Below are 288,358 nucleotides of genomic sequence, written 5' to 3' on the forward strand. Positions count from 1 at the left end.
CGCGGCTCGGCCAGGCCTGCGTGCCTTTGATGCCCCTCCAAAAGCGCTGCTGTTGAGCTGAATGGAGCCCAGAGACAAAGAACTGAACATCCAGGGCCACCTGACAACTTAAAAAGGTGCCACACACAAGATTGGATGTCAAACGTGACAAAACAAGTAGGTGGTCGGACTGATTTACCCACTCGCATTCCCCTGACCCTGATGAGGGCTTTTCACCGTCAGGCCGTGATCAGATAGCAGCTTTTTTTTTTTTTTTTCGTCTTTTTCCAAACACCAAACCAGGCTGGCAGCAACAGAAAGAGCAAGAACTCAAAGGGTGCAGGCAGCATTACATCACTCTCATTGCAACTATCTAATTAGTGCTGGCTGGCTGACCTGAAGTAATGCAGGGGGGCAAGGTCGGGACGGCGTCCACATGGTGGCGATTTTTTTTTTTTTTTTTTTTAAACAAAACGTTTTCTTTCTATTCAGGCCGCCTGTCCACATGAAAACCGCTTTTGGTCACTGAGAATGAAACTTGTGCAAACCGTTTTTTTTTTTTTAGAAACAGTTTTCTGTTTGCCGTGTCAACGGGTAAATGGTACAATTTGGAAAACCTGAATTCACTTTGGTTTCTTGCACTTAGTTTCTTTGTCTTAATTTTATTTTCTGCCCAGTTTTTGACTGTATTTGAATTTGCATTTGCACTCAGCAATGTCAACAAAACCACCAGTGTCACTCTCCAAGCTCCTTTGCACACGCAGAGACGTTTTCAAGAGCATTCCCATGTGGAACGATCAACTGCTCCTCCAAAACCAGAGAAATAATGAAAAACTATCCATAACATCCATGACGCTGCTCCTCATATCTCTACAGATGGGGTTAGGGTTTAGGTAAAAGTGGGGTTCATCTCAGGAAAATGTCTGTGCTTTTGTTTCTTGAGTCTAAGGGGGAAAAAATCTCAGGTGTATCCAAAAGCTCAGAAATAGAAGTTTTCTTCTCCCGCACCTTTAATTTTTGCACTTTTTGTCACATCAGCAGTATGCAATAACCCATATTTTGTCCCTTTGGCCTCAGATGGCCTCTTCACAGCCCCTTCAGTGTTTTTTTTTTTTTTTTTTCTGGTCTCCAGTTCAGCCTCCTAATCAGGGACTGACACACACCTGGGACGCCTCGCAGCTGAAACAGCCGACAACACAGAAAACAATCAGGACTCGGTCGTTTTTTTAGTGACAGATCTGTTTGCTGTTGAGGAAGATGATGAGGAGGATGTGGCGACATGACGCACGACGAGTTTAATCGTCTCATCCAAGAGCCTCCACTTACGCCGCGTCGCGATTTCAAAATAGTATTTTCCCACAAAGACATAATGCATGTCATGGGGTGCTCGGTTCTCTTTCTTCATTTTCAAGTTTCCACTTGTTTTCACTCAGTACTGTCATCCTATTTCAATATTTTCCCTTAGATTAGACATTACAGATGCTACAGTTTAGCAGCACTGGGCTCCTTCATGTATATTTTTGTGTGTCTGGATCATTGACTAATGTTATGGGCCAAAACAAAAGTTCAAAATATGCTGAATATTTCCTAAGGCCAAAAACTGTCCACATGTAAACATTTTCAAAAATGTCTGAACACACAAGAATGCAAAAAGACTAATTCTGCATCGTATGAGTGAAGTCAAAGCAGCGAAGTTTGCAGCATTATCAAATTGGAAAATTGTGTTCTCTGTCCAAACTGCAAAAAGAAAATGTGATTTGAGAAAAAAAATCACTTTGGAGGGCATTTCACCATTTTTGTGTGGACAAGAGGCCAAATCAGAGAGAAAAAGGGGATTTTTTCAAAAATCATCACTATGGTTTCTAAAAGCACATTTCCAGCAACACCGTGCATGCAAAATATGATATAAAAAAAAAAAAAAAAAAAAAAAAAAATCAGTGTTTGAAGAGCTTTAAGGATTTAAGAACAGCTATAAACATGACGGACACACACGGCAGCCACCTCGTCTGATGTTTTGACCCAATTTTTTTTTAATGCCTCAGTAGAAAAACAAATCTACTGTATTTCTTGTGCCTTGTAAAATTCTAAAGATGCACCAAAGGTCAGTCATTAGACTTTGTAAATAGTCAAACTGTCTGCATGTGCATGTGTGTGTGTGTGTGTGTGTGTGCATGCAGCCCGTGGCTCTGCAGTGAGTCAGGTGAGTCCCGAGGCCGCCGGCGGTGCGGAGGAAGACCTCGGTGCAGCCGTGCGTGAAGGCCGCCCGTCGGAGCGGCGGCGTGCGGCGCCTCGGCCTCGTCCGACTGACAGGTGAGTTCATCGACGTGAACTCTCGGTTCGGATTGGAACGCGAAAGACTCCGGCTGCAAAGGAGTGACAGCGCGCCGCAATCAGGCCTGAGCTCTGCGGCCGGGACAGGATATGCAGATGACGCTCGCTTGTCCGGCTTCATTCCAATCCATCAAAATCTGACAATCCGCCGTCCTGATTTAAGAATAATTCATCGCAGCACTTTACAGCGGTCTGTGTCGAGCTAAATCTATTGAAAAAAAAAACCTGTGAAGGTGAAAATATCTGCTTAAAAGAGGTGTGCACAATCATATTTGTGTGCAGGATGGGGGCGGGAGGCGGCGCAGGATTAACTCGTGACAAGCGTCTCATAATAACAGCAGCCTCAGCAGGCCCAGTTGGCCGCGGTGATACTGTTGATCCCCATATGGGCTTTACTGTATGACCATGAAACAGATCAAACCGCTCGCTGTAATATTTATCCCTGAGCCATAATCATAAAAAACCGGCCCCGATGTCTTACCCGAACATTGTGTGAGATTGCTTTAAACTGTAAGCTACTCTTTTCATGGAAAAGATCTGAAATTAATCAGCGGGCTTGTTGTCCCTTCTTAAGGCTGAGATAAGAAGGTTTTGGTGGGGCAGGGAAACATAAGAGGCTTTGGGGGCCGCCGTTATTAAAAGGATCTGACATCTACCTGCCCTCTCAAATGGCAGGCAATTTTGACACTTCTGGCACGCAAAGCAGCCGTGCAAAAAAAAACAAAAAGCGAAAAAAAAAAAAAAAAAAATAGCTGCTTTTCCTCGGTGCAGTGGCCACAGCGCGGGCCGCAACTTATCTCGTTGTGTTTACCTCGACACCGCAGCGTTAGATGAGCTCTAATGAATTGCCTGCTCGCCGCAAAAGCAGAGAGCGGCTGATTTGGCAGCTTGAGCGTCTGCATATTGGCTGATTTCTCCCCTCATCTTTTTCATTTCCCTCTTGTCATTATCCACATGTATCATGTCAGAGGCGGCCTGATGGGTTCGATGTGTCGGAACGGCTCGTTCTCACATCGGCATTACGGCGCGGCTCCCCGCAGCAGCGACGTGCCACTGCTAAGACTCGGGGCCAGTTCTCACTGTGATGGTCAATTGGAGTTTCCTTTATTTGGATACAGTCATCATTTCCCATTTCCCAACTTGACTGGAGCTTAAAAGCCAAAGCAGCTCAGATCGTGCGGGCGTAAATCTCCCGGCCCATTAATCCGTCTCGGTGTCCTCTCTCGCACAAAACTGCCCCATCGCGTCTGGATTTATGGGGAAATTAAATGGATGATATTCGGAGGCCGCTCGCTGGCTCGGTAGATTGGATGTTGAAATAGGTGGGGTGCCGCGCGCGTCCGCTCTTGATTATTCTCATGTGCAGCCGAGGCAGGATGTGGAGGACGGGCCTCCGTGGAGGCAATTAGGTCAGGAGCACATGAAGTCTCCCAGGCACCAGGTGACCTCAGAGAGCCTCGCCCCCCCCCCCCTCCCACCGCCTCCTCATCCTGCTCCACAGCCTCCAACACCGCGTCTTAGCACCAATTACTCTGTAAAAAATGACAGACTCTTAGTTTAACAGCTTTGCCTGCAGTATGAATAATATGTGGAGGACCGAGTCTCTGAAGTGGGTAGGTTTCATTAGTCCACGTGTTTTGATTCAATAATCATTTAGCTAATTGGGTGCCATGTTGGGAGGAAAAAAAACGTAAAAATGTCAGAAACACATGACCCGTCAACATAACGGTTGCCAGTTTTGGGGTCGCTGCTCAAAAAAGCATTGCATTACTTCATTAATTAATTTATTACTCTCAGTGTAAAGTCATTTGTTTTTTGACTTTTGTGTCACTTCGCACAATCGAGATGTGTTGTCATGTAAGCGGTTAACAGTATAACATTGAACCTGACATGTTTCCACATATCAGCACAACTCTCCATAATAATGATTGGATACACAAGATCCTTCTTTTATGCTTTTTAATAAAGTTAAACCTCAAAGTTGGTGAAAATCAGCCCAAAGAACACGTCCCAGAAAAAAAAAACAAAAAAAAAACACTTCACCGTCACCTTCCTGTCCTCTCCATGCGACACGGTGGACGCCGGGGGTGCGTCTCCTCCAAACTCCGGCTCCTCAGACACCAGAACCAGAACCAGACAAAACTGTATCACACCTCTGGCATATCTAAAGCATATCTATCTATCTATCTATCTATCTATCTATCTAAGAATATGAAGAATATCTTGCAAGCATCAGGGAAGTGATAAGAAACAGAAACAGAAATACCGATATAATAATAATGGCTTGTCGCTGCACATTAGGCAGGCCTCCTCACTGCCTCATTTTAAAACCCTTCTTAAAACCCACCTCTTTTCTTTGGCTTTTGACACCATGTAGGGTGTTGATTTTATGATTTATAATTTTATGTGTGCATGTTTTTGTTTTTTATCCTGTGCGGCCAGTGCATTTTAAATTACTTTATTTGATCTTATTTTATCGTGTTATCCTATTGTGTATTTTACCTTTTTATTCTGCTTCTATTGTGTGATCTTGTGGTGTTTTATCTTGTTGTGCAGCACTTTGGAAAACCTTGTGTTTGTTAAAATTGTGCTATATAAATAAAGTGGATTGGATTGGATTGGATAATAATATGTGCATTAGAGATTTTCTTCTCTGCCTCATGAGCTGCAGCCACAGTCAGCAGAGGTCAGCTGATTTCAGGTGCATGAGAGGAGCGCTCCAACATGCTTTCCCATCCCCTTCCTGTTATGCAGATAAATGAAGAACATATGTAAATAATAACTTAAAGGCTTGATTATTAAGTGTAATGTGATTACTGTGCTTCAGACTAATGTTTTGTAACCCAACACTGATGATCGCTGGTATGAAACAAGTGCATTTCATCACCAGAGGTCCTTAAATTTGTCCTCTAACGGCTGACACACACTAGAGGACGGTGAAAAGACTTGGAAAAATATAAAGTCTGACTTGCTTTCACTGCTAAAGAGCACAAGACTCAGCAGAGACTCGAGATTTTGCCGCGTCATGATCTGCAAGACGACAGCAAGACTCCTGTTGAGGCTGTCTGATGAATATTATAGGAATATTATAAGAATATTATAGTAACATTATAGGAATATTATACGAATATTATAGGAATATTATAGGAATATTATGAGAATATTATAGTAACATTATAGGAATATTATGGAATATTATAAGAATATTATAGTAACATTATAGGAATATTATATGAATATTATGGAATATTATAGGAATATTATGAGAATATTATAGTATCATTATAGGAATATTATAAGAATATTATAGGAATATTATAGGAATATTATAAGAATATTATAGGAATATTAAGGCGACGCTTCCCCAGGTAATCAGTAAGGGTTGAATTATGAGTAATACTGGTGTGTGTGTTTGTGTGTGTGTGTGTGTGTGTCTGTCTGTCTGGGTTACCTTGACTACCGCTGTGTGAGGGTATGGCGTCTAAAAAACAATCGTGGTTATTATGGGATGTAGGAGCCTGCAGCAACGTTACACACACACACACACACACACACGACGTGTCCATGTTCGTGCGCTCCTGATTTTAAATTTGCCTATTAGAGTGAAAAGGTTTGGTGAGGAAAAGTATTTTGGCGTAAAGCACAGTGTAAACTGAACAAAAACATGTATCAGTGTATGAATATGTATCAGTATCAATATGCATGTATCAATATCATATCAAAAATGTCATTTAATCAGCACGTTCATGAGACAAACTGTATTTTTTTAGAGTAAGAAAGTTACTTAAAGTTAGTTAAACCACAGAGAGCTGATAATATTTTTAACAATGATAATATTTTTAATGGTTTTATCTTTACTGTGACCAAACGTTAAACAACAGCAAATGTTCCAGGATGACGAATAAAATATGTCTACTGACCTTTTTACTGATCACTCAAATTATATATATATATATATTTTTCCCCCCTGTAGAAGACAAGGCTTTATGAAGCATTGCATTTGGGTTTCGGGGGCAGAAGAGCAAGTTTTCATCATAAATAATTCTTTTGTTTTTGAGTCACCTCATGTCCACCCGGCTCGCCCAAAAATTCCTGTTTTTCTCCAATCTTCTCAGAAGGATTTGTTTGTTCCCTCCCATAAAATAATTAAAGGATACCCCCATCTTCTTTTAATTTGCGTCTATATTATATCTAATCCGCCCCGACTTTACTCATATCTCCCATCTCGGGCTCTTGATTTGTTTTTGGCCATTCTTGATTTGATCTCTTCTTTGCAATTCTTTCAATCTCCTTCTGGCCTGTAATATAAACTCTCAAGATGAGTGATGATGCCTTAATCCACAACATTAATCTTAGACTCTCATTCTTAAGAAAACGCTGCTGCTGCTCTGTGTGTGTGTGTGTGTGTGTGTGTGTGTCGGGGGGGTGCAGGAGGTCAGGGCCAGGGATTAAAAATATGTATTTTTTGCAGTCTGCAGCCAGAACATCCCTGCCCATTTTAAGTGGTTAGCCGTCAGTGGAAATCTGCCCCGGTTTCCCCAACCCGCCCGCCGTCCCAGTAACACGACACCATAATAACATGAGCAATAACACAGACGCAGGACAGGTGCGTTTCCACATTTTGTCATTCACCTTTATTTGTAAGTTTTTCTCGGCCCGGGTGGGTTTTTCTCCTAGAAGGCAGAAGCATGACGACTCCACCAGAAACTTTACACAGGGAACAGAAACACCGTGGGCTGGATACCTGGGACATGCAAGTAGTTGCACACAGGGCGACACACACACACACACACACACACACGTCTAGGAACACAGTGTGAACAACAGCGACGGAGGGAGAACCACAGGCAGACCTCACTTCCCATCAATCCGTTACAAAAATATGGAAAAAGCCCGTCTTACAGCCTCGGAGGACGAGCAGGGCGCCGACGAGGAGCTCCAGATCGGGTGGTAAACCAATAAACTCTAGTATTTAAACGCTAGCTAACTAAAATAGAAGTTTATTTTTTTTATTATTATTTATTTAAAACGTGTAAAAAGACTGAAAACGATCCTCACCAGTGAGATAAAACAAAGAAAGTCGGGGTGTGTATTGCGTTGCTAACTCATGTTTTTTTTTTAAACAAAATAAGCTCAAGAGGTTTTCGGAGGAGTGCGGGGTCGGCGTGGAGAACGGGAACAGCGTCTGAAGGCAGTTTGAGTTTGTGTGCATTTCGACGTGGACAGGCGATTTGCGATTTGCGTCGCCGCGGACGGATTCCCCTCGGAGGAGCGAGGCGGCGTCACGTGTGGTTTTTTGTAAGGGGTTTACGCAGCACACTCAGCTCAGTGGGGGCGTTTGTGCCGTTCTAACGAAGAGCGAGGAATGAAGCAGAGGAACGTACGGAGCTGTAGGCCAGTAAAATATGATTTGAGGGTAGGAGGGGTTAAATATGTTCAGGATGCAACCCTGCCTCCTAAAAGTGACGTTCCCATAAAACTAAACTGCGTTCTTAATTCTGTTTAGGGGGAAACGTATTTTCTCTTGGATTACGTTTGTCTCTGATACATCACAAACACGATTCTAACAACGTATCGTGTTTATCATGTCGCATTTTAGCCGGTTTCCTTACTTTAGCCACCAGAACCACCGCGTTAAGGTTGGGGAACGGTGAGGTTTAGGCCTGAAAACCACAGACAAATCTGTGGCTTCATGCCGGACTCGAACCCGTCCGGATGAAAGTCGGTTGATTGACACATCGGCCGGCTCACCCGCCTCCTGAGGTGAACTGAGGGGATCACAGCCGTTCTTCAAACAAACCTACACCAAGACACAAACACAACTAAAGCCTTTTCTTTTTAATTCCACCCTGTGCTGTGTTTTATTCTTTTTAATGTTTTATTTAATGTGTTTTCAAATGTTCTTCTTTTTATTGTGAAGCACTTTGAGCTGCAATTCTTGTACGAAATGTGCTATACAAATAAAGTTTTATTATTATTAAAGTGCACAAGATCCACGTAGTGCCTCCGTTCGGTCACAAGCACCAGGTGAGAACCACAGGTGAGAACCACAGGCTCATTTCGATCAGTCCACAACATGGATATTGTTCCTTAATTTCTTTCATTTTTACTGCCAGTCTCGTTACTTTGTAGATTTGATTCCATATTTTATGTGAACAAATGAAAACGTGTCCACAAATTAAATGTAAACACAAACATCATGTACATGTTCAAACTGATTTCAACGTATTTTGTCACGGATTACGTTGGTTTGTGGTTTACCATAAAAATGTTTTTATCACTTTACGATAAGAGTAGAACAATTAACGTTAGTTAATGTCAGTTAATGCCCTAATGGTTTATTAACTGTTAGTTAATGATTATTATGGAATTTACTAATGTTAATAATATCTACAATAACCCTTAAATAACATATAAATTAATACCATGAACAGCATTAGTACATGATTCTTAGACACATTAGTTAACGGTTAGTTAACTGTTACTTAATGTTTATTACCTGTTACTTAATGTTTATTACAGCATTAACTAACGTTAATTGTTGTACTCTTATTGTAAAGTGTTACCGCTTATATTCCACATTAGGAGGCAGGCGAGGCGGTGGATGGGTCAAACGACCGACTCAGGCACCGCGAGTTCGAGTCCCATGTCAGTGTTTGTTTTTAGTCTATGTTATGTTACATTATGTTGGGTTACATTATGCTACGTTCCATTGTGTTTTGTTACATTATATTACTTTACCTTACCTTCACCATGTCATTTCTGGTGCCTAACCCTAACCACGTGGCACCACCCTGCCATAACAGGAAGGGGGCGCTGTGGTGGCTCAGCTGGTAGAGCGCGGACCGCCTCTTAAAGACCGTCCTGACCGCAGCGTCCCGAGCTCGAATTCAAGTCCACGCCCTTTGCTGCTACTGTAACTATCAAAAAAAAAAAAAAAAAAAAAAAGAACAAGGAAAACAGCCAGAAAGGAAGATGCATCTGAAACAAACATAATCCGCAACAAAACCCATTTCCCTCTCAACATAATTAAGAACACAGTTTAGCTGCAGGGAAACGGGATTCTCAGGAGACAGGGTGGCACGACGACACGTAAACCGAGTCATTTAGCGGCTTCTGCTTGTTCGGTTGTTCGTTTGAGCGACGGTGCAGCTCGCTCATCTGTTCCGTGCATGTTTGTATGTTTGTTTTTGAATCTTTACGAAGGGTTTCGTTCCAAAATGCAGCAAAAAAAAAAAAAAAGAAAAACGTGTGACCAGGAGTTGCGAGTCTGAGTGAGAAATGCAAACCCGTTACAAAGAAAGTGACGTGAGGTCATTTCCACATCCCTTACAACAGCGGACCACAGCTGCACTCACGGCACACTTAAAGAAGCTTTTTATTATTATTATTTTATTTTATTTTATTTTTTTTATTTTAGCATTGCACACAGACACATTCATAGGCTTACTCAGAGACTTGGTATCTGACATTGCAAACTAAATGGTTATCCATATTGCTTAAGAACATTCAGGAGTGGATTTTAGGGAAATTTCGGGAAATATCGGAAACTCTTACCAACATAACACCGACGTTTTTTTTTGTTTTGTTTTGTTTTGTTTTTCATTGTTTTAACTCCTAGATATACTTTTAAGGACCGTGAGAGTGGTCGTAAATATGTGATCGTTTCGTGGTGGGTGGCGTGTCGCTGCGTCGCGTCACAGCGTGACCTCAGAGGGAAGGACGGCCGGGACATGCATCGACGTCGGTGCCGCTGCTTTCCGCCCCCCCTCGCCTGCAGCCACGCCTTACCGGCCTGGATCGCCTCCACGCTGCGCATTTCCTCTCCAGCAGTGCTGCACAAAGGATGGTGGACACTCGGTATGCAAGGCGTATCACAGCACTTCTCAGATAAAACGAAAAAAGGAAAGTAAAAAATGTGAAAAAGGCTCCCACTTGACATTTCGGGCCGCCCTGAACGAAAGGTACCGCGTCGTGTCGTGTCGTGTCGTGTCGTGTCGTGTCGTCCGTGCCTCCGCAAAAGACCCCGAGAGTTATTCTGCGTTACCTCTATTTTTTTTAAGGCTTCCTTGCATAATAAGCGCTCGTCGGTGAGAAGTCATGGATTTCCTAGGAAGAAGTGAACACATCTGTCCCATCAGTGAGGTCGACCCTCTCTGTGTGGACCCGCTGCGGGCTCGTCTGGGTGTGACAAAGGTGTTGTTCGTGCAAGGTCGTACGATGGCTTTCGTTGATTCCATTACAGAAATAATATAGCACGTGAGTGAATTATATTTATGTGTTTGAGAACAGGGCCGGTGCGGAGCGTCGGCCTCGGAAACTCGACCAGATCAGGAGAAACTGGAGAAATTCGACATGGTGGACTGCTGATCGATTGCTGATTTTTTGGAAGTACTTCAACACAAAAAATGCATTTAATTCCACTTAATAGTTAAAAAACAAACAAACAGTGTAGACGTGTTATTAGGAACGGAAACAAAAGACAGCAAATGATGGAGAGAACCAACTAGTTTGATCATGTTGGGCCAATCAGATCGTGGCGATTGTGCCGAACATGACTCGGCCCGTGCGGCGAGGCTCCCAGGCAGCGGGCCGCCTCTGCAAAGCTTTTTTATTTATTTTATTTATTTATTTTTTTGTCAAATCTGTCCTCGTTGTCCGGTGCCACGTCAGGCCGGTGCAGCACGGCCCGCTGGTCTAGTTGTCATCGTCCTCCTCGTCGCTGTCCTTCATGGATATGCCCTGCATGCCTCCTTCCCTGACCGAGGCGGTGGCCTCCTCCAGAGTCAGCCGGTTCCTCACCGTCTCGTACATCTTGCTGTTGAGCGTCGAGTCGAGCACGCCCTGCAGCCGGAAGTCACGGTACTTTTTCTGAGGAGGCAGGGAGTGAATCAGAAGGTGAGGACGAAGGTGGTGTAGATGTCCTTGCTCTAACACACAAGACAGTATATTACTATGGTTTGGCATGGATTTGATGGGTTTTTTTCATGGATTTTGCTGGTTTGAATGGTTTTCTTCAGCAGGATCAGAGTGCCTGTATCACCTGTATCACCTGTATCACCTGCATCACCTGTATCATCACAAACCCAGCAAGTCCTCCAACCCACGTAGGGTTTCTGTGTACTTTTATTTAGTAATTACACTTTAAGTCCAATTTTAGTGACGCTTTGTACTACTACATCCACTACACAGTGCCAATTCTACTTGTTCTACTCCTAACCACCAGTAACTACTGACAGATTGTGGGGCCTTTCACAATAAAAGCTCAGGTTAGCAAAGATTAGACGAGTAACCTGTCTTTACTTTTTTTTGTTGCATTTTTTTTTTTTAATTCCCAATTTCCAATCAAGAAAGTCTAGTTTGAAACAAAGTTGTTGTTTCTAAAAAGTAACACAGTAACTTTTACTCATTTCAAGTCCATTTCAAGTTACCGTATTTCCCCAATGAATCGCCCGGCCGCAAATAGCCGCCTGGTTCTTATAAACGCCTGGGGTCTGCACCCATTTTGCGTATTAAACGCCCACCCGAATAACCGCCAGGGCGATTATTTGCATTATATTGAGGTAAATCCAAAATAAGGCTATTCACCTTATTTTTGCAGAAGTAAACAGTTAGAAGCACAATAACTGTGCCGCACTTCCGTTTTCTGTCAAAATAAGAGCGCTAGCTAACGTTAGAAAAAAAAAGGGTGTAGCCTACTGTAATCTTAAATGGACCGACTGTAAATATGTTGGACAGTAACTGTCATCACAATAATGGCCTGGTGCAGGTCTGTGCAAAAATAAATAAAGGCCTGCAGCGAATAGCCGCCTGGTTCTTTTAAACGCCCGGGGTCCAAGTCGATTTTGCGTATTAAACGCCCGGGAGATTAATTGGTGAAATACGGTAGTTATTTTTTACTTCAGTAGATTTTCACAGTAGTATTTTTACTTCCTTGCCAGTAAAATATCAGCAAAGAAGCAGTACTTCTACTAGTTGTAAATTAGTAAATTCCAGCGCTCTTTCCACCTCTGCACAAATTGATAATATCTAATAGTGCAAGTGGATTTTTCCTTTAGGATCAATAGTTTTTTTTTAAAGTTGGGGGGAAACAGATCCCAAATCACAGGTAAATGTTGCCCGTGATCAAAACGAGCCTTCGCCACCCTGTGTTATCATGCAGCAATATGATGACCTTACTCTAGAACTGAGACAAAATAGATCTAATCCCCTGTTCCTGCAGTGGACGTCTCTTGAAAAGTGAATAATTTGACTCCTGATTTTAGAGCTGTCTTGTGGTGAAATCCTCCGTCTGTGAGGTTTTTGAATCCCTTACACATTAAATACATGATGAGGATGTTATTTATCATGCCACTGCCATTTGTTGTTATTGTTAAAGACTTCAATCGCACAGAACGGGCCTATTTGGAACGATACGACCAAATCAATTAAAAAGGTCTTGCAGTGAAGTGGACTGAGATCTGTTTTGAAATGAACAAAAACAAAATGTGTATCTACTGTATAAATGCATATTATGTTATAGTACACTGTTTTTTTTTGTTTGTTTTTTTAAAGAGGTTTCCTCAGTGAGGAGTGTGTGAGGCAGCCTGTGTGGGTTTCCTCCAGCCTCACCTTCACGATCCGAATGAGGATCTTCAGCTGGTAGACGTGGAGCTGCAGGTCCATGCGGTCCGTCAGCCATGTTCCCAGCAGGTTCATCGTGCTGGTGTACCATTGCTGCACACACACACACACACACACACACACACACACACACATACATGCAAACACATATAAAGATCAATCAGGTTGATATTCGGTGAAATGCAATCACAGCCTGTTAGCATCAGAGCGCAGACATCAAGCAGCATTTCGGTGTTGGAGACGCGGCCGATGCAGAACGGCGAGGCTCGCGCCGCCCGAGCGTCACTCACGGCGTTTCGTTGGCGGGAGGGAATACGATCCCACCCTCGCGGCGGCGCCCCGTGACGCCGAGGGCGAGGCCGGAGGGAGCGAGCCGACTGTCATCTGCAGGGAGACGCTTCCGCTCCCGAGATGTTCATGTCATGTCGGCGCTGATGGCGAGCACAGCCGAGCTCCGACGCTTCAGGTCGGCGAAACGGATGAAATCTTTTGCCCTGACCTTTGACCTAGAAGCTTCTGAGCTTCAGCACGACGTCAAAAAGCCCTCGCTCCTTCACCGGAAATTTAAGAGGAAGGAAAGGAAACCCCTGTCGTGATTCTTATGTGCATGTTTTGGCGGCGCGGCGGCCACTTGAGCGTTTTCAGAGCTGCTCCTGTGGGATTTCAGAGCTACATTAACTGCTGTGCTAATCTGCCCTGGTTCACACACAAGCTGTCCACTGTGCTCCCTGCCCACTGCCAGCACCGCGACCAGGCTGTCCATCACGCGTGTTGCCACGGCAACCGGGTTACAGCGTGACCGCGGCGGCTCCTCGGCGGTGGACAGGTGTGTGTACAGGGCCGAGTCTGTGAGAATGAAAGTGAAACTCCAAATTCAGTGTGTTAGTGACAGAGACGGTCAACAGAAACTGAAAACTAAACGATAAAGTTATCAGAGACGTGGAAAAAAAAAAAAAAACTGTTAACATGAGTGCAGCGCCTAGACTGGCTTTTTCTTTTTTTATTTATTATTATCCATTTTCACCTATTATTTTCCGCTAAACAGACTACCATCAGTAAAGGCATGAAGAAGTCATTTATTCATACCCCAGCACTCACAAAAAAAAAAAAAAAAAAAAAAAAAAAGAATAAATAAAAAACTGGTTAGCCTTGTCCTACTAAAAAAAATAAATAAATAAAGAATATGGAATAAAAGCAAAAAAATCACAAATTTAAATTTAAAGAATAGAATAATACAAAAACCCTCAATAACTGCTTGTAGCTATAATCAATGATATTATTATTAATGTTATTAGCATTATAGTCGTCGTTGTTGTAACATCTAATCTGTGTTCCTGTAATCTGGACTGCACCATTTGAATGTTATCATCATATTGAGCCTGTTTAATGTCGGTTTACTGTAAATGTCTCCATCAGTAACTCAGTATTATATGTTGTGTTGCGTGGTGTCACGTAGAGAGCGGACGGCGGTGCTGAGGCGGTGTGCCGAGCGGCCCGGCCCTCCTATCGGTTTCAGCAGAACAAACGGGCTTCAACCTTGAGATCTGCCGTTGCTCTATTTCGAGTGCAGAGCGCTGCGAAGCCGGAGCTCTGCGAGGCACAGTGAACTCAGCCTGCCTCCTCCACGCCGAGCACAAGCTAAGCCGAAAGGCTGCAGATGTTTCTCTGTGGGCCTTGTGCCGTTGCCAGTCTAATTGATGGATAATGATGAGAGCAGGCTGATACTAATAGAAGCCGACTGACTTTCAACAGTCAGGGTCAGAGCAGAAAGGATGGGGGGGGGGTGGGGGGAACGGGAAGACAAGGAGGAGGGAGGGGGAACAAGTGTGTGTGTGTGTGTGTGTGTGTGTGTGTGTGGTGGGGGTGGGGGTGGGGGGGCAGAGAGGGAGGAGATGAGACGCCTTGGGGAAACTGTAAAGTTGCTCAGGCTAGACTTTTATCCTTGAAAGTAAACAACTTATTACCATAATGACTATAAAAGCTGCACTACAGACCGTCTGTTGAATTTACACCTACAGGTGCAAATCAAACCAAACAAACAAAACAAACAAAAAAACAAAAACAACTTTATTTGCATAGCACCTTTTCCTATAATCAAATGCAATGCAATGCACTTGACAGTTAAACAGAGCAGAGCATTAAAGAGAAGGAGAAACAAAGCGACAATAAAACCCACTGTCCTGCCACATCAGCTCTAAAAGGAAAGACTCTACTGCAATCAAGAGAGTACTGCAAACCACTACTGCAGTAGAAGTAGAAGTACTGTTCCTCTGCTGGTATGTGACTGCAGTAGAAGTAGAAGTACTGCTCCTCTGCTGGTATCTGAAGTAGAAGTACTGTTCCTCTGCTGGTATGTGACTGCAGTAGAAGTAGAAGTACTTTTCCTCTGCTGGTATGTGACTGCAGTAGAAGTAGAAGTACTGTTCCTCTGCTGGTATGTGACTGCAGTAGAAGTAGAAGTACTGTTCCTCTGCTGGTATGTGACTGCAGTAGAAGTAGAAGTAGTGCAGTAAAAATCTCCTGCAGTAAAAGTCCAAAGTGTCTCATGTCAAATGTCCTGGCAGTAAAAGTGACTGAGCTCCTTTTTCCAAACAGTAACTGTGTTAGCTGGGATCTTTTCCATGCAGTTAGAAAAGGAGGAGAGAACACACTGCACACTGCATGCTTTTAAAGGAGCATTACACAAAAAACTGAAGTGAGGACCCTGTAGACTCAACTGACAAACCGTGGAATAAGCACATCACATGATGGTTGAGTCTACGTAGTTCTCATTGTCCACACTTATTCAACATTTTTTTGCCAGTTGAGTCTAAATGCGGTTTTTCACGGTGCAGCTTTTATTGTGAAATTTGGAAAAAATGACAAAAAGCAGAAGCAACAAAGTAGAAGAAGCTTCTTCTTCTCGTCTTTGCTGACTGAGCTTTTATTGTGAAAGGCTCCACAGTCTGTCATTGATCGTCTGGTCTCTGTGATGGATCTGATTTAAAATGGAGTGAAGGACAAAACCCAGGCAGAAATGGACTGAAGGAAAAGTAAAAAATTAATTATTTGAAAAAAAAAATATTCCAAAAATACTACTCAGCTACAGCAACATAAGGAAATGTAATTAGTTACTTCCACCTCTGAAGTCACACTCTGTGGAGTCAACACTCTATCTACCGACACCAGTCTCAGGGACAGGAACAAGCATCCAAAAACAATAAATATCAAAACAAAATTAATAAAAATAATAATAAAATCAAACAGAAAGGGAGAGAGGATGAGAGGTTTCGTCAGCGCTCCTGTTTATCTGAGCTGCTGATGAAGATGAGGGACCCGGCGCTGATCCGTGCACCTGCACTCGCACTGAGTCATCAGCTCCAAACTGAACTCTTCTTCAGGATTTGTCCAATTTGACACCAAGGACGGCCGGACCCAAAAAACAAAAAAACAAAAAAACAAAACAACAAAAACGAGGCGTGGCCCGTGTGCAGTCGGGAGAGCGGCGGCCGTCCCGGGGCGGCGCCGCGTCCCGGAGAGGAGGAAGAGGAGCGGGACGGGTCTGCATGTAGGTCAAGCTCTGTCAGTCAAAGCCGGGCGGAGAGGAGGACGGCTGTGCGGCAGTGAGGCAGCGCCGGGGTGAATCAGCGAGGCGACCTGGTGCCAGCAGCTTCCTATCTGTCGCTGTGTGCCTGTGAAGGCTCCGGCGTGGCAGCAGGCCTGTGATCTCGCCCCGAGCACAACCCCCCGCCGGGAGGCCAGGCCTGGAGTGACTGATCCACTGACTGGCTGCTCTCCGGCTTCCCGTCTCCTCCTCGTCCTCCCCTTCTCTCTCTCTCCCTCTCTCTATACTTCACAAGATGTCACGGCTCCCATCTGTAGCCATTTTGCTGCAGCCATTTTGTGTCCTGCACTTGGTTTACCTCGCCGCGCTCAGACGGACGCCGCCGCCGCGTCGCAGCTGGGAGCGCCGCCGCAGAACCGACTGTACAGCCGAGGTCCAAATGTATCGATGCTGCATGTCAAATAAACTGATCATGTGGATTTATTTCCATATTTAGATTAAAGTCTCCCCTCCGGCCTTTAATCAAACCCTAAAAATCATCTCTCTTCATCAAAATTACATATTTGTTAAGTCCATGAAAAAACTCTACACCTTGCCCTCATTAAGTATGCGCAGGTTAATGAATATGTAAATAGTCGCCGCCGCCCCCCCCCCACCACCTGCTTGCACTGCAGTTCTTAACTTATATTTGATAATCCATCCGTGTAAAAAAGTATTTGTTTCAGTGAAACTCTTAGTGACGCTCATGTGGTTCATGTGAAGCAGCCGGTTCCAGCTGGTCCTGCTGATTTTTTGAAAATACGACATTGAAGCGACCGGCGGAGCTGCAGCTGAAGATAAATTATTCTTAGAAATTATTTTTGGGGTTTGGTCACGTCGGCGTTATTTTAGTGAAACTCCAGTGTGAGGAAAATAAAAACGACGGACCTGCCGTCTGTTCTGGGCAACTTCCTGTAAAGTGCTGGAGTTTACGGGACGACACTGAAGGCAACACGCAGGCCACTTCTGACAGTAAATGTAACCCAGAGATGGAGGACGAGTGAAATGTGGGGGCTCGGGTTCAGACAGCATGCCTGTCGGGTTCGGGTCGGGTTCAGATGTGCGCGCACACACACACACACACACACACACACACACACACACACACACACACACGTCCAGCTGCAGCAGAGGAGTGTCAAAACACTGGTCACACACAGTCAGCAGAGTGAAGCTCACAGTTTAGGAGAATCACCTGTGGGCCTGGTCCATTTAGCCCCGCCCCTTTAGCCGTGCCCTTTAGCCCCGCCCCTTTAATCTCAGTACAGCTGGTACATGACGACTTTTACTGCCAATCACTGTGTTACAGTGTTACCTACTAACAACAGTGATGTGTTACAGTGTTACCTACTAACAACAGTGATGTGTTACAGTGTTATCTATTGACAACGTGCCGGTGTCTCAGTGTAAGGTAACGGCTGGCTTATTTACCAAAGTACTTTAATTGAAAACTGAATTGGCAAACTAATGCGTTTGGTTATTAATTACCATAAAAATCATATTGTGAGATCTCTGCAGAGCATTTCTTTGTGAGGCCTCCAGGGCTTGGCACCTTTTAGCTTGGCTTGCTAATGGCTTTGTTTGCTAGCTAACTAGCCAGGAAGTTAAATTACCAAATGAGCAAATGATGTTAATGTTAACATACAAGTCGCCGCTACCAGCTACCTGTGAGTTGCCATTATCATTATCATTATTATTATCATTATTATTATTATTGCACCCACGGCTTCCAGCAGGATGAAGCAGCAGCAGCTGGTCTCGTGGGCTGTGAAGAGCGTCATATTTGCTGTGTGTGACAGGACGGTGGATTTTCTGGACCAAACAGACTCACTTAGGAAGAGTATATTTAATGTACACCTCCATGGTGAATCCATAAGACACCACTCGTCACCCGACACACCTGTCAAATCTGATTGATTCCTGCAAACTGATGATAATGTGCTGCAGTCCACCGGCACTGATCCAGACATCACAACGTCATTTGTTTCTGTCCAAAAGGAAATATATCTAATAAACACTGTCCATCTGAACAATAGTATTAAATCAAATCATTATTAGTGAAGTTTCAACACATGCATGTGCAAGTGCTGAAGGCCAAATCTAGTTTCCCCATGTAACTCTAATATTATTTTAAGAGTTTATGTTAAATACGTCTGATTTCTCTGTGCTATTACGAGGAAAGGAAATGAAGAACATCTCTAATCTGATTGGCTCCTACAAAACATCAAATCATAGCAGAAAAAAACAAAGTTTGATTGAAATTGGAGTTCATGTGAGATTCACTGACTTGAGCGTGTGATGGATGTAAAGCAAAAGTTTTAGGAATCTTTCTTATGCCCATTTTTTTCTTCCCCCTCCCGGCGTCCGTCCTCACGGCGTCGTCCCGCTCGCCGCTCGTGGTTTCCTCGCTGCGTCTGTTCGCTCGCCGTCACTTTGCTCACTTCACCAATCACCAGCCGCCGTCCTCCTCCTCCTGTGCCGTCGCTCATCCTCTCATCCTCTCTCCTCTCCTCTCTTTGCACCGTCTCTGGAGCGATCTCCTCCCAAACCCGGGACTCCCCACCTCGACCCGGAGCAGGATGATCCACATGTTGTCGGCCTGACGGTGAAGTTGAGAGCCACTTTTTTTTTTTTTTTTTTTCCAAAGCCGGCCGGCCGAGCTCGTCAAATGAACAGTGACGGCCCCTCTCGCTTTGTTCCTCTTGGCACAAACTAACAAAAGCAATCATCGGAACAGACGAATTCACCCCGGCTCTTTTTTTTTTTTTTTTTTTTTTTTTTTAAAGGCTGCATGGGGATCAGCAGGGGGCTAGCACTCGCTGACAGCCAAAACAAGCGTAATATGGCTCTGAATACATAATGCCGTAACCCGACAGGGATCAAATCTGTGACATTCTAACGAGTTCCAGCCGAGGGAGGGAGCGGCTCCGGCTCCGGCTCGGGCTCCGGCTCCGGCTCCGGGTCGGGCTCCGGCTCCGGGTCCGGGTCCGGGTCCGGGTCCGGCTCCGGATCCGGGTCGGGCTCCGGCTCCGGCTCCGGGTCGGGCTCCGGCTCCGGCTCCGGCTGGGACCTCGCCGGTGTGTACTCGGTGCTTTTTGTGTGTTTGCGTGTGTGTTCACCATCCCCGAGCTAGATGCTGATGAAGCCCTATCGATATGCACACACACACACACACACACACCTGCCAGTCCAGCCCCCTTGGAGTGAGAGCAGGGAGACAGAGCGACCTCCTGCCCCCTCCTGACACCAACACACCCCGCTGCCACCTCCCCATCCACCACATCCACCCCCCTCCACCCCACCCCACCCCACTGCCACACACACACACACACACACACACACACAAACCTCGCCTGGAAGCCAGTGTTCACACCCAAGTCTTCACATGTTCCAGGAAGCCGTGGCGCCTGGTGGGGGGCTCACTACCAGGCGAATTCGGTGCAAAAAAAAAAAAAAAAAAACAGAAAAAAAAATCGGCACATCTCTCCCTCCATCACCCCCCCACCCTTTCCCTCCCTTCCCCTCCCCTCCCCCACCCACCTACCCACCTCTCTGAAGGACCCTCCTGCATACATTTGCTCACATGGCTCTGATCCGCCGTGAGATGCCGAGGGTTACCGGCCTCTCGCGACCGCAGACGTTTGGGAATCGTGAATCCCAGCGGAGCGGCGGCCTCCACGCCTCTGACCGTGCACGATTTGGTCGTCACGTCACTCGAGGTGATGACAAAGTGCAAAGTTAGCGAGCAGGGAAAAGCGCAGGAAGCTCGGAGAGGTTTCAGCCTGATGGGGAGCGGCTCAATCTAATCGGCCGGATCCCCATGAAATCTGCTGCCTCTCACGTCGCCCAGAGCCACTTTTCCCAAACGAGGATCTCCCCGGTGGTACGGCACTACAGGTAGCAGTGTGGATATTACAGGGAGTGTGTGGGAGAAATCTTAAAATAGAAAAATAGAAGAATAAATCAGGATTATTTTATGGGACTTTGGTGCTTGAACCTGCAGGCTTGCTCGCACTGAAGCTGGTAAAAGACGGAGAAGTGGCTCTTAAAACGACGAACAGAAGAGCCGGTTCAAAAGAAGAAGAAGGAAGAAGAAGAAAACACAAACCGGTGACTTTGTGAACTGTTGTGGCCTCAGTGTTGAAATTAATCAGCTCCTTCACTTGATCGCTGTTGGGTTCCTGCTGCAGTTTTCTAGGCAAAATGTTGTGGTCGGGAAAAGAGGGGAGCTGGACTCAGAAATCAGGGAGTGGCAGTAGAGAAGCTCATAAAGTTGGAGAACCGCTGGCCAGAGGCTGAATCGGCTGTCGTGGCGTCGCCGTTTTACGTCTAAATGACCTCGGGAATGTGTGGTGAAGCTGACGGGGAGCCTCGGACCGGCGGCTTCAGGACGGGCAAAATTCAAAGAAAAGCTCACGAAACCTCGGACACACCAGGCGAGGAGCAACGCCCTGATGCCAGCGGCGTTAATGTCCCAGGACGAACAAGAACCTGCAAAAGTCTCAGCATGAACTTGGAAAATCCAGCGCTGATCCCAAACCACATTGTGTTATGTGTTATGAGCTGTTGGCCGACGAGGCGACGAAACCCGCAGAGTTAAAGCGCCGTTTGGAAACCAAACACAAACCAAACTTATGGGATTTTTAGAGAAATCGCGATGAATTTAAGAGAAATACGGCGAGGGAGGCCTCACGGTTCACTGAGCTGCAAAAACGCAAAATCTTACCAAGATTATTTGTCTTATTTCAAGTCAAAAATGTCTTATTTCTAGTCAAAATATCTCATTACACTTAAAATAAGACATGATCACCTCAGAAGTAACTTGTTTTTAGACAATTTTCACTTGTTTCAAGTGAAAATTCACTTGAAACAAGTGAAAATTAGCTAGAAACAAATTTTGCCAATGAAACAAGCAAATTTTCACTTGTTTCAAGCAAATTTTCACTTGAAACAAGAGACAATTGTCTAAAATCAAGTTACTTCTGAGGTGATCATGTCTTATTTTAAGTGTAATGAGATATTTTGACTAGTAATAAGACATTTTTGACTTGAAATAAGACAAATAATCTTGGTAAGATTTTGAGTTTTTGCAGTGTGAGCTGCTGGAAGCTCTTTCCTTTTTTGATATTTGGAATAACCTGGCTAGTCAGCATGAGTGGAAATTAGAAATAAGATAAGGTGAAGAAAACAGCGCCACCTACTTTAAGACAACCCAAGTCCCTGTCTGTCTGTCTCTGTCTGTCTGTCTGCCTCACAGCCTCATGCACACTAACATTTAACATTAAGCTCTTAAAAGTTATAATCTATGCACAGAGAACCACATGCACACACACACACACACACACACATGCATGCACACACACTCCAGAAAAGCCGAGCGCCCGGTCGGGTCGGAGGCCCTCCTTTGTGCGGCGGCTCAGGGCCCTTTGTGCCGCTGAGAGCCAGGAATGTTGGAGCTGAGGAGGGGCCGCCGCGGGGGGTACACGGGGATTACAAGCAACCTGGGACTCTGCCTCTTTCTGCCTCTGAGGGTGTGTGTGTGTGTGTGTGTGTGTGTGTGTGTGTGGAAGAGCAAAAGCAAAAGAGAAAGGAGGGGGGGCCTTTGGGTGCACAGATTGTTGATGTCTCTGTTTGCCTGTAGTCGCCCAAATTAGCCTCCGTGCTCAGAGGAGCGGCGGCTGACAAACTGCCCCATTAGCATGCTAATGCCCGGGGATCTGCAGGAGGAGCTGCCTAATCCCGGCTCCTGGCTCAGCGGAGGACCAGGAGCAGCTCCACGCCGTACCTGGGCAGGTCCGCTCCTCGAAGCATCGCCCCACCGTCCTGTCCCGTCCCGTCCCGTCCCATCCTGTCCCAGTCACAGAGATCAGGACCGGCCGGTGGATGAATGTGTCATCCCAGGTGCTGCTTCAGCCGTTTCAGCTGGAAATGGCGTTTGAACAGCAGGTAATCTGTTGGATTACTGGCTGCATCAAAATGTACAAATCTGTTTCATGTGTCATCATGCGGGCGGCAGCACTTTGAGTCCAGTCTTGAACGTTTTCGTGCCACATTGGGCTCATCTCGGCGTCCGGTGAATTTCAAGAACTTCCCAATTTGAGGTCAATAAAGTAAATCTATCTATCTATCTATCTATCTATCTATCTATCTATCTACCGTATTTCATTTCATTAATCGCCTGGCTGCAAATAGCCGCCTGGTTCTTTTAAACGCCTGGGGTCTGCATCCATTTTGCGTATTAAACGCCCACCCGAATAACCGCCGGGGTGATTATTTGCATTATATTGAGGTAAACCCAAAATAAGGCTATTCACCTTATTTTTGCAGCAGTAAACAGTTAGCCGCACAATAACTGTGCCGCACTTCCGTTTTCTGTCAAAATAAGAGCGCTAGCTAATGTTAGAAAAAAAGCGTTTACCGTAATCTTAAATTGCCCGACTGTAAATATGTTAGACAGTAACTGTCATCACGATAATGGCCTGGTGCAGGTCTGTGCAAAAATAAATAAAGGCCTGCAGCGAATAGCCGCCTGGTTCTTTTAAACGCCTGGGGTCCAAGTTGATTTTGCGTATTAAACGCCCGGGCGATTAATTGGGGAAATACGGTATCTATCTATCTATCTATCTATCTATCGATCTATCTATACTTGTGTGCAGTGATCTGTTGACTGTTAAGGCGTTCAGCATGGAGTTCCTGTTGCTAAGCTCTGAATCTCATGTCCAAACCTCATTATTTTATTTTATTTTATTTTATTTTATTTTTATATTTAGGAAAAGGTGCTCTGCCTGTTGCCTGTTGGAGTTTTGGACGTGGTCTGCACTTCCTCCTTAAAACGAGGGCAGACTCGACTGAGGTGCTCGCTGCTCAAATGTGTAACTACTAGTTTTGTGGATGTTGTTTTGTTTTTTTTTTTCTGTTACATTTCAGACCAAAAAGCACGGGAACACATAAATGGGGCGTCCGACTTCACAACAAAATTCACGTGAACGTGTCAAAAGCAAGAACGTACGACACATATTCCAAAAAAACAAACAAAAAACAAACAAACAAACAAACAGGTGTAGCTTCATGTACAGTTGAAATGCCAGTCAAACTGTATCTGAGGACGAAGCAGCTGATCATCTGGTGTGGATGCAGAGATCAGACGTCTGTGTGCTGTTACTGCTACACTAAGGCCATCTTTGTAAGCTGTGTGTGTGTGTGTGTGTGTGTGTGTGTGTGTGTGTGTGTGTGTGTGTGTCCTGCTGAGACCCAGCTGTGTCTGCAATTAGCAGGAGGCATGGAATGATGATTGTTGCTGCGGCAACACTAATTCTAAGCGACAGGCTTCCTTGTGAAGGAGAAGGAAGGCCGCTGAGTGCCATAAAGCAACACTACATTTCCCTTTGACACACACACACACACACAAGTTACATGCTTACATACATGCGACCATGCACACACACTCCGTACTGCATATATGCACATGCACACACACACACACACACAAGGAAACCAATAGGGACGCGGTCCTCCTGAGAAATCCATTAACGGCGGCGCAGCGTGTCCCTCCGCCGCAACCCGGGACGGCTAAAAGAGGCAACCTCTGGGCGACCGGGGGCGGGTGGAGGTGAGGCGGGAGGGAGGTGGTGGTGGTGGTGGGGGGGGTTGTGGAGCGGGTGGGTGGGTGGGGGGATTGTGTCTTTAAATCTGACTGCAAGACATTATGCACTTACGACAAAGGGCCCGTCTAATCCTACCTGCTCTGCTTTTCAGAGGCCACCGCTGGCCTATTCGAGCCCCGCTCACCGGCTCAGTGGAGGGCGGGGGGGGGCGACGACACTCAATTACCATAGCAACTCACACTGGTGGGTTGACCCCCCCCCCTCCCCTCCCTGCTACTGTAAGACCCCCTCCACCTCCCTCTGTACCTTGTCACCCAACAGCGAGGCTCAGCTGACCCTCCGAGGAAGAAAGGAGCTTTTTTTAACGGGAGACGATGCACCGAATGTTGTCATCCCCTCTCTCTCTCTCTCTCTCTCTCTCTTTTTTTTCTCACCGCAGGCTAAGCTGAAGGCCCGGCGGGGGAGGAGGGAGCGCCGCGGCTCTCAAAGCGGAACTGAAATAAAGTTTCAGGCTCAGCGAGCTCGCCGGCCTCAAACTGTTCCGATTGTGCCGCCGACACAAAGGCGGTCAGCCGCGGCGGAACCGGGGCGGCGAGCGCATTAGCCGGCCGCGAACGACCGTCGAGGAACGAATCGGCACGTTGCTGGACGCGGCGTCGCGGGAGCAAGGTAAATGTTTACATCGAGGCCCGGGCTTCTTTTCAAGCCGGCAATCTGGCTCTCTTACAAAAAAAAAAAAAAAACCCCAACTCCTTCCACCGCAAGTGCCAGCTCAACACACAAGAGTCTAAATAAGGAGCAACTTCATGTTCGGGTTTGGGGAAGGGGCGGGTGGGAGGGTGGAGGGGTGGTGGGTGAGGGGGGGGGGCATGTTGTGAGGAACTAAACAGTTGGAATTACGGTCAGCAACCAGTCATTGAGTAAACACACAATGAGCGATAGAAAAGCTCTGCGGTGGAGGGGAAAAAAAAAAAAAAAAGAAAGAGGCGGAAAAAAAAAAAAAAAGCCGCCGGCGGCTCCGGGCCCTGAGAAAAGTGAGCCATTCTGGGCACAAAGAGCCGCTTAGGGGTGGACCGAGGCAAGGGAAGAGAGGGCTAAAACACTTGTGGGCTTTGGGGGGGAAACTCTATAGGGGGAGCGAAAATGGAATAAGCCAGCAAGCACTTGAGGGTCCCGCCGGGCACCTGAATGGGACGGAGGGGCGGAGGGCCGGAGGGGGGTCCGGGGAAGGTGAATGGGCTGCTTTTTGGGCCCAATTTGTCTCCTTTCACCCCGCTCGCCCTGCCCCGGCTCTGACAGATGTACAAAGGGGGAGCGGCGCTGGGCCACTCATCCACATACGCCCGTGAGCAGCTGTCACTTTTGTCAGACAAGTTAATCAAACAAATGCCACCGTACCTCCCTTTTTAACCGGCGGAGGGAAGGAGGGCTGGGGGCTGAGGGAGGGAGGGGGGCGAGGGGGGGTCTCAGAGGGGCGATAGAGACCAGAGAGATGACATGTGTGTCCTCGATCAATCCGCCCCGCCGGCCCTCGTCGATAAACAGCCGCGACCTGACAAAGGAGGCGTCTCCATTAAAGTCCTCGCGGGACGACGGCGGCGGCGGCCTCGGTGTCCTCAGCCGCTTCCTCCCGGCGGCCGGGTCGAGCCGAGCCGCTCACACACAGGATTTAGAGCGGGAAAACAAAATGCTCTCTCTCTCTCAGTAATTACGAAGGGCCCTAAGCTGCTTACGGACTTCATTAAACGGAAGTGAAACCTTTTCGGAGCTTGTGTGTGTGTGTTCGAACCGTCACACGCAGCCCGTCCCGCTCCGTTGGCCTTTTCTTGTTATTGTTGTGATCGACGACTCTTATTTTTCCTCCCCGTTTTGCGGCGTAATCCCTTTACAGTTGCTTTACTTCGACCTAAAGAGATTAGACGGAGCGGGCATGGAAAACAACGGGGCGAGGGGAGTCTTCACGCGGCGCCGCATCCGGGCGTCGTGAACCTGCACACTGCAACAAGTCCAAATCATGTCTTATTTCAAGTCAAAATGTCTTATTTCTGGTCAAAATATCTCATTACACTTAAAATAAGACATGATCAGCTCAGAAGTAACTTGTTTTTAGACAAAAATTAAAATTTGCTTGTTTCATTGGCAAAATGTGTTTCTTGTTTCAAGCTCATTTTCACTTGTTTCAAGTGAATTTTCACTTGAAACAGGTGAAAATCGTCTAAAAACAAGTTACTTCTGAGGTGCTCATGTCTTCTTTTAAGTGTAATGAGATATTTGGACTAGAAATAAGGCATTTTGACTTGAAATAAGACAAATATTCTTGGTAAGATTTGGACTTTTTGCAGTGCAGGCGGCAAAAACCTTTTGGGGAGAAACCGTAGTCGAAAAACAAGACGATATTTGTCTTTTCTCTGATTTAATTCAAAAGACTGGGTCAGAAAATCAAGAAAACACAGAATTATATGAGAAAAAACTTGGGAAATAAGTTTGTGGTTTGCTTTTGCTGCTCTTTTCTTTTATTCACTGCAAAAAGTCAAAATCTTACCAAGATAATTTGTCTTATTTCTAGTCAAAATATCTCATTACACTTAAAATAAGACATGATCACCTCAGAAGTAACTTGTTTTTAGACAATTGTCTCTTGTTTCAAGTGAAAATTCGCTTGAAACAAGTGAAAATTTGCTTGTTTCATTGGCAAAATTTGCCAGTGGAAAAAGTGAAAATTCACTTGAAATAAGTGAAAATTAGCTAGAAACAAGAACCAAATTTTGCCAATGAAACAAGCAAATTTTCACTTGAAACAAGAGACAATTGTCTAAAAACAAGTTACTTCTGAGGTGATCATGTCTTATTTTAAGTGTAATGAGATATTTTGACTAGTAATGAGACATTTTTGACTTGAAATAAGACAAATAATCTTGGTAAGATTTTGCGTTTTTGCAGTGTTTGTGTTTATTTGCTGCAGAAATGAGCCCATTCCTCCACAGGGATTCAAGTTATTTAATCTTAACTCGACCCCTATCATTTCACTTCATTTCTAAGCTCTTCCTGCACTTGGACACGATGAAGCTTCGTCAAAAGGCGGGCGGTGTTTCTCTCCTCATCGTCAGAGAACTGATTAGGGCGCGACGCCTCTTTGCTGAAGCCGAGGGAGTTAAGTTTGCGTGAGCTCAGAGTTGATTAAATTGTTCACTTGGCGCGGCGGTGGGGGCGGCGGGTCCTGTGACCCCGAGCTGGCGAAGTGGTAAAGCGCCCAGCGGACAGCCAAGTGGTATGACCGCGGCTCCATCGGCACGCCGGGCCGCTGGCGTTCCCGCTCACCGCCGCAGAACGCCCCCTCCTCGCCGATCCACCCCAACTTCACCAAAGTATGGCGACAACAATCTCAATCCCCCAATCTCCGTCTCAATCTGACCCCTGCCCCCCGCCCTGCCCCGCCTTCTCCCCTCCGCCAGCAGTTGGTGAGCAGAGCAAGCCGAGCCGGGAGGAGCAGCGGCAGCGGCGGCGGCGATTAAAAGTGCTTTAAACTTTCGTCACACAGAAGTGCAATCTCGCGAATCGGGTAACTACCCAAGGTCAACGGAAATACTTCAAATCAATCAATGAGCCGCGCTCCTAATCCCCCCCACCAGGCGAAGGCAGATTAAGTGTATAATTGACCCGTGTAATCCCTGTATCTGCAACCGCGGGCCCGGGGAGGGCGGGGCGGGGGGCGAGGGAGGCGCAGCTCTGAGGCTCCACAGCATCAGCATCCTCCTCCTCCTCCTCCTCCTCCTCTTCCTCCTCCTCGTGATGCAGGCGTATCAGTGCAGGGCTGGATTTGGCTCAGGCTAAAGAAATGGCTTTTTTTAATCAATGATCCCCGGGCCGCCCCGCGCTAAGTCCACCAGCCCCCCAGTATCTGTCTGCGTTTAAGCACATCTGTTTTAATCCAGGCCTCTTCAGTCGCTCTTTCAAGAACACAGCCAGGCAGCCAGGGAGGGGAGGGGAGGGGAGGGGGGGCAAGAAACCAAATTAATTTTTCCCTCTTCCCCTCACACAAACACACAGCGAGCGCCTCCCCAGCGCCGCCACCTTGAGAAACCGTCCCGCTAAGTCCTGCGTCTCATTTTGGACCGTCCATCTGAGGCAGGGAGTCAAAAAAAAAAAACAACAACTTCACTGGTGCTTATGGGCTTTCCAAGTGAGATTAATCATTACTGTTGAATAATACCATGCTCACACACACACACACACACACACACACACACCTGTCTTAGCTGCAATTTTCACAACTGATAAGATTAAAGCGATGCCGTGATTGGATTGCGGGGCAGGATTGCGCGGTGAGGAAAAATGGCATAAAAGTCAATCCGATTTAAACTTCTCCCCACCCCAAAAAAAAGAAAAATAACATCTTTTTTTTTTTTTTTTTTTTTTTTTTTTTTTTTAGTTGCTCATGGAGGGAAAAAAAAACAACCCAAGAAAATAAGAAACAGATCCTGTTTTTTTTTCTAAGAATTGCCACACTGAGCTGAAGGCGCCTTTGTCTTATGTTTGCTCACGGAAACGGGTCAAATATCAATAAAAAAAAAAAAAAAAAAAAGAAAAAACGCCCCCCTGCCCGCAAATCTATGTCAGTACACGGGGTATTAGCACGTCTTAATATGTCTCAAATCATAATTCATGTCTTGAGACGCCGTTGTTTGTTTAAAATTATCAACATTAGAGCCCATATGGGCCTGTCTGCTGTCACTCTAGACGTTTAAATCCCAAATTGTTGACACATATTTAGAAATTAAGGGGCCATGGTGCCATAATCTTCTTACGGTGGCTGATATGAGAAGGCACGCCTCGGGGGGGAGAGGACGGGGGGGGGGAATCCGTGTCATAACCCCAATTAAATTAGATATAACCTTGACCTTTGGGAGGAAGCTCTGGGAAAGTGCCAGCCAAACACAAACGTACAAACTCGGCTTTTCAGGAACTTCGTCTGCGGTTTGTGTCACTTTCTAATTAATGATCTGTCGATAACGAAGCGGACGAGGGTCACGAGGTTTGCTCTTCGTCCTCGGGCCGGGCGGGGACGAGTGACACGCGACGCCAGAGAGAGGAGAGAGAGGGGAGAGGAGGAGATGTGATTTCGGGCGTAATCTCTTTACAGTCGACTCTCATGGGATTTGTATGTGACTTCTCCAATTCCACACGTTACAGCCCGACCAAAGATTTTTTAAGGCTCTAATCTCGTCACGCGGCGGCGGCGGCGGCGTAGCAGCAGGAGGAGGAGGAGGCGTCAGGGCCGCTCGCCGCGCCTCATTAAATGCATTTCCTCCCTCTTTCTCCATTCGCACTGTAAATGGATTTTAAACCGGCGGGCGAAATTGTTTTGCGAGCGCCTGCAGCTGGTAGCTTTTCCTCCATTTTCTTCTTTTGTCGCTTTTTTTTTTGGCTTTGAAAGGGTGGACGATTTAATTACATTCAGCAAAAAATGTACCCCTTCCATGGCTTGACGATATAAATTGACATCTTTCATATCGATCGTGATGTCATGATATGAAATTAGTTATCGTCTGGGATTTCAGATATCGTAATATCGCGCACTGCAAAAATCTTACCAAGAATATTTGTCTTATTTCAAGTAAAAATGTCTTATTTCTAGTCAAAATATCTCATTACACTTAAAATAAGACATGATCACCTCAGAAGTAACTTGTTTTTAGACAATTTTCACTTGTTTCAAGTGAAAATTCACTTGAAACAAGTGAAAATTTGCTTGTTTCATTGGCAAAATTTGCCAGTGGAAAAAGTGAAAATTCACTTGAAACAAGTGAAAATTAGCTAGAAACAAGAAACAAATTTTGCCAATGAAACAAGCAAAATTTCACTTGTTTCAAGCAAATTTTCACTTGAAACAAGAGACAGTTGTCTAAAAACAAGTTACTTCTGAGGTGATCATGTCTTATTTTAAGTGTAATGAGATATTTTGACTAGAAATAAGACATTTTTGACTTGAAATAAGACAAATAATCTTGGTAAGATTTTGAGTTTTTGCAGTGCGATTTCCTGGTTTTAAAGGTTGAGTTTCAGTAAAGAAATGCAGTTTTCTGAACGTATTCGACTGCTGTAGATGTTTTATTATCAGCCTCCACCTGCTGAGTCATCAAATCCACGTTACTGATGATTGTTCAGCAAAAATCTTATGAAAGCAGCAGGTCATCCCTGAAATATCGGGACAATATGGAGGTATTTGGTCAAAGACATCGAGCACCAGAGTGCGCACCATCCCAAAGCGGCTCTTAGTAAATAAGTGAGTGTTTTGGGAGGCGCGGCGCCCCGGTGGGAGGACGTGGAGGACGCAGGTTGTAATCCCCGCGAGGCGGAAAAGACAAAACAAGATCAACAGATGAAGTCACCAGCACAACAGGGAGGGGAGGGGGAGCGTCACAAAGGGAAGATTAGGGGGGGGGGGGTCAGGCCTGACCTTGTTTCCCCGAGCCCCCCTTAACCCGCACACACACACACACACACACACACTGCTGATACCTCCTCTTAAGGCGTGCTGCAATCAAAACAAATCTGTTTCTAGTTCCTGTAACGATGAGAACACATGACACACGCGTCTCGCCTTACAGTTTGGTGTGTGTGCAACAGTTCACGCACACACACACACACACACACACACACACACACACACACACACACACACACTTTTCTCAGCTGCCACCATCTGCATCTCCATGTCGTTATGGGCCCAAAAAGCACTGCCTCAGGTTAAACTAGTTTACCTTTTGGGAAAAAAAGGCCTGTGAGATCGACCCTTTTTTTAAAATTATTATTATTATTATTATTATTATTATTATTATTACGTATAAAAAGACCCCTGCAGCTGAGAAAAATCACAGTTTAGGAAGCATGGCATGAGACGTTCACTGTCACATCACGAGGTCCCGATCTGTTTAACTGCCCTGTTGTCTTTGGGGTCAATTGGACTTCATTCCTTATTCTACACGTGTAAATTCATAATTAACCCTGTTTTTGCTTCATATTTCATGACGTTTGCTAATTCAATGGGGACAAGAGGGGAAACATGAAATGAACATGATGATGTTCTCAGTGTGTTGGACTCATTTTGTCCCCGTCAGTGTTTCCTGGGGGTCAGTTTGACGTCCAGGCTGTTTCACTTTAACCAGCTTTGCACTTTGTAGAGTCGATTATATAATATCTGTCCGTCTGTTTGCTGAGCGGGCCTCAGCTGCTAAAGGTGAACACCATCCAGTGCTCCTCTTTTCTAAATAACGTGTCCCACATTACTGACTAATAAACAACAACAATACTAACCGATGCATTTCTTCCTCTTTTTCGAATCAGTGTGCATTTTCAGGAACTTGAACTTCACTGATTTGCAAAACTCAGCTGACCTAATTCACTTTTTTTGTGACATTTCCAAAGTTTCTTGTAAAAGTCACACCACATCGGCTCATGTCGGTGATCAGCGCATCGCTGGCGTTTAAACAGTGAATTAAAAGGTTACTATATAACATTGAATTAAAAGGTTATTATATATATAGTAACCTTTTAATTCACTGTTTAAATGTCTCTTCTATCATTTATTCCTTATATTCCTTATTAGCGCATATCAAATCAGATAATGTGTGATATGCATGTGTAAACAGAATAATTCAAAGAACTTGTAATTGACTTTTTTTCTTGTCTTTGTGTGTGTAATCAACTTGTGAATTTTTATAGTGATATCTGAAAGTAAAATGTTGAACCCCATTCCCCTGTGTGTTAAAAACAGTGTTTTTTGGTATTATGTGGTCATAAATAGGTGATTTTCAAAACTTTCCACCAATGGGATTCCTTGGGACTTTTTTCCCTCACTCAGGACAAACTGAGGATACAAAATCAGTTGAGTTTGCTTCTCTTGCCATTTGTCCTAGGTTGACCCCAATTTTGGCCTAAAATTACTGGACTAAAAAAGCAAACACAAAAAACTAAGAATCGTAATCACAATTACCCAGTTTCCCCTCGGGGATCAGTACAGTATTTCTGATTCTGATTCTGTTTGCATCGTGCATGGCGGCGGCATTTGTCAGATAAAGAGACGAGAGAGACAGAAAGACAGAGAGACAGAGGGAGAAGGTGGGGAGAGTGACAAGAAAAGCACAACAGAGCCCGGTTGCAGAGAGCAGACACCTTCACGGGCCCTGCTGGAGCCGCGGGGAGAACAGATCGGGAATGACAACGAGGAGAGAGCCGGCCGCAGCGATCCCGGCACAAACAAACACTCCTCTGGACGCACGAACACAGGATACACGGCGAGGAAAAAAAAAAAAAGAAAAGAAAAGAAAAGAAAAGAAAACAGCAGCAAGGAACAGGAAGCATCCAGCGGTGGACGCTCGGACGTCGACCTGCGTTAGGAGGAGAGAAGAAAACGGCGACGGGAAGCCGGAGACGGATCGCACCTCGAGGCTGCGACGTCGACGCCGGCACACACACACACACACACACACACACACATACACACACACACACACACCAGCACGGAGGAGGACAAAGAAGAAGAAGTGACAGTTGGTAAGGTCAGCTGCGGAGGATTTGGGGAGCTGGACGGCGGCCCGTGCCTGGCTCGGCTCGGCTCGGCTCGGCTCGCCGTCTCCCTCTCGCCTGGAAACTTCATGAGCAGTTTCAAACTTTTCTCCAGCTCTCAAACTGTTCGTCTTGATCTCTTCAGCCTTCATCACCATCACCACTTTTACATGCACTGATTTTCCATGCTTATTCCTGATTTTACAGCATTTTCCATTTGGATAATCCCAATAAGGCCTTTATCCGAACGTAGCGTATTCCCATTAAAGACGTGGGATTTGCCGACGTTATTCGGGTTTAAGGAGCATTCTCTGGTAACTTTTGTGGCGCATTCAGACGATGCAACACGACTGGGGTTTTTACTGCAGTTTCCGACAGTTTTCTGGCCTGTTTACGGTCAGCTGTGTGTGCTGCAAACCAACCAGCGAGCTGAAGGTTTGGGAGGCTGGATTAGAGACGCACTCACAAAATAAAAGCCACACATTTCTGGTGGGAGGGAGAAACACCTCTGCTGTTGCACATGATAAAAAATGTGGATATCCACTGGTTTATGGATATACACAAATATCACAACATCCACCTTTTCAATGACGAGGTTGAAGGAATGAAAGAGGGAGGCTGCACGGCTCAATGTTAACGGGAACATTAGTGGAATATCCATCTTCATTAGCCAAAAACAGATTAGTATGAATATTCCTTTTCAGAATAAGGGCAAAAAATGAGCACGCTTGGATTTGTAGCTCTGTGCTGAAAGATTTGCCAAAGCAACGCAAAGTTAGGATTCAAAATGTTGTAAAAGTGCAAACATGAAAGCAAAAAGATGCAGTTAATCATCTTAAAACTGATTTATCAGTTTATGTATCATCCAATCCTGACCTTTCACTGAGAGCAGGATTGTGGCCAGTCAGGGTTACAGATGGATGTGATACAGTTTGAATGATCATGTATTTAAACATAAAGTTGAAATGGCTGTTTATAGGAGCACAGATCATCTGTAATGAGACGGTTTGATCAGTTTGTAAGTGATCACGGGGATATTTATTATTGTTCTGCTGTTTGTCTGTAACTTTAAAACTGGTCAACGGACACACACCATTCAGATACAGAAACAAGCATAATTATATGTAGATTTATGCAAATTCATAAAATATGCATATATTAGCATATTTAATGAGTTCCAGCAGATTTAAAAGATTTTTACAAAACATTTTTGTCACCCATCTCCTCCCACAACTTTTAAACTGTGTGGCATAATTCTTATCCTTTTTGAGTTATTATGCTTGTATTGAAACACAATTACAAAGAGTTACATAGAGGCTTGTCTTTTGTCTTTATAAGTCAGCCAATGTTTATATGGTTTATGAGTTATGAAATACATGGAAGTCAATGAAGCCCCATTCACTGTCACTCTAGTTATAAGTCAGCAATTGTACGCAGTAGAAACTCTATTCCAGTTTCTAAATGCTCATTCTGACATGTTGATGAATTATGCACACTTGCATAATGATGACATATATGGTTTATAAGTTATGAAATACATGGAAGTCAATGAAGCCCCATTCACTTCCATTGTATTTATAAGTCAGCCAGTGTATGTGGTAGAAACTCCATTCAAATTTCTAAATACTCAGTACGACATGCTGATCCATCATGCTCACTTTTATAATGATAAGATATATGGTTTATGAGTTATGAAATACATGGGAGTCAATGAAGCCCCATCCGCTCCCATTGTATTTATAAGTCAGCCATTGTATATGATAGAAACTCCATTCAAATTTCTAATTGCTCAGTATGACATGTTGATAAAACGAATTCAATCTTATAATGATGACATATATGGCTTATGAGTTATGAAATACATGGAGGGTAATGAAGCCCCATTCACTTTTATTGTATTTATAAGTGGGCCGGTGTGTCCAGTAGAAACGCCATTCGAACATCTGATTGCTCAGTATGACATGCTGATGACACGTGTGCACTCTTACAATGATAAAAACATAAATGCCAAACCAAACTAATCAGCTGACAGCGATCACAGGCAGGCATTTTCTTCAGGAAATATCTAAAATATTAAATATTATCGTGCTTGGTGGTGGTGGTGTTATAATAATAGAGTTGTGGCAACAGGAGAGGCACTGAAACTCAGCGCCATGACAGCGGAGGAGAGTTTTAACGTGCTATGATGTTTCAGATGTGACAGGAGGAAAATCTTGGAGGAAACACTGAACTCTTGGTAGAAAAATGATCATATTAAAAAAATAGTGAATGTCGTTGCATAATAACAGCAGTGTCAACACAAAACCACAGATATGAGCGTTCAAAATCCAATGCAGGTCAAACCGCGTGTCATCTGGCGTTAAACATGTGACGAGTGCAGGATTGGGGTTTTTCAAAGTGGTTGAATCCTGTCAGAGTAATATTTCTTTCAGAAGTTAATTAGTAGTTTTTAGTCGTGTCAGTGTGAAGTGGTTAGCTGTAAACTTCCTCAGAGCCAGCCTCCAGATGGTCTTTAAACTTGAAAGGAGGCAAATGGGAAAAAAAAAAAAAAAAAAAAAAACTACACTCATCTTTGCTCCAAGTTCATAACACTCGCTTCACAAATCCAACATACACCAGGAAGACTCACAACTGACACATGATGAGAGTTGGATTATAAAAAAAAAAAAAAAAAATACACCCCCAAACCGAAATCACGTCGCTGTCAAACCGGCCTCGGTGATCTTTAACGTGGTAATCTTGCCATTTCACTGCAACTTGCTAACCTGTGGTCTCAGAGTTTTAATCTCCTTTTTAAAAATCGTTGGATGTGGGGGACGGCGACGCTCGCCCGTCCTGACAAAGAGGAACCTGCCCAGCGCACAGGCCGGGTGGGAGCCTGGAAATGTGGAGCTAAGCCGTCCGACAAAGGCGTCTTTTGTGCTCTTTTGCAATTGATTAACTCTTGTTTGCCGACTCGGAAAAGAGAGAACACCGCTTAAGATAATCCCTCCTCAAGATCAGCACACGTTTCAGACAAACAAGACGAGACAAAAGACCGTAAACACAGAGGAGCGACGACCCTGCGCTCATGTCCAGTTCACAACTACGTCCCTCTCTAATTTGCTGTAGTTACATGACTGCTGAATGTGTGTTTCACCGGCTCCTGCTGTGTTCAGTTTACCTTCTAGTCCACTTTAATCTCTTCTGAGGACGAGTGCTGCAACACTGTGATACTTGGATGGCTGGTTTCAGTTTGTGTATGTGCTCTGTAATGGTTCCTATCAAATAAACCATTAAAAATCAATCCATAAATAAAAATACAAGTGAGGCGGTGGATCCAGGGAGCCGTGGTCAGCAGGGAAAAGCTCGGGGAAGGATTTTTGGGGAGCAGCGGAGGCTCGGCGCTCGGGGCTTCGTGACTCGAGCGGCGGCTCTTGGTTTTAATAATGGAATCAGAAAGTGTGCTGACACTGTCGTGTGAGTTGATCACAGCTCAAGTCGATCACAGTTTGTCAGCGATGGAGGGGAACAGTGTTAAGTGTGTCAGGACAGTCATGGCTTCACAAAATGCTATGCTCATTTTGGCCAATTTTTTTTTTTTTTTCTTTCTGACAAGTGATAACTTGCTGCCACTAATTTGCCACTGAATTTTATTATTTATATTTTTAGGACCACTCTGGAGATAAGACAGTGCCTCTGATGTATCATGTACAATCTTTTAGATGGAATGAATATCCTTCATTTGCATTTTTGTTGAAAATAATGAAACCGAGCCAACAAATAAATATGCAAATATAGTGATTTGTAAAGACTAAGAACAGTGAGAATCTGCCTGAGAGGTTTGCAAAAGTCAACATCAGCTGCAAGAAAAGGATGACTGAATGATGTTTGTAGTTAAAGGGGCATTAAGTAATCAGTACCAATACCGCCCTCTATGGGCGACCGGTAGGAACTGCAACGACGCTGGCAGATCTCCGCTCAAACTTAAAGTGGAAAAAAAACTCTTGCTAATTAAAACAGAGAGAAACAGAGACATCTAGTAAAGAGATCATATATCACTGTGAAAAATACTGGAATATTAATTATTACACTGCTTTGTCTTTTCTGTGGCTTGTTCTAAAGTGGAGACTGGGCCGGAGTTTTGAAAGCCAGAAATCACCTGGCCAAGAAAGCGCTGAGTCTAATCAGCAACGCCTTCACCTTAATTTTGGAGCGCTTCATGCACGCAGAGGCACTGATTTGCTTGACAATTGTTTGCAAATGAAAAAGGCAAGAGCGCTGATTGAAGGGGAAATAACATCACATAAAGCGTCTCACAGGATCTGACTCCCAACCAGGTCAAACTGTCTGAAACCTGCCACTTCCTGACTCTCTTGCACTTCACTCCGATTAAACGCTCTCACACAAACTCAGCCGGTGATCAAATCCGGCCCGCGGGTCGCAGCTTTGGCCACAAATAATTACAGAAAATGAGGATATGAGTGTGCTCGTTTCACTTTGGCTTGTTGGATTTTTATTTTTTTTTTTCCAAATGTTCTCTGGCCTCGTCGCCAATGAGCCTCCCTTACGGAAAGAAAATATGTTTACCAATATATTAAATGAAATATATGGTAATGTATTAGAATATATTACATTTAATATATGAACAACAATATATAGAAATATATTATATATTTGAAAATACATGGAATGATATATAGGTGAATGATATATTTTGCATATATTTATATATTGCATCAATATATTGTAATATATGCCAATATCTGGAATAATACCTAAGTTTTTATTACTTGCACATTTCAGATACTGCAATATATTTAATATGAATATATAATATATGTGTTAATTTCCCATAATATATTGTATTTTATATTCATAAAAATCCTCCATAATGTATTTAGATTCATATGTGATGAATACTGGGATAATATATTCAAAAATATATGATCTATGACATTCCAATTATATGGGAACATGTATTGGAAATATATGTATACATATATTGCCACATGTATGTGCAATATATGGTAACATATCTCAAATACATGTAAAATTTTATGGAAACATGTACATCAAATATGTGTACAGATATATTATAACATGTATGTGCACTATATGTGTACATATATAAGAACATGTATGTGCAATATCTGGAATAATACATAAGTAATTGCGCATTTCAGATATTGCAATACATTGGAAAATATAAAGACTAGTTCCCATATATGGGAATGTATTATCTAATATACCATGATATTTTCCAATATACTGCAATATATATTTGTTTGGTAAGGGCTCCCTGTGGTGGAGGAGGAGGAGCAGCAGGAGGCGCTGTGGCTTCTTTACTTACATCAAATAGCCTCTCGATGTACACCTCCTCGTTGACCTTCTCCCTCAGCATGTCCTGCGAGTGGCGGACAAACGTCACGTAGCCGTCGGCCACGTCCATCCCCGGCTTCTGCAGCGCAAAAAAAATGTAAACACACAGCAGAGTCGGGTCACGCCCACACCCTCCATTTCACACGGTGGATTCTGGATGCGTTCTTTATACTGTGACTTATTTTATTATCATTATAGCTAATATTCAAAATGTCTGTACATCAGGGTTTTTTTTTTTATAGTGGGTGAAGCTTTTGTTTAATTCTGATTACTAACTACAGGATTTTTTTTGGTTTTTTTTGTTTTTTTGCCTGCAGTCTGTACAGGGCTAATATCTCATTTTTTGTAACGTTTCAATATCGAATACCTCACAAAATATAAACTATAGCAGATATGAAAAAGCCTGTGCAAACTAACAGCCATTTTTGTCAAGAGGCAGCTCTCAAATTTGGCGACCTTATCTAAAAAAAAATTGGGAATATGTTATCTTAAGTGGGGGAAAATGCCCACTGAATGTTTTTTTCTTGTTGTTGCTAATTTTGCGCTTGCTGTACTTGACCCGAGTGCTCTAAAGCACAATTTAAAGCTGTTATTTTAACTTTGATTCATGCAGTTTTTCAGTGTAAAGGTCCATTAGGTCAGTAAGAGACAAAGCAAAACAGGCTTCACAACATACAAACGCATCTGACATCTCTCCCATGCAAGCCAGTCACACGGACGTCCAAAACAAGACGCGTCTCCAAATTGTCAGTTTTATCATTTGCAGAAAAAGAGGGAGAGGTTTGCAGCTCGCGTCTCCTCAGAGGTGTTTCATTTGCAAGGCGATGCAGACGACTCGAGGCTGCGGGGGCAATTGTTTTCAGTCGACTCTCTGTCACAGAGATTTACGCTTGGCCGGGAACCAAACCTCGCGGTCTAGGCATGTGCAAAGTGAACAGGGGTGTCGGAGCCACGCAGTTGGCTTGGGGGAGGGGAGGGGAAGGAGGGGGGGCAGATTGTTAGGAGCTCTGCCATTTCGACATCGAAAATATTCATCAAGGACAAAACATTTTCCCAATAACACCTCATCTCTCTCTCTTGCCCTCCTAACATCGCTCGCCGTCCTCACGCTAACACACCTCCAGCCCCGGTTCTCTCTGCACTTCTGCTGTTACTTATCTATTTATTTATTTATGTAATCATTCATTTTATCATTTCCTCACGGTAGCCTTGTCGCAGAAAAAGGTCACGCCGAGCCCGAATCGCTAACCGCCACTGACCGAACTTAGTTAACACGTCTGCCACGACGCTCCCGACGTGCAAATGAGTGTTTTTTTTTTTTTTTTTTTCCCCAACGAGACTCTAATTTTGTACATTAAGGACACAATTAACGTCCCGGGCTACAGACTGTGGCCCCTGCCAACGTACACAGTGCCTTGTCAGACTCATTGACAAGGCATTAATTTGAGAAGCGGCGTGTTGGTAAGGGCCGAAGCGCTGGCAGTCGGCTCGACTAATGCAGATCGGAGGGGCTGTTTGCTGTTTGCTGTCGTACAACATGTCACAGTCACAACGTATACTGTGTGGGCAGAGCGAGGCGCGGCGTCACGGCCTGGCAGGCTCTGGCCACATGCATATGAATGGACATTTGGGCTGGAAAGTGAAAATGAATACCATTTGGATTGCGATTCCACTGGCGAAAGCGCGGTCAAATATTTGTGCATTCACGAAACACACACACACACACACACACACACACAGGGCCACAGCGTGAGGTGAGACTGTCACTTACAGGTACGTCCACGTACTTGGAGGCAGCTTTCACCTGGAGATAAAGGAGAGAGAGGTGAGAGGGAGGACTCCAGCCGCGGCTCCACGTTTCAGGACAAAAGCTGCACGCTGAGACCGCGGCCTCACGTTTTTTTTTTTTTTCCTCCTGCTGAACTCTAAAACTGTAAAAGTGCACTCGCACACTCGATAAGCTCTCTTTTGTTACGCCGCCGAAGCTGAGATGTTACGCTGCTCAGGACCGAGAGAGGAACGCGAAAGCATCCAGAAAATATTATGGGCTGAAATAGTGTGATATTAAAAAAAAAAAAAAAAAAAAAAAAACAATGGGAGAGTTTGAACAAGACTGAGCACTCATCCAGATGAAATCATAAATCCATGTATTAGAGTGATTATCCAATCAGGAGTATGCACGTTCATCAAAAAAACAGCAGCTTCATCTGCTTGGTAGAAACATCGACCACAAACATGGAGGCCGGCAGCCGGGCGCTCCCTCACATCCCCAACTATTACTTTTTTTTTTAAATTATCTTCCCTTATGTCGTTTCCTAATGAAGTGTAATTTACCTTTTTGGTGCTTTTTGCTGTTGTTCCTTCGACCTGCCTTCTGCATTTCTCAGGATGACTTTGACCGCTACAAATGAAGCGATGTGAACTTGAACTCAACATTTCTCAGTGATCTGGGATGGGACGTATTAAGGCTCATTTATGCTCCTTTATGTCCAAAAATAAACACGTCTGTTTTAGCTGATGTAACCCTAACTGCCCACGTGCTTCCATGCGTCATTTACGTCGGCATGGACATTCAGCAATAATCAATAAATCCCCTAGAGGGCAGCAATGAGTCAAACCTTTCTGACAACAAACATGGCAATGGTGGAGGAGGTCATAATAATGGAGCTGCTACAAAAAGGCAGAAGAGGAGGTGGCGCTGTAGAGGACGGCGGTCCATGAGGTCATTAAACACAACGATGCAGGAGGACGGTGGTCTGTGAGGTCATTAAACACATCATGATGGGAGGATGGTGGTGTGTGAGGTCATTAAACACATCATGATGGGAGGATGGTGGTGTGTGAGGTCATTAAACACATCATGATGGGAGGATGGTGGTCTGTGAGGTCATTAAACACATCATGATAGGTGGATGGTGGTGTGTGAGGTCATTAAACACATCATGAAAGGAGGATGGTGGTGGGTGAGGTCATTAAACACATCACCGCAGAAGCATGGTGGTCTGTGAGGTCATTAAACACATCATCACAGGAGGACGGCGGTGTGTGAGGTCATTAAACACATCATCACAGGAGGACGGCGGTGTGTGAGGTCATTAAACACATCATCACAGGAGGACGGCGGTGTGTGAGGTCATTAAACACATCATCACAGGAGGACGGTGGTGTGTGAGGTCATTAAACACATCGCCACAGGAGGACGGTGGTCTGTGAAGTCATTAAACACATCACCACAGGAGGACGGTGGTCTGTGAGGTCATTAAACACATCGCCACAGGAGGACGGTGGTCTGTGAGGTCATTAAACATCATGATAGGAGGATGGTGGTGTGTGAGGTCATTAAACACATCATGATAGGAGGATGGTGGTGTGTGAGGTCATTAAACACAACGATGCAGGAGGACGGTGGTCTGTGAGGTCATTAAACACATCATCACAGGAGGACGGTGGTGTGTGAGGTCATTAAACACATCACCGCAGAAGCATGTTGGTCTGTGAGGTCATTAAACACATCATCACAGGAGGACAGCGGTGTGTGAGGTCATTAAACACATCATCACAGGAGGACGGTGGTCTGTGAGGTCATTAAACACATCATCACAGGAGGACGGTGGTCTGTGAGGTCATTAAACACATCACCACAGGAGGACGGTGGTCTGTGAGGTTATTAAACACATCACAACAGGAGGACGGTGGCCTGTGAGGTCATTAAACACATCACAACAGGAGGACGGTGGCCTGTGAGGTCATTAAACACATCACCACAGGAGGACGGTGGTCTGTGAAGTCATTAAACACACCATGATAGGAGGAAGGTGGTGTGTGAGGTCATTAAACACATCACCGCAGGAGCATGGTGGTCTGTGAGGTCATTAAACACATCATCACAGGAGGACGGCGGTCTGTGAGGTCATTAAACACATCACCACAGGAGGACGGTGGTCTGTGAGGTCATTAAACACATCACCACAGGAGGACGGTGGTCTGTGAAGTCATTAAACACATCATGATAGGAGGACGGCGGTGTGTGAGGTCATTAAACACATCATCACAGGAGGACGGCGGTCTGTGAGGTCATTAAACACATCACAACAGGAGGACGGTGGCCTGTGAGGTCATTAAACACATCACAACAGGAGGACGGTGGCCTGTGAGGTCATTAAACACATCACCACAGGAGGACGGTGGTCTGTGAAGTCATTAAACACACCATGATAGGAGGAAGGTGGTGTGTGAGGTCATTAAACACATCACCGCAGGAGCATGGTGGTCTGTGAGGTCATTAAACACATCATCACAGGAGGACGGCGGTCTGTGAGGTCATTAAACACATCACCACAGGAGGACGGTGGTCTGTGAGGTCATTAAACACATCACCACAGGAGGACGGTGGTCTGTGAAGTCATTAAACACATCATGATAGGAGGACGGCGGTGTGTGAGGTCATTAAACACATCATCACAGGAGGACGGCGGTCTGTGAGGTCATTAAACACATCATGATGGTAGGACGGTGATCTGTGAGGTCATTAAACACATCACAACAGGAGGACGGTGGCCTGTGAGGTCATTAAACACATCGCCACAGGAGGACGGTGGTCTGTGAAGTCATTAAACACACCATGATAGGAGGAAGGTGGTGTGTGAGGTCATTAAACACATCACCGCAGGAGGACGGCGGTCTGTGAGGTCATTAAACACATCACCACAGGAAGACAGTGGTCTGTGAGGTCATTAAACCCATCACAGGAAGACAGTGGTCTGTGAGGTCATTAAACACATCACTGCAGGAGTTTTCTCTAATATTTTCAGTTTTTTAAACTTCCCCTTCATGTCTCGCTCTGACGCCGCTCTCTCTTGCCCTCTCGGCGGTGCTGCCCCATTGATTTCCAGCGGTGCTCCCCCGTTCACTCTGTATCTGTTAGCTTCCTGAAAATGTGCAGCAATGCTGAGGAAATGAGCGCAGCGTACGGACAGAAGGCTGCGTCCACATCTGTATTTAACTTTAATCATAAATGAGCCTTTAGCCAACTTCCCCTCAGGGATCAATAAAGTATTCCTGATTCTGATTCTGATTAAACAAATAAAATGATGATAATGACGATGATGATGATTTTGGACCGAACGCCCCATGTGGTGAACGGGTTGGAGAGTGTGTGTACCTTCGTTACCGCAGCATAAAATCATAATCTGATGGTTTGTGTTGAGTAAATAAAACAAGAAATGATGTTCATGGACAAGCGATAAATGATGTTTGATGTTTCCTCATATCACTACCTGCTGGAAACACCTGGATGTGCTGTCACCTTGACTACAACTGACCAGTTATCCACAAGAAGAAGTGAAAAAAAAAAAAAAAAAAAACACCACCTAATAATAAAATGGATCCAGAAATGCATAATGTCTTATCGCATGGATTTTCCTTTAAAGGATAATTCTGGTGTTTTTCAACCCGGGCTCTATTTTTCCACCTGTTTCAGCTCAATACTCAAACATTTTTGTCCCTATCAGTTATTTGGACCCCAAAAGGTGGAAAAAAAAAAAAAAAAAAATAGGGCCCCGGTTAAAAAATACTGTAATTATCCTTTAACTGTGAGTCAGAAATAACATCCATAAACAGATACAGAAGCCTGAATTAATGAGATCTGTTGGAAGAGGAGGGAGAAAGGTGGATGACGTGTGTGTGTGTGTGTGTGTGTGTTACTCACTGTGAAAGACAGGAAGGAGGAGAAGAGCGTGCCCTCGTCGTATCTGGAGAGCTTGGCCAGGACGCTCTCCAGAATGACCACAAACTGAGGAGAGACAAAGTCAGTAATCAGCGGCGTCGCCTCTTTCCATTAAGCGAGCGCCCGTCCGTTTATTTCTTCGCGTGAAGGTTCGGCCTCGCGGCTAAATTTAACTCGTTTGACGGAGCCCCCCCCCCCCCCCCCCCCCCCCCCCGCTGCGTCCCGTCAGGGTGTGTTTCTCACAGGTGTAAGTGTATTTGCTGTGTAGAGCGTTTACCTTGGCCACCAGCAGCGTTATCATCTCCTTCACCGTCTCCTCGATCAGATTGTCAATTTGGGAGTGATATTGTCTCTGAGAGGGAAAAAAAAAAACAAAAAAAAAAACAACAAACTTTTTTTTAGTCTCCTCATCGACGCTGAGCAGCCGAGCACCGTCGTCACGTGACGGCACAGGTGAACACTGGACACTGCTTTAAAATTATTTGACTTTTTAATGTTGTTTTTTTGTGATCTGTGGTCTCATCCATCACAAATGAGAATTTTCCACTTGGCTAAAACTGATCAAGAATCAGAATTTGACTGAAATTTTTTTGAATAAAAGCTCCCAAACAAATGAGCTGGGATGTAATTTGAGCTGTAATTTGCATAATAAAAGCCATGAAGCTGATACTCTATGATATTTTGTGTTAAATATGCGAAACCCCCTTTTCCCGACTTCCCCAGACTGAGACCAGATGCTCGTTCAGTTTCTGTAAGGTTTATTATTTCACTTTGACGGAGCCAGGCTAACGACTCCCATAGACTTCCAGTCTTTATGCTAAGCTAACAGGAAATGCTAACCCATAGGAACTGAATCACTTGGACGTCCAGAGGTGAAGACGGTGTCCAACATCTGGTCTCAGTCTGGGGAAGTCGGGAAAAGGGGGATTTCGCCCCAAAACGTTGGTGTCTTCCTTTCAGAATTTCTGTGTAAATTTATTTTGGAAAGCCGCACATCTGCACCGACAGATGTTCACACAACATGGGAGAAGCTGCTCATGCCCAGTGTTCACCTTGTGCTGTTGGAGGGTCACAGGTGTGAGGTCAGAGGGGGACATCTGATCGGACCGCTCGGCGTTAACGTGACAGAAACAGTGGGTTTCAGTCTCCAGCAGCTGCAGGCTGCTGTTAAAGGTGCTACACGTAGAATTTTAACACCAATAAATCCTGAATACATTCATTCTGATGCACTTCCATGATTACAGTCCACAAACAAGACCACAGCAGCGCCTCAGTCTCACTGTCTTTCCTTTTATTTGAGTTTACGCCTGAGAAAGCTTCAGGGGCAGTCAGAGTGCAGTCTGGGAGGTTTTGTCATTCTGTTCAGTTTCCTGCTCCTTGGTTTGTTTTTGGTTTCATTTTCTTTTACGTCTTTCGCATGCTAACTCTGTGCCATGCCATCTGTATATTTCACATTTATTATCATCTGTATATTTCACATTTCATATCTCATATTCTTGGGTTAGTCTTTATAGTATATATTTAGTCTTTATTGTCTTTATTGTATATATTTAGTCTTTATTGTCTTTATTGTATATATTTAGCCTTTATTGTCTTTATTGTATATATTTAGTCTTTATTGTCTTTATTGTATATATTTAGTCTTTATTGTCTTTATTGTATATATTTAGCCTTTATTGTTTTTATTGTATATATTTAGTCTTTATTGTCTTTATTGTATATATTTAGCCTTTATTGTTTTTATTGTATATATTTAGCCTTTATTGTCTTTATTGTATATATTTAGCCTTTATTGTTTTTATTGTATATATTTAGCCTTTATTGTCTTTATTGTATATATTTAGTCTTTATTGTCTTTATTGTATATATTTAGCCTTTATTGTTTTTATTGTATATATTTAGTCTTTATTGTCTTTATTGTATATATTTAGCCTTTATTGTCTTTATTGTATATATTTAGCCTTTATTGTATATACTTCTGCATGTATTCTATTCTATTTCATTTTATTTTATGTTTCTATTGATGCTGCTGTAACATTTCCCAGGTTGGGATCAGTAAAGTAAATCTATTTATGTATTTAGTCGCCTGGTGATCAGAGGGTTCCCGGTTCAATCACCGGCTCAACCAGATAGCCTGTCCAAGTGTCCTTGAGCAAGACACTGACCGCTACTCCTGATGGGCGGCTTGGCACCTTGCATCGCAGCCTCTGCCATCAGTGTGTGTGTGTGTGTGTGTGTGTGTGTGTGTGTGTGTGTGGTCGGTAGACTAGAGGAGCTCTATAGAAATGCAGATTTACAGTTTAACCTTTATTTAGCCTTTAACTGACTGCAGGAAAGCTTCATGGTTATGAAACTACATTTTCCGCTCAGAAACAAAGAGCTAAAAGCAAAACGCAGCCGCTCCTCACTCCTCTGTTTCACCTGGACACATTTTTTTTTTTCTGATGGTAAAAATGTTTTTGGTGCAGAGGAAATCTGATCACCATCGATGCCTTTTCTGTCACTCAGGCACTTTGTTTCCACGCTCGTAATCGACGCAGGCAGCCCCGCTCGCTTGTGTGAACGTGGCTGCAAAAAAAAAAAAAAAAAAAAAAAAAAAAAAGTGTGTGTGTGACGAACGTTTCATCAGATTTGTGATCAGGTGAGGTGTGTGTGTGGCAACTGAGTTTTTTTTATCGCTCACATTTAAGAGCCACATTCAAGTCTGAGGTGTCATCGGCGACAACCTTTTCGACGCGCTGTGTGCATCGGCGCTTTGCATTGTTTTGAAGTAATGAAACCAAACAAAAACAAACAAACAAACAAACAAACAAACAAACTTGCACAGGCCTTAAAACAACAAGAACAGACCTGAGAAGTTTCAAATGTTCCCACCAACCAAGAAGCTTTTCTACAGAGGAATAAAGCAGTGCTCAGGTGTGTGTGTGTGTGTGTGTGTGTGTGTGTGTGTGTGTGTGTTAGGGATGCACCTGAATCCAAATCCATATTCAGCAAGTATCAAATGCTGGCTTTCAGCAGAATAAATTACCCTTCTGAACATTTTTCTTTAAGTTAGACTTTGATAACACACACAGTTTCTTCCTAATCTCAGATTACTGGGCTGTCTCTGACATCCAGGCTTTTAATCTGAAGCCGCGTTAACCCTGGAGACTCATTTTTCATTATGAGAAATGTTGACCGCAGAGTTCCTACAGCTTAAGGCAAGTTCAATTTAAGTTTTTTTTTTTTTTTTTAAAGACTTTTTTTTTTTTTTTTTATGCCACTCAGAATGAAATTAAAGACAATAACCAAAATAATGTTTGTTGGCTGACCAGACAGTTTTGTGTTTCTCAACAAAACAAAACATGAGTCGCTGCTTCTGCCATCCTGATGTGTGTGACGTTAAGACATCCAGTAACTTATTAAAAAACAGATACTACCAATTATTTTCAGGCCGAGCAGCACGGTGGAGAAATAAACGGGTAAATATTGAAATAACTGGTTCACAAATGCACGTGCGAATGATATGTCACAGACACGAGTGACGCTGGATGTGTTTCCATATGTCAGCATACAGGTGTAGTGAATGTGCATCAAACCTCACCTGTGCACGGCTTATGTCAGTTTAGTTTACTCAGGCATCAAGGTGTGTGTGGTGTGTGTGCTGTGTGTGAGGTGTGTGAGGTGGTGCGCTCCCTGGGAATGAAGTGGTTTCCAAGTCAAACTGTACATCATAGATTACATATAGATTTCATCTCTGAATTTACTGTGAAAGCATATTTACAAGATTTTATTTTGCTCTCTCAGTGCCCCTAAAGCCACATACATATATAAACACCTATATTAATCCCTATATATGTATTTTTTTGGAGTTTTTGTTTGAGTCTTGTTTCTATTCTCAATATATTCAAAATAAAAAATAAAAGAAACCCCAAAGACGTCACTGTGTCCTGTGTACACTGCAAAAAGTCAAAATCTTACCAAGATTATTTGTCTTATTTCAAGTAAAAATGTCTTATTTCTAGTCAAAATATCTCATTACACTTAAAATAAGACATGATCACCTCAGAAGTAACTTGTTTTTAGACAATTTTAACTTGTTTCAAGTGAAAATTTACTTGAAACAAGTTAAAATTGGCTGGAAACAAGAAACAAATTTTTACTTGTTAACTTGTGTCACTAGTAAAAATTTGCTTGTTCCATTGGCAGAATTTGTTTCTTGTTTCAAGTAAATTTTAACTTGAAACAAGTTAAAATTGTCCAAAAACAAGTAATTTCTGAGCTGATCATGTCTTATTTTAAATGTAATGAAATATTTTGACTAGAAATAAGACATTTTTACTTGAAATAAGACATAATCTTGGTAAGATTTTGACTTTTTGCAGTGTATTCTCAGCTCTGCAGGCCACACGTGCCTTAGAATTTGTGAGACCTTTGCCCGACTGATTTAAGACGTTTTAATACCAGTTGCGGCCTTATTTTTGGATTAATGAATTCAACAGGAGGCAGAGATGATCAGGAGCTGCTGCCGTGGTCTTATCTGTTCACAGTCGACATAATAAAGTTCCTCTGACGGTGAGATACTGGTGATTAAAAATGCGACACATAGCACCTTTAAGCAGGGTTAGACCGACACGTCAGCTTTTAATCAAAATACTGACGCACACACGATGTGCAGAATCCAGATGTCACTCCCATAGATCACCTGGGTAATATTGACCAGTTTGAATAAAATCCTAATAAAAAAGGCAAACTGGGGCCGTGTGTCGGTCTAACCCTGGGGTTACAGAGGCAGGGATTCAGTGCTGTCAGTGTGTGAAGGCTGAGTTAGAGGAGAGAAGAGGGTTAGAGAGTAAACAGGCAAACACACGGAGGTTAGAACAATATGATCACGCTTTACGGAGCATCGCCTCACATGACCGGAGGCTTCCTCGCAACCGAAGCCCTCACATGAATTATTATGAATAATAATAACGAGAAGCTGCGACGTGCGGGTGAATCTCCCGTACATGCGGCAGCGCGTCATGACTGCCAAATTAAACCGCGTCAGCACCTTTTCTCAATTCATTTTGGCACTTTTATTATGTCAAACTGGCGGCGGCCGACTGCCCCAAACATTTTGCTGCCGCGCTTTTTCAGCTTTTGCACTTTTTGTCACTTTCTTCGCATCAAAATAAAAGACCTTTTCACCTAACTTGACTTGACACTCTTTTGGATTTCTCCTTGTTTTTTCAGTCGGCATGTAAGCTTTGTTTTAGACGATTTCTGTTTAGATTTGTTTTGTTTTTTTTATATTGATTGTAGGATAGTTTCACGGTTGCATAACCACTATTACATTACATACTACTACATAAAAATGTAGCTTCAGCTTTTGTATTTTTCTTATGACTTTCTTCACATAAAAATGTCCTTTGTGCATAACCTGACACTTTTGGATTTCTCCTTCTTATATTTTAATGAGTATCTGAGTTCCTGCTGGTTTCTTTTTTCACCTAATTCCTGTTTTGCTTTGTTTTTTTTTTTTTTTTATACTGATTGTAGAATAGCTGCATGGTTATGGGACAGCTATTTCCCCAAGGGGTGAAACAAAAATGTCGCTTCAGCTTTTGCACTTTTTTTTTTTTTTTTTAAATCACTTTCTTCACAAAAAAAAAAAAAAAAAAACATCCTTTGTGCATAATTTTGATTTCCTGGATTTCTTCTTTTTCATTAGTCAGTGTGAGAGTTCCTGCTGGTTTCGTTTTTCACATGCACTTTGAACAAACCCTCGATCCTGGGAGCGGCGGTCGAGGTGCAGCCGTCGCTCACCTGCGCTTCGCTAAACATTTGAACCGTGTGATTCTCTGCTGAGCCGAGCAGCGTGCACAAAGGGACTTTCGAGTGATTTCCTGAGCTCGCCTCGTCGTCCTCGAGCGTCTGCAGACGGCGGCACCGAGCTGCACGGGCGGCTCGGAGTCACCGGAGCTGCACGGGAGCTTTTTGTTCAGGCTCGTGGCGCCAACACAGCAGCGAGGGATTCGGCGGTAATTAATGCGACTTTCAGTAATTGGTATCAGTCTCGAGATTCCGTGAATTTGAGATGTCTCACTTCTACACCATGTATATTCAATACTATCTACACATATGCTAATGAAATCCAAACAATTCAAGTGCAGGGAGACAGGAGGGGGGTTGGGGGGGAACTGATAACTAATTATACATTTGGGAACCAAGGGTGAGATTTCAATTGAATTTGAAGCCGCACTTACCCAGCTCCTAACAAACTTTCACAAAACAGAGAGGGAAAGAAGGAGATACAGGAGACACGGTGATGATTAAAAAAAACCAAAACAAAACAAAACAAAGAGCTGCGTTCACTGAGAGAGAGCGAAACGATTAAAATCATCTGTGCTGAGGTTTTGCAAAATGAATAATCAAAATATGGGGAGTGCAGATTAAAGCAGCGGCGGCTCCTGAGTCAGAAACAGAAACAAAACCTGACAGGATTTCTGACAGACAGCTTCTCTTTAAATACCCACACAATATAAATTATAATATGTCCCTAAAGAGTTAGAGTAATAATGAGGATGATAATAATAATCTTTCCTCACAGGCTTGCACAGAAACATCAAATAAAATCCAGTTAAAATTAAATAAATCGATAAAACAGACAACATGATACAGAACACCAATAACCAGCAGGGTCCAAAAGATGATCATAAACAAGCTGCAAGCGTGGAGGAGCTGAAATAAATATAAAATACTGAATGTAAAAGTAGTTAAAATGCACTAAACTGGAGCAAATGCGATTAAGAAAGCCTTTTTAAAATTAAAATTTAAAATTTATAATTAAAAAAAATATGTTTAAAAGAGCTTGAAAAGCAGAGACAGAGTTGGCTAACCTTAGGCTAAAAAAATACTGGCAGGTTTAAAAAAATATTGAACGTTAAAAAGTGAGATAAACTTAAAAAAATAAAATAAAACATAATCCCAAGTGGAGGAGCCTAACATACTGAATATTCATTTATTACACTGACCAAATACCGAGTTCTGTTTCTTAATAATTATGTTGTTGCTGCAATCTGCATATCTGGGATTATGGTTTTTTAGTATCACAAGACTATTTGTAATCCCTTAGTCTGCAATCTGCGCTAACCCGGTGGTTTTTAGGCCTAAACGTGACTTTCCTCTAACTTTAACCAAGTGGTTTAAGTGGCTAAACTGATAAAACTGACAAGATAGACTAGATTTGTTTAATAGAAAGGTCAGAAAGAAATGTAATCTGTGACTAAACCCAATTAAAGATGCAGTTTAGTTGTATGGGATTGTAAATTTTCAAGTGACAAAACTACTCAGATTTTTACTAAAGTAGCAGCACCATAATGGAAAAGCACTGTCCTGAATTCAAAATGTGCTATCACTAAAATGTAGTAAATTATGAGAAATTAAAGTCACTGTGGTTCCTTTGAGTTACTGAAAAAAAAACAAACAAAAAAAAAAACCTGAAACAAGTGAAAGTGCACTGGGAACAAGTGGAATTATCTCACACCACTGGGATTTTTTTTTCCTGCTATAAGAAAGGTTTTTCAGTCTGACCGTGAGCGTAATGAGTGTAAAACAGGTGTTTCCTACCTCCTGGCCGAGCTCCATGGCGCACAGCTTGGCCGACTGGGCCTTGGCGTCCACCATCACGTTGAACATGGTGCAGATGGACTGCGGCACGCGGAAGTCGGTGGCCCGGCTGCTCTTCTGCAGCTTGGCCTCGAACGCCGCCCGCGTCCTGCAGACAACGCAAGAGGAACAGGCTCAGGATGCTGGGGAGGTAATCTCTGAAATATAACAGCTTACAGATTACCACTTACCCTGTAAAAATGTAACAAGTCATGTATCTATTCTAATGACTTCGTCAAAGTAATGTAACTTATTGCTTTTGATTACTTTTGATTACTTCTCTGGAATCAAGGTCAGTCTGTAGAGCAAAAACCAGAAAACGCCTTGACGTGGTCGGCTGCTGAGAGCCACACGCTTTGATTTGATTGGCTGACGAGAGAGAGGCGGGGCAAATTCAAACAAGAGAACCAATCAAAATTAACACTCATTCTGTCTGGGCATAGAGACGCTCCCAACTTCAATTTTTAACAAAAAGAATATATTCAGACATGACCCCCTGTGTGCCCAGCAGCATTTTGATTGATAATAATAATAATTTAAACTGTAATTAATTACAATAATTTAATTACATGTAACTAGTTACTCCTCACCACTTTTTTTCCTGCATTCTGTGTGCCATGTTGTTGGATAAAGTAATCTGCCATTCCTTCATCATTTCAGAGGTGTTTGTACTCTCCAGGAACAGTAATTTAACACACCGTCTGTTTCCCTGCTCTTTCACTAAACAGCCAAACTTAGCTCCTCAGTTTGCCTCCTGGAATCTTCTTGGAGTTACCAGGAAAGCAAACAGCTGATGTTAATGGTCTCATCAGCTCTTTACTGGGGGAAAATCAAAGCAGGGATGGAAATATTTCCACTCAGATTAAATTCTTCCAGGTCTTCATCTCCGCAGCTCATTCTGAGAGGATGATGACTAACTATGAAGGGAATGAGTCAGAGGCTGGCTCTAGGATGTAGTTTTACTTCAGTCGGAGAGTAATAGATTATGTTTTTATGATAACTGATGCGGCTGAACCTGAAGCAGCTGCTGACTCGTTCGTCTGCATATAGAACGCCCCGCCGCCGTGCCGCCGGCGAGGAAGCGCCGCGGCGACACGAGCAGCGCCTCACCGTTTGATGCAGGACTCAATCATGTCGCTGGACATCAGCTTGAGCCGCGTCTCCAGGTGTTTGCCGAACTCCTCCTCCGGCCAGTGGAGGTCCCTGATGAAGGTCTGCAGGGCGTCCAGCTTCCAGAAGAGATCGTCCGACGTCCTGGAGCTGTTACTGGGAGGGCCAGAGGTCAAAGGTCAGAGCTCAAACGTCAAAGAAAAGAGCGCCAACATCAGGGAGACATCACGGGGTCGGAGAGGCGTGACAAAGGAAAGGAGACAGGGAAGAGCGTCCGGGTCTCAGGATTAATGTCATGGAGGTTAGTGTCGTTATCGCTCGATGTGAACACCACTGGGACTCACTGGGAATTTGGATTTAAAGGACAATCAGTTCTAGACTTGGATGGTTATTTTCGGAGAATTCATGAACACCCCAGGTTGATGGTTGCAGGCAGTTTCACAGGGGAGGTCACCTCATGATGTGCTAAAGAATGAAGAACATCACTAAATTCTCAAGATAAGAAAACTCAGGAGTTCAGGACGATTCTTGTGCCCAATCGTAACTCAAATTACAAGAACATACCGCTCCACTGGTCATGTTTCTGTGGACATTCGACAGCAAAACATCGGCTTTGAGACAGACGTTGAACAGTGTTTATTTTCTTGGGTTTAACATCACTGAACCAAGAAACAAAGTGCCGCGCCCTCCCATCTGAAACTGCAGTTTTTGAGACACTCGGGAACTCGGGAAACAGTCCTTTGGCTCGTATTGGAGATAGAGCGCGGACCGGGCCGACCCGAGCCCGAGGTTTTGCTCGTCCTCCATCACTGGGTTACAATTCCTACCTGAAATAGCCTACATGTTGCCTTCAGTGTCATCACATAAACTCCGCCCAGAACAGACAGGACATCCATCATTTTTCCCTAAACTAAAGCAGACGTGACCAAACCCGACCTGAACCCGAACATCATTTCTAATTTTTTTTTTTTTTCGTCAAACCCGACCTGTAGATGCTCCTGTGGGTTTTATGTGCTAACAATTTAGGAAACACACCTGTTGGTCGTATTAGAGGGCTGGAACAAACGTTGTACGTGGTCGTATGGACTGGAGGACCGGTTGGGAGGTTAGTAGGGTTAGGCAGTTTGTCTTTACAGGATGGACGGACGGATGGATGTACATATACTCAGGAGCTTCCATTCTGAGCGTAAGAGGACAGACTGACACACTGTTAGTCAGAGAATACGCTCAGGTGACCGTCACCCCATCATCAGGTGTTTGTTTCTCCTGGCAGCTGCTGTTAGTCTGATCCATGCAGACATGGGGGGTGGGGGGGGTTCAGAGACGCCCGGTCGTCCCGTCCAGGGCGGGCGACCGGAGGGAGGGTGGAGGAGAGGGCAGATATGGAAAAGATACAAGAACATAACCAATCACTCAAACTCTCTTTGTGGCCATAAATATCATCTTCAACTGATTTTTGTTGACTGATCGTTTGAGTTTTTGGTTGATATTTCGTCATGTTTTTGCATCTTTCCACTCGGTGGCACAAAAACATGCGTTGGGAGGGGAAAATGGAGCGCTTCGACTGAGCCTCCATTTTCTTTTTCTTTTTTCCCCCCAAACACAACCTGTCCTATCTACGAGCCCCATGCTGGGATGTTGGCATGAACATGGCTTTACGTTGGTGGAAAAGGAAAACAACCAACAAAAAAAGCTGACCGCTCGGCGTAGCTTCTCCAAAAGTCATTTCAGATCCAGACTCTGTGCCGGGAGCGTCGCCGCTGTAACCTGAATTTGGCTTGTTGACACCTCACCTGATCTCAGGACACAAATGAAACAAGTCTAACCCCCGTCTGACGGCATCCTGTCCTCGCCGGGGAAGCGAATTAATCACAAAGTCGAATGTGACGGTGGAAGGAAGTGCAGCTCTCATCAAGATTTCCCCCTGAAAAACTCGGGTCGGTGTTCTCCGCCGGATCCCAGAAGAGGGAACAGGAATCGTTTAATTGCCGCGACGCGGTCACACGCTGCAGGATGCGGCGTGCATGCTGGGTAGGAAGGGGGTTTTACACCTTTTAACCCTGCGGGCGGTGCAGACAGTGTTGCACTTAAGTTTCGGCGCTGGCGTGGATAGAGCGTGTTTAATTACCGCATCTAAACATAGCGTAGCCGGGACTTTGGCAAAAGTGTACATATTACTGTGGAAACACTCGCTCGCACCAGTGGGAGAGATTATATACTGGAAACAATTAATACATGCCATAACTTTCAATCAACACCCGTCTTGACACAACTAAAAAAAAAAAAATATGAATCCTTGACTAAATGCGTCTCTAATCGAAAAAGTTCATTATAATCATAAGATTGCACGACTAATTATGATGCCTTATGCTGCAAAATATATATATATATATATATATCCATCCTAGGAAGAGATGTCATCTGTATTCTGTCTTGAAATCTAGTTTTTCTTAAAAAAAAAAAAAAAAAGGCATTAAAATAACAATAAATCCCATATACTCTCAATAATCCCATTTGTTTCCAGCACTAATCAATTTACTTCTCTTTTTTTTTTTTTTTAATAAAGTGTCATTTTCTTGATCCAAGTGAGCGGATCTGCCTTATTCTGCCTTATTTCAACACATATAGATATGTTTTTTTTTTTTTTTTAATCTTGAAGAAAAACTGATTTTAAGACAGAATATGAGATTAAAGTACATCGTAAAAAAAGAGATTATTTTCAGTGTGGCCACGTACACCTTGCTGTTGTGCAGCAGCAGAACTCATTGTGGGCCAAATATTACAGATATAAGTTAATTAAAACGCATCATGTGAATGTTTATGACCATTTATCCATGAGAGGTCGTCATAAAGTCGTAAACATTTTGTAAGCGGTGTGTGTGTTCGCTTTATCAGTGTAGTCTAATTTCTCACGATGTAGAGAATAATTTCCATTAAAGCTGTTCTTGCTGATGTCGATATGAGCGCAGCTCCGGGGCGCCATGACACGCGTCACACGCCACGTTCATGCCAACGACATGTGTGCCCGTCTCAGGCTCCACCACACAAATACACACTCTGAATAATACATGGCGGCCATCCAGCTGGGTGTGGAGAAGCTGGGCATTTGTGGGATGTTAACACTTGGCACTGTGAGATTTGGTACTTTGGGCATTTGGAGGTTGACGTTTGGCAGGCTGACGTTAGGCAGAGTGCTCGTTATCGTCCTGCGGAGAGGAAACACAGACAGCAGAGGGGGAGGAAGACTCGTCACGTCACAGGTGATGCAAACCGCTCGGGAGAAAAAGGCGGCAACAGGAGTAAATAAATGAAGCGCACCTGGAGGGGAAATGAGGACAAAGTGCAGTTTGTGTGTGATAACAAGTGAGGATTCTGGCACAGACACTAAAATGTTAACCGGAAGTGAAAACCTGGCTGTTATTCCTTGACTCTGAAGTGAATTTTAAATGTCACAAAGGGTAGCTTTTTATCAGCTGAGAAATATTTTGCAGGAGTCAGACCCTACCTTTCCTCAGGAGATGCTGAGAAACTACAGTGGTGGAAAAAAGTTTTTGGACCCCCCCATGCATTTGTGAAATATTGCATTAACAAATCACTCTTAGGTCTTCAAGTGCAACTTCTTTTAGTCCAGTCACAGCCAAAATACTAAACAAATCCTAAAAAAGCCATTAAAAACTCAAATTGATTGGTTCCATAAAAATACATAAGACATTTGGAGTATTGGCTCATTTTGGTACCAGTGATGAAGGTGGTTGTTTTTATTAAAAGACACAATTTTTGTTGCCAAGCTTGGTGTCTATATAAAGCAGCACATCTGAAAGTTCTTCAGACACAAAAATGGCTAAAACAAGGAACCTAACGCAGGAAACACGCCTGAAGATAAAGATTACACTGTCAACTATTTAGTTTGCTTAGTTTTTCTTGTAAACAATAAACAAAAAAAATATAATTTGTATTTGTTTGTATCTATCTAATGCAGCCACACCTTTTGAAACACAAAAAAGATTTTTCCACAAATATTTCATGATAATATTTGAGATTGTGTAAAATTTTAAGGGTGTCCGGAAACTTTTTTCCACCACTGTAACTAATGCATTTGTTTTCTCACACTTAGATTACTGTAATGCACTTTATGCTGGTTTACCAATAAATAAATAAATAAATAAACAAAGATCGGCTGCAAAACTCAGCAGCAAGAATTTTAACCAAAACCAGCAAAAGAGAACTAAACATATTACAGCAGTATATGAACCTCGGTCAATCATTTTAAAAAGCAGCTCAAAACCTATTTCTATGGCCTCGCTTTTAATTAATGACTTATTTTATTACCACTTTTATCTTTTTATCTCCTTATGTTTTTAATTCTTTTATTTCATCGGGTTTTATTGTTTTACTATTCATTGTTGATTGGGTTTTATTGTTTTACATGCATGCTCTAAGTGTACAGCACTTTGAGCTGCATTTATGTTATGAAAGGTGCTATATCAATAAAGTTGTTTATTATTATTATTGGTATTGTTACTTTCCTGGCCACAGAGGGAAACAACATCACAGCGCTGGAAATATACCTGAGAAATGAGCATGAATACACTTCCTCCGGGGCTCGGCTGAACATATGGCTAATTATGTCTGTGCCACTTTTCAGCGGCACCACACACTGTACACACACACTCACACACACACATATACACATATATATAGAAATAACAGTTATAATACAGCAGAGACAGACGGCGACAGACAGGAAACTGCAGAAGAGTGTGTGTGGTTCTCAGGAATCATCTTTCATCGTCGCCGCAGAGCCAGAAAAACAACATACGACCTTTTATGCAGGATATCACCTTCACGCTGCTGCACCTGACTGGATTTTGTTTCAGTCTAATGACCTTCGTCGTCTTCCTCTTTAGAATCTGAAAGTCAACAAACTTTAAAAAATTCTTACAACTAAAAAACTCATCAAGTGCAGCAGCGTAGCGGTGACGTTCCACCTCTGGTGTTTATTTTATTTGGGGAGAAGGTCTCCAACAGCAACAACGAATATTTAAGTTTAAACCAAGAGGATAAAATCCCAAGATAAAACTGCACTGGTTAGTTTAATTAAAAAGATACAGGACGGCCTCCTGGTTTGGCCCCCTCACTGTCCAGAGCAGAGCGAAGCTTGGAAAGCAGGTGAAAGTTGCCCTGAAAGTGATCGGTAAAAAAGATTCAGCGTCCCTTAACATTGTGGCAAACCAGGCAAAAAAAATTCTGCAGGACCCTTCTCATATTCTGTATCCAGAATATGAAGTACTTCATTCAGAGAGACGCTGTAGAGCAAGCCGATACAAATATAATTGGTGTAGTTATTGACCACCTGCTGTCTTGGAAGGATCAGGTTGAAACCATTTGTAAGAAAACAAAACAAAGAATATACTTTCTCCGTCGCTTGAGATCCTTCGGGGCAAGTAGAGAGATCCTTCTTTTGTTTTTTACATCTGTCATTATGAGTGTCCTCCAGTACTGTAGTACCACCTGGTATGGATGTATGTCTGTGGCCTTAAAATCACAACTGATGCAGCAACTGAACATCTGCTCTAAGATTGTTGGCCAACCACTTGAGAAACTCTATGAATCCTCCTATAACAACAGTGTGCTGAGGCTAGTTAGGAACATCACCTCTAACTGTAGACATCCGTTAAATGGGGAATATGAGCTTATGCCCTCACGGAGAAGATACAGAGTACCGGGCTTCAGCAAGGTCAGACTGAAGAAGTCATTTGTACATCAGTCAGTCCTACAACTAAACCAAACTCTGAACCACTGATCAAGAGAAAATGTTGATTATGTTTCTGTCTTGTATGTGTCTGTTATGAACTGTATGTATAGTACATGTGTGTCTGCTCTATGTGCTGCATGTGTTTGGCACTTTTTTTTTGTGCTCTATGTTGCTTTCTGTTGCTTTATGTGATTATGTTGGCATACAGGTGCTGTGTCGTACAACCAATTCCAGTGCCACTGACAATAAAGTTGTATCGTATCGTATCGCATCGCATCGCATCGCATCGCATCGCATCGCATCGTATCGTATCGTATCGTATCGTATCATATCGTATCGTATCGTATGAGCTCTCCTTCCTCCCTACTTCCATAGCACTTTTGAACAAACAACCTGCTGTACGTTAGGTGTTCTCTCTTTCTTCTTCTTGTTCTCTCTGGTCTGCAGTTTCGATTGTTTTTATTACTTTTACCTTATCTTTTACGCTGTTATGTTTTTCCATGTTTTATACTTGTTGGTTTTATTGCACTTTTTTTTTTAATATGTTTTTATGGTTTTATCTTTTTCTGTCTTAGGAGAACGAGCTGCTCTCCTTTCTTGTATCATTGTAAATTATTTCGTGCAAAACAGTTAAAACAGTTTGTACAAGTGCAATCTCAGTATTATGGACTGTATGCACCTTAGTGGGGTGGTGCAATATGTGGTACATAGTGTTGAAGTTAGGCGCTGACTCATGTGTTTATGTCTTGTGTGTTTTTTTTTTTTTTTTTTGTATAAGTAAGTGTTGAGAGTGATGTACTGTATTTGCAGCTGAGGCATTGGAAGTCCACGACAAATTTCCCTCCGGGGACAATAAAGTCATTCTGATTCTGATTCTGATTCTGATTCTGATGCTACAGTGTGAACACGGGCTAAAGCTGGTTTATATCTCAGTCTGCGCTCTGCAGGCCTGAATCCCTGCTGGGGCTGCAAAACTTTCCATGGGAATCAACGGGAATAAATGGGAATGAATGGAAATAAAACGGGAAAACTAACTGGAGGTTAAAACTGCTGAGGTTTTTAAATCAGACTTAGCTGTGGAATAATAAACGCTGTTGGACATTTTTGGCCGCCTCGGGCCCGCCCACAACGCGGCGCCCGGCTGAAACAGCGTGAAAGCTCATGAAGCCACAAAACGCCGAGCCTCACGTCAGATTGAGCGGGCCGTCAGAGCGCGGCGGCGGCTGGAGGACAGACTCGCAGGTTTCAGGTCGTGGAGGTGAAGGTGGGGGCGTGGGGGGGCGGGGCAAGGGGGCGTGTCCTTACTTGACCGGCTCCCAGGATTCCCTCTCGAAGCCCCGGTGGATGGACTGAGCGATGGACGACTCCATCAGGTCCACATAGCGAACCACCAGCGGGGCGTACAGGTCCTGCAGGTGCTTATGGAACTTCCCATTACACAGATTATCTGAGGGAGAGAGAGAGAGAGAGAGAGAGAGAGAGAGAGAGACAGAGAGAGACAGACAGATGTGAGCCCAGGAGCAGATCCACAGAGCCTCACATCCCCAGAGAGAAAAACCTCTGAACCTCTGAAATTTTCTGTAAATTTATGAGCAAAAAACTTGGATATTCTCTGAGATTAAAGTGGCAAATTTATGAGGAAAAAGTCAAAAAATTATGAGGAAATCAACTCAAAAATCTGAGATTATAAAGTCACAAACTAACAAGAAAAAAACTCAAAACAGTTTTTTTTTTGTTTTTTTTTGTCCAAGGCATTGTGTTTGCACGTCTTTCAAGTAGATTGCAAAGTTTTCTCTTTTTTTGTATGGATTAAATGATAAATCAACCAAAAAGAAATTAAATTTAAAAAAACCCCAACAAACTCCACTCAGCAACAACAAAAATACCAATAAGAAAAAAATAGATAAAATGATTAAAAAAAGAAAAAAAAATTACAGATGACTTACAAAAAAATAAATAACATCTCTCCTAAAGACAGACGTTAATCCAACACAAGAACTGCAGTCCACAAGATTATCTTAAATCTTGAGCCTCCGCACTTTGGAGAAACATGACTCGGGCCTTTTTGGGGATTTTTTTCTCATAAATTTATTATTTTTTTCTCAGAGAATTCAGAGAATCTCAGCAAATTTGTGACTTCATAGTCTCAGAATTTTAAAGGTTTTTTTTTCCCTCATAAATTTGTGAGTTTTTTCTTCGGAAATTCACAAACGTAATCTCGGAAATGCAGCTTTTTCCCACAGAACATTTTATATACATATATGTATATATCTATATGTATATAAAATGAGGGAGATGCAGATGCAGAAACATCTTGGAGCGACACCACCGAGGCGGCGCTGACGGAAGGGGGCGGAGCTTAGCTGACCACAGACGTCGGCGTCACTTCGTCATCACAGTTTACAGTTAAAAAACCAAAATGAATCCTCTGCAGCAGATGTGAATGAGGCTTTGGAGACAGAGGAAAGCCACGAGCACGTAGCGTATATCAGCTGTTAGAGGACTTTATTTACGCCGGCTCTTAATTGAAGCTAATCAATGGCGAGCCGGAGGCGATAACGAGCCGGGTCGCCGGACGCCCGGCTCTCGCGGCTCCACGCTGCCTCTTCATTAGCAGGTACGACTCGGCACAGCCAGTTTGCATCCTCCCTGACAAAGGTCGGTGTCTCGGGGTGTTTCTAAATACAAGCCGTCACACACACACACACACACACACACACACACACACACACACGTCTCCCCCAGTCTCCGGCGGCTCCCAACTGGTAAAAAGGCAACACTGACAAAGACCACAGGAGATAAAATGGAGGCCAGTGTGTGCTAATGTGATGCCTCACGGCTCCACGCAGTGTGTCTGCTTTTCCTCTCCCTCTCTCTCTTTGTTTTTCTCTCCCCCTCTGAGCATGTGTGTGTGTGTGTGTGTGTGTGTGTGTGTGTGTTGGCATGGGAGTCAAGGTCGATGATACACAGTAGGTGCAATGTTTGTTGTGCTCCCTGATTGCCGCTCTCTCAATTAGCCACTTGAGCGGCTGCTGTCCACTTGGATGTGTGTGTCCAGGAGTGTGTTCGCGGGGCTCGCCGCTTCCCAGCCACCACTGCTTTAGACCTCATTAACTCCTCGGATGGCGTCCGACTTTGGCGCCTGTCTGGTGCTAAGGCTATTTACTGCTCCATAAGTGCACCGCTGTGGGGCAGCAGAGCAGATGACCTTCTGCGGAGAGGATGCCCCCGCCACGTGGCTTTATTAAAGTGTGCACGCACGTCATGCTTTGCGAGAGGCAAGGCGTTGGGGGTGGTGTGTGTGTGTGTGTGTGTGCATGCGTGCGTGTGTGTGTGTGTGTGTGTGTGTGTGTGTGGTGGAATAAGTTCGCCGTGTGCCGTGTGTGTCCTGCTGCAAGACTTGCTAACGTGCGACAGTGTGTGTGTGGCTGCTGGCCGTCACTTTGACGCTCATCTGGAAGAGAAAAGAGGCTGCAGCAAAACGCCGAGCTGCAGAGCGCGTGCTGATCACAGTCACAGGCACAAACACTTCACTGATCCACATCTCTTCATTTATCAGACAATATCCAGGCTGGAGAGTGTGGCCTTTGTTTTATAGATAGATAGATAGATAGATAGATAGATAGATAGGTATACTTTATTGATCCCAGACTGGGAAATTCACACGTTACAGCAGCATCATCAATAAAAACAAAAAATTAAAAATTAAAATTAAAAGTATATACAATAGAAACTAAACATGCGAAATATATACACTAAAGACAATAAAGTCGCCTGAGAAGCCTGAGAATATGAGATGTTTAAGATGTTTAAGAGATGTTTTGAGAGGAAACTTCAGAAGAGCTTCTTTGATATTATTTTATCTTAAAATTATGGCGGGACAGTGATTATTGTCGCCATGTGTAAGCGGCACAGCTCTACCAAATTATGCTCCAGTACTGTGAAGCGGTAAACACATATAAAAACCACAGTGAGATCACAATTTAAATGGATCTCTGATAATATTTGGGTGAGATTTGTCTCAAAAATGCAAAATGTTATACAGTTGTCCCTCGCTATAACGCGGTTCACTTTTCACGGCCTCGCAGTTTCGCAGATTTTTTTTGTGTGCAATTTTGCATGTTTTTTTTTTTTTTTTTTTTTTTTTTTTTTTAACAGTGCATTGTGTTCTGCGTCCTGATTGGCTAAGGGACTGTAGGCCATTGTCAATCAGTCTCCTCCGTGCCGTGTCTCCTGTACAGTACAGAATGCGTTCATTCTATAATACTGGACTTATTTTTCTACGAAGGTTTGAACTTTGAGAGTTTAAACAAGAGAGAAAAGTGAGAAAATGTTAATGCCTGTCTGAGAAAAGTGTATAAAGTGTGTAGTGAGGGGTTTTACAGCCTTAAAACATCTAGAATAATTGTAAAAAATAAAGCTGACTACTTCGCGGATTTCACCTATTGCGGGTTATTTTTAGAACGTAACTTCCGCGATAAACGAGGCACCACTGTATTGCAAATGCCTTTGCAAAAATAGATTTTTATGCATTCAGGACTTCATCTTTTTGCAATCAACCAACCACTTTGACAGGAAACGGCTCACCGCTCAGACTTTGCACCAAAAACCCCAAATAAACTAATTTATCATTGTGTTCAGTTTTAATGACTTAATCTGCTCTGATGCCCTGATTTGATTTTATCGCTGAATTTGGTTTTAACCTCATTTTGACCTTTAGCCTTCATTTGCTTCTACTTTGTTTTATTGTGCTCTGGGGTCTTTACTCCTATCTGATGTTGTGCAGCTTGTTTTCATTTTAATGTCCTAATTTGATTTTTTAGCTCGTTTTATTTGGTTCTGATGTTTTTATCTGTCACTGTGCAGCACCTCGGGCCAGGCTTTGCTGCATTCTGTGACTTATGACGAGGAAAATGTGCAAAAGGTGCATGTGTGTGCAGGTCTGTGACTCCGTGTGCCAGAGCCGGCCTGCTGTAGCTAGGTCCATCGCTATGCACTTCATTTGCCGTCTGCACACAATCGGCGGCTGGCAGGAAGTGAAAAGGCGGCCAATTTGACGACACGAACAAGTGAGCATAACGAGCTCGCCGCAATCGTCTCCGTTCAGCCGGCGGATGAGTCGACCGCTCTCCGCCTTCTCCTTGACTCCCGGCTGACGAGCTCAAAAGGGAAGCATTCCTCGGGGACAATTAGCACCCCGCAGGCCGGGGGGGGGGGGGACGGGGGGGGCCGGGCCAGTGGATCCTTTACAGGACCGCGGACAGCTCCCGGCCGCCGCACGCACTTCATTAGAGAGATGACTGGCCTGCAGCAACCACACAGCAGCCCCCGGCTCTTTTCACACACACACACACACACACACACACACACACACACACACACACACACACACATGCAGCCCAGTGTGTGACAGCTCGGGGGGGTAAAAGCATATTTCCCTGCTCATGTCAGTCCAGGCTTGTCAAGTAGCCCTTGTAATTCAGTTTTATTTTATTTTATTTCTATCAAAGGCTCCTTGAGGACTGTGTGTGTGTGTGTGTGTGTGTGTGTGTGTGTGTGTGTGTGTGTGTGTGTGTGTGTGAGATGTGTGACTTGATGTTTCCAAGAACACAGATTTTCGTCGCCACTGGGAAAACACAACCATTTCACAGAAATCAAACTTTTTCAAATTTTGAGCAGATGACATTAGTTTGACCCACAGATGCATAAGGAGGTCAAATAAGTTTCCAAAGGCAGGCAGGCAGACAGGTAGACAGGTAGGTAGGTAGGTAGGTAGACAGGTAGACAGGTAGACAGGCAGACAGGTAGGCAGGTAGACAGGTAGACAGGTAGGTAGGTAGACAGGTAGGCAGGTAGACAGGTAGACAGACAGGTAGACTATCCACTAGTTACACACACTTTAAAATGTGTCACACACAGATACGTGTGTGTGTGTGTCCCTTGCTCATCTTTTTTTTTTTTCATCCTGTTGTCGGCGTTCCTGCTCTGATCCCGACTGAACAAAATCCAGGAGGTACAGTGTGTTTTTTTTTTTGTTTGTTTTGTTTTGTTTTGTTTTGATTTGTTTTGATTTGTTTGTTTGTTTGTATGTGTGTGTGTGTGTGTGTGTGTGTGAGAGAGAGAGAGACCTTAGTAGTAGCCTAATTTTGAATTTTGCCTTTTTAGTAAATTTACGAGAAAAAAAGTCAAAAATTTATGAGGAAATCAACTCAAAAATCTGAGATTATAACGTCACAAACTGACAAGAAAAAACGCAAAACAGTTTGGTTTTTGTTTTTTTTTGTTTTTTTGTCCAAGGCACTGTGTTTTGTTTGTATTTCGTTTTGTTTTGTTTTGGTTTGTTTGTTTGTTTGGGTGTGTGTGTGTGTGTGTGAGAGAGAGAGAGAGCGAGAGAGACCTTAGAAGTAGCCTAATTTTGAATTTTGCGATTTCATGTCATGCTCTTTCTGTCAAAAGCCGTATCACTCGCTGTAAATGGCTGTTGAGTTTCTGTACTGTGTTATATTTGATTCACGCGGTCATTATATATTATATATAGACATAGACATAGACATTATATATATATATATATATATATATATTTATAATTTGAAAAGCATTTGACCAAACCAGCAGCTGCTGAGTGTCTCCTTGTGGTCGGCACCGAGCCGGGGAGACGGGCCCGGACGAGATCTTCTGTTTGTCTTATTGTTGTTAAAATGCAACACATAACACACTTTTATTTTATTTCTTTCTCTCCTCTATGATGAATGCTATGAAATAATGTAAAAAATGCCCTCCGCTGCATCCCCGGACTCTGCCTCAGTGTGAGTGTGTGTGACGTGTTTTTCTCGCAGCGGCGCCCACAACTCACAGTCGACCCTCAGGAAGTCGTTGAGCAGCTGGAAGAGCGGGAAGCTGTCCCAGCTGTCGGGCGGCTGGACCTCCAGAGCGGCGTCCATGTCCACCGAGTAGAGGGACAGGAAGGTCTCGGCGTGCTCCACCATGAGGTCCGACCACCAGGCGAAGGCCTTCGGACACACCGAGGACAGGGAGGGGCCGCGGGAAGCAGAGCACGGGGACAGAAGATGTTGAGAGTGAAGAAAGAGAAGACATATCAGACAAAGAGAGCACATCTGAATCCTCCCTCCCCTGTTTCCCCCGCTGATGCATTAACAGTTTGATTCTTATTCGGGAAAAGGTTGGGAAAAGGGGGAAGAACGTAACTCCACTGATCTATGGCGAGGCTCTTGGCTCCCTCTCTCTCGCTTTTCACAATATGAAATCGAGTTGTCGCCTCAACGACTTCACCGAGTGATCTCCGGAGGGGACTCTTCACAACTCGAAGCGGAAAGAAACAGCGCTCGGGCACGAAGAATCACACACTTTTCTGTTGGCCCACAGAGGAAACAGCAGTGGCTCCTTGACAAGCGTGGCGGGGAGCTACTTAAACACTCGCCCGCCGCTCCTTCACAGAGTCAATCATAGGAAAAAGGGAGCGAGCTGCGCCGCACTGATATCTCCCCAATCGAATAGATGCAGTGGAGTGACTGTTAGGGAACCGGGCCGCTCTCATGCACGTCAGAAACACTCGCTCCCCCCCATGCACCTCCGCTCTGCCCGTGGCCTCTCGAGAGGGACCCCTGGGGATCCATGGTGTTTGCTCATTCACATCAAGCCGCCAGCTCTACAATGTGAATGTGCCTGTGGGCTTAGGTGGCGAGGAGGGGGTGGGGGTGGAGGGTGGGGGTCATGTTAGTTGGTATGGTAAAGTCGGTGAACAGCATGAGCAGTAACCAGCATCAGAACCACATCTGTGAAAACTGTGACCATGAATCATAATTGCATTATCCTAAAGGCAGATGACGCAGTTTTGTTTATGTAAAAGACGCTTCTGGATAATCTGAACTCTGATAACCAAATGGCGTCGATGGCGAACACTTTTAACCCTCCTGTTATGTTCACATTTCTGAACATCTTTTATGTTTGTGGTCAATTTGACCCCAGCAGGTTAAACTTCCACAAAATGATTATAACTAAAATTGTTATCAAAGTTTATGTCAAGTACTTTATGTTTCTTTGTTGATTACCTAAATAGCCCTTTGAATAAAACATAACTCCCCACCACCCAGGGGCGGATCTAGACTAATATTCATGGGGTGGCAAGAGGGTGGCATGGAGACTTTAAGGGGTGGCAGAAATATATATGCTGATTTAATACCAAACGATCACATATATCAGTATTTGCTTGGAAAACCCCCAAATGAGGATATTTTAACTCAAAAACATTCTATTATTCTGGTACATGAGTAAAGCATTGAATAGAAAACCAAAAGGTGGCATTAGAAATATTTATTTACTTATTTATTTATTTATTTATTTATTTATCAACCCCTTAAATAGTGGGAGTGTCATCTTTTGCTGCATTTACTTGCACTCGGACATTTGAGTCTCGTAACAGAGAGTTTCCGAACAGCCACAATTAAAAAATAAATAAATAAATTGTCTGAAATTGGGGTGGCAACTAGGGTGGCAAGGCATTTTTCTAGGGTGGCAGCTGCCACCCCCTGCCACCCCCTAGAACCGCCTATGCCACCACCCCCACTTATACATCCAGTATTCGTATTACGCAACAATTGAAAAATATGCAAATCACCATAAAATCTCACTGATTGATCTAAAATTGGAAAGAAATATTAATTTTTGGTGTTTTATTGGCTTTATTTTATTTCTAAGTACAGATTTTTGTTATTTATAACCGATGCGTTACAAAGTGTGTACAGGACATTGAAAACATATCATGTGAATTTTATCTTTACCCGGTAGTGCCCATTACATTAGGAACACTTATTAAATATGAAGCAAAAAAAAATGATGTTAGTCATTTATTTAGAGACGTTAAACATTGGCTGGGGTCAAATTGACCCCAAACATAATAGGAGGGTTAAATGTCTCTTGAATCCTAATGTTTTGCTATTACATGTCCATGTCCATAAAAACGTTACAAAATGAGCAAAATGCCCTCATACTTTGGGTTTTAATCAAATAGGCTGTGCTAAACTCATGAGACATTCTTTGAGAGCGAATTAGCATTCATCATGTGCGCTCTCGCCTTTGAATCTACGTAATCCACCTTTAAGTCGCTCGCTGCCGTAATTCCTGTGAAGTCCCAGTTTCTGCGCTTCAATGAATTCAGAGATTTCACCGGCCGTGTTTGACGTCCGACTTTTATGTTGTGAACCGATTGAAACAAAAAAATGGGACTAAGACCAATTTATTTATTTTTTTTTGCTCTACCGTCAAGGCTGGGGGTCTCATACTGGTTAGGCTGGTCTGCCAGTGTTCTCGCATCACTTGGGAGCACTGGAATGCTTTCTCTTTGAAATGCAAGGCCAGTGATCACTTTACCCCGGATCACAAAAAGCATGCCTGGCATTTTCTCCATTGTATGTCTCGGGCGATCCAATGGAGAGGGATGGGTTTGTTTTTGAGAGGCGACAGACACTTCTCCTTCCTCCTCACAACACCTTCCCCAAGCTCTCTACACCTGAAGACCTGGATCATACATGAGGAGCAGGGCCGGTTCAGATGGGGGGTGATACAGTAGGCTTACAGTAGGGGGGTTGGGGAAGGTTAATGAGTTGAACACAAAGAGACACGCTGCCTAAGTGCTTGTCAGGGAGGGCGTCGTCGCCAAAGGCAACTCGGTTGCTGGCTCAGAAGCGAACAAACATTGCCGCAAGCACTTGATTAGCAGTACGATCACACGTTGAACGGGGAACTGGGTCATTGTTGAGAAGGGAGAAACGAATGACCCTCTGCAACAATAGGTGTCTCACTAAGTACATGCACGGGACTGGAGAGGGAGCAGGACAGGGAATACGTCATTAAAAAAAATCATTAAGTCAAACCATCACATACCTCTTTTCCCTGTTCAAATATTCCCCCGAAAACCAAATAAATCATTGAAATAAAAAGCAGAGAGGGAATAAGTCAGTTTTATTTATGTCAAATAGAAAACCTCATATTACTGACAGAAAAAAAAAGATGGGAAAGGAAAATAGATGGAAAATAGATAACATTTAATGCAAAAGGGACTAAAATGGAATCCATGGAGAAAACCTTAAACTGAAAGAAAATGAGAAGATTAATTTTTCCTCCATCGTTTCACTCCTTTTTGCAGGCGGCTCCGTGATTCCTGTTCTTACTGTGGCCATTTGTCTCTTTAACTCAGAAGCTTTGATTTGCGACAGTTTGTTAGACTGACGGGTGGAGGGGGGGGGGGGGGGGGGGGGGGGGGGGGGGGGGGGGCGTGATATGAGTATGGAGCTGTGATTCACAATGGCACCTCCACACTACTACAACCTTCCTACTCTGCACAGTTTGTACTTGCTGGCAGCCCACTCTCCAGGCAGGATGGTGTGACACGCTTTTTTGAATCCTCCTCTAGTTTGTGTCTGTAAAGTTTGATGAGGCTGTGATTCTCCTAGAGGTCACTAGAGGTCATTTTCTCCAGCGATGTCCAGTTTGACAAAACGCTCTGCCTGCAGTGAAATGGCTGCTATGGGGGCCAACATCATCACACAGGAATCAAATGTGGCTCATTGAATCCACAAGAGTCTCAGCTTTCCAGTCAAAGCCAACTGATGCAGCTCCAAGACTGTTTAGGCCCCAAGAACACATGTGGACTGCAGGCTTTGGGGCCCAAACTGCATGGGATTAGCAGAAGGTGGGCGTGTCTGCAAAGGGGAGAGCTGTGGCTGCCCAGAGAACCCATTTTCATTCACACATCTGGAGGTCAGAGGTCAAGAGACCCCTTTGAAAACGACCACACCAGTTTTTCCATCGGCAAAATTTAACCCTTTCACTTTAGCAGTGATATTTTGCCCCCTTGCCGACAACCTAACAATGGATTCCTTCATCTAGTTTGATACCAATTATCTTCATTTTAAAGCAATTCTGTGATTTAAAAAATCTGAATTCTTGCAATACTTAATTTTTTTCCCCACCCTGACTTTTGAGGAGGTAAAACAACAACACAGTGATAAGTTCATCATCTCAGACTTAACACTTCACTCTTTGAGAAAGCCCCTGCAGATGACCCAGTGATGATTTTTAAAAAAATTAAATTTGGGTAAAAACTGAACAGTTCTGCTGATCACATCACATCAGGAGCATCTACACAGGGGCTTGCCAAAGTTATTTCTTCAATCAATAAACCAAAATCATCTCATCTATGCACTGGATGGATTGATTGATTGATTTATTGATTATCATCCTCATTCATGCCAAAACAGAATGAGGTGATAGGACTGCTGAGTGACCACGTGGCCTCCTGACGCCTGAAGCCACTCCTCAGCTCAGCGTCCTGCAGAGGGTCTTCAGGGTGTTCGAGGGTTTTCTGGAAAATGTACATCAAGTCCTCAGCTGGTGGCAACAACAGCCGTGAACTGGATTTTAAGAACCTGATCAGCTCAACACTATGGAGGAGATATGGTTACTTCCTGTGCTGTTTTTGACTGGTACCGCCACTGATACACCTGATCGATTTTATGTTTCGATCATGTCCGCTGGCCAATCATAGTATTTCCTCAGCTAATCATAGTTCTCATGAACCGTGCTTAGTTACTGGATTTACAAAATTACGATCACGCGACCATAGATCTTGCCAGGCTTCCAGTGATGAATCACCGTGGTTTGGACCAATCAGCATCCTCCTGGCAGCTGTGGGCGTGGTTTATGTATGACGATAAAACAACTCTGGCTCCTAAGGAGGTTAGCGAAGCCGCTGTATCGGAACCGGACGAGAAAATTTTCCTTAAAAAGCTGTAAGAATCAGTTCATCCAATCACCCACTATGTATTTTTATTTTTTTATTTTTTTTTGAAGGAGTCTGGTTCTGAGTCACAAAACCATCTGGCGTTTTAGCGTTCACAGAATCGTCTGATCTCTGCACGAGGAACAGAACGAACAGGGCGGCTGGGACGGGTTTCAGTGGAGAATCGGCCGTTCTCTCATGATGTTAAAATATAATAAAACAACCCGGCAACAAAGAGAAAGAGAGATGCCTGAAAAGTGGTTTACATGAATCAACAACATCCCAGGTCAAAGTGAACAGCGTGATACGGCAAATTGGTTTCCAGATGAAGCATAAGGTAACACAGCACATAGCGCCACCTAGAGTCAAAACGTAAAGAAACACGGGACTGATGAGATTGAGCCAGCAATGGACACGGTGTTCGTCGACAGTTTGGGGAAAAAAGCCGTGGCATATCTAGACATCTAGCGTATCGAGTTCTAGACAGATCTAGGACACGCTTGGCTAACTAACAACTGCAGATCCTAGTAGGTATGTACCCGAATCCGAAGACGATATTCAGAAGTACACAAATAACGCTTTGATCCCGAATAGTTTTTCTGTCCGAAGTTTCTCCTCATTATTCGGGAGCTTTTTTTCTAAAGAAAAAAAAAAAAACGTTTGGAATATCGAAACATTGCTCATATCTATGTTTCATTTGAGTCTAGTTCACATTAGGATTGCTAAGAAACAGCAACTCCCTGCATGCATTGCATTACATTAGACAGGAAGTGCTCACCGCCTAATACTTCCAGGGTCACCGTTCAACAACGTATTCAGCGGACCCAAGCCCCCAGGAACAGCGCCGCATGTTGAAGCCAATTTTACCTAGTGGCCAAACGTGGAATTGCAGCATCACGTGATGCACTGTGGCCCAAAAAGCAATTTTCTTGTAGACAATAACGGGAAAAGAAGCGGCTATATAACGGTGGAGACATTTTTTTGAGTGTCACAACCCCCGCGACACGACCCGTTTCACCAGCAGAATTTGATCCATTCAGTCCGATTATGTTTGGAAAGTCTAAAAGAGCCGCACATTTAAATTATTTTATTCCCGTTCTAGTTAGCCGAGAGCTAAACTGGAAGTTAGCCAGCTAGCTCGGTGGAAGTCTCTAGTGCGCCCACTTCCGGTTTCTTCCCGAATCCAAATAATGAATCCGAAGTTTTTTTTTTTAAAAGCCCGAATCCAAACCTGAATACAAACAGTGCGATGGCTGAACACCCCTAGATCCTACACACCGAAATGGATGGGAAGCAGATCTATCAGTGATTCATCAGCTCTCAGTCAAAATCAGAACATACGTAACCATGACCTTTGTGACTTGGCCAAAAGGGGGCACTTTTGAGCTGAGCACTTCCAACATGGCTGCCGGAAGGTGCGTCACACCACCTGAAAGCCCTCTGAACAGGTGCAGGCCAGCATGCACAGGTGACACCATGAAAGAGGAGATCGATACTGTACCGCCTGATTCCCACTGCTCGGGCCTGAAGCCTGTTTAACATAAGAGTCACAGATGGTGGCCATGTCTCCACAGGGGGTAGATAAGGTTTTGAAGCGTGTGTGTGTGTGTGTGTGTGTGTGTGTGTGTGTGCAGGGAGGACCGTGCACACCGCAGACACTGACCTCGGCGTGGTGCTCCTCGTTCTGCTGAAGCACCTCGATCACCAGCTCGGCCAGGCGAATGGTGTCCTCCAGTTTTTTGGCAGGGGTGACTAACCGCCCTACATTCTCTGGAGCACAAAGGTGAAAGGTCAGCGTGGGGAGCCTCAACATGACATCATCATCACCTGAGCACAGCCTAGCCCTCAGTATGCAAAACGCCTAACGCTACTGCCAGCATGCAACTTAAACAGACGATTATACGCCACCACCTGTTAACCTGTTAAATGGTGCGCCCCTCGACTTATTAATAATTAGCTTGCATAAAAACATACACACACACACACACATGCATGCCTAATCCCTAATAATGAAGCTGAAGGAATAACTCACTCGCTAATCAAATGTTGGATTTAGATTTCACCTCAGATTAGATCCTCAGTCGAGTCTACGCCACTCTCAAGCACTGGGATCAGTCTCAAATGTCACACGTTAAAAATACAGTCATGAAATATAAACTCGTTATGAAAGTAAAAGACAATGCTATATTTCTTTTTTCTTTCTTTTCTTTTCTTTTTAATGCTAGTGAAAGCACTGTCAGGCAGGGGAATGAGTCTCCCAGAAAAAGGAGTGATGCCATCCAGAGGAACACATTCGATGGGCGTGATGGATCAAAGTAAAGGGGATGTGAGCCACAGGTATGCCGGACACGCAGCATGCAGTGATGTGGTGATGGCATCGTGCAGATCTCCTGCCGTGTGCCGACACGGGCCCCAACATCCACACATCAGCTGATCGATCACACGAGCCGATTCCACCGCGTTTGTCTTTCGCTGCGACCGAGACGGGCGGGCGGGGGGTGGGGGGGCAATCAGTTTTTTAAAATGTGGTTGATAAGATAAGATAAGATATTCCTTTATTAGTCCCACGGTGGGGAAATTTCACGCATTACACCAGCAAAGTGGATAGCAAGATATGAAGCATAATTTACATTATAAACAGTATAAACAGATAATAAATAGCAAAAAGCAATATAAACATTCTAAAAAGGAATATAGTAAAACAAAATAGAAATATATGAAGGTGATAGTGCATCTTACTGTTACTGCGGTTAATTTAACTCGCCACTTCCACACTATGTCTCTTTGCCTGTTTGAGTCCTACTGCACATCACGGGGCTCCACGCCAACTTTTTTTTTTCACATGGAGAAAAAAACATGTGCTCTAGTGTGTTAAAAAACTATTTCCTTCATATTTATATTTTGCGTGTGTGTGTGTGTGTGTGTGTGTGAGCGTGTACTGAGGGACTCACGTCTGTGCAATAGCACATACCACCAACGTCACACACTGACCCCTGCCCACTGGACACAAAGGCCACACTTTCACATTAAAAGCTTTTCACTGGTGAAATAGCAAGAGGCTTTTATTGTGACGCAGCTACAGGAAATGGCCCGTTGCATGATAATAAGAACAAAGTAACATTCCTGCTTTACATTTTGCTGTTGTTTAATAATCACCTTTGTTTTGTTTTTAGCTGATTCATTAACGTTTTAACAAAAGATTACGGCTGATTATAATCTTTACTCACACACTGTGCTCAGTCTTTATTTTTCCAGTTTTCTATTTTTTAAGGGCAAAAGCGAGTGAAATAACACAAATACTCGCACTGCTTCAAATGGCACAAAGTAAAGAAAAAGAAAAAAAAAAATATTATTATTATTTTTAAATCATATTAAATATAACATAACTCTCCAGTGAGTAATGTTAACTAATTTGTCAAGGGTTCCATCTGCAATTTCTACTGAGTACATACATTATTATTACTTTCCTCTTCCTTACATTTTTTTTCTTTTTCTTTTCTATTTATTATATCTTCATTTATTTTTTTTTAGGTACTAGGGCAATGTGCAATGCAACACGCACTTTATATTCACACAATTGGGTACTCTCAGTATCATAAAATTACCATTGTTGGTATTAAATTATTGTAATATGCATTGAGTATTGGACAATTAAAATAGTACTTTATATTTATTGGGCCATTTGCAATATAATAATGCACTTTACACTTTAGCACTCTCCACTTAAATCAGCCCCTCGACATATAATTTAGTGTTTAAGCTGTGGTGAAATGTGCATGGTCCCCTGAGCCTTGGCCTGTATGTTTCATGATCAACTATGCTGTTTTTTTTTTTTTTTTTTTTTTTTTTTTTTTAATTCTATTGTGTATTATTAATATTGTGAATGCTATGTACAACACCAACCTGCCAATGGGACTAGAGATGGAAATTAGCCACACGGCTATAATCTCACATGTTTACATGTATATGTGCATTAACATGTACTGTCCCATTTCTTTTAAAAATAAATAAATCTACAAATCTACCATCAACATTTGGTTAAACAAAACAAAATGATTCAAATGGGTCAAGAAACAACTCTGTGCATGTTTACTGTGTGTGTGTGTGTGTGTGTGTGTGTGTGTATGTGTGTGTGTGTGTGTGTGTGTGTGTGTGTGTGTGTAAAGCACTAAAACTTACTTAGATGAGGTTGACTATTCCGTACTCTAATATCACAAGTGCATGAATAACAAACTTTTTTCAGCCCTAAGCCCTGATTATTCACAGTTTACCAGTATGCACTTTCCAGCACAGTGCCTACACACACACACACACACACACACACACACAGAGGGCTTTGTAGAGGCTGAATTGGCCGTGTCCAGAGGCAGGAGTGTGTGACGTCCGACCCAGTGGTGGTTCTGGGAGGAACAGCGGGCCGGAGGGCGAGCGCTCGTGAACCGCTGGAGCCGAGGTGATGCTCTGGTGTGTCAACATGCCTGGAAGCCTCTGCAGAATGGGACCTCTTTACGCTTTCAAAGGGCCGATTGTTAGGAGGATGAAGTAATGCCTGTCAGGTCAGGAGCCCCGCGTCGCACTTTGGGGACGGTAGTTTTGGACGCCAAGTAACACTCGTCCCCTAGCAGCTCTGTAATGTCCTGTCAGACGTGCATTTCAAATAGGATTTCAAGTCGGATCCACTGTGTAAACAAGACGCCTTCAGAGCTGCTGCACGGTTTATTTTTTACCACTTAGACGCAAACAGGCTAACGACTCCCATAGACTTCAAGTCTTTATGCTAAGCTAACAGGAAATGCTACCCATAAGAACCGAACCACTGGACGTACAGAGGTGAAAATGGTGCCCAAAATGTTGGATTATTCCTTTAAGTGTCCACCTGACTAACAAGGGGTCAGGTTTGATGATAATGGCTGTTACAGTTAAAGCTGCACTCGGGAAATTGGCACTCTAGCGACCTCAAGTGACCCCAAGTGGGGATTTTTGAAAGTTTGGAGGACGTCATCATCCTGAAATATATCATGCAAAGTGTCATGTGACACTCCTCTGAGGTAAATTGCCTCCTCTTAGTGGCTGGTAGGTGATGAAAAAACCTTTTGTAGTCGTAGGAAGCTTGATAATCTCAGGTTTGGACACTTTTGCATTTCACGCCTTCATTTTCCGTTAAATTTCTCATCACCTGAAATCAGTTTGAACGAACCTACATGCTTTAAATCTCTCTGGCAGTCGTACTTTGTCATTTAGACTGACCTTGCCTCGTGCAGCTTTGACTATGGAGTCACCTAACACGGTGCCAAAACTGGTATGATGCTAGAATCGGTGGACATTCACTTTGGATTCTGAAACAAGTCACCTTGAGATGAAATGCACAATTTTTAAACACACATGGAAGGTTTTGTCATGCATTTTTTTTTTTTTTTTTTTTTTTACAGAGGAAGTTATTGCCTTGATTGCAATGTTTGAAATTTCAATTAGCAGTCAGCAGCGTTGTGTTGCATGTGCTGAAAGTCAATAACGCAGCACTCTCTCTGTAACGGGTTAATCATCACCGAAGTGACTTCCAATGGCGTCGTGTGAATCGTCTTAAAACTGCTCCTTGGCGCAAATGTTTCTGTGTCTTTAGAGCATGGGCATCAACTGGTTATGACAAAAAAAAAGATTTATTTAGATTTTTTTAGATCATGGAGCATTTGGGACCAATATTCCCTCTGACCTGATTGTTTGGTGAATTATACCAAACAACTTTCCACTCTGAAGAGACTGAAATGTCTTGTCACTCTTCAGTTATAAGACTTTAATTGGTTTACATCAGCAGGTTTGGCTGCAAACGATATCAGGTCCAGGGATTCTGCCGTAGCCCAGACGTAACCCTCCTGTTATGTTCACATTTTTGAACATCTTTTATGTTTGTGGTCAATTTGACCCCAGCAGTTTAAACCTCCACAAAATTATTATAACTAAAATTGTTATTAAAGTTTATGTGTCAAGTACTTTATGTTTCTTTGTTGACGACCTAAATAGCCCTTTAAATAAAACATAACTCCCCACCACCCCGACTTATACATCCAGTATTCCTATTACGCCACTATAGAAAAATATGCAAATCACCATAAAATCTCACTGATTGATCTAAAATTGGAAAGAAATATTAATTTTTGGTGTTTTAATGGCTTTATATTATTTCTAAGTACAGATTTTTGTTATTTATAACCGATGCGTTACAAAGTGCGTACAAGACATTGAAAACATATCATCATGTGAATTTCATCTTTACCCGGTAGTGCCCATTACATTAGGAACACTCATTAAATATGAAGCAAAAAAAAAAATGATGTTAATTATTTATTTAGAGACGTTAAACATTGGCTGGGGTCAAATTGACCCCAAACATAATAGGAGGGTTAAGTTAATTGACGCCCCTGCTATAGAGAACTTTCCAGACATTTTTTTTTTTTGAAGCATTTAAGACAATTCAGCAGAGGACCATTGGTGGCTGATGGGAGAAGGATTAGTGGTCCACCGGTATCAGGCAAGGCTGCATCTCTGCACCTCTATCCCTATAGAGTTCAGTGCAGCAGGGAGGCTACAGGGTGGGGAAGCTTAATGCCGTCGCAGCGTCCCTGCAACATTTCCAGCCATGTTCCTTTAACATTGCTGGGCAGTGTGTCAGGGAGGCTGTGAGAGGTTATGGAGCTGTGTTTATAGGTGGGCTGGGGGTGTTCTAGTCAGGAATGGGCTAATAGGAGAGGTTAGACATACAGTACAACGTCACCTGGATCCTTCAGTTTTTTCTGAGCTTTCTCCGCTAAGCGAAAGTAAGCAAAACGGTTGTAAGGATGGAAGAGGGGGAAGGAGAGAAATGGGAATGTTTCAGGAAGAAAGTGAGACAGAAGAAAAGGGAAAATTCAATAAAAGGTAGCATCGGAGATGAAGAAAGGCAGGAGGCTCGTTCAACTTGCATCTGGAACCTCTGAGCAAAGTTTTCCTCTCGTGGGACATTTTGCAGTGTAAGAGACAGGACAGAGAGAGCAGAGGACAGGATATGAAGCACAACGTGTCCGACTTCAACATAAAGATCCAGTCTGCAAAAGCACAGCGAAAACCTGTTGAAATTATTCACAAAAAAAAATGTGTCAACAACAGTTTCATCTTTTGAGGTTCGGACACTTTCCTTTTGCATCTCGCCAAAAAAACCAACTGGGTCCAAAGAAATGAAATGTCACTGCAAATATTTATAGGTCAGTAAAATACGCTTTGGAGTGGCTTTCGGATGTGGGCGTCCAATTTGAACGGTGGTTCCTAATCGTGTTCCATGACCTTAAACACTGAAGAGGATTTACACAGAAGCAAAGTAAAAATGCATTCAAGACAAACAGAGAAAAGGTTTGGGGCAGGACAGAAAACAAGCGGACAGAAAGATCAGACATGGGTGTTTTCAGTGGATAAGACCCAAAGTGAACCCAAACCTTATCCAGAAACAGTAACAGGTGGCTTTTGACGGACAGAGACAACAGATTAAAACAGACCGAGCGACGTGAATGGACAAAGAAACAGGGAAATGTGAGGTAGCTTGCGGTGGTTTGGCGTGCATAAAGGGTTTTAAGAGGGGAAAAAAAAAGAAAAAGAAACTCCAGGGGGTGGAGAGGTGGAGGCAGAGGGAGGGGAATGAGGAAGGTACTCACGAATGGTTAAATCCATCACTTGAGACGCCAAGCAGAAGACAGGATGCTCATACATCTCTCTCTTTTTCCCTACAGAGAGAGAGGGAGGATACCGAGGCATGCAAAAGGCCAGGGTCAGAGAGGAGGAGCAGAGACTTTCCTAGGGTTTGACCGATATGACTGTCTGAAGGCCAATATGCATATTTTTGGATCGAAGCTGCCGTTTCGTACTTTGTGCCAATCTTCAGTGAAGAAAAAAAGCATCATTTTATTTCAGACAATACAATTAAATTAAAAACGGCACATTTTACACATATCCTTTTGCAAAAATGCCATGGTGGAGAAGCCATTGAAGCAACATTTAGTCCATGGAAGATTAAGAAACAAAAAAAGATTAAAAAATAAAATGTATTCATGCAGAATCAGATTGAAATGTTGCATCAAAGGTGCGACGTGTATCATTTTAAAACCTCGTCACATTGCGCCAAAGTGTCCATGTCCAACTGGGGCTAAGCCACACCTCCTTTCCATGATACTGTTGCCATGGGACGCGTCCCTTTCGGCCAATCAGACTGGAAAGATGATCAGTGCCACTTTCACCCGTGACCAAATCCGGTTTTGTGATGTTACGTGGATGCTTTTGGAAACTAGAACCTTGTTTGTCCAATCTGCCAGAGCTCTAAGTAGAACTCAAAAAGCCGCTCTCAGATTCCTGCACTCTGGTTTTAAAATACTGCTGCTGCTTTTAACGTCACTGAACGGTTTGTAACTTAAATGCACCTTCGACTTACTTTTACACCATAAACCCTCGAGAAGTCTCGGATCCTCGGGGTCCGGTCTGCTAACTGTTTCCAGGAGCCAAAACAAAACCTGGCGAGGCGGCATTTAGTTTATCACGTCGCTCACTGTTGGAACAAACTTTGTTTTTTGTTTTTAAAATCCAGGCTGAAAACTTTTATGTTCTTTACTTATATTCATATAGGCTATTTATATTTATTTACATATACTGTTTATAGTTTATACATACTGTTTATATTTATACATATTGTTAATAATTGATATATACTGTTTATACGTATATATTTTATATTTTATATTTACATTTCTTTTTTTCCTTTATTTATTTATTTAGGCTTATACTGGGACCCGAGTTCTAATTTTGTACCACTCTCCTTGAATCCTTGAATCCTTGAACTGTTGATCGCTGAATTTTACGCTGTGGATTGTTCTGTACTTTTAATAAGACAGAGGTTTTATTTGCACTTTTTTATTTTTCCTTTTTCTGCACTTTATTTATGCTTTTTTTTCCCCTCTTTCTATTTCTTTCTCTCTGCGCTTTTAAATGTCCCTTTATGTGTCTTGTAAAGCACCTTGATTTGCCCTGGTGTAGGAAAATGTGCTGGACAGATAAACTTGCCAATTGCCATGCAATCAATTCTTTAAATTCATAGTGTTCAGTTTTTCTGCTAATTGATGGTATGAGCTTGGTATAATTACTGTAAACAAGTGAGTTTGGTGGCCTTAATCTGTCACCACCGATTCTCTCCAAATTAAGAGATTCTCCAAATTAAAACCACATTTCCCATAAATCCCGCCACTTCCACTTAAGCTCCATTTCTGTGTTTAGAACAGCGCCCTCTTGTTGTTTTCTGCTGTCGAGCAATCTGATCTAACTCAGTGCCAACACTATTAGTTTTCTTGGTGATTGGTCTCATTGGTTTAGATTACTCATATTAACGCCTCACAATGAATATGATTGGATGGATTTACTGACGTTTTAAAATGCTACACATTGCACCTTTAATGGCTTCTCATAGACAAACACGGCAATATTAATGAATAATAACAACAACCACCAAATGAAACTGCTTCACATCCATCATCGCGTGGCAGGTGGACGAGACTCTACCGGCCCACGTCTCATTTTCGGTAACGGACCAGTAAACCAGCATATCGGTCTGACCCCGGAGCTGATAGTTCCCAGTGCCACAGCTGGATGGAGGCTGTGGGCTGAGAGTCGCAGGAGGTGGGAAGAGCGAGTGAGCAGAGAGCCAAGCCCTCCATCAGTGCGAGCGATGCACAAAGGTGTGTATCCATGCGTGTGTGTCTGCAGCTATCGCGGATTAACCATTCGTTATGCAAAGCAGTGGTAAAATCTGAAAAATGAGAGGTTTTTTTTTTTCCCCCACAGTCAAGAAACACACCGGTATGAGGGGAAAAAGGGGGTTTGGGGAGAGTTAAGAACCCCAGCTGAGACACTAAGGTCTGTCTTCCTTAGTGTCTTCAGTGCGGTGACGGTGTTTCTTTACAGACATCGCTGTGAAATGACCGGCTGACGTCGGTGAGAGTTACAGGCTCAGAGGCACGTATGCAGCACCTCAAAGATGCATTCAGATTGTTAGGACTAGCGGCCAAATCTGTGTGGTGTTCAACTCTGAGACGACAGAACATCATCTGTGATGCCTTCTAAAGAAAACCCGGACCATGCAACAGGAAAAAAAAACAAAAAAGAAAAAAACAACAAGAACAGAGCAGAATTGCCGCAAGGGGCAATCCCATCATGCCTTGTTTATTGGCCTTCCTGTTTTCAAACAGCGGCTGAGGAGAAAGCAGCAAAGCCAATAGACAAGGAGGAGGAGAGAGGAGAATGGAGAGAATCTGAGAACGAGGGAACAGAGGAGGAGGAGGAGGGAGGAGGGAGGAGAGGAAACAGCGTCACTCCGACGGCTGAGAGAGAGAGAGAGAGAGAGAGAGAGAGAGAGAGGCAGCTCAGGACTCGGCTGGAGAGAAGCTGAGGCGCGGCGTAAAAAAGATTTGTGGGGAGTTGAATGCATTTTTACTTACTGCACACTTTGCTAAGAAAACACTGTGGAGACGACATCACACACTCTGCATGTGTCACTTAAAAACAGCAGCTCCCGTCTCAGGGAGCACACAGAGAAACATGAGCGGCTGTGGAGACAACGTGCACGTTAGAGAGCCAGGAAGCTGCTCTGCCACCCAGCCGACGTCCTCCTCAACCTGCCCTCTAAGCATCAAAGCACAGGATTTAGTATATTTTTATTTTTAGTTAGTTAGTTAGTTAGTTAGTTAGTTAGATACTTTATTCATCCCGAAGGAAATTCATCCCAAAGGAAATTTATTTATATTTATTTGGATCAGGATTTGCATTTCCGTATGCCTCACTGGTTGCTAGCTCCATTGTGACTCTTCAAAACTACACGGCTCTCAGTCTGAAAACGGAGTAGAACTGCACTAGTTCAAACTATGGAAATACAGGAGGATTCGGCCCATTAAAGGGGCATAACCAGGGGCGGATCTAGACAAATATTCATGGGGTGGCAAGAGGGTGGCATGGAGACTTTAAGGGGTGGCAGAAATATATATGCTGATTTAATACCAAACGATCACATATATCAATATTTGCTTGGAAAACCCCCAAATGAGGATATTTTAACTCAAAAACATTCTATTATTGTGGTACATGAGGAAAGCATTGAATAGAAAACCAAAAGGTGGCATTAGAATTATTTATTTATTTATTTATCAACCCCTTAAATAGTGGGAGTGTCATCTTTTGCTGCATTTACTTGCACTCGGACATTTGAGTCTCGTAACAGCGAGTTTCCGAACAGCCACAATTAAAAAATAAATAAATAAATTGTCTGAAATTGGGGTGGCAACTAGGGTGGCAAGGCAGGCCACCCCCTGCCACCCCCTAGAACCGCCTATGGGTATAACACCAATAAATTTAAGAATTTCTAGGAGTCACTCACAAAACCAGAAAGCAGAGAACCAAAGCACAATTTGGTGTAATGTCATCAAAGTTTGCACGGTATTTTAAAGATAAAATGCTTATTCTTGCTTATAAAAATGTGCATAAATAATTAATTTCAAATTAAATGATCAATATTTCTGCTGGAATGAAAGTAAAAGCTCACTGCAGTTTACAAATGAGTCGACATACTGACGTGGTTTTCTGCGATGATGGATTCATCTGTGTTTCTAAAAACACTGAGTCAGAATATAGAATATAAACACTATTCATACTGCAGTGAGATCTGTTAGAGCTAATTCCCACAAAGAAGCTGAGGCTGTGCACGCGTCTTTATCCTGTTGCATCTCAGAGTTACCTGATCTCACCCCTCCTGCTTCCTCTGGCTAGTTAATTCCCCCCATCACCTGTGGGGGGCAGCACACGGTAACACTCTTCTGTCCTGAGGGCAGCGCCTGACCTGAAATACACTCACACTAATCTTGCAGATGTTAATCCATCCATGTGTGATGAGTGAGTGTAACTGCACTCCCACCTCCGCTGGTGAAACGCCGGCCTGCACGTTAGCAGTCATGAGAAAACACACGAGAGAACACACACACACACACACACACACACACCGTTTCCGGCGGGAACTCACCTTCCAGTTTGGCGTACTCGGACAGGCGCTGGTAGTTGACCAGAGCCGCCTGCTCCAGACATTTCCGGATCACAGCCTTGACCTCCTCTTGTGGAACCGGAGTGACGATGTCTTTCATCAGCACCTTGCAGGAGAGGAAGCACAGCGAGCGCTCACCTTCTGCAGCCGCTCCAACACACCGTCAGCGCATGTTAAGCATCATTTTACAACCACGCATGTGTGTGACGCCGGCTGAAAAGTTTACTCTCGTTCCATTTTTGGGTGAGGACGAATTCTGCACTTTGATTTTTTGATTTTTTGATTTTATTTTTTGCACAATAAAGGCAAAACATCAGAACAAAAATGAAATAGCGATAGATTGTGCAGGTGAGATACAGAAAACCCCTAGGGGCTTATAGGAGAATCCCACCTCAACATTTGATTACATAAAAAAAAAAAAAAAAAATCTGTCAAAAAATGTCAACAAACCAACAAAAAAAGAGCAAATATACATTAGATCAATGCAGTAAATGTGTGTAAAAGTGCAAAAGTGTATTTTGCAGTAGAAATAAAATGAAGTTTCTAAAATGCGAGGCTTTTGTGTGTTTGACTTTAAAAACAAGAAAAAAAAAATTGTGCGTCCTACCCTCTCCAGCAGGGACAGCGTTGCTTTCAGCGCTCCCTCCGGACGTCCGAAAGGGAAGCAGTACCTGCGGACGACACGGACATTCAGAGTTTCCGGATTCGGCGGCCGGCCGGTTTGCACGCGCTCAGTTCACACCTGCTGCTGCACCTACCTGAAGTGTGTGATCTGGTTTTCCAGCAGCACCCGCAGCCTCTCCTTGATCTCCTCGAAGCGCTCCTTCTCCTCCACGGTGACGGTGCCGATGCCGTCGGGCCTGAGAGCCGAAACAGAAACACCAAGCGCAGAGATTAGCGGCTGTTTGAGATTAACTCGCTCAGCAGCATTTTTAGGAGTCCAAGGAAAGACGCGGCTGGAACCCCGATGTGTCTGGAGGGATTTTTTTCTGGCTTTCTTTCTGCCCCAATAATGTCTGGGTCTCTGAAACCGTAACAGCTACAGCTCCAAAACGTGGCAGACAGTTTGAAAAAAAAAAAAAAAAAATTATACCAACTGGCCAGATGGTGGTGCTGTAACAACAAACTTTAAGACTAAACATAATTGCATAATTGTATGAGGAAAGATATTCCACTATTTTGCATTTTGTTTTTAAGTAATGTTCAGTTCAAGTTCAAGATTTATTCGTCACATGCATGAATGTACGGGTACAGCAGCAGTGAAATGTAATTACAACAACTCAGGCACTGTGCAAGTAAAAATAGATAGAATAAAATAGTTTTAAAAAATAAAAATAAAATAAAATAAAAAAAAAATAAATAAATAAAGATAAAATAGAAAATATATATAACATTCCTATATACAATCTACAACCTATATACAATATACAACAATATACAATAAGTTCAAATAAATGTAAATAAGTACAAATAAATGTACTTAATGTACTTAATGTAATGTGCCTCAGATTTGGTTCACAGCATGTCTGGAGAAATCCTGGAAAAAAAAGCTATTAATCAGAGTTTTGATGTGCAATAGCATTTCCCCAAAAATCACTTTTAAAAATTTTGAAGGCAGGCTAATTTTACGAAACTTGCCATGAGTCATGAATGCATTAAGATTTCGATCTGAAATTTGAGACGCTTGTCGTTCAGTCCACCTCCTCAACTTGTGATACGTTACAAACGTAATCCACGACAAAAAAAAACATGTTCCGCTCGAAACGTGATGGAGAATGCAGTTTAGTTGTGTGAGAATCTAATTTTTACGAGACCAAACTGACACGGTTCATCTTCCTGGGAGCGTGAAAGAGCCCAAACATCACAAAACTGTCATCTGAAACCCAAAATGAGAATAACACTCATGTATGTTGGAATAATTCAGATTAAGATCAGCGTGGTATCGGTCAATTCTCCAGTGTGTGTCACTCAAACCTTAAATTACCTCTCGCTGCCATTAGAGGCCGCCAAGGTGCAAAGCTGTGCAGAGCAGATTTAATATTACCGGAATATCCCTTTATTTGTTTAATTTCATTCGTGTTTGTTCAGTGCAGTTCACTGATCAGAATTATTAAATATTGCCTATTAAACTGTACTGGCACAGTAAAAGCTGCCAGTGTGCAAGCGGAAGAACTACTAGAGCCCTTAAAAAAAAAATATATATATATATATATATAAAATAAATAAATAAATAAATGAATAAAAGCAACAAAAAAAAAAAAAAAAAAAAAAAAAAAATTCTGAAAATCAGTTCTCATGTTTTCGTAGCTTCTTAACAGGGAAAAAAACAACTTATGAGTAAATGTAGGAAATGAAATCGCTCACATTTGGTCTTTGTTTTTTGTTTTTTTGTTTTTTTTTCTCAACAGCTTTTCACCCGTGCTAAAACTCCTGGTGAAAAAGTTAAAACTCCAATTTCATTCATTTCAGCAAATTAAAGATAATTAATGTCGTAGCTCCTCGTCATCAGGGGTTTCCCTTCCACTAATAACAGGATTAACAGATTTTTTTCCTCCAAATAGTTTTCCAGATTATAGATTCTAAACTACATGTTCACATTAATTTGCTCTCCTCTGTGCTTAAAAAGCCTGAAGTTTATTAACCATCACTGCAATACAATGTCATTATAATGTAAGTGGGAAAATTAAACAAATTCATAAGAAATGAGACAAATCAAATCTGTGAGGAATTAAACTTGAGAGCCTTGTTACTGCTTAAAATGACGTTTCACGCTCAAGATCTATAGAGAAAACACTCGTGAACTGCTGGAGGAGTGTGTGTGTGTGTGTGTGTGTGTGTGTGTTTCCCACAGTGAGGGCTTCAAACGTCGACGGAAACCGAGGCGAGTCGGGGCGAGACGACCGGGGACGCCGAGCAAATTGGTAAGCTCCTCTACCACCAACAGCACACACACACACACACACACACACACACACACACACACACACTATGCTGCTCCATAAGTGATGTGGTGTGTGTGTGTGTGTGTGTGTGTGTTGTCCCTCCCTTCAATACACACACTTTCTCACTGCCGTTTGCTGAGATGACATGTCAAGAGGAGGCAAGAGAGAGAGAGAGAGCGTGTGTGTGTGTGTGTGTGTGTGTGTGTGTGTGTGCGTGTGTGTGTGTGTCATGTCTCTTGCTTCTCAACATCCTGTCACGGCCACCAGTCCAGCGCCTCCTCTGTCACATGCACTCTGCTCACACTCCACCCAGACCCGACCATGTCACAAACGATAAGGAGATCGGCCTCGCACGCACACACACACACACACACACACACACACACAGCCGCTTGTAAAGCTGTAATTGCCAGTGATGCATTCATTTACTGAAATGAGTGGACGTGTGTGTGTGTGTGTGTGTGTGTGTGTGCGTGTGTGTGTGAGAGAGAGAGATACAGAAAACAGCTAAATAAAAATAGTTGATTCTAATAAATGACGCCACAGCGACGCTTTGAAAAACATAATTTGTGGTTTAAAAAAATCTGAAATATCTTCTGTTGACAAGGAAGTTCCAACTGAGCTCAGCTAATCTAATCTAATCTAATCTAATCTAATCTGTTATATGTATGCTGTAGTGATATGATATAGCTTATGTAATATAAAATATGAACACGGCTGCTGGCTGAGGCAGCTGAACCTCCTGTGGTTTCCTGGCAACTAATGAGTCACTTTAAAGGAAAATTCAAGTCTTTTTTAAAAAATTTGTGTGATTATTATTAGTACTCTAAAACCCAATAAAATATTAGTATTAGTACTCTAAAACCCGATAAAATATTAGTATTAGTACTCTGAAACCTGGCAACGAATGAGTCACTTTAAAGGAGCGTTCGTTTTGGTCTGCAAGGAAAAATATGAAAAATGAAAAATGCCAGAGTGAGCTCCACTCATCACTGTAAACACATCGCTGCCATTATTCTATCAAAAAATTATTTTTGCTTTATCATTTCTCAACCAAACTGTCATAAAATAGTTGCCTTAAACACACTGGCAGATCTCTGATTTTTTTTTTTTTAATTTTTAAATTTTTTATTTTAACACATTATTAGTTAGGGGCAACAGCAGTCCAATTCAAGCTTGGTTTAGTCTTTATAGAATTAAATTCCTAAAAAGACAAAAAAAAAAAAAAGTTAGCGGGTCTAATTACATGGAAGACATTTTGAAATGAGCAGATTCACCCTGATACATGACTGATGAACGTCCGGCGGCATATTTCTCCCTCAAATTGGATATGAAGTGTTTTGAGACCATGAAGCATTTTGTAATTGCTATATTTGTCATTGCTAATTAGTAATTGTCATATGGAGGGTCCGTGCACCTAAAACTCATTCTCCCTCCTCCGCAAAATAGAGTTTACCTTTTTTTTACACATTAAAATCTTCATGAGGGAGATGTATAGTGCACAACACATCAAGTATTAAACAGTTTTACATCATTTAAAGGGGATAAAAGATATAAAAACAGCTGTAAAATGATTTTCTGGTGGGTTCACAGTAAATCAGTGGATGTTAGTGATGAAATAACCACCACTGCTGCGAAACAAGAAAACAAGAGACGCAAATGTAATGAGAGACTTTCTCCATCAGAAGTGCCAACTCATCTGTCACAAAAAGAAAGAAATAAAGAAAATGACTAAAAACTAAAGGACTAAACTCTGAAATTTACAAATCAGCTCCATGACTCCAAAAAGTCTAACAACCAAACCCTTAACAACTGGGCAAAGTCTCTTTAACCCTATAAAGCCATTTGTATCATATATGATGCACGTTATCAATTAACACATTCTGTTTTCAGTTTAATCAATACTGACCAAAATACTGTTGTATACCTTTGAACACTTCCCCTGTTCACCCTGGACCATTGGCACTTCAAGTACATATCATATATCATACACCACAAAGGTCGTGCAGTAACATATTTTTTTGTTTGTCTGTTTGTTTGTTTGTTTACATTTTGTTATAGGACTAAATAAAGGGTTCAATTTCAAAAAAATGGAATTTTCTGCCAATTCTTTCATAGTTCAGGCTTTATAGGGTTAAAATAATCTGCAGTGTTTATCACCACATAATCCTTACAGGTAACACAGCTGGCCAAAAACACACCTCTGACCAGCAGTGATGTCAAATTTAGGTTTTGGTCAAAAGCACCCGCTGGATCTGTTTGTGCATTTCCAGACTATTGAGCCAAAACATACGAACTCATAAACACAAATGTAGGCTCGTCCTGTTTCACTGCATTATAATGAACCTGAACTCATTTCGCTCTCCTTTATATTTTAGCAAAGTGCAGTTCTAACAGCAGACAGGGATCCTGATGCGACGCGTTCACTGAAAACTTTAGCTGATACTTTTCTGTAAAATACGATTCATCTCTCTCTGTTCTGGTGGGTAGCTCAGCCTGTGTTTCACTGACCGCCGCATTACTGCACTGACTGCAGTATGTACACTTCCATACTAGTATTAGTACTCTGAAACCCAATAAAATATTAGTATTAGTACTCTGAGACCTGATAAAATATTAGTATTAGCACTGTAAACCCAATACAATATTAGTATTAGTACTCTGAAACCCGATAAAATATTAGTATTAGTACTCTGAAACCTGATAAAATATTAGTATTAGCACTGTAAACCCAATACAATATTAGTATTAGTACTATAAAACCTGAAAATTTGCATCAGCTTTTATTTATTTTTGTTGTTGTTGTTGTTTTTATTTTATTTTTTTTTTTAAATGGTGTTTAAGGAGCTCAGTCTCACACTGAACTCTAATTAACTTTTTAAAACCAGCAAAATATTTGTGGATCAGGATATTAGGGTATTAGGATGTCTGTAAAAAAAAAAAAAAAAAAAAAAAAAAAAAAATACAGTATTTGTGTTTTATTGTGCCTCCATATGTGCAGTTGTGGTTTAGGGTTAATGAAAGCTGTATATTTTAATGTGCATGTAAAGCCTGACTGGGGGTAAAAGTCAAAAATGAGCTCTAACCCCTCAGTCTGACGCTCTGTATTGGAGCTGTGTTAAGCTGCATGGTCCCTGTCACGTTAATGTTAAATGGGTAAAATTATAATTTTGTTATTAATTTGTGATTTTCAGGCGGTAAAAGCAGAATTTAAATGAAGCTCCTGAACGTCAGGGCCGCCACGTCCATTTTACAAACACACAGGCTTTTAATATGAAACCTCTCCCAGCTGAGTGTTTCATTCATTCCTTTTATAAAAAAAAAAAAAAAAAAAAAAAAAAATCACCTCTGTCTGTTTTTTTATTATTTTTTTTTTTTTTTGGTTTAAATGCGAGGCGAGGCGACGGCGAGCTGGACAGAAGTCAAGTCCTGACACTTTAGCAGACGACCAGGCAACCGACTCTAACTTAGTGCATCAACGCCTCTGGGCCTGCAGGCGATTACAGAGGGTGTGTGTGTGTGTGTGTGTGTGTGTGTGTGTGTGTGTGTGTGTGTGTGCATATGGACAGGGTACGTCCAGGGCAGAAATGGCTGCTGAGAGGAGGGATGCTGTGTCTGTATTTGGGTTGGCTGTGTGTGTGTGTGTGTGTGTGTGTGTGTGTAGGGGGGGTCTGGCCAAGGTGGGGGAGGGTGAGGGGGGTTCTGGGTGAGGGGGAGGGGGGTGGGGGGGGGCACAGTGGTGTTGGCAACAGAGACACCAGAGACACTCGGCCGTCACACATGATGACCTGTCAACCTGTCATGCCTCGACCTCCAGGCGCGCCGGCTGGACTGGCAAAGCCGGAGTGTGTGTGTGTGTGTGTGCGTGCATGTCTGGGGTGTGTGTGTGTGTGTGTGTGTGTGTGTGTGTGCGTACAATGTCCCTATATTTCTCTCTGTATATTTCAATCAAACCCTTTTCCCATCTTCCTTTTTTCTTTTCCATTCCCCTGCCTCCACTCCCTCTCTCTCTCCCCCCACTCCCTCTCCCTCTCTCTCTCCCCCCTCTCTCTCTCTCTCTCTCTCCCTCTCTCTCTCTCTCTGTCTTGGAGCAAGTGCTGTCCATCTGTCCAGGCTGATCAGAACAGTCCTCAGTCCTCAGTCAGCCCCATCACTGTCTGTCAGCAGGACGGAGGGAAGAAAGGATGGGATGGATGGATGGATGGATGGGTGGATGGGTGGATGGGTGGGTGGGTGAGGGGGTTGGGGGTTAGAGGGTGTGTGTGGGGGGGGCCTGACAGACAGCCCTCCGTGACCTTTGCCCTCAGCGCTGGAGTGGCCCTCGTCTATCTTTGTTACGCTTCATCCGGAGACGGCCGACTGCGAGGCTGACAGATTTGATGTCTGCACACATCAGAGCAGATTAGACAGGAGGTAAACACTGCAACTTAGATAACCAGCATGCTCAGATAGCACACACACACACACACACACACACACACGGCCAGCTCAACCCCAGATCCACCTCAGGAAATGACATCATCGTGCAAGGCTCTAAAACTCAAGCATTAAAGTGATTAAAGGAGTAATCTGTGGCATTTTCCCGTTTCCTGCTCTGCACACTCTGCCGCACAGGAAGTGATGCGTTTCAGGTTCGTTTGGGATAAACAGAAGAAGAAGAAGGAGAGCTGGGGAGCCACCAAGAAAAGAGCGCCACCTGCAGGAACTCGAACGCCATCATCGGAAAATCCAACAGGAACGCCGCCGCTGTTTGATTGACAGGAAGGGGAGGAGCAAACGCTCGACAACAAGACCTGAGCTCGTCTGAAGACATGATGGCAGGAAATTTGCAGGGTCTCTAAAGTATAAACGTGCAGTATTCTGGTTTTCTCGTCCGTATCGAACGCATCATTTCTCAAATGTCAGAATGAAACACTTTTTTTTCTGCTCATAGTCAGAACCAGCGCTCTAGTTTTCTAATTTGACAAACCACTGCAACACCTTTTGCACCAGAGCAGCTTCAACAATTTGTCTCCTAAATCACACGACATGTTCCAGTTCCCAAACTGACACCGGGTCAGTTTCCCAAGTCACAAAGACGCTGTGTCAAACTTTGAAAATCCATTTTTTTTTTTTTTTTTGTACCCTGAGAGTTGGAGCGAATAAAGTCGGCAGGTGAAACACAACAAAACAACTTGTAGTAGGATAATAAGCAAAGTGTCAGTCAGCTGCTACGCCTCATTCACAGCTCATGCTACAGTGTGTGTGTGTGTGTGTGTGTGTGAGGTAGCGAGCTGCACAGGTGGAGGATAAACTGCAGGGAGGTAAGGCTGTACTTTTGAGTCTTATTTACATTATAATTTTAATTTATTGGGCATCTGCAAAAAAAACAAAAAAAATGCATTGTCACAATTTTCAGTGTGAAAATGATCAAACTGCTTAGACCCAAATACGATTAAATTCCCATTCCTTTTTCCCTGGACGCCCCTGAGTTACTACATAAATATGACAGAAACATGACAGGTGGCGGTGTGAATGCACACGGTGGACACACTCCAGGTCAGGAAATCAACAATACAGACTTTTGAAAACAAACCCTGTGGCTGTTTGAAATGGTTGTCATATGCTTTGTCATAATATCACTGTGCCGAACTTGTCAACAATAAGACGACTAACTCATCATAACTACGTTTAAATTTACCGGATTAACCCTTTACGTCAGCTGATTGCGGCGGCGTGGTCCAGACTGGGGTCTTTCTCTGATGCAGTTTTTGGTTAAGTGACGTTACACTCACTGTGTGGCCAAAATGTGTTGGTTTAAATCACTTGTGCAGATTTCTTCCATTACATGTACAGTTGTCCCTCACTATAACTCACCTCGCAGTTTCGCCGATTTTTTTTTAGTGCAATTTTGCATGCTTTTTTTTTTTTTTTACAGCGCATTGTGTTCTGCGTCCTGATTGGCTAAGGGACTGTAGACCATTGTCAATCAGTCTCCTCCGTGCCGTGTCTCCTGTACAGCACAGAATGCGTTCATTCTATAATACTGGACTTATTTTTCTACGAAGGTTTGAACTTTGAGAGTTTAAACAAGAGAGAAAAGTGAGAAAATGTTAATGCCTGTCTGAGAAAAGTGTATAAAGTGTGCAGTGAGGGGTTTTACAGCCTTAAAACATCTAGAATAATTGTAAAAAATAAAGCTGACTACTTCGTGGATTTCGCCTATTGCGAATAATTTTTAGAACGTAACTCCCGCGATAAACGAGGGACCACTGTGTATATATATATATATATATATATATATATATATATAAAATGAATAGTTAAAAGATCAAAAGGAAATACAATCAATACATTTTTTCAAATCGGTTTTCCAAAGATGGTGGCGCTAGAATCCCAGTTCTACTCAATTCTATGAAGGAATATGAGGGTCTTTAATATTGTCAAAGGGTTTTGGCTCATGGCATTTTCTCTGCTGTGGCGCTGATTATGATGAAAAAAAGAAATGATGTGTTTGACAATCCTCAGCAGATCTGAGGTAGAGACACTAAAACACTGGATCACCTGGTGTGACCAGCAGCTTCATGAATGTATCAGGAGTTTTTGATCCTTTTGTAATTTTTGTCTGAGCGGACGGATCACAGACGATGAGAGGCCGAGCTGCACCGGGCGCTGCTGCTCTCACCCAGACAGACTTCAGGCTCCTGACCGTGAAAAGACTCACCTTCTGTCTCCGGAGGAAAGTGCGGACCTGAAGTCCTTTTTCTTCATGAACTCAATGATTCTGAGCTCCCTCCTGGCAGAGGAGGTGGGGGGCTCGGGGGCGGAGGGGAAAAGAGCTCTCTCGAGTTCGGCCTCAGATACCGGCCAGTTTAGCAGCTCGGCCACTCGCTGGCTATTTTGGGTTGTTTTGAAGTGTGCGGCGTTTGTTGGGATCAGGGGAGGGAAATATTTTGTGACAGTAAACAAGGTGAAGAGGTGAAAAGAGAGAGGGGAAAAAAAAGCACAAAAGAAAACAGGAAGAGTGAGCATGCAAACAACATGCAAAGTGAAAAGAAAAGCAATAGATTAACAGAATAACAGACCAACAGAAAACATGGAGGAGTACGTGGCTGAAAAACAGAAACAGTGACTAAAATCAACAGAGGAAACAGAACATAAGCATGAACCGAATGGATTTAAAGTGAAGATGGAAAAAAATGACAAATTCCTAGGTGAGGTGAGGTGAGGTGTGGCGCGGCGGCGGGGCGTGCCTGTTTCCGTGGACGTGCGAGGCGCAGAAGGCGAAGCTGTAGTGCAGCAGCGTGGGGTCGATCATGGCGCCGTTCTCCGCCCTCTCCAGCAGGTCGCTCAGGTAGCACAGGTGGCGATGGCAGCCGCGAACCCCGTTACGGGCGCAGTACTCATCCAAAACAAACACCTGACCGGGACTGAACCAGCCCTGTCACACACACACACACACACACACAAAAACCCCACACTGTCATAACTTCTACTAACATCATCTGGCATATACAAGCTGCACATTTTGCACAAAAGTTATTTCAAGATGTGAAAATTGAATATATTTGATGAGGGAAAGTGTTTCTTTCTGCAGACTGAACATTTTGTATGTGTGTGTTTTGTACATATAAGCTGCAAATTTATAGATATATACTGCATATAATATTCATATTCATAATTTTCACTTATTTAGTGCTGCAAACATTGCATATTTTTGGAGTAATTTGACATAATTCGTATTTATAGTTTCAGATATAATTTCATATCATAATGCAGTAATTAATCTGTTTCATAGTTATTTATACAAATGCATTACAACTGATAAGGATTATAGTTGTCAGTATCATTATACTTAATTACCTCCACCTGTTAGGTTTTATTTATTTATTCATTCATTTATTTTTCTATGCTGAATTCTGACACTTTTGACTGCTGCAAAGACACAGTTTCCAGAATCATTAAAGTTTCATTTGTATTAATCATAATGATGCGCTTTCCAAAGATTTTTTTCTAAACAAAGTGTCGTTAAGTTACAAAGTGCTTTACAAAACAAATAAGATTTAATTAATAAATGAATGAATACAATGCTAGAAAAAGGATATCAAGACAAACCAGAGTAATTTAAAGTGATACATGTAGTCTGTGGATGTACATGTATATCTGCTGTTAGTTTAAAGGACAGATATGATACAAGGCAAAACAACTTCCTACTGCCCTGCATCAAAGGACTTGTTTGTTTTTCACCATGCCCGTGCAGAGGTGGTGGGCCTGCATGCACACTGAGGTTGGTTGACCTTCATCAGGGTCACCTGGGCGTCACCACCCGAGCGTTTTCCTCACCAGGCAGGAGTACGAGTCGTTGAGTCTGTGGTCCAGAGTGAGGCGCTGGACCAGCTCGAACAGCGACGAGTGGTCGAAGTTACAGGGATTCGCTGAAATAAACTCGTCCATGCCGTGCTTCTGGGCTCGGTCAGCGTCTGGACGGACAGACACACACCCGACCGAGAGAGAGAGAGAGAGAGAGAGAGAGAGAGAGAGAGAGAGAGAGAGAGAGAGAGAGAGAGGAAGAAGAAAGACAGGCCGAGTCAGAGATCTTCAGGCTTGACTATCCAGTCAAAACATCTCATCATCTGCATAGATGATTTCTTATTCGTAGTGTTAGTGTAGCGCTCGTACAAGCTGAGAGGAATGAAACAACTCGTGATGTAATAACCATGGATAAGGCAACACAAATCTAATCATGATCTAACTGATCAATAGAAAGTGCATTATGTAGTAAAATGCTTCATAACCTTTTGATTGCTAAAGTAATAACTTAACCCTGTAACTTTCGGTATGAGATGAACTGCAATTTGTTGATAAAAATTTTCAAAATCATCAGACACACACACAAAAAAAATCAACATTTTTAATGTCGATTAAAAATGTTGAAAAACAAATTTTAAAATCATCATTCTTAATGTTGATTTTGATTTGTTGATTTAACAGTCGGTAACCGTTCATTGGTGTAAATTTGTACGTCATTCTGACATCTGAGCACTAATTTTGATTTTTTTTTTTTTTGTTGTTGTTTTTTTTTTCAGTTGAATGTTTGGACTGTTTAAAACTGCAGCTCACTTCATCATGTAATAACCAACACAAAATATTACAACTTACTGCTTTATCAGCCAGTGTGTAGTCAGCATTTCACTACATTATGAACGTTTGATCACATAACGAGTTTTCATACCACATTTTGTATTAGTACATGATCAGTTATTACATAACGAGTTGCTACAAGGACTGTAAGTGTTGCTGCTTAACTTCTTGCATAACAAAAAACAGAGTTAGTTTGCATGACAGCTGACCGGTTTTGATTGAATGGCGCCCCTCTGGGCAGGGTCACAGCAGAGGTGGATGGGACAGTGTGAGTTGACAAGCAGCTTTCAGGAGGTGACTACCGTGCTACAGGTCAAAGGTTAGCTCTCAGCTACATCATGGTCATGCAGAGCGCTTCCTACCAAGGCTTTAGGGAACAATGCAAATCTACCTCTAGTTTTTTAACAAGGCAGCCCATGTAAGAACACACAGGAGAGGTAAGGGAGGGAGGTTTTGGTCCAGGCTGGAAAGTGAGTTTTAAAAATGCCATAAATCTCAGCAGCTGGCCAGGAATCTGATAAACAACCCTATCAGCCCCTGCAGATGTATTGTGGTCATTTTGAGCTAGGGGGCGATAAAAAAAATGTCACATGTTCCACCTTTAATTATAAAACATCATGAAGTTGATGTGAAAAGGCTGATGACAAAGGTTGATCCCAGCAGCCAGTACAGTACAGCCAGAGAAAAGGCTAACACACGGGATATTTCCACAATAAAGTAGATTTAACAGGGCAATGATAACCAGGACGGCCGTCGCATGTTCATATAAGGAACATACTAAACTAAACCTGCACCTCCAGAATAAGAGCCCACACTCCATTACCCCCAACACCACCCCAAATCCCCCAAGCACCCCAGCGACCCTCCCCTCCCCTGCCGACCCCACACCACTTCAACATAGAGCCTGTGCAGGGCCACGACCCCCCGGGGTGGCCCCTAATTAATCGCTGCCCTGAACATCTCAGAACAAGCCCGGGACGCGGCCCTGCTGCGGGGGCCCCCCTGCTAATCTCCATTGTCCCCAAAATAGGAGGCTTTGAATAAAATCTGACAACAAATTTTCACTTGCTTTCCCAGTTAGTGGGCTATGCTTAGGCGGTAATCCTGACATCAGGGTCCTAGGAGGGAACGGCTGAGCAAGTTTGGTTAGTTGCTAATCCCCCAGACCGTCATTCTTACTCTTTGGGACGAGGAGGAGGAGGAGGGGGGGGACCCAAAGAGACCTGTGGGTTGGTGCAACTCTCATCCCGGCACTGCGGGGTTAAATAAGTGCACCTCTTCTGTCCTGTCTCCACGACAATGCATTTACATGTCAATGCTTTTATAAACAACTAAGTGAGGTCTGTGCAGTGGCATGCTAACACATCAGCCTGACTCTAGCATGTTATGGAAGAATAAATAAATAAATAACACCTACCACAGATGTAATTTTTGGCACATAAATGGTAAAATCATAAGAACTGGCAGCAAATATTATCTGTTCAGTCCAAAAATGTCTGAATCATCATTCAACACGCATACTGGCCAAATCATATAAGACTTAAACATTTAAACTGCAATTGTGAGCTATGATTCTTTATGGTTTATTGTATATGGATGTTATGTGAGCATGTAGGCCTACTGCCTGGGCGCCGTCATGGTCATGTGATCATCATTTGAATCACAATTTGACTTCATTAGGCCTGTAGCTCCTCCACGGGCCTCAGCAGTAAACTCTGCCATGCCAGCATCTTTGTGCAACCTGATAGCTGCCATACAGGCTGCATTAGCTTAGCATGCTGGCTGACCCATCTAGTTAGAGTAGCACTAGAAGCAGCTGTAGTCACATGTAAATATCAGCATACTGCAGTCAGTGCCGTCATCCTGCAGGTTAACTAACAGTCTGTTCATGTTAACTGAGCTGACTCGAGTTACAACACAGAAACTTGGACAAACCTGCCTTATTTGACCGTTCATTTTTATTTATATCATCAATGAGCTGACCCACACCAACGCCACAACTGCCTCCTGTTTGGCTATAGCTCCTTTTTTTATACATGTATAATCTTGGGGTCCACTTTATCAGCTCCTGTACAATCTAATCCAATCTAATCCAGATGTTGGGCCATAAAGTTTCCTCTCCTGCTGCCTATAATGCTCAGCTTGTCTTGTTGTCACGGTAACAGAGGTGTTCATTCACTTCTGTGTTTGGCATTGAGCTCATAGTTAGTGCTGCTGTTGGACTGGACTGCACTTTGCTAACAGCTGTTTCCACTATTCTGTCCCCCCTTACTGTATATAAATAGGGAGGACAAAAAATCAGAAACCCCTCTCAGTGTAATGCAGTCCAGTAGCAGACCTCTGCAAACTACAACCTCAGTAATAAACACAGAATTAAAGTGATACATTCTGCACAATGTCAACACAAACTGGACATTATAAACTTTGTTAAAAGGTAGAGTTTATGGCAGAGCTGCTGAGCTGAACTGCATCAGACTGGACAGCTGGACCCTAAAAACTGGACACTGAGTGGATATTTATATTTACATATTTAGGCTCCACTTGCCCACAGCCAGCTCTGTGTCGCTAGGAGGAGACTGGTGATGTAACTGTGCAGCCCCTGCTGACCAAAACCATGGAGGGAAAAAAAAAAAACTGGGCTCAACCTCGACCAAAGACACCAGTTTGTAGGAACACCTGTAATCACAGGGTCTCTAGTGAGCGAAACACCGTCGTGTGTCAGAATCCGTCCGGTCCAGCGGCACAAAGGCGTGACAAATATGATCGAAGGTTAAACTGATCCATACAGCGATCATGAAATCTGTCAGCCGGCCTGCTCCTCGCCACCGAACCACGACGCTCCGGCCGTCAATCAACAAGGGAACAAAGAGCGGGATGCTGGACGCCGATGGTGTACCCCCAACAAGTCCCCCTCCCCTCCTCCGCCCCTCCCTCCCCCAAATCTAAAAAGGTGACATTGCGGTGCCCCTTTACTGTGGAGCTGGTGGCCTGTCAGGTCTGCTTGACGTGAGTGAGTGGGAGTGGAGGCGGGTCGGCTGGACAGTAACATGCAGTGACATTAGTCACCCCCGTCCGTCTGGGCTGGGGAAGGATGGCCCTGACAATGATTGACGGCTGCTACTCATTTATAGATCCAGCCGAGCCGCTGACTGGGAAGAGGAGAGGAAGCGGGAGGCGACGGCGCCGCCGCCGCCGCCGCTGCTGCTGCTGGTGGCGGTGGGCACAAAGCATTTGGGGCTATTTAGCACGTGGCTCGCTTTTTTCTCGTGTGTTGTTTTTGTTTGTTTTCTTCTGCATGGACTGACCATCAAACATGCACACACACACACATACGCCACACATGCATGCACACACACACAGCCCCTAACCCTCACTGCTACATGTCAAGCCTAACCCTGTGCTCTTACTTTAACTTACAGTAAAAAATAACCCTATTCTTATCTTCATCCTTATCCTAACCCACTTTTTTTCATCTTTCTATTTTTGTGAGGACATTTCAGTGCATATACAGAGAGCTGCAAAACACACACACACACGTAGCCTCGGGATAAGTCCAGAACTGACCATCACCCCCTTGGTAAGATCTACTAAGATGCACAGTTTGGTTGCATAACCACCAAACAAATGTTGGACATTGGGGTCTGCAGGTGAAGCCGGTTACAGTTTGGTGGTGCAGCTCATATCATATCAGTCAGCGGCAGCAGGTGAACCACTGATGGACTGCGACAGAGGCACGCAATGCCTTCACCATGCATACAGGGTGAATTTGTCAAACAGAGTGGATGATAAAAAAGCTAAACTGCCCACTAGGACGATGTCTTTATCTCTAAATTCAGTATTATCACGATATCTGGGTGCCGATTTGATGGGTTGTGATTCTGAGGTTTTTCATGAGGCTGTGATTCTCCTAGAGGTCACTAGCGGTCATTTTCTCCAGCGACGTCCAGTTTGACAAAAGTCTGTGCCTGCAGTGAAATGGCTGCTATGGGGGCCAACATCATCACACAGGAATCAAATGTGGCTCATTGAATCCACAAGAGTCTCAGCTTTCCAGTCAAAGCCAACTGATGCAGCTCCAAGACTGTTTAGGCCCCAGTCTGCACACACACACCATTTTACAACAGGCCACAAGAACACATGTGGACTGCAGGCTTTGGGGCCCAAACTGCATGGGATTAGCAGAAGGTGGGCGTGTCTGCAAAGGGGAGAGCCGTGGCTGCCCAGAGAACCCATTTTCATTCACACATCTGGAGGTCAGAGGTCAAGGGACCCCGCTGAAGACAGACCGTCCAGCATGATATGCTTGGTACCAGTTCCTTAGGTCGTCTACTTTCATATGATATGAATATCTTTACTTCAAATCGATCCGGTGATTTAAAAAATTGCAACAGAGAATACCAAGAGCCAGATGTGTTTCCCTGCAATAAATTCTAGAAAGTTTACAACAGTAACGTCGGTAAGACTGCAGAAGTTAGAATTCATTCCAGCTTTTCTACGCGACACAGAAGCGCAGGAAGGCAAGGAACCGCCGTGGATCACACCAGGTGCGTACAAACAAGCAGAAACACGAGAAAGACGAGAGCGGGAATAATCCTGACGGCAGGAGGAAGACGAACCCATCTCGTTTGGAAATGCCACCCGAAGGCTCACATTTTGGCCCCGCCTGAGCCGTAATTATCATTCAACTTTTCTTCTGGGGTTCTGAAAGATGTCACGTCAAAACAAATTTAAACCGCAACAGAAACACACACACACACACACACACACACACACACACACGAGCAAACTGTGCTGACAAGACAAACCTCATGATCGATTTCACCGCTCTGACAGCAACAATCTTAATTTCCTTTTTATTGTAATATTTTAATTTAGTCTGTCTGGTTGGGGTGTAAGGGGGGAGGGGGGGGGTTGTTTGTCATGTTATATTATGCATTGCACCGACCCAGGTGTGAACTGGCAAGTAGTTATTTGGTAACATTTTGAGTGATTGCTTCCCGAAATAATTGTGCGGCAACCACACTGTATTATTCATGGCCTGGCACTTTTAACTTGGTAATTACCAGCTGCTGGGACACAGTGGGACTCCAGTGGTTGTGTAAAAAAAAAAACAGCTCGCTCAATAAATTCACTTAAAGACATGCAGGCGGCACGCGGCCCACCGCCACTTGGTTTGTTTTTTTCCTTAATAGAGTAATTTTTTTTTTTTTTTTTTTTAAAGGTGTATTGGTGTGCTCATGTAAATGTTTGGCTGCGGCATCAAACCAGAGGCTGCAAACTGAATGCTGAGGTGTGTGTGTGTGGAGGAATCATCTGTCCTGGTTTGTGTCAATAGGCCAGCCCTTGTAAATCACGGTGGTGTGAAAACTAGAAAATACATGAAGCGACCCGATCCCTGCTGGACTGATGGCAGATATGCAGACAGCAACACAAACCAAACCAAATCCGTTTTGCATGCATCCCAAAACATAAAAGACGAGAACAAGTGGGCAGACAGGAAGAGTTTAAAAGAGAGAGAAAAAAGCCATGAACAAATAAAGGAGGAAAGAGAAAGAAAGAGGAGGAGAGCACTTACCCTTCAGTCCAGCTACAAGATAGCAGGGGCAGGGGTTAGAAGAAGAAGAAGCAGAAGAAGTAGCAGAAGAAGAAGAAGAAAGAGGAGGAGGAGGAGGAGAGGAAAAAGGAACAAACAGAGAAACATAAAGACACACAGCAGAGCCAACGGACACTTTAACACTACAGCGAGACTCCGACAGAGACGCAGAGCGAAGCGGCACAGCGGAAGAGGTGGAGAGAAACCAAGAACACAATGTGCACGACCAGGAAAGACAGGATCCTGAGAAGAGCGATACTCTGCAGCCGCTACACGACAAAATAAAACTGTAGAGTAAAAGACAAGACGCAGTAAAAAGGAGGGAGGGGGAGAGGCTTGGACTGAAGCAACGGTTAGAAAAACAACAGCTTTTGTGATTTTGTACTTGGCTAGCTGGACTGCAGACTGTCAGTTTCTTTGCTTAACTCAAATTGCAATGATCAAACTCCTGAACTCAAGCCGAGGTCTGTTAAGTGAAGCTCAGTTTAAGTTGTAGCTCTGTGGAGAGAGACGCTACAGTCAATGTACAAATTTAAGAAAAAAAAAATCAGCAGTTTAAAGCTGCAGTGGGCAAATCCAAACTTCAAGGTGAGATCCAAAGTGACTCCTAAACAGCAGTGAGAAACTCTGCGAGCGTTATCGATAACTTTCCTCTCTCGATCCTCTGCAGAGGTGAGAAACCATAACAACGTGCCGTCATACATCACGTCCTTACTGAATCAGTCCTGTAGTCTTTATTTGACTCGAGTGAACCCTTACCAAACAAAAATATATTGCAGTATATTGGAAAATACCATGTGGTATATTAGATAATACATTGCCATATATGGGAACTAGTCGTTATATTTTCCAATATATTGCAATATCTGAAATGCGCAATTACTTATATATGCACGCATGTTCTTATATATGTACACATATAGTGCACATACATGTTAGAATATATCTGTACGTATATTTGATGTACATGTTTCCATAAAATTTTACATGTATTTGAGATATGTTACCATATATTGCACATGCATGTGGCAATATATCTGTACATATATTTCCAATACATGTTCCCAGATAATTGGAATGTCATAGATCATGTATTTTTAAATATATTAACCCAGTATTCATCACATATAAATCTAAATACATTATGGAGGATTTTTATGAATATAAAATACAATATATTATGGGAAATGAACACGTATATTATATATTCATATTAAATATATTGCAATATCTGAAATGCGCAATTACTTATGTATTATTCCAGATATTGACATATATTACAATATATTGATGCAATATATAAATCTATGCAAAATATATGATTCACCTATATATCATTCCATGTATTTTCAAAAATATGTATTTCTATAAATTGTTGTTCATATATTAAATGTAATATATTCTAATACATTACCATATATTTAATTTAATATATTGGTAAATAGATTTTCTTTCCATAAGGGAGGTCCAGCATGTAAACATTACATTTGGGAAAACTGCTTTACTGAATAATATTAATAACACACCTGGAACAGTTTACGACACACATTAAAACACAGTTGTATAGGTCAGTTTAAAACCATGATTATACACTACTCTGCTCTTTAATATAACTGTGTTTTGTTGGTGTTTGTTCCTTTGTTTCCTCGTCAGTTATTATTTTTTGGTGTGCATTTATTCTGTTTTTAATTAATTATTCTCTCGGCATCAGTGACAATGCCCTCAGTGATCCTTGAGAGGTAAATAAAGGTTTGAATGTGGCGTTAAACGCTGATGGTCTGCAGGAATTCACTCAGAACAGTGACAACTGGGTTTACACGCACTGCAATACTCCAAGATTAAACTGATTTGGAAAATATTCAGAGTAAGAAATGTCCATGTAAACATAATTAGATTCATATTAGCAATACTCCAATTTAAATCTGTAGAATCTGTAGTCCTCAGTGTTTACTCTGAGTAGCTGCTATTTGCCATAACCTGGTTTCCCATCAGGGATCAATAAAGTATTTCTGATTGTGACTCTGATAAGCAGGATAATGTGCGGCTAGCTGCTCTTTATCACAAAATACACCCCGACTACGATGAGAATCACACTTTGGCTTCCTACCAGAGTTTTTGCAGCGGTTTGCGACGCACAGCGATTCGACCGCTGGACAAAACGCTCCTGTTGAATTTATTCTGATTTTTAGCCGTGAAGGAAGACGTTTGAGGCAGTGTTTCCTTCTCACTGCCACTTGGAGCCGCCAACATGTGAAGTTGCCGACTGCAGCTTCAAGATTACCTGCTGTAGATTATCTACTTTCACCAAACCAGGGGCCGACATCGCTCCCAGAAACTAAAAAACAAAATGAACTTTGGTCGGGTCGGGTGATGAGGTGATGGAAGGGGCAGCAGCCTATTGGGGGGGCGAGTCTCTCTGCAGCCTGAAACCTAAAGGACCAGTGAGGTTCTGAGAGCTGGAAACATACAGAACTGGGATATCGGGGCGTCGAGCTGCGGCGCCGTCCCGCCCCGGGAGTTGAGCTTCTGGACCTGCGTGGGGGGAACCGGCTTGTGGGACTGGCCCGTGGCCCGGTACATGGCCTGCACCCACAGGATCCGGTCCTGCTCATCGTCACTGGCAAAGATCACAGTGTCGCCCTCCTTCACAGCGTTAAAGAACGTCCGACCACCATCCAGACCTGGGAGGGCAGAGGAGCAGGAGGGCGGGAAGGAGGAGAAGAAGAAAGAGGAGGAGGAGGAGGAGAGGAGGAAGAAAGAGGAAGAGAAGGGGAAGAGGAGGAGAAAGAAAGTGGAGGAGCAGAAGAAGAGGAAGAAGAAAGGGAGGAGGAGCAGATAGAGAAGGAGAAGAACAACAACAAGAAGGGGACAGAGAAGGAGAAGAAAAAGAAGAGGAGGAGGAGAATAACAGGAAGAGGAAGAAGAAAAAGGAGGAGGAGCAGATAAAGAAGGAAAATAAGACAAATATGATAAAGGAGAAGAAGCAGAAGAAGAAGCGAGAAGATAATAGGAGAAGAAGAAGAACAGGAGGAGGATAAATAATGAGAAGAAGACGATACAGGAGAAGACGAAAAGATGATAAAGAGAAGAGGAAAACCAAGAAAAAAGAAAATGATAAAGATGATGAAGGAGAGGAAGAACAAGAAGCAGATAAAAAGAAGGGAAAGTGGATGATAAAGGAGGAGAAGCAGAAACATTACAAATATCATGTGAGATACTGAAAGACACTGAGTTTCCAGCTGCTTTATAGTCATTTGTGTGTGTGTGTGTGTGTGTGTGTTTGTGTGTGTGTGTGTGTTCCCTGTACAGATGTGTTATGTTTGTGTGTCAGTAACACACACGACCCACAACCACAGTGAGAGTGAAACTCGAAAGTGAAGTCTTAAAAATAAAACTTCTGAATACATCTTGTTTGTTTGTTTGTTTGTTTGTTTGTTTGTTTGTTTGTTTGTTTGTTTGTTTGTTTGCTCATGGGTTGCTGTGCTGCACGAGGTCGGGGTCGGCGCGCTGTGATTGGCTGCGGTTACCTGGCTGGGGGTCGGTGTAGTCCACAGTGTAGCCGTCCAGCTGCAGGAGCTCCACAGGCTCCGCCTTCTTCTCCCTGTAGCTGCACATGGCGAAGGTGTACTGGCTCACCTGCACCAATCACAGACAGAGGAGCTGACAAAACAACAACAACAACAACAACAACAAAAACACCTTGTCTGTCCATGTGTGGGACGACCCAACAAGTGGGATCTCCAAATCCAAATCCAAAGGAGGGGGTGCTCACTCGTCGGGGCGTCCTGCAGCTCCACTCCTTCATTTATTCAACTCCTTTTAAAAAGCTTTTTAAACTTCTGACTTCTGAGGGTAAAAGCTGTGTTATATAATTAGAAAATTAGAGGAGAATATTTGTAATTTGTAGTTTCGGACCACGGGACGTGAAGGCGGCGATCACACTGGCGGCAGCCGTGGAATAACTCCCATTGTTTTCAACACACACACCAACGCTGCATGATGAGAGCCGCCACACACTCAGAAAACATACGGCCACTATGTGTGTGTGCATGCATGCATAAGTGTGTGAGTCCGGAGAGGGAATGTGAGTGACAGCTGTGAATCTCTCATTGTGTGTGTGTGTGCGTGTGTGTGTGTGTGTGTGTGTGTGTGTGTGTAGTAAGATAATCACATTTTAATAAAGTGAAAGAAGTGGCTGAATGGAGGGTTTACTTGAAGAGCCACTGCTGATTATAGCAGTTATAATAGCAGGGAAAATGTGTGTTCATGACCAGCAATAATGAGGAGAGAGGCTCTGCGTGTGTGTGTGTGCGTGCATGTGCGTGCATGTGCGTGTGTGTGTGTGTGTGTGTGTGTTTGAATAGACGGCCGCCTCTGTTTATGCAAGCCCTGATGTCAATGCTAATGAGAAACAAAGAACCAGTCAGCAAAGGGGAAGAGTGGATGAACACATGGCAGCTGAAAAATGTGTTCCTCTGTGTGTGTGTGTGTGTGTGTGTGTGTGTGTGTGTGTGTGTGTGTTAGCCTGATAGGAGTTTCTGAGGGCTGATATGAATGCTGATATTTTTGGATGGCAGCGGCCGACAGACGCCACGTTGTGCCGGCGCTGAATATTCTTTAAAGCGGCTCTTCGGAGCGTTTTGTTTTTCCTCTTTGTCTTTTCGGAAGAGGACAAACACGTCGGCGACTCCTCCGTCTGCCGGAAGCTGCCAGAAACTCCGGCAGGAGACGCTTCAGCCGAGTTTGCTCTTGGAGAACAGCGCCCCCTAACTGTTTTGTGCCGTAAAGCAACGCAACAGATTTATTGAAAAATCCTTCCTGCTGAGAAACTGGGTGGAGTCCAGAGGAGAGACCGAGGTCCTGCTGGTTTATTTGAACTAAAATAACAATAAAATGTTGAATTTAAACCGAAAGATTCACAGTATTCCTTTAGAATATTATTATTTTCCAGGTTGGAAAAGCCTCGGAAATATAATTTAGATCAGAGATTGGAGGAAAGTGTCCTGGAGGGTTTTTCAAACATGAATTAATTGTCATTAACGAGCATCAGGAGTCATTTTTCAGTCTACTCAGGTTTCACTCCTGACGTCTGGAGTTCAGATGTTTAACCCTTTCATGCATGAATTATGAAAGCCTGAATCTAAATTTTTTTCTTATGTGTTTTTACTCTTCTTACGGGCATGAACATTTTTTTAAGTCTCCGTACTTCTTTAAGGATGAAGGACTGGTATTACCATGTCATGACACTAGTATTAATATGTTTTCAGCAACAAGAACTGACAGTCTCTGCATAAACCTCAATGGGGGGGAGCAGCAGAGAGCATTCTAACAGCTGATATGCAATTCCACCATAGAAACCACTGCATTTAGGAAAGAATGACTTTAAACAGATGTCCACTGTAGTGACCGCTATGCATGAAAGGGTTAAGTCTGACCAGGCTTTGACTTGACAAACTGCAGTCTGACAATAAACATAATCCAAACCATTACCATAATATCAGCTCAGCGTTTTGTTTTGGCACAATGGGAAAACTTTATATTATGGATCAGAAACAACATGAATATCCATGTTAGAGTCAGTTCAGACGACAGGCCACAGGTAACAGCGCCGTGATGCTTAATATTGTAAAATAAAAATAAAAGTGTTGACTGATCTATGATAAACTTCCTCAGTCAAATGACATTCTTTGATCCGAGCAGTCGATCCAGTTTGTTTAATAAATGACTTATTTAAATTTTAAATATAAAAAAAATAATTATGTACTTCCTTTAACCAGAATGATCTGTGCTGTCTCAGCATTCAAAAGCCACACGATTGCTGACATTTTATGTCAGCAATTAAAATTGACTATTAACCTCTGAAACGCTGATTCTCCCCAAGATTCCCCTTAATTTTTCACGTTGCATGACAGTGTCACATGTATCTTCTCTGTGAGTGAAATATTCAAAGCCAAGATGCCAGAGCTTTATGGCTGCAGCTTCACATCAAACAGGAAATATCTACATGTCCTGTGCATCATTTCACACACATTTCCCTCCAGCAGGATGTGTGTCTGGAATCTTTGGAAAGCTCAGGATCTCCACTAGAATTAGAAATAAAGTTGTGGGTCTGAACAAAGCTCTGCCTCGCTGCAGCCTGAACCAGCAGGGCTCTGCTTTAAGGACCTACTGCTGCTGTTTGAACGCTGGGAAAAAGGCTGAGCTGCTCCAAAAGGCTTGTCCTGAGTCTCTTCATGAATCCTGGCTGTGTTCTGGGCGTAACATGCAGTAAACCAATCAGAGCGCCGTCTCCCGTCCCCTTTAACAGCCAGGTGTGTCTCACCTTGGTGGGCTGCTGTTCTAATGGAGGATTCTCCAGGTAAGAAGGAAGGAGACGGAGTGAAAGCTCCCGAGCAGATCAGGACTCCATCTGAGCTCCCTGAGGTGAAGCAGCGTCCCTGTGTGTGGGACAAGCAGAGCGGACGCTCGCCGGCGCCCCCTATGGAGGCCACCATCACTGTTTGGATAATGAGCTTCAGACAGCAGAGAAACCTGCAGCACTGACCTCAGAGCTGCTGTTTGCTGCTCAGTCACTTTCAGCTCATTTTCAGAGCAACATGGAGCTCAGAGGGACACAAGACACTGTGCTGTTTCCACAAGGGGGCGCTGCACGGGGAAACGACGACTGAGAAAAGACACTTGAGTCACGCTTGATGCCGCTCCAAAATCTTCATGCAACTGTCTAAAAGAATCTGAGATTTTAAATGCTAAAAAATATAACTGCATTTGATCATAATTGAGTCGGATTGCTTTAGTTATTATTATTGAGGTCTATCAACACTGAATATTGTGCCAATGATTTTTTTTTTTTTTTTTTTCTGACTGCCAGAGTCCATGAGTTAAAACCAAAAATAAAACAACAAACAGTGGAATGGTCATATTGAACGGCTGCATTTGATTGGATGAGGAAACGCAGAGTCCCGCACGGCTCTGATGAATACGCCGTCAATCAAAAGTGCATCCTGTCTCTCAGCTCAGAGATTAATCATGTTGATGGGCCGATAACGAGGTTTTAATAAAAGGTCAGAGTCGGCCCTGTGTGTCGGTGTAACCTGGCGGAGGGGTCGTCGTGGTAACAGCAGCCGGGGCGACGCGGTGTTGCTGCAGCCGGCCTGCTGCTCGCTGCCAGTCACACGGCGCCGTCGTCACACATCAGCGCGCCCGGCCAATCCGCCGCTGTCGCCACCTCCGCCGCTGCAAGTGGCAGCTCTCACTCTGGAGCTGCAGCTGCAGTGTGTGTGTGTGTGTGTGTGTGTGTGTGTGTGACATATGAGATTCCCAACTGCAGCGCTGATGAGACCTGAGGCTGACTGAGGGATGGAGGGAACCTGACCGACTCTCCAGCAGCTCCCTGGCCTCCAGGACGCTACACAGGCAAATCATAGTCTAAACTACAAGCTACCACCCATCCCCCACCGCCACACACGCACACACACACACACACACACACGCACACACACACACACACACAATTTCCTCTCTCCCACTGTCTCTGTCACTCCCTCTCTATCTCTCTCTCTCTTCCCTGCACCACCTCTGTGCTGAAGTTTGCAGCTGTCAATCAACCCGAGAGAGAGAGAGAGAGAGAGAGAGAGAGAGAGAGAGAGAGAGAGAGAGAGAGAGAGAGAGAGGAGGTGGAGGGCAGGCTGCAGTGACAGAGGCTGTGCAGACTGAGCTGGTGGATGTGGTTGGTCCGTTCACAGAGAAACATCCGGAAGCTTCGTCAGCCAGAAACAGTGCGCCCGACAGACCGGCGATAAAAACATTTCCACGTGAATAAACGTGTGTTTGTCTGTGCCCTGTTTAAGGCGAGATGACGCAGCGACCTGCAGCCGCTCCTTCCTGCTGCACAGGAAGTGACGTCTGTCCGGAATCCACAGAAGAAGAACTGCGTGGTTACCATGAGCAGCGATGGAAGAGGCTGGGAAAGATAAAGAAAAGAGCGCCGCCCACAGAGGCTCCGACTCCACTGACAGACAATCTGACACGTCGCAGCCCCGCCCACGCCGCTTGATTGACAGGTGATCACAGCAGTAAAGACCAAAAGAGCACAGGATGCAAACACTGAGCTGATCTGTGTCACATGAAAGGAACGGACCAGATGTTGGACACCGTCTCCACCTCTGGACGTCCAGTGGTTCAGCTCCTATGGGTAGCATTTCCTGTTAGCTTAGCATAAAGAGTTGAAGTCTATGGGAGTCGTTAGCCTGGCTCTGTCAAAGTGGAAAAATCAACCTCACAGCAGCTCTGCACTGCAAAAACTCAAAATCTTACCAAGATTATTTGTCTTATTTCAAGTCAAAAATGTCTTATTCCTAGTCAAAATATCTCATTACACTTAAAATAAGACATGATCACCTCAGAAGTAACTTGTTTTCACACAACTGTCTCTTGTTTCAAGTGAAAATTTGTTTGTTTCATTGGCAAAATTTGTTTCTTGTTTCAAGCTAATTTTCACTTGTTTCAAGTGAATTTTCACTTGAAACAAGTGAAAATTGTCTAAAAACAATTTACTTCTGAGGTGATCATGTCTTATTTTAAGTGTAATGAGATATTTTGACTAGAAATAAGACATTTTTGACTTGAATTAAGACAAATAATCTTGGTAAGATTTTGTGTTTTTGCAGTGTGAGGCTGTCTGATTCACACAGAGGATCATGTGGGTTAGTTTTTTCTCTTTGATGGAGCCAGGCCGCCGTGTTGCTCGGGCCGGGCAGCTCGTATTATTTCTGCTGTTTCCCTCTGCAGTCAGAGAAGCCGACATCTCAGTCTGAGAGAAGGCGGCGAGGCGGTGCTGCCCCCCTGCCGGCGCCACAGCCCTGCATCCAAGGTGTGCTGCTTTTCGGTGCTTCAGAGATGGAAATACTGCAGAAGGAAGCCGCTTCGCTTTGACACGTCTTCCTGTCAGGTGTGAGTGTAACCCAGCTACATCGCATGTCGGCGCCGAGCAGATGCGAGACACATGTTGGCGCCAGGTGTTGGGCAGGAAGGTAGAAGCCTGCGCACGCGGGAGCGCCTCTCGTCTCCGCCGCCTCCGAGAGCAGCTGCAGAGCGCCGCAGAGAACGAGAGCGGCGGGGACGATCTCACTGCAGCTCATTAGCAATGCAGAGAGTGAGGAAAATGACTTATTAAAATAAAGATGTGAGGTTTTTTATGACCTGTAGCTTCATCAGCTTTGAAATACATAAAAAAAATTATAGTTCAAAATAGATACAAGGTTGTAACAGTCATAATTTTCCAACCACATCTTCACACTGTGTGTAAAAAGGTAAATTAGCCCTGTTATTTACACACAGCATGTATGCAAAATGCGATCTACCTGGAACACGAGGGTGATTTTATTTTCTATGTTCTCGTTAGAGTTTGGATCAAGCCGCATGATTTTGTCTGAACCCGACCCGAGACGGACCTGGACACGACAGGCCTTTTCTTTTTTTTTTTGTGTCCGAACCCGACCCAATCCAAGATTTTGCTCGTCCTCCATCGCTGGATTACATTAGCCGACGTGTTGCCTTCAGTGTCATCACGTGAACTTCAGCACTGCACAGGAAGTTGTCAGCAGCAGTGACGCAGTATATCCTCCTGAGACCCAGCCTATTCAATTATGTCCTCTGTAGTGGACATCAATTGATCGTCTATATCCTTTTACTCATTTGAGCTACCCTATCAAGTCCTGGTGTACTCTACAGAGGGCATGTGATAAGGTGGGATGAGGGAAACACCCACTTTCTATTGAGACAAAATGGCAGCTGCAGAAAAACGCACATGTCCTGAATAAAGAAACAGGAAGTCAAATATTGTTTAGCTATTGGTTTTTACTTATGAAAATTATATATTTTCTTGTTAATGGCATTGACTGTCTGTAATTGATTATCTGTGGTTATTTGATTGGTTTTTCATTTACATTTAAAATTATTTGTTTTTTTCAGTAAAATCCACTACAGTGGACGTACTGTAAAATCTAAAATAAAAATATTTTTGTGAAATTCTAAATTGTGAGTTGTTGTTTTAACTCTAAATAGACAAGAAATCACAAAAAAAAAAGTTAAATTGGAAGACACTTTTTTTCCTCGGGTCTCAATAAAGAAGAGAAAGTCCCAGGGAGGTGGTCCGTCTTTGTTTCCGGTGAGACTTTTCCTGTCCAGTTTCAGTTCTGTTGTCTAAACCAAACCTTTTCCCTAACCTTAACTGAGTGGTTTTCACACCTAAAGCTAACCACATGACACTGACTCTGTAATAATGCAGTTATTAAATATTAGCACAAAATATATAAAAACAAAAATATCAATATCAGCTTTTTGTCCGAACTTGTTTTCCCAGCAGAGCGAAGCTTTGGCCTCGCAAAACTGGAGACTAACTCACCAGTGGGCTTGGATTTGAAGGATTTTAACTTCCCATTGTGCAATTTGAGCTGAAAAATATGATCCTAAAAGCTTTAACCGTCAGTAAAGGTTTCCAAAAATTCACCGTCACGTCACTGAAACCCCGTCCGAGTTAAAGACCAGCTCACACTGTGTGGCCTGTCTCTGTCCAGCACTGGTGGGCTGAATAATCATCAGTAATTTGCATTATGGTCGCAGCTCTGAGGACAGACGGTCAGTCCACTTGCAGCCTTTTGCAGCTGAAGTCACCTGGAACCTTCACAACCCTTTCAGAACTTAACATCTAGGATTGGCTTTTGTTCCCGTTTACATCTGTATGATCATTTTTTTCTTTTAATAAAACACTTTTTGTATTTATAATGACACATGGAAGCATGCAATCCTGCAGCTGTGAAGGATTATTATTATTCTGAATCTGCCAGAGTGATGTAGGGAACTGGCAAAACATATAAAACTTGTCAAAAAAACGCAGTTTCATCAAAGTTGACTGTTTCCTGATGCTCTCGTCTCTTGAAAAAGCACAATTATTTTCATTTTTTTTTTACATTTTTGTTTTCCTAAATGAATTGTTAAAGTCTGTCGTGCCACCAGCCGCCGCCCTCCCGTCCCCGTCACGTCAGCCGAGTGCGTTTGTTCCTCCTCATGTTTTTGTTTCGCTCCATTTATGACTAATTCCAGTGTTTAACACATGTGAAATACACCTTTTCACTTGTGACAATTCAAATTTCACACGTGAAAAGAAAACGACATCACACATGAACCTGAACTTTTTCACATGCGATTCACAGTTTTCACATGTGAGAGGAAAACAACGTCACATGTGAACCGGGACATTTTCACATGTGATTTGCATGTGATCTGTTTTTCACATGACTGAAGTTTCCCACATGTGGAAAGGAAACTGGTCACACCAAGTCACGTTCACATGTGATTGGCTGCTGAACTGGAATCTCCCACATGTGAAGATGAAACTACATGTCATTTTGTAACATTTTTCATTTTGTTTTTGTTTTTTTCCACATGTGCAATAACAACATGTGGTTTCAGATTACATTACAGATTACAAACCAAAATGAAAAATCACATGTGGAAAAAGTTAAATCGCTTGTTATTTCACATGTTCTTTTGTGGCAAATTTGGTCATTTTCTTCAGAGCCACTGAGGAGAACAGCTCAAATGAGAAAACACATGCAACTGATTTGTTTTTCTCTGTTTGTGTGATAAATACAGACCCACCGCTCGATGATGTTAAAGTGGAAAGTCTTGTGGGAATAAATCATCTCTTTTTGATGTCCGCCGTATCGTGTTCAGGTAAAACATCCACAGCTTCAGCTTCAGGCAAAAGCTTTGGAAAACTATCGGTTTAGTTCGTGGATGTATTTTTTTTTTTTTTTTTTTTTACTACATCATGACTTTTAATGAATTCATAAGAGCTGCTGGTTTGTCTTTGACGAACGCCTCACCTCGTTAACAGCTCATAACGCTGCATTGTAAAACGGGTCTGAGCACTATTGGCAGTAAATCTGGGAATATCATACACCTTCACTTACACTAGCACGCACATTAATAAGAAAACGTCCTGAATATTAATGCATGAGGCTCACATGACCAAAAGTAAAGGGACGTGACAACAAAAAAACAGACAAAACAGACAAAACAGAGGGTTGGCATCTCTTTCAATTCAGTCAAATTATCCGACCAAATTAAAAACCTTGGAAACCAGGGATGTGAACGGACACGCATTATACAGGGAGGACAAAACACACACACACACACACACACACACACACACACGGTGGGAGATGATGTTGCATGTAAAAAAAAAAATGAACTAACTAAATGTCACAGTGAACATGACAGAAATAAAAGGATGACACGTCGCCTCTTGTTGGTAGGAATGCCAGCGCTGCAAACGGCCAGGTGTGCTGACAGGCGTGACACGCTCAAGCGACACAGCACACCAAAGAGCAAAATGATTGGCCTGTTAATCAATTAGTCGATCGACAGAAGAGTTGTTTATTTTAAAAATCAATTAATAATTTTTGGTATTAAGTGAAAACCCCAAACACCGACTGATTCAAGCTTCACTCTTACGTTTTACCGTTGTACTTTTCTCAGTTTTCTCCATCTTTATCAACTCTTAATTTTAATTTCGTGTTCTGTATCCGATCAATACATCGAACTCACGCGTGTAAAAGTACAGCTCAAAGCACAAATCGATGTGCGCGTGTTCCTCAAGCAGACAAATATCCCATAACACAACATGGGAAACAGCTATATGGGATGATGCATGCGATATAATGGGAAGCTGTTTAAAATGAGACGGTAAAATGTGCGATCCATGCCATGTTACGGACAGGCAAAACCTGCAAAAATGAGATTTAGTCCTGTTTACGCACTGGCAAATCCAACATGAGAGGTTAGTGAAGGTGATGTCTTACATCTATTTGCCAATTTGAAAAAAAAAATAATAATAAAAAAACCCAAAAGACAGGAGCCGATTGAAAGCGATTAGCCTGTCATGTTTGCAGAGAGGCAGATAGATGTAAGTGAGAGCATGTGGTGATGAAGACGGACGCGGCCACCAAATGCCAACAGTCGATACTTACACGAGACTTGACATAAGCAAAACAAACAGAGCGCGAAGGAAAGAAAAAAGACAAAAACACAGAGAAATTACACACACAGGCACACATGCACACACACACACACACACACACAGACATGCTCAGTGCACAGTTGGCCCTGTGTGCACCGCTGTGTGCTCTCTCTCTCTAAAAAAGCAACAAAAACACATGAGCACACTCACACAGCAATAATCAGATTGTGTCTTTCCTCCTCCTGGAGACAAACAAACATGCACACACACACACACACACACACACACACACACACACACACACACACACACACGCAGTCTATTGACCGGTATTTGTCACTTGTTATATGTATAGCTGCGAGCGAGTGAGAGGCTTCAAGTTGGCGGCGCTCAGGCTTTTCTAGCTGCGAGTGTTAGGCCAGCTAGTGTTCACTCGGCTTTGTCAATCCCCTGTCAACTTGTAGCTCTGAGACATTTCCTCTGCAACGCACCAGAGACAGCCGCCCGCCCGCCCGCCCGCCTCCCAACACCCAGCCACCAGAAAATGGCCGCTACCCCCCCCACTCCCCTCCCCAATCTCCTGACAAAAGCCTGCTTGGCCTCTCCATCATTTCTGTGACAGGCGAGGCGAGGCAGCTTGGCTGAATCTCTCTCTCTCTCGCTGCACACACAACATGTGTCCGAGGAAAAAATACCAGCCAGCAACCGGAGCTGATGTTGAGCGCGCTCACGGGCCGCCTGTTTGGCCACGACAAGGGGTGGTTGTTTTTTTTTTTTTTTTTTGGTGCTCACCATGCCCTCGTGTAAGTGGCGCTAAATTAGGACTCCACAAAAAAAAAACAAAAAAGAATCACCCTGTAGTTGCTTTATTGCAAGCAGATGCTTCAATTGTCTTGTACTGATGAGATGCTGTTAAAAATTAATTCAAACTAAACTGAAATTTAAAAAAAAAATGCAAAAATGCTAAACGCTAAATCATACTATAGTGTGGTACTATACTATATAAAAAACATAATAACAACAGCATTTTAAACTGTTAAAGTGTGGATTAGTCCACTTGTAAGAGCTTTAAAACATATCTTTAAATACTTATATTGTCTCTATCAGTGTTGTTACTGTTGTTATTTTTCACAGATATTGCATTTGTGATACGATATGCGCCGTTACAAATGGAGCTGCTGAAAAAAGAAAATTTGAGCCTTGGCGGACAGTAACGTATAAATCATCATCATCGTCATACGCGATTTTAGTGGGAATGATCGTTTTTTTTCGTCATAATTTTCATTTTCACTGGAAAAAGCTATAAAAACATGATGATGTGATTTCTGTTACAGTAAATTATTTAGGCCCGGGCGTCTCTGTTGCACCACAACTCATAATTTATAAAGCTATTTTGTCTCATATTTCATATTTCAAAATTTGCAAGAATTGTTCGATTTAACCGCACATTTTTCTTTTATATTCTTTGATAAGTTGTTCAAACCTCATCCAAAGTTGATCTTGTTGGTTTTCCAGCTCTCAAAGATGGCAAAAGATCCAATGAAAAATTAGCAGAAATGAATTTGGAAACCAAATCAGAAAAGCATTCAGTTATAAGACTGATCGAATATTAATTTCGTGCCAACACATGTTTAATAATTTATCACTTTGACCCAAAAATATACTTTGTCAGCCATCAGTCAGATCTGTCCTGGTGCTGTTTGGTTTTGTGTTCAGTTTGTACTCCAACACCTCCATGTGGGGAAAATAAATAAATCTGAAACCTGGGAAATTAAATGTTGTAATGCCTGTAATGAACCTGCTTGGCGGTGAACTGCAGGGGGCGCTGGTGAGGTGCATCACCTGACACGCCCTCACCTGCACGCATCACCTGCGCTCCTTACTGTTTTTATCATGTCCTGTTATTTTAAAGTAAACAAAACTAACTCGACATGTTGCTCGCAGGCCTGATGGCGACACTGAGAACTTTACCGCTGCATTATAATCATTTTATTATTGATATGATATAATAATTAGGGGTGTAAAACTCAAAAACTAACCATTCAACACAAGTGCAACCACACACTGAGCTGATAAATAGTCCTTTGAAAGAATATTTATTTATTGATTTCATATAGTTATCCTAAATCTTTTAACTAAAAAATAATATTTTTGCACATAAGACAAAATACAGAGAACACTGCGAATGGTAGCATTTTTCTTTTTCCTTTCTAATGTACAAAACAAACTGTACTGTGGGTATATTGAACCTTTACACGCCTAATAATTATATATATTATAATATATATTATAATAGACACCTTGTAAGGCATTACTATGTAAGGAAGTTTGTGAGTTTTAATGTCAGAACGGTGGGTTGACTTTCAAGGCCTCGCAGTGAATTTCAAGTTCCCTTAATGTCTCCACACACACACACACACACACACACACAGTGGTTTACCTGGACCAGCACAAAAAACCTCTTCTTCCATCTTTTCCACACGTTCTTGCCGATCGCCCACAGGTACCTGCAGACCACACACAGGGAAACTGAGTCCGTTTGTTTGTTTGTTTGTTTGTTCATTGTTGTGTTTTTTCTGTCATGACTGATGTGACTGGAGTGATGTGGGTGTCAGAGAGCTGCAGCGCCAGGCGTCTCCTGACCTCTGCTGGCCACATAGCTGAACTGCAGGCTCGTCTGACTGAAGTGGAGCGTCGACGTCCAGGAGAGGAGCTGTCAAACACCGTAGACTGACCGTGTTTATGTTATGTATTTTAATTTATTCTATTCTATTTTATTTTACTTTATTTTTTTTTTTTTTATATCAAGTTAATTCAATTTGAATTTAATTTATATAAGCCATTCATGACAGAAATGTCAAGTAAAGTATAACTTTATTCGACTCCAGATGGGCAACTGATTATGCAGATTAAAAAATAAATAAATAAACACTACGACACAAACCTAAAAGCATAAAGCAACAGCAGGTAAAAGGACATGAAGTGCAACAGATAAAAACAAAATTACTAAATTAAATAAATTAGAAGACAATGTGATAATAAATTTGAAAAAGTTCAGTTAAATAAGTTAAAAGTACCTCGAAGGGCTTGACAGCAAAACAACATTAAAACAAACAAACAAATAAACAAATAAAAAATCTGAGTGATGAGTTGTGGCTGTGTAAAGTGTGTTTATGACACTTTTTGCAGCTGATAATCTGCTGAGAGTGAAAGCAGATTAACTGGAATGATTTGTAGTGAATCAAATAATAATGACTGTAAAATGTTTCTCCTCCTCAGGGGCCCCTGGGAGGCCCCGGAGCCAACAGCACTGCAGTACAATAAACTGAGTTTAAGAAAAAAAAAAATAATGATAATCTGGGGGGAAAAAAATAGGTCATGAGCAACATGAAAACACTTGAAATGAAACACATGAAATATGAGCAGTTTTTGCACTTATTTCCAAAAACAAAACAACACATCAGCCTGCAGCCGAAGATTCATTTGTGATATTTTACCACAAAATAAAAATCAGTCAAGACGCAGCAGCCCAGTGTGTGTGTGTGTGTGTGTGTGTGTGTGCTGTAGCTGCAGGGTCTGTGCAGCATGGAGTGCTTTTTGTTAGGTTCATTTTTTTTTTTTTTTTTTTTTTTTTGCAAGTATGATTGTTCACTTTAGATGGAATCTATGTATTATTTATGCACTTATTTATTTTCCTGATGTATCTATTTAAAATAAATATTCCATCCCATGTCTTTATTCTTTGACGGTGCATGTTCGTTCTGTACTTACTAATTCTTTATCTTGCATCGCTGCAGTCTTTTGCAGCGTGACGGCCACAGGGCTGTTTCTCTCCTGGGGCAAATACATTTTATCTTCTTTTGCTCTTTAAAACTTAGTGTTGAGATTATTGCTCTTCGTCTTTGGTGTGAAAATATAACAATTACAAATGCACTTTATTATTCTTATTTCCAATATGTATTTGTGTAGTGTATCTTAATGACTAATTTGTATTCATTGTTATTTTTTATTAATGTTTCATGTGGAAATAACTACCACTGTGTATCACTGAGGGTTTAAATTGAGGGGAAAATGCTGCTGCACTGTTTTATCATGCTCCCTGGAAACTGAATCATTTATGTTTTCACTTTTGCACAATATTAAATGTTCATACCATTACATAACCCAGCTGTTTTGTGTTGTCTGGAGCATTATAATATGTTTTTTGATGTCTTCATTAAAGATTTTAACTCCATGTCCTGCTGTAAACTCTTATTTTGTACATTTAGTAGCAGAGGTGCAGAAAAAGAAAAAGAAGACAGCTGACAGATTACACTGTCTTGTTCAGGAATGTGTTTTCCTGTGTTGAAAGTTATAATTTTGCTCGTCTCTGCCGTGTCACCCTAAACCAGGCACCTTTTTTCATTTGCCCACCAGATGGCACTGTTATTCCTTTTGTACATTGTTTTTTTTTTTTCATGGTTCTGAGGAGATTTGGTGTTATCATTTCACAAATCTAAGTCTCAACAAGTCCTCAGTGTTAAAATGTTCTGTTTCTTCAAACAAGTGAAAAAAAATCTGCCACTGGGATTAGATAATCCCACCTGTTTCCGGTGCAGTTTCACTTGTTTCGGGAATTTCTCTAAGAAGTATAAATCTGGAGAAACGAGGTAGAATAAGGCAGATCAGCCACTAGGATCAAGAAAATGACACTCAATTCAGTAAAATCCTGTGAACAAGTTGATTGGAGTTGGAAACAAGTGGGATTGTCGCATCCCACTGGCAGAATATTTCACTTGTTTGAAAAAAAAAAAAAAAAAAAAAGATTTTAACACCAATTATGAGACTAAATGACTTGTTAAGATGAGAATTTTGCAGTGTTAGGTTGAATGTCTTCTTGTCCATTGTAATAGCTCTGAGTTAAAGCTGTGTACATGGAGCTGAGCACTGGAACACCAAAATCCAAATCCAAAGTTTGTGTTGACATTGTGGAGAATATGTAAATTTAATGTGTTTATTATTGAGGTTGTAGTTTGCAGAGGTCTGCTACTGGACTACATTATATTGACAGGTGTTTCAATGCCAAACACAGAAGTGAATGAACAGCTCTGTTCCTGTGACAACAAGACGAGCTGAGCATTATAGGCAGCAGGAGAGGAAATGTTATGGCACAACAACTGGATTAGATTAGATTAGATTATACAGGTGGAGCCGATGAAGTGGACATTGGGTGTAAAATGTATGAATGCATGAATTTTAAGAAAAAGGATGAAATCTGACGGTGCTGTTTTGCGTTGCTGAGGTTGCTGGGTTATGTTGTCTTGTGAAGGAGAAACTAAACGCTGGACATCAGTCCCTTGAGCATCTCCACACCCAAACCACATCGGCTACAAAGACGTGAACAACTGAAGGAGAGGGCTTTTGTTGGAAAAGAACATCTGAGGGGGGCGAGGACCCCGGTCCAATCTGTCTCCACGGCTCCCGGGCCGGCTCCGGGTCCCTCCTCGGCTCCCCACCCCGGCCCCCCCTGGCCTGTCTTTCCCCCCGGCCCCTCCCTCGGCCGCTCCCGCCTGTCGCTCTCAGTAAACCCAGCAGGGACGGAGCAACAGATCTGGGCCCTGCCGGCTTGTTAGGCAGAGGTTGGCACCGGCAGCGTACAGAGCAACAGGGGCATCTCAAAAGGCAACCCAGCAGCCTCAAAACCCTCAAAACTCCCCTAAAGTATTGAAATGATGATGACGTGATTTCTGCTACAGTAAATTTTCTAGGCCAAGGCACAATGCAATGATTTATAATGTGATTCTGTCACATGTTTTACTTTTACCCAAAAATTGTGCAAAAATTGTGTGATTTGGCACGTTACCCTCCTGTTATGTTCAAATTTCCGAACATCTTTTGTGTTTGGGGTCATTTTGACCCCGGCAGTTTAAACCTCCCCAAAATTATACTAATTAAAATTGTTACCGAAGTTTATGTGTCAGGTACTTTATGTTTTTTTGTTGACGACCTAAATAGCCTTTTAAATAAAACATAACCCCCCCCCCGCCACCATACACACACACACACACACACACACACATACACACACACACACACACCTACACACACACACAAAATTTGAAAGAATTATTAATTTTTGGTGTTTTAATGGCTTTATATTATTTCTAAGTACAGATTTTTGTTATTTATAACCAATGCGTTACAAAGTGTGTACAGGACATTGAAAACATATCATCATGTGAATTTCATGTTTACCCGGTAGTGCCCATTACATTAGGAACACTCATTAAATAGGAAGCAAAAAAATGATGTTAATCATTTATTTAGAGACGTTAAACATTGAATGGGGTCAAATTGACCCCAAACATAATAGGAGGGTTAAGCACATATAGTGGTTTTGATAATATTTTGATAAGATGGTCAGCCTTCGTCTTTACTTTATTACTTTCTGATCAGTTCTCTCACAAAAATGTTGGTTGGTAAAGAAGCTTTTCACAGTTTCCACTGCTTTTTTAATGCAACAGAATGAATGTGAAGTGTGACAAATCAGCTTTTTACCAAAAGCAAAATTATTCAGATGTAATCCCCTTTGTAATCACCAACATTTTGATTAGTAACTGTGATTTAATTACATTTTTTTTTTCTCAGCAACTCTGAGCAATACTTACATTTATTTTTGTAATTTAATTACATGCGACTAGTTACTCCCCAACCCTGGTCTCTATATAGATTTAATGAAGTATATTTTTAATCAGTTTGTGGTTAAACACTGAATTTGGCTGATTTGAGGCAAGCAGAAAACGATTATTAAAAGTTGGGCTGTGTGCAATCAAAGATTTATTTTCAGAACTGACCCGGTAAACTGCACCGCCGTCCTTTCCTACATCCTGATGATTCTCCCTCACATCTTTTCTTGACCTCATGATGTTTTCCATCAAGGTCAAGGAAAAGAGGAAAAGAGGTTTGGGAGCAGAGAAGAGGATGGGGAAGGCCACGGGACGCCCAGGTCACGCTCCCCGTGCTGAGAGCCACTTACCCACAATGCTTCATGTTCTGCGGTTTGTCCATGCGGATGGCCAGTTTGATTTTGAGGTCACTGTCCGGGCAGCCTTTAGACACCGCCATCTTGTGCAGCTCCGACTGCTTGGGACTGTTGGGCGTCGGGTGCAGCACCACCTGCAGCAACAGCAACTCAGAGTCAACACAACATGCACAAATACAACACTTTTATATACACACATTATACTGATAAAACAGAATAAAACTGTATTCATGCAGACTTTGCAAATTCAATATAACTGTTATTTTACAGTTACACAGACTTGAGTGACATGCAACACTTTATGATACCAAATGACATCAGAATGAGAACAGCCTCGCCAGTGCAGAAAATATCAGAATACAGTGCAAAATCCTTATAAACCTTATCTTTATTTGTAAACAAAAACATGTGTTTAGGCATTGCCTTGATTGATATTGCAATTTTGAAGACATGCTACACAATTTCAAGAGTTATATGTTTGCTTGAAGGCTCAAGTTATTGATATAATTTGCTCATTCTTAAAATGAATGGTTTTTACATTGTTTTTGATGTGACTTTTTTCTGCCGCAGAAAAAAATAATATTCATTCATTTATTCTATTCACTGACGTATCCCAGACTGTGAAAATCACCTCATGCAGAAAATAATTGTAATTTTTTTGTGTTTTTTCCTCATTAAAAAACAGTTTTTTATTAGAGGTCATAAGTTATAGAGGTTACTTTAGAATGAGTTTGGGTTAAGGCTTCCTCATTAAACACAGTTTATTATTGAGGAATTCAGTAATAAATATGTAAGAAGTCAAACTGTCCATCATATCAGAGGCGGACGACAGCGACAGACTGAATGTGAGGTTGTTTTAAGAAGGTGAATACGCTCATACGATTACAGGCTTCACCAACTTCACAGCTTCAAACTGTTTTCTCCCAACAACAACAACAAAAATTAGTGATCAGCTTCCATCTCCTAAAAGAGCTCAAATGGCAAAAGCAAGTCGTCCATGAATTTGAAATGTGAAACGTGGCGGCGTACAGAATATAATTATCATGACAACAGGCTTGGCAGAAAGGTACCTAGCTGTCGACACTGTGCCAGATTCTGGCCAAACGGTCGCTCATGGTTTTTGTAATTTCATCAACAGCTGTGGTTGCAAGTTTAGTAATGTTACACCTATCTGAGAGGATAAATACACAGTTTTATGGAGACGTATTGATGTTTGGGCATATGAATCGGCAGCTTATTCCCTCAGGTAGGAGAAAGCTGCCAGACTCGCCCAAACTGCCCACTGACATTGTTAAGTTACAGAAAGGGTTAATCTCCAAACCCAAACCCAAACCCAACTTCCAGAACTGGATCCAGCGTTTAGATGTGGAAATGACATGACAGTCGTCGGTGTGAGGCAACTGGCAGAAAAACAGCAATAAGTCGACGTAAACGCTACGTTCAAAAACACATTTGACTAAAAAAAAAAGCAACAGATGAAATGATTCAGACTAAATGTCGCAGAGCCGTCCTGAGCAGGATACAGCATCGATATGTGCTGCTTTACATTTACGTTTAGCTCCATTTGCTGCTCTGAAGCGTGAAAAAAAGAGCGCCACCGGCAGGAACACAGCCCCGCCCACGCCGTTTGATTGACAGGTGCCTGAAGTTGTTTCTCACCCGGCCCAGCTCCTTGTCCTCCAGGGCCAACACTCCTGTGCTCTCAGTGAACAGCTTCACCTTGACGGCAGGTAACGGCTGGGTGGTGGTGAAGTCTCCCTGGGTACCCCACCTACACACACACACACACACACACACACACACACACACACACACACAGAGATACTTAAACTCATACATATGCACACCTCTGAGAGAACATTTGTTGTTTTGTGAATGTGCTTGACTGCTTAAGTGTGTGTGAGTGTGTGTGTGTGTGTGTGTGTGTGTGTGTGTGTGTGTGTGTGTTCACATGTGCCAAGCTCATGGAGTCATTTCCATTGTGTATTTTCCTCATGAAAATGTCATCCTTTGTAGAGGCGTGTTTTCTCTGAAGGCAGTGGATCAAAAACAGAGAGGAACTCCACTGTTAATAATTAAAACACTAAATGTCACTTACAGCAGGCCGGAGTGTGTGTGTGTGTGTATGTGTGTGTGTGTTGCTGTTCACAGCTCCACACACCTCGGGAGAAGCTTGCAGCGTGGGTGTGTGTGTTTTCACTCTGGTCAGTAGTACTATCTAAAACATACTTTTAGAGTGTGTGACTCAGATTCAGGGTTATTATTAGATATGTTGTTAGATATGTCGTGATATCAGGCTGTGAACAAACTGCAAATTGCTTGAAGGCCAGCAAATCTGCTTTTTTTAATTAGACAGTCACAGTGGAGAGAGACAGGAAAGAAGAGAGAGAATATGAGATACAGCAAAGGGTCAGGGTCAAATTCAAATCCATGAATATTTAAATATGTAAAAACACTTTCTTCAAACATGGCTCGTGCATACACTAAAAAAAAACAAAAAACGACCTCTTATGGCGCCTGCAGACTGTCCGATTTCAGCAGTCTTCTGAGTTTATTACAAGCCACACTGTGTAATGTGGATCTAATAAACCTGACATTCAAGTTTTCGACTGTACGATGATCACACAACTGAATTTTATTGGCTATGATGCACAACAATATAGAAGAAAACATCATCAGCGTACGTGATCACTCTGCACCGCTGTAGAGGTAAACGATGAAGCTCAGCAAGGATGGAGCCTTGCAATAGTGATATTAATGTATTACTATTAACTATTTTATAAATACTAAGTGATATTAATGTGTTTGGACAAAAAAACAAAGACGAGGAGAAAGAGGAAAATGTGGATGCGGTCGTTTTCTTCTTTGTTGGAATCCCAAACATTTGGTTTTGCTCGTTTCACCTCCATCACTGGGTTCAGCGCCAGTGTCGTGTTGATCAGTGTCGTCACCTTATGCTGCCTTCCTATTGGTTGGTTAACAGCCACACTGACAGATGTTTTCCTAAATTTATGACACTGTCACGAATTCTTTCCACCATTTTGGAGCCATGACCAAAGATATCGCCACATTTCCACGTGGGACCGCCCGAAATCACACAGTGCCTGGCTCCAGACAGCGAGTGCTGATTCATCAGGGTCAACTGTGTCATGAAGTCACAGCACTATAAACACCTGATCTGGCTCGTAGACCATCGATCTGATCCCAGCCTAACCCTCATCTAATTCTAATCCTAACACTAATCCAGGTGCTAATTAGAGAGCTGGCTAAAAACAGCTATCGAACGCAAACATCGTGGTGTTTGTAGCAGATGATAATCTGCAACACCCGTCCCTTGAAGGGGCTTTAGGTCTTCATCAGGGTACAAGTGGAGGAAACTATCACTGTTTACATGTTTACATATTCCTGCTTGACTCAAGAGTGCCTGAAGTTTATCTCCATCCCTGCTGAAGATTTTTGAGACTCAGAATGAAACTCGGGGCAGGACTTGTGACTGATGCTTGCCCCAGGAGCGATCTGCATGTGAGGAAATGAAATGAAAAACAAAAAAAGAGATGCCGATTGAGAAGGTTGTGCGATGGTGCGGATCTTGCAGGTGGAGGTGAACCTGTGTATGTTTAGGTGTGTTTGATGAAACAGCAGAACCCCCGAGTCTTGGCAAGACGAGCCCAAACGGTGCAGGACCACGAAGCGCTGCAGAGTTTCGCCGCCGGTGTGAAGCGTAGCTGTGAGTCACCTCGTGAATCACGGCTCTGCTCCGTTCTGGCTCCTCACAGACCGGAGAGGCCAAGTCCAGAGGCCAAACTACAAATATTTACTATTGATTTGGTTGCTGTGTTTTCTTTTAACTCTTTAATATTCCTAAGTGTTTGCGTTTATGTGTTAATATCTCTGTTAACTGATTCACACTGTTGCTTTATGACTGTACACACAGCTGCATGCCAAATATCCGTCACAGGACAATAAAATGTAAGACAGAAGGAAAGAGAGTAAAAGTAAAGAAATGAAATGAGTCCCTGTTTGATCAGTGTGGTCAGTACTGTGGACTGTTGACGGACACAGTCGGGCAAATATAAGACTGCACACACACACACACACACACACACACACTCACACACAAAAGAATTATGAGTCACTGAGAAAATTGCATCATTTTTGGTCTTTTTTTCCTGCGGTGCTGTGGTTTTGTGCAGATTCTCAGTGAAAATTCGTGCACTAACAGCCAATCCACCTGCTGTTTCATTTGAAGAACAAAGATCAATGATTTTAACAAGGAGGAAAAAACATGAATTACTTCTTTTCTGGAAGTATCGTTTTTTTAAATTCCCAGTTAAATCACCACCTCATCACTGCATAAACCATGACGTTTGCTACCTCAATACATTTACCATCACGCAGCTTTTCTTGCTTTGCTTTGATTCAAGATTCAAGATTCAAGGAACTTTATTGTCATACCAGCTCACATTTACATGTTAGTGGTACGAAATTAGGACTCAGGTCCCGGTATAAGCCTAAATAAATAAATAAAGCAAGGTAAAAAAAAAGAAGTGTAAATATATAAAAAAAAAAAAAGATATATAAGTATAAACAGTATATATGAATATAAACACTATGTATAAGTATAAATAGTATGTATCACTATAAACAGTATATATGAATAAATATAAACAGCCTATATAAATATAAACAGTATATATATAATAAATATATATAATATAATACTATAATATAAACAGTGTATATGAATAGAAAGTGGACCAACTGACAGAACCCGACGCCCGGTAGTATTTGTATTTGTATTTGGGAGTCTAAATACACTCTGAGATGTGCAGCAAAGCATTTTGGGTATCCAGACAGTCATATTAAATTCATTCCGTGTAGATGGATCACCAAACTACAACTCTTATTGTGAAAACAGCAGTAAAATATACTACTATACTACTATTTACTGCATTGATCTAATGTATATTTGTTTTTGACATAGTTTTTTTTTTTTTTTTGTAATCAAATTTTGAGGTGGGCTTCTCCTATAAGGCCTGAGGGGTTTTCTGTATCTCACCTGCACAATCTATTGCTATTTCATTTTGTTCTGATGTTTCGCTTTTATTGTGCAAATAAATAAATAACATACTTTTACGCTGTGAAAGCAGAGAGTGTGAATGCTGAGTGATATTCACAGTTAATACTGAAGGTTCTTGTTTGTCCTGCAGGGGGCAGCATGTGTGTGTTTTTATTGTAAAGCACAGGATCTGTAAACACACATTCACACCAGACATGTGGGAATCTAGGTGTGTGTGTGTGTGTGTGTGTGTGTGTGTGTGTGTGTGTGTGTGTGTGTGTGTGTGTGTGTGTGTGTGTGTGTGTGTGTGTGTACAAGCAATAAACATATTAACAAACATCTGTTCGGTGAGATCAGCTGAGGCACTGTGCTTTTCACGTCAAGGACTCTCTCTCTCTCTCTCTCTCTCTCTCTCTCTCACACACACACACACACACACACACACACACACACACACACCCTGTGTTGTTGCTGTGTGGATAATGATGTGTTTCTGCAGAGTAACAGTGTGTTTCTGTTGGAAAAATCTACAGCCTCTCGTCCCACGCAGCTCAGAGGTTCCTCACATCGTCTACTACTGACAGGAAGAGCGAGGGATGACCAGCACACACACACACACACACACACACACACACACACAGAGCTCGATAAGGATAAATATGGAGAGCAGAGAGGACATAAAGAGTCAGGGTGTAGATCCTCTTGGTCAAATGTCATCACTGTGGTCTGAGACTCTTTAAAACTCAAGACCCTGCTTTTCATTTTACTTATTTATTTATGTATTTCTGTCTGTTTTCCATTTTGATCTGTTTTATTTTCTCGATTTTTTTCGTTTTAATTCCCTGGTACTGGTGCTCTGGTTTTCCTCCTCTTGTGCATCTCCTCTCTTTCACTGATTTATTCTTTCATCTTGCACCCTTAAACTTTAATTTACCTTTTATCTATTGTTTGGAGTTTTTCTTGACTTATGTATTTGTTTGTTTATTTGTTTGTTTGTTTGTTTTCTGCTTTTCATATCTTACTCACTTCATTAGTCCTTTTGTTTTTGCTGTTGTGACTTTCACCACATTTCCTGTGGCTCATTTCTCCACAGAGCCTCAGTCCCTGAGAGGCTGCTGTGCTTTTAGGAGCGTCCATTTGGTGGCACAATCACCCAATTCTCATCTCAGGAAAAAAAAAAAAAAACTAAAGTAAAGCCAGGCTGTTTTTTTTTTTTTTTTTTTTTTTTTATTTATTAATGTTTTTCTAGCTGCTACAGTGTGTGTCCAGGCAGCCTGACTGAGACAAGCAGTGCTTTATTTCAATACTGGGATCATGAAGCTGTCAATGTGCCATGACCCACAGTTCACCCAGGACCGTGTCACACACACACACACACACACACACACACACACATCCATCTGAGGTGCTGCACTGCAGAACTGAAAAAATATATTTATATATATATATTGAAGAAAATGAAAGAAAAGAGAAAAAAATAAAGAAAGTGAAGACTGAGAGAGGAAGTGTGGCTGAGGTGATACAGACAGGAATGACCAGAGTCCAGCATTAGGGATGAGCAGGATGCATTAAGTGTGTGTGTGTGTGTGTGTGTGTGTGTGTGTGTGTGTGTGTGTGTCAGGTCCACAGCAGAATGTGTGATCGCTTGCATCACTGACTCATCACCAAGTCCCTGTGTGTTCAGGCAGACTGGGGCTTTGTTTTCCTGTGTGTGTGTGTGTGTGTGTGTGTACACACATGGGCTTGGAGGCCTCGGCCTGGTCCGTCTGGAGCTTGTGTCCACCCTCCACCTCCATGGTGCAGTAAACAATCCTGTTAGGAGCCAATGACTTCAACCCCTGCACCTCCACTATCACCACCTGACACACACACACACACACACACACACACACACACATGCACACAGTGACAAGAGAGGGGCAAAGGAAAAGACACACGAGAAAAACATCAGTTTGTTGTCTTTGGTATTTTTGCTGTAAACCAGTGAGTCAAACTGGAAGCTGTTGTTGGTGTTTCTCCACATTAAGACTACATTTCCCATCAGCCCCGTTGCTCCCTGCCCCTCCTCCTCCTCCCTGAAGAGGATCAGGTGTTTAACATGGATATTTTTTTGCAGCGCAGACCATGCGACCTGCGGCTGACTGCAGGCTGATTTTTAATTTGAGATGCAATGATCTATTTTTATTCCCCAGTAAAGAGCAATTCCTCTCTCCTTGGCGAAGCTGTGAACCCTCCACAGGGCGGCGGAGGGATACGCCTCGCCGCCTCGTGGCCCGCCGTCCTGCCTGTTGAGGAATCTGAGCTGTAAAGCAGCAGCTGGACGGCTCATTTATCATGTCAGCGGCGGCAGCAGGGAAACACTCGCTCTCCTCGCCCTGCTGGGTGAAGAGATGGCGGCGGCTGAGCCGGTGAAGGTCCGCCTCCACGCCGCTGTCAGTCAGCAGAAAGCCTGGGAGACGCCGCGTCTCGTTAGCGGCTGCAGATGCTGCAGGTTGGAGCTCGGCGAGGGACGTATTCATACGCCTGCAGGCAGCCCGAATTCAACATGAGAAAAAATCCTTTACTGGCCCGTTTCCTCCAGACTGACCCGAGGCTCACGAAACCTCACGAGGTAACTAACAAAAAGTTAAAAATAAAAAAACGAGGTGTGAAAAAACATTTTAGTTAACTGATATGTTAACGATAACTAGCTGAAACTGCACTGTCCTTACAAAACTCACTTAAATAAACTAAATGTTCAAATAAGACTTTGTAGGATTTAGACTCAATAAACATGCAGAGTTTTGCTATAACTTTATATATAATGTACACACACACACACACATATATATATATATATATATATTTTTTTTTTTTTTTTTTTTTTTAACAAATTTGCACATATTTTTTTATTTCTTTTTTTTTCTATCATCATTTATTTCTTCTTTTGAGAACTGAGCAACTATAACTGATGCAATTTCGCCTCGGGGATCAACCAAGTGTTTCTGATTCTGCTGAGATTGTGGGGAAAATGTCTTTAGTTTTCCTTTCACCTCCTTCTGTCAACTATAATAACCTGCCTTCCTTCCAAGAAATGTTAATTAAGAACTTTATTTTCTGATATTTTATACTCATAAAAAATATATATATAAAAAAAAAAAGAGAACTGAACTGAAATCAACTGAAATCATTTGTACAAACATTCGAGCATTCAAGCGTAAATTTTTAAAAATTATTTCCCGTCTAACTGCATTAAATGCTTTGATGCTGTTATCTGCTTGGCGGAGCGGCGATGCTGTCTCGGCCTTTTGTTTTTCAAAAGTAAGACGCACAAAAAGCTCCGTAACAAAAGGAGGTGTGTGTGTTGTACAAATCACTTTGGGCTGCTGCCGCCACGTGGGACCCGCCTCCTCTCCTCTCAGCTGGAGCCTCGGTGAGCTTTGTGACTCGGTGAATATCTGATGCTACAGTTCTCCGGCCGTACGCGGCCTACACACTGAGCTGCTGCAGGAAACCCGCCGCCCTTCTGAGTGAGCGAGGAGCTGCACCAGGAGACCAGATGAAGGGGAGCGGCAGATGGAAAGACATATTTACACATGACGCTGTTGCAAATGATTAATTTAACGAGGCCAAATACGTCTGTGAGCAGCTCCGGAGGCAGTTTGCATGAATCTTCAGTCCAACCTGGCTGAGGTTTAAAGGAATATACTCCAAAGTTTTGAGCAGAATACCCCTTTTCCCGACGTCCCCAGACTGAGACCAGATGTTGGACACCATCTTCACCTCTGGACGTCCAGTAGCTCAGCTCCTATGGGTAGAATTTGCTGTTAGCTTAGCATAAAGACTTGAAGTCTATAGGAGCCGTTAGCCTGGCTCCATCAAAGTGAAGAAGTGTAGAAGTACTGTTCCTCTGCTGGTATGTGACTGCAGTAGAAGTAGAAGTACTGTTCCTCTGCTGGTATGTGACTGCAGTAGAAGTAGAAGTACTGTTCCTCTGCTGGTATGTGACTGCAGTAGAAGTAGAAGTACTGTTCCTCTGCTGGTATGTGACTGCAGTAGAAGTAGAAGTACTGTTCCTCTGCTGGTATGTGACCGCAGTAGAAGTAGAAGTACTGTTCCTCTGCTGGTATGTGACTGCAGTAGAAGTAGAAGTACTGTTCCTCTGCTGGTATGTGACTGCAGTAGAAGTAGAAGTAGTGCAGTAAAAATGTCCTGCAGTAAAAGTCCAAAGTGTCTCATTTCAAATGTCCTGGCAGTAAAAGTGACTGAGCTCCTTTTTCCAAACAGTAACTGTGTTAGCTGGGATCTTTTCCATGCAGTTAGAAAAGGAGGAGAGAACACGCTGCACACTGCATGCTTTTAAAGGGGCATTACACTCTATTTCCCCCTTTTTTTTTGATAATAGTACATAGAAGATGCAGCTGCCTGGTTTGTGGATTCGTTCCTTCATCTGTTTGTGGTCTGCATGTGATTTAACATTTCCATAAGTGTATGCACACACTACAAAAACAATATACACACAGAGACGAGACAGTCGGCGGTCAGCAGCGTCCTCTCTGAGCGAGCCGAGCGGCGTGTTGATGCTGCCTGCTGGATGTGTTTTACTGAGCTGTGAGGATAAACAGGAAGTGAGCTGCCGTCCACAGAGAAACCGCAGTGCTGACACGGCCGGTCAAAACTGAATTATGACTACAATCAGACCTCTGGATGTCTGTTTTATGTTTTTGGACAACGAATCCCATTTTAATCTCGCTCCATTTTAGAGAAACTAAAAAAATAAATCTGGCATTAATGAAATACCCAAAAAAGGCCGTGTTTCAGTCATTCCAGACGTCTGACCTTGGATAAAAATCAGATGTGGACTAATAAGATGTGGAGTAATACGTTTGATAAACTGCTGCACTGCAAAAAGTCAAAATCTTACCAAGAATATTTGTCTTATTTCAAGTAAAAATGTCTTATTTCTAGTCAAAATATCTCATGACACTTAAAATAAGACATGATCAGCTCAGAAATTACTTGAAACAAGTGAAAATTAGCTTGAAACAAGAAACGAATTTTGGCGATGGAACAAGCAAATTTTTACTTGTTCACTTGTGTCACAAGTAAAAATTTGCTTGATCCATTGGCAAAATTTGTTTCTTGTTTCAAGTAAATTTTCACTTGAAACAAGTGAAAATTGTCTAAAGACAAGTAATTTCTGAGCTGATCATGTGTTATTTTAAGTGTAATGAGGTATTTTGACTAGAAATAAGACATTTTGACTTGAAATAAGACAAATATTCTTGGTAAGATTTTGACTTTTTGCAGTGTGCTGTGCATACAAGCCAAATGGAAACAGAAGATCCTGCTGTGCAACGATGGCGGCACAATCCCACACTGCACTGCACATCTCTACGCCGCCGCACAGCTTCACGACGGCTGCCACGCCCCCCCCTCCCTCTCTCTTTCCCATGATCCCTCTCCCTCCCTGCTGCCTGATCACCCACCTCCAGCGTGAAGGACAGCACCACGTCGGACTTGGACAGCGTGTTCTCGTCCTCCTGGCCCATGTCCATGATGGAGGTGTTGTGTCCTCGCTTGAGCTTCTGCAGCTTGAACTCGCCGCCCTTGGACACCGGCATGCTCTCCAGGTTGGCCATCAGCAGGTTGACGGAGGACCGCAGCTCCTCCACGTACATCGCCTCCATCTCCTTGGACACGAACTTGGGGAACTTCCCTCCCTGCAGGCGGACACGGGACGTCACGAGTGTTTCATGAGCCAGACGTCCACAGAAAATTAGAGATACGGTCATTATTAATAGTAGCAGTATTTTAAACAATGTGGTTTAAGTTTAAGAGAAGGACTTCATGTCTAATCAGATTGAAGATTAATTTACTATAAATAAAAAAAAAACAAGTAAAAAAGCCTATCAGACAACCCACATCTCCAGTTTGTCTGTTAAATGTAGTTAGATTTCATTCACAGTATATAAATTTGACAGTTATTCAATATAAATTTGTAATTAACTATTTGCTGTCTAAACTGGTGTATGACTTTAGTCAGCTAAAATAATAAACATAATCAACAAAAATATGTCCATATGAACAGAGAGGTATCTTACAATCAAAGAAAAAAAAATCAGCGCTATAATTCCTTGAGTGAATTTTTTTCTTGAGGTTTTTATGTTTTAAATTGATCAACACATGAACAAATCACAGTTCCCTGACTTTTCATGACTAAAATGTTGAATTTCCATCACTCAGACAAACATAACTTGACATTTTTTCCCTCTTAAAATGTATTATTCTGTCTAACCAAAAAAATAAATAAATAAATAAAAAAATCCATATCCATATTCCATAGCTTATGTTCTGGATAGTCAATGAAAAAATGAAGAAAATAAAATTTACATTTGGTAAGAAACTAGTCACTTTTTTTTTTTTAACTTGAGCCATGACATTCCCAAGATGTTCCAGAAATTTAACTGATTTCCTGATTTTTTCTGATTCCATTTCCATGATTCATTCCAAAATCAAGAGGAAAGAAACAATTTTTAGAAGGTCTCAGAATTGATCTGCAAAGTCATGGAAAAGTCCTGGAATTCTGACATCAGGGCCTCATCGGGAATCTGCCACCATCATCATCATCATCATCATCATCATCATCATTATCATCATCATCATCATCATCATCATTATCATCATCATCATTATCATCATCATTATCATCATCATCATCATCATCATCATCATCATCAGTTACCCTCGCAATCTGGTCGGCCATCTGCAGTCGTCCGTCCAGCTCTCTTCTGATCTGGGCTGCCTGCTCGTCAGGGTTGTCCAGCTGGGAACACACACACACACACACACACACACACACACACACACACACACACACACTGCAGGTCAGTTTTATTCATTAAACCCACACATGCACGCACGCAAAGTATTTCGGACAGGACTTTTTTGCATCGCGCTTCCCAGCCACCGCCGCCTCAACATCTATTATGCGATAATTATGATAACAGTGAAGAATTCCCATTTTCATTTAATATTGATTTAAACTCACTGCTACGCGGCGAACACAGTGTTGAACCTGATTAGCTATTGATCCAAACACTCGCTCCACAGACATCCAATAACTTGTATAACACCCCCCAAAAAAAGAGGAGGATATGAGGATATGAGCATTGTGTGGGTCCTCAATAAGGCAAACAAGAATCAGCTGATTTTCTTTTGCTTCCCAATTCTTGTGAGTCGGATCGATGGAAAATGTTTAATTAATGATGGGCAAAGTTAAAGAACATCCAAGGCGCACACATCTCAGGGCAGCCGACCAGTGCTGACTGATTTTCAGAATTACAGAAGGTAACAGTCTTCCAAGTTACTTATTTACAGCTATTTTTTATTGACTTCCAAAATAAACCCAAAACAGAATACAGTTTAGATGATCACATAAAACAATTGGGTCCAGACAATATTCTTGTGTAAGACAAAGGGTTAGGGATCATCATGCATATTCAACCAATTCTTCATCCATACACTTACATTTGGCTTGTTTTTTCAGCACTGCATGTATGTATAGATGTACAGGCGACATCATGTCTCTGGTTGTTGGATCTCCAAATCCAGAGAGCTCCGGTCCGTGATCAATCTATGAATATTTACATTTGGGTGAATGGACATCCCACGCATTTGGGTCTCAAAAAATTCTGAAATTTTCACCAGTTGTTCCTTATTTATCCAATAGGCTCACTGTAAAATTTTAGCTTGCTCGGATGGATACTTTTTGAGATACGGCCAATTTAGTGAGGGGAGTATATGTTGATTTTGGCACGTCCTTATTTTTCCTCCATTTTCAGGTGTCAGTATCTCAGGAACTACACCACATAGGAAACTGAAATTTGGTACGATAACACATCTCCACCTACTCTCTCTGAATATACAAAAACATCTGTCATACATCATAACTGGTAGGCATGCCAGCCCCTCAAAAATGGAAAAAAAAAAAACACAGGTTTCGTGGTCGACCATGTTTGGGCCTTCAGAAAACAACTTTGTATTTGATTTTTTCAGAGCTTTGAGATACATACATGGACTGTTCAAAGCATTAATGCTTAGTCAGATATATGCATCAGTTTCTGGATGGCAGCCTCTCCAAATCCAAAAAAAAGTTTTCGTGTCAGATTTTCATTGGCCCATAACTGCATGTGGGAATGTATGAAAAAATCTGATCTCTGTTTTAATTTAAAGTTCAAATCTTACTCTTTCTTAGGATATAAAACAAATTTTCTTTATGCAAGTACTTCATTTTTATTTTTGATCCCAAATATGGGGTTTTTTCCCCACTTGTGAATATTGAAATTCCTCAATATTAGCCCATTGTAGCTTGTTTTTGTGTCTTATATTCATTTACTGTTTGTCCTGAAAATTTGTTGAAATGACATGGAATGACCCATTTGCAGCGTCCCACAGAGACACCCCACCAGACCCCACCTCCTTACCCCCAGGTGAGCTTGCTACTAAACACAGATTCAATTTCCCCCGCATGACACCTGGCAGAGTTTTACACTGGCAAAACCCTCAATGCTAGTTTCAGCAGCATCACACTCATGTGAGTGTCTCTGCATGTTAGACGCTGATAGGCTCGCTCACAAAATCTCATATCTTCTACTTTCCTCTGAATGAATAAAAGAACATGTGGTCTGTGTTTTGATTGCAGACCGTCTTATACGTTTTGATCCACGCAGCAATTTCAGAGCCACAGTGCCTTGCTATTGTTTTGTCTTAATAAATGACACCATGAGGATTTATTGGAGCCTAGGCAAGGTGGGTAATGTGAGTTTGGGTGGGTTTTACCCTCCGCTACAGACCCGCTCACACCCTGTAATCACTGCAAAGGATGCCCTCCGGGGTTTCACTGCTACCATCTGTCAATACCTTCTGTTTCCAGTTGGCCAGGAGAGACCTCGCCGCCTCCACCGGCCTGTGATACGGTGAGCACGAATCAATCTGATAACCATGTGGATTTCATCAGCCGCTCTCCCCCGAGCTGCAGGATCAATACTCCCTCTGCTGCCCGGCCGGCTGATTAGGAGAGGGGCTGGAGCACACTAATGTTGAGCTGTCACTCAAATCTGTGTGTGCGTGTGTGTGTGTGTGTGTGTGTGTGTGTGGTGGCCAGTCAGCAGCATGGTGGGGGGGCTCCGCCATCTGGAGAGGAGCAGGAAGCAGTGTCTCCCTTCCTGTCCCAAACACTGGTCTGGACACACACACACACACACACACACACACACACACACACACACACTCGTTACTATACTTGTAATTATCACTGACTACTATGCATTTGTTCCCTAACCTCTAATCTCACATTAAATCTTTAGGCTGACCTAAATTTTTGGTCAAATCTCAGTCCTAAACCTAAACTCGCCCCTTAAAACCATGAAGATCCGTGGTGGGAAAACTAAATTCAGGTAAAAAATACTCTGTTAAAGGTTAAAGTCCAGTATTCAAACTGTTAGTGAAGTGAAATCAGGAGTGTTTCCAGGCCACAGTGCAGGTCTTCCTTCTTTTCTTGACTTAACTCTGTGCAGTCTTGGATTAGAGGCTGGTTTTGGATTTTGGTAATCAGCAGATGAGATGAAGGAGAACCCAGATTTATTTGCCAGAAATGTGAGCTGATGTTTGTCCACAGAGTTCAGGCCGGTGAGGTTCTCCTTCCGGTGTGTTCCGACACGTTAAAGCAGCGCGGTGTGGTGTGTGTTAAAAAAATAAAAATAAAAATACACACACGCCTGACGCTTCCATGGCTTTTACAGATTAAAACTTCCTCTGACTGCATACGACAGAAGAGCACGAACACAAAAGCAACCAGAGCAGAGCAGGACGTCTTTATCCAGGTTACTTGAGGTAATGGCCGTGTGCTGGCAGGCTGTTCCGTGCAGGCTGTTCCCTCCCTCGGCTAAACCTGTTCCTGGCCCCGCCGTCCCGCTCGGCCCACGCTTCCGCTCCCGCCCGACCCCCGACGGGACGACGAGCCGCTCCCTGGGACAACCGTCCAACAGAAAGTGGGCGGACGCCTGGACGGCTCCTGCACAGACGCTCTCCAAATGTCTGGACTCACGAAAACACCGAGCTTCAGACGGGAACGTGACACAAAATGCAGCCATGACGGGAATCACAGCACGACTGGCAGAGTGCATGATGGGAAATTCCAACCTCGGACACTCTCACACGGTCAGATTTCGATCGATCTGCGGATTCGATCAAGTCCGGGAATTATTCAGTTATTAACCTGTTTCAGCCTCGGTGCCTCATCTTCTTCTACAGACACGGGGTCTCAAGTGGGGGTTCATGTGCCCCTAGGGGTACGCTGGAGTACTGCAGCGGGTATGTGAGTTTTTTATGTTAATTTAAAAAATATCAGCCATGCATAATTCCTCAAATAAGTAGGCTAGGCTATAATAGGTTCAATAATAAAATGTAAATTTAAATCTGACAAACGCTGATGGCGCTCTGTTGGACTTCTTAATATGAGCTTTTTCCTTCTATTTATTTATTTATTCATTTGTTTTTGGCACTGGTCAGGAGGTTGAAAATTTTTTTTAAAAAGCGGGTACATTACTGAGAAAAGTTTGAGAACCACTGTCCTGGAATAATAGCTTTATAATAATAATAATTTTATTTAGAAAGCACTTTGCAAAAACAAAGTGCTGCACAGACATGAGTGGAGGAAAATAATGGAAAGGAAGACATGAGAAAAAAAATAAAAAAGTCAGTTAGCAAGACAAGTATTACGGCGGCATTTACAATTATGAATGTGAAGCAATAAAATGAATAACGCAAACAAACAAAAACATAAAAGCATCAGAAGCAAGAATTAAAAGCAGCTTCATACAAGCGATTTAAAACAGGGCACTGATGCCGCTCGACCTGACAGTCCACGCAACTACAAACTATTATTGTTATTGCTGATTGCTTTTTTTTCCAATTAACCCAATAAACAATTAGTCTGCAGCGTCAAAAATAATGACGCTGGCTCATGGGAAAAGGTCAGAGCCCGGAGTGACGTCTGCAGATTGCCCTCTGTGGCCTGACCAGCAGCCAAAAAAATAAATCCATTTCTAACAGCCAGCCTGGTTTCCAAAGCCGAGTTACCACGACAGTTCAGGACACGACTGTCATTTTCTTCACTGCCAGTGTTCGGTTACAAGACTAAATCACACGTTTACTCCCAAAACGTAATGAGTCGAAAGATTTGCCTTTAATAAACAGGTTTATTAACTCTCTGGTGTCAGTTTGCACTTAATTCAACTTTTAGTGTCCCTTTAAATGTCCATATGACACTCAGAAATCCTTTATATCCAGTCCACAGGCACAAATCCCTCCCAGAGTGCAAAAACAGAACTCAGAAACAGAAATGCACTGCAAAAAAAAAAAATAAATAAAAAAATAAATCTCCAGCTCACTGGCTGCTCTCCAGGAAATGGAGGAGTGAATGAAGGTCCATGTGGAGGCTTTGGCTCTTGTTTTGAGGTTTTCAGCTCAGGGGAACCTTTACTTTGGACATGACTGGCCTTTCAAGAGTCAATCTTATTAATTTTATAAGAGATTCATTTCTTATTAGTTTTAAATCAAAGCTCCTCTCTGCTCCATGTTTTTTTTTTTTTTTCTACCCAAACATTTTAGCCCCAAACTTTCCTTCAATTTCAAACTTCCCTCTCTTTGCTTTCTGGCCCCACCCACTTGGGAACCCACCAATCAGCGCTAACGCGAACATATATGGACATGACACACGAAAGTCCCACCAGGTAGATCTCACTTTGCAAAGCTTCAACATTCAGACCAACTCTTTAAAACCAATGACATCATGCCGACGGTGATGCCACAAATTAAATTAAATAGGTAAATGAATAAATGAATCAATAAATAATAATTTTATGATGACACAAAAGGAGAAAAATAGGAAAATCATAGCATTTGTGAACCTGCAGACAGCAAATATCTGGATTTTTTTAACTTGATTAATTATGTATCAGTTATCAAAGTTAGAATTGATTTTTGATTAAATGATTGATTGACTTCAGAGTTTTATTGTGGAGGTGAAGGAGACGTTGGTGGTGAAGCCAAAAAGGAAATAAGGGAGGTGAAGCAGCTCCGATCCAAACAGCAGCACGTTTCATCTCAAGCCACCACACCAGCTGTATACACACACACACACACACACACACACACACACACACAGACACGGCAGCACATCCTGGTCGGCATGGCAACAACTAGTCACATGCACCAATCTGAGCGCCGCAAATGGGATAAAAATGCAAAAATGCACAATTGTTTACTACGGTGCCTCAGCCAGTGAGACGCGGCGCCTGCAGCCTCGCAGATACGAGCAGCTTCTGCATGAATGGCTCGCCCACACATCCCACAGAGAGAGAGAGAGAGAGAGAGAGAGCAGGAGGGAAGCAAACAGGCAAATCAAGATACTACAAATAAATAAATAAATAAATATATATAAAACCTCAGTGGCAAAGTGGACAGCATCATTCACACTGAAGGCTGGTGCCCGAGCAGCACAGGTACGAGTGCCGCCGAGGGACACCGCAACACCGAGGGCGAGCTCGGACGCCCTGCACCGAGCGGGCGAGGCGATGCCCGCCGGGCCCGCTCGTCCTGGCTGGTGTGGCATGTGACCGCGGGGCGAAACGTCGGGCCGCTGAAGCCGAGCTCGTACCCAAACCGGCCCCGCAGAGCCTCCCGCTCTCGCTGCAGTCGATAAAGCAATTTCAGCTGCTGCCACTGATGGGGAATGGGAGCAGTAATCACCGTGCTGCGAGAAAATCTGTGTGCTCATGTGTGTGTGTGTGTGTGTGTGTGTGTGTTTCAGGTGTGTTATGTACATATCACACAGCCGTGCTTCTTCATTAGTTTGTGAGGCCAAGCTCTGCACGAGGAAAAACACTTTAACACTTCTTGTGGATAACTGACCAAACGTCTAAATATTTCAGCGATCTAAAACAAACTTTTTTCCCTTTGATTTATTTTTCCAGCCAAGTTCCTCCTGAACAGTGCAAAATAAAAAAAAAAAAAAAAAGGTTGGAAAAAAATCCTTTTTAAAGACGAGCAGTTCAGCTCCATCAGTGTGTGAGACAGCAACCTGCTGCTGAGGGGATTCGGTTGTCTCTGTTCCTGCTTCCTTTTCACTTCTTTCCACATTCTCTGAAACACACACACCTGACACCTTCAGGACCCCCAGAGGGACCACCCAACATTTTTTATTCAGCTTATTATAGCACGGGCTAACCATTTTAGGAATTATGTATGGCTGATATTTTTTTAAATTAATAGGCTATTTTACAAAATCTCACGCACCCCCTGCCTGATCTAAAACATTGGCGGTAATAATAATAATAATAATAATAAATTTAATTTGTAAAGCACTTTTCATAAAAGAATCTCAAAGTGCTACAGAAACCTAAAGCAACATAACAAAAACACAGAGAGCAGTAAAACAGTAAAAAATCAACAACAAGAGGCAAAAAGGAAAGAACAGCTAAAAGGAAGGAAGAGTAAGAGCACAGGATGAAAATTCAAAGGCAGCTAAGGACAGCTTAAAAACGCCTGCCTGAACAAAATGTTTTGAGTCCTTTTTTGAAAGTGTCCACAGACTGGGGTTTTCGAAGATGTTCAGGGAGGGAGTTCCAGATGTGGGGGGCAGCGGAGCAGAAGGCTCGGTCTCCCATAGTGCAGAGTCTCGTGCGGGGAGGATGAAGGCGATTGGAGCTTTGGGACCGGAGGTTGCGAGAGGATGAATGAGGAGTCAGGAGGTCTTTGAGATATTGCGGGGCATTGCTGAAGATGCAGAGGTGGGTGATGAGGGCAATCTTGTACTGAATTCTTGAGGTTATGGGGAGCCAGTGGAGGTTCTGAAGAATAGGGGTGATGTGGTCGTTTTTGCAAATTTTCATCAGAGTTCAGGCACAGTTCTGAATAAACTGAAGATTCTGGAGGTTTTTATTGGGTACACCGATGAGCAGGCTGTTACGGTAGTCAAGCCTGGAGGAGATTAGGGCGTGGATGAGTTTCTCTGCGTCGGAGAAGGTGAGGAAGGGGCGGAGTTTAGAAATGTTCTTGAGATGGAAAAAGCAGGTTTTGTACAGATGTTTGATGTTTGTGGTTGGCAAAGGTCAGTTGTGGGTCCAGCTTCACACCAAGGTTGGTAACTGTGGTTGAGAGGGGGATGTCTTACCCGGAAAAAGAGATGGTGGTTATGGGAGATGACTGGACTTGATGAGGGGTACCAATTAGTAAGGCTTCGGTATTTGAGCTGTTCAGCTGGGGGAAGTTGTGACTCATCCACGCCTTTATCTCCTCCAGGCAGTTGGAGAGGGCTGGAAATGGTGATGAAGAGGAAGCAGATGATGATGATGAAGAGGCCAGGGTGGAACATTGGTTGGCGTCGGTTCGCAGGTACAGCTGAGTGTCGTCGGCATAGCAGTGGAAGGAGATGCCGTGACGGCTGATGACACGACCCAGTGGCAGCATGTATAAAATGAAAAGCAGGGGTCCAAGGACAGATCCCTGGGGGACACCACATGTGACGGGGGCTGTTTGGAACCTGGCAGACCCCAGGCTGACGTACTCCATCCTGTCGGCAAGGTACGAGGTAAACCAGTCCATTGTGGAGTGGCGGAGACCAATGGTACATGTACATGTCAGGTTCTGGTGTCAGTCCCTCACAATCAAAGTCTTCTTTCAGGGAGAAATCCGTCGGGTCACTGAGGGCTGATTACATGTTTCTTATATCCACATGAATGAAACTAAAAAGGAATATGCATTTAATGGGCCGTTCTGACCTTCCTACAAAGATTTTAAGAAGACGGCATGAAGACATGAAGCTGCTGTCGATGTGTTTTCAGCCGAGATGGAGATGGAGGCAGAGGAGAGAAACAGCGCTAACGGTATTTCTAATCAACACAGCGGACGGGCAGATTCTGAAATTCCATCACAAGGTGGGAGAAATGCAGGAGGAAGCGAAGCCCCAGGAGACCAGCGGGACAGGGGCAGGGAAATCAGAGGAGCTGGTGAGCGTGGGATGAATATTTGACCGTGCACGACATCTTTTCAGCGTCTTTTCTTGCACAGAGAAAATAGAGTCGACACAGAGGCTGACGCTTCGGATCGGCCCGCTAATCAGGCGTACCGGGACCCACCGGGACAAATCCACCGGGTCCCGTACCGGCCCAATCCCACCTCAGAACCCTCCTGTGGAGACATACAAATTCCCTTCAAACTCCTCTGCACAGCTGTTCATTTTGCCTCAATTACTGTCAAGTGCTCTGTTGTTTTACTGTTTTGATTCCTGTAAGGAGCCCTTGAGTGTTTAGGCAGGTGCTGATAAATAAAATGCATTATAATCATTATTATTATTATTATTATAATTATTATTTCTACACCACAGGAGCAGCAGCAGGTACGTGCAGGCCAGAAGAACAACAGCACACAGTACTCTCGTTCTGATTTGAGGATGGAAATGTATGAAGATGCAGTACTGGATGCTCAAAAATGTCAACGTGCAGTACAAACTCAATTCACTGAGTGTTTTGCACCGCCGTCCCACAACACGAGCGACTCGGAGCTTGAAAATTTCAAATAAACAAATCTGCTCTCGTCAGTGGGAGCATCTCTGGGGTCAATGGTAAAAGCAAAAAAATACTAAACCATTAAAAATGAATATAAACCATTTTTAATATTTGTTCGATAGCTGATTTTCAAAGTTAAAGTTGAGACATCATCCAGACGCCACCATCGGCAGACGTCATGCATCATTTCCAGTTAATAAAAAGCAGCGCAGTTCATTGAATTTATATAAGAATACCTGCCAAACGTACACTATAAAGATCAGTACTCAGTAAATACAGTTTTCCTCTGGGACACGGGCCAGGTTTTATGCCATTTCTTTGTCCATACGCCCACTTTTACCTGAAAGCAACATGGTCACACCTATAATCTGGGGTTATCGGCAAGGCATTCTGGGAAACGTAGGAAACCCCTAAGTGAAGCCGAACACTCGGTTGCAGAGTAACTCCCAGCAGGCTTTGAAGATCACAGGCTGACGGGATCTAACGGAGACCGGAAAGAGCAGCCGAGGCCCGGATTCACCTTTAATTCTCTGTCCTGCCCGAGCCGGCTGCGATCTGGATCAAACCGGATTTAAAAAAAAAAAAAAAAGAAACTCCAACTGGAAATCATCGGCTTCATTTCAGAGACGTGAGTTAGAGCAGGTGAGGCAGCAGGGAGGGAAAGCAGGGAACAGGTGTGATATAAAGTGAAAGAGCAAAGTCATTTTTTTAAGATTTCTCTCTCTCTCTCTCTCTCTCTCTCTCTCTCTCTCTCTCTCTCTCTCGCCCTCTCTCGCCCTCTCACCCTTCTCGGTCTTTGCGATTGATTTTCTCCCACGGCAGAGCATTAACATCTTGCCTGGACACCCACCACTGCTGTTACCACCGACCGAGGAGCACGTTTGAATTACAGATGTACCCCCAGGCGTGCACACACACACACACACTCACACACACACACACAAGCTGTGACACACACTGGAGAATATACACATCAAAAAGTGTGCCAAACATCTTCCTGCCTCTGCTCTCCCATGCTGCACTGTAGCATGTTCTGATATCCACATGAACAAGACACACACCAGACTGTTTTTTTTTTATTATTATTTTGTCACATGAAAGGAATGAAAAATAATAAAATAATGAATTTAATCTCCATCAAACGAGCCTGGACTTTCATCCTCAAAGCTGCAGGCCGTGCTTCTCCTCAGATAACCTCACAGGAAATGATGCGATGGTATCCAGAGGGTGTGTGCGTCGACTTCGCTGTGACCCACCTGGAATTAAAAAAAAAAAAAAAAAAAAAAAAAAAAAAAAAAACTCCGCCTCGCCGCTCAGATTGCAATCAAATGGAGCAAAAACACACCAAGTCAAAGCCTCACCTGGAAACCAGCCAGGCCGGCTTTGGAGGCGATTAGAGGTGCATTTGTGCATTGATCAAATGGAGACTGACAGAATATCAGTGGATCCAACACGGTGTGTGTTCGCTCATGTTGGTTGTGAGTGGGCAGCAATAACCTGTGTTGGAACAGATTGAGTCTAATTTGCTCATTAAAGGAATATTCCAATGTTTAGCCAAATCTCCCTTTCCCCGTCTTCCCCAGACTGAGACCAGATGTTGGACACCATCTTCACCTCTGGACGTCCAGCGGTTCAGTTCCTCAGGGTAGCATTTCCTGTTAGCTTAGCATAAAGACTTAAAGTCTATGGGAGTCGTTAGCCTGTCCCTGTCAAACCAAACCCTCTGCCGTTCAACAGCAGGTCAGGCTGAAGTTAAGAAGAGGATGCAGAGCAGCTTTCGACATTAAACAGGCGTTATTCTAGATTTAAATTTTAAATCCCAAATAAAGAAGGTGACCAAAGCAGCTTTCTGTCCTTTGAGAAACACTGCAGAGGTACAGGCGATCCCATCCCAACAAGACGCCTAAAAACATGTTCATGCGTTTATTATTAAGTGGATCAGACTGTAATGTTCTTCTCACTGGTCTTCAAAACCAAACTACAATTAATTAACTAGAATAATTAGACTCCCAGTGTCTTTAAGGATTAATTTTGGAGTTCTTTTACTTGTTTTTAAGGCTCTTAATGGTTTGGAACCGGCCCACGTTGCTAATTCTTTGTCGTTTTCTAATCCATCACATCCTCTTACTTCCTTTATTAACCTTTTTTTAATACAAACTATCACTGAAATAAAAAAAAAAAGTCAGCAGCTCAGCCTTTTTTTTTTTAACTCTGCACCATCAACCACAATTGAAAACGTATTTATTCAGCATTTCTGTAACCGCCACGCATCCTTTGTTTTATTCTTTTATTCTGCTCTTTTTCAGTTTTTATTGTTTTATTGTTATCCTTTGTTTTACATTTTTTCAAATGCAGCCGACACGTCACAGCTCCAGAATGTGAAATATAAATCAAATCAAATGTATTCTCCGGTGCAGATCGCCGCGCGCGTCACTCCCTCCGCTGGCGTGTGCAACCTGTTTGATTTGCACTCGTTTTCTTAATGCGCCTCCATAGTTTTGCTCTGTGCAGACTGAGGACCAGCTTGGCTGTTCATGGTCAAATGCATTAGTGTTTTTATACCTTATTTTCTTATTTTAACAACAAACCAGAGAATATAAGGAGGGCAGCATACACACACACACACACACACACACACACACACACACACACACACGGTCAGATTAAATATGCAACTTTCTGATACTGCTGTTCCACCTTGAACACATACAAAACAAACAATCAACAACAAACCACTAAACACAAGGGACAGTAGACAATTCACAAATTCACAATAACAGAAAATTGTTAAAGGAATATTCCAACATTTTGGGCAAAATCCCCGTTTCCCGACTTCCCCAGACTGAGACCAGATGTTGGACACCGTGTCCACCTCTGTACGTCCAGTGGTTCAGTTCCTATGGGTAACATTTCCTGTTAGCTTAGCATAAAGACTTGAAGTCTATGGGAGTCATTAGCCTGGCTCTGTCAAAGTGAAAAGATAAACCTTCCAGCCGCTCTGAAGCTGCTCTGATTCACACAGCGGATCATGTGGATATGAAATACACAGCTTCTACACCCAGTGGTGACAATAAATATCACTTTAATGAAAAAAACACACATTTTATTTTATCATTGACCCTTTAAGTGGAGGTTTGGTTTGTAAAGTGATGATTTGGTTATGGCCATTTTAAGTGGAGATTTGAAATGAATTTATCTGATTTACTTCATCGATCCCCAGAAGAAGAAACTGGGTTGGTCAGCCGTGCAAAGAGACAGAGATCCACTGACACACAAGAAGATAATAAACACATAAAAACAGTAATTCATCCACTTCAGATGTCCCTGCAATATCCTCAAAGTAGAAACAAAGACAGAAAAAGAAAGGCTTAAAGTGTAAAGAAAAGTTGGCAGATCATTAAATATAATGATGATGATGGAAGCAGCCCTTTTTGTTTCTGTCGTGCACTGTGAAGCCGTTCCTCCAGCACGGCACAGTGAAGAAAGGGAAACTGCTGACAACGTCATCGTGAAAGACACTCAGGAACTTCCTGCTCGCAGAAAAATAATCCCAGTTTTTTAAGAAAGAATAAAGTCTCTTCAAAAACACGGCTTAAATGCTCTTCCCAACCCTTGTTTTAGGAAAATGCATGGATTTTATGGAGGAGACCTTCTCTGTTTCCATTATTTTTGTTGCATTACAAAAGGTCGATGGAAACAGCAAAGTTGGAAAAAGCTTCCTCAGTTTTGGAAACAAGTTTTTTTGTTTTTTTTAACAATCAAAGAGCCACGATAATCGTTCTGATTTGTAATCCAACGTCATCTGAGGGACTCTGGGCTTTAAATAAACCTCAACTTGAACTTCTCAGGATCATCTGCATCGTGTAGCTCATGGGATCCTGCATTAGCTCGCATTCTCTCTTATCGAATTTTCAAAATGTGTGTAAAATATATGTATATATATATTTTCTCTTGTCTTTTTATGTCGTCATTTGTCTCTTCATGGTGTTTGTTCATTTGTACAGCTGCATTGTCCTTGTCTGTATGTTTGTATATGGGACTATGAAGGGCACCTGCAATTTGCTTGTATTACACCATGACAATAAAGACTTCTTCTACAAATACGCTAAACGTTTTGGATGGAGACCGAGCTCGTGTCACGATCATTTACATGGACCGTGTGGCTTCACACTGTCGCTTTACTGCAGCTTTGTCTCCAACGAGGCTGCGTCGAGGTTCAGGTGGTTAAAGGCAGAGGGAGCGGGATTTTCCAAAAAAACAACACTAACCCTGTCCATCATGACCACTGAGCCACTAGCGGTGTGTGTGTGTGTGTGTGTGTGTGTGTGTGTGTGTCTGCAGAGACCCTGCCCACTGCCTGGATTTTCTTGTTTTGCTGAGTTCGGGACTCCAGTGGGCGTCGGCCTTTTGGCGGCGGCTGTGTAGCTCCCAGCCAATCACAGCGCAGCGCGGTGTCCTATAGGAAGCTACGAAAATCACAGACAGAAAAAAAAAGGAACTCTAGCGGAGAAACAGTGAGACGACGAGTGAATGTGGGTTTGGCATTGACCTGCTGGCGAGCGCTGAGGGAGAGGAGGAGGAGGATGAAGAGCGAGGCACTGTCGGCCTGTTTTTTTCCAGGACAGTGACGTTACATTTCGGATAGTCATTTCGTTCCGTTGCCATGCTAGGAAATGAAAAGTGGCTGCCGGCGGTGATCTTCGTCGAGGAGGAGGGACCGACTCTGACAACAAGTCCTCCTCATTCTGCCTTCAAACTGAGGTCAGGCTGAGGTGAGGTTTGTTTGGTTAAATGGGGGTCTGGCCGGTCAGGGTGGCGTGGCGTGGCGTGGCGTGGTGTGGCGTGGCGGCTGTGTCAGAGTGTGTGTGAGGCCGCTGTGCCTGCGGCGGCGTGCGGCGGCCGCAGGTGGAGCGTTTGGGTCACTGAGCCGAGCTCGAGAAACTCCGGCTCAGAGGAGTTTCTGCTTCGGTAAACAAGAGGCTGTCTGAGCCCGTTGTCATGACTACAGAGCTCCCGATCGGCTTCTTTCATGATGCACGCGCACACACAAACACACACACACACACACACACATATACCCAACTTAAATATTTCAGTGCATTCCCACCAGAACTCTCTGAGTCTCTAATCTGCAGGTGTGGATCAGACAAACAGAGAGAGAGAGAGAGAGAGAGAGAGAGAGAGAGAGAGAGAGAGAGAGAGAGAGAGAGAGAGAGAGAGAGAGAGAGAGAGAGAGAGAGAGAGAGAGAGGACGGATCAGCCTGCATGTCGGCTCCGTGCAAAACACTTTCCTCTTAAAGACCTTAAAGAAATAAGTCCAATTTTGGACTCGACAGCAGCTTCACCCACCGCTCAGATTTCTCACTTTCAGGCTTCACTCTCTGGCCCCTCCTCAGTTTTGAGCTCCACTCGCCTTTTTTTATGGTCTTTAGCTTCATGGTCTGATCTCTGCTCTAATTAGCCAGCTTGTTGTAAAAAAATAAATAAATAAAATAAACCCTGTGGTGCAAAGTGGATCTCTGTACATCGACAAGAAAAACAATAAAACCCTAAAACAAAGATTGAAAGTATTTACTGGCCCTGTGAGCTCAACTTAGCCCGAGTGACTGAGCTCCTTTAGCTGGGATCTTTTCCATGCAGTTAGAAAAGGAGGAGAGAACACGCTGCACACTACATGCTTTTAAAGGGGCATTACACTAAAATTGAAGTGAGGACCCTGGAGACTCAACTGACACATGTGGGATGGACAAAAAAACCAAACCAAACAAAAAACATGTTGGAATAGGTGTAGGGTGTAGAGGTGTAATCAGAGTAAGGTGAGGAGATGTAATCAGAGTAAGGTGAGGAGGTGTAATCGGAGTAAGGTGAGGATGTAATCAGAGTAAGGTGAGGATGTAATCAGAGTAAGGTGAGGAGGTGTAATCGGAGTAAGGTGAGGAGGTGTAATCAGAGTAAGGTGAGGAGGTAATCAGAGTAAGGTGAGGAGGTAATCAGAGTAAGGTGAGGAGGTAATCAGAGTAAGGTGAGGATGTAATCAGACTAAGGTGAGGAGATGTAATCAGAGTAAGGTGAGGAGGTGTAATCAGACTAAGGTGAGGAGATGTAATCAGAGTAAGGTGAGGAGGTGTAATCAGAGTAAGGTGAGGAGGTAATCAGAGTAAGGTGAGGAGGTGTAATCAGAGTAAGGTGAGGAGGTAATCAGAGTAAGGTGAGGAGATGTAATCAGAGTAAGGTGAGGAGGTGTAATCAGAGTAAGGTGAGGATGTAATCAGAGTAAGGTGAGGAAGTGTAATCAGAGTAAGGTGAGGAGATGTAATCAGAGTAAGGTGAGGAGGTAATCAGAGTAAGGTGAGGAGATGTAATCAGAGTAAGGTGAAGAGGTGTAATCAGAGTAAGGTGAGGAGGTGTAATCAGAGTAAGGTGAGGAGATGTAATCAGAGTAAGGTGAAGAGGTGTAATCAGAGTAAGGTGAGGAGGTGTAATCAGAGTAAGGTGAGGATGTAATCAGAGTGAGGTGAGGAGGTGTAATCAGAGTAAGGTGAGGAGGTGTAATCAGAGTAAGGTGAGGATGCAATCAGAGTAAGGTGAGGAGATGTAATCAGAGTAAGGTGAGGAGATGATCAGAGTAAGGTGAGGAGGTGTAATCAGAGTAAGGTGAGGATGTAATCAGAGTGAGGTGAGGAGGTGTAATCAGAGTAAGGTGAGGAGGTGTAATCAGAGTAAGGTGAGGATGCAATCAGAGTAAGGTGAGGAGATGTAATCAGATTAAGGTGAGGAGATGATCAGAGTAAGGTGAGGATGTAATCAGAGTAAGGTGAGGAGGTGTAATCAGAGTAAGGTGAGGATGTAATCAGAGTAAGGTGAGGAGGTGTAATCAGAGTAAGGTGAGGAGGTGTAATCAGAGTAAGGTGAGGATGTAATCAGAGTAAGGTGAGGAGGTGTAATCAGAGTAAGGTGAGGAGGTGTAATCAGAGTAAGGTGAGGATGCAATCAGAGTAAGGTGAGGAGGTGTAATCAGAGTAAGGTGAGGAGATGTAATCAGAGTAAGGTGAGGTGGTGTAATCAGAGTAAGGTGAGGATGTAATCAGAGTAAGGTGAGGAGATGTAATCAGAGTGAGGTGAGGAGGTGTAATCAGAGTAAGGTGAGGATGTAATAAGAGTAAGGTGAGGAGATGTAATCAGAGTGAGGTGAGGAGGTGTAATCAGAGTAAGGTGAGGATGTAATCAGAGTGAGGTGAGGAGGTGTAATCAGAGTAAGGTGAGGAGATGTAATCAGAGTAAGGTGAGGATGCAATCTGAGTAAGGTGAGGAGATGTAATCAGAGTAAGGTGAGGAGATGATCAGAGTAAGGTGAGGAGATGTAATCAGAGTAAGGTGAGGAGATGATCAGAGTAAGGTGAGGATGTAATCAGAGTAAGGTGAGGAGGTGTAATCAGAGTAAGGTGAGGAGGTGTAATCAGAGTAAGGTGAGGATGTAATCAGAGTAAGGTGAGGAGATGTAATCAGAGTAAGGTGAGGAGGTGTAATCAGAGTAAGGTGAGGATGCAATCAGAGTAAGGTGAGGAGGTGTAATCAGAGTAAGGTGAGGATGTAATCAGAGTAAGGTGAGGAGATGTAATCAGAGTAAGGTGAGGAGGTAATCAGAGTAAGGTGAGGAGGTGTAATCAGAGTAAGGTGAGGAGGTGTAATCAGAGTAAGGTGAGGATGTAATCAGAGTAAGGTGAGGAGGTGTAATCAGAGTAAGGTGAGGAGGTGTAATCAGAGTAAGGTGAGGATGCAATCAGAGTAAGGTGAGGAGGTGTAATCAGAGTAAGGTGAGGATGTAATCAGAGTAAGGTGAGGAGATGTAATCAGAGTAAGGTGAGGAGGTAATCAGAGTGAGGTGAGGAGGTGTAATCAGAGTAAGGTGAGGAGGTGTAATCAGAGTAAGGTGAGGATGTAATCAGAGTGAGGTGAGGAGGTGTAATCAGAGTAAGGTGAGGATGTAATCAGAGTAAGGTGAGGAGGTAATCAGAGTAAGGTGAGGAGGTGTAATCAGAGTAAGGTGAGGATGTAATCAGAGTAAGGTGAGGAGATGATCAGAGTAAGGTGAGGAGGTGTAATCAGAGTAAGGTGAGGATGTAATCAGAGTAAGGTGAGGAGGTGTAATCAGAGTAAGGTGAGGAGGTGTAATCGGAGTAAGGTGAGGAGGTAATCAGAGTAAGGTGAGGAGGTGATGAGCTCCTCTCGGCCTCCTGCAGCAGGAGGAGGTGTGTGTGATGAGGCATGATGTGTGTGTGATGTTGTGTGTGTGATGATGTGTGTGTGATGATGTGTGTGTGATGCTGTGTGTGTGATGATGTGTGTGTGATGATGTGTGTGTGTGATGCTGTGTGTGTGATGTTGTGTGTGTGATGTTGTGTGTGTGATGATGTGTGTGTGTGATGCTGTGTGATTTTCTGCTCCTGCTTCTCCCGTCTGTCAGTCTGACAGACACAGAGACACTCCTGCTCCCTCCCTACCTTCTCCTGGGTTTGTCATGCCTCCTCTCCTCCTCTGTCCTCCTCCTCCTCTCTCTGCTCTTTCCTGTCTCCTCTTTTCTCTCTCTCTCTCTCTCTACTCTCCTCTCCTCCCCCTCTCTCCTCTCTCTGATCTCTTCTCTCTTCCTCTCCTTTCTTTCTCCTCCCTCTCTGTTCTCTCTCCTCTCTCCTCTCCTCCCCCGCTCTCTCCTCTCTCTGATCTCTTCACTTTCTCCCTTTCCCTCTTTCTCCTCCCTCTCCTCTCTCCTTTCCTCTCTCTCTCTCCTTTCTTTCTCCTCCACTCTCTCCCCCCTCCCTCCTCTCTCCCTCCTCTCTCTCCTCTCTCTGCTCTTTCCTGTCTCCTCTTTCTCTCTCTCTCCTCTCTCCTCTCCTCTCTCACTCTCTCTCCCTCCTCTCTCTGTTCTCTTTCCTCTCTCCTCTCCTCCCCCTCTCTCTGATCTCTCCTCTCTCCTCCTCTCTCTTTCTCCTCCCTCTCCTCTCTCCTCGCTCTCCTCTTTATCTCCTCCACTCTCCCTCCTCTCCCATCCTCTCCCTCCCTCCTCTCTCTCTCTCCTCTCCTCCCCCTCTCTCCCATCTCTCTCCTCCCATCTCTCTCCTCTCTTCTTTCCTCCTCTCTCTCTCTCTCTCTCCCCCTCTCTCTCTGTTTAACTGGCCCCTCCTCCTCTGGAGGATTATCAGGCCAAACCCTGATATGTCACTGAAAGAAAAGCAATCACTTGCCCTTAATTCAGACGAGGGGACAACAGTTGGCATGGCAGGAGAGGAGGAGGAGGAGGAGGAGGGGGAGGGGGAGGACGGGGGGTGGGTGACGGGTGCCTATGTGTACAGTCGCCATGGCGACCACATATGAGAGGATAAAGGGCATTGGGGAGTGTGTGTGTGTGTGTGTGTGTGTGTGTCCATCCATGGAAAGGTTTCATGAAAAAGCAAAAGGTACATAAGAACAGACTCAAATATAAACACACAAACAAAAAAACAAACATGTATGAGATCAACAGAACACACACACACACACACACACACACACACACACACACACACACACAGACGAGGCCTGAGCTTAACCACGGAGATGCACTTCAAAGTGTTGGCGGTCTGTTTGGACCACGATGGCCACGGCGGCTTTGATGGAGCACAGCCGCCGGTTATTTGGCCCCGCCTCCTCCGCCGTTTGCACAATCACAGCAAATATATGCACAGGGAGCTGAAGGGTTTCACCGCGTGTTTGTCCCGCTCGTTTGCGATTATTAACACTGCACATGTCCCGCCTTTTGTCGTTCGCCTGTCAGAAACGTCCAATCAGGCGGGAGGCGGTTTGGATGTGGGGGTCGCTCAGACGGAGGACGACGAGTTCAAGATTTAGCAGCTGCAGCCCAAATAGCTGTGGCTAAAAAGCAGCTGCTGGGGGGTGGGGGGTGGGGGGGGTGATGGAGAGCAGACGGTCACGGCGGCCATGCTTCGCTTTGCCTCCAGTCTATTCCGACCAATTAGAGGCTTTCAGCGGAGGAACACCCGGCCGCTGACTCCACCGACGCCATAATGGCTGAAAACCCACCGGATAAAAAGGAAAAACACCCACTCTGTTCCTCCCCTGCCGAGGGTACACATCCGCCGCCACGGCCCGCAATTCAATTTGTCTCCCGGCTCGAGGCATCATCATTACCGCCCGAGGCGCGCTCATCAAACGAGACGGCTCCGCGTTCCTGACCTCCGCCGCCGCCGCCGCTGATGTTGTGCGTGCGGTTCGTTAAAACGCCGTCACCTCATTTGCTCCTCTGAGGCGTTCGGCGGCCGCGTGGAGCGAATGGCACGGCTGACACGGCTGAAACCACCCACACGCGTGCACACGCACGTGGAAATATGTACGGTGTGTACTCTCAAGTCAGCGCGTGCACCGATTGGCCGCTTTTTTTTTGCACGGAGAGGAGACGTTGGGCGTTAAATCTGCGGCTCGCTGCGTGGGCCGGACAGCAGGCCCTCGCCTAATGAGGGCAGCAACGTCTCTGCTACAAGCTGCACGTGGAGGGGTGTGTGTGTGTGTGTGTGTGTGTGTGTGTGTGTGTGTGTTCTTCAAAAGCCTCTGAACTGAGCCACGCTGGAGGTGTGAAGAGACGACCAGGCTCCAGCCAAACACCGTCTCTTAACCTGCTCTGTGACTAACTGGTTTTAAACGGGGTCACCTGCAGGTTACACACACACACACACACACACACACACACTGCATCATCCCGCTGGCAGGCCGAGGCAGATACTTGGGTGGCAAAGGGATGTTTCAACATCTCGTTTAGAGGGGGGGGGGATTTCCATGCCTGCAGCGTGGATTAAAGGATTACCTCCTGCGCTGTGAATTTGGAGTGTAAGCCTGTTCAAATGGAGTGCATGTGCTGTGTGTTACCGAGCGTCGTATCACCGTTGGAGCGACTCAGCGAGCCATCTGTGAGCACTTATGTGTGCGTTTGTAAGGGCTTTAGGTGCGACTCGCGTCACTCCGGCGCCGGAGCCTCCAGACTCGCCGCCGTCTCCGGGCCACGCGGCGCCACTTCGCCGGAGCGACCGCGCGCCTCGTCTGATTCGTCGGATTCGGATCGCCGCTAATTATCCAAAGAGGACCGGGTCTTAGGAACAACACGCATCCGGGAGTCAATATTTATTTTCAGCACCGAGAAAAGGAAAACAGTTGATTAGTTCATTCAGGAAACACTCACGCCATCAACACCTTTAATTGGCATAAATAGAAATGTGCTTGTGTTCGTCATTAACCCTATAAAGCCATTTGTATCATATATGATGCACGTTATCAAATAACACATTCTGTTTTCAGGTTATTCAATACTTGACCAAAATACTGTGGTATACCTTTGAACACTTCCCCTGTTCACCCTGGACCACTGGTGCTTCAAGTACATATCATATATCATAAACCAGAAAGGTCATGTAATAACATATATTAATTTTTTTGTTTGTTTGTTTTTTTTACATTTTGTTATAGGACTAAATAAAGGGTTCAGTTTCAAAAAATTGGAATTCTTTCATAGTTCAGGCTTTATGGGTTTAAAAGCGTGTTTGGCTGGAAAAGACCAGCTGGTTTTAGACGGGGACCGGCGGACCAGCTGATGCTCTTATCTTGTTACACTCTTATCGATTTTTTAAGAAATCCATCTCTGGATACTCCTGCACCTTTAGTTACAATGAATTTGTGATGTTCGACGCAATTCAGGAGTTTTTTTTTTTTTTTTTTTTTTTTTTTATGCCTATGTTTATCCTAGATAGTGATTTCCTTGTTACCCAGAATGCCTCTCAACAGAGCCCATAAATGGAGGCATGAGCTGTGGTTTTCTATTAAAGATGGCTGTGTAGGCATATACAGCACGGGGGGATGGGGGTGGGGTGGGGGTGTCCATGATCACAGTTATGACACTCACTAGAAACAGATGACACATTAACCATGGAGCCGATGCTGAACGCCATGATGATAAAATTATAGTTTTACAATATAGTGTTTCAATAATACTACATGTAGTTTTTTGTCTTCATCCCAATGTATTCTCTATCAGTATCAACAGGTGGCCACTCATGCTCCATACATATATGACAGTATACTGAGAAAATATAAGTTTCCCATATATGGGAATGTATAAATGAATATAGTGCAATATATTTTACATATTGAATATGTAGAATATGTGTGTGTTTGTGTGTATATAAATATATTTATTCACACATGTAGTGCACATATGTAGCATCTTCAATGTAATGCATTTTTAATATGTTTCAGTATGTTCCAATATATAGTCGTACATGGTCCATGTGTAATTGAGTGTGTCTACACACATATATATGCAAATACACATAATATTTTAGATTTTTTAAAATATTTTTACATATTGAATTATAGAATACATGTGTAATAATATGTATAATATATGTGTAATATACATATATACATTATACATACATATGCATATGTTGATTGTATACTGAATGTATTTTTCAATATATTTCCGTGTGTTTTGCTTGATAAGGGACTGAAGACGTGTCGTGGCTGAGTTATAGCAGTGTGTGATGTGAACCTTGTGTTTTCACCGGGCGGCTGCTTGTGCCTTTAACCCGGCCCTGATCCAGCGAGCCGCTCCAGACCAGGTTATCGCTGCCGCCAATTAATTCAGCGACAAAGTGCTGTGGTTAGTGTCTGTCAGCGCTGAGGCCGAGCCAGCAGGGACGCTGCACAGCTGCTGCAGCTCCACAGCGACAGAGACGGTTTTTATCCTCGCCGACGGCTGTAAATAGACACGGAGGGCACGTCGCTGTCCACGAGGAGGCCGATCTCCGCATATGTACATCCGAGTCTGTCAAACGAAAATGGCAGCCATCGAAACGGTTACTCACCCATTCAGGATTTGCGAAGCGGCCTCACAAATGCAGAGCAACAGCCAAGGCTCAGCAAACAAGACCTCGCATTATCCCTTCCCCCGCTTCTCCTTCCAGTCCTCTATTACAACAGACGGTGGCAGATTTCTCAGCTTACAGCTCATTAATTCAGAGTGGTTACACCGGAAATTGCAATTGTACATGACAAGGGGAGCAAAAGAGGAAAAAAAACAACAACCTCCGTGCTCGTTTTTCTCTCAAGCTCCAACAAGGGAGCAGGTTGACAAGTTTCATTTTGGCGGAGCGGAGCATCACCTGACAGAGCATCCAGGCGTCTGCTGTCACATGACCCACCGCCACCGAGACGAAGAGATGACACATTGCTCTCCGGGAGAGGAAGAGAGAGCTGTGGTGACGTCACGAGCAAAACGCAGGGCAGTTATTCATACAGGTTGGCTGGGATGGACAAAAGACACAAAATTCTTCATCCTCAAATAAAACAGGCGACCCATCCTAGACCCAACACGCACCCACATTCACAGACGATCAACTACAGATTCTGCAAAAATAAAGCTGCACTTTGCATTTTGGCGCCCCCAGGTGGTAGCAGAAGACAACACCTTGAATTGTTGAAATTTTTACACGGAAATCATTCCAAATGACACTTTCTCATGTGTCCATGATAGCATTTATCATGTGATTTTGGGTGTCACCGACAGTCCATGTCCACCTGGTGCTGACACACACCTTTGGCGATCAGGAAACAATGGGATTGCACCTGACTACATATAAAGTGTGTTACTTCTGACACTGATGGCTTGCTCATGGTACTGTAGATGAAAGGTCATGGGGCCACGAGTCCACCAAGCAGACTTTGAAATATACCACTGTAGAGTGGCTAGGTTCGTTTGGCGTTAACCCAACACTGTGTTCGAATTCACTGATGCACCCAAATATAGAAGCTGTTTTGTGGTGTAATTCATTAAATCACCCTAAAGCTCCTGTCCACCCTTTTCTGTGGGGCACCCAACCTTAATCCACTGCGGTCATTGAGGCTTCCATGGATGACAGGTGAATATGCATTACCTGCATCGTTTTTGCACCTACAAAGCCCCCCGGGCAGGGGCACCGCCAGGAATTTTGGGCCCCATGAAAAACATATATATGGATATATTTACTTGATGATGGTTTAATCATTTTATATTAGTTTTTACCTATTTTTTGGGGCCCCTGTCAGGCAAGGGCCCTTGGAATTGTCCTAACTTTCCCCCCATATACGGCGCCAGCTGAGGAAAAAAAATTAAATCTTAATTAAATCTTACAAACCCTGCTCTTGGATTCATAATCAGCGCCCTCAGATTATGAATCTATGCCCACGGATTTGAAAACCGTGCGGTCAGAAGGGCAAATCCGTGGCTCCATATGCACTTGAGTGTGGATACCCAACCCAAGACCGTCGGGACCTGTCGGGACCTGTCGGGACCCAACAGGTGGGCCAGGTTCAGACAAAAATTTAGACATTATGTTCAGGTTCGGGCCAGGTTTGGTCTCATTGGCATTATTTTATTGAAATTCTAGTGTAAAACAAATAAAAATGCGGTAAATGTAACCTAGCGATGGAGGACGAGTAAAATCTCAGGCTTGGGTCGAGTTTGGACACACAAATAAAAAGAGTACCTGTCGGGTTTGGATCAGGCTCGGTTACTAGGCTCTCGGGTTTAGGCAAAAATACACAACCTGATGCACACTGTAGTATGCACCTGCTGTTCGAAGGCAGAAAAAATTCCACGAAAACTGGCAGTTGCAAATTGCACGAACTTTAGTAAACCCAGTGGAATGAGTGATCAGCGGCACTCCAATCTCCTTTTATTTTGCAGTCCTGCCTTAAATGCAAACAAATACAAGAGAGAAACGCACATTGCGATGGCATAGCATTAGTCCAGTAATTTTAGGCCAAAATTGGGGTCAACCTAGGACAAATTGCAAGAGAAGCAAACTCAACTGATTTTGTATCCTCAGTTTGTCCTGAGTGAGGGGGAAAAAGTCCCAAGAAATCCCATTGGTGGAAAGTTTTGAAAATCACCTATTCATGACCACATATTACCAAAAAACACTGTTTTTAACACACAGGGGAAAGGGGTTCCAAATTTGACTTTCAGATATTACTGTAAAATTAAAAGGTTACTATATAACAGTGAATTAAAAGGTTACTATATATATAGTAACCTTTTAATTCACTGTTTAAATATCTGTTCTGGCATTTATTCCTTATATTCCTTATTAGCGCATATCAAATCAGATAATGTGTGATATGCATGTGTAAACAGAATAATTCAAAGAACTGGTAATTGACTTTTTTTTCTTGTCTTTGTGTGTGTAAACAACTTGTGAATTTTTATAGTGATATCTGAAAGTCAAATGTTGAACCCCTTTCCCCTGTGTGTTAAAAACAGTGTTTTTTGGTATTATATGGTCATTTAGAGGTGATTTTCAAAACTTTCCACCAATGGGATTTCTTGGGACTTTTTCCCCCTCACTCAGGACAAACTGAGGATCCAGAATCAGTTGAGTTTTTTTCTCTTGCAATTTGTCCTAGGTTTTTTCATAAAATGACTGGACTACATGTGCACTTCACATAACGGGCAAATTTGCATTTCCATACCGCTGCACCTGTTTGATAAATGGCAATGATGCACCTGAAAAGACGCGCAAAAGAGTTTAATGTGGACAAATCAGTGGCATCCCAGTGAGCCTCGTCATAGGGATAAAAATCTCCAAGAGAACGCAAAAAGATGTGTTTTATGATCCAATGCAATGAAGCACTGCAAAAGAAAAGAGAAGAGGGAAATGAAAGGCGGATTGAGCGGTGACAAAGCGTCGGCTGATTACCAAGGCCCTCCTCCCGTCTCTCCTCCGATTCCACCTGAACCGGCCGTCTGGACGCTGTTATTACCCCGTCGACCTGCCTCGTCTTTCACCTTCACACCTCCTCCTGTCACAGTCCCCATCCATCCCACGCCCGGCTATTATCCTCACACTGTACATACTGTAATAACTCATTTTCCATCCAGCAGCCCGCTCTCCATTGATGTAATACCTGGCTTTCACACTGAATCGTCTATGTATAGAAACTTTACCCCCCCTTCCCCCCTCACAGATGCCCACTCACTGTCTCTGTCTCCTTTGTGTTGAGAAAAGCTCCGTCACACTCTGAAACACGCCGGCTTCCCTGTGATTCAACTTTCCACCGAACCTGAAGACGTCTCGTCTACGCCTCCTCCCTCTCCTCATCGTCTCCTCTGCACATGAAGAACCTGAACGAAGCCGCTTTCTTTCACTTCAGTCCGTCTCTTGTAAGGATTTTTATCCCTTACGAACATGTCACCAGGGTTTTTCCTGCATATAAAATTACGAGGCGGCCGCCTCAGCCTAATTTCGTGCCGCCCCCGGCTCTCAAAACTCTGACGTCGGGAAAATTGTTATTTTCTGACAAGCGCCGTGGTAGATGGATGTCATTTTAACTGCAGTTGCAGCATTGCGCCGATGTGGTGGCGCTGTATCAACAAGAGTGCACTGGAAGTCGCTGCCAAAACTGCCAAAGAGGAAGAACAGAGCCGAGAAATTTTCTTTTGTGTTTCGGTTTCTTCGCTAGTGTGTGTGTTAATTGGCATCCTGGTAGTGGAAGTGAAAATGCAGCTTAGTTTGACTGCTATATGATGGTATACGACGAGCTCACACACGCTGCCGATCTGTGCGGTGTGTGTGTGTTTGCGGGGAGTATTTGCCGGCTCACGTGTGAATTAAAGGATCTCGTCAAACCAACCGACCTCTCGAATTTCCACTTTCCCAGCCATCCTCTTAGCTAGCTGTTTGTTTTTAAAACACAGTTCAGCAAGTTAAAAAAAAAACTGCCAATGGAACAAAATGATTTTTAAACAAGTGAAAGCGGTCTAAAAACAAGTTACTTTTTAGGCGACTGTGTTATTTTACCGGGATTTCCAGGCTACAGCAGTGCACTGACATAGATTGTGTAACAATAAGAAGAGTGGCCACTCCGCTTTATTTTCACTGGCTAACAGCAGCACACTGGCCTAGCTTGTCTATTCAAAGAAGAGGTATCACTTCGGCTTATTTTTCAATCTATGTTATCACATGCATACTACTGCTCATTCATTGGTAGCTGAATTGTTAGGTCTGTTTGATAAGTAATTTACATTTTTAAAATAATAATAATTTAACATATTGTTAACATAAACATACACTAACACTAAATACCGAGTGTTTGAGCAACATATCGCCTCTGTGCTACAAAAGGTCCGTGGTGATGTTGTTGGTGCTTAAGCCTCTCAGAATTGAAAACCTCATGAATCGTGCTGCTTTCTGTCACAAAACGATCTTTCCACTTTGTTCCTCCTGTTTTGTCTCTGTCTTTTTTTCCCTAATTGTTGGTGTTTATCTTTATCGTCTAATCCACGTCACATGAGTGGGAGCTCATGGGGTGTGTGTGGACCTGCGTGTGTTATGAGTGTGTGTTCTTGATGTGTGTGTACGTGTTGTGTAATAGATGGATATTTATAGGATGCATTGTTGTCAAAGTGCTATGATCTATTAATGTTAATTATTGGCATGACGCATACAAACTGTGCATACATATTTGCAGTGAAACGCTGCCTGGAGAACGCCCGTTTTCAATGCCACTTTCAGCGTTTTTAGGCGATTCTCCGTCACATTTCCCTGCTAAATTTATTTTATAAGTTTTTAATAAACTAAACAAACCAAGCAACAGATTTCCTGGATTTGGTGTAAGATGTAGTCTTGTGGTTGCCAGTCTTCTGTACGGGAATACAGTTATATCAACGTGTCAAAGTGAATTTGGAAATGATTTATTGATGTCAAAATGCTCCAAGTAGCATTTTCAAGATCTGATGGGTCACAAATATAATTCTAAAATAATTTAAAGTGAAGGTTCATGCTTTGTTGATGCCCGTCGCCTTGGTAAGTAATCAAATAGTCTTTTTCAAAAACTTTTCACACTGTTATTTTTGTTTCTGAGAAGGTGGGAAACGCGCCATCGCAGCATTTTCCAGCGATGTGAATTTAATGTGAATTTAAATCAATTGCTACTAAAATCTCTCAGCATATCGCATTAAAGTAACAGGAAGAACAAGCAACAGAAGTTCAGAGGGGAGAGGAGAGAGAGGAAGAGTTTTAATGGGTTTCTGTGTGTGTGTGTGTGTGTGTGTGTGTGTGTGGAGGCGTTTGTTGAAGGTGACATTTGGTTTGAGTTTGTTGCTTTCAACGAAAAACAAGGTGCCAAAGATTTCCAAGGCAATCCCAGAGCATAAAAAATAAATTAAGATAAAAAGTCGTCCTGCATGATGAATTCAAAAGGACATTAAAACAACTGCAACATGTTTTAGCCATGCTGTGGCCTTAATTAGGCACTAATAATAATAAAAAATGATGATAACAACAGCAGTATTTGAATGGACTTTTTGAATGGAGAGTTACTCTTCACTGATTTGTCTAATTTCCGAGGTTTGTGGGCTTTCTGGTATTTTTCTGCCTGACCTTCATACCCCTGCAGTGCCTGGACAGACTTTGTGATTGTTTGAATGTCCTTGAGGAACGAGGGACAGAGTCGGATTCAAATGCGGCTTTGAACTCCAACGATTTGAGTATTTTCTGAAATGCAAAAAGTCCATTAAGAGCCTGGAGTGGCAGACGCTGAAGCAGAGAGTATTTCCACCTCTGGACGTCCAGTGGTTCATTTCCTATGGGTAGCATTTCCTGTTAGCTTAGCATAAAGACTTGAAATCTATGGGGATTGTTAGCCTGGCTCTGTCAAAGTGGCAAAATAAACCTTACAGCAGCTCTGAAGCTGTCTGATGTACACAGCGGATCATGGGGATTTGAAATGCATGTCTTGGATCTTTTTTTTTTTTTTTTGGGGGGAGTTGCTGTGAGGTTTATTTTTTCACTTTGGCAGAGCTAGGCTAACAACTCCCATTGATTTCAAGTCTTTATGCTAAGCTAACACGAGATGCTACCCTTAAGAGCTATCCCACAGGACGTCCGGTGGTGAAAATGGTGTCCAACATCTGGTCTCAGTCTGGGGAAGTCAGAACGAGGGTATTTTGCCCAAAACACTGGAGTATTCCTTTAAGCAATTTGAGGTTTGCATCCCAAAACTGGATGTAAAAAAAAAAGATCTAAGATGACAACAGGAGGTCAGACCAACACACTCATTACACACACATTCCCAAACTGCACAGGGCCAACCGGTGTGTTGTGTGCGCCGCAGCGAGGAACTGACCTGGCAGGCGTTGTAGAGCAGCTGGTGCTCGAACTTCTTGATGCCCAGGATCTGCTGGAACATCTCGTAGAGCTGGTCCTTGCTGAGGATGAGCTCGGAGGCGGCGCTGGCCGTCATCCTCTGCTGGTGCTTCCTGGGATCCTCCTCGCCTCGGTAGATGGTGTCGAACTTGGCCATCCAGGAGCTCAGCACCGTCTCTTTGCTCAGGCCGTCGATCTCCGGGAGGCTGCGCACGCGCTTCTCGATGTGCTTCTTGAAAACCTCCCGCGAGTCGCTGGCCGAGCAGCCGCCGCTCTGCACCATCCGGCACACGCGGTCGCTTTTCAGGAACACCTGAGGGCAAAGCATTGATCTGTCAATCAACTCATTCGTTTTGAATAAGATCACAAATAATTGACTGACAGGGGCTTTGAGGCCAACAGCGACACTGATTCTCTTCGACTGAAAATGTCATTGAATTCGAGACTTATTCACCATAATTTTTTATTCCCATTTTTAGGATAAAAATTTAGAGAAGCGGAAGGGAATAAAACTAGAAAAACAGAATAAACCAGATTAAAACTCAGTGAGCAGATGTTAGAGATTAATTAAGATTCAAGATTCACGATTTTTATTTGTCACATGCATGAATGTACAAGTACAGCAGCAGTGAAATACGATGGCAACAACTCCAGCACTGTGCACGTAAAAATAAGATTAAAATAAAATATGGACATTAAGTGTGCATTAAAAATGATGATAACAACAGGAACAGGAATGGAATAGGAATGGACTTGACAAAAAAAAGACTAGAGAATAAAAGGTGGGGAAAGTTTTTATTTAAATAATTATTAGATATCTCGTGATTTTAAGGAGAGGCTGAAAACATTCCTATATGGCTGATTCTCCAACATGTTTCAGTATTTTTGGCTGGTTTTATTTTTTTATCCATATTTTATAAATGGGAGGTAGGCTTAATTGCAAAAAGAGAATATGACATCCGTCAAAGAACAAATCTGCATTATACCAATAAATTAATAAAGTTGAAAACTGCCTGTGTAGTTATTAAGCAGCAACCAGGTTCCAGCGTTCAACCTGTGTTTCCACGGAGGGGAGAAACGTGTGAAAAGTGCATTGTGGGAAACAACGGCACTTGGACAGCTGCATGTTGTCCTGACAGTGGGATGGAACCAGCAGCCTGCTGTTTAGCTTGATTTCCATGGCACCGCTCTGTTCCATCTGTCACGCCGTTATTTCTCTCCAGGCCTCCGCAAAACCCCGGCCCATGCCAACGGGGCTGGAGTGAAAAACAAACAGTAGTCTCTTCTGAGTGACTGCATGGAGCTGGACTGTGTGACTGCGTTAGTCCATGTATTTCTCCTGGCTCATGTTCAGCGATGCAGATGTGAATAAACAGCTGGATAAACTACGAGCTGCAGATCGTATCGGCCGTCATGCAGCTTGTTTTTAAAACATTTTCTCACAGGTGGCTTGTATTTCCAACAGAACTGAATGACCACAGAAATATTAAAGGGATATTATAGGAATACTACAGGCAGCAGTGTGTGTCTGTGATCGCGACTTGTCACTTTGATCATGAAGGCGACTCTACAGAGCATTTAGACTACAATGTTTTCTAGAATTTAGTATTTATAGTGTTTAGTTTTGAGAAATCTTACAGAGGCACAAATCCGTCTGCTGGTTCAGCACCACGGACAGCGGCATGGCTGCTGCTGTTTCAAAGTAACACAGTAAAAATACTTTGTTATTGTACTTAAGTACTTTGTCTTTTTGTACTACTACTACTTTTTGTACTTATACCTTGAACACCACCGTTACTTGCCACTTATTACAATACATATACATATATACATACATATATACATACAGATAGATAGATAGATAGATAGATGTAAATAAAGACAGAGACAGAGACATCTATAGATATAAAGCTACCTGTATTTTTGATATTTTTGATACTTATTTCAGGAAAATTACTTTTTATGCTGAAGTACATTTAACAAACATTTAACATGCTTTTATTCAAGTAATTTAATAAATTTGTTTAGCTGATTTTCACTTTGACCTACGTGATAGTTTAGGTATCTTTACTTTTACTCAAGCAAGACGTTTGGATCTTTCTCACAACATTGGATTTCTTTCATTTTAATCATTTTCAACTTCAGTCGTTTACTTAAATTTTCAGCCGTGACCTAAAATGTATCTGGAAACTGGAAAAATATTTCATAATACAGAGCAACACTTATACTTTCTTTTGAAAAAAACTGTGCTATGACTTTATGTCCTGAAGACTGTGAAAACAGAGAATAAACTCTTTTCCTCCAAATAAAAGCACGCACAGCTGGGTTTAGATGAATCTACGCTCCACTGCCTCCCTGGTTATGTAACACCACTGGTCCACATTAACGTATTAGCCGTTTAATTCACTTATCACAGGAAGCACAGGGTGGTAACGGGGTGAAATCAGAAGTAATGGCCTGTAGCACCTCCTCAGAGACACTAGAAAATAATTGAAAAACTGCAAAACTTTTCTGCACTCGTATGAAAACCTACGCTCACCTTCCAGCCTCGCAGCATCGAGCCCAGACTGTTTTCATCTAATCTGGACCATCAATCACAACCCTGACGGAAGTACCAGATTAATAACCCAATTAACTTTTTCCATTAACTTTGCCATTAAAGGTCTGTTGAGTAATCTATGACCTCTATTGGACCAGAGGGAACTGCAGCCACATGGGCAGAAGTTTTCTCCTCCTACACACACACACACACACATACACACACACACACACACACACACACACACACACACACACACACACACACACACACATATGTCTCCCCTGGTCATATTTATGTCATCTTGGCTGAGCCGGCATTGTCAGGAAAGACGAGACAGATATGGGGGAGGAAAACATCCCAGTTCAGTCCAAACTGGAAGACATGTGCCCTAAACAAAATGTCCAACAGATCTGACATCTTTAGATATTGGAAATATTAGGGGTGGGGGGAAAATCTATTAAATCAAGTATTGCAATCCTTTTTTATGACTTTCTTTTATAACTGAATCAATTTAAAGTAAAGATATTGGTAGCGTTTGAAACATGATGGTGTTGGTACCAAACAAGGAGACTAAAGCTCAACAACATTTTGGCGAGGGAAAAACTAACATGGCCATTTCCAGCGGGGTCCCTCGACCTCTGACCTCCAGATGTGTGAATGTAAATGGGTTCTCTGGGCAGCCACGGCTCTCCCCTTTGCAGACACGCCCACCTTCTGCTAATCCCATGCAGTTTGGGCCCCAAAGCCTGCAGTCCACGTGTGTTCTTGTGGCCTGTTGTAAAATGGTGTGTGTGTGCAGACTGGGGCCTAAACAGTCTTGGAGCTGCATCAGTTGCTTTGACTGGAAAGCTGAGACTCTTGTGGATTCAATGAGCCACATTTGATTCCTGTGTGATGATGTTGGCCCCCATAGCAGCCATTTCACTGCAGGCAGAGACTTTTGTCACACTGGACGTCGCTGTAGAAAATGACCTCTAGTGACCTCTAGGAGAATCACAGCCTCATCAAACTTTACAGACACAAACTAGAGGAGGATTCAGAAAACTAAAATGTCAATTGCAATACATATCAATAGGCACCCAGGTATCCTGATAGTATCAAATCAAAAGATAAACATATCATCTCAGCTCAAGTAACTATGATTTTTCAACACTGCTGTCGATTCATATTTAATCTTAAATCCTAAATTAGATATGAACAAAATGAAATATGTGCAGCGATTCAGATATTCAGCACCGAGGCCTGCAGTGGGAGTGAGCCAAAGTGAAAGCAAAGTGTAACAGATGAGACATAAAAAAAAAAAAAAACATAAATAGACCCCAAATGAATCCCTCTTCAAATGATGCATGTATGCAAACATGATTAGACATAAAAATATATATATTTTATTCACTCCTCAGTGCATTTCTTGCTAATAGGAGAGCTAGACAACCTATACAATATGTTCTCAGGCGCTCACGCTGATGAGTGTTTACCCGACAGACGTCCTCGACATACATTAACGTCTGTTGTTTTTGGATCAAGTCGCATTTTCACTCATCAGAGAGCCGGGGCAGAGTGACGCCGAGCTGCGGAGGGGAGGGGGCGCACAAGCTGTGAGCGCTGAACCATAAACTCATGTCATCCAGACTCTGCTTTCCGAGCCCTATCTGACCCTTTGTCTGTTTATCCCTCCATCTTTCTCTTCCTCTTCCCCTCCGCCTCCCTCTGTCTTCATCCCCGCTGACGGCTTTAGCTTTTAATTGAATTGGATATCCAGCAGCACCAGCTTCGTCTAGGTGTTAAATATCACACCTTCCTCATTGGTTTTGGTCGTGCTGTCACATTGACGCCCATTGATTTTGACTTGAAGCCGCAACATCCATTTTTTTTTTACATTAAAGCTCTCCTTTTCCACTTTAATCCAGCCTGCTCTCTTCTCTCTTGGTGGAGAGATGAACGTCTAATCTTTGTTGCATATTTTGGTTGTGCTGTTGTTCCCTGTGGTAAACTCAGAGCATTTTAAATAAACTCTGTAGCTCAAACATTTCACTCTGTGTGCTGGATGAGCTGTCCTCCCTGCAGCTTTCCTTCCTGCCGCTGTCTCCGTCACGTCTCCTTTGAAAATGTAAATTTGAATCTCAATGGGACTTTACCTGGTTAAATAAAGGTTAAAGAAAACGTTGGTGGAGAGGCAGCCGGTTGTAATACTGAAAAAACTCCGGTCCGGCTCTAAAATTGCCTGTGACAGAGCGGGATCGATAGCAATACAAGTGAACTGTGGTATTTTGGTATCGCTCTCGAAAGGAGCAGGAACCTGAGACAAACCAAAGGAATTAAAACAGAGGCCAAGTTGGTCGTTTTTCTTCAAGACAGGAAAGTGCAAAGTGGTTTAACATTTATTATCTGGACTATTTAAACATGTAGGAGAGGACCACACACACACACACACACACACACACACACACTTCTCATCTTATTCTCTTTTCATTTTTCTCCCATTTGCAAACAGAAACAACATCTCCCAGCAATTTATACACATATAAATTTAGTGTAGTACACATTATTGTAATTATCCAATGGGAGGCCTTGAAATGTCCTCCAAAGCCGTAAATCAATTGTTTTTGGAGATGCTGTCCTTGGGCATCTGTTCACAAACGGAAGGCAAAAAGAGAAGAAAAAGACAAGTCTGTGTCTTTTATGAGATTTAACGCATTAAAGGTCCATTTTAGCATCAAGTGTTTGGGGTGGAGGTGCATCTTTTCCTTTGATCTACACAACTTCCAGCAGGGAAACCCCGTCTAGCTCTCCCAACTACATCTACACCCTCGTGTGCATCACTCAGAGAGCCAGGCCATGCTCAGAGCTCAGACGATAAAAGCAAAGTTCTTGGCTGGTTCTTGAAGTGTTTCCATTACACAGCTAACAGGGCTAATGTAGTGTGTTGTTGTTGTTGCTGAGCTGCCGTGCTGTAATGGCAGGATGCCTCTAAAGTTGTTCCTCTCTGCTAATGGTGGCTAAGTTTAGCCGACTGAGTCACCAAAAGCTAATGAGTCGATGACTTACATTCGGTGCAGTTTCATGTCGTGCTCTCTGGATGAACTGCGTGCACAGAGAGCCGAGCCGAGCCGACACGGGCGCACAGGAAGCCCCGTCGCCCAGCGGCTCCATTTACAGTCATCATGGCTTTTGGCTAAAGTCTTGCTAATTGGTCCAAGTGGTTTCTTTTGCAAATGCAGAGTGATCCCCAGCCTTGATACACAACTCTGTTTTCCACCGACGATTCTCCCTACAAGAGCCAGAGAGCGTGCTATTTCTGACTCAGACGCCCCACTGTGCCTCCTGGTGGCGCTAGAGGGTAGGTTTTGGATTCACCCAAACCGCCAGATTTCATCGTCAAGCCAACATGAACATTGTCACCAAATTTCATGGCAATGCAAAAACGTTTTGATATATTAGTGTGCAGTATTAACAATTTAACCTGTTGGTGGCGCTAGAGGGAAAAATCATGGGATCACCAAAATGGCTAGGTTTCATCCTCTGGGCAACATGAACGTTGTCACCAAATCTCATGGAAATGCACTGAACAGATCTGGAGACAGAGCTCAGAGAGGGCCGACCCTCGCTCCCCAGCAGAGCTCCTGGGCACCAGTGCATCAAAAATGTAATTAAAGACTCAGATACGTCAAATCTGTCAAACCCAGTCAAAGATGTCTGACTGATGCCGCTTGTCTGCCTTTACCTGAGGGGAAGGAGGGCGGGGCTAACCATAGATATCTATAATAAAGGCTAGATGTCTTACGGCGGAGTCTGTAACGTCATCACCGGGCGGCCATCTTACCACAGGCAAGCTCTCTGGCAGAATCTATGGTAACAGACGGAAGGTGTGTGATCTGCACAAACGTAAATACTCTTATCTCGCTGAAATCTTGACGGATTTACAAACGGTTTGGTTTCTTACAAACGTTATTAACGTGGCTACAATTCTGGATGTTTGACTGGAAGTGTAACAAAATTATTAATTAAATACAGTATTATAGCTACATCTCTGATGTTTATAACAAACCACGCCGTTTGAAAATCTGTAGAAAATTGAGCAAGTTATGGTTATTAAAAAGTACATGCACCACTACCACACAATGTTATGGGTGAGCGAGCTGACTGTGGCAAGATGGCCGCCATGTGCGGACGTGCAACTCCATTGGCCGGCAGCGGCCACGAGACATCTAGCCTTTATTATAGATATCTATGGGGCTAACGACATACTTCCTGTATTGTTAGAAGTTGTGTATAAAAAGTGGAAAAATGTTTAACCGCCTCATACATGAATGGTCACATATCGTCTGTATGTGTTTATTTTGCTACTATATGATATGGAACATTATGTTTAACCTGTATGTGAACTTGAAAAACTAATGATTTTTGGATTTTTGGAATTGCATATTACAGTCCGCAGTACAGAATGATATGGCCTATCATGACTCTAATATCATCATAGATGCTTAAAGGAATATTCCAACATTTTGGAGAAAATCCCCTTTTCCTGGGCCAGCCTCAGAGAAGACGTTGGACACCATTTTCACCTCTGGACGTCCAGTGGCTCAGTTCCTATGGGTAGCATTTCCTGTTAGCTTAGCATAAAGACTGGAAGTCTATGGGAGCTATTAGCCACCACTGAAGGTACAGGTATCTACTGCAGATCACAGCAACAGATGGAAGGATAAAGGTGTTGAGCGGTTTTAGTTCCACCATCTAACTTCTCCTCAAACCATTTTTTTTTAAATGTGTAAATCAGACAGCTTCAGAGCTGCTGTAAGGTTGATTTTTTCACTTTGACGGAGCCAGGCTAATGACTCCTATAGACGTCAAGTCTTTATGCTAAGCTAACATGAAATGCTACCCATAGGAGCTAAACCACTGGACATCCAGAGGTGGAAATGGTGTCCAACATCTGGTCTCAGTCTGGGGAAGTCGGGAAAAGGGGATTTTGCCCAAAACGTTGGAATATTCCTTTAAGCAATTTGACGTTTGTATCCCAAAACTGGATGTAAAAAAAAGACCTAAGATGACAACAAAGAGTCAGACCAACACACTCATTACACACACATTCCCAAACTGCACAGGGCCAACCGGTGTGTGGGGAAGTCGGGAAAAGGGGATTTTGCCAAAAATGTTGAAATATTCCTTTAAGCATGTACTGTATGTGTCCTGCATCTCTCTCTCTTGCTCAGTTTCCTCTGACATGATCACTAAGCCGTGACATCGCTGGCCTTGTCATTACTGGCTGCTTATAATGTTGGTGATTCAGAATCTGAAGCTTATTCTTCTGCTGAAGCCCCTGACAGTCAGTCTGGATGTTTCCATCAGTGAAAATAATTTATTTTTTATTCTCCAAAGCTTCTAGAAACATCTTGAGGTGCAGTCAGGACTACAACTACCCAGGCCAGCCGGCTCGCCGTGCGCGGCCTTGTCCTGCACATCACATTTATTCCCCGGCTCCGTTCTGGGTGGATCACAGCAGCAGGATCTCGTGGGAGCACATTACTGAGGCTGCCCCGAGGAGCTGGCGCATGTTCCACATCGTCTATCAGACCCGAGACAAGTCATCTCCGCTGAGGTCGGGAGACTCTTCTTCTCTCATTATTAGTTTTTCGGCCGGGACAGATTCGATTTAACCGAGAGGAGACTCGGCGTGGTCAAAGTTAACAGCATGCAAATAATGGCTCTCGTTCATCCGACATGGAGGTTTGTGGGCTTTTCTGTCTGAGGGCTTCACTTTGAAACACACAGAATCATCATGTGGTCCTTTATTAAGCCTGCTGGGAAGTCATCTTTTTTCTCCTGGCTGCACAAACAGAGAAGGTCAGAGAGGTCCCTGGAGTTGGATGTAATTCAGCATCTTCAGCAGGATGGAGACGGACGTACAGACTAGGGTTCAGCCACTACTGGATATCAAAGGCTGATACCAGTACTGTATATTCTTTGCCTACATATAATGTCTTTAAGTTTTATTTTTCAGGGTGCAACAGCTTCTAAGAAAAAAAATTCTCTCCAGACCACGAAAAATAAAAAGGGGACAAGTGGAACAAACCTCAACCTTCAAATATCTAGGAGCAGAAAAAAGCTCAACATCGCCTCTTCCTACTGAAAAAAAACAACAACTTTTAATGTGAAAATAAGCACCTAATCCACACGCCGTCCTCCTGAACATGAGCGAGGACCTGTCTACAGCGAGTAACGATACTTCATTGAATTTTAAAACATTTGCCTTTTTCTGTTCAGCTCTGTGGGACCCGAGCTGGAAACATCACAGAGAAGAGTTCACTTTTCTATTTCCAAGATCACAGAAATGGATTTCCACATCCACGTCTGCTCTCCCCACTGTGAACAACATGGAGGTTCAGTGCCGTTTCCAGCCAACAGCAGAGCTTTAGGGGCTAGGTAGATCTGCAACTACAGGTTTGAATACGTTTCATATATGCAATGGTTTCGACTTTGGCATCATTAGATTCAGCAGAAAACACTGAGCGTTTTTGCTGAGTAACATAATTATGTTTGTTTAAAAATGTGGGAGCAAAGACGCACGTAATGAGCTTGTAGAGCTGTGGGGAGTATGATCTGTGTCGTCTAAAGCAAAGGCAGGGGCGAATCTAGACAAATATTCATATGGTGGCAAGAGGGTGGCATGGAGATTTTAAGGGGTGGCAGAAATATATATGCTAATTTCATACCAAACGATCCCATATATCAATATTTGCTTGGAAAACCCCCAAATGAGGATATTTTAACTCAAAAACATTCCATTATTGTGGTACATGAGTAAAGCATTGAATAGAAAACCAAAAGGTGGCATTAGAAATATATATTTTGATTTATTTATTTATTTATTTATCAACCCCTTAAATAGTAGGAGTGTCATCTTTTGCTGAATTTACTTGCACTCGGACATTTGAGTCTCGTAACAGCGAGTTTCCGAACAGCCACAATTAAAAAATAAATAAATAAACTGTCTGAAATTGGGGTGGCAACTAGGGTGGCAAGGCATTTTTCTAGGGGGGCAGCTGCCACCCCCTGCCACCCCCTAGAACCGCCTATGAGCAAAGGTCAGATTGCTTTGACCCTGCCACCATGAGAGTCAACAGAAAATGCTGATTTTTGGTTATAATCTGTGTATGTTCATTTCAAATTGCAGGTGTGAATAGTGAAAAAAATGTACAGTTTGGTATTTAATGTCAAAAACTGGGACATTTTAGAGCTTTACAGATATTTGTCGGGATTCAGGACATCATGTTTGAAACCGGAACAATCCTTAATGTTTGGTCACACACCAGACGTCCCGGCAAAGTGACTTTTTAACCCAAAGGTGTACAGGTGTAACAATGGGATGAAAATTTTTAATTGAAAGTATTTTAAGCTTTAACCTGATCACTTTGTTTAACAGTTTTAGACCAAAAAGCGCAAACAAAATCAGCCTGGGCTCACAGAAATACGTGAAATGAGCCCGACTCTCTTACAGTATTACATGGTGGTGGAATGAAACGGGTTAAATTTACATGCCTCCACCACGAAAACAGAGCAAGACGGCTGAATGGCAGGTGTGTTTGTTTACTGTTTACAATGTTAGCTTGCTAAAGTCAGCTTGTTTATTCCCCTACTTTGTTTCCCTTGGTAATGTTAGCTTGCTAATATTAGCCATGACCTTTGACCTAACTTCACCCAAGTAGTTTTGTTGCCTAAAACTCCACTGACTTGCTAACGTTTGCTGGTGGTGGAATATAATTTTAATCTGTGGTGGTGAGACGTAATTTGTCCCAGTTGACTTTCCATTGTTTTCATAAAGTTAACCCATTTCATGCCATCACCATGTAATACTTTGTTTAAAAAAAAAAAAAAAAAAAAAAAAAAAAAAAAAAGTCGTGGTCATTTCATGTAGTTCTGTGAGATCGAGTTGGGAAAAAAAAGTGAAAATGCATAAATAAAAAGCTGAAATGAAATAAAATGCTAACAGCCGAGCGTGCACGTGGCGGCTCTCACCTCGTAGTAGCTCTGCACCGCGTTGATGAAGGCCTCGTCAGCCACGATCTGCGTTTCTCCGCCGAGGAAAGCCTGGAAACGCTCCTTCACCGTCTGCAGCTGCTGCTTGCTGATCTGAGGAGGAGGAAGAGGAGAGGAAGAGGAAGAAGAGACAAGAGTGAAGAAACAGTTTTTTTTTTCTTCTTCTTCTCCTAAGATGATATAACGGGAAGCTGCAAAGGCGTCACTGGGAATATTTGAAGATCTGAAGTTTCAGCGACACACTTTGAGTATGTGGAGGAAAGAAAAAAAAATCCCTTCTGGTTCCTTTTCTGCTCTTCCATGATAATCTGTAATTAGAGTCGAATATTTTTGAGCCTGCACAAATGATAATGTAGCTGATAACGGATTAAAAAATGTATAAATATGTTTCTCTAAATGGTTCAAAGAAGTAATAAACCAAATGTTATAAATTACATCACTTTCATATATTTACCATCACATATGACTTAAAATGGGCTATAATCTATTTTTAACTGACTCCAGCTTCCAGCAGTCCTCTTATTCTTAAATTTAGTTTAGTGTTCAGTATTATCATTATTATTGTTACAAAGATCTTACAGCCTTTATGAAGTGATCACTGTCGGTTAAAGTAGAAATTATGTTAAGTTATTACATTATCCACCAATACAAGACAAGTATATTTGCACTTATTGCTGATTCTAATGTGAATCAAGCATCTGATTCTTATTCTGCGGTTGCGCTCATTGAAATTCAGTGGAGATGAAGGGGGCCGACTAAATGCCTCACATCTAAAATGTAAATCTCTCCACAGAGCGGCCGGTGGCTCGGAGCCCAGTTACAACTTGATGTGGATTCAGATTTTTTCCAGAGGATGGACTGATCTCGTCCGACACGGTGAGAGTACCTACTCCACATCTCCAAATGTGAAACACGAGCATCGCCTCCATCAGTCTTTACCCTCTGGACGGAAAAAGCAACACTAGAGGTGACAGAGCTCGAGGGTTTGACTGAGTGACGGAGCCGTCTGATGATCACACTCGGGTCGGAGAGCAGAGGTTGTTCGGTCGGTAACACCTGAAGTCCAAACCTGAGCTGACCCGGAGCAGAGAGGCTGCAGAGGGCCGGGTCAGGACTGAAACACATGACGGAGACGCTCACCGGGCTGCAGCTTGTGTTTGGTTTCTTTACACTGCAAAAACGCAAAATCTTACCAAGATTATTTGTCTTATTTCAAGTCAAAAATGTCTTATTACTAGTCAAAATATCTCATTACACTTAAAATATGACATGATCACCTCAGAAGTAACTTGTTTTTAGACAATTGTCTCTTGTTTCAAGTGAAAATTTGCTTGAAACAAGTGAAAATTTGCTTGTTTCATTGGCAAAATTTGTTTCTTGTTTCTAGCTAATTTTCACTTATTTCAAGTGAATTTTTTTACTTTTTCCACTGGAAAATTTTGCCAATGAAACAAGCAAATTTTCACTTGTTTCAGGTGAATTTTCACTTGAAACAAGTGAAAATTGTCTAAAAACAAGTTACTTCTGAGGTGATCATGTCTTATTTTAAGTGTAATGAGATATTTTGACTAGAAATAAGACGTTTTTGACTTGAAATAAGACAAATAATCTTGGTAAGATTTTGCGTTTTTGCAGTGTAGCTTCACACCGACTGAAACAAACACCACATGACTCACACACAGTTCTCTTAGCAGACAGAGTTTTGATCAGCATCATCATCATCCTGCCAGGTTACAGACGCTGCTAAAACAAATCTGATTCCACTTCCAGATTCTTCTCTGTCTGACTGACTTTCTCTTCTCCATCTCTCTTCTCAAACCGACTCCTTCAAACTCCTCCAAATCAAACGACGACATAAGTCTTCTGTTCTGACCCTCTAATACCAAACACAGGAGCGTCTCTGAAGGCTCATTCATGCTCGATGTTATATCCAGATAAGGACGGAGTGTGTCTGTCCATACTCTGCATTCATTTTGTCCCTGTCTGTGCAGGTTTTCAGGACCAAACGGAGCAGCAGCACCACAAATCATGGGGGGGTGTCGCCTGTAGGTGAGGAGAGGCCGGTCTGTGAGCGAGACATGAGGAAGAAATTTTAAAAACTGATCATATTAGAGAAAAGAATCGTCCGTCCTCCTGCAGTTCTTGTTGTCAGAGACTTTGGACTCTGTGCTGCCCTCTAGTGGATTTATTGCTGAACATCCACGCTGACGTAAAAGACGAATGAAAGCATGTGGGCAGTGATGGTTACATCGTTTGAAAGGGATGGATTTATTTTCATACGTAAAGGAGCATAAATGAGCCTTCGTTCATCTCTAAGGACCGTTTCCAGAGCGAGCTCGTTTGCAAACGGACGTCCAACGATTACTTGGTTAAGGTTAGAAAATACCTAGATAGCTACCTAAAACGAAGCACTGCTCTAGTTTGGATTTGAACTCAGTGAAAGTCTTGTTGGCCAACCCATCAACCACCACACCGACCCCCCTCATGCAGATTTTGTCACTCCCTTAATTCTACACCACACTGATTGATTGAGTGATTGATTGATCCTTTAATTTAAGTGTCATGCTTCAATTTCAGAAGCCCAGCCCATCCAATTCAACATTAACGAGCCCAGATAGCCTGTGACATGATGATGGCGCTAGATGAAAAAGCAATCTTAGCGTCTGTGTTGCTTGGCAACCATTCTGTCCACTGTATCTTGCTTGGTGGAAGAATGAATAGTTCTCAGTTTTATTGTTGCATTATTACCAATAAATTATTGATTTTTTCTTGTGTGTTTATTTTATGGGCTATATGTAGGGTAACCGTTTTATAAAAGCAATAAGCCCCTTGAAGCCGTGAGTTACAGTGATTTTACAACAGCGATTTTACATTTTAGAACGCCCCTCAGCCGTTGTAAAATCACTGTAACCCACGGCTTTTCGGGGCTTATTGCTTAAATATAACAAATATAAAAAATCTGCCATGAAAAATCCGTTTTGGCTTTTTTGTTTGCATTGTTGTTGTTTTTTATTTGCAATGCAGCATTTTCCTTTTTTATTTGCAGAATTTTCCTTTTTTATTTGCAGCGTTTTTTTTTATTTGCAGCGATCGTTGCTTTTTTAATTTGCAATGCAGCATTTTTCTTTTTTATTTGCAGCGTTTTTTTATTTGCAGCGTTTCTTGTTGTTTGCATTGTTTTTGTTTTTTTTTTAATTTGCAGTGATGACGGTTCTCGGCCACTGTATACAACAGCAACAACAACAACAACAACAAAAATACACATCAGAATAAATCAGGAGTACAAAGTCAAATCCAAATCCAGGCATTTCCAAAATACGCCCCTCAGGTTTTGCATTAATTAAACAAAATATGCCGCCTTCTATTCCAGGCCTTAGAAATAAAATTTGCAGTCTTAAATATTTCAGTGTTAAAGAGCCATGTCAGTTTCTGGCCATCATCGACCCAGAATAGCTCATTGTTGTTATTTACATGACCACTAGAGGGCGCTTAACTTTAAAACATAACTACAAGTCGTAAACAGCTGCTGCACAAACGATCTATCACGATTAGTCGCGCTCGGCTGTCCTGGCATGAGGAACTGCATCTACCCATAATGCCTTGTGTTTTACATTCATTACATGCAGTTGGTAGGAGACGTTTTCAGGTATCTTGGTGCTTATCTTATTTTAATATTTTCCACCACCAGAGACCAAATGGCACCGATCTCACCTGGACAAACAATCGGAGGTAAATGCAGAAACGCAGCAGGTGTAATAAAAACCCTAATTTAACGCAGCAGCAGCTCCAGGAAAACACAAACATGCACGGTCCTGGTTCACATCCCCGTCCATCATCTCCTGATTACACTCCCTCCCGCTGCTTGTGTATCAATTACATGGCAAACACATAAAATGCTGCAGATTGCATTAGCCATTCTCCTTATGGGTCAAATTATTCCAGCAGGACCTCTGCTCTAAACCTGCTATTTCCCACCAACCTCCACTGCACACACACATAATTAGATTAGTCACTGTGGACTCCAGTCTGAGCCCTGCAGTAACTCCAATTACCAGCTTCCATGTCATTTTGCGATTCTTTCTGCCCTTTTTATTCCGCCACTTTTGTGTTTGCATGCCTAAATAAGCAAACAAGGAATAAAGGATGAGCCGATTTTTTTTTTTTTTTATGTTTCATGTATTCTCTTCACATACTGTACAACAAAGATGGAAATGAAAATGAATGACTCTTCCACATTTGCAGAGGCGGACATGCAATACGTGTTCTTTCACTTTGTGCTTTGCATTTAAAAGGTGGCGTTTTTTGGCATTTAACCAGCATTTGTCCAGCATATCATTAGTATGACAAAAAGCCAAAAAATAAAAGCAGCAGCAACAACAACAACAACAAAAATAACCTGGTATGTCATCATGACTCGGCAATAACTTCCACTAGATAAGCCGTGAATCTGCGGTGAATGCTGACAGCCGTGGGATCGAACTGGATTGTGGACTCTGAATCTCACGAGTGTGCGGCTGCTCTGAGGGACTTTGACATTTCAGCACAAGCGGCCGGGGTCAGAAATCGATGTCACGATCAACTAACATTTATCGAGCATGGCGGGACTGTTGCTGCCCGCATTCACGTCTCTATTCAAAAGAACGGAGATGCAAAAAAACCAGCTGCACTGTGAAAGTGTCCTCAAATAAATCCAGTAAGACATGGGCGTCTCGCTTGTGCACAATAAGAAGTTTAGTTTAACCTCTGTTACCGAGTATAACCTTTATTCCACTTGCTTTAAAGGGTAAATCTGCATTTCTATAGCACTCTCCTAGTCTACCGACCACTCAAAGTGCCTTAACATGTTTAGCTTTGCATTCACACATTCACACATTCACACACACACACTCTCACACTGATGGAAGAGGCTGCCAAGCTGTCCATCACACAGTACAAAAAAAAACAAGAATTCCCAAGAATCGCTGCCCAAATACTCCAAGATATGATCCAAATATGATGATATCCATAGTGAAGCTCTCCGATACGACAGTCAGAGGTTTCATGTTTGGAGCACCACACACAGATCTGCCACAGACACACTCTGTATTCTAGAAAAATACTGAGCGTGAATGTGTCCACACATGACATAAGGTCATATTTGGAACACATTCATGGCAATAAGATAAGATATACCTGGTATCCTGATATAATACAGGTCCTAACAATGTTTACTGAGTCCATATTTGACCGGATATGATGCATACCAAAAAAAAAAAAAAAAAAAAAAAAAAAACCTCAGCATATCCATCAGAAATGGTCCGTAGTCCCCTGAAAACCTCGGAGATTTGCTATTGTTTAAACTCTTGCAATACACACTGCACACCTTGCACACTGGGACATTATTCAATTAACCACTAATTTATTTATTAGTAGTACTTACTGCAGGCCTTTTAAAGTGTCTTTTTTTTTCCTGATGTCTTTTATTTTGTATTTTGAATTTGTGGATAATGCTGGAAGATGTGAATTTCCCTCGGGATGAATATCTATCTATCTATCTATCTATCTATCTATCTATCTGTCTTGAAACAGCATTCACCCCCTTGGTGTTTTTCCTATTTTGTTCCATTACAACCTGTAATTTAAATGGATTTTTATTTCGATTTTGTGCAATGGACCTACACAAATTAGTCCAAATTGGTGAAGTGAAATGGGCAAATGTAAAAAATAAATAAAAGGCTGAAAAGTGGAGTGCGCATATGTATTCATCCGCTTTGCTGTGAAGCCCCAACAGTGACTAATTATGTGACAGAAGTGACATAATTAGTCTGATAGTCCAAGGAGGACCGAGGAGCTCTCCAGACGGGCCAGGGAAAACGCTGCACAGAGGTTGGGCTATAAAAAAAAAATATCCCAAACTTTGAACATCCCACACAGCAGCCCCATAAAATCCTTTATTAAAAATGAAAAGACTATGCCGCCACAACAAACCTGCCCAGGAGGCAACAAGGAGAGCCCAGAAAACCCTGAAGGAGCTGGAAACACGGCAGCATCTGTCCATCGGTCCACCTTAAACCATCCTCAATACAAACCCCCAAAATGCATTTTAATTCCAGGCTGCAAGGCAACAAAATAGGAAAAACACCAATGGGGTGAAAACTTTTGCAAGCCACTGTTTAATTAATGGCCGCTGTTTGTCTCATATATGGACAAACTGCGCCCTAATTTCCTGCTATGCTGATAATGAAAAAAAAAAAAAAAAAAAAACACTCAACAACAGGTATACTATTAACAATCAATATGTTTACATGCACACTAACTTTGCCTTCCTTTTGCATTTTGCATTAATAATACAGATTGCAACACAGGGCCTCTTGCCTGTTTACCGTCAGACGACCGACAAAATAAAATTCACAAAATAAAAGCCCCACATTTCTGTCAGGGAGAAGAAACATTATGAAAGACTCAGAGCAGTCGAACAAGTCGGAGTCTGCACGGCTGCATGTGAACGGGAATATTAGTGGAATATTCATTTTTATTAATCATGTGAACAGCTTAGTAGGACTGTTGTCTTTTTCAGAATAAGGGCAAAAAAAAAATAGAATATTTCATGCCTGTAAACATAGTTAGTCAGAGTTTATATTACAATAGATGAAATATTTTCAGCACTCATCAGTGCATCTGGACAAGAGGTCAAATGTCCAGCAGATGAAGTTCAGGGTGAAGCCGTTGAGTTCGGTCTTATCTGAAGCACCACAGACTGCTGAGTCGATGCTGAGTCATCGTTTCCAGCAGCCTGTTGCTGCACTGATGGCGCTCAGGACGTCGTGTGTGTGTTCAGTCAGTGAATCAGCCCTGTGTGTGAAACGTTCGCCTGTCTGAAAATAAAAAGTTGTTTCTGTGATGATTTTGTGAATGACAGTCGGTTTCTGTGCGGCGGCGGCGGCGGCGGCGGCGGCGGCGGCGACACCTGACCCCCCGGCCCGCCCGGCACACCTGTGAGGAGGCAGACGGCCCCGCGGTGCAGACATGACCTTCGCTCTGCAGGCCTGCACGACCCGCCCTCCCTGCTTTGCAAGACTCCACACCCGTTGGCCGGCACCCCTCTGCTGCCGTGGTTACTGTTACCATGGTCGCAGCAGCAGAGGAAACAGAGTGCGAGATTACAGCTTCCTTAATGGGGGTCAAAGTTCACAGCTGGGATGAGCGGCACACAAATCGTCTGCGCGCTGCACATTTTATCCATTGTTAATCTACAGTATGTACAGTGTAATATCATTAGCAGGAGGCCGGGTGGAGCAGACAGTGAGTCAGCAGTGGCACAACTGACACACACACACACACACACACACACACACACACGCAGTGGCTCTCAAACAGGAATGTGTTTTTGCACGCTGTGGTGCAGCTCAGGTGGAAAATGTCAAGCGAAAACATGAATGCAGTTAAAATGAGCTGAAATGAATTCTGCGTACAGTGCCATGTTCATTAAAAACACGTCTCACGGGCGATAATTAACAAGAGGCAAGACAAAACAGGATAAGATCAAAGAGAAAAACATGCATAAAACAGCATTCTCATTACACGTCGTTTAATTATTCCCCCCATTCACACAGGTGAAGGCTGCACACTCTAAATCCACTGCACTGCCAGGAAACCAGTCTGCGTTTTATTCGACTTTCTGTTCTTAAAATGACTTCAGCTGCTAAAAAAAAAGAAAAAAAAAGAAAAGGATTTCGCCGGGTGATGAGGCGTCTGGACACCGGAGTCTGTGATGAAGCTTCACAGCCGAGCTGCAAAAGCGGAGCGGGAGCTGCGAGGCCGGGAGTCGGCGAGGTTTTCACAAAGAAGCGAGGAAAGAGGGCGACGCTCTCGGCCTGCGAGCGTCTGCTTCAAAGGTTAACAGTTTCAAGTTCATATCTAATTCCAGTGCTAATGGCTGTGGGAAGCAGCCGGCGCCCGATGTAGCTGCACAGAAACTGGAGAGAAGACATTTGGAAACATCTGCTGTCTGCTGCATCGAACGCCGCCCAATAAAAGCCTTAATGCACACACACACACACACACACACGACAGAGGTGTGCACCAGTGTGTCTCTGGGTGTCAGTGTTTGTTGATGAAGAGACAGAAATGAGTAACACCTTTCCCTCCCTCTGCCACGGAGCCGATACAGTGCAGAAAAGTGTGTCTTTATGAATCTCGCAGGACGTGGCGACTGGTTTTTGGTTCAAGGCGTCCACAAGCCTCAGTGAGCTTGTGAAACAGGATCTGTCGATGCACGCTTTGCACTGTAAAGACACAAAAAACAGCTTCGAGTTCTTTGCTTTTGACCCGGTGTGAACAGACAGGGCGGGACGAGCGCAAAACCACGACGCCGAAACTGCAGGGTGAGGCTCCAAAACGCTAACCAACAGGCAAGACAAGAGGCCTGTGTGTGTGTGTGTATGTGTGTGTGTCCGGTGAAAACGATCACGAACTACAACTGACACAAAACAGCAGATCTGAAAACTAAAAAATTAAAACTACTACTACCCCTGATATCCTCACACTGCTGCTGCCCTCGATAAGCAAACTTCCACAGGCTGCCTGCAAAGCTATGGAGTGTTTCTGTGTCTTCATCATGCCATTAAACACTGCAGCAGGTCTGCAATCAAAAAACAGATTTAAGAGCAAAAATATCAAAATTGCAATCAAAAAATGTTTTATTGCAAGTAACACACACTTGTGATTGAAATGTAAATCAGAAACATTTGTTTGCAAATGAAGAACTTTGGCTCTGTTGAGTTATAATGTAATCGCATAGCAGCACTTCTATTCCTCACTGCTACCCTGAAGGTGGCGCTGTTACTGTTACATGACGTCTGTGGATGTTGCCAAGCCGCCACTCCAGTTGAGACTGACCAATAGGAGCATGTCTTATCTTTTTCAGTGTAAGTCCCGCCCACCAGATTCAGCTCAACAGCAAACAAACTTTTTACTTTTTTAACCTTTTTACTTAAAATTTAAAAACTTTCAAGATTGAAGCATCGATAGTTTTGCTCTCAAATCATTTTTTTTTATTATTGAAAACCTATTCTATTTAGTTGCATGATAAAGAAGCAAAAAATAAATAAATAAATAAATAAAACACTCCATACATATCCAGAGCAGTTTAATATGTATTCTGCATGCGCAATATCAAGGAAATCTGTTCATTAATATTTAACTGAGTATCAATTTTTAGTCAACTTAATTGTGAAGTTTATTGAAAGCCCAGCAGTCTCAGAGGGCTTTACTTCTCATATCCTCATAGGAGGCAAGAAAAACCCCCAGAGGTGGAAGAGGGAGAAAATGGAGGAAATCTTAAGAAGCACAGTGCTGATTTAGAGTCTTTTGACTAAAATGCATATTAGTTTTGTATGTATATTGTAATAATCTGAATTATTGTAAGCTATCGAAGTTTTAGTCTCTTTTGAGTCCAATGCATTTTTGTGATTTGAGGGACTTTTCATCAGGCAGGTGATTTTAGCTGCTCTTCAGTCTGACCTCCGTGTGTTTGATGATGCAGAGGAACAGGAGCTGCTTCACTGCAAATCAGCAGCAGGGCGTGGTGCCTTCAGGCGTCTCCTGAGGTCGCTCGGATTCCGCCCCCACATCGCTTGTGATCACAGGCCGTCTCCTCTCTTCCTGCTGGGCGGTGGGTTTTATTTTCTGCGGCGTTATCAGGAAAGTGTGAACATAGTTTTTTTTTTCTTGATTGGACTGCTCTTTGAATCACAGTGAGCTCTGTGTAGATGTTTGGCTGTGGCTCCGCCTACTTTCAACCAATTCAGCCAATGACAGGGCGGCACACTGTGAGGGTATATTTTGAGAGACGCACCAGAGGGGGGGATTTTTGAACGTCTGAAAGTCTGCAAATAACATTTTAGTCCCGTCTCGTCTCATCAATGAAAACCAAACGTCATCATAGTTGTTATTATCTATGATCTATTTTTAGCTCGTCTCGTCTTCGTCATGGAAAAAAAAAAAAAAAAAAGGTCGCTGACCAACGTTTTTCATCATCGTCTTCATTGACAAAACACACTGGAGCACAAAGAGAGGACAGGGGAGCAAACATTACAAATATTGCAGCCACCAGCAGACAAAATACTGACGAGAGCAGCAGCAGGATGAGGGGGTGAGGAGGAGGAGGAGGAGGACGGGGGGGATGAAGAGGGTGGGGGTGGGGGGGCTAACCATGTGGTTTTTATGCCTAAATACTTTATTCATCCTCAATGGGAGATTGGGTGAAATTAGATTAGGGTTAAGGTTACATACCTGACACTGCTCTTTGAATTTGGACTCTTACAGTTAAAGTTCATCTTACTGACATGATATATTGTTGATACAGTTCATGTGTTACATGTCTGTTGTCTCATATTGTTCGGATTTAATGCTGCTAGGTGATAGAAAAATAATCATTTCAGATTTTTACAGTTGCTTATCGTTCTGCACAGAAACTTCAGAAACTTCAGTCAATCCAACTACAGCTCAAAGCCGCCCAAACTGACAAAAAAGAGCCCAAATACGTTCAGTAATTAACATTAACAGTAGAATCAGTGTTGTGGCTCATCACAGTTCTTCCATATGCCATAATACTAATAATAAAAGAACATTTTAAGTGCACTAGAGCACAGCCTGAGGCGACAGATCACACTGTGGGCTAAAATGCAAAAATGCAGTTCATTTCCAAAAAATGGAGGATAATCCAGAGCACACTCAGACCATTTTTTTGTTTGTAAATGTTTTCCATTTCTTCCTTTTGTCCTAAACATAAATAAAAAATAAAGGGACAGCTCACATACTAATAGTAACAGGTTTTCTCTAACTTGGTAAACTGCAGCACAAACTGTGACAGTAGGCCAACTTTTTTGTGTACTTGTATTTCTTTGAGTATTTTTTAAAGTCAGCAATTAGACTTTTCCTTCAGTCCATTTTCTGCATTTTAAATCAGATCCATTACAGAGAACAAACGATCAATGACAGATTAGAGGACCTTTCACAATAAAAGCTCAGTCGGCAAAGATGAGAAGAGGAACCTGCTTGTACTTTCCAAATTTCACAATAAAAGCTGCACCATGAAAAACTGCAGTGAGGACTGTTTAGACTCAACTGGCGAAAAAATGTTGGAATAACTGTGGATGATGAGAACCATGTAGACTCAATTATCACATGATACGCTTACTCCACGTGTGTCAGTTGAGTCTACAGGGTCCTCACTTCAGTTGAGTGTAATGTCCCTTTAAAAGCATGCAGTGTGCAGCGTGTTCTCTCCTCCTTTTCTAACTGCATGGAAAAGATCCCAGCTAACACAGTTACTGTTTGGAAAAAGGAGCTCAGTCACTTTTACTGCCAGGACATTTGACATGAGACACTTTGGACTTTTACTGCAGGACATTTTTACTGCACTACTTCTACTTCTACTGCAGTCACATACCAGCAGAGGAACAGTACTTCTACTTCTACTGCAGTCAGATACCAGCAGAGGAACAGTACTTCTACTTCTACTGCAGTCACATACCAGCAGAGGAACAGTACTTCTACTTCTACTGCAGTCAGATACCAGCAGAAGAACAGTACTTCTACTTTTACTGCAGTCACATACCAGCAGAAGAACAGTACTTCTACTTCTACTGCAGTCACATACCAGCAGAGGAACAGTACTTCTACTTCTACTGCAGTCACATACCAGCAGAGCAACAGAAGAGGAACTAGTCATGTCATATCAAAGCTGACACTGAGTGAGTGGATGTGGAGACAAAATCATTTGTATAAGCTAAGTAATACTGTTTATGAATAAATATATATATATATTTTAATTTATTGTACTTTTTAATGTATTTAAAACCCACCCACCTCATGGCAAACCAGCCCAAACTGGCAACTCTGCTAGAAACTACTGACACTACTGACACTATCAGAGCTACTTATTTACAGAAACCATATTCAAGAGTAGAGTTTAAGTTAAAAAAAAAACAAAAAAAAACAGAAAAGGTGCAAAAGTGGCTAAAAAATATAAAAGACTCCAACACAGAAGCGAGTCGGTAAAAGTGTGTTTTCAGAAGTGAAGTGAGGTGTGATTTAAGCAGCTGGACTGACGGTGAGGCTCGTCACACACACACACACACACACACACACAAAAACAGCTTTACGTTTGACTCTAAAGGACTCGTGATGCGTTCGATGTTCGGTCGGGAGCAGGAGACTGGAGGTTGGGAACGTGTTGTTGTCAACATACAGCACACGTGTTGGAGCCACAAGGTGTGAAACATGGCTGCTCAAAAAGTGTGTGTGTGTGTGTGTGTGTGTGTGTGTGTGTGTGTGTGTGTGTGTTGTCACTGCGAGCGCCAGCAGGTGCCAACATATTCGGCCCATATGGAAAACCCTGAAGAGAAGGAAATGTGTAAGCGGTCCAGCCGTCTGGGATCCACTACATGTCATGTTTCGGTTTCTTCAGCCTTTCACCTTTTTTTTTTTTTTTTTTTTTTTTTTTTTAAACCGTTGATGCGTGGGCAGCCCTGTTGTTATGGCAACAGGACGTGAACTGGGAGCTGAGAAATAAGGAACATAAGGAACCGACTAATGAGCCGGAAATCCCACGTTTCGACTGAGACCCGAGTGCGGCGCTACAGGAAGCGTTCCTCTTGGTCGGATCAGCACTTCACAATAAGAGTCACGGCATTTTGATTCGTTACCAGGGAGCGAGTAAGGAACAAAATGCAGTAAACTGAGAGTTAACAGGCACGCGAGCCAAACAGCAACGAACTGGGCTCAGTAAATGTCCACTATCCAAACCAACACATGTTTTTTCACCATATTTACATTATTATAATATTATAATATTTGCTAAATTTGTTTTGATTTGCAGAATGCAGAGCTGTTAGAGTGGCTTTCCTAAACCTGTAGAGTTTTAATTAGCAGGGATTTCAATCCAATCCACTTCATTTATATAGCATGATTTTAACAAACGCAAGGTTTTCCAAAGTGCTGACTAAATTTGCACATTGCCTACATCTATGCACATTATATACATCTATGCACACGTTTTTTTGCACATTGTGTACTTAGATCTGTAGTGTCATATTTTATTCTTTATTTTTTTATTTATTTAATCTTGTAATCTGTGGATACTGCTGAAAACTGTAAATTTCCTTCGGGATGAATAAAGTATCTATCTATCTATCTATCTATCTATCACAACAAGATAAAACACAACTACATAACACAATAAGTACACAATAGGATAAATAATAAAATAAAATAAAATAAATAATTTAAAATGCACTGCCCACACAAGATAAAAAAAAAAAAAAAAACATGCACACATAAAATCAAAATCATAAAATCAACACCCTACATGGTGTCAAAAGCCAAAGAAAAGACTTCACTTATTCTATATTTCTTTGTGGTTAAAATCCAACTAAAAAAAAAAAAAAAAAAATCTGTTCTGGTTCAAGCTACACCCACTTTTCTCCTGAACCCAAATCTGAATTATTTTGCCCCAAAATAAATCCAAATACAAACACATTTCCACCAGTATCTACTAAAAACGACCTCATTGTAAAGTGTTACCCTTTGCCACTTCTCTCTCCAATGAAGAGTGAATGAATACTTTAATTTGACTTTAATTTGACTTTCATAAAGCGCACCACATGCCTGGTCAGCACTTTGAGCCTCTTTGAGCTCGAATGACACGTCAGGTCTGCACCGTTTAAATCTTTTAGAGAGCTTTGCATTCGGGCTGAAAAAAAAAAAAAAGAAAATAAAGAAATAAAAAATGAGAGAGCGTTCCCCCCTCTGGGCTCTCTGCTGTCTTTCTTATGAAGCCGTTCCACTCCAGTTGTGCAGCCGCGCCGGGAGGCATCTGTCGTAATGCAGCGCTCGGCTGGCGGCGCCGCTCCCGGGGAGAAAATGACAGAGAAAAGGCAAGAGAGCGGAAAGAGAGACAGGAGTAATCCCTGGGTAAAGGAGAGCGAGGAGGAGGAGGAGAGACAAAAAAAAAAAAAAGGAGAGGATGAGAGGAAAAAGGAGAAGACATGGAGTCCCACGAGGTAAAGAGGCGAGGGGGAGAAATCGCTCAGTAAAGAGGAAGATGGAGGGAAGAAACACAAGACAGAAGACGGGAAGTGTGAGAGAGGAAGTGAAGAGAGAGCGACAGGTTGGAGTTTCAGCGATAACCTCGGCCGCTGGAGCCAAAATCATCAATAATAATAATCAATAATGACGATAAAATTCACAGCCAAGAGGTCACACAAGACGCCGAGTACAAGTCTTTACCCAGATGTGCAAGTCTGGATTCACATCATCATCATCATCATCATCGTCCCTGTCACAGTCTGGAATTCAAAACTGGACAGCCGGTTGTAAATGGGACTGAATTCACTGCCCTCATACATTAGTATTATTTTGCTAAAAAAAAAAAAAAAAAAGAAAGAAAGAAAGAAAGAAAGAAACTACAGCAGCATGTTAGGGCCGTCATGGGGGGGAAATTAATTACAGAGCAATACTTCAGGAAAATTCATTCTGAATTTACGAGTCAAAATACTTGGATATTCTCTAGGGCAGGGCCGCTCAGTTTAAGCTGGCTCAGGGGCCACGCCGCAAACTTCAGCTGCGTCCAAGGGCCACAAGCTAAAACCTATTTTGGACGTTTAAACGATAATTTTGTCACAGCCTACAAGACGAGTCTAAAAATGAATGAAACACACAGAAAACAGCTCCATTTCCATCCAAGGCCAAAGCTCACTGAAGAAAAGACAACGATTAATGATGAAATGATCAAGTTACAACAAAATGAGGCTTCGTTCCCAAAATGTGAGCAGAATGGGCAGCGTGCTCAGAGGTTAAAGGGCCTTTCACACACTGCGCTGGGGAGGTGCTGTGTCGGGTCCCAACACACCACCTCCCCACACACCAGTGGTGTAGTCTACTTTATTCTAGTGGGTTTACTCTGATTTTTCCCCTCCCAGCCTCGTACACATCTGTCCGGCAGCAGCTGCTCCAAAACGGCCCCAAACAAGAACCACCATGCTCAGTAATGCATAAAGTATGCATCCACATATAATTGAGATCATGAAAGACTGGTTATGTATTATCTAAATGTAAATGTATTATAAGCAACACAAGATGTGTAACAGTCATTATATTAACAGCTGGACTTTAATCAACCGTTGAACAGCCAGTGACAAGACAAATAAGTGATACAGTTTTTTCACATTTATTAGAGGACTCGTGCATTCTTATTATAAGTTCCTCTTTTTTGCTTCTCTTTTTCTCTATATTTATTTCATCTGTTGTAATTTTTCTGACTGTAATCATTAGCCATTACCTTTTATTAGGACCTAATGTATTCAGTCACAACTTTTTATATAAAAAAATGTTTTGTGTTTTTTGCTTGACTGTATCGTACTTTCCCTATGTGTATTGATACTGCCGTGATTGTATATTGATATTGAGTATGTAAATGTTTATATTAGACGTGTGTAAAAAGTGATTGGTTGGAGTCACACAGCCACTCCTATTTAAGATGGCTTCTTTTGTTGGCACAAACATTTGCTTGAAAAAGGTCTATGACCGAAACGTCGCAATAAACTCTTTGTTCTGGAAGTTGGCCAGTGTGTGGGAATTTATCCTTCAAGACAAATAAGTTAAAATAAAGAAAAATGAATAAATAAATAATATACTTATACAAGTAAAGTTTCAGCAATCAAGTGCAAAAAATGGTGCAAACACACAAATAAAATTCTCTGAAGCTTGAAAAGGCGCTAAAGTAACGGCCGACTCTCAACCAGCTTTGTATCCTGACATCATTAATATCAGAAAAATGCGCAAATTACATCAACGGTCCACACCTCAAGTCAACTTTCAATAACTTTTTAAGTAATGATTTCAAAACTGTTTGCGTTCCTTTAACATCGTAGGGTTCATGTCACGCCTGACGGAAGCCCCTATGGTCAAAAAGAGCCCACTTCGTAACACAGAGAAGGCAAATTTATGAACGGGAAAGTGAACGTTACGTCAAAAAAAAAAAACATGCTGATATGTATTTTTGTGCATTTTGAAGTGGTTAAACGGAAATTCGGGACCTTTTTAGTGGGTATACGGCGTATACCTGCGTATCACGTTAGACTACACCACTGCGACACACCGCTTCCCGACACACCACAAACTCAATTAATGAGGTCCTCATAATTTTATTTTATAATTTTTTTTTCAACATTTTCTCTACTATTTATTGTAATTGTAATTTGTTGTAATTGTTTTTCCCTCTTGCACCAACATACCAAGACAAATTCCTGCATGTTCTTGAGTTACTTGGCAATTTTCTCATTTATTATTATTTTGAGGGAATTAGGAAAACCCCGATCATTTCACCAATAATTGATTTATATTTTATTGATCTGTAAATGTCAAAAATGCCAACAAATCAGAGCCAAGTGTCGGTGCTGGAATGAAACACAGCCGGCAGACACAGAGGAGGGGAGCAATGGAGTGTGTCAGCTGATAATGTGTGTGTGTGTGTGTGTGTGTGTGTGTGTGTGTGTGTGAGCGCCGGCCAACCAGCTGCTGCGGCTGCTGTCTGGGAGATAAGACCGCCGTGTGTGTGTGTGTGCGTGGTGTGTGTGTGTGTGTGTGTGTGTGAGCAGATGCTTGTCTCAGTGCACATGCATGTGTGTTTTCTGTCTCGCAGTATTTGCTGCAGTGAGCACAGCCAGATGAGCAACGTGTTTATTATTATTATTATTATTTTATTTTTTAAACTTTGGGCTTTTGCTTAAAGGCACAATGAATTTAAAAGAAACAAACTAGTTTTCCAAGTCAAAATACTTTCAGAATAATTAACTAAAGATTGATTTTTTTTTTTTTTTGTGTATTTCTTTTTTTTTCTATCTATAACAAAATTTGATCTTTCCTACTTCTCGGAAAAACAGTGGACGAGCTCCAAAGTCCAACCAGCACAGTGCCGGTTTGAACCGGTTTGAGCCGGTTTGAACCGGTTTGAACCAGTTTGTGCCTTAACTGAATGAGATCAAACAGTGTACTGATCCCCGGGGGAAGCTGCATACGGGGTATCAATCCAACGTCTGCTAACGTTATCGAGCTAAAAATGATCACCGTTCAAGAAAAGCGACGGTTAAATTTAGGAAAAGGTCGTGGTTCAGAGAGATCGACAGGTTGGAGTTTCAGCGATGACCTCGGCCGCTGGAGCCAAAATCATCAATAATAATAATCAATAATGACGATAAAATTCACAGAGAAAAGGTCACACAAGACGCCGACTACAAGTCTTTACCCAGATGCAAGTCTGTTTTCACATCATCATCATCGTCCCCGTCACAGTCTCGAATTCAAAACTCGACCGCCGGTTGTAAATGGGACTGAATTCACTGCCCTCATACATTATTATTATTTTGCTAAAAAAAAAAAAGAAAAAAAGAAAGAAAGAAAGAAACTACAGCAGCACGTTAGGGCCGTCATGGGGGGGGGAAATTAATTACAGAGCAATACTTCAGGAAAATTCATTCTGAATTTACGAGTCAAAACACTTGGATATTGTCTAGGGCAGGGGTTGAAGCGATGGTTAAATTTAGGAAAAGGTCGTGGTTCAGGTTCGCATACATGGTCGCCAATCAACGTTCGCTAACATTAGCTTGCTAACTTTTTCTAGCTAACAGCTCGGGACTCCGGGCTTTGGAGCAAACGTTAGCTTTAGCCTCTTCCGTTAGCTTCCGTTAGCTTAGCTTTCGTTAGCGACATGGTTAAGGTTTTTTTTGTTTTTTGTTTTTTTGTTTCTTGATCGCACATTCAAACAGTTTGCAATCAGAAAACAGATCTGAGAGCAGAAGCATCAACACTGCCATCGAAAAAAAGGTTTTATTGTAAAATAGTAAAATAAATTTGTGATTAAAACGCAAATCCAAAAGGTTTGCTTACCGTTCAGCTGAATCTGGTGGGCGGGGCTTACGCTGAACAACGTAAGACCCGCCTCTCGTATTAGTGTTAGCGCCACCTCCAGGATAGGAGCGTGGATCACAACAACAACCATACTGTTACATTACATCTGTGGAAGCTGTCACTCCAATCAAAATCGGCCAATAGGAACAGGTCTTACATCTTTCAGCGTAAGCCCCGCCCACCAGATTCCGCTCAGCAGCAAACAAACCCTTTGGGATCGCATTTAAATCACAAATTTATTTTATTTGCAGTAAAACATTTTTGATGGCAGTGCTGTTCATCACTGATGAACAAAAAAGCGCTTTATGATATTTTTCACCCTTTTCCTCATAATGTGCACCAGCGTTCACACAGATTGTTCATTTGTTAAATCTGACAACAAACAAAAATGGTTTTAATTAGCAGCTTTTTCCCCAAACTGCTGGCTGCTGATGGTGCTGGCGGCCCATGGCTCGGGTTGCCATGTCTGGACGCAGCAGTCAGGACGTCTTCCAGTATTTATTTTCCCCCTTTTCTCCACCTGCTAATGCCTTCATCCCTCGCTCTCACTTTATTTCTCACTAAACTCACCTCCTCCTCACTTCGTCTCTTCCCTTCCTCTCGCTGCCTCAGGTTTGATAATTAGATTTTCACACAGCTTCATTACAGCCGTAACTCTCACCAAAATATCTCCGGCTAATTTGTCTCTCTGTCTCTCTGCCTCTCCCTCCTCTCTCCTCTGCTCGTCTCCTCTGCACCTGAACGTGAAATGCAGGAGGCAGACTGCACGGTTAGGAGCTCGACATGGTCTTTATCAGTCTGCTAGGCTTTAAATTGCCTTTTGGAAGATTTATTCAAGGTTTTCTCCGTGTGGAAAACACCGAGATGGCCGGTTAAGAAAGAAAAGAGAGGGGGAAAAAACAGAACAAATGAGAAAAGCAAATAAAAGGATAAAGAGAGAATGAGACGAAGGGGAGGTGACATGGCGGCGTGGGTTACTTCACCTAAAAAAAGAACCGCTCAGCGCCAAAAGACGTGTTAAAGTCCACGAGTCGCTCCCGAAAACATGTGCTTGGTTATCCAACAATATGTGGAGCGGAGGCCTGAGCTCCTGCTGCAGCGGCTCGCCCAGGGAGAGAGATCTGCGTTCAGGTTCCTGTTCGTGAGTCACTGGGCTCAGAAATCATTTGCAGGTGTAAAATGAAGCAGAAAAGTGATTCAGCTGGAAGCGGAGCCGTGTTTGGGTTTATTTCACCAGATTTTATTGGAGCGAGGCCTCTCGCTGACGCCCACACGGCTCAGGGTGACTCCAGCGCCGACACCAAGGTGCTGAGTCTATTAATGAGCCGTGATTATTCTCATTTTTAGCCGTTCGTTTTAAATCTGATTCATCATTTTATGAGGCGGTTATTCTGTTTTGTCTTTCATTTGCATATTTGAAGTTTGCTCATATTGTTTCATTCTAAATTTTTAAGCAGTGTGGGCTCAGCAGGCTGTTCTCATGCTATCACAGGCAGAGGGTTTTTTTTTCTTTCTAATTATAAAGTAACGGCACTGGGAACCACCTCAAATCACCACGAGGTGTTATCAGAGAAACTGTCATCTATATATTATCATAATTAATCATATGGCACGACTTTGGTGTCCTGAGTCCACTTCTCTGTTCCTGTCGCCCAGCCGGAGCCCTGAGGTTCTCCACAGGAGTTCTGGGCATATTTGGCCCAGAACTCTGCTGGGATTCATAATGAACTCTCCAGGTAGCTTCACCCCTCAGCCGGCACGACTCACTTCCCGTCGTTCCTCCAGAGAGCCGCTCAAAAGAGTCGGTCCGTTCATGAACGACACAACATCCATCATCTTATAGCTCAGCATCGTAGTGTTGCCGTGGTTACGCTGCATCACATCACGGCCGACTCCTGCGTGAGCCTCCAGAGCGACGCGAGGAGACTCTGAGCTGATCGCCGACGCGCCGGTCAGGTTTTCATGAAGCTCAGATGAACACAGAGGCAACATTTCTACATTTCCTGCAGCAGAGAGAGACTGCAGCCTCGTTTTGATTGACACCTGGAGGCCTGAACAACCTGAGGATCACATGACAGCACAAAGTCCAGTTCACTACAACCAAACTCAAAACTCAAACGAAGAGGGAAAAAAACACTTTAGCTACCTGAAACAGAACTAAAAACTAGACTTGAGAATAAAACACAAACTAACTGAATTATGAGTGATATTGTGTTCTTAAAAAACTAATTAAACTACAATCAAAATCAAAATCAAAAGTCCAACCAGCAGTGACTCCGAGGAAAACTCAAACTGAACATTTTCAAACAAGAAAAACTCAACCGAGACCAGCAAAGCCGCTCTGGAGACTGAGCTGAACTGAAAACCAAAATTAAAAATGAAACAAAAATGAAAACGAATGAAAGTATAATAACTATAATAACTCTGAGCTACGGTGGTATTTTGACACAGAAGACGTTTGAATTTGTTTCAGTTCAATTCCCAAATTCAAAACTGGCTCCACCGTTTCTTCGGGAAAACCTCGTCCATATTTTCCATTAGATCCATCAGATCCACCAGATCCATCAGATCCTGGAACCGGATCACCAGATCTCATGAGAACCTCCACCAGTCTGAACTCGCTAAAAACTAACTCTAACTTTTCATTTTGGACCAATTAAGCGATGCGACATCACAACCAACATCACTGTTTTAACATGTAATAAAAATGTGATATCGTCACCTTTCCTGGACACGTGTTACACCTGAGTTATGATTTTTTCATGCGTTTGTTTTTATTAGTTTTTATGTTGTATATTTTAGCAGGACAGGGCCTTCTGTTGTTTTGGTTTGTTTTTTTTTCTGGCCCCTCCTGCATATTTCTTTTTTTTAGTTATTTTTTAGTTATTTTTTTTAGTTATTTTTTTCTTTCTTTTTACTCTCTATATATTTATATTTATATTTATATTCCTTTCTTTATTTTTCTTGACTATTTGCTCTTTTTACTTTACACTTTGAGTGGGAGTTGTTATTGTAACGAAAAGTAATTTCCCCCTGGGGATCAATAAAGTATTCTGATTCTGATTCTGATTACTCTTCTATGCTCTGTGTATTATGCACACTTTTTATATTATGCATTATTATTACATGCAATGATAATAAACTAAAGAAATAAAATAGGCTATTAGAGCTGTATTTTTTTCTCACATTTCATTACAAACAGAATAGTCTTGAATTACTGCTCATGTTTATTAACAGACATACGTTTTCAGCTAAAAGTACCAACTCAAATCACAGTTTACAAATCAAACTGAATCAAAAGAGATTTATTTTCTGAAATGGATTTGGCGTCTGATGACTCAAACTGATCTGATGTTAACCAGGAGAGTCTGAGGCCCCGGCCGGGGTCACAGTCTGGTCCTCACAGGCTCCTTCCTGCTGTCAGCCGCTGGCAAACTGGTAAACTGGTGAACTGGTAAACTGGTAAACCGAGAAACTGGGACTCATTTACATTTTTCAAACGGAGAGAGGCTTCTGTTGAATCAGAGGACACGTTTTCATCAGACGGTGCAAAGGAAAACAGAGCCAGAGCTTCAGGTGGGCAAAACTCCAGTAGAGCTGAATGATGTCATGTTGCAGGGCTGTTTCTGCTGGTGTGTGTGTGTGTGTGTGTGTGTGTGTGTGTGTGTGTGCACGCGCGCGCAGCATGAGAACAGAGGAGATGCTAATCTGTGATCATTATGAGCTCAGCTGACGGTGAAAAGGTTTCCTGCCTCGGAGATGTGAAGTCTCTCTGCTCCTGTGGCCTCGAGCCGACGCCGCCTCACAACAGAGCGTGAAATATGAACGTCTTGTTTCAGGGACTTTGTTTTAAGAGGAGGGGTTTCCCTTTAAAATAAATCCATATGAATTTAATAAGTGAATGGATCAGTGTAATTTGCTTGATGCAATGAATGCGCTGGATTGTTTATGCAAACTGGGATTAAACAGGATCATGATGGAAAATCTGCCACGTTCTCATCTTCATGCTGGCCTCTATGTCCCTCCTCCATGACCTGAATATCTTTGGGTTTGCATTCACAGCCCAATGCAGACGTTTATTAGCGAATCAGATGCTTTCATGATTCTCCTCTTGTCTGCAAACAGAAACAGAAACAGAACAACCTCTGTGGTTCCCAGCAAAGGGAGCTAGAAGAGCCTTTACTGTGCAGCATGAGGCATTTTTAGAGCGATACAGTGTTATCTGCTGCTCCATGTGAGTCTAATACAGCCACCAGGTTTGGTCCATGAAGTCCCTCCCTGTTGTAAGAACAAGAGCTTCACCAGGAGTGTGCTGCTCCAAAATGAATTTAATAATAAAGAAGAGAAAAAACAAAACGCAATTTTGGAAGGAAGGAGACGGAGTGAAAGCTCACGAGCAGATCAGGACTCCATCTGAGCTCCCTGAGGTGAAGCAGCGTCCCTGCCCTGTGTGTGGGGACAAGCAGAGCGGACGCTCGCCGGCGCCCCCTATGGAGGCCACCATCACTGTCTGGATAATGAGCTTCAAATAGCAGAGAGACCTGCAGCACTGACCTCAGAGCTGCTGTTTGCTGCTCAGTCACTTTCAGCAACGCAGCAACACTGCAGCTGAGTTCAGCTCATTTTAAGAGCAGCACGCCCATGGACCTCACATCAGAATCAGAATGAGAAATACTTTTTTGATAGCTGAGGGGAAATTGGGTAAATTTCATATAAGAAATAAAATGGATAAATTAGCAGAGGTGGGACCAAGTCATTGTTTTGCAAGTCACAAGTAAGTCTCAAGTCTTTGCCCTCAAGTCCCGAGTCAAGTCCCAAGTCAAGACTGACAAGTCTCAAGTCAAGTCCCAAGTCCTACAGTTTGAGTTTCAAGTCCTTTCGAGTCCTTTTAACAACAGAGTAATAAACATATCATGTATGCTTTATTTACGATGATACATATCATGTATCTGTATTTATTTATAAAAACGTTTTTTTTTTTTTTTTTTTGCTCCATTCTTATTTTGTTACTGTCTTCTAATTTAACAAAACACACTACCTGGGAAAACCTTTTTGATCCTGCAGTCATAAAATCAAATTGTAAAGCAGAATCACCGTCTGGTAATGTAATGTAATTAATGTAAATAAAGTAATGTAAGTAATGTAAATTACTTATCAAACAGACCTAACAATTCAGCTACCAATGAATGAGCAGTAGTATGTGATAACATAGATTGAAAAATAAGACGAAGTGATACCTCTTCTCTGAATAGACAAGCTAAGCCAGTGTGCTGCTGTTAGCCAGTGAAAATACAGCGGAGTGGCAACTCTTCGCTTTGTTTCACAATCTATGTCAGTGCGCTGCTGTAGACTGGAAAGTTTCTCTGCCTTTTGGCTCGTGCGGTGCCGGTGCATTTGCTATTATATTCCGTGTTAAATTAAATCCCGTGTGTGCCGACAGCACACACGAACACAAACACACAGACGCACACATATACACAGAGGGAGATAGAGCGTTCCTTAATAACATACTTTTTAATCTTTGTGTTTTGGGGAAAGTAGGGAGTCTTTCCAAGTCAAAAGGCTCAAGTCCAAGTGAAGTCACAAGTCCTTGATGTTAAAGTCCAAGTCGAGTTGCAAGTCTCTTTACATTTTGTCAAGTCGAGTCTAAAGTCATCAAATTTATGACTCGAGTCTGACTCGAGTCCAAGTCATGTGACTCGAGTCCACACCTCTGTAAATTAGACACACGTGCATTTGCTATTTACACAACGTGGGTGCTGCACAGGAATATGACAACTGCATCAGGTGGAAACTAGTAAAGACAATCGCGTTGTGCTTGGTGCCACCTTGCAAGATCCTGAATTTTTTACATCACAAACGCGTTTTCTAACATTTCACATTAAGCCCGTTGACGAAAACGACAACAAAACCTCATGTGTAAGAATTACGGTGAAAAAAATCACAGCTCACTGCACAAACACGGTGCACCAAACCACAGCGTTCAGCCCCTTTATACTCCTAACCGGTACCAGCAAAATCATCAGCGTGTGATGGAGGCGAGCAGCCGTCTGCAGTAATTACACCGAGGCATCAGAATTAATTTGCCAGGGATGTATGAATATTTAACATGATACAAATAAGATGTTCAGCCTGGAGTCTCAGCTTTCTCCGCTGCTGCTTCATCAAACCGGCAGCAAAGATCTACAAATTGGACAGAGGTATCACTTCGGTGTTGGAGTGGAGTTTCATGTAATCAGCTTAAACAGCTTTTGTGATAACTTGGTGGAGGTTCATCTAAATTAAAATATCACTAGTGTTTTTATTAGCCTATCGCAAACTTCAACCGCCAACAATTTGGGCGGTAAAAAATTTAAATGTTTAATGTTCAAACAACTTCAGCGTTTTTATGGAAGAAAGTCAGCATTGGGTTTTGGTTTTTCTGACTGAGCAGGAATGTAGGAGTGATGGACGTAAACGCTGAGGTGCAGCCAGAGAGAGGATTTGTGTTGGACTCTGCTCGGTGACTGGCAGCTGTCAGAGACACTTCATCTGGGCTCAAACACAATTATCCTTTTTGCAGTCGTGACGCGTTTTGCATTGCAGATGCAGAAACGCTCCTTCTTACAGAGCAGGCCAATGGCCCTTACGTAAGCTTTACCCAACACTGTATAATAGACACGGAGGGGCATTCATGTCATTACAGTGGTTTACAACATCAAAACACACACACACACAGGCACACACACACACACACACACACACACTCATTAGCATTAACATTAACTCTTTGTCCTTGCTGTTTTTCTTCCTTCCTTCCTTCCGCCGTAAAACAAGCTCAGGCGCTCTAACGATGACATAACATCAAATGGACGGGTAATCCCAGATTACACACAGCAAACCGACAAAGGATTGAGGCACACACACATACACATACACACACACACACACACGCAGAAGGCTTTCACATGAGTACAGGGCAGCAGCAAAGGGTTACACACACGAGAACACACATACAATGGAGTCTCCTCCCCCACGCTGGCTTCTCTCTGTGAGCCTCAGTGTGTAAACATCCTCCCATATAATAATAAAAAAAAAAAAAAAACACCAGGACTTTATTGTGGAAGTCAACATCCAGAGCTGTCTAACACTTGTCAAAACCCTCTTGTGGAAGTGGAGAGACTGCGAGGCGAGTGTGAGGACCCTGCCTTCATCAAAACACATCACCCACTCATTACTGGCAGGAGATCAGCTGCTGGTACACGGCGCTGCCAAAAGTTAAACTGCGGCGAACTTCTCCTCGCCGGCCAGCAGGCGAGTTTACTGAAGTTACAAGGACTCGTCTCACGCTGTGGACATAAATTAACTTCTTGTGATTTTTGGTTTTGTTTGTTTTTTTGAGTTACCGATGCCGTCGACAGTCGGCAAAGCTTTAGATTTGCAGAGTAGATTTCACTAATCTACCGCTGTCGGATCAGGGATTACTCCAAGGAGCCATCAGAAAAACAGAGTGGCAGGCAGCACAGAAATCTGCCTCTGGCTCTTCTGCTTTCTAAACTCCCCGCCGGCCTGCTCGCCTCGTGGCTCGCTACCCGCCAACCCTTACGGAAAGAAAATATATTTACCAATATATTAAATGAATTATATGGTAATGTATTATATTTAATATATGAACAACAATATATAGAAATGTATTATATATTTGAAAATACTTGGAATGATATATAGGTGAATCATATATTTTGCATATATTTATATATTGTATCAATATATTGCAATATATGTCAATATCTGGAATAATACATAAGTTTTTATTAATTGCACATTTCAGATATTATATATTTAATATGAATATATATATATGATATATGTGTTCATTTCCCATAATGTATTGTATTTTATATTCAGAAAAATCCTCCATAATGTATTTAGATTTACATGTGATGAATACTGGGTTAATATATTTAAAAATATATGATCTATGACATTCCAATTATATGGGAACATGTATTGGAAAAATGTATACATATATTGCCACATGTATGTGCAATATATGGTAACATATAAGATAAGATAAGATATTCCTTTATTAGTCCCACAGTAGGGAAATTTCACAGTATCTCAAATACATGTAAAATTTTATGGAAACATATCAAATATATGTACAGATATATTCTAGCATGTATGTGCACTATATGTGTACATATATAAGAACATGCATGTGCAATATCTGGAACAATACATAAGTAATTGCGCATTTCAGATATTGCAATATTCTGGAAAATATAAAGACTAGTTCCCATATATGGGAATGTATTATCTAATATACCACCTGACATTTTCCAATATACTGCAATATATTTTTGTTTGGTAAGGGGAAGCAGTTTCACAACAAGAGATGTGTGTGTGATGGACGAGTGCCTCATCTATAGCAGAAGCTGTTTGGTTTCTGTGTAAATGATGCGGCATCAAGCAGCTCTCTGTTGTCATTTTGCTCTGTGAGCAGTTAACCTGAATGCTTTCTAGGAGGGAGGCAACGTGGCTGCATGCAAATGGCTGCAGACGAGGTTTGTGCTGTTAGTGAAAGCACTGAGTGCTGTGGTTGGTCGCTGCTGATTTTTGCTCCGCTGGCAGCACCGTTCAGGTTTTTTGATCCATATTGTGGCGTTTGCTGCTCCGTGTGACTGAAATACATCCACCCAGTTTGGTCCATAAACTCTTAATCAAGAGTGCTTTTGCTCCAAAGTGACTGAAGTGGATACAAACTATAATATAATAATTATAATTCAGTAATTCAATCCACAACACACACCTACCAAGTGCAGTTACACACACATCCGCTGTCTGAGAGCCACACACACACACACACACACACACACACACACACACTGAGCTGGTAAATTAATGAATATACTGAATATATTTTGATGTTTGTTTTAAACAGTCTAAAAAGACTTTTGCCTTTTTTGCCAATAAGACAGAATATAGAAAACATTAGAGATGGTTGTGTTTCTTTTTTCTCCCAGATGTACAAAACAAACCCAACAAACCCCAAAAACCACAGTACAAACCAAACTGTGGGTTTACTGATCAAACTCCCCAGAGGAAGAATCCCACTTGACTCTGACCCCTATGGCATTCCCTGTGGCGCCACCCTCAGGCAAAATGTCTCACTTGCGATCTCACAACTAACAGGGAAGGTGCCATGAAATTTGTGAAGCAGGTTCACGCTCCCATGAGGATGAACCCTGTCGACTTTGGCGGCCTAACACATTTTTTCGAGCATCTCCCTCGAGCCGAAAACTACAAACCCTGTTCTGTTTGCGTTCCCCCAGCAGGAGGCCAGCGGTGGAGGGTCCACGCTCGAGGGCCACACCTCCAGATCCACCTGCTGGATCGCTGTGAAATCTGCTGACAACATTCACGTTCCCTCGAGGATGAAAACTGTCAAATTTTGCTGACGCTATAATCTTCCCTGTTCCCTCGAGCACCACCAGCAGTCCCAGGAGGCCGTGTCTCTTCCACATAAATTTCACACTTAAGTTTTCTGTTCTTTTAAGAGCCACTGCTGTACCGAGCTACTTTAATGTGGTGCAAAATGCAAAAACGATCCCGGCTTTGCTAACGCCAGACTCCAGAGGTTAACTCCCGCGTCTGAAAAGGCTCTTTTGATCTTCTCAGCTCATTACACAGATAACCAGGCGGCCGCCCTCAGACTTAAGGTGGCATTCGATGCCAGCCGGATATCAGCAGCCTCAAATAAACAAATGAAAGTCGCGTTGGGAAATGGGTGGCAAGGCACGTTTGGTGGCAATGTGCATACATTGGATTTGCAGGTGAGGGGAATTCAAAATATGAGAAGCAAACCGAAACCGAAAACATCGTTCAAAACACGGAGCGAACACCGCCAAAGGAGTGGAGCCCGTCCAGCTTTCTGCTTTAGTCTGGTACTGAAACTACTGTTTTCCTTAAAAAAAAAAAAAAAAAGTGGAACAATCTGCCAGCAGAGTGAGATAATTCCATGTGTTTGCGGAGTAGTTTCCCCTGGAGTTTTGACAATTTAATGAAAACAAGTAACGACATCCAGAGATAATCACCGATTCCTCCGCGAGCATCGAGCCGCGTCTCCTCTGAGCAACATTTCAAACACATTTCAGCTTCAACTTCTCCCGCACCTCCACCGGAGAGGGTGTGTGTGTGTGTGTGTGTGTTGGTGGCGGTCCGACTCAGCGGCGGGGCTTCTGGAGAAAGTTCTGCTGGGCGAGACGGCCGAGATGAGTCACCAGTAATTAGACTGCACTCACTGCTTTCTATAAGGAGATGAGGCAGAGCGGCGACACGCACAGAGGAGCGTGTGTGTCGTACGTGCTGTATGTCTAGCTGTGTAGGTTGTGTGTGTGTGTGTGTGTGTGTGTGTGTGTGCTCATACAGGAACACAGCAGGCCAACTGACAAGGCTTTCCTCATCATTAGCACCCGGCACACTGCGCTCATGAATTATGCAGACGCTATTGAGCAGCGTCTACAACACACACACACACACACACACACACACACACACAAATACACACGTGTATTCTTGTATCCCTTTAATGGTCTAACTCAAAGTGCCCCCTCACTTTAACTGCCTGGTTTTGTTCTGCAGCTCAGTGATGCTGAGGGAACGTCCAGCACATCTCACTCACCGCTGCTTCTCAGAGGAAATATTCAAACCCGCAAATTCGGGACACTCATTTGCGCTTATGCACGAACCATATGGATTTTCATCAGGATGGGGGGGGGGCAATTATTTCAGCACAGCTACCGAGCACCTTTCAGCTCCATGCAGAGCACCTCAGCAGTCGAGAAATAATAGTTTTGTCTCCCAAAATCCACCAAAACCGAGTTTATTTGAAAACTGTACGACTATTTCTGGTACTTATTGGTACTTATTATCTGTATATACAGTTTATAGTGTAAATTATGCTTCATATCTTGCTATCCACTTTGCTGCTGTAATACGTGAAATTTCCCCACTTTGGTACTAATAAAGGAATATCTTATCTATCTTATCTTATCTTATATAAAACTGTATATTTGTTGGTGTGCACAAGCGCAGGTGTTTGGACCCTGGAACCACCAGATTCAGCAGAAAACACTCAGCATTTTGATGTATAACATAAAAAAAATGTGGACATGAAGAAATGCGTGAAGATCATGTGGAGCGGGACGTTTCCGTGGGGATCTGCTGGAGCATGACATCACCGGCTTCCAAGAGTCGTAGCATCAAAAGTAGAGGTCAGATTGCTTCAATCCTGGATTCAAGCCCATTAGATTGAGCAGAAACATCATTTTGATGATCATTTTTGGTTTATAATACGAGCATGTTGGCTTTGAATGGTGGATGGGAATAGTGAAAAATCGGATTTAAAAAATTAGTAAAAAAAAATTAGTGTTCCACAGGTATCTGTCGGGACCTGTGACACCGAGCATGAAACCAGGACGTCTGGTCACCATAATTTTGTTGGATCTCTTCCTTGCATCACGTTTGCTGCCTGACAAAAGTTCACACATCTGCTGCTCGGCTGCTGCCAAATTCACCCAGGAACAAAAAGTATTGGAACTCCAGCAGCACCTCCATGTCCATAAACAGGACTCAGGCTGCAGGTGAGGGCTCTGCACCGGCCTGGGAGGAGGTGCCCCTCCACACCAGGAGGGGGCGGTAGCTTCAAAAAAACTAAAGTGGAAGCCTCGGAGTCACGCAGAGATAAAGAAACATTATTTTCACTCTTCGTTCCACAAAAAGCTTCGTTCCACACGATTTGGGATCATTTCTGATGAGAAACTGACGACACAGAAACAGGCCTGCCTCAGGCTAACGTCAATATTTGCTAATTGAATATGTTATTACATAATATTCACGCAAAGCCACCAACAACCTGCCAGGTGAGACCCGACTCCTCCCAAGTCCAACGTTAATCAAAATCGAGAGGCACAAAGTTACGTTTACAGATCTTTGATTAATTCGATTAATTCGAGAACTCGACAATGCTGTTATTTGCCGTGAACGACGGTCTTTTGCCTGTGAGAGAAGATTTGGGGTTCAGGTTCACGATGTGACCGACCAACTTGTTATTTCGCCTCGTTCTCGTCGTCGTCGCTGTCCTTGATGCTAACATTCGCTCAGCACGGACCGACTCTGTCTCTGATCCTGCAGTACGCCGCTCACACTGACACGCGTACCCGAGAGCCCGCATCAGAGTTTGTCAGTGACGAACGTTGCCATGACAACGATCTTACATCACTCACCTGGGGCAGTCCTTCACAGCTCTGACAGTTCGGCTGATGGAAAAACAGCGACCTAATTGGCATTTAGGGAGACGTCTCCGCTCAGTCAAAACTTGAGGGGTAACACTCTTCACTGAAATGTGTGTGTGTGTGTGTGTGTGTGTGTGTGTGTGTGCGTGTCTTCTCAGCGCAGCTATCGGTTCATACCGACATCAAACACGACCACAGCCATCCAGAAAGCAGCGGTGATCTGCAGCCGAGCGGGAAGGCCTGAGTCCTGCGTCCGCGCTCGCCGCTCGTTCGCCGCGCTCGGCCATTAAGGCGAGATCGATTTGGAAGAATTACAAAGGCAGAATGAAAACCGCTGAGAGCTGGAGAGCGAGAGAGCGGCTGAGTGCCGGGCGGCCGAGAGGAGGAAGAGGCTGCTTGGACGCGATTCATCCGAGCTCCTATTGTGGCGCGGAAAACAAGCGGACAGATGGCCCGATTGTGTTGGTGTGCTGAGCGCCTCACCTGGGCACCGGGATCCCCCCCGGGCCTGATTAGCTCTGAAAACAGGAACGTAAATAAGAGACAAAAGACAAAGAGAGAGCGTTTGGCCGTCATGTCGCCGCGTCTTACATAATTGATGATGAAGGGAAGTGCTCGGTGCAGACGATGAGCGCAGCTGCCCGGCGCTGAACCCGAGGCCTTCAGGAGCTGAATCTGAATTTGATCTTTGATTTGAAGAAACAACTTTAAACTTTAATCTGAGAACACATGACGCCTCAGCAGGGGGTCTGACCGTTACACCAACACACCACAAAACACTGATCTAGCCCTCAGAAGATGGAAAGTTCTATCGATAGGTTTTACACATGAAAAAGACTCCCAATCTGTAATCTGATCCAATCTAATCTGAGTGACTGAGCCTGTCCACTCCCTCCTGCTAAAAAATATATATATTCACTGCAAAAACATCTACTTTAACAAATAATTCAGTCTTATACTCATCAAATCCATCCTTTGCTTTTCTCAAAAGAAATGACAAAAAAATCTGCCATGTGGTGGGATGACATAATCCCACTGGGATCAAGAAAATGATCCAAGAAAACAAGTTGATTAGTGTTGGAAACAAGTGGGATTATAACAAGAAATGAGCCAACTTGAATCTGTTTGAACATGTGTGATGCTTCATCAGGGAGTGTGACGCGTGTTAAACAACTAATACACTTATTTATTCCCAATAACTCGGAGGGTTTGATCAATATATATTACACTCCTGAAGCTAGAATCCTCGCAAAATCTGTAATCTGATTTGATCTAATCTGAGGAACCAAGCTTCTTCCCCTTCCTCCTATAAAAATAAATGTTATAAAAATGTATACTCACTGCAAAAAAAGCATTTTAACACATAACAGGTAATTTAGCCTCATATTCTGCCCTAAAATCTTGGTTTTCTTGTTTAAAACAAATGACAAAAAAAAATAAATAAAGGTTAGATTAGCGTTGGAAAAAAGTGGGATTATAACAAGAAATCTTGCATGATGCTTCATCAGTGAGTGTGACGTGTTCAATAAACAAACAAGTTATTAACTCCTAATAAATTGGAAATATTGGAATAAATAGGAAACAAAGACTCAAATCTGTAATCTGATTTGATATAATCTGAGGAATTGAGCTGGTCCACCTCCTCTTCTTCCTCCTGTTGCTTGTTCTAAAAATAAATGTCATAAAAATATACATTCCCTGCAAAAAAAGCCATCCTAGGAGGTAATTTGGCCTCAAAACAAACCCAGCCACTGGGATGACATAATCCCACCGGGATCAAGACAGCGATTCACGAAATTTAGGAAAACAATTAAGATGATTAGTGTTGGAAACAAGTGGGATTATACCAAGAAATGACTCTAAGCTGTCTTTAAAGTAAGTGCTGCTTGATCGGGGAGTGTGACGTGTTAAACAACAATAAAGTTATTAATTCCTGATAAGTTGTAAAGTTGGATCAGCAGCTTTTCCACACTGATCAAAGACTCAGATCTGTGGCGTCACGCGGGGATCAATCTCATCTCTGTTTCCAGCGGTGGTTAAATCTCGTTTATGTGCATGAATCACAGCTTAACTCAACTCACGGCGACTTGGGAAAAAACACCCGTAAGTGTTGAAAATGCACTTTGGAAAGGAACAGGATTAGAGACGATCGACGTGTCGCCTGCCGGTGATCGACAGGGATGATGTTTCTCTGATGCAGGATAATCCGAGCTGCATGCAAGCAAACGCACAGACGGCACACACCGATGACTTCGTTAAGAATTTCTGACTTCGTCTTTGGTCTGAGGAAAGTTATGAAAGCTTTAACGCTCACACCTGCATTTACAGTCTCTGTCAGGCGGCTCGCTGCAAAGGAAGTCCTGAGTTCAAGATTTTGCAGATTTGAGTCACATTTTCCGATTCTGATCGCGTTTTAGCGTTTTAGTCCGGATTTCTCTGGCCGCTCAGACAGGATTTCAAACTGTCCTTTTCCCACAGTTCTGTTTGTGTTTTCGGTCGGGATGTGGTGTGACGGAGGGTTTGCTGCGCCGGGGCTCCTCGGCTCTGGATCAGCCTTCCTGTTAATCTGAGATCTGCAGACATCAAACCTCAGGACACATTTTTACACACCTGCCTTTTCGTCTGACAACTAATTTCATCAGCTCTTGTTGTGTAATTGAGCTTATTTTAATACGTTCACGTGTTCATGATTATTGGTACAGGACAATAAAGACTAAAACAAACAGCACATACCCCAGGGCTGTTAAAATAATTAATGGTCACTGAGGGGCATGACTACCTCCCTCTCCCTGTGCAATATATATTTTCCAGTGCAATATCTTCTCATGTGCAATTTCATGTGCAATTACATTCCCCAGTGCAATATATTTATTTATTGTCTTTTTTTTAACTTATTGTATATTTATTGTTTTTGTTTTTTTTTTCACTTACTGTTTTATTCTTTCTATTGAAAGGTACTGGAAATGATAATGCACACAATTTCATTATGCTTTTTGGTATAATGACAATAAAGATTTTCTGATTCTGATTTTCTGATTTATCTTTTTAATTTCTTGATTTTTTTTTTTTTAACTGATTTCAAATTGTGTGCTTTTAATCTGCTGTGTGTGTGTTTCATATATCCTAATCTGACCGTGCTTTCATGTCGTCTGTTTTATGTGTTATCTCGCTTTAAGTGCTAAACTAATAAAAAAAAAAAAAAGTCAAATTACATGAAAAAATTATATGAAAATGCACACATTTAGCACTTAAGGACTCCATTGACCATGTGAATTCACATTCAAAGGACCAGACTGTGATTTCTCCCGCTCGGTTTTGTTTTGGTCAGTGTCTTACTGTCTTACTGACTTTAAACACACCTTCTCCAGTCGTAGCACATATGACGGCCTCCACTGGGGAATAACTGCACAGGCTGGTCAAAGCAGGTTTCTTTAAATACTGCAGTTGGAAGGACAACTAATGCAGAGGCAAAAAGTCTTAATGTCGGGGACAGCTTGTTGTTTCCTCAGTATTGCAGGCGACACGACCCCCACCCTCCTGCAGATGAATGCATGGCTACACCCTGGTGTGAGAGGAAAAATCAGATTTGCCTGCAGCCTGAACAAATCCTCAGCTCTGCAGACATTTCTCAGCGGCAGAGCGCTCGGGAGGTTTAAAACTGCAGCACCAGAGATCAAGGAACATTTTAGTGAAAACGGCAAAGGGGTCGGACTGAAAATGCTCCAGACGTCTGCAGATGCAACACTCGCAGGTGCTCCACAGGTGAGATGTCAGTTTTTTTGGACACATGACGGGTGTCGAAAGAAAAATCCTCTCCGTCGGTTCTGCCCGCTCTCGCCCTGACATGCTGTCAAAACACACGCCGGGTTCTCCCGCTGCTGTCCGGCGTTTTGGAGGAAGCAGCTCGAGATCCACTTTGCTCCGACACTGTGGGCCTCAGGGAGCAGACTGCTGCAGCTCCTCACCTGCACCACCAGGGGCGACGCTGGGCTGACCTTCCCTCCTAACTGATGCTTGTGCCTTAACGCCTGAAATCTGCAGAATTTGTGATCTTTCTCTACATTCATCAGCGACATGTATTTCAAATCCTCATAATACACTGTGTAAATAATTTTACACAGTTTTTTATTTATTTTTGATGAAAGCTAGTCTTTATGCTAAGCTAACAGGAAATGCTCCCCACAGGAACTGAACCACTGGACGTCCAGAGGTGAAGACGGTGTCCAACATCTGGTCTCAGTCTGGGAATGTCGGGAATTTTGGATTTTGCCCAAAATGTTGGAATATTCCTTTAAACATCCTCTCTCGTCCACCTGTCCCTTCAAAATAAAAGTGTGTTTCTCTTCCAAACCGTTAACGCTCCTTCCCTCAGTAACGCTGTCGTCCCTCCATCCAAACCCACCTCATTGGCCATGATCATTAATAAATAAATACCAGTTTTATCTTTTTCTCTTCTAATGTATTTAATTCTTTTATTTCATTGGGCTTTACTGTTTTAGGCTACTGTCTATTATTTATTGTTTTTTTTTTATTGTTTTATTGCTATATGTGTGCAGCACTTTGAGATGCAGTTTTATCTTTTTATCTTCTAATGTATTTAATTCTTTTATTTCATTGGGTTTTATTGTTTTACTGTCTATCATTTATTGTTTTTTATTGTTTTATTGCTATATGTGTACAGCACTTTGAGCTGCATTTATGTTATGAAAGGTGCTATATAAATAAAGTTTATTATCATTATTATTATTATTAGTAGTAGTAGTAGTAGTATTAAATAAATCCTTGCTATTTATATTTTTTACATCACATTCTGACCAAAGTTCAGTCTTCCATGGACCAGATTCACCAGTTTGCTCTGACGTCACGCTCAGGGTGGGAGATTTAAATTTAATCTCTAATCCCCTGGATTTTCACGTTCCGCTGTCTTTTCAGTTGTTCAGTCAGTCAGGAAGCGGTGAAACCATGTTTGGTCAGATTCTCTTCATTTAGAAAAGACACGCCCTGAAACACAGCTGCACCACATCATGACAGCGTTTGAGCCTCCCGCCCAGAGCGTGACGTCAGAGGAAGATGGCCGCCGTGTCAGCCTGTTGGTGAGCTCCTCCTCCTCCTCCTCCTCCCCCTCCTCCTCCTCCTCCTCCTCCTCCTCCTCCTCCTCCTCAGAGCCTCATCCTGCAACCTGCTCACATCTGAGTAGACACACCTGAACATGGAGGAGAGCTTTCCAACCAGGAGCAGCCATGGCTCCCTCTCTCTCTCTCGTGTCTCTCGCTCCCTCTCTCTCCCTCTCTCTCTCTCTCTCTCCCTCTCTCTCTCCCTCTCTCTCCCTCATGTCTCTCTCTCTCTCGTGTCTCTCTCTCCCTCTCTCCCCTCTCTCTCTCTCTCTCTCTCGTGTCTCTCTCTCTTTCTCTCGTGTCTCTCTCGTGTCTCTCTCTCTCTCTCTCTCTCCCTCTCTCTCTCTCTCTCTCTCTCTCTCTCTCTCCCTCTCTCTCTCTCGCTCGCCCGCTCGGCTCAGCCCACACCATCTCCAGGCCTGCCGGCCGCCCACCTCCCAGCTGACCAAACCGGTCTGAGAAGGCTTTGAGCTTCAGAGTGTGATCTAAACAGAGTCACATCAAACTTTCACTTTCTGTCCACCTCTCTCTCTCTCTCTCTCTCTCTCACACACACACACACACACACACACACAGACAGATGGATGCTGACACTGTGTCTGACACACAGGAGTAAAAACCCAGAGGGACGTTGGTTCATGTTTCCAGTTAAAGGACAGATTTGATCGCCTGTTAGCTCCGCTAGCTAACGTTAGCATCTGACCGCTTCCTGGCTAACGTTATGATGTGATTCATTAAAGCTGTAAATTACTGACATATGAACAAATGTCACTATTAGTGTTTTTCCACCATAGTGCCGTGCTGTGAAATTCACGGTTCCTCATTCATTCCCTCTCCAGCAGCCCGCTTGGTTCAGGAACCAACGTGAAAGATTTGAGCCCGGTTTGACATCTGGTGCTGGCCGGTTAGAACGGGGCCGCGGAGGCGGGCCTAAATATGATCTCCTTCGTGATTGGTCCATTAGAATGTCAGTTAACCAGGCTGCTACAAACTGACAAGTGACAAGTGTCAACCATTAAACCTTCAGCCAGTCGGCTATTATTCACAAACAGTTTCTGGAGAGATTATGGAAGAAACTGATTTGCTTTTTTTTGTTGGGTTTTTCTGTTGTGTAGCCTAGTTTACATTTTTCTTACAAATGGAAATGGAAATGTGACCACTAAGCACAGATGGCAGAGCATCTGTGAAGATGATGATGATGATGGCATCAGGCGGGCCGGCTGCGGCCGGATCTCACCTGTCAGATCCGGCCGACCTGACCAGGTGGGCGCGGTACCGGCCGGAGCCACGGCCCACCTGCTGCCGGCCGGTGGCTTTTTTATTCAAACAAGATTTTGTCCATTAAAAAAAGTTGCAAAAAGCTAATGTAGGCTAACAACTGACAGCTCCTCTTGTTACCATAACAACTCCATGGCAACGAGCGCGCCTCTCTAAATCTATGACGCCGACCCGCTGGTACCATAAGCAACGGAAACACTCCAAGGCCACACAGGCCCTTCACGGCTCTGTATAGTGGAAATGAGCTGTGTGTAAATCTGGCATTGAACTGTGTGTTCCAGTGAGAACGCTACAGAACACTGAGCTCAGCAGAACACTAGAACCCAGCAGGACAGCTAACAGCTAACGTTATAATTAACGTTCTAATGCTACGCTGCTAACGTTAGCCTTCTGACGTAATGTTACACTGCTAACGTTAGCCTTCTGACGTTACGCTGCTAACGTTAGCCTTCTAACGTTACGCCGCTAACGTTAGCCCGCTGATGTTACACTGCTAACGTTAGCCTTCTAATGTTACACTGCTAACGTTAGCCCGCTGATGTTACACTGCTAACGTTAGCCTTCTGACGTTACACTGCTAACGTTAGCCCGCTGACGTTACACTGCTAACGTTAGCCTTCTAATGTTACACTGCTAACGTTAGCCCGCTGATGTTACACTGCTAACGTTAGCCTTCTAATGTTACACTGCTAACGTTAGCCCGCTGATGTTACACTGCTAACGTTAGCCTTCTAATGTTACACTGTTAACGTTAGCCCGCTGATGTTACACTGCTAACGTTAACCTTCTAATGTTACACTGTTAACATTAGCCTTCTAATGTTACAATGCTAGCGTTAGCCTGCTAGCTTCAGCACAGCTGGTGGCTTTCACTGCCATGCTTTAATAAATGAGTCACCGTGTTCACTGAGGTTTCACTTTTCATTTACTGCTTTCCTGTCGGATCATGAGACGCTAACACACACTGATGTTAGCCAGGAAGAGGCTAAATGCTAACGTTAGCCAGAGAGTGGCTGAATGCTAACGTTAGCCAGAGAGCGGCTAAACGCTAACGTTAGCCAGAGAGCGGCTGAATGCTAACGTTAGCCAGAGAGCGGCTGAATGCTGACATTAGTCAGAGAGCGGCTGAATGCTGACGTTAGTCAGAGAGTGGCTAAACGCTAACGTTAGCCAGAGAGTGGCTAAATGCTAATGTTAGTCAGAGAGTGGCTAAACGCTAATGTTAGCCAGAGAGTGGCTGAATGCTAATGTTAGCCAGAGAGTGGCTAAACGCTAATGTTAGCCAGAGAGTGGCTGAATGCTAATGTTAGCCAGAGAGTGGCTGAATGCTAACGTTAGCCAGAGAGTGGCTAAATGCTAACGTTAGTCAGAGAGTGGCTGAATGCTAACGTTAGCCAGAGAGTGGCTAAATGCTAACGTTAGTCAGAGAGTGGCTGAATGCTAACGTTAGCCAGAGAGTGGCTAAATGCTAACGTTAGTCAGAGAGTGGCTGAATGCTAACGTTAGCCAGAGAGTGGCTAAATGCTAACGTTAGTCAGAGAGTGGCTAAATGCTAACCCTTAGCCAGAGAGTGGCTAAATGCTAACGTTAGTCAGAGAGTGGCTAAACGCTGGCGGGCTAATGTGAGCAAAGACACTAAAAACAAATCCAGTTTGGATCTGAACTCCCTCTATGCAACATCACATCACTGATGTGTCTTTCTGTCTGTCTTTCACACGCAGCGTCACACTAGTCAGGTTTCCATCGAAATGTATCGTCAATTTTAACTGAATTCTCAGAAAACAAAATGCGGTTTTGGTGTTTTCATGCAAATATTTAGAGTCGAGGTGAACAACAGGTGGCGCTAATTCTCCAGGCGGGTGACGTTACACCGCTGCAGAAGAAGAAGGCGCAGCGTGACGACGTGTTACAGGTGTGTCGGTCAAAAATCAAAACTTTGTTGTTTGCTGTCCATTACAGCATTAATATAGTTTTCTTTAATAAGTTAAAAAAAAAAAAAAAAATTAAAGTCTCCTATCGGCTGTTGCCATTTTTTAGCAACTTAATCTTATTTTCCTTTTATCCTTACACCAAGTTTTCCACCTCTCCCAAGTGAAAAAACTTTTTTTTTTTTTTTTTTTTCGAATTTTCATTGTTTCCATTGGGGTTTTTAATGTTCAAATTGAAAAGGCAAATAAAAACAGGTGGATGGAAGCCCACCTAGTGACACGCTCTCCTCTGCCGTGATCCTGGGCCGCACAAACAAACGACAAAAAACACGTTTCCTCCTCAACATAATTAGGAATAAACGAGACGCTGGGTGGCTTGGGGCTTACATGGCAGGAGGCTTCACCCAACCAATCAGCTGATGTTCCCCACACGTTCCCGCACCTTCACCTTCAGCCGGGCCGGGGGACCGCAGGGAGACGAGCCCAAACCCCCCGGAGGTTTTCATCATGCGGCCCCCGAGAGCGCCGCACAATCTCACGAGGGCGAAGGAAGCGAACACAACATGATGACACCAAAACAACATGTTGACTCCGGCAGAAAACTACACCGCTTTTTCTGACACACGGCAGGCGTGATCTGTGCCTCGCGTGGGATCTGATGTGATTTTCTACCCAATCATGTGCACCGAAAGCGACCTTTGCTCCGCTTTACAAAGCCTCTCCAAACCCCCCCGTAAACACCAGGTTCATATATATGCTGCTGCTGCTGCATTCAGGTCCCATAGGAAAGCCGGTCGTGACAATCTCCCTGCACCTGAAAGCGGCGTTTGCCTCGGCTTTCCGGTGGTGAATATTACTTTGATCCTCCAGATACGGCGAAGGACCCTGGTTTCTCAAACGTCCTGAATTATGAAAACCACAGACGAGGGAATAACCTGCCGTGAAGACGATGTGCAGGCAAAGAGAAAAGGTTAATAAGGAGCAGCCAAACTTGAATCGTGGTGTTCGACGGCTTGAGACGAAAACTTTTAAAAAATAGAAAATCCACCCAAAAAAAAACCAACTTTTGGCTGCGTAGCTCACAGGTCTGGGTCTGTTTTGCTGCTTGGTGGTGAGAGTTTCCTGTTCTGTCAGATAATTGGCCAGATGATGTTGTTTGACAGAAGAAAGCATTTTTAATTATCATTATCAGTAACATTTTGATGGCAGTTATTGAGGTTATTATTATTGTTTTAATTTATCTACTTCATTTTTGTAGTATTGTTCATTTCATGTGATTTTACTTCTTACTTATTGTCATTGAATAATAAGAAAAGTGCTAAGCAAATAAAATGCATTATCATTATTACTATTGTTATTATTCTTGTATGCCCTAAAGCAGTGATTCTCAAGCTTTTTTCAAAAATGTTCCCCCTTTTGAAGTGATTTTTCAGCCAAGTTCCCCCTGACCAGTGACAAAAAAAATATAAAAAATATTTTAAAAATTAAAAAAAATAAAACCATGTACCCACTCACGTACCCCCTACAGTACTCCAACGCACCTCTAGGGGCACGTGAACCCCCATTTGAGAACCACTAAAGCACTAAAGACCACTAACCACTAAAGAACCTCTCTTGGTTCCACAAAGAACCTTTTAGCAAGAAGTTCTTTGGAGAGGCGTTTCCGCAAAAGGTTCTTTAAAGAACCGCCAAAGGTGCCTCAAAGAACCATCAAAAATGGGTTCTTTAAAGACTTTTCGCAAAAATAGCTTTTTTAAAGACCCGTTTATGATAAAATTCTTTGTGAACCCAACTGGTTCAGTGGAGAACAATTTTTTTTTTTAAATTGTTCTTTAGTGATTTTTCAGAATAAAAGTCTCTCTGAGCGTTTTAAATCAGATGACTGTGTGCAGGTTGGAAACCAACATGAACATGTTGTTGGCCGGTTCTCCACGTTCCTTGTTCCTTCATTGGGTTCCAGACGAGCTATTAAAAATGTTTTCTGATGGTTTATAGAGTGAGACATTAATCCATTCACTGAGGAAATAATCTGCACATTAATCCACAAGGAAAAGAATTGTTAGCTGCTGCCGCCACCAAATAACTCCAATAAACATGAAGAACCTTTAGCACTTTAGAACCACATACAGTGTGTGAGGAACCAGCCCCTAAATAAAGAGGTTCTTCAGCTGCTGATGGTTCTCTGTAGAACCACAGAGCGTTTTGAGGAACCATTTAAGAACCAGTGTTTTTCTGAGTGAATGCACCATTCGATATGTGGGTGTGTTTCAGTCTAAAAAAAAACACACACACACACACACAAATCCCTCCTGTTGGCCGTTGCTCTCTCCCAGTCATGAAGATGTGTGAAGGCCCCTGACAGGGAACAACAGAACAAACCAGAACAGAAACACAAAATGGCCTCCCAGCCGCCTCCTCGCTCCACCTGACGGCGCCGCCCGCTCCCTCCTCTCCTCTCCGGCGGCGGCGGCGGCGTCACGAGTCAGGCTGACATGTGGCTTTGCTCTCCTCCTGCGTGGCCCTCAGCAGATGCAGAACAGTACTCCAGGATCCCATCAGCGCCCCGTTCAGAGTAATTTCATGCTTTAGGGAGCAGGATCTCCGTCCCGCCGAGACAAATCATGAATTAGCATGGAAACGAGGGCTCCTGTTGAACCTGACGGGGGAACGAGGAAGCTGGACGCCGTGGATGCCGGATGGAGAGTGGAATCGAGTTTTTAGAGCAGGTTTGCTAGTTTAGTTTTGATTTCTCACTGTCACCCAAAAAGTCTAAATAAGTATTGCGTACTACAAACTCAACAAAACATCATACCATTTAAAAAAAAAAAAAAATGTTTTCACTCCGCTCAGATAAAAACGACCTAATAAACTGACAAAAACCAAAAACATTTTCTCTATAATTTGACTTTATTTGTTTTTGTAAACGCAATAAAGTTTCAGTTAGCTGTCTTTTTATTGTAAAGCCTTGTTTTTGTTTTTATTTTTATTTCAGTTGACTAAAATGTTTTTTCGCACCCAGTTTTCGTTTTCGTTGACGAGTAATAATCTGGGCGAGGAGCATGTCTTTCAAAACAATAAGAGAGTGGATCCCCTGAAGGAGGGAGAGGTGCGACTCGTCTCCAGGTGTATCCCAAAAGGAGAGGCAGGATTCCGGATGCAGCAGGTGTGCACGTGCTGCCTGGTGACGTTCGGCGTCTCCTGCGGTGCCGCGTGTGCAAACATCAACGCATCATCGTCAAATTAACTGCGACACCTCGGCGTGATTAAATAAATGAGACAAGCGGGGGCCTCTATCTCACACCAGTGCAAATTAAGACGTTTCCCATGAATCCCATTGCTCTGTGACCCCCCCACCCCCCCACGCCCCAAACACACCCTTTTGTGCTATAAAGCAATATCCTTTGTGCTGTAAACCTCTGAGGCATATTTCTCACCAAAACAAATTTTTACATTGTGAGCCAGTGGCTCAGTGATGGTCCTCTTTGTTTACTGTAATTATACTCAGTGGTGGACAGAGTACTACAGACTACTCCTCCGGTTGAAGTACTGTCACTCTGCTGATATCTGACTGCAGTAGAAGTAGAAGGTGTGCTGTAAAAATCTACTGCAGTAAAAGTAAAGAAGCAGGTTCCTCTTCTCGTCTTTGCTTTTATTGTGAAAGGTTCCATAATCTGTCATTGATCATTCCTCTGTAATGGAGTTACTGAGTAAAAATACTCTTAAAGATACACAGAGCTACTCAGTTACAGTGACGAGAGTGAATGGGATTATTTGTTACTTCCACCTTTGATATACAGGGTGACACAAAAAAAACGGGAACGTTTTAACAATCCAATAAAACCAAGAGTGATGGAAGAAAAATATTTTATTCATAGTAATTGAAACCTGAAAACATGCCATTTAAGAAACAATGATGGAATTTTCATTTTTTAAAAATTGTGCTGCCACTTGCTCATGTCTGCCAATACGCACTTCAAAAATTCCCGTTTTTTTGTGTCACCCTGTATCTCAAACATCTCAAACTGAATGTGGTGACAAATTATTGATGCTAAAATGCCACATGCAGCACCTTTAAATCTATACAACAGCAACAGCCTTAAATAGGCCTATTGATCGATTCTGTGCAGCTAATTAAGAAGCAACATTCATTTATTCATTCATTTGGCTCATTCATGTTCCATAGCCACTAATTCCTGGGCAGAGAAAACGTCTCTGCTGTCCGTCACCGGGGGAGCACACAGACAAACACTCCCGTTCACACCCACAGAGGCGGCTGAAAGCCTCCAGCTGACCTGACCTGCTCGTCTCCGGGAGGAAACTAGAACATCCAGACCAAACCCATTTATTTATCCTGTAAGAAACATGTGCTCCTCGTGCAGTTTTTTGCCACAGAAAACAGAATCTAGTGTTCCTGCGCGCCCGGCCCTGTCAGCGCTAACAGCCGGCAGGTCGCCGCTCGCACCCACAGGCGAGACGTGCGACACACACACACACACACACACACACACACACCATCTTTTACAAGCTTCCACGTTCCCCTGCCTTCTCTGGCTCAAACCAAACACCTCACCAGTGTGTCTGACTCAACCCTGAAAATAAAACCCCGAAAAAGCAGCTATGAAAGCAAGCTATTCAGCAGTCAGTTTGGGGGATTTGTTTTTGTTGTTTGTTTGTTTGTTTTTTTTTGTACCTGTTGGCACAGAGCCTGTGTTTAGCGTGCAGCGGGAGCATCTCAGTGCAGGGAGAATACATCCTGAGGCATTTCACAACACCAAACCTTGACAAGAGAACAAAATCTCACTCCATCCGTCTCAGGCGCCTCGTTAGACACATTGTCTGTGAGTTGCTTTGATAATTATGTGAACTACATTTTGAAGGTAATATTGAGGTGTTAATACCAGTATTAAGTTTTATTACTTGGGCAACAAGCAGAGAAAGTCTTAAAAGGCAACTTAAGAGGCTTTTATTGAATAGAAGCCGGCAAAATATCTAATTTCTTCTATTTAGTTTTATGAAATGTAAATATTTACCAAGTATGGCTACAGATGCAACTGCTAGTGCGGATATAAGTATGTACAGTATGTGCAAATGATGTGTGTATATTGGCACGGGGTTGTGCATTATGTATAGTTTATGTGCATATAGCGAGGATTGCCTAAAAACTGACATGGTTATGAAGTGGTGATGGTTTTGTGATGTTGTATTTTTTTTTAATTAGGGTTGGGAGGGTTTATGTAAATGCATTTACTTGTGAATTTAGGTAAAAACATGTGCACACAGTACGTTCTTAATATGTTCAGCTGTCCGCCTGTGTTTAATTTAATGTAGCTGTACTTACATGTAGAGATGACTATGGATCAGAGTAACTTGATAAACTGTATTCTTACGTTGATTTATGTTCCCATAGTCAATGGATTTATTATTTACAAAATGTTTTTTCAGTTTCACACTGTTGTGTTTAGCTCACTTGATGTCTAGGTAAGAGGTGCATCGGGCGAGACCAGCACAAATACTGTTGCCCATTTCAGTCTGGCAGCGTTCCTGATCTGTTTTACACACTCGCCTCAATATTATTGGCTGAAAGTGCCGTTACTTTATTGCATTTGTTTGATCATTATGCACTCAGCACTGTAATTTTTTTTTTTTTTATACTCATAATGACACGCCTAAACAGCCCACCAAGGATGCATCACCTCCTGTTTAAATGCATTCATTTCTTGCTGAACTGGTACAGTGAAGAGAGCTGGAGCTGCCTCTGTGTGCACGCCACAGAGCCTCGGTCAAAAAACTGGAAACCTGGAGATTGAAAATGCACCGCCTCTTTTAATTTAATCATCCAGCCCCCGTGCTAAAGTAATTGAATAGTCCTGATTTAGACCGCAATGAGACTCTGCAACTTTCCACTGAAAGCCGGGTTAATGAAATTGTGCTAGGTGTGTTAGCAGCCCCTTTCTCTTCAGCCCTCTGCTGCCAGGAAACTTAATACATCCGTCTAACCCTACAGGCTGTTTTAAGGCACAGGACTAACCTGCTCTGAAAACAGAAATGGTGATATTCCCATAAAACTGATAATCAGAGCACTCCCTGTGCATCTCCACTCACACGGCCCTGGCCTGCAGATTATTTGATCAGCGATGGGCATGGATCCATAATGAAACAAAGCTCCAGGAGGAAGGATGGCGAGGACTCAGGCTGGAAGGAGCAGCTATTTACTGTGTGCTTTACGCTGTTCTGCTTGGTAGGAGCTCGGCTTGAGTCTCCAGCAGGAGGAGGGGACAGCGCTGATGCCTGTGTGCCCGGGGGCAAAGCACTTATGCAAGAGCTACTACAATGGGTGGGCCACTACATGAGCGTGCTCGCTGTCAATGCACACACACGCGCACACACACACACACACACACACACACACACACACACACACACACACACACACACACACAGAGTCTCTTTCATGTCATCCTGTAACCTCTCTCTTTGTTGTCTCCTCTCTCTCTCTCTCTCTCTGCTTTAGGTTCAAACATCTCCTCTTTATTTCTGAGACACTTTTGGCCTTTCTCTACCGCAGTTTAGCTCTTCACATCCCTGCAGGAACACCTCAGTGTGAGTGCTGGTGGCTACGCAACATAACAACTACATGCTATCACATAAAGGGCCACATATACTGGACATTTTTTTTAAAACCAAGAAAGGAATATGTGGTCCACACTGTGCTTTTGTCCCTTGATGCATGCAAGTAGTGCCCGCATGTATCCAGCAGGTTCTTTACAGGCAGTACCTCCACCCTCTGTGCCAGCATCATGAGGCCGGCAGCCACCTGTATCAGCAACAATCAGTCCTATTTGTCAGGAAAACAAAAATGTGAAACGTTAAGAGCCCAGCTTCTGGTAACTTCTGGTAACTGCACCTAGCTGCTATGATGCGCGCTATTCATTTGTGCCACAACCATTGATCTGAAGCTGTAAGGTGGCTCAACTGTGTGTGTGTGTGTGTGTGTGTGTGTGTGTGTGTGTGTGTGTGTGATTCGCTCGGTAGGTGCAACAGTTTGTGCGATGCATCTAGAAGCTGCCTTATAGGAGTGGAAGATGCGTTTACACCTCACAGCTTTTGAGAGTTTGGGTTTTTTCTTTCTTTCTTTCTTTCTTTCTTTCCTTCTTTCCGTTTCACACACACTGATCTTACCTTCTGCTGCCTTCTGGCCATGTCAGTCGGCTGCTTTGCATTGAAGGGATATGCGATGCAGCGCATCACAAACACATACAGCTGGAGTCTCTTCTTTCTCTCCTCCTCCTCCCTTTGCATCTTCTCCAGATCCTCCTTCTCTTTGTCGCTGGCCACCGACGGGCTGGGGCTGGACGGGCGGCCGCCGCTGCTCCCTCGGCCCCGGGGCTGCAGCCCTCCGCCGCCGCCGGGGCCGTCGGCCGCTCGGCCGGGTGAGAGCCGGGCTCCGCCGCTCTTCGGGGCCGCCGCCTCCCTGCGCTCCACCTCCACGATCTCATCCCCTTCCTCCTCGCTGGAAGACGGGTCCAACATCGCCGGGCGCGTCAACGGAGAGCAAAGATGAGGCAGAAAAAGTGTTTTTTGAAAAAAAAAGATGCTGATCAAATTAAGTACAAGCTTCCTGTGTAGCCAAAAAGAAAGAGGAAAAAAGAAAGAAGATCCAGGGAAAGTCGACGGGAGCCGGAAAATCTGACTGATGCTTGTCCACAAAAAGAGGGGAAAAGTGTTTGCGGTCAGACGAGCGAATCTCAGCGAGGGGAAATGAAAGTGTTGTAGAGTCTAGTTGCAAGCCTTTCAACTCTGCCAGTCAGTCATCGCAGGGGGGATTTACCAGGAGAATAGATGTAAAGGGGGAGGGGTCGCAGGAACAGAGAGAGAGAGAGAGAGAGAGAGAGAGAGAGAGAGAGAGAGAGAGAGAGAGAGAGAGCTCCGCCGGGAGGAGACGCCGCTGTGTCCCTGCAGGAGGAAGAGGAGGAGGAGGAGGAGGAGGAGGAGGCCGGGAGCTGACCGCGGTGCTGAAACACCAGCCCGGCTGCTGCTGCTGCTCTGGGATCAGCCCTGACGAGGCTGCAGCGACAATAGATGAGCAGCCACCTGATGATTTCCAGCTGAGTCAAGGCAGGCAGAGATCAGACGGCAGCACGCCGGAATCAACTAGCTCTGCCTTCAAAATAAAAGTTGCTTGCTTAAAGAAAAAATAAGATGGTAATAATAATAACAACAATGATAATCGTGCATCAGTTTGCAGTTTTTGTTCTGCAACAGCATCACAAAGCTCGTATCGCAGCCGCGGCTGGCGCCATCTTGGAGGTCCAGTGGAGGAGCTGACTGCATGAAGTCACTTCACATTTTTATTTCCACTGTGCAGAAACACATCCTGTTGTTCTCCTCAGTGAACCCGAGAGAGACGGCGTTGTTGATGTTGCAGCGATGAGAGGCTGGTTTGCATTTTCTTTGAAATTACAGGAAATGGAATCAATTGACAGAATCCCAGAATCAGAAATACTGGACTGTAATAAATAATCCGCGAGGGGGAAATTAAATTGAATTCTCAATAGAAGAAAATCACAAAATGCCTCAGTGATATCAGCTGTCTAATGGCACTAAATTGTCTGCGAGTCCTCAGAAAGATTTAAAATGTCTTTAATTTAATTTAATAACTATAAGGCCTTAAAAGAGCACACCTGTGGATGGACAGGTAACTGGCCTGGTGAAGGTCTCTGCCCTGTTGTTAAATACCTGAGTGAGGTGGTGTCTGAACATCAGGCCTTAAAAGTCATTCAGTCATCTTTAATGTGACTTTACTGGGTCTTAATTTCACATAAACATGTTATCAGATTTCAGTTATCTGTCTTTTAATTTCTACTTTTTGTAGTGTTTTTTAGTGTCTTTCAGATGAGTCAGTCACATTTCTGATGTTTTACCCACAGTAACTTTAAACTTGATACTGTCTTTATAGTGACTTGCTGCCTGTTGGGAAAATGTTGTAGCTTAACTTAACTCACTTTCTAGTGACTCTCATTTTACATATACATATACAAACACATACACAAAAAACAGATTATTTACTTTAGCATCTGTGCAGAGAAATCTAGAACAATCAAAAACCTGTGCAAATAATGATAATAAAACTGCTTGCTATGTAAGCTAAAGGAGTCTGTTAGTGTCATGTTCCCACCGAATATACAGAATGTACCTTTACACTTACGTGGCAAGCTCATTTGAATAAGAAAAATAAAGTTTTCCCATGAATCTGTCTTAGATTTGGTTGAAATATGTCTTAAAATAGGACTTAAAAACCATTACATTTAACTCCCTGATACCTGAAAAACACAGATGCACTTTTGAGAGTCTAAACTCAAAGTGACTAAAGGGCCATTCCATGTAAATTTCAACAGGTGACTCCCACCTGACCGCCTCAAAATCAGGGTTAGTTTTAGGGTTAGCCTCCAGGACACCAGCGCTGGTTTCTGTTCCTCTGAGTCACAGACATTAAACTGCTCCAGTTTTACTGCTCAAACTTTCATTTTTCCTCTCTCTCTCATTATTTCTCACTCTATCTGTCTCATCACATACACACACACACACACACACACACACACACACACACATACATCAGGGCCTGTATTCACAAAGCATCTTATCTTACCACTAAGTACTCTTAAATGTCAAAAGTTGCTGAGACCAACTTTTTCTGAGGAACTTAGGAAACTCAGAGAAAGGGGCGGGGTTGACCCCGTTGCTATGGATGATGTCACGTTTCAGGAACAAGTTCACTTGCTCTGCCTGCAGTGATTGGTTGATCGGGAATAGGTCTTTGTGATTGATCTGATCTTAGAAATACTGAGGAAAGAGGTGTTATGATGCAATATTTAAGTAAAGATCTAAAAATAAAACATGTAGCCTTCTCTGATTAAACGTGAAACAAAGAACAACATAAAGACCAATCAAGCACATGTTTAGCCTCTTATGCATCTGTATCTCGTAAAACAATTAGAAAATATGTATATTAGCAGCCTTTCAAGCATTATCCAGATCCTACAGGGACCATGGCTGATAAAACATTTGAGGCTGTGCCTCCAAAAGAAAGCCAAAGCCAAACTGGATGCAGGAACAGCTGCTCCTTCCTGCACAACTTGTGCATCAGAGGAAGGATCTCATTAAAGGGAAATTTTGAACAGGGGTGACATCAAGATGCCAAAAAGAAGCATGAGAACAGATCTCTTTTCAGATCAATGCAGCTTTCCCACCCATCACCCGCACTTCAGTCTTAGGTGAGGACAGAGACTGCAGAGTCACTTATCTGTAAATACTCGAGATTACAAGGTATCGCTCTCTATCATTCAATCTATTCAGCATATGGAAAAATTATCAAATGCTGCACTGGACTTTGATTCACATCATCAAATTATATTAACTTGTAAACTTGTATTATAAATCTTTATTGCATTTATTAGGAGGAGGCTCTGCACCCGAATCTTTATCACCTGTTGTCCCGATGCTATACAGTGAGATTGGCCATTGCAACAAAAGCATAACAGGGCTGGAGGTCTGAGTTGGTCTTAGTGACTCAGGAGTCCTCTTGACTGCCTTCACTCGTCACAGAGTTAGGAGCTGCTTTTAGTGCTGAGACACTTTGTGAAATTCTCTTAGCAGAGAAATTTAGGAGTCCTAAAATTAGGACTAAAACGGACATTATTTTTTAGAGTTTCTCCTAAATTGGCAAGTTAGGAGCTGCTTTTAGCCTTAAAATGTTTTGTGCGGGCCCAGATTTGTAAATGTGCATGTGTGGAATGCCAGATCAACACTCGACTGAATGAATGAAACCGTGTGTGCGTGCACGTGACACGCACATGTCTGCAGATTGAGGAAGGTGGAGAGTTTGTTTGGGCCTGAGGTCTGGGGTGGGGTCGGTGGGGTGGAGTCAGTGCGAGACTGATCCCACCTCTCTATCGCCCCCTGTGGAGGGCAGACAGCTTGAGATAACAAACTGCACACCTGTTTTCAAACTGCTGATTTAACTGTATACCTGTGCAGTCACTCACCTGGACCTGACAGCAACTCCACAGTGCAACATCCCTGTGGATATGTGCTGTATATAGGTAGACCTTTTATATATGCTCAGTTTCTTACCTCTGTATAATTTGTTGTATTATTATTGTGGGATAGTGCACACATTTCTACATGATGCATTCATATTTTTTAAAGAAATTTCGAATCCACGTATTTTTCTATTTCTTTTTTTATTATTATTATTTCCAATAATTTAATTTTTCTCTCGAGAATTTGAGCAGTTGCAGCTGCAACAGACCCAATTTCCCCTCAGGAATTAATACAGCATTTCTGATTCTGATTCTGATTGGTTCACACAGTAAAGACAGCTGAGAGTAAAGATAAGGGAGGATAAGGAGGCCTATAAGCAGAAACTGGAGCAACAACTGCAGCAACAAGGAAGTAGACAGATGTGGGCTGCTATGAGGAACATCACAGGCATGAAGCAGAGGGAAGGCCCGTTACCAGATGGTGGCCAGGACCTGGCCAACGACATGAATAGGTTCTTCAATAGATTTGATAGTCCCTCACCATGCCTGTCTCCGACACCTAATCTGTTGCATGCTGCTGCTTCTGCCTCTCCTCTTCCCCCTCAGCCCCCTATCACACCTGAGACATCATCTCCTCAGAGTCCTCCCTCATCAGTCCTTTCTCCACCAGCATCCCCCGCTGCTATTTTCCTCCACCCATCTCAGGTTAAAATGGAACTGGACTGACTGAAGCTGGGGAAAGCAGTGGGGCCTGATGGTATCAGCCCCAGGCTGTTAAAGACCTGCTCATCAGAGCTGTGCCATGTTTTCGCACATCTGTTTAATCTTAGCCTGCGCCTACAGAAGGTCCCTAGGCTATGGAAAACATCGTGCCTGATTCCGATTCCAAAGAAGAGTCACCTCACGGATCATAAAGACTTTAGACCTGTTGCACTCACCTCACACATCATGAAGACGTTTGAGAGATTGGTCCTCCCTCACATCCGAGTGAAGGTGGCAACTAAGATGGATCCCTTGCAGTTTGCCTATCGGCCTAGTATTAGTGTGGATGATGCCCTCATATACATGCTGCAGAGGACCCTCTTACATCTGGATACCCCTGACGACTCGGTGAGATTTACATTCTTTGATTTCTCAAGTGCCTTCAATACGATCCAGCCCTGGCTGTTAAGTGAGAAGATGAGAGAGATGCAGGTGAATACATCCTTAGACTCATGGTGCTTGGACTACCTATCCTCCAGACCACAGTTTGTTTGTCTACAGAATGGGGTCTCTGACATAATCCAGAGCAGCACTGGGGCACCACAAGGTACCGTCCTGGCCCCATTCCTGTTTACCATCTACACAGCAGACTTCACATACAACACCAGAGACTGCTTCCTCCAGAAATTCTCCGATGACACAGTGGTCAATGGCCTTATTAAAGGAGGAGAGGATGAGGAGTACAGAACAGTAATCAAGGATTTTGTTAACTGGAGTGACAACAACTTCCTCCATCTTAACACCATAAAAAACAAAGAGACGGTGGTGGATTTTCGGAGGAAGAGGACTCAACCTGCACTTGCACCAGTTTACATCAAGGGCTCAGAGGTGGAAGTTGTCTCCAGTCACAGATATCTCGGCGTGCAGCTGGACAACAAGTTGGACTGGAGGATCCATGTGGAGATGATGTGCAAAAAGGGGTAAAGGCGACTCTTTTTCCTAAGGAGATTGAGGTCTTTCAACATCTGCCAGCCCCTACTGCACAGTGTCTGTCCAAGTTGAGGGCAGTATTGAATAAACCCTCACACCCACTCCATGCATTGGGGGTGATCAGAAGGAGCACCTTCAGCGACAGACTGATTGCACCTAAGTGCAAGTCGGAACGCTGCAGGAGGTCTTTCCTCCCTGCTGCAATTAAACTGTTTCATGAGCATTTGCACTAGGTCTTCTATGCATAAGCACTTTCTCTCTTTTAAGGTCTGCATGAATGTTTTTAGGTCTATTTATTTATGTATGAATGTGTGCTGCTGTAGCAATGTAATGTAATTTCCTGTGAAGGATCAATAAAGTACTCATCATAAAACTGTTGTCCTCTGTGTCATGAAGCCGATAGGAAAGGGATGGATTTTCCTGTCATAGCAAAAGAAGCAAAAATGTATATGTATGATGGGGGAGAAATGACATTATGAAGCCAGTGGGGAAGGTTAATACTGTGAGAGAGAAAAAAAAAAAAAAAAAACAGGATACTCTCTGAGATTAAAGTGGCAAATAATGAGCCTCACAAATTTATGAGAAAAAAACTAGAAAATTCTGGGATTATAAAGTCAAAAATTTGCCTGGAAAAAAATCAGAAAATAGTTTTTCTAACATTTTTTAATATTTAAATTTTTTATTCATTTATTTATTTATTTATTTATTTATTTATGTCCAAGGCTACACACACACACACACACACACACAGGCCGCTGTCAGGCTGTCAGCTCTGTCACAGTAATAATACCAAAGTCAGCCTGAAGTGGGAAACTTGGCCTCCTGTCCCTGCTGAGGCTGAGCTGACGGCCTGGTTGCTATGGCAACGATCTGTCAGAGCATCGCGAAGACGCAGGTAAACTTTAGGCGTAGGGGCCATAAAGGTATATAGGTATAAATTATAATTCATATATTAATATTGCAGTGTGCAATATATAACGCGCGTTATAAACATGCAGGTTGGGGAGTAACAGAACAAAAGAAACGGTGTTTTGTATTTAAAATACAGAACACGAGCAGCTGATTTCTGTCCAGGATCCAGCTGAAGTTACAGGTTTTCTGATTTCACCGTGCCGGCCTCTGATTGGTCCAGGATGTGCCGGTCAGTGAACCTGCTGGCTCCTCCGTGGTTTTCCAGTGAGTTGTGGAAGCTGATCCAGATCAGAGCCCAGCAGCCTGCAGCACAAAGCAGGCCTGACATTCTTGGTGGTTTTGTTTTCCGAAACGAATGAGTTCAGATATGAGACTGCAGGCTGCAGGCTGCTTTCAAACTGCAGTAAATTCGCTTATTTTGCGGCAGCTTTGCCTTTTGTGTGTGTGTGTGTGTGTGTGTGTGTGTGTGTGTGTGTGTGTGTGTGTGTGTGTGTGTGTGTGTGTGTGTGTGTGTGAAGCGGAAACAAACGGCTGCTGCTGATCAGCGCTCCGCTCTCTGTCCGTGGTGCTGAAACATGAAGCCGAACAGACGCGAAGAGAGCCGCTTCCTCTGCTCTCTCTCAGCCACAGCGCGCGCACACACACACACACACACACACACACACACACACACACACACACACACACACGAGGCGCTTCACTTTAAACCAATCAAATGAGCCCCTGTCCTCGCCTTTAAAATGCGCTGCTCGAAGGCGTAATGAAAGCACAGCTCCGCTACTTCCTGAACTTAAGCCAGCTCCTTTATTTCCTGTCGTACGTTATTGGACAAGCTGATTAATCCAGGTGTGTCTGACCTTACGACAATGGTCAGACACACCTGAGTTAATCATTAATCATCACAGGGTGACGTGTGTGCACTGCGCGCCGGTCAGCCAAAGTTCCACTACACCGGCTGCGTTCAGCCTGCGCTGACAGTAGACCTGGTTTCAGCTGGCGAGCACTGTGATGTCACAGATGCGTCATTGTGACGTCACGCCGTCTGTGACGTCACAGACCCCCTTCACCGCGCGAGAATGCAGCGCGCGGGCCGCGAGGAGGTCTGTGACATCATCACCGGTGTCATACAGTACTACAGCAGAGTAAATATAAGGGAGGTCAGCCCAGTGACAGGCGGGTAAATGTTTGTGTGAACATTTACAACCAACTGCCAGGAGTCCAAACCCCCACAGAAGGTGGAACCTCAACCATGGAGCAACTGACAGGAGAACTCTGCCAGGCCTTTGGCCACCAGCTGGAGACACTCAGACAACAGCTGGTGGACCTGCAGAATGAAAACCTGCATCGACAAATGATGGAGGTTAAAAACATTGTGCAGGAACAGAGCGCCCAGCAGAGCAGACAACTGCATGAAGACCTGATGGACATCAAAGGTCTGCTGATGCAGTTGACTCTGCGCACACAGCAGCTGGAGGAGGCTCAGCGGCTCTGCACCTCTAAGACAGAGACAGAGACAGAGGGCCGCCTTCAGATCTGCATCCAGAGCATCCAGACTCCAGAGGCTGGCGAGATGGAGGAGAAAAACCTCCGTCCACAGCCAGAGAGCCACTGTGAGCCACTGGAGAAGCTCCAGACCAGTGAGGCGGAGAAGGAAGCTCTCCGCCAAGAACTGGAGAAAATTAAAGAAAAGCTAACAATCTCCGAGGTGGAGAAGAAGAGCCTCGGAGAAACAATGCTGGACCTCAAACAGCTGATCGATGAAAAAGACAAAACCATCGAGGCTGTCCAGCAGGAGAATGCGGCGCTGCAGCAGAAGGTGAAGGAGCTGACTGACTTCAACAACAGCACAGAACAGCTCCTCGAGGACTTCGCTATCAAGTACCTGGAAGCAGAGGACGAGAGGACCGCCCTGCAAGAGGAGCTTGGAGACCGTCCTCCAGCAAACCTCCTCAATGCAGAGGCGGAGGCTGCCCAACAAGAGAATGCAGTGCTGAAGCAGAAGGTGAAGGAACTGACTGACTTCAGCAACAGCACAGAGCAGCTCCTCGAGGACTTCGCTATCAAGTACCTGGAAGCAGAGGACGAGAAGACCGCCCTGCAAGAGGAACTGGTAGGCCGCCCTCCAGCAAACCTCCTCAATGCAGAGGCGGAAGCTGCCCAGCAGGAGAATGCAGCGCTGAAGCAGAAGGTGAAGGAGCTGACGGACTTCAACAACAGCACAGAGCAGCTCCTTGAGGACTTGGCTGTCAAGTATCTGGACACAGTCCTCAACGCAGAGGAGGAGAAGACCGCCCTGCGCGAGGAACTGGCAGCCTGTCCTCCAGAAAACCTCCTCAACACAGAGGAGGAGGAGAAGATGCCCCTGCAAGAGGAGCTGGTAGCCTGCCCTCCAGAAAACCTCCTCAACACAGAGGAGGAGGAGGAGATGGTGAAGGAGCCAGCCCCCGAGCAGGAGGAGAAGGAGGGGAAGAAGAGGAAGAAACCCAAGAAGCCTTCACTATGGACACGATTCATCAACTTCCTGACTCCTAGAAGGACGAGGAGGACAGGAGAAGATGGAGGTGTCCAAAGTGGAGACACACAGCTGGCAGAGGAGGAGTTCCACCTGGCAGAATGGGACGATCCCGACTTCGACTGGTTCGTCTATGACACTGAGGAATACTGGGATAAGGTTGAGTTCCAGTTCGATCGCTTCCTCAGGAAAAAGGAAATCTGCAAGAGGCCTCAAAAGAAGGCAGCTTGTCAGGTTTTTGAGCAGCAAAGACGCAAGGAAACAGCGATTTAAAGCGTCCTGGCGGCTCCCTGCCTCCTCTCCCTGCCCACAACATCCCTTTCCCCCCAAATAAAAAAAAAAAATAATAATAATAATAATGACATTTTCTTGCCCCTTGTTGTAAGAGCAGCCTTTTAAGAATAGGTTAGTGTGTAATGTGTGTGGTTAAGAGAGAGAGCCCTGCTGCATGTAATGTTCCTATAATATTTCTGTAATATACTTGTAATATTCCTGTAAATTCCTGTAATATTGCTGTAATATTCCTGTAATATACTCGTAATATTCCTATAATATTCCTGTAATATTCCTGTAATATACTTGTAATATTCCTGTAAATTCCTGTAATATTGCTGTAATATTCCTGTAATATACTCGTAATATTCCTATAATATTCCTGTAATATTCCTGTAATATACTTGTAATATTCCTATAAATTCCTGTAATATTCCTGTAATATACTTGTAATATTCCTATAATATTCCTGTAATATTCCTGTAATATACTTGTATTATTCCTATAAATTCCTGTAATATTGCTGTAATATTCCTGTAATATACTCGTAATATTCCTATAATATTCCTGTAATATTCCTGTAATATATTTGTAATATTCCTATAAATTCCTGTAATATTCCTGTAATATACTTGTAATATTCCTGTAAATTCCTGTAATATACTTGTAATATTCCTATAATATTCCTGTAATATTCCTGTAATATATTTGTATTATTCCTGTAAATTCCTGTAATATTGCTGTAATATTCCTGTAATATACTTGTAATATTCCTATAATATTCCTGTAATATTCCTGTAATATACTTGTAATATTCCTGTAAATTCCTGTAATATTCCTGTAATATAGTTGTAATATTCAAGTAAATTCCTGTAATATTGCTGTAATATACACGTAATATTCCTATAATTTTCCTATAATATTCCTGTAATACTTCTGGGATCATTCAGTTGCGTCTGTGCTGCTGAAAATACAGCCCACACCAAGCCACCTCTCCAATAAAATATTGCAGGGAGACGGGACTACAGACAGAGTTTTCACTGTCGACGTTTGCTCCCATCAGGCCATCGATCGCCCCAGTGTGTGTGTGTGTGTGGGTGTGTGTGTGTGTGTGTGTGTCAGCCTGGCTGCCTAATAGCATAAACTGACTGATGACATTCATGAGAGCTCAAACACACACAGCAAATTTCTGGAGTTCAAAAATCTGGAGTTAAACAAAAAAGTGTTTAAGTGTTAGATTTTGGGAGTTTATTCTCTACCTTCAACTACGGCTTGTGTTCAGGGTAACTCTTTGGCGGAGTGATATGTCGGAGTTCATTCACTTATATGGTATTCGATGTTTTGTCAGACTTAAATTGCAGGGTTAAAGTCTACCTCTTGTCAGACATTTGTGCATTTTATACAGTGTTTGCATTTTCTTTTATGTAGTTTGGTTTAACATGTTTACACAGTTTGTTATTCAAATTGTCAGCATGCATTTTATGCATTTAAAATAAAAATGTGTGACAATCAGTGTTTTTGTTGTCGGTTTTGTAGTATTTTTTTTTTTTTTTTTTAACATATTTAAATTTTGACTGTTAACACCATAAAAGAGTTCACATTAAAATAGAAAAAATTGAAAAATTGAATTGGGTGAAACTCCAGGTGAGAGTTGTATTTAACCCCACATGGGAGTAGTTTTTTTTAACTCCCACAAGTGTTCAGTTTTAACTCCAGAAAAGAGTTAAAAATCAACTCCCGGAAAAGAGTTACTTTAACTTTTCTCAGGAGTGCAAGTGCAGTCTCACATGTACACTCAAATGTAGTTGATATAAACTCCCAGAGAGTTTATTCCAAAGGCCAGAATTTGCTGTGCATGAAGCAGCTATTCTGTTTTCCTATATGCACATAATGCACACACTATTTCAAATGTCTTATTTCTTTTCTATTTGTTCTAACCTAATTCTTGACTGACTGGATGGCTCTCAGCTCCATGTGGCTCATGAGGAGCAGCTGGGAAAACCCCGGGCACGCTGCTGCTGACAGCCGCAGGAGGTGGGAGGTAAAACCTGCAAACTGCACAGGTACATGTTGTATGCAGGTACAGTGTGTACAGGGTTCACTCACTGAGCAGCATCATGGCTCTACTTCCTGTCAAGACTTCATAGAATCTCCAGTTTTACATTTCCTGAGTCAAAATATGCCTGTTTCAGAAAATAACTTGGAGACAGAAGGAATTCTGGCTGGAACATGAGCCTGGTCTCAAACTGTGGCTCAAACTGAGAGCCTTCATCTGAGCAGCCCCCTGTCCCACAGGCTGATAGGACCCTTGAGAGTTTTCCCAAAATGCACTTTTTCCAGTTTTCTCTGATGAACTATCAGAAAACATGTGACACCTCCAGGACACCAGCGCTGGTTTCTGTTCCTCTGAGTCACAGACATTCAACTGCTCCAGTTTTACTGCTGAAACTTTCATTTTTCCCCAACATGCTGATGCTCAAAGTCAGTTACAGAAAAAAATAATTTTGAAAACCAGATTTGGTTTAGGATTGTGGCGCCGAGGATGGATGTAAAACTGACTCGGCTGCAGTTTTGAGCAGAGCTCACGTTTGTTTTTCAGCCCTGAACGTTTCATGTGGCTTCCTCTGTTAGGAATGAAGTTATGAGGCTCAAAAATGCTTGAATAAAACCACGTGAATAAAAAAGTGAGGAATTTGTACTGACCCATATGAACTTTGAGGAGCTGTGACTCAGAAAATATTCATAGTATGAATGTAAAATTTTGCATGACTTCACTGAATATGCAAAAGAAGTTGGGGGGGGGGGGGTCACCAAATCATTTTTGGTAACTTGCCCGTCAGTGGTAAAACAAATCCCAATAAGTATTTATATCAAAAATACAAGAAAAACACCTATAAGGTGAAAGAAACATGTTTTTTTTTTTTTTTTTTTTACAACATTTGAACATCAAGTGAACATTATAACAAAAGTGCTGATACAGGCACGTGTGTGTGAGGGTTCGAGGAAGTGTCTGTCTCGGTCTGTCTCTGCCTCTGTCTGTCTGTCTGTCTGTCTCTGCCTCTATCTGTCTTTCTATCTCTGTTTCTATCTGTTGTGTCTGTCTGTATTTCTATAAAAAACAAGAAAAACACCTATAAGGTGAAAGAAACATGTGTTTTACAACATTTGAACATCAAGTGAACATTATAACAAAAGTGCTGGTATAGGGACAAAGTCAGGGTCTGACACATCGTCATCCTCCTCCTCCTCCTCCTCCTCCTCCTCCTCCTCCTCCTCCTCATCATCATCATCATCACTGATGTCAGGGTGGACTGGCACGACAGCAGTCTCCCTCCTCTTGCCATAAAATGTTGAAGGAAGCTAAAAATTAAACACATTCAATAAAGCAACTGTTACAAGGCCATAAACTGACAAAACTCATATTCACTATTTATAAACTAAAAACACTGTTGAAATTATCTCTGAATCACTGTACAGTGTTATAAAAACCTTTGGCAACATTAAAACATAATATCCTACGTTGTATCGGTTTATTTGTAAAGAAAATGCACTAAGTATGGGTTGTTAGATGCATTGGGCATATGACAAAAAACGGACACAAACAAATTTTAGTGAACAGGGCGCATGATCAAATATGGTGCCCTCATTTTTCAAGCCGTATTTTCACTCATTTCACTAAGTCCTCCACAAACAACACATATATCACCACTTAGCACAACCACTCAACAATAAAATGTGTGAGTTTCATCAACTTACCACGGTTATTTTTGATGTTTTGATGATAAATGTCCAGTGAACTGAGCTGCAAAACGTCTTTTTCTGACTTTGAAAAATTACCAAAAATAGTCACTTGCCCCATGGGTTAAATGCACAAGAAAATGTGCACAATCTCTTTTGAGGCTCTTTTATATTCTCCTTCCCAGTTTTGGAATCGCTGTATTGCTTCATAACATTAAATCCTTGTTCTCCTCCGTGTCCTTTCAATGACAAAATCACTGCAGAAGCAGTAAAACGTGACTTTCCCACTTAAAAAAAAAATAAAATAAAATGCTCAACCATTTAATCAACCCATGGCTGGCAGTCTTTTTAAAAAAGCCCGTTCATTTAGTAATTAAAAAAAGATTTGAAATAATTTAACCCACAGCAGATTTGTGACATAGAAAGTGAAAGAGGAGTGTTTCTGCATAGTAAAAGTTGAGTGTTTGAGATAACGGACAGTAAATGAGCTGTGAAGACCAACACTAGGGGTTAGATTTCTACCACCACATGATTATTATGATCATTAATTGAAATTATTCTCAGTGTAATTTATTTCTTGGTATTAGCGTGACGACAGTGACGTGTTCCTCTGAGCCTCCCTGCTCCTTCCACAGCTTTCTGACTCCTTTCCCAACAGGCTTTTGTCCTCCAACCTCTTGGCCCGAGAAGAGCTCCTCATCATCACCCCTTTCTTTCTTTTTTTTTTTTTTTTTTTTTATACAAAGGATAAAAGTAGCTGAAGTGGTTAGCCAGCTAATTTGCTACGCTAACAGCCAGATATATACCTTTTTGTACTGGCATGCAAAATAAAATGTTACTAGAACTCCACAAACTGGAAAACAATAAGGCGAAGAACTTGTGTGGCGGTCTGCAGGCTAACACTTGAACATCCCACTTCCTGCCCAGTCCTGGTGGAGGCGGGACTTAGCCTCCACCTGTCAGGCTGCACACCTGGATGAGGCTGCGCTCGCTCTCTGGCTGCGTTCGCTGCAGCGTCACGTTGATCTGCGTGTCGCGTTGTCCCCTAAAGCCGACGGTGCAATGTGTTGGATGCATCATTTGAGTGAGTTAGTGATGTTTGTGTAGTTTATGTAGTTATAGCTGGATCTTTTTGTTTAGTGGTGAATGAGTTGTTTGATGTGGCTGTGATTTATTAAGATTTTGATTACGGATCATTATTTTTATGTGTCTTTAAGCCATTCAGTCAGTTATCTGAGTAACCCAGCTGCCGCAAAGTCAGTTTAATACACTGATGCAGAGCAAGGTGTATATTCTGCAGTCTAATAGCTACTGGCATTAAAAAGTCAGCAAAAACATCAGGAAGAAGAGCTACAGACCCCACCCCCTGTCACAACAGACAAACCCTTAATTATGCATAACTTTAACCCTTAATACAAAATAAACCAGTTGCTCTCAAGCATTTCTCAATAATGAACCTCTTTGAAATCATTTCTCCATTCCAGTTCCTGGTTTCTGCTTCTTCTTCTTCTCTTCTTCCTCCTTGTTTCCAGCTGTATCGCTGCTACGCTTCAACCACTGATCCACTTTCTGGATTTGTTTTCGGTCAGAGTGAACAAACGTCCTCGCTTCACGACCGCAGCAGCAGATTTAAAGCACAAACACACACATCTGACACCTTCAGGAAACCCAGAGGGAGAACTGAAGATAACATGTGATTTATCAGACTTACATTTACAGTTTTTATTGAACTTACAGCAGGCACTAATCACTTTAAGAATTGACTCAGGACTCATATTTTTTTAATTAATGCTGTTTTAAATCTCGCGTACCACCTGCAGAACTCCAACATACCCCTAGTGGTACATGTAACCCCATTTGAGACTCTCTGAATTAAACAGATGATTTATGAGCATTAATTCCCTCAGAGCCCAGCGTCCGGCTGCAGAGCTGCAGGTGTTTCTGCGTTGCCTTCACCTTGCGAAGCCTCAGGGCTGCAGCCTGAGCTGCGTGTTTGTCCTCGTGCTGCGTTTAATTTGTATGGGAGTAACCCGGTGGAGCAACTGTAAACACACAACATGCAGAGCACAAACAACAATGAAAGACACAGCTCCAGTGTGACTGGTGTTCATGAGTTTAGCAGAGTTTTTGAATTTGTTAAGAAAAACCTTTCTTTTGTAAATGTTCTTGGTTGCTGCAGCGGCTCTACAGCGCCTCCCGAGGGCAGTCTGATGAATTCTTTAAAGAGGGGATGAACAGCACCAGCCTAGAGTGTGGATACCAGGACCGGGCCTGTCGGGACCTGCTGGGACCCCACGGGTTCAGGCCGGGTTCGGTCACCTCAGTGTTAAGTCAGTGAAAAATTACGGCCCAGCTGTCTGTTCTGGGCAACTTCCTGTATAGTTCTGGAGTTTACGTGACGACACTGAAGGCAACACGTAGGCTATTTCAGGTGGGAAATGTAACCTGGAGGTGGAGGACGAGTGAAATCTCAGGCTCAGGTCAGGGTCGCACATAAAAAACGAATGCCTGTCAGTCAGGTTCGAGTCGGGCTCGGTTACTTTGCTCCGTCTCGGCTCGAGTTTGGACAAAAATATGTGGCCTGATCCGCTCTGGAGCTCAGACACAATTTGTCCGGCTTTTCGTTTCACCTGTATTCTTAATAAACTGTCTCCTTTCTTTCCTAGTGATTTTACTGACCATGTTTATAAACCTAAATAGTCTTATTTTTGCTCTCAGACCCCAGGAGGCCACAGCAAGTCCACATATTCAAAGTTCAAACACTTTCCACAAGACTTCTGTGGACCGTCTCTAAAATTTCCAAGCTTATACCGTATGAGCCCAGTCTCCTGATTAGATTCAAGTGTTGCACTGCTTTTTTTTTTAAAGCTGTCCTCTGTGTTCGCTGTCAAACTTAAAGCGCCAAGTGAGGTGACGCCTCTTGGTTTGGGTAAGTTTAAGCTCCCGGTTGTTCCTGGTGGCCGCTGGAAGAAAGTTAATGTGAAACACCGAAAGAAAACTTGACCTGAATCGATCCATTATCTGTTAATGTAATTACAGCACCTGTGTTTGTTCTAATGAAGTAAAAAAGTTACTTTTGTGCTCAATATGATGTAATACTGCAACTATTGAATAATCTCAGAACAGACTTGGTTTGGCTTTTAATGAGGAATGTCAGCTGAGGTCAGGTCCTGGTGTTGGTCCTGCCATCTTGCCGAATGAAGATTTAACTTTTTAATATAGTGGCTGCGACATGCTGTCGCTTTTGCATGACCTCAACACTACACGTGTACGCAAAATATATAATGTATTTTAGAAGCATGCTGTAAATATGTTTATTTCTGCTGTAAAGTTCAGGCGTTTAAACATGGGAGTGTATGGAGGGAGGCGTCTTTCTGCAACCAGCATGTCATGTCTGGATGCAGAGCTGCACTTTTTGGTGTTTCTGCAGCGGCTTCACTCTGCAATGCCTCAGCTCAGCTGCCTGAGCTCTTTGGCAGTCCTCATGCTGCGTTTAGGTTGCATGGAAATAACCAAACAGAGCAATTAACTGGCATCTGACAGCAAGAGCAACGGCATGCCTTTAATGAGTTTTGCAGCTGAATTTATGTCTTTCAGCAAAACAAAATTGCAACAGCAACGCAGACAAAAATCCCCCCAAAAGCAGTCATGACTTGAGGTTAAAACTGATCATTTGTGTTTTGTGCCTCAGGACTGTTTGAACTTCCAGTTTCCCACATTTTACAACAGGTGTTACTGGTTCTTGCCTTGGGGCATAACACTCATCAGGTGTCCAACAACCACTGTGTGATGAGAACTGAGAGCTTCTTCTATTTAGAATATGATCCAAGATGGGCTAAAAGTAGAATTTCCTTTAAAAAGTTGCTAAGTTTCACTAAAAGGTTACTGTTTCAGAAGTTTCAGAAATGTTTTATTTTTATTTTGTGCTTTTTGTCGTTGCACATCTGACAACTTCATCTTTTGTTTTTTATCGTCTGCAGCTTCCGGAACGTGATCACTAATCTTCCTGGAGTGCCGTGCAAAAACAAGCTGTTAACTGTTGTTTCCAAGCAAAGGAAACAACAGTTATCAGGACCTTTTGAGTTTGGGATTGCGCTGCGGGATGCCAATTTCACCGGACTTTCGTCGCTGCCAGGACATTCCGGAGGACGCCGGGGCTGCAGGGCCGGTGCGTTGACACGGCTGAAAGGACAGCCCTTTGGGCCGCCACATCCCAGCTTTTTCCAGCGCCAGGTCCATGGCGAACACGGGATGACGAACTGTGCTTGCACATCCAACAAGTGTTTCTGTGACTGTTGCATTTTTTCTGATATCAGAGACATGGCTGCAGCCATCTATTACTGGACTTGGCTATTCAGCTAGCAAGATGCACGATGCTTTCTATTCTCCCCTGCACCGAAAGGACTGAGCCCTAATTTCGTTGCATTATTATAAGATTGTGCAATGACAATAAAAATCTATCTATCTATCTATCTAAAACAGCAAAAATAAAAACAAGCAATAACTGAAATCAGCACTGTGTCAATAACACAAAAAAGACAAAATCAAGCAAAATGCAAAGACCAGTAAATAGTTAAAATAACTCTGCGAATGAAAACAAAAATTGTCAGATACCCGCCCACCCCCAAACTGTGGCCGTGATGCACCGCGGTACAGTTGGGAGTGTGATTCTCCTACTTTCCTCTCCGCTTGTGAACGCAACATGACGCAAGCGGGGGCGGCGGGGGGTGTATAGCGACGTGCTCGTGAACATGCAGCCCGAAGCCCCGCCCCCTTTACAACCCCCCAACGGACAAAATATGAGGAGCCGGAGCGCCGTCCGCCGTCCATAAAGTCTGCATTCAGCGGCGTCAACGCGACAAAACCCGGATAAATCCTCTCGGACCGGCCCGTTCTCCTCGCCGCCTCCTCCGTCTCCCTCCGCCGCCCGCCTCGCCTCCCGTCCCGCCGCCTTCTCGGTCCAGTCGCGCCGCCGGAGCCGGACGCAGCGCCGCACACTGACACTCCACATCATTCATTCATAACAATGGCAGCGCAGGATTTTAATTTCTTGCTAGCGACGGACTCCTACAAGGTGAGTGCAGCCCGTCCGTCCCGTCTGACGCCTCGTTTGTCAGGTTTCACTTCTCGGAGATTTAACAGTCCTCACTTTATCACGTTCATTTGGGCTCTAGCCAACACGTCTCGTTGAATCTGTGCGCTAAATGAGCCTCTTTCTGTTATTTAAGTGGCTGTTTTGTGACAAGAGGCGTATTATAACACATTTTAGCTGACAGTTACAGTGTGGATGAACCAAACTGGCTAATTTGCCAAGTTAGCTGTTTGTAATATATATATATATATATGTATAAACTTAATTCCAGACTCAGGTCCATATAAAAGAATACATACGAACACACAGACAGAACCAAAAAAAAAAAAAAAATTAAAACACATAGAGACATCTATTCCAGTGCTTCCAAAAGTATGACATATATTTTGTGTCACTTTGGGCAGGCACCGCTAGGGCCACGCAGTTTCTCTTTTTTTTTGTCTTATTCAATCATAAGAAATAATAATACACTACAGTTTTCAGCAGTTTTACTAGTGTGGTCCTATTTTTGAGCAGGTAATTGTAAAGTAAGTTGTTGTCCCCTACATGCTGTTTGTGTGCCTAGTGGCTGGTGGAACTGGGGGGGGGGGGTTTGAAGCCAAAACCTGAAACAGAGATTCCCCCAACTTTTTCAAATGGTAATTTGTCACCAAATAGATTACCTAAACCCCAGAGACCCCAGTTTAATCCGACCAGTTTGGGCCATGCATACCTCTCTCCCCTGCCCATGTACAGGAAAGTGAAACCTAGGGTGAGATGTGGTGACGTGCAGGGAGTGAAATGACAGTGAAACTGAAATATGCTCAGTTTGCTGGCCCAGTCTGGCTCTCTGTGTGTGTCAGCAGGGACTGAAGTTAAACAAAACGTCTCTGTAAATGTGATTTATTACAGATACCCAACCACCTGCTTAAGGACGTGATCGCTGACAAACTAATCTAACTCTATTGCCTCCAGATCTCATCTTGAAAGTGGTATCTTGAAAACACAGGCTGTAATATCACTGTTATGGCACTGGCATAATGAATTCTCTGATTTAAAGTGTAAACAATCCTGCTTTTTTTGGACTATATTCTCATATTTGTGACTAGATTAATGGGTATTATGTAATGTGCAGTGTCACAGAGCCGCTCCTTTTTTTAATAGGTTTTGTGAAGTTTCAGTTTCATTTCTGTGAATGCATAAAGTTAAAGCCAACCCCAGTTGTGAGGTGGAACCAGTCAGGCGGCTGTGGGGAGAGCCTCCTCATGCTGCTGTATGGCATACGCCCGGCTCAGGAGGTTTAAATGTCAGATGTCACTGCTGGATGTCACACAAGGTTTTCTGCTGCAGCCAAATGGCAAAGGTCTGGATGAGGACTGACTGGATTTTTTTATCAGCTCCAGCGACGCTGAAGAGTGATCCCACACAGCAGGCGAGCCCGGGGAGGGGCGGGGGGGATTCCTCCAGTGTGTGTCTTCATAATACGACTACAGATGATTTGGGACATTATAATGAGCTCATCTGAAAATCCACTGCACTTACTGGGGTTTATAGTAGAGTCTAAACAATTAGTCAGTTAACCCGTTAGTTAATCTGCAGAAAACAAATCAGTTGTAATCTGCATAACTGATAGCCATAGCCATTTCTAAAAAAAAAAAAAAAAAACAACAACATTTGCACGTTGCTGCTTCACAGGTGCTAATGTTTGGCTGCCTTCTCTGCTCATATTATAAAATACAAACAAATCAGTTTGAATGCATCACCTTAGTCTTGTCATTTTTAGGAGAAAATGAGTAGTTGAAAAAATATTTGGTGTATTAACCAACAATGACAGTCATTATTAGTTGCAGCACCGGGTTTGCAGCACAGCGCCTCTCCTTGATTTTAGGAAATGAAGCGGTGTAGTGAGTGCTCTGCCATGTCAGCATGAAGGATTTCCACTGTCACACACTGCAGAGTGACAGGTCAGCTGCAGCGGTTTGTCCATCAACACCAAACACTCAAACGTAGGCCTGCAACTCACAACTACACTAGTTGACTTGTCATCGATCATTGAAACGATCAGTCGACTAATCGGATAATTAATTGCACAGTTAGTTGCCATCAGGAGGTCATGACAGTGTGGATACGTGACAGAAAATGACACTGAATCCACATTTTTGCGAAGATTTGGGCTTTTAAAGACAGTGGTCCTAAACTTTTGATCAGCTGATGAGCAGCCTATTTCAGTTTAATGGTTGTTTACAATAAATTGCTTACTCAAATTTTTTTTTTGTCTCACTCCCATTTCTTCTTTTTGCATTTTGAAGCTCTCCCTAGAACCTTTTTAAGATCCAACAGTGCAAAATGTAAATTCTTGCAATTTCTCAACTGGTCTTAAGATTTTGATCAGGAGTGTATATATTATTTTTTTCATTTGTACATGCAGTGGATATGATATTGTACGGACAGCAACAGGCCCAATCCAAAATATTAATTAATCCAAAGCTTTCTCTCAGTTTCATCTCCCATTTTTGGCATTTTTTTCCAGCTGTGTAATTTATTTTAAGATGTCACCTTACCTCCTCTGAATGTGCTCTGAATACATTTAAATTTTGAAAATTGTAGGGAGGCTATAATATGAGATTGTATGGATGACAGTTATCTAATTAATTACCGTCTTCAGCAGCATTTATGACATAGCATTCTGCTTCAAGATGGAACATTGAAAAATCCCCACCTCCACTCTTCCTAGCATCATTTTCAGAGGGGGTTTACAAACTCAAAGTAATTCCCAGAACAGGCAGTAATAATTTGTTTATAGGCTCTGGTAGCATCGAGTTGTACCAGAGAGTGAAACTGGCTCTTGTCTTCAGGTTTCCAGCTCAGAGTTTCCTATAGTAAAACAACAAACTTTCCTGAACACAGTTTTGTACCAGCCTGCATATATCCAAGTAGTGTCTTTATACAGATATGAAGGTGCAGTCAGAGTGTAAAATACACCCATGCCATTCAACAAGCAACATCATTCCTGTTTTATTCCAGCGGGATATGGGAGTGACAAGAATAGTGATGCCTGAGGACCTCGGAGCAGGTTTGTGAGGCGTTTAGCTCCCCTAAAACAAAAAGCAGAAGGTTTTCTTCCTCCTCCTCTGTTCCCTCAGGACGCACAAAACACACAGAGCCGTGCGGTAATAAATGATTTAGCCTTTCATTAATCTTGGCTGCTCCACCTTCCCTGCAATCTCAGGTGATATGAGTGTTCGGTGTGAACAAGTTGTGCAATCCCCATGTCCAGAACTAATCATGATCCCCCTTGCATAACTGAAGTCTCACTTGCTGTATTGATGAGGCTGATTATGACGTCGGCTGGATGCCTTTCACTTAATCAGCAGCGGTGCGAGAGCTGCATGTGACATCGGCTGCGCTGTGTGTTTTGTTTCCTGCTGAACTGCTCGGTTGCGTAACTGGAGTTTGGTTGGTGATTAACCACTATAGCCTACGTCCCGTCCTGAGGCAGCACACACTCCGCTGTAGAAAGCCAGCCTTTTGCTCTCAGACGACTGAGGCGTGTTGTGGTGTGACCGCCACCCGGATCGCTCACAGCACTAACAGTTTTTACAAGCTCTGATCTCATTTGAAACCGTTAAAATGCCATGATTTAAGTCTTCTGTGGGTTTTGGTTGCCCCTCATCAGCCTTTTCAGGTTTTTTTTCTGATTGAATTCTATTTTATTGCTGATTTTGTTTTTAACCTCAGTTTTTATGGCTAAATTTGTTTTTAACTGGTTTTATTTTGTTCCAATCTCTTCCGTCTTATTTGTTGTGCAGTCTGCTTTAATTTAATGTACTAAAATGTCTCAACATGTCTGTGCTATATAAATACACTGACTTGACTTGTGATGACTTTTCATACTCGGCACGTGTGCACTTCAGTGACATTTGAGTTCACGTTTTACTGCACACTAAAGACCGCCCCGTCAGCCACAGACTAAAAATCCATCGAGTAACATGTTGCTTTGGCATTCTGATAGCTGTGTTTTATTTGAAATGAAGATGTAATGTCAGACACTCGACTGCAAGTGTTTCCTCGTAGGTGACGTCACTGTTCAGGACGTCACACAAATCAGAGTCTGTGGAAGTTTAAAGCTGAGATGAACTGTTTGTCGTCTGAAAGCTGTAATTTCTGCAGTACTATTTGCCAGTTTAAAGCTATATAATGCATATTATATATTGCATAGTATTTAAAACAGTGTTTTCTCCATCAGTAGACCCTTTCACCATCTCGAAAGTTGAGCTTCTAGTAGCTTGCTCATGTCATAAACTGTTTTCCCACGAAACCTGAATGCAGCATAACTGTTGGGTCTATGTTAGCAGAAGAACCCAGTTTAAATTTTTTAAAAATCATCACACTTACTAAAACAATCTCTGTTCCATACCAAGGCTCTATGAGGCTTCTGTGACTTTACAGTGGCTAATTCGAGTTACATAATGTTTTTCTCTGCATTCTGCATCATGAGACTTGCCAGGTGAATATGATTAGCTTAATATCCTTTGCATATTTACCCTCTGCCCTAACGTGACCCCGTGATCGTGGAGTTTGCCAACAATACCAATGCACGGCCCACAGCGATTATTTTTAGCTGTACATTGTACATTGTTTAAACGAGTGCAAAAACTCACTCAGCTGAGTGTATCAAAGGCAAAAGACATGCACATAGACTTAAGAGACCATGAATGTTTATATTACATTATAAGCCATTTTTATAATAAATTGGGAAGCAGCCAATTCCAAACAAATACAGATCTTTAACGTAGCATTGAGATATGTACACTGTATGACAATATATGATAATAGGCTTGTATCATATCATCAGTCTCCTACCTCATGTTCCTCTCTGCTCTTCCAGTGCCCTCTTTTTCCTGGAGAGGACAAATTAAATGAAAAAAAAACAACAACACCAACTTAATAAATAAATGAAAGGGTAACTAGTTAAGCCAATGTGCCGCTTACTTCAGTGTGCTTGTGGAGTTATGAAGAGGAGTTTTGGAGGCGGAGGGTTTTCATGGACCCAGTAAGCACTGCCTGATGTAATTTGTCTTTTTTAGGTTTTGGCAAGACATTATCCAGGTGTAACTTGCAGGTTTTCCTCATTCTTCTTTCTCGTTTACCGCTGTTGGCATCTGGGCATTTGCTTTAAGATGGTTAACATTAGAGAAAGGCTGAAGGGAATGCATGTATGTCAATAAAAAAATTGTCACCATCCTAGGAAAAAAAAAAAAAAACAGCTCCCGCTCGTTAGACAAAATTAAGCTGTGACCTGGAAATAAGCAGTTTTATTGCTGGCCTTCTTGTCACTGTTGTTTGAAATAGGCTCAATCGAGACCTGCGGATATAACTGAGGGACAAACCAAAAGACATCTTGACATTAGGAAAGCTATACTATCCTTAAAATTTATTGTCTTGCGATTTCTCGGCCTAGCAGGGGGCAAAGCAAGGCACGGTGTCCCACCGGGCTTGTAATACACTGAGAGAAACCCTGTGATACTGGCATGCTTTGTGGGAGAGGTCAGCGACTTCTCTGCCCGTGGAAACTCGCCAAGTTTCATGTTGAAAGTTCCCTGATGAATCTCTTTCACAAATCCTACATGAATCAATTTGATCATTTTCCCTCATCTGTTGGTGAGGCAGTGTAAATACCAAAACCAGGAATGCACTGGCTAAAATAGTTAATACAAGCAGTAAAAACCTAGGTGTCCAGCAGAGCAGTCTAATCTGTGTCACAGGCTGATGGCGAAGAGGGTAAACTCCGTCACGTCTGACTGCACTCACCCTCTTCATCAGGAGTTTGAACCCCCACCTTAGATTCAGAAACCTTCAGACTCTCATTCATCCCGCAGACATCACCTTCCTCGGCTCAGGGACAAGCAGCTTCTGAATATGTTGTTGCTGCTGGATGATTTTCTTTTTCTTCTTTTGGGTCTATTTTGGTTGTAATGCTATGCTGGCCATACGTTATGGTTATGCAGGATAGTCACCGCATTGTTCTTAATGCTGTTCTGATGATTCTGCTTGTTCATTGATGCCATGCTGCTGAGTCTGTGTCACTTTCACTAATGTGATCTCATGTCAGTCGCCCTTCGGGGACAAATAAAGCTTAACTTGAACTTGGCCACAGTAGAAATAAAACACATCGTGCCAAGAGATGTCCCTGCTGTATGTGTTTTGGTCAATGATTGCATAATGAAGTTGCTCAACTTCTGCAAAGTTAGCAGGAGGACAGACGGGACCCAGCACCGCTGCCGGGACGTCCACCTCCCTCTCGGCAGCTTTACAAAACACTGCCCGTGTGCTTTGTGTCTCACGTCTCCACCACAGCGCAGAAACAGAGCAGGTTGCCACTTTGGTGGTGGTCTTTTCCACAAAGTGGGGATTGTAAATGTTTGCCACAGTCTCATTTCCACTGAACTTAAATATGAACATCAGACAGTTTTCCCAACTCCTTCCCTCTGTTATGGATCCCCAGTCCACATGCAGTAATTTGTGTAATCTATATCCATACAATCTGTTTGGATCAGCATGTACCAAAACAGCTGTGATGTCAATGATGAAAACGGTTACTTAGAATTACTCTTGTTCTTGTTATTTAGTAGTTTTTGTACTTGTACTTTTTTGAGTGCAAGTACAGTTGGCAGTTTTAGTATGTCTTGAATGAACAAGCATGCTTAAGCACAGCATCGGACACTGACCAATCAATCATGTTGAATGAATCGTCTTGCTATATACTTTACTTAGCACACTTTTTGTTAATGCTCTCCTTGGTAAAAAGATAAGACATTTTTCTGTTTTTTTAAGTTCCCTTTGAATGAAATCCTTTTTACTTCTACCCACTTAGATTTTTCAGACAACTCAAGTGACTTCCTCTGAAGTAAAATTTCAGCAAAGTATCAGTGCGTCTGCTTCAGCGGTCTTTCTATCTCTGAGAATGTGTTCGAGCTGTGTGCGAGTTAGGAGAAGGAGACAGAAGTATGAGAGGAAGTGTATCCTGAAGCTATTTCTTCAAGTGAGGGGCTGTTGCCCTTCATTATTGAATTTGTGCTGTGGGAACACAAAGGGAGTCTTGTGTTTGAAGCTTTCATCATCCCTTCTCTCTGAATCTCATGTCAGGCAGGCAGGAACCATGACTGCACATGCTAGCTTATCATGAGCGTGTTTACTTTGGGTTTTGTTTAAGTCTCTTTCACCGTGTATATCTGATTATCTGGGATGATAGGATTAGAAATTGTTTTAAGTGGATTCTCACCCATATAGCGGTATTTGCTGCTCCATGCGAGTGGAATGCGTCCACCAAGTGTGGTCCATTAAATCCCTCTCTGGTGTAAGAATAAGAGCTTCAGTGGGAGTGTACTGCTTCAATCTAAATGAAATAGACCCAAAAAATTCAGTACAAAGCCAAAAAAAAATGTTTACAAGGATACACAGCACACATCTACTTCATTTATTTTGGAGCAGTCCACTCCAGGTGAATCTCTCATTCTGACAACAGAGAGGGATTTCACAGACCAGACTTGGTGGATGTATTACACTCATGGAGGAGCAAATACCACTGCATGGGTAAGAATATAACCTATCCCTTTAAATTGACCCGTTCAGGAATGAGTTTAGTATAATTAGTGTTGTTAAGTTTTTATTTTTCTCAGAGAGTGTCATGCACCATTAATGGTGCCCAGCCCTGTGGGCTTACAGGACACTGCAAAAGAATAAATAAAAAGTCAAAAAAGAACAAGATGGCAAAACAAAACAAGTTACATTAAATATAATGGCAAGCTACCTCGCAACAAAGAGAGTAGACCTGCGTAGCTGAAATGCGTCTGACAGATATTTAGCGAGTGGAAACACTTCTTTGGTAAACAAGTATTGCAACATTGATTCATCGGAGAATAGATCACAGTCAGAAACCTTACAAAAGAGATTGGGTTAGTATGGTACAGAGTATGGTACAATGGACAATAGAGCAAAAAATGCATTTCATTTTCAACCTCATTTAGGTCACATAAACAACATTTTCTGTCCTCTTCCGGGATAGAGTGGAAGCGACCTGTTTCCAGAGCCAGGGGCAAAATGCCACACCGGAGCTGGGCACAGACAGACCGCTGGTTTCTGGTCAGGTTAAGGGTGACAGAGGGTTCAGACTGGTAGCTGTTTTTTTATCAGACAATAGGTTCTTAACTTTGGTTTCCTCCATATTTCTTCGGTCCATTTCTGTTAGCTATCAAACAATATAGATTTAATTTGCCTAACGCTACACCTTAATTTATTTCTAAATATGTGTTGTAAACCAGCTTCAACAAAAGCCCTTTCCAGCTCTTTGGTCCAGGATCTACCTATAGAGAGATCCCATACGAAAATTTGTTTGGTGAGTCTAGATTCGGGCATGGCAATTAATCTATTCCATAACCTCACCATGTCAGCCTTATGGTGCACTTCAGGTGGCTCCCACCCCATGTCGCCCCTCACAGCAAGCTTCAGTCTGATCCCAACGTCTGCTTGCTTAATTTCAGTGATTAAATCATTTATGAACATACGAACAGTGTCGGGGAATGTCTGTTTATTGTGAAACCTAATGATCTTGGATATCCTGCTTCACTCCTGTCTCTCCCTCTGCCTTCCAGATCACACACTACAAGCAGTATCCTCCCAGTGTCAACAAAATCTACTCCTACTTCGAATGCCGACGCAAGAAGGGCTCCCAGTTCAGCGAGGTGGTGTTTTTCGGGCTCCAGTACCTGCTGAAGAAGTACCTCACCGGTGCGTTCACAGACCCCAGCCTTGATGTAGGAAATGACAAAATCAAAGAGAAAACTAGAGACAGGCCCACAGTTTGTGTTTTGTCTCTGAATTTTAAGAGAACAGTGAAAGTGTTTTAACAAAACTCAGTGTTTGCATAGAAACGTTGCATAATTTTGATCAAAATTTGCCCATTTACTGTACTTGTACGTCTCATACCATTGCCACTGTCAAAGATTACTCAATATCAACTGCAGCACCGCTGAGTTATCGACTTGATAAAGTAAAGAGCAGGAAGGAAAACACAGCAGTGGAAGTTTTTATATTGTTTCCTCCTCTTTCCTTTATATTGTTGGCAAATGACCATGCAGTAAGTGGGATAATCAACAAGTAGGTGTGTGTTAAACAGTTTTAACGTCTCGCATTTTTATAAAGTGAGATCTCAAAAAGACATTATTTAAAAATTACAGTTTTATTGCACTTTACATTGCCATGCAGTTCAATGCAAGCAATCTCACTTTGCTTATTTACTGTCAATGTGCATATGTTAGGAGGTATAATATCATAATAATTTCTGATGATCACAAAGACCTTTTGTCCATCTCAGCAAAGCCTATTGGCATGACAAATACAATTAAAAATAGATAAATGTAATCTAAACTTGTGTAATAAATAAAACCTAAACAGTAAAGAATAAAAATAATCATGTACCTAAAGCCAAACACCTAGAATAGCAAATACAATAATCTAAAATGAAATATAAACTGTTGTTTAACCTAAAACAAGCCTAAAAAAGTTGTATTAGTCTTTTCTGTTTTCTGTCATTGCACCTCTGCCATGATAACTGTTATTGTTAAGTCATTAAAATCATTCACCAGCATCTTTCTTCCCCTTCACATGGAACAATATTATCTGTCATTAGCTGTGTTTACATGGACTCTAATATTCCACTAATCACAATAAAAAAAAGCGTCATGGAACCACCTCAATCAGAAGAGTCTGATTGAGGAGTTTGCAATCGGGTTGAGAGCGCTGCTGTGAACCTTTGATAATCAATAGGAAAATATTAGCTCCTAATAACCATGTAAACTCTTAATCTGCTGGTTTCTCTCTGGCTGGAATAAATCTGCTCTTTCTGCTCATGTTTTCTCCACGTGGGGGGAACATCAGGTGATGGGGCGAGTTTCCGGGAGGGGCAGAAACACGGTGGCAACAAAACACAACTGGACTGTGACTGATAGCAACTTTTTTGTTGTGAAGATTAAATCTGTAAAGGATTGATGAACGGCTCCGTGGTGGAAAGGCTGGAAACCACGAGTCGTTCAAACCAGTTGTCTGAAAACACAAACAAAGCCAGAATCCAGCGAACCATCGAGCAAATCAAACAGCTGCTGGAAAAGTTTGAAGGCTTCCTGTTACAAGAATAAAAGTCCAAACCAGCAGCCAGGTTTCATTTTTACAGTCTGATGGACGACCTGATGGGGGCGCCACCACTGGACAACATGACTTAGCCTGGGTTATATCTATATAATATTTATATTTCCATTAGATTAGACTTTTCTCAGTAGGCTGAGCAGGTCAAAACAAAAGTTTTATGCTGAAGAAAAGCTTTGGGGATATAAACACACATCAGATCACTTTATTTATCCTCCATGTCAAGAGTGAAGCTGGAATCTCTGATCAGAAAGATTTCAGTCAGGTTGAAGAGAAATCGTCCATGTAACTGCAGCTATTGTTGGGGATCCACTAATGACATTGCCTGTGACTTAACACCTCACATTATGTAAGTGTGTCAGGTGCCGGCAGCATTACTGTGTGGCCATGTGATGCAGAGCAGCACCCAGAGTGTATTCATAGCGAGAGGCCTTTGAGTCATGCAGCGAGCACCTTCTGTCACTGTCATGGTGCCGCTCATCTGTGGGAAAGATGGCTAGTGAAATCCAGTAAATACAAACCAATGAAGCATCTGCTTTGAATAGTGTTACCAGTTTAAAAAAAAAATCTACCATCAGCCATGTTACCAGAAGACAGTCAAGCAGTTATCAAACTTAAGACCATTAAGGAATTATGAAATACCAGGTGATATTTTATTCTGGCTAGGGCTGCTCTACCCACACAGTGTCACTTTATCAGGCCCTGCTGTCCAGTCTGATGCAGTTCAGCTCAGCAGCTCTGCCATAAATTCTACCTTTTAACAAAGTTTATAATGTTCAGTTTGTGTTGACATTGTGCAGAATGTGTCACTTTAATTCTGTGTTTATTACTGAGGTTGTAGTTTGCCGAGGTCTGCTACTGGACTACATTATACTGAGAGGTGTTTCTAATTTTTTGTCCTCCCTATTTTATATACATGAGGGGGGGCATAATAGTGGAAACAGCTGTCAGCAAAATGCAGTCCAGTCCAGCAGCAGCACTAACTATGAGCTCAATGCCAAACACAGAAGTGAATGAACACCTCTGTTACCGTGACAACAAGACAAGCTGAGCATTATAGGCAGCAGGAGAGGAAACTTTATGGCACAACAGTTGGATTAGATTGGATTAGATTGGACAGGTGGAGCTGATAACGTGGCCAGTGAGTGTTGATGAATGAGTGATGGATGTTATATTGACAATGTGATATGAGACTAGATATCATATATTGTATGTAATTTCCTGAACTTGCCTGACTGTTACAGCTGTCCCTGTGTTTGCCTTTACCCACTTAGTTATTATATAGGCATTACTGATGATTATATATCTTATTATATCATCTAAGCAAAACATTATTGGCCTCAAAAGTTGCAATTCATAGCATTCTGTTACATCAACAAAATGTTTGATTTATTTTATTTTATTTTAAAGAATTGTCATTGAATTGATTCAAAGCATTTCGTATCAGGCCAAAGTCAGAGTGACTCATCTGTTTATTCCTTTAAGCAGCTGTCGCAGTTGAATCAGAAGAATTTGTAATCAATGCAGTGAATGAATTATTGTATTCTGCAGGGTAGATATTTGCTCTCATGGAGGTTTGACCTTGCCTACGAGTTGATGTAGTAAAATCTGCACAATACTTTGACTACATTAACTTTTTACACATGAAAAGTATTACACGTAGGCAAAGTTACCTCCAGTTGTTACTACAGAGCGTAGACGACAGAGACATTAATGTGAAATATTAGAGGTCTGACTGAGCGGAGCGGTGCTGTGCTGAGGAATGTGTGAACAGTGAGCGTTACCCTGCGACCTGGAAGCTTGACCCTTTTGTTCTAAAGCAGGGAAGCATTCCAGGTGGCTGCAAACAGACACCAAAGCATTTTCTTTACTTTCCAAATGGCATCATGCCTGGCTATTATTAGACATGGTCAAATAAGTCTGTGTTGTCTTCCTTTAATAATTAATATAATAAAGTTTGTTTGTATAGCAGCATTACAAAGTGCTCACATTAAAAAAACAACAAAATACACAGTAATTTATGAAAAAAAAACGACATACAGAATAATAAAATGTACAAAACAATGGATGATTGCCTTTCAAATTAAAGTTGTGAAGAACTGCAGAGCTTTGAACATCAGTTTTGCTGGTGTTCATGAAACAAAATCACATCAGCAGTGAAACAGGGAAGCACTGAAATCTGATTGGATGTTGACAGCCAACGACGGCAAAACGTTCAGCTGTGGCAAACTTTATACAAGTGTTTTCTTCTATTCAGATAAATGAAGAGAATGAGCTGTTCATACTTGCTTGACTGTCAAGCATATATCGCAATAGAAGACAAAATGAACTTAATCAGCTGTGGCAAACTTTTCTCGGTTGGCACGCTCATTGACCGTCCACACAGTTACGGTCGGCTATAGAAAATGAAGGAATTTCTGGTAACTTGATGGTGATATTTGCAGTGCAAATAACATCATCACGGTTGGTGTCCCATTATTGTCATAATGCTCATTTCATAGACCTTCTATGCTGTAATGTTAATGAAATGTTTGTCATGTGGTAACATTTAACGATGCTGAGCATAAACGTTTGAAAACAAAAATAACTTGATCATCAACTAAAAACACACAGAGTGCGCCAGCCAGCCGTCTTTCCACTGCCAGGTAAGCCCCGCCCACGAGCCTTAGCTCCGCCTCAGAGCTGGGTTAGCCCTGTCTGGCCCATAGGGATTCTCTGGGCCCTCAGCAGCTGGAAACTGGCCCCGACAGCCCCACCAAGGAGCCAGCAGAGACTGGAAGTGACAGTGGAAAGCCAGCCACTGAATTATGAATTGTTCCCAAAATATTATATACGATAAAATCAACATGTCAATCCCTTATCTGTCTGGCACCTGACTGTCTGATTTGATTAGATGGGCATGCTGTATTTCTTTCACAGATCTTCAAATAGCCATACTGTTTGAAACCTAGTCCTCTATATTTGGTTTCTTCTCTGCAGGCCCAGTCGTCACAGAGGAGAAGATTCAGGAGGCCAAGCTCTTCTACCAGATGCACTTCAGACAGACCGTATTCGACGAGGAAGGATGGAGGAAAGTTCTAGAGGTACACAAAGGCTCTCCGCCTCCTACCTGTCTGTCAGACCGGCACATCTGTTCACACAAGGTATTCATCATCGCACGGCTGTGTCATAAACTGAAGTGACTGTGCTTGCTGCTCTGTCAGAAATATGATGGTCGTCTTCCAATCCGGATCAAAGCTGTTCCCGAGGGCCGGGTCATCCCACGAGGGAACGTGCTCTTCACTGTGGAAAACACTGATCCCGACTTCTTCTGGCTCACCAACTACATCGAGGTAAAACTAAACTCATTGCCCCCTTGCCGTTCCAGGCCTTTCTTTGACCCATTTTAGTGAGGAGGCATGGGGTCTTTAGGGGGGAACAAAAGGTCAACAGCAGAAGCCAAATAGAAGAGGTGAACATCATCTGAGAGCTGAGAACCTGGAGATTAATTTGAGATGCAGCTCAGCTCTGGGCGTCAAGTTATTCTAGTCATAAATCTGTAATAGTCTTTGTGTTTTGGTTAGGCACATATTTATTTTTTAGGTATTTACAGTGTATAAGAAGTAGAACATCATGACAGGAGCATATGGTAGTTATTTCCATGCACTTGTTACACAGATATGGTGCAAATTTAACTATTTTTGACCACTGAAAATGAATAAAAATGGTCAAAAAACTGCATGGGATTAGCAGAAGGTGGGCGTGTCTGCAAAGGGGAGAGCTGTGGCTGCCCAGAGAACCCATTTTCATTCACACAGCTGGAGGTCAGAGGTCAAGGGACCCCTTTGAGCATAGCCATACTAGTTTTTCTCTTGCCAAAATTTCCGAACTTTGCTGCAATACGTAGCTCACTTAATGACAACCATACTTGACATCACTGGATTCCTTAGGTTGTCTAGTTTCATTTGATACCATCGTCATCACTCTAGCCTTAAAGCTGAGCCTCTACAGCCTCTGAAAGACTGTAAGTCGGCCGGGCCCGCCGTCGGGCTGTTGGAGCAGTAAGGGTTAAACTTTGTAGTGTTAGCCCGGTTGATGATTCAGTGTTCATACCAGTTTACTAAGCAGCATCGAGTTTGGACTGACAGCTTTCCATGCATGACGAGCTACTTGCCATCAGATATCTCCTTATCGCACTGAGAAACGGTAAAATGGCCTGTATTTCACGAGCATTTTTCTACTTTAGAGATGACTCATTGTTTGCCTCATGTTCGCCCATCCACACACACACTGATGGCAGAGGCTGCTATTCAAGGTGCCAAACTGCCCATGAGGAGCGGTTAAGGCCCATTTATACTCAACATTAAATCCATGTACAGACGGAGCCTTCTGTCCGTACTCTGCACTCATTTTGTTCATATTTGTGCAGGTTTTGAGGAAGCTTAAGGATACAGATGAAACAGAGCAGCGCCACCAGAAATTGTGAAAAAGACATTTTAAAAACTGATAAAATTAGGTTTAGCATGATGTATGATTAATACTGCAGCAATGTGAATCATCTGTCCTCTCCTATCTTTCTTCTTTTTCTTCCTTCATCCTTTTCTGCCCACCATTCCTTCCCTGGTCCCTTTTCTTCTCCCCCCACCTTTCCTGTTTTACCCTACTGCCCCCTTTCCTCTGCTGAGTGCAGACCATGCTGGTCCAGATGTGGTACCCCATCACAGTGGCCACCATATCCAGGGAGTTCAAGAAGATCCTGGCCAAGCACCTGAGGGCCACTTCAGGGAACCTGGAAGGTCTGGACTTCAAGCTGCATGACTTCGGCTACAGAGGAGTTTCCTCACAGGAGGTTAGGAGGACTTTTGTTCTTTCCTTGTCTCTGTTGTAGGAGTTGAAACCCCACCGTTTCTCTCTCAGAACCTATTTGTTTTTCTCACCCCGTAACTTTCTTTTCCTGGTATTTTGCTCCTATATACCTGTTGTATAGTCACAGGAATATTGTGAGGGTACCAAGGCTTTGACCTTTGCACTCTTTGTCTGTAATTGTGACGAACAATCCAAAATGTAGTCTATGCACCACACACAGTCCTTTTGTAACATCTGTTTGGCTGCATCATGCAAAGTTTTTCATATCACTCATGTCACTGAGTACAGGCTCGGTGATGTTGACGTTAAATTAACAGAAGCCAGAGGGCAGAGTTTTTCAGGACCACCAAGCCGTGATGCAGCATCATCAGTCATCTGTCAAGAGTATTGATTTCTCTGCTTGTGTTTCTCTCTTTGACATTTTTCTTCCTGCCTCATTGCTACACTCGACTGCAAATACCCCTCTGTCTCTCTGTGAAAGTGGCTGCAGTTTATCTCTGTTCAGGAGAAATGCCAATATACAGACATCTGCACAAAACTGATGCACTCACTGGATGTTTTTATATCCTCCTCTGCTCATTTTTACCATTAGAATTAATTTGTAGTGACATTAATTCAGCCTGAAGAGTTAGTTTTTGATATTTTCTCAATAAAACATGACTGGAAGCAGAGTTTAAAACACTGATTTTTCAAACATTGCTCTTTGCTGTAATGCTCTCGAGGTTTTTGTTAGTGTTTCAACATAAATACTCCTTAATATTCCTGATTAAAATTTTTATTGAATACTTTTGTTTTTATTCCTGCATACCACAAGTTATGCTCTGACAGCTCTACAGGTGTAGACAGTCAGCTAACCTAAACTTAACAAATGTTGTGGGTCGGCTGTTGATTGGTACATCAGTTCAGAAGTCTTAATGGTGTTGAGGCTATAATCTACTTGAATTCTGATTAGCTAAGTCGCTGCAGGAAGCACCATGATAAATGGCACTTAATTAGAACCTCATTAAGGGCAGCACCGCGGCTCCATGGTTGGCACAGTGTGGAGTTTGCATGTTCTCCCGGTGTTTACATGGGTTTCCTCCAAGCACTCAGGTTTACCCTGCTGTCAAAAATGTATTCGTCCCTGGTCCTTGTCCTGCTTCCTCCTCGGTCTCGGTTTGATTCTTATGGACTGATGTTATCTTTGTTTTAAGTCAACTGTGTTTTCTGTGGAGGTTCTCAGTCATCTAGGCCGTGGTTCTCCACATAGGTTTGAATGGAGGTCAAGTGGATTTGTAGAGTCTTTAAGACATTTCAAGCTTCTTGGATGAGAGGTGAAACATTTTCAGGAATCCACAAACAAGTCCACTTGACCTCGATTCAACTCTATGTGGAGAACTGTGTCATCAGACCAAACATGAAGCGAGTTTTCTGAGGGCCACAATTACATGCAAAGTCAATGAAAGTCAAAGACATGAATAGATGCACATTTGCACTGTCACAAATTATACAAATGCGCAAAATCTACATCTTTAGCAACTCAAGCGAAAAATTCAAAACCATATTCGCGTGAGTTACATGTAAACAGGGATTTAGTTTCTTAAGTCTTTACTCTTAAGTTTGACCTGCTTAATTGTTTCGTTGTTGTTATTGTTTAATAATATGTATATATATTTATTTGTAAAAAAAAAAAAAAAAAAAAAAAAAAAAAAAAGATAATCTTTTGCTTCCACATTTCATTATTTAAGTCAGAAATGCTGGACTCTATAAAAACATCCCACATGCCCTAATCTTAATCACCACTAGGAAGCTGATGTGAACAGATTCCCCCCATCAGCAGCTCATATTTACAGTAAATTTGGTGTGAAATGCAGAGTTAACCGGCTCTGTCTGTGTCTCCAGTCAGCAGCTTTAGGCGGAGCTGCTCACCTGGTAAATTTCTGCAGCACAGACACAGTGGCAGGGCTGCTGATGGCCCAGCACTACTACAGCTGCCCTATGGCCGGCTTCTCCATCCCAGCTGCAGAGCACAGGTAGCACACACACACACACACACACACACACACACACACACACACACACACAAAACATACCCCCAAACAAACTCATCGCTAACACGAGCAGAGGAAAGATGAACAGCATGTAAACAAACAAAATAAATATTTAAGGGAAATGCAATCCATATGTCGTTTGCTCATAGTTTTACCACGTAATTGCAGAGAACATTAAGTCTCTCCTGTTGTGGAATTACCATTTAATTATTATTATTAGTAGTAGGTCTGCTCTTATTGTGAAGGCCCACTGGCAGATGCAGACATGAAACACTCAGTGCTTTTCAAAATGTACACATCACTGAGCAAGATAAGAAACTACTTCAGCTGGTGGGCTGATGAAGCCCCTGCCCAATTTCTTATTTCTGTATTTCTTGTTATATTTTGTAGGATTAATGCACATACTGTTACATGATGCACCTACTTTTTTTGTTTTGTTTTTACAAATTTCTAAGGCACATATTTTTATATTTCTTATTTCTTTCTCTATTTCCTATAATTTAATTCTTCTTGAAAAATTTCTTTCAAATTGTAAGTTTCATCCTACTGAAACAGGCCTGATTCTCTCCCTGAGACGATCCAACAGACACAACCAGGGCAGATTTGATCTGTTTCAGATACTGGCATGTCATATCAGCAGAATTTTACATTTCAGGCTGATACGATATTTAATTTTATAGCCAATTTTGACAGATGCCAGTGGCGTGCCAATATTATTGTGCATCCAAACAGCTAGTCATATGACATTGCGGACCAGTCGCAGGGTGTTTTTTATCTTTATTTAATTTCAGCCATGTTGGCTGTGTAAAACTGCAGGGGCAATACTCTGTTTTGGTCGCTGCTCTGTGCAGTGTGAAGTGTTTTGGGGTGGATTTGTGTGTATCAGAGTTAGTATTGGCCGTCCTGCACAGTCACAGCACTTGCTTGTTTGTCTGCCGTCCTCCCCGTCGTGCAGTACCATCATCTCCTGGGGGAGGAGCCGGGAGAAGGAGGCGTTTGAGCGAATTCTGGACCAGTTCTCATCGGGGCCGGTGTCGGTGGTCAGCGACAGCTACGACATCTTCAAGGCCTGTAAGCAGATCTGGGGAGACAAGCTGAAGGAGCGAGTGATGGAGCGCAGCCAGGACTCGTGCCTGGTCATCCGGCCCGACTCCGGAGACCCCGCCGAGACTCTGATCGAGGTGAAGCAGAAAGGCTGGCAGGAGCCGCGAGGGCTTCCAAACATATATCGCAAAAAACACTGAACCGTTCAGTACACACAGCAGCCTGCAAGGTGCTGTGTTAGACTCTCATCCACTGTATGAGAGCCACACACACACACGCACACACGCACACACTAAGCTGATATGTTAATGAATGTACTGAAAGTATTTCTTTGTATGTTTTAAATAGTCTCAACAGACTTTTGCCTTTGGAAGAATATTTGTTGATTTCATGGTGTTATCCTAAATCTCTGAATGAAAAAAGTTATTTTTGCAAATTAGACAAAATACAGAGAACATTGAAATGGTAGTGGGTTTATTCCTTCCTAATGTACAAAACAAAATCGTGACCCAAAAACTGCAATAGAAACATATACCTACAGTATTACCTACAGTATTACAGTATTATTATAATACCTACAGTAGTATTGTTGCATAATATAAACACAAAAACCTCTAACTAAAACACCTGTTAAATTTCAATAAAGCATACATTATTTGTAGTAACTGTTATTTCACCATGTTAATTCCAGTTAATTCTCCACCTTATTTTACTGGTGTAACAGTTACTCACAAGGAGCAAAACCTGTTTGCTCACCTTGTTTTTGTCTTGAGTTCTCCTTTTGTCCTCTCAGCAGACATATTTTTTTAAGAGTGACTCATAAACCTCCTTAAAATTTGTATCTCTGTATCAGTCTTCATGGGAAATCAAATGCATATTGTTCAGTTCAGCAGTAGGTTTACTTTCATTATTTTCGACTTTGTCACATTCAGAAATCAGGAAACCCCAGTTGCTGCTGCTGTCGTGGATCAGGGTTGTACAGAGCTGCCGTTCTGTCTGGTTTATTTTGATGAAATTCAGTTACACAAAGCAGGTTCCAGTTGGCCTGAGGCGGGGAGAGATTCAGCTCCTGTTTAACCAGTATTCTCTTCCTGGGAATACGGGTTAAAATGCATTCTCTGTAACATCCCAGCAGGTCGACATACGACTGCACTCTGCATATAACGCAGAGTAAAATGAAAAAAGAAAGTTATCGTAGATTTATTGATTGATCACATTTGGACTCACTGTCGACTGCAGTCACACCGAGGCTAGGCGAGCCGACGTAAAGTTTGTGGCTCTGTATGAGTCTGCAGTCTTTATAGCACATTTTGTCGGCTTATTTACTTAACTATGCTATCCAAACAGAATTAGCATTGATCAAAGGTAAAATAATAACTTTTGGATCATGGCCTAATGATGAATGGAGGAAAAAAATGCTGTGCGCTGTTATTGGTCACAGATCGTCTAAAGCAAGATAGCTTAAAGCTTAAAGGGCATTTTGTGAAGTTTTACATTACAATTAAGTTTTTGACACCGTTGTTGTTTTAAGTGTTTGATAAATTAAGTGTTAGATTAAAGGAATGACACATTGACTCATCCTGAAGTTTAATACTTTATTGAAACTATCAGTTAAAATAGGTATTTACCCCTCTGGCCTGAATATAAGATGATAATTTTATTTGAAAATGACATCTGAAAAACTGAGGTCCCATATTGGAGGACTAGACAGTTACGTGTAATGATGCATTCAGGACAGCAGGTGGCGACATGGCGCCAGAAAAGTCAAAAAATAAAATAAAAAAACTCAGTGCCCACGTTTGTTGTAGCCAAAGAGTTAAGATAAAGAAGTCAACTTCTATTTTTTCCTGTTTTATTACAGTCTAGGCTGTTTGTTTCAGGTTCTGTGCTCTACATCTAGATTACATGTTTGCTAATTAATGCATTTTTTAATGCACTGCACTGTTGTATTTGTTTTTGATTGGTCTAAAAATGTTGTTAGTCAACCTACATTTATTTCTTTGTCTTTATTTTCTTTATATATATATAAAAAAAAAAAAAAAAAAAACAAGATTTGCTTTTCAGAAATTCTGATGGCTTGTCTTATGATCAGGGTCATCTTATATTCGGGGCCAATAGTGACTGGTGTGCAGGAGATTTAAGTTATATTTCCACCACTACTCATTTAACTGTGACTAAAACTTGTACTGAGGCTGTAAGATGTGGCACCTTGCTAATCAAACTTGAGACCCATGAACAAAGCGTAGAGACAAAATCAAATTACAAAGCTAATGAAAGCGCATGAGGAAGGCTCGCGGAGGTTGTTTGTAAATCCTTCTGTTGGGTCTTGCAGGTCATCAAGATTTTGGAGCAGTGTTTCGGCTGCTCGGTGAACTCCATGGGATACAAGGTGCTGCCCTCGTACCTGCGCATCATTCAAGGAGACGGCATCGACCTCCGATCGGTGGACGAGGTCAGAGGACGTTTGCTTGATGTGCTGTCTTAACTTCTCTGCATCTTTTCTTTATCTGTGCCATATTCTTCCTTTCTCTGCCACTGTAAAGACTCAGTTTCCCCACGATGATCATCAAACTCATCATGTCATGATGTGCTCCCCTTCTCAGCTCTTTATAGTCTTTTCTTTAATTTCTCTAACAGATATTTTCAGGGCAGTGTGGCACTGACTCTCGACTCTGTTATTGATGGTTTCTTGTAACGTTGACAACTGAGGGATTTTGTACATCAACACAAAATGTAAATCAGAGGCCATCTGTGCAGGTGTGTGTGTCTAAAACGTGTTTGTTTCCTGCCGGCAGATTCTGCAGAAGCTCACAGATGAAGGCTGGAGTGCTGAGAACGTCTTCTTCGGCTGTGGCAGCGCTCTGCTCCAGAAACTCAACAGAGACACGCTCAACTGTGCCTTCAAGTGCAGCTACGTGGAGACCAACGGCAAGGGGGTACGCTCGGCCCTTCGAGATCTCTGTGTCCCCATCTGATCCGATACCAGAGCTCTTTTTTGTGTCTTACTGTTGATATTATCATGAGGCTGTAGTAAACAACATAAAACTTCTTATTAAAAGAGCAAAAATACGCAAAAAGTCATTAAATGTACTCCAAAGCAGTTTATTTGACCTGTAGGTTAAGTGGATTCACATGCAAACAGGTGTTTGTTTAATGTTTTCAAAAATTTGAGCAAATCGAGTGCACAGCGATGCATCATCAGCTACTACTGCAGGTTACTGTAAATAAATATGACCTGCTGGGCTGAGTCATTAATAAAACACTTGCTGTGCATGGAGGCTGCTGTGTGTGGTCTTCTCACAGTATGAAGCATTTCTCCGGCTGAAAGCAAAATTAGATGTGGACCCAGTGTTCCCATCTCTCCATGTGGTACTGGTCCACATTTTGTTGGTGGCTCATAGAGCTGCTTGGATCTGGTTTATTCAGCGGAGAGCAGGAGAGCACAGGCCTCGTTTTTAACATGCAGGTGGACTGCATGTTTTTTATTGTAGCCATGGTACAAATGGAATGTCATTTATTTATTTATGTATTCATGTATGTATTATTTTATTCGTGTTTTTATTTTTTTCTCTATCATGTGAATCATATATCTATCAATGAATGAAATTACTCATACGTTTTAGAGTTAGACTCATAAGAATGTCGACTAGTGTTTTTTTTTGTTTGTTTGTTTGTTTGTTTTAATTGTGCGTTTGATTTGTCTGTGTCGTGCAGATGGATGTGTACAAGCAGCCGGTGACCGACCCGTCCAAAGGGTCCAAGAGGGGTCGATTGTCCCTGAGGAGGAACTCCGACGGCTTCCTGGAGACGGTAGAGAGAGGAGCAGGCAAGCCTGAGGAGGTGGGACCTTTGATTCAGTCTGGCTGAAATACGATACTTTTGTTTAAGATACATCTTACAACGATCCTAAATTTCATCAGTATATTTAATTCCGTTATATCATCCTAAAGGAACAATTTGCTCAAAATACTTTAAAAAAGAAGAAAGAAAGAGATTCTTCCCATTGATGCCGTCTGTCCATCCGGATAGTTTCTGTGGGATTTGGACAGATTTACAAATGGGAGATTACCCCAGAATTTTGCAGGTGCTTTCCTCACAATTCTATGATATTCATGTATGAAACCTGCACATTTCGAACATAGTTTGAGGACTACACTGACCATTTGAATTCACATTTAAAGGAACAGTCTGTGATTTCTCCGAGATAACGGCTGCCCCTCCACTTGGTTTTGTTTTGGTCAGTTTCTTACTGTCTTACTGACTTTAAACGCACCGACCAATTACAATTCTGCCCTTTCCAGTTGTAGCAAATACGATAACCTCTAATGGGGAAAAATAGATGACATACCCAGAGCATGTTTATGTAAATATGTAAAATTACAAAAAAAAAAACAAAAAAAAAACAAGAAGTATACTCACAAAGCCCTGAAACGAGCTCCTAAATAGTTCCCCAAGAATCAACCAAAGATTTTTGCTTGACTCTTCAGAAAAATTCACACGTCTCCCTTTGGCCTATAATGGAGAATCTGATGGGCCCATATCTCTGGAACTGAACCTCTTTGTGACTCAGAACCAACGTTTGTCCTGTGGTTGTCAGGGAAGCTGAACACACCAGTCTTCACCCCGTGTCTCTTTGAGGGTCCGTTCCCAAGAGAGAAACATGGGGGGTATTGGTATTTTCTCAGTTTTGGGGGGTTTTTTTGTCTCAGTTTTTGGGGTTTTCCAAAGAATGCATGGTTACACATGCATGGTTATCCAAGGCCGTTTGGAATGTCCACCTAAAATGTGGAGCACATCAGCAAGGGATCTGTTTACACCTCCGGCCAAAACCGCTAATGACCCGGGACGCTTTCAGGCTTGAGTGCTCAGGACTCAGATGTCGGTCAAGCTGTTTACACTGAGCTCAAGTCCTGGACGGTTGTTTGAGATTCGCTGTAAAAGGGGTGTTTAGTGTTTTTTTGTTTCATGTTTTCTGTTCCTGTCAGAGAGACGACATACCAGATCTTCAAAGTGGACCTGGAGCTTATTCCCCAAACCAGGATTAGAAAGATAACTGAGGAAAAGATGATGCTATATCCTGGTGCAGGTGCTTTGAATCTGTAAAAAAAAAAAAAGTTTGGGATGATGATCCAGTCATTCTTGACGACGGCTGCTAATAATAGTTTCATAAAAGTTTCAGAGGATGTTCAGTGACACCTGTCAGAGTTTTCTGGTCTAGTCCTGCTTTGTTGGAATCCCCCCCAGCTGTTCCCGCTCCTCCCCTCCTCATGTGGTCTGTTTTGCGTCCTCAGGATCTGCTGGTGACGGTGTTTGAGAACGGCGTCTTGCTGCAGGACTACACGCTGGAGGAGATCCGCAAGAACGCCCGGCTGTGGGAGGAGGAGGTGAGCCCCGCCCAGCACAACCAGGACCAGGAGCCTCTCGACCAGCACATCATCAACGGGCTGCACTAAGCCGCCCACAAAGCCTTTTAACCAGCACATATCATGATTTAAGGTTTAGGGTGCACTGACTTGATTTGGGATGGAGAGACTGCGGGCCACAGTGTTTTTGAAAGACACCCCCCTGGTGTAAAGTGGACCTCTGGGGAGGGAGGGGAGGGAAATGTTTCTCCCAGCATGCACCTCCACACACACCGCTCACCCCCTCCTCAACAGGCTGATAATGAGACTCTGTGCTGGTAGATTAGCTCCTCTGGATTTTCTCCTGCCGGCGTCCCAGCGGCCTCGTGCTAAACTCCTCGCTCTGCGGCCGAGCGAGCACCGGGTCACATTAGACAGCCATGACCAGACCAGTCAAAGCTCAGGGTCCGAAACGATAAGCTGATTTAGGTTTTAAATGTTTCATTCAGGGTTTTCTTCCTCTTGAAGACCCGATTATGGTATTTTAGGATCGAAGCTGCTGATAGCTGATATTTAGAATCTGTAAATTTAACCTTTTTAAGGCCAAAAAACATCCCTCAAATGTCTTTCCAAAATCCTCTGCAGCAGGAGTTAAATCACATGACACTAAAATCATCCACTGAAACAAAGTATAATCACTATTATCAATATTATGACTGATCATGTTGTTAATGCTGGATTAAACAATAAATATGCAATCACACAGCAATCACATCTGTTATTCCACAAGCGGCAGACGGCATTGATTCTCTGGCCTCTGATTTTTCATAAAAGGCCAGTTATCGGCTCCAAATATCTACTCACCAATACATCAGTGTAGCATTGACTTCTGCTTTTGTTTTGATGTCCTTTTAATTTAAATAATGATCTTTCCATGGAACCACTGATTGAAAAGCACGCGACAGAGTTCATTCAGCAAACCCAGAGTGAAAATACAACCTGGAACACGCATGTAAGGCCTCAGGGTTACAAGCCATTTCCACAAAGGACTAAAACGTAACAGCGACTGACGTCCGTTCACAGTCCATCATTTCCTGAAGGTGAATCAGCAGCAAGAGCCTTGGCCAAATCACTCGGATTTCAGATTCACCCACTCGCTTAATATTATTGTCGTTTATGTAAAACAACACCTAGATATCAGTTAGTCAACGCCTCAGAAACAAGCTTTAGTGACTGATCCCTTTAAACTTGACTTGCGAGCCCCTAGAGGGCGCTGCAACACCACTGTTTCATGTTAATGATAAATCTGATGACATTCACCAACCGGCCACATTCACTTTAATCTCCAGGTCTCACTTTACAGGAGTGTAGATTGATAGGTTTCCTTTTTTTTTTTTCTTTTTGTAATCTTTTTTTTTATTATGAAGAAATATTAGTTTTTAAAAATGGCCTCTTCTGACATATTAACTTTGTGTTGTGCAGGTGTCTCTACCATCTAACTGTTTTGTTTTTAACAGAACAGAATATGCAAGTATTCAGGATTACCGTGACATTACAGAAGCATTTTAATCTGTAAACTTTTGACTTGAAGGATTACATTTATGCAACAAAACCTGGTATCCTCAAAGACTGAACGCTGCGTTGAACATGGAGTGTGGCCTCCTGCGGACGCTGAGTCAGGAGAGGTGCTTTACAGCCCGCCGTCCCGTCCCAGGATACTCGCTAACCGCTGATGTTAATACGTGCAGTTATCGTTTGGGTTGTATTTCTCTCAAGTCTAGATTTGTTTCCAGTAAAACAGATGTGCTGCTATAAAAATCCAGACAGGGTGGCGTGCTGCACGAGACATACACTTTATCCAGCCTCCTGTCGCTCAGCTTCATCTGCTGTTTCATCTGTAATTTGAAAGAGAAACGTTAAAGCAATGCAACACTAAATTCATTTAGAGTGTGAACTGCATGAACAGAACGCTCCTGTATTTGAACACATGGAGAGGAGAATGATGCTGCGACATGAGGTTTTGTGATTCACCTCCAGAAATCCTCCAGTACATTTTCCTTTTCCCAGTGTTTGAAAGGAGCAGCCAGTTAACGTGCTTGAGAGCTGATCAGCGGCGCTGCTGGTGCCGACATGAAGCATCTGATGATGATTTTCCAGTTTCAACAATCTGGGGCATTTTCTCTTCTTTATTTTTAAACGTAACTAAAAAAAAAAAATGTTGATAACTCAGATTGCCTTTAAAGCAAAATTACTTGGCTGTAAGTGTGTAACTTTATTTTTTATAGTTTTATTTGCCTTTTAACAAGATTTCACTTTGCTGTCCGATAAATTGGGCGTGCCGTGCTGATTTGAACTGACTGTGAGTGGAAAACTTTGAAAGCGGGCAAATTATCAAATTATCTCTTGAATTGAAGTTCTGCCGTGTTTTATGTTTAGTTTTTAGCATAATTCATATTTCCGGCTGGCCAGCAGCTGGAGCAAAATGTGTAGGTCATAGTCAGGCGGGGCGTGCTGATGTGAAAAATCCACCCTGAACCTCCTCGGTGCTGCTGGATCCTCTGATGTTCACTTTCCCTCAACCTGCCGCCTCTACTGCACTCTGTGGTTTCCTACATTTCCCAGAATGCCTTGCTTTCAATTAAAGGTGTGAATATGAATCTCGATGGGACGTGGACAGATTACACCCGGCTCCTCTACACACACACACACATCTTGATTTTTGATGTTTAACTGCTGTCTGATTGTTGCGCTCGTTAGTTTAGTGAGATTTATTTTTTATCTCATCTATTAATATTTTGATATTCATAACCACAGCAACCACCTACCAACAGCCTGAAAACCAGCCACAGCACCCCAGCAACTGCCTAGCAACCGTCCAAAACACCCTAGCAGCTGCCTAGCAACACCCTAGCAACCACCCAGAACACCCTAGCAACCGCCTAGCAACCATCCAGAACACCCTAGCAACCACCTCACAACTATCCAGAGCACCCCACTGCTGCCTGGCAACACCCTAGCAACCACCCAGAACACCCTAGCAACCTCCTAGCAACCATCCAGAACACCCTAGCAACCACCTCACAACTATCCAGAGCACCCCACAGCTGCCTGACAACACCCTAGCAACCACCCAGAACACCCTAGCAACCTCCTAGCAACCATCCAGAACACCCTAGCAACCATCCAGAACACCCTAGCAACCACCCACAACACCCCAGCAACTGCCTATAACACCCTAGCAACCACCCCAAACATCCCATAGCAATATGCAGTTTTTTAGTAATTTATCTGGAGTGGAAGGTACAGCTCAGTATTATACGTTTTGTTTAAATACAGTTTACATTTAATTTTACGTTGAATTGCTTATATTCACGGTGTTGACGGTGAGGTGTGGCTGTCCTCTGGCCAGTTTGAAGAATCAAAAATCCCAAACTGATCAGACCAGCTGATGATCTCCCATCAGAAACTAAAGCTCTCACAACATCAGTCTGTGCATCTCGTGTGAAACTCTCTGTTTCATGTACTTTCCCTCACCGTCAAGCAAAACTGAACTGTCCAGACGCCAGTCAGAGTTCAACTTAACACCCAACAGATTTCATTCTGATAAATGGTTTATTTTTAAATTATTTTTAGACTGAGGCCAGCTTTTCCACTTTTCTTTCCTCAATCCCACAGAGTCAAAACAAAACCTAAATCCATCCATAGTTTGTGTTAAAGTCCAGAGAGTTCAGAGTTCAGGAGGTCGCAGGTAAACTAAACTGCTCGATGTTTTTTCTCTGTCCAAAACCCTGATCTGTCCAAAAATAAAACCGCAAAATTACACGGTGCATTCAGCTGCCTGTAAATTTCCTGTAATTCTGAATTTGTTCTGTGCTTTACTCGCACTCCTCCCCTCCTCGAGTGTGATGATGAGCATTTCAAACGTCCAGCTCAAACTCCAGGCCTCTTCACCTCGTCTGCTCAGGAGAGCTGAGGATGAGCGCGATGTGCTCCGTGCTTTGGCCTGTTACCACCAACAAAATGGATCCACAAATGCAAAATACGTCACCAACATCCAGGGTGGATTTCTCCTCTAACTGAAGGCTTTCCCGCGCTTTTATTCATCCAACACACACCTGCGAAAGATCCTCTCCTCGCGCTCCGTTTCCTCCTCTGCTGGCCACGCTGCTTGTTAATTTACTGTAGACATTCAGCCTCATGCTGCACAGTAAACGTTGCTTTGTGTGATTTTGTTTCTAAAGCCGTGTGCCTGCTGCCGTTTGGTTTCAGTTCAACTGATTTTGTCCTCTGAAGATGTCGAGAGGCCGGTGCCATCAACATCGGACAAAAAAATAAATAAAAAATCAGTTTTACCTCTTCTCTCTCTCTCTAATATCGTGCATTTATACAGCTTCAGCACAAATGGTATATATGGATTTATTGTAAATATTTGAAAATGATTTGCTCTTAACTAATGTCCTTTGTTTTTTGTGTGTTTTAAAAAAAATGACATTTTGTATGATTAAAAAAAAATAATAATAATGATAATAAACCTCATTCTTTTCCTGAGCTGTGTGAGGTGTGTTTCTGAACAGCAGAGGGTTTTTTACCCAAAAAACAGGGGAAAGGTGCAGGAGTGGCGTATCGGGGCCATTGCAACAGGAAAAATTATGGATCCGGCAGAGGGGAGGGGATGATATTCTGAGAAAAAAACCTTTGAATTTCTGAGATTAAAGTTGGACATTTATAAGAAGAATCCTGAATATTCTGAGATTATAAAGTCACAAATTTATGAGGGAAAAAAACTCAAAAGAATTGTTTATCATTGACTCTCTGTGTGGCTCCACCTGTGCTGCCCCCTGCTGGCCGTGTCTCAGGCCTGCAGCTGATCCCCTCAGCAGATTCTGCTCTGACATGGGATTCAGGAACAAGGAGATCCTGCTGATCTAAGCCCAGAATCAGCAGATTGTTTTCTTCTGAATCGGCCCAAGTCACAGCAACGTCTCTTCAGAGTCCAGATGCTGAGGAGGAGATTGGGGTTCTGGGCTCAAACCAGCAGGATTTCCTTCAGACTGGACCCACAGGAGGACGACAAACTGGTTTCACTGTTTTTTTGTTTGTTTGTTTGTTTGTTTTTTAATATTAGTTTAATGTTTAACACAAAATAAAAAACGCTTTATCATACCGGCATAAATCCACAGACAGACAGACAGAGAATGAGGACGTGCACATGGATTTTTAATGTCATTTTTATAGTCCATATTAACATTGTGTGTGTGTGTGTGTGTGTGTGTGTTGGTTTGTGGTGTGTGAATTAAAAAATGACACACACTTTCTGGTTCCAGCAGTAATTCAGCAGCAGCTCTGTGTCAGTGAAATAAATCCTTCATTTCCAACCCAGAAACTTTTTTTTTTTTTTCACCTTACCTCTCAAGTTTTGGGTTTGAGCTCTCGGCGCCCTCTAGTGGTCAGACACGGCTTCCTGCAGCTTTTTAAAGATGATGCAGCAAATTATGATATCATTATTTCATCCATAGGCCCTCATCTGATGATTTCAACTTTTTAAAACAAGAAGTCAATCTACTTTTCTGTGTGTTATTATTGTGAAAATTAACTTATTATGCAGAATCAAACGCTCGTCTGACTCTCAACAGACTTTTACTCCAGGAAATGGACCTCCAGCAGGAGCCTCATGAGAGTGAAACACATCCCTCATGTCCAACCCAAAACTTTTTTTCACCTTAACTTTCAATTTTCTACAACTAAGCTGTGCGCTAATGGCTGTCAGCGCCCTCTAGTGGTCAGAAACGACTTCCTGCAGCTTTAAAGGACAATAATCTGAAGGTTTTCATCTAATGATTTCACCCTTTAAAGCAAAAGGTAAATACTTTTCTCTGCAGTTTTTATTGTAAAAATGAGCGTCTTATGCTGAGCTGAAGCGAACCTCCGGCTGCTTTAAGCTCTCAGCAAACATTTGCTCCAGGAAATGAACTTCTGTGGTTTAATTTATTCATGGCAGTGACGCACCAGCCCCTCTCTCTGACAGGGTCCCCTGTGTTTGAGAGGCAAGGTTTTTTTTTTTTTGTTTTTTTCTCTCAGCGTTGTAAAGAGCGATGTATGGACAGCGGCGGCGGCTGAACTTTGTGTCTGTAACAGAGGAAGACAGATGGCTGAGTTTCGTCCACCGGTCCCGCTCTGAATGCCCCGGACGGTGGGGGCGGGACGAGGGGCGTGGGACACCCCCTCCCCACCCCATCCCATGCCCCCGCCCCTCCCAACATCACCAGTGTCAAACCCTAAAACATAAAACACTAAAATAAAAAATTAACAATAAAAGCCCTGAAAATACCTGTGTGATACATTTTTTTAAAATAATAATCTTTAAACGTCAGTCTGTCAGCGTGACACGTCGGTATAATCACAGAAAATCAGTGAAATTAATTAAAACGGCTCACTTTGGTGCATTTGGAAAAAAGAAAAGCAGGAAAAATTGGTGGCCTCACAGTCCAGTGGGAATGTTAGTCGTCTTTCTCAAAAATAAAACAATATCGCCAAGGTTTTTGTTTTTTTTACCACTCTTGTCGACAAGTTAAGTTCATCATTTATCATTTTTAAACACACTTGGTTGTGATCACACTGAGCCAGCCTCTGACTCACAGCAGTGGTTTTATTATAGTGTTAGTGTGTCTCCACATTAAGACTACATTTCCCAGCAGCCCCTTCGTTTCCTGTCCCTGCCTCCCCCTCCCTGATGAGGATCAATATGTTGGAAGTGATTTTTTTTTTTTCCCATCGGCCTTTCACTGATTTTATTTTTGGACCTGATTAGTTGCCTGGAAACCTCGTACACGAAACCCAGCAGTGATGTTTCTTATTAACTTTCATCAGGATTAAAATGTCGTCTGCATGTTCAGCAGATCAGATGAAGCTTAGCCAAATCCATGTTTTACCACATTACCACACTGCAGCCAGGTGACCTCTCCTCATTAGCATAATTAGCATAAATTGTGTAAAAAAAAAAATGACATTGGGTCAGTTTTTAGTTTTTAGTCATCTTAAAAAGGTCATCTTGGAGTATAGATCTATAATGTGATGTCCAGAAACTCATCTCTTTCCATGACTAATCATTTGAGGCAGGGCATAAAAAAAATAAACATAAAGTAAACAACATAAATCAAATAAAAACTAAGGATGTAGTGACACATAAATAAAATAATTCCATCTTCCAGAAACTTGGACTCAGACTGGGACCTTTCAAAATAAATGTACTGATGAGTTACTGATGTCTGGACATCCTTTCACCCAAAAAGCCCTTATCACTGCGGGGGTTGACCTTAAAAACTTGTCAGCTTTCCAAGAACAAAGACAAACAACCTTGTTTTCATCTTGGTGAGCAGGCATCTGACTGTAAAGGATGTAATCAGAACAAGAGTCAAGGCTTTTATTTTGTGCAGAGTTTCACTGCGACACGTGTTAACATGTCAGACATGCACAGACCCTCTCTGCTGACGTTCAAAGGCAGAAGGAGCAGGACTTTCCTAAAAAACAAAACTAACTCTCTCCATCATGACCTCTGAGCCACTAGCAGTGTGCGTCAGTGTGTGTGTGTGTGTGTGTTTGTGTGTGTGTGTGTGTGTCTGCAGAGACCATGCCCTCTGCCTGGGTTTTCTTGTTTTACTGAGCTTCAGTTTCGTCCAATAGGAAGCTAGGAAAATCACAGAAAAAAGGAAATCTAGCGAGGAGAAACGGCGAGCGGACAGAACTCGTTCCACGGCGAGAGCGAATCTGAGGTGGAGCTTTCAGCTGCTGGCGAGCGCCGAGGAAGAGGAGGAGGAGGAGGAAGAGCGACGCCGTGCTGCACTGGGAGCTGCGCTGTTGGACAGGTAAATGCAGGTGGGCGACGGAATATTTTACATTTTGGTCAGTCGTTTCATTCCGTTGCCATCCTAGGAAAGGAAAAGTGGCTGCTGGTGGTTAGCCCAGTTAAAGAACACAACCTGTCACCTGTAAGAGAGACCAGACTCCTGCCCTCACCTCAGCTGTGATGTCACCTCGTCCCTCAGTAATTCAGCAGCCAGCCGGCAACATCAGTCTGCCGCTGGACGTTGTCCTCTGTCCAGACAGCGAGCAGAGCCCTGATGTCCTCGTTTCACCAGGACTGCCGCTTGTCCTCCATTTTTCTTTTCTCTGTTATTTTTCTGCCACAAAGCGAGCTGCTGCGCTGACATTTTCCTGACATTTTACTGAATTTCCCAGTTTGGGATCAATAAAGTACACTACTCACAAAAAGTTAGGGATATTCGGCTTTCGGGTGAAATTTCAGGATGAACCTAAAATGCATTCTAACCTTTACAGGTGAACTTAATGTGACCTTCTGTAAACTTTTGAATGCACATGTCCAACTGTTCAGTGTTTCAGTACTTTTTGCACAAGTTGCTGTTCTCTAACAAGGAGCTTAACGGCAAAATTCACATCAGGTGTTTGATGCTCCAGCTCATCGACGTCGTATCATTAGGGAACGGCTGCTGGAGACTGGGGTACCTCAGATGGAGTGGCCTGCACTTTCTCAGACCTGAATCCCACAGAAAACCTATGGGATCAGCTGAGTGGCCGTGTAGAGGCTCGGAGCTCTGTACCCCAGAACCTCAATGTCCTGAGGGCCGCCCTTCAAGAAGAGTGGGATGCCATGCCTCAGCAGACAATAAGTCGACTTGTGAACAGCAGGAGACGTCGCTGTCAAGCTGTAATTGATGCTCAAGGGCACATGACAAGTTATTGACACTGACATTTTTTGTTGTGGTATATCCACCACTGTTGTTGGCTTTTGTTTCAACAAATTGTTTGAGATGAGGAAATCACCAGTGCATGCTTCTACTTAAATGCCCTACTTTCATGATATAATATCACTGTAGCGTGATCTTTTTATATTTTCCATAAATTTCACCCAAAAGCCAAATATCCCTAACTTTTTGTGAGTAGTGTATATCTATCTATCTATCTATCTTCATCTGGACCGATCAGCAGCACTGTCGCCCCGCCCACAGCCAGGTAAACCCCGCCCACCAACCTTAGCTCCGCCTCAGAGCTGGGTCAGCCCTGTCTGGCCTGTAGGGATTCTGTGGACCATCAGCAGCTGGAAACTGGCCGGGACAGGCCCAGCGAGGAGCCACGTCTGGGGCCACAGAGGAGAGGCGGCCGGCCGGTGATGCCGGGGTCTGCAGGGCTCGACCCGCTGCTGCGTCCTGCCACCAGCACCCACACAGCTTTACAAACACAAATCACCTGACAGGAAGTAAACAGGGACTACCTTCACCTCGTTTTATGTTCATTCAGCACAGTTGTCATGGAAAAACATGAAAAGAACACATCGTCACTGTCGGGTGAAAACCTCGTACCTCCAGTTTTTGTGATGTTCACATTTTAGCTTAATTAAAGTAAAATAAAAGTATTTACATGCTCCTGTGTGGATTCAGATGGTTTATGAAACCTTTACAGAACTAAATATATAAAGTATAAAAATATCCAGCCATCAACCTGGAGACACGACTGTTTTCTTCAGTTAATGAACAGATACAAGGTTTTGGTTAGACAGCAGTGATTATCATTATTATTGTTATTGTTGTTGTTGTTGTTGTTGTTGTTGTTCATAACCACTGTTGTTTTTACATCAGGTCAACACACCAGGGGGGAACATAATATTCCTCTTATTATTATTATTATTATTATTATTATTATTATTAGCAGTAGTAGTAGTAGTAGTATCATTATTATCATTATTATTGGTTGTAGTAGTATTAGCACGTGTAGTAGTAGTAGTAGTTGTAGAAGAAGTAGTACCAGTAGTATTAGTTGCAGTAGTAGTAGTGGTAGTTGTTGTATCATTATAATTATTAGCACTAGTAGTAATTGTTGTTGTTGTATTTGTAGTAGACTATTACATCAGGGCCACACAGTAGCAGTAGTAGTAGTAGTAGTAGTAGTAGTAGCAATATCATTATGATTGTTATCATTAGCAGTATTAGTAGTAGTAGCAGTAGGCCTAGTATAATATATCATATTAGTATAATAGCAGTAGTAGTAGTGGCAGCAATAGTTGTAGTATTTGTAGTATTTTCTTGAATAAGTATTATTATCATCATGATAACCGCTCATGATATTTCGAGTTTACATCGGGGCCACTGGTGGGCTTTTATTAAAAAAAAAAAAACACGATAGCCTCCTTTTTGACAGCTGATTGGTTGGGCGTTGTCATGGTAACCCGGGGGGGGGGGGACACGCACACGGAGGGGACAGAGAGGAGGTCCAGATGGAAGGAGGCCAGCATGATGGAGAGCGGAGCCGCCAGTCCTGCTCCGGACACGGGACGCGGCTGAAGGTCCGGGCTCCTCCTGAGTGACGCCGCACCTGGACGCTCCGACATGACACCTGCGTGACTCCACCTGCGGGACGTCCAGCCTCGCTCAGGGCCGCGTGATGGAGCTCCAGCGCCCGGCCAGCCTCCTCCTCCTCCTCCCGCCGCTGCTGCTGCTGCTCTCCGGAGCGACTCACCGGAGCTGCGCCATCGACACCGGTCAGTCTCCTCCTCCGCCAGCGCTCATTCATGCGGCTCGCCGCTCGCTGCCAAACTGACGCAGCGGCCGGTGTGCGCAATTTGTTTCCGTGCGCGGCGCGGCGCTCCAGCTGCGCACCGTGCGCTTTATCACCAGAAGTAACAACAAGTACAGTTCAACATTTTAAGTGCAATATAAAACATTTTTAAGTGAAGCACCTATTCTTTTAAAACTTTTTATTATAGTTTCATATTTACTAGATGTTTGCTCGTTGTCTGTTTTTAATTGTCTCATTAATTTGCACTGATGAGGAGTAGCGCTCCTAATTTCGTTGTGCAATGACAATGAAGGCTTTCTATTCTAGTGTTTCACTTTTTACAGCATTTTTATACACTGAGTTCAGCTCAAAGCATGAAAGCACAGATGAAAACAAAAGCGCAGAATTCAGAGAAAGTGCCTGAGATACAAAACAAACTAAACAGCAGTAACAACGCTAATGTTAGAAATAAAAGTAATAGTAGAAGTAGCAGTAATAGCGAGTGTTTTCAGAAGTGTCATAGAAATAAAGTTAGTACTTGTATAGCAGTACCCGTGGTAGTAGTATTGCTAACAGTAGTACTAGTAGTAGTGGCATTTAGTTTGTGTCATGTCATATAATTTCAGATGCTTTTTAAAACTGAGAATTCTTTGACAATCTACAGTATATTTGAGTGAAACAAACACATAAAATGATTGTGTTTTTGCTTTATGAAATGTAAGACATGATACAAATCAAAATTACCATGGGTACAGATGAAGGCCTTTCACATAATATTCATAATTGTCACAGTAATCATTTTAATAATATAATTGTGGATTACTCATGAATCCTACTATTAATAAAAATTAGCCAACGTTTCAGTAGCTATTGGATCAGGTATTGCCTGTATTTGAATCAGCGAGGAAGAAATAAAGTCATAAGTATTGAAGTAAGTCTATTTTATTCACAGTGTGGGCTGCAGTCAGGCCTGTTTTTTTTTTTTTTTTTTCATGTTTTTCATTGTTCTGCTGTACTTTTGTTTGCATCAGAGGCTGGCATCCAGAGCGCAGTCACTCAAGCTGAGGTCTAAAATAGTAAAGTGTGAGCTTGCATTGAGTCACAAACATTAGGATAACACATGGACGGCCAATGAGGCAGCTGCCCTTTGCAGACAAAGCCGCCTCAGAGGCATCTTTCACTACAGTGTGCCGTCCAGGACCTTGACCCTTTCCCGCCCTCGGGGTTCGCTTTCTGAAATGGACTCATTTACAGCCATACTGTTTTAATAGTGTTGAATTTTCAGCTCTTAAAAAAATCTTTACTGGGGACTCGGCGCCCTACGGTAATCCATGTTTTGGACGGCGTCCCCCGAGGGCTTTGTGCGGTGTGCAGAGGGGGCGAGCGGTTTCCCACCAACAGGAGCTCCCCGGCTCCGAGACATTCCTGGAGGTTAGCGCAGGAGGATCTGCTCGTCTCCCAGGGAAACGGAGCTAATAAACTCCAGGGGTGGTCGTAAATTTCCTCATTATTTGGCCTGCAGCCCGGAGGCAGGGTGGGGGCGGGGGGTGGCCGGTGGGTGCTGGAGCAGGATCTGCCCTCCCCATCTGTCCACACACACACACACTAACACACACACACTCTCTCTGTGGATGAGCAATGAGCTGATGACCAACACTGATCGAGGCTGATCCAAAAGCTTCACGTCACAAACAGACAACAGCGACTTCCCTGAGTTATTCCAGCACAGGAGATGTTGTGAAAGAGTTTCATCAAAGAGTTTCATCAAAGAGCTTCATCAAAGAGCTTCTCAGAGTCCGTTCAGCATATCAGCAAGTCAACAGGCACGGGAGAGCAGGGCTGAGGGAAAGCAGCCATCGAGTCAGAGCATTTCTTCAAACTGGACGTCACTGTATGAAATGACCTATAGTGACCTCTAGGAGAATCACAGCCTCATCAAACTTTACAGGAGAATTCAAAAAAACTAGAATGGCTATGAACCATAATATCGAATCGCTATACTTAAGAATCACAGTGCATATCGAATCGGCGCCCAGGTGTCGTGATGGTATCAAATCAGTTTCCCTCCTGGAAGCTCAGGTGAGATCAGGAGACGCTGCAGCGACTCAGCAGCTTTATGGTTCCTCTTACACAGAAGCTACACTACACTCTTGTCCTGTAACTTGATTTACATTTTCTTAGTAAATAAAACAAACAACTCAACAAAGTTCAAATAACTTAAAGGTATATTAAAGTCCCCGTGACATGGATTTTTTTTATTATTATTATTATTATTTTGGGCATTTGGGCAGAACATGGTCCAGGGAAGGAGTCCAAAAATGAGGATGGATGAGATGTGTGAAGGTTTTATTGGTTTAATTTACAGCCACCAGAGCAGGATGATGTCACTGTTTTACGGGAAGTAGGGGTCATGTGAGCTCATTTCTCAAGACGGGACCGTTTACACTCACCTGACAAAAACATGGAACAGTCATATAAGCCTGTGATGAGAGCCGTGTAGACTCAACCGTCACACTCAGTTGAGTCTACAGAGTCTTTCCAGAGTCACTTCAGTGCTGTTTGTCAGAGTGCAAATTAAAATGCAAAAAAGGACAAAAAGTGCAAATCCCAATGAATCACAGGCTGAATAGCAGCTTCAGGGCTGCTGCTCTGTGTGACCTCTGACCTCTGACCTCGCTGTGGAGAGCCTCCACACAAAAGCTGAATTTCTCCTTTTTGGCTCAAAGGAGAGTCAAAAAGAAAAATAAATATATTATCAGTTATTGGGCCACATTGTAAATCCACAGCTGAGACGTTTATCCGAGTTTATTTGACCAGGTCGTCTCTGTTTGAGGGTCTGATCTCAGGTGTGTTTCCTCTCTCACAGTGAACGTGGTGGATTTCTGCGGCCAGACGATCCGGGGCGACGGCATGATCGTCAACTCGCACCAGGACTCCAAGAAGTACTACTTTGTGACCATGGGGACGGACTGCCACCTCACCATGCAGGCCAGCTCCCCCAAGGACAAGGTCCAGTTCCACTTCCGCTTCTTCCTGGTCTACAGCTTGCTGCGCATGGCACCGCTGAGCCCCGCCCCCCTCTTCCCCGAGTCCCCTCGCGGCTCCGCCCCTCTCAACCCGCGGCTGGAGCCCACGCCCGGCGAGGGCCCCGGGGACCCGTGTCACGCCGGCTCCTACATCCAGTTCTACGACGGACGGGACAGGAACTCGCCGCCCATCGGGCCGCCGCTGTGTGGGAAGAGCCCGCCCCGGCCGGTGCTGTCGACGGGGAACTACCTGACCCTGCGGCTGGTGACCCGGGGCACGCAGCCCAGAGTCGACTTTGTGGGGGACTTCACCTCCTTCAGGCTGGGTGAGACACACAGACAGGAGCACAGACAGGAGGACAGACTGGAGACAGGAATGGGGCCTTACAGGTGTTTTGGTGTTTAGGATAATGGAACCATAGAAACTGAATGGAAATCAGAGAATTTCTAGGAGGTTCCATAAAAAAAACATCCCATGAGATCTGTGTTGGTGAACGACGTGGATGGACGGAGCGTAGCGCATGAAAATACAATCAAATCCATCAAAAAAAGCTTCTCATGGGGGTCAGTGTAAACCCACTAAGCAAAAAGTGTCCAGAAAACGTTAAAAAGACGTCTTTTCTGTACCTCCAGAAGACGTCTTCAGATGGGCCAGAATGAAAGTTTTTAATACGTCTTTCCTGGATGTTGTTACGTCATCTCTGAACCTTCAGTAGACGTTGTAAAGTTTCTGAAAAAATTTTTTAAAATATGCTTGCCACCTTTGTGACCGCGTGGACATACGCTTACCTGCCAGCCATATGCTGTTTGTAAGTTGTGTAGGCTTGTTGTTGTTGTTGCTTAGGCGGGGAGTCGAACCCCGGTCTTCTGCATGGCAGGCAGAGACATTAACCACTGCGCCAACAAAGCTTCTGTGGCTCAAATGAAAAATGAGGCTCCATAAATCACACAGCATGCACGAGAGAACTGTTTTTTCCTCATTGATACTGTCATTGAGGACAGTATCAATGTACAGAAAAGACGTATTAAAAACTTTCATTCTGGCCCCGCTGAAGACGTCTTCTGGAGGTACAGAAAAGACGTCTTTTAAATGTTTTCTGGACACTTTTTGCTTCGTGGGAAGGCAGAATGAGCAGGATTTGGTTTAGAAACACATCATTCAAAGTCGACCCCTTCTTTGTTTTTTGGGTTTTTTTGTTTCCTCAGATGATTCATTCAGTTATTCCTCCCCTGCTTCCTCCCCTCAGGTTTCAACCAATCCGAGTGCAGCGGCGAGCCCTACTTCACCTGCAGGAATGGGAAGTGCATCCCTCTGAGTCTGGTGTGCGACGACAAGGGCATCGACAACTGTGGTGACGGCAGCGACTTGGAGGAAAACCTGACCACCGGCTGCAACGGTCAGTCAGGCTCTGAAATACCCCCCCTACACACACACACACACACACACACACACACACTCCATATACATCAACACTGCAAAAACTCAAAATCTTACCAAGATTATTTGTCTTATTTCAAGTCAAAAATGTCTTATTCCTAGTCAAAATATCTCATTACACTTAAAATAAGACATGATCACCTCAGAAGTAACTTGTTTTTAGACAATTGTCTCTTGTTTCAAGTGAAAATTTGCTTGAAACAAGTGAAAATTTGCTTGTTTCATTGGCAAAATTTGTTTCTTGTTTCTAGCTAAATTTCACTTATTTCAAGTGAATTTTCACTTTTTCCACTGACAAATATTGCCAATGAAACAAGCAAATTTTCACTTTTTTTTCAATTTTCAATCTTGGTAAGATTTTGCGTTTTTGCAGTGAAACTAGTACAAAATGTGTCCAGAAGATTGAAAACACATCATCATGTTGGTGTTTACCCTCTTGACTCCATTAAATTAGAAAAGGTCATGAAATATGAAATATATAAGTCAACAAAAACAATGTCAATCATGTAAAGATAACAGGATGGTTTAAAGGGGATCTCCTGTTATTGATTACTGATTCTGTTTATGATTAAATATTTTCTCCATCAGCGGGTGAGATTTTGCCGCCTCAGCCTCCACCGCCAATCGCGACCCCACCTCCACCTTTCGTGAATCCGCCCACGGTGCCGATTTCTACGCTTATGAACTGCGGCACACCAAACAGCGCATCCAATCAAGAGTCAATACCAGGTGAGTGACACAGTGGGGTTTTTTTTGTTTTTTTCCCTCCGTCTCACTGTGGTTCTCATGTGCCTGGTGGGGAAACCTGTCCAACTGGGACAGCAGTAAATCAAGGTGCAGCGGTGTGTTTGGGTCCTGCCGTTCGCCCGTAGGTACACAGATTAACTAAGTGTCCCATTTGGATGCAAAGTGGGTCTATGGCGGGGCGTAAAACTAATGGAGGTGACCATTGACTTGTTAATTTCATCTAAGCACTCGTTGTAAACCAATAAACGGTGATGGATTCTCACGGCTGAATGTGGGCCGCTGAGCGATCGGCCTCTGTTCCAGCGCCAGAGGTGCAAATAGAGCCCGTCTGGGCCGGGCTGTCAGCTGCTGATTGCTTTTCAGACCGGGCCAAGTCTGGCCGAAGAAAACAACTATTCTTCTATTCTGTTCCGCCTTTTCAAGCGAGAGCAGGAGAGGCGATTCACACTGGGCTGCCCTGAGACGAGCCCAGCTGTCTATAAGATCACATCCATTTGAATTCACCTTTTTCTGCTCAGACTGAAGGACCTCAGGACGGAGGAAGATCCATGTTTCAGCCACAGACTGAGACCGAATGAAGCAGCCTTTCAAACTTCCTCAATGTCTGATGTTGATTTATGACACTATATCAAACTTAAAGGGATACTTCACCCAAAACTGTTTTGCATTGTTCACTAACCCAAACCCAAGTTTCAGAGGCCGTCAGTGTGAGTGAGCCGGGCTGCTGGCCGATGAACCGGCAGCAGGAAGAGTCTTCACTTTATCTGAGCAAAACCTCAGACTGGAACACCAAACATGTTATGAGAGAGTCAAGACTTGAATTACACAATGACGTATTAGGGCCAAAAATTCAGAGCCGGGGGAGGGCGATGATATTCAGGGAGAAAAAATCTAACTTCTAAGATTAAAGCTGTAAATTTACAAGAAGCAGAAAAAATATGAGAAAAAAAGCTTGAGAATTCTGAAATTATGAAGTCACAAATTTATGAGAAAAAAAAACTTTTTTGGATGAAGTATCTCTTTAAAGGCCTGTTTCATATTCCACATCTATAAAGTATCCACACTGTCTGCATCAGACCTCAGACTGTGTGTTTATTGTTTTTTAATCATTTAATATTTGTTTATGTGACAGGGAGAGAGCACATTAATGAACATCAGAATAAAATACAAGATGGAAACAGTTACATCCACAGTCCTGAGCTAGGTATACAGTTATATAAGTAATATAGGTAACAATATGCAAATTCAAATATACAGATATACAAATAGAGGAAGACAAAGCACATTAATCGTGTCCGGCTGAAAGTGATCGTGCTGATCAGCCTGGAAGCCTCCTGTTGGTTCTTCAGGTCTGCAGGTTCTTGTACTGTAAGTTTCTGGTGTCTGTTAACTGGACAACACGAATGCAAATGTGAGCAGCACAGCTGCAGAGCTCTAATATATGAGGATGGACATTCCATTCCCTTATGTACTTTCCTTTATTTAGACAGTAGGGCCGGCTGACAGCGAGCCACAGTCAGGCGGGCCGAGCAGAAAAGACCTCCTGCATGGTGGGATCTGTTTCTTGGCCTGCAGAGGTGCAACACTGCACTGTGCGAGGATATCTGAACCAGTATCAGGCTGTAAATTTGTCATTTCAATACGTTTTGACCCGTCTTTTTGTTACGTGGTGCCGTTGTCAGTCAGTCAGTCAGGATGAGACACGTCATTCCTCTGTATTTGCAGGCTATTGAGTGAGTGAGTGATTGAGTGATTTTTTTTTTTTTTTTTTTTTGGAACAGGCACAAGGTACAATAGACATTAACCCAAAAGGGAGAGATGCACTGTACAAGGTTATAGCTATAAAGCTAATTTCCACCCATAGTCCCTGGACAAATAAATATACAATCATTAAATACTCCAACGTTTTGGGAAGAATACCCCTTTTCCTGAGACCAGATGTTGGACACCACGTCCACCTCTGGACGTCCAGTGGTTCAGCTCCTATGGGTAGCATTTCCTGTTAGCTTAGCATAAAGACTTGAAGTCTATGGGAGTCGTTAGCCTGGCTCTGTCAAAGTGAGCAGCTCTGAAGCTGTTCTCATTCACACAGCGGATCATGTGGATTTAAAATGTGATGCTTTGAAGCAGCCAGGCCAAGTTATTACCCATTAACCCTTTGTTAATGGGTAATAACTGGTTTGTAAATATCTATAAACTGTATTTGGATGTTATAAAGTTGCAGCTGATGTTTACTTGGTAAATGGTTCATAAATATAGTTGGTGCATCTGTAAATTAATTAAACGGTCTGTGTTGTCTTGAACCTGCAATCATAAATTAGTTTTTATTCAGTTATCGTCTCGTTTTCGTCGTTGTTGATGAAGACTATGACAGGTGGAGTTTGCTGAAACCTGTGAATGAAGAGAACTGTTCCTTATCGTCCCCAGACTCGCCGGGCTCCGTGTCCCTGCTGACGCTCTACATCATCCTGGGCGTGGCGGCGGGCAGCGTGGTGTTCTGCTGGTGCTGCTGGTCGCCCGGCTGGTTCCTGTGGCGGCTCAGCGTCTGCCGCTTCCTGCCCTGCTGCAACTCGGCCTGCGCCTCCTGCCAGCTTTGCACCCGCAGCTGCACCCACAGCAAGGAGCACCGGCCGGCTAAGGTCACCCCGCACACCCCGGGCGGCGGCGGGGCCCCGGCGGGCGGCGTGCCCGGCGCCGACAGCACTGAGGAGAACGTCACCACTGCGGCGGTTTAGAGCAGAGCGGTGTGCGGTCTGTTGGCGTTCCGGCTGCGAGGAACCTTGTAGTGGGCAGTGCAACGATGAACAAGAGTCTCTTTGACACCTGTGATGGTTGGACTGATGTGTTCCTGTGCTGTGGGATGTCGAAATGAATGGAAGTGAATGGACCTGTGAGTGTGTGAGTGTGTGTGTGCGTTAAATGTGATACACAGGGAGGAAAAGTGCTGTGTGTGTGTGTGTGACGGTGTGAGGAGAAGGTAATGCAGGGTACAGTGAGGGTCTGAAACGTCTGAATGTATCTGAAAGAGACATGAGACACGTGAGGATTGTTCTAGCAGCGCTCCCCAAAAAAAAAAAAAAAAAAAAAAATCTCTTTCCCAGCAGCCTTTGCCTGTTTAGACATCTCCTCTGATGGCTTATCATGTTTTAGAGCTCTTTATATTTGGCCAGTTTTCAGAATAGACAAAGAGCCTTACTCTTTGGGTATGAACTGTTTTCCAGTTGTGTGTTTCTGTTTTACTTCGTTGTAGATGTAATTATTTAGGAAAATCTAGTTGTTGATTTTTAAAAGTGGTGGAAATATGTTTTGTGTACGATGCCGTGATCGGAGCTTTGACCAAAAGCGTGACTTGGACGGGGTTGGCTCGGGCCCATGCTGCGCCGGCGGCCCCAACAACAATAAAGTCGGACTCCTGGAGAAAACAGCTGTTCTCCCTTGGAGTGAATCCTTCAAACTTTCCACTTTCTTGCCTCAGCGGCTCACCTCCACCCCCGTCCCCGACCTCAGCCTCTCACCGTCCTCACAGTTTGGACCGACTGAGCTGGAAATGACAAAACGCAGCCTCGGCCATCTCGGAGGAGAAATCTATTTTGTGGTAATGAAGTGTTGATGCGACCTGCTGCTGAGTACACACAACACATAAAACATGAACTGTGGCTGCATTAAAAAGACGTGAAGAGATGTAAAGTCTTCACACTGACAGGATAATGCTGTGATAACTCCGCCTTCAACCAAACAACATCATTATGCAGCAAAACTGTCAGCAGTTGTTTTTTTTTTAAATAAATCAAAGCAATCCAATAAATTCAACGAGCTGTGAAAAGTGAGTGATAAGAGATAATCCCCCTAGTTTCCAGTGCAGGTTCCCATGTTTCAGGAGGTTAGTGTGTTTATCATACATATTGAAGTATAAAAATATTGGAACAGGGCAGAATAAAGACATGATCAGTCCACTAGGATCAAGAAAACACTGGAAACAAGTTGGATTATCTAATCCCACAGGTGTATTTGTTTTTAGCACTGAACATGAGACTGAAGGACTTGTACTTTCTTATTAACCTGCAGGCACCTGAAAACTAAGGGTGATGAGGTCACATCCACGACACTCATGGACAGATTAATGTGCACTGGAATGAAGAAAAGAGAAAAGAGACGGCATGTTGTGCCCTCGAAGTGGCAAAAAGTGAATTACAAAATGTTTTGTCCTCTGTACAAACTGCTCTTTTCCACACGAATAAATCCATCTTGCTCTAATCTGGATGGACACTATGTGTGTGTGTGTGTGTGTGTGTGAGTGTGTGTGAGAGAGAGAGGCGTCTGTGCTGTGTGTGTCCACCAGGCAAACTTTCATTGTGCTGAACTCTAGATGGAGTAGCACCCTAACCTTTCCTGAGCGTGCGGCTGTGTGTTGTGTAACGGGATCACACGGCGCCCCCCCGCCACCCCCACGCACACACACATACACACACACACACACACACACCCCTCCACCCCGCCCCGGCCGCTCGGGGATCCTGCCTGGTGCCCTCGCTGAGGCTGCCATACGCTTCAGTAAATACTGGGTCTCTAACCTGCAGGTTGCCAGGCTGCAGCACGGCGAGGCATGCAGCCCCAGACTGCTGCTGAGAGCATGCAGGATACACACACACACACACACACGCACACACACACACACACAGTATAGATCCAGTCACACGCTGGTGATGGTGCGTCTGATGCAGGATGTCAGGCCTGCAGCAGGATGCTCACAGAACTAATCCTAATAATTTCCTTGTCAACAGGTCAGCTGTTCTCATGTTTTGTTAACCGCATCCACAGAATTCCCTTTAATTATGTTTTTTTTTTTTTTTTTTAATCTTTTAAAAATTTGCCGTCAATTTTGCAATTTTGGAAAACTAGAATTGCGAAATTCACTCAGCGTCTCTTCCTCAGCTCCAGTCTGTCCAGTCTGATGCAGCTCAGCTCAGCAGCTCTGCCATCAATTCCACCTTTTAACAAAGTTTATAATGTTCAGTTTGTGTTGACATTGTGCAGAATGTGTCACTTTAATTCTGTATTTATTACTGAGGTTGTAGTTTGCTGAGGTCTGCTACTGGACTGCATTATTCTGAGAGGGGTTTCTAGTTTTTTGTCCCCCTTGTTTAAATACAATGAGGGGGACAGAATAGTGGAAACAGCTGTCAGTAAAGTGCAGCACTAACTATGAGCTCAATGCCAAACACAGAAGTGAATGAACACCTCTGTTACCGTGACAACAAGACAAGCTGAGCATTTTAGGCAGCAGGAGAGGAAACTTTATGGCACAACAGCTGGATTGGATTGGATTAGATTAGATTATACAGGTGGAGCTGATGAAGTGGACACTGGGTGGTTTGTATAGTCAAAACACTCAAATGATGCAAATTTCTGTTACAAACAACGCAAACGCACGAAATCTATGTCTTTCATGTGACTAGAAATTTTTCAACTGAGCAAAAAAATTCAAGGTCTTATTTGCGCGAGTCCACAACATGAACACACACTTTGTTCACGGACTGAACTCACAGTCAGCTGGACTAAAACAAAACTACAGGTCGTAATGAGCTGCTGTGCAAACGAGCTGTGAGGACAGTCTCATTTATCACATTATTTGTCAAATTCATATTCAACACTGTTGAAGCCGAAAGTGTTTTCATGCAGCTACAGCATGATGGAAATATTGAAGATTGAATTGAATTGAGACACGTCCAAGAAGAAATTGAGACACATTGAATTAGTGGTGGGATTACAAAGAACTTATTATTATTATTATTATGAACCATTTATAGGCTTTAGAATTGCTTTGCTGCACACATTTTGATCAACATTTACAGCGCTCTCTAAATATTTCAGCATCAATCTCGATTTGTGGCAAACAGCAGCAAAATAATCTGCGTTAAAGCGGCTCGTTTCACAGCTCAGCTCAGATTAAATCCAGTCACCAGCTGGTTAGCTGACATGGACGGAGCTTGGCAAAAAGTCAGCCGCTTCAAACTGTGTGTGTGTGTGTGTGTGTGTGTGTGTGTGTGTGTGTGTGTGTTGCCTCTGTTTCCCCTGGCAACCTTTCAAGTGCGCTCCCTGAGCTTCTTCAAAGAGAAAGTATCTGCCACGTCCCACTGACAGCCCGATTCAGCGTTTTATCGTTGACCTTTGACCCCGAGTTAAAGAGGTGTCTTGTAAAGCTGGAGAGAGTGTGTGTGTCGAGTGTGTGTGGACACAAGACGGCCTTTCTGCAGGGGAATAAATGTCACAAAATATTTTTTTAACCTGTATTAAGCGGAGGGCAGATCCATCTAGACTCTGTCTGTCTGTCTGCAGAGTGAAGTTTAACCTTTAACCTGCAGGAAATCTTTATTACATCAGTTATTATATCAATCCTCATTATGTCACACAACCAGCTTCTTAGTGTAATTTACATTAAAACGTGTTTATAAAGAACAACAGCATATCCATAAAAATATTCAATGAGATCCAAGTCCAAGAAAACAATTATTAAAACATTAACACATAGTAATATCAAGAGGGGCCAGCAGCTGGAATATTTAAAAAAAACTGCTGCAAAACATAGAAATGTAGATGAAAAAACAAACATCTGGAACTGTTAATGCCTTCCAGATGAAACAGCTGTTTGAGAGCATCTTGCTTCATTAGCCGCTTCCTTAACGTGATAAAGTGCTAACACATGATCCTGCTAAAACTGAATATTGAGTCTGGAGGACCAAAAGAGACAGAATGAAATATATAAATACATCTTTAAATAAATACTTAAAAGTGTCATTAATTAATTAAAATGGGAATTAAATAAATAAATGTGTCATTAAACGTGTCATTAATTCATTAAAATACCAGCTTATTTAATGTAAAAACATATATAATGATTTCACTATTTAAATAATTATTTAATTAATCACACTTTTAAGTACACTATATTGCCAAAAGTATTCGCTCATCTATCCAAATCATTGAATTCAGGTGTTCCAATCACTTCCATGACCACAGGTGTATAAAATCAAGCACCTAGGCATGCAGACTACTTCTACAAACATTTGTGAAAGAGTGGGTCGCTCTCAGGAGCTCAGTGAATTCCAGCATGGTGCTGTAATAGTGATGTAATAGGATGCCACCTGTGCAGTAAGTCCAGTTGTGAAACTTCCTCGCTACTAAATATTCCACAATCAACTGTTAGTGGTACTATAACAAAGTAGAAGCGATTGGGAACGACAGCAACTCAGCCACGGAGTGGTAGGCCACATAAAATCACAGAGCGGGGTCAGCGGATGCTGAGACGCATAGTGCGCAGAGGACGCCAACTTTCTGCAGAGTCAATAGCTTGAGACCTTTAAACTTCATGTGATCTTCAGATTAGCTCAAGAGCAGTGCGTAGAGAGCTTCATGGAATGGGTTTCCATGGCCGAGCAGCTGCATCCAAGCCTTACATCACCAAGCACAATGCAAAGCGTCGGATGCAGCGGTGTAAAGCATCACCGCCACTGGCCTCTAGAGCAGTGGAGACGTGTTCTCTGCAGTGACGAGTCACGCTTCTCTGTCTGGCAATCTGATGGACGAGTCTGGGTTTGGTGGTTGCCAAGAGAACGGTACATTTCAGACTGCATTGTGCCAAGTGTAAAGTTTGGTGGAGGGGGGATTATGGTGTGGGGTTGTTTTTCGGACGTTGGGCTCGGCCCCTTAGTTCCAGTGAAAGGAACTCTTAATGCTTCAGCATACCAAGACATTTTGGACAATTTCATGCTCCCAACTTTGTGGGAACAGTTTGGAGATGGCCCTTCCTGTTCCAACATGACTGTGCACCAGTGCACAAAGCAAGGTCCATAAAGACATGGATGAGCCAGTTTGGTGTGGAAGAACTTGACTGGCCTGCACAGAGTCCTGACCTGAACCCGAGAGAACACCTTTGGGATGAATTAGAGCGGAGACTGCAAGCCAGGCCTTCTTGTCCAACATCAGTGTTTGACCTCACAAATGCACTTCTGGAAGAATGGTCCAAAATTCCCATAAACACACTCCTAAACCTTGTGGAAAGCCTTCCTAGAAGAGTTGAAGCTGTTCTAGCTGCAAAGGATGGGCCCACATCATATTAAATCCTATGGTTTAAGAATGGGATGTCACTCATGTTCATATGTGTGTGAAGGCAGCCGAGCGAATACTTTTGGCAATATAGTGTATTTATTTAAAGATGTATTTATGTATTTCATGCTGTCTCTTTTAGTCCTCCATAATTGAGATGCGACTCTATAAAATAAATAAAAACCCAGTGGGATGTCGTTTAGGGACAGAAACACAGCTTTGTTTAAAAAGTTTAAAATCAGTTTTGATTTGGCCTTCTGTTTGAAAGAGATTTTGATATTAAAAATGCAATGAAAAAAATTATGATATGACAGTTTGAATGAACTAAAAAAAAAAAAAAGTCATGTCATTTCAGTTTAATTTGACGTTGGGCTGGTGGTTGTTTACATTTTGCTGGTTGGGGGGTCACAGTTTACACAGCGTATCATTCAGCACTCCATCAGAGCTGCTTCACTCTCATTCAGTTAGGCTACACAACAACAACGAGGGGGTGGGGGGGTTCGGGTGTGTGTGTGTGGATGGGGGGGTCTTACATATATCAAAGAGAACACAATTAGTCTTCTCGGTTTGGGCCGACTGCGTCCTGAGATTTAGGATTGTCCGCGTCTGCCCTCAAACACACCATCACTCACACTATTGTCAGGCCGGAGTGTGTTATGTTGACTCACACTTAAAGTGCCCCGCTCGTGTGTGTGTTTACGCCGCCGGCCCCTTTGTCCACGCCGTATCTCCAACAGCAAGCTGTGTCTGCCACCCTGCAAACCCCCGGTCAGTGAACACAGCGCCACGCACAGGTGCATGCTGGTCTGCAGCCTCAGGTTGACCTTCATCAGGACTGGGATCCCAGTTTGGAGCGATCTTACCCCACAGGGACCCTGATATTAAAAAAAAAAAAAAAAAAAAAAGATTTGTCCTATGTAATAAAGTGTTTTTTTTTTTTTTTTACTAACAAATACATAAAAAGTTGTTCAGTAAACACTAAAACTAGTAATGTTAAATCAATCACTCATGCATAATTTTGTATTATAACAATATTGTGCTTAAAAAATAATGTGGGACTAGAGCACAAGGCGCCCCTAGGCGTCATTTTATTTGGAGGCCGAATCAGAAATTATCGGATTTTTGGAGTGACACCTCCCGCTGACCACACAATGCCAGATGTATAACAGGAATAAAATGACGGCACAATGACATTCCGTTAAACTTGACAAGCTTTATTAGTAAGAACAAAGTACTGTAAGTGGACTAAGCAGTAGCCTACTGTATGAGTCAGCTAAAAAAAAAAACAAAAAAACTTCAAACTAGAATAAATAAATAAATCTGAGGCACAAATAGTCATCTATTAAAAAATAATTTTAACAAAAGATGTTTTCCTGAAAAAAAGTAACTTCAACCTGACAAATATCTGAAAGCAGGTCAGTGAACTAAACAAGCATGTGTGTTATGAATTAAATAAATTCAATTCAAATAGGCTTATGATTGGTCAGATGCAGATGCTGTCAATCATTGCAGCGACGCATGCGGTGGGGTGTCAGATTACAGGTGTCTTTTTTCTCTCCTCCTGGCTTGGGCTAAAGCAGTGATCATTTTCTTTGTGGGGATGAAAAATGAGGCCCCCCATGAATCGTGAGGCCCTACGCAGCTGCGTGTTGTGCGTGTAGGGAGGGGCGGCCCTGTCCAGAGAAGCGCAGGGATGCAGGTGGGAGCTGCTGAATTCTCCCATGCGCCCGATGAGGACGTGAACGCAGCACAAGTGAAAGTGAAAGTTTGGTTGAAGGTTCGGACGAGCCGCGACCAGGAAGCTCATCATCATCATTAATGTTGGACTGTCCCACTGTCATGATGTAGAAGAGCTGCACACGTTCAGACGTCAGGAGAGGATTTCTGTTTATCTTTGAGTTCAAGTCCAAGAAGAAAGAAACAAAGAAACAAAGAAACAAAGAAAGAAAGAAACTTCCGCTTCTGCTGTGAGTCGCTACTTCTGTCTGACGCCATTTTCAAGCTGCATTTTTCACTGTTGAGTTCATGTGTTAAATAAATGTAAAAAGTAAAGCAGTGATCATTTTCTTTGTGGTGATAAAAAAAATCTCATCAGGCGGTAAAAACAAATGTTAGCCAGTTCTAGACGTCAGACAGCACGTTTTTAAAGCCGTTTAATTCCGTTTATTCCACAGGAAATACAGACTGATCTGTATGTATGAAACCCGCCACTGGGAAATGAACACATAAATAAATTAATTAATTAATAAAAAAAAAAAAAATGCAAATCTATTAATAGTTTTCAAAGTGAGCAGCCCCCCTGTGTTCGCAGGGCCCTGAACAGGCCTGTGGCTTTTTCTTTTTGCAGCCTGAACAGGAAGCAGAGTGTTTCCTGTTTGTCAGGGTGAGAACAGGCCTCTGGTCCCTCAACACAGAAAAGAGAATAAGGGCCAAACCTGTGGCTCCTTAACATGAAAGCATCATCTGCTTTGAAGATTTGATGGAAAGGAGTTTGTGTTTTTGTGCTGAGGCTCTGTTCTCTGAGAACAACAACAAGAAAAAGACATGAAGGGAACACGGTGCGCCACCAAAACTACTGAAAGAAACATTTGCAGCTTTCATGACGTCACCAGGATTTGCTGGTGAGCGCAGCGTCTGGAACGCAGCCTCTGGATTGGACAGAAACAGGGAAACATGTCCATGAGCTTTGCTGCATTCACACTCTTTCATTTCCCTAAAGGCAGTGCCGGCTTTACCTGTGTTGGCGCTCTAGACAAAATTACGCCCTTGCGCCCTTCCATGCCAATCCCCCCCCCCCCCCCCCCCCCCACCGGACGCCGGCAAAATACCCCGACGGTGTCGCACCGGTCAACAATCCCGCTGCTGGCGCCCCTCTGGCCGCTAGCGGCGCCCCTCCAGCAGATGGCGCCCTAGGCAATTGCCTATATCGCCTATGCCAAAAGCCGGCCCTGCCTAAAGGGAATTTGTGCTTCACAAATTATTTGTGAATCTGCATTTATTTGTGCAAATCATCAGCGGCTCCCGGCTCCTTTACAAAGACCAAACGCTGCATGCATGAAACTGGTCGCCATGACAACTTCAAATTAAAATGTCAAATTTCACTGGAAGGTTCGGGCTGGGTGATAGAGACTAAATCAAATATTGTGAAATATTTTGATCAAATACCTCAATATGGTTAATGTAGGGATGACTGCTGTTGCTCTGGGAAAATATTCAGACACTGAGATTTTAGATCATTCTTTTCTGATGTCTTTATTTTTCTGTGAGTGTAAAATATATTCAGTGAAAAAGACGACATTCACAAGTCAGCAAAGTGAGTCAGGAGGAGTGAAGAGCAACATGTGATCTATGAAGACTGGGACAACTGTGTGTGTGTGTGTGTGTGTGTGTGTGTGTGTGTGTGTTTGCCCCTCTTAGACTGACTTAAATCAGAAGATGAGTGACTGTGAGGAAGAAGAGGAGGGCAGAGCAGTGTCTGCAGTGTCCAGCTGTCTGTCCATGAAGAGTGACTGGTCTAAAGAAGAACCTCCAGACTTCAGTGCTGAACCTGGAGCTTCAGACACAAAGTAAGACAGCTGTTAGAGAGCAGTGTGTGTTCACTGTTTTCTTGTGAAATCTGTTTGTGGCTCATGGAGAAAGTAGACGTGACCCCAAAACTGATGCTTCAGATCATGAGCCACATCTGCTCTTTTAGCTGGACCCCCCCTCACAACAAAGGGCGACCAAATCATGAGCTGCTGGGAGCGACTGGGAAAACTGGGAGCACCAGTGCTGCCAGTGGAAAAGTTAGTCTGGAGCCCTGATTTACAAGAACTAATAACATGTTTCAAACATTTGTGTTTCCAGAGGTTCCTGCCACAGAGCAGAGTCTGCAGTGTCCAGCTGTCTGTCCATGAAGAGTGACTGGTCTAAAGAAGAACCTCCAGACTTCAGTGATGGACCTGGACCTTCACACACAAAGTAAGACAGCTGTCAGACTGTGAGCCTGATGGAATATGATGACATGAGATTATATAGCAGAGCAAGTAGAGAGGAGATCAAGAAAAGAGACTGCAGAGAGAGAAATGACTGCTCCCTGCTCTGCAATCCAGCTGTTCAACCAAAACACATCTGGCTCTGTGCTGTTTTCCACAAACTGTGATGCTGTTTGATGTTTTGCACCAAAACACCTGAGAACATTTCCACGTGCACCTGCACTCACAAGTTCTTCACACACCTGTGTCTGTAGATTAATTTAACTGCAAAATCAGTGTGGGCCTAGTGAGGGCAGTGAGGGCTTCCTGAAGGCTAGGTAAAGGCTGCCTGCTGTGCGCCCTCTAGCCAGCCCTAAGTGGGCCCATACAGGGCCAGTGCCGGCTTCCTTAGGGGTTAATGAGGGCTGCCCATGCAGGACCAGCACTGAGGGGCCAACGTTTTGCCAATGAGCAAATTCTCAGGGGGCCTGCGTGGGCTGCCCTAAGTGGGCCTGTAAAGGGCCATTGCAGGCCTGTTTACTGGGAAGTTTAGATTCACATTGACTGACAGATAAATCTGATCCTGTGCTGCTCAGACTGATGCACCATGGCTCACATCACACACACACACACACACACACACACACACACACGTCAGCATGGAAGTGGCCAAAGTCCACAAGCCCATGATTGAGTTTAAGTGTAGATCCTCCTGGTCAAATATTACTGAACTGCCAGTGGAAGCTGCTCAGTCAGTTTTTTACTTGAATTAAAGTAATCTCCTGTAAAAATACTTAATTATTCAAAAGTACATTTTCATTTCAACATCAACGTTCAAGGTAAAAAACACAAGGTTCAGCACATTGCTGTATTATTTTCACAGTGCATTTACAGAACCTGAGAACTCTCTGGAAAAAATATTGTTTCTAACTTGGATTAATTTTAGGGTTTTTTATTTTTAACCTGTGGTGTGTGTGTGCAGACTGGGGCCTAAACAGTCTTGGAGCTGCATCAGTTGGCTTTGACTGGAAAGCTGAGACTCTTGTGGATTCAGTGAGCCACATTTGATTCCTGTGTGATGATGTTGGCCCCCATAGCAGCCATTTCACTGCAGGCAGAGACTTTTGTCACACTGGACGTCGCTGGAGAAAGTGACCTCTAGTGACCTCTAGGAGAATCACAGCCTCATCAAACTTTACAGACACAAACTAGAGAGCGAGGCCGTTCAGAGGAGCTCTGCTGCTCCAGACAGACTGACAGGAAGGGCCAGTTTCTGACACATTTCCACTACGAAGATAAGAGGATACTTAAGAATCGCAATATGTATTGATCGGCTCCCAGGTGTCATGACAGTATCGATCAGGAGATCAGCATATTGTCCAGCCTGAGTGCTGTAATGCCTGACTTCTGGTCCTGGAACCAGACAGGAGCGCTGGAACCAGCATGAAGACCCACCTGGATGTGGAGGGGATTCAGACATTTGTTATGAGGTCTAGTCGTAGTAGACTGGAGTAGTAACCATGGTGACTAATCTCAGGGTTAAGTCGAGGGGGTGTCATCCTCTTTTGTTTGTTGAAAGCTTGTTGCAGCGAGTTTCCTCCTCACCCACAAACTGTTTACATGTTTTGCTTTTGTTGTTGGTCAACTTTTCTTTCACGGATTCACGATAAAAATCACTAAAAAAACATGAACTGTCAAGCTCTTGGATTGCTGTATTTGTCATAATCTGCTGCAAAAACTCAAAGTGGATGTCATGTTGTTTACATGGACATTTCTTCTTCTAAATACTATCTTAATTGCATTAATATTGGAATATTGTAGTCCATGTAAATGTAGTCACTGTAAGTGACATAAGAGACCAGTTATGACAATTGTAATAACCTTGGCTAAATGTCAAGTGTCCCATTGTCATGTTTGTTTGTTTGTTTGTTTGTTTGTTTGTTTTTTGTCTAAACATAAAGTGCTTTCATCTCCACAGGGACAGGAAGAGGAGTCGAGGTGATGTGAAGGAGCAGCTGTCCTGCTGTGCTTTGTGTCAGGAGATCCTGAGGGATCCAGTCTCCACCAGCTGTGGACACTGGTTCTGCAGACGGTGCATCACCTCAGACTGGGACCAGTCTGATCCATCAGGAGATCCTGCCTGTCCCCAGTGTGGAGAAAGATCCAGAACAAGACCTGGACTGCAGACACCCAGTCAAACCAGCCCAGTGGACGGCGGTCTGCAGGAGGTTTTAGACGAGCATAAGATCAGTCTGAGGAGGAGATGTGAATTTGTGACAGAAGGAACTGCTGCAGCAGGAAGTGGAACCCCCCTCAACAGGATCTACACTGAGCTCTACATCACACAGGGACGGAGGGAAGAGGTTAATACCCAACATGAGGTGAGGCAGCTGGAGACAACATCCAAGATGGAGACCCTCAGTGACACTCCAATCAAGTGCCAGGACATCTTTAAACCCTTACCTGGCCAAGACACACACATCAGAGTAGTTGTGACGCAGGGCGTTGCCGGGATTGGAAAAACCTTCTCAGTGCAGAAGTTCACTCTGGACTGGGCAGAGGGCTTGGAAAACCAACATGTCAGTCTTGTGGTTCTGCTTTCGTTCCGGGAGCTGAACTTGATCAAAGATGAGCGCTACAGTCTTCTCCAGCTGCTCCGTGTTTTCCATCCAACATTACAGACGGTCACAGCAGAGAAGCTCGCCGTCTGTGAAGTCGTGTTCATCTTTGACGGCCTGGATGAAAGCAGGTTTTTATTGGATTTCCAGAACAATGAGATCGTGTCTGATGTCACACAGACATCATCAGTAGATGTGCTGTTGACAAACCTCATCAAGGGGAAGCTGCTTCCCTCGGCTCTCCTCTGGATAACTTCCAGACCTGCGGCGGCCAATCAGATCCCTCCTACATGTGTGGACAGGGTAACAGAAGTGCGAGGGTTCACTGACCTCCAGAAGGAGGAGTACTT

At 43.0% G+C, this 288,358-nt stretch overlaps 3 protein-coding genes and 1 pseudogene across 14 annotated transcripts; 3 read left to right on the plus strand and 1 right to left on the minus strand.

Moving 5' to 3' along the window:
* Positions 1-9,519: 9,519 nt before the first annotated feature.
* On the minus strand, positions 9,520-216,389 carry cadpsa (Ca2+-dependent activator protein for secretion a). Of its 12 annotated transcripts, XM_030052523.1 has the most exons (30): positions 216,039-216,389; positions 170,296-170,409; positions 159,721-160,053; positions 131,634-131,714; positions 130,378-130,611; positions 126,647-126,768; positions 121,510-121,621; positions 119,845-119,984; positions 115,270-115,336; positions 103,336-103,444; positions 102,277-102,489; positions 93,418-93,554; positions 92,328-92,515; positions 82,912-83,013; positions 82,761-82,824; positions 82,116-82,259; positions 71,726-71,830; positions 68,166-68,174; positions 65,119-65,275; positions 59,571-59,712; positions 55,567-55,716; positions 52,511-52,666; positions 51,362-51,509; positions 44,565-44,581; positions 44,049-44,121; positions 43,754-43,837; positions 39,818-39,850; positions 38,018-38,125; positions 12,922-13,026; positions 9,520-11,181 (listed from the first exon to the last, which is right to left on the minus strand). In XM_030052523.1, the coding sequence occupies exons 1-30, from the start codon at positions 216,387-216,389 to the stop codon at positions 11,008-11,010; spliced, it is 3,972 nt and encodes a 1,323-aa protein (XP_029908383.1). In that variant the 3' UTR covers positions 9,520-11,007. The 12 variants fall into 12 exon arrangements, with proteins under 12 accessions (XP_029908383.1, XP_029908382.1, XP_029908378.1 ...); XM_030052522.1 differs by lacking the exon at positions 44,565-44,581 and having other exon boundaries at positions 44,049-44,123; positions 71,726-71,832; positions 82,136-82,259; XM_030052518.1 differs by lacking the exons at positions 44,565-44,581; positions 68,166-68,174 and adding an exon at positions 77,742-77,810 and having other exon boundaries at positions 44,049-44,123; positions 71,726-71,832; positions 82,136-82,259.
* Positions 216,390-233,823: 17,434 nt separating this feature from the next.
* nampt2 (nicotinamide phosphoribosyltransferase 2) lies at positions 233,824-260,661 on the plus strand. Its single transcript, XM_030052435.1, has 11 exons — positions 233,824-234,099; positions 242,748-242,883; positions 247,276-247,379; positions 247,500-247,628; positions 248,966-249,124; positions 251,023-251,153; positions 252,127-252,352; positions 254,548-254,667; positions 255,011-255,151; positions 255,930-256,055; positions 257,507-260,661. Exons 1-11 carry the CDS (start codon positions 234,052-234,054, stop codon positions 257,666-257,668), a joined length of 1,482 nt encoding a protein of 493 aa, XP_029908295.1. The 5' UTR covers positions 233,824-234,051; the 3' UTR covers positions 257,669-260,661.
* A 9,756-nt stretch (positions 260,662-270,417) lies between these two features.
* Positions 270,418-276,069, plus strand: ldlrad2 (low density lipoprotein receptor class A domain containing 2). The gene is made up of 5 exons (XM_030052477.1): positions 270,418-270,466; positions 270,990-271,475; positions 272,397-272,546; positions 273,176-273,316; positions 275,762-276,069. The coding sequence occupies exons 1-5, from the start codon at positions 270,418-270,420 to the stop codon at positions 276,067-276,069; spliced, it is 1,134 nt and encodes a 377-aa protein (XP_029908337.1).
* An 8,866-nt stretch (positions 276,070-284,935) lies between these two features.
* The window catches only part of LOC115359835 (protein NLRC3-like), a 10,505-nt pseudogene continuing 7,082 nt past the window's right edge, over positions 284,936-288,358 (plus strand).

Source organism: Myripristis murdjan, chromosome 5 (assembly GCF_902150065.1).
Source record: "Myripristis murdjan chromosome 5, fMyrMur1.1, whole genome shotgun sequence".
Classification (NCBI taxonomy): Eukaryota; Metazoa; Chordata; class Actinopteri; order Holocentriformes; family Holocentridae; genus Myripristis; species Myripristis murdjan.

Bases quoted from the DNA above. Each gene is read 5' to 3' on its own strand.
- cadpsa (XM_030052518.1), bottom strand. From the start codon at position 216,389: ATGTTGGACCCGTCTTCCAGCGAGGAGGAAGGGGATGAGATCGTGGAG. The intron at 93,555-102,276 runs GTATGTTTCCAG...CTGTCCGTCCAG, and splicing joins CGCCCCGATATCCCAGTTCT to ACGCTGACCGAGCCCAGAAG. The intron at 44,124-51,361 runs GTAGGAAACACC...TTTCCCTCTCAG, and splicing joins CCATGGAGCTCGGCCAGGAG to AGACAATATCACTCCCAAAT.
- nampt2 (XM_030052435.1), top strand. From the start codon at position 234,052: ATGGCAGCGCAGGATTTTAATTTCTTGCTAGCGACGGACTCCTACAAG. The intron at 247,629-248,965 runs GTAAAACTAAAC...TGCTGAGTGCAG, and splicing joins GGCTCACCAACTACATCGAG to ACCATGCTGGTCCAGATGTG. The intron at 251,154-252,126 runs GTAGCACACACA...CCCGTCGTGCAG, and splicing joins ATCCCAGCTGCAGAGCACAG to TACCATCATCTCCTGGGGGA.
- ldlrad2 (XM_030052477.1), top strand. From the start codon at position 270,418: ATGGTCCAGGGAAGGAGTCCAAAAATGAGGATGGATGAGATGTGTGAA. The intron at 271,476-272,396 runs GTGAGACACACA...TCCTCCCCTCAG, and splicing joins CTTCACCTCCTTCAGGCTGG to GTTTCAACCAATCCGAGTGC. The intron at 273,317-275,761 runs GTGAGTGACACA...TATCGTCCCCAG, and splicing joins CAATCAAGAGTCAATACCAG to ACTCGCCGGGCTCCGTGTCC.